Below are 281,257 nucleotides of genomic sequence, written 5' to 3' on the forward strand. Positions count from 1 at the left end.
ACGTGTTTTGTTCCCTCACAGTAAACTCTGAAAAAAGAAAAAGAAAATTCACAATGCTCAAACAAAATGTAATTCATGTTTTTGATGAAACGTGAATGAAAAACAATCACTGAAATTCTAGGTATTAAATCTATACTACAGCATCTTTTCTAAATCCATCTTCTTTACTTTACAAAACAATGAATTATATCCTTGTAATAAGCCTTAACTCATGTTACAGAAGAACTACCTTTCCTGCCACAGCAACGCTGGTCTTCCCTTTAGTTTTGGTTACACTATACTAAAAGGATAGCACATTTGTTGATTCTATCACTTCAAATATAGGCCAATGACCAAGGCAATGTCTGGGGAAAAAAACTGAAAACACTTTAATTTTTAAGACAACTGCAAGCACCTCAAACAATGGATTATTGTTACAATACTTGTTATCTTTTCACAATCTAATTATTGCAAAGGCATATGGATCAATGTTAATGGACAGTTAAGAAAAACGAGGCACCTCAATGAATGTAAAATTAAAAAACAACTGGCATTCACTCACTTCTAAAAGAGGCTAAATACACCTCTATTTATTACATTCTAAAATTGTATTGCCTACTATGGTTTGTGTCCTGGTTTCTACAATTTTAAGGAAATGCATAAACAAAATTGTGTGCAACCTGCAAGGGGAAATCATTTTCTCAACTTCAGTGCATGGAGTGACAATCAAAAAGCTAGTAAAACATTGTAGCCACACCTAAAACTGCCTCCGGAATGAACTCGATCGCTGTTACCTCTGAGACAGTAATATTCGGCCCACTGCACTGCAAACTGGATAATATTGGTTCTAGACAGACGAGCAAGATTTCCCAACATACATGTAATTTCATTTCACACACCGATCATGTTTCTCTCGTCCAGTTTAATCTTTGCCGAGTTAACTTACAGTGCTTGTACGAGGCAACACCACATGGGACTAGGCCATCGCATTTTTAAGGGGAAATTGCTGGTTTTCCTTAAAAGTACTTTTAAAATATGCAAAAACAGGAAGGGGGGTGCTAAACTATAATACGTACTTGAGAATGTGAAGTATGTCCTTTCTTTCTGTAAAGTGCCGTATAGGGAATGACATAACCAGAGCCACTCTGTTTGAAATCCAATGAAAAAGGACCGTTACGGAATGAAAAGTTTGCACAACTCCCTGGAGCAAAGTCTGCTACATGCAACTCAGGCTACAAAGCCTCCAGACTGGGTCGCTTTCCTGAAATCAGCATCTCCATCCCACATTTAATGGAAATTAACATTTACAGGGTGCATTACATACACTATAATACAGGAATGACGTCCCTTTGCCGGAAGATAAAATTGTACATTTCCTTGCTATTTCTTGGTTCCAACTTGATAATTTCTTAAGATTGCAAATTATATACTCAGCTAAAATATTTCTTCATAAATAGTTACAAAACCTGCCAAAACACAAGAGGGAAAGTATTTTTCGTTCAAAAAAATTGATATTTGAATGTCACACAAGAAACAATGCTTAGAGACGTGTTATTGTTTCCAGAAGAAAGTGGGTCAGTAAACTACTAAGCTGAAGACGAAAGACTACCCCTTCCCCAGGATCACAGTGCACAAAAGCAGAATGTCAAACAACAGTACCTCAAAGCAAAACAAAGGTCTGAGGAGGAAGCCAGCTCACTTGTAATCCTGTTAAAGAATCAGTCACCGTTTAGGTCCAATGTACTGGGAAACATTTGCTAGCTCAGAATGCTGTATTTGTAGAATCTGCTAAGAACTCAGCCAGGGATGCCGAAGGCATTCGCCAGCTGAGGCTCGTTTTTCTGGAACCATTTCTAACATCGGGATCAGGAAATCTGTAAACTGTGCAGCGTCTTCATGGGGCCACCCGTACTTTTCCACAAGGACGTCGAAGAGGCTCCAGGGCTTCAGCTTGGTGATGTGCCGCAGTTCTCCTACGGGGAGAAACACACTGTCAGGAAAACTCCCGCTGCCAGGCCGGGCGGCCTCGTGCCAGTGAGGTAGGTACCTACCTGCTCGACAGCGTGTGACAGACACAAGGCCAGCTTTTCTCCTCACACAACAGTCATCACGTGTACATGTGAGTGTGTCATGTTTCAAGCGCATGTAAACAGGCGTTCATTTATAAGGGAACAATTCATTCACATTAGTTCTAGGTTTCTTTCAATAATCAGCGCCTGCGGCGCGCGCCCCGAGGGCTCTCATCTGCAAAGACCGCTGCAGGCACCTCACTCCAACTTGGCATCTTTTCCAACTTGCATATTTGCTGAGAAAAACTTTAAGATACACACGATTTAAACTCCTTTCGCATGTTAGCATGCAAAGGAAAGGGGATTTTTTTCCTGGAGAACAATGCTAGTCCAGAGAACTTTCTGTGATTGCAGAGATGTGCTTTATCTGGACGGCCTAACACGGTAGCTACGAGCTCTGTGTAGCTTTCTGAGCACTTGAAATGTGGCTTGAGCGACCTTAGAACTGAAGTTCAATTTGTTTCAATGTAAATAGTCACAAGTAATTAGAGGCAACAATACTTGACAGCACAGCTAGCCACCAACCCGAACCAAATGCCATTCATTTGTGGTAAAGTCTGATATCAGGACATCAGTTTGTAAACCCTGAAGTTATTCTTGTCACCATGTGCCGCCTGCAGTATCAACACAAACAGCACTGACTGACACAACAGAATGACTCACAGCTAGTAAATTGCTCTGTACCTGTAATAGCCTTTTTCCTAATGGGAGAAAAAGTTATTTTTAAGCCAAACTGCCAAGAGGTCAGGATAACTTTCACTGTAAATAACTCGGTTTCTCTACCGTTAGAAGTTTTCACAAGATACCCCACTGCCAAATAGAGGCCTCCCTGGGTGCCCCACAAGTGTCTGCCCCAGCAGCTCCCACAGACAAGCTGCACACCATTCCCCACACCCTCTTGGGCCCAGAGCCGACGCATGCAAGCACCACGCGCACACCTCATGCAAGGGCCAGTTCTCCCCCCCGTTTCACCTGTTACCATCTAACCAACACGCTCAGCGTTCTCGTGATGTGCTTCGGAAGCCCTTTTCAGGGACTTGGTCTGGTTCACCCATTTAGTCAACTCAATTAGAAACACACCCCTCCTCTTTCTTTAATTCAAGAAAATAAAAGAGCATTACAGAAAATTACCAACACAAAAGAAGAAATGACCTGTAATGCATGAGGACCTTTTCTTTGGGCCTATATTCTTTCCTAGGAACTGCTGTGTCTACACAGTAACCATGATGGACACAGATTCTAAATAAGGAAGTCTTTAGAGACTGTTTCCTGTTAAAGGGGTTGGCGTGTAAATTAAGCTTCTGGCGCCCACATGAGGCTGCGAGAGGTGACCGCGGCTCCAGCGCAGGGCACAGCTGTTTTTACACAGGAAGGGGACCTGCCATCTCAGAGGAGCGAGTTCCCTCCTGTGGAAGGAAACAGGCTACATGAGAACAAGGTCCGAGCCTTCACTGAATGGCCATCCTTTCACCTGGAAATTCAGTTCTAGGAATCCTGCCTAAGGAAACAGATCCTGGCACCCACCATCCCACCCCCAATATATGCTCACTGCAAAATAATATATACTTGCAAAATTTCAAATAGCTAGTAATGGAGAATGGTGTTAAAAAACAACAACAACAACCATGGTGCATCCCTTTGATGAGTGTTATTTTTTATCACTTAAACATCGGGAAAGTGATACGGTATAGTATTTGGTAGTAAAAGAACAGAAGCCAAAACTCTGGCTACACATGATGGCGAGCATACCCTTCAAGTGCCCATGAGGACGGAGAGCAGGCACCGGCAAACACCGGCTTCGTCATGAGCTTGTTTCTCTCTCTCTGCATTTCCTGCACTGCTGCTCTGACTTTCTAGTGGCACCTGATCTCACCAGAGCTAAAGGCTAAAGCAAACTGAGGACGCTCCCGCTTAACGTGCTACAACAAATCCTCTGCGAAGGGGAGAGCTTTATTTACCTCATCTATTCTGACTGGCAATAACTACTCTGAAGATTTGGGAAAGAATGGAAATGCTCAGAACAACACAGGAATGGAGTGCCAGTTTTTACACTAACTAAAATCCATCAACAGGCATCAAATTAAGTACAATCCTCAGTGAAAAGAGAGCAACTTTACCGTACAGATGCCTTAAAATCTGTATAATTGTGATGAAAACAATACATATTAGCAGCACTATAAACTGATTTAAAAAAATTTCCCAGGCCAGCCCGGTGGCTCAGGCGGTTAGAGCTCCGTGCTCCTAACTCTGAAGGCTGCCGGTTCGATTCCCACATGGGCCAGTGGGATCTCAACCACAAGGTTGCCAGTTCAATTCCTCGAGTCCCGCAAGGGATGGTGGGCTCCACCCCCTGCAACTAAGATTGAACACGGCACCTTGAGCTCAGCTGCCCTGAGCTCCCGGATGGCTCAGTTGGTTGGAGCGCGTCCTCTCAACCACAAGGTTGCCCGCTCAATTCCTCGAGTCCCGCAAGGGAGGGTGGGCTGTGCCCCCTGCGACTAGAAAACGGCAACTAGACCTGTAGCTGAGCTGCGCCCTCCACAACTAAGACTGAAAGGACAACAACTTGACTTGGAAAAAAGGCCTGGAAGTATACACTGTTCCCCAATAAAGTCCTGTTTCCCTTCCCCAATAAAATCTTAAAAAAAAAAAAAAAAAAAAAAAATTTCCCCAAGAAGAGCCTAAAATAAAATATCTAATATACTTTTGGCCAGGTAATCACACACAAAAACCTGTATGTGCAAACATGCCGTCTATTAATAGGGTAACATGCAAAATAACCCTAAGCACCGACAGCTATTACATCCATAAATACTGCAACATAAGAGAATGCTGAATTGCCTCGAAACATATGTGGATTATGTAGCTAGGTGGGAAAACTCGATAATACCAAGAAAAAAACAGGAAATAAACTCGCCCAAGCTCTATGATTATATGTAAAACTTCTTACATTTAATTCAATGATAAGAAGAAATACCCTTTTATAGCTGATAAAGGTTACTTAAAAACAAACTCTAAGGGGCTTCCGGTCAAGACGGTGGAGTAGGGAAACACTGCTCACCTCCTCCCACGACACAAAGTTACAACTAAATTATAGAACAATCAACCTTGAGAACCATTTGAAGACTAGCTGAACAGAACTCCTATAACTAAAGATATAAAAAAGAAACCACTTCGACACTGATTTATAGCTTTCTCTTAGTCTCTCCTTTACAAATTCTAAAGTATAATCTACCAGAAAATAAAGTTCTTAAAATAATCTCCCCTCCTCCCTAAAACAAATAAACCCGAAGCTCCCAAATTTCTCTATCTACTGGAGCAGAAATGCCAAGCACAGGCTATCCTGACGAGTCTGGGCCGAGCCCATTTACCAGCCCCAGTCCTGCGTATAACACACAAGAAACAGCCCCCTCCACTACCACCACTTATAGGAAATAAAGTAAGTAGCTAGCTAACAAGTTAAAGAATTTTTGCCGTGACACAATTTTTTCTCTTAGCAAAATATACCAAGATAGGTTTCGCTGACACAAATTTTGGAAATAGCCAGACACATAATTGTGACAGTGTTTACTTTTTAAACCACTTGCAGCCTTTCTTTCTTAAAGAATACTGAACATCATTTAACTGCCTCAGCCTCACACAGGCATGCAAACAAGAGAGCAGCCAGGCTACTCACTAGGCAGGTGCCCTGCCTCTTACAGTCACGGGGGGGGGGGGGGGGGGGCGCCAGAATCACCTTCCAAGCTGGGCCCCGGACCAGGGACAGGAAACAGGTCCCAAGGAGGAGGACTCCTCCTCCAGAGAAAAGGCTTTGGGACGCGACTGTACCTGCCAGTCCCAGATTACTACATTACTCTTCAAGGAAAAAAGTTAAGTGCTTCCATTAGACTTCTCTTAAATATTCTTTTAAGTGATTTGCAAAGGGAAATACATTATTTTGTCCATGAAATTATAATATTCCACAATTAAACATATAAGCATGTGAGGGTTCACAGCACACACAGGGGACTATGGAGGCAAATCCTGGTCTGCGTATTTCAGGGAATACTGGTAACTAGAAAAAAAACTATGATATAAAATGGATGAGAATAAATTTTAACAGCATACACGTAGAAAGGAATCTATCAATAAGTAATTTACTGGTACAAAGCAAAACACAAGAAATCTGAACAAATTCCTACAAAGTACATGTTGGTAAATACTGTAATAAAAAATAATAAATCTATATAAACCTTACCTTCCACACATATAAATATTAACTCAAAATGGATCACAGATCTAAACATAAGATCTAAAACAAAATTCTTAGAACAGAATGAATCTTCATGACCTTGAACTAGGTAATGGTTCTTAGATGTGACATAAAAGCACAAGAAACCGAAGAAAAAGTAGAAAATTGGACTTCATCCAATTTTCAAAAAGAAAACTTTTGTACTTCAATTATCACACATGTGCATTTGAGAGAAATGAAAACACATATCCACATAAAAACTCAGACATTAATTTTCATAGGAACATTATTCAAATAGCCAAGAAGCAAAAACAACAATGCCTATCACTGATAGAAATACCAAATGTAGTAACTACATCTGTACCTAAAAAGACGAGCACTGATTCACGCTGCCACATGGACGAACCTTGAAAACATCACAGTAAATGAAAGGAGCCACTACAAAAGTCCACATACTGTGTGACTGCATTTATATGTAATGTCCAGAAGAGGCGAATCCAGGAAAGGATAGTAGATTAGTGGCTTCTGGGGGCTGAGGGTGGGGAGAATAGTGAGTACCAGTGGACACAGTGAATGAAAACGTTCTCAAATTAGACAGTGGTGATGGCTGCACAACTCTGTGAATATTTTAAAAACCACTGAATTGTACACTTTAAAAGGGTGAATTGCATGATAATGTAAATTATCTCTCAATAAAGCTGTTACAAAAAACCTGGTACAAAGCACAAAACAAAATAACTTCAAAATAATTCCAATGTTGTGTTAATGCATATGGTAAAAATAAAACATTTCACTAACTAGTAGATCATAATAAATGACAGGAATAAATGGGATGAACTATAATAGAATTTAGTTGAACCTGTTATAACAACTTCATATTTTTGCATCATATGTTCAAATTCAAAGTTAAATGATTGAAATAGTAGTTCAAACCTATGATCAGTTGTGGTGTGTGGTTTATTTTCCAAAATGCCTTTGCTGTGTGTTCTGCGTCACTCCAGGACACAGCAGCTTCCCTGTCCTCCACAATGCTAGCTGAGGGGCAGGGGGGCTTTTTCCTGCAGCCTCCAAACAGGGACCTAAGAAAGAGTGAGAGGGTAATTACACCCGATAGCGAGTAGATGACTAGGGCTGTCCCAGGCAAAGTGGAATATACCTTCACTCTGCTCTAGCTAACAAAGGAAAGGCATCCATCCAAAGCGAAGATGGGATACAGATTAATGTTTTTAAACTTAATAACTAAATACACCTACTCTTCACCAGGCACTCCCTAATCCAGGCTCTGGGGATCCAACAGTAACCCACACAGACCCAGCCCTGTTCTCACAGAGCTCGGCCTCCAAGATGAGAGCTTTAGACCCAATAGTATGAGGAAACTTTTCTAGTTATTGCCACAGGCCAGGTCACACCGAGGAGATTGGCCATGAGCTGACCCTTCCGAGGCCCAGCTGGGCGTCAGACACCTCACAGGACAGACGTGATTTTTAGCTTTAACACCCACTCTTGCTCCCTGTCTTCGCAGTGGGATGAAATCTGCTTCCCACCAGGAGGACAGAGAGCAGGAAAACCTGCAGTTCACTCCCTCAAGATCCCTGGCTGCTTTCCAATGTGATGTAAGCAAATTAACAGCAAATTTCCATTTTGCTTTTCTTAGTAGCAGTTCTGGCACAAAGATATTCTATTTAAAAAAAAAATTCAATGGATACATTTAAGATCCTATTTTTTTCCAAAACGTACCTGTGCACACATTACTTAGGGAGGAATGCACAAACACATCTTTTTGTGACAAATCATGCAGGTCATCCTGAGGGACATGGTGAAATCTATTTTCATGACAGGCCCCTCATTCATCATATTATTCCTGTGACTTCTGTACAAACCCTAAAACCCTTCTGATTTCCACAGTTACGATAAACAAACAATAATTAGGAAAGAACTTAAGTCCCAATTCCCAGTCATTTTAGGGGATTTCTTGCCTAGTCATAAATTCTCTCTTATATTCAAAGGAAGGAAAAGACTCTAGTTCCCACAGTAACACCAAATCAAATTGTTTTTGGTCTACTTGTATCTTGACCAAGAATGCCACATGCATTTCAACTCTGAGAGTAACCTTCAATTGCCTCAGAGAGTCGTGTACGCAGGTCCTAGCACATGTGTGATACCGTGTTTCCCTGAAAATAAGACCTAGCCGGACAATCAGCTCTAATGTGTCTTTTAGAGCAAAAATGAATATAAGACCCGCTCTTATCTGACTATTTATTTTACTATTTTATTTTACTTATTTTAATATAATACAGTATGATATAATGTAATAATACAATATACATCCTGGTCTTATATTCATTTTTGCTTCAAAAGACACATTAGAGCTGATTGGCTAGGTCTTATTTTCGGGGAAACACGGTAACAGTGTGACGATGGAACAGCAAGGTCCTCTGCAAGAACTTTCTATTCCCATCTGGCGGCAGGTGGGGACGGGCACAGACCCCACGTTGTCCCAGGAGCACAGGTACTGACAGAAAGGCCAGTGTGAAGCTGCCTCCCAGCACAAAGGGCCCGAAACAGGGAGCGCTGACGGGGCAGCGTCAGCTCACCACGCCTCCCTCATCAGCCTGTCGGGAAGGAGAGCCCCCACCCAACAGGGCACGGAGAGCAGACCCTCTGCTGCTTCTGGGTTGGCATTTGGCAGCTGCTCTCCCAGGAGGGAGGTCGCAGCTCAGGCCAGCAGCAAAGCCTAACACATGAGCCTCAGGACAGCTGCCACCCCAGCACACGTGCCCTCAGGCTGTCCTCACCATTCCAGGCTCTCCTTTTGTCCCTTTTCTTCTTCTTCCCCACTGCTCAGTCTGTGGGTGGTTCACAACCCACAGACAGAGAGCACAGAGATGAGGAGCCCTGTCTCTGTAAGCAGCTCCTTGCACGGAGGAAAGGCAAGCGGTCACACAATGGGCGGACGCTGGGGCCCTCACATGCTGTATGCCAGGTGCCGGGACCTGCTGACCCACCTATGCAGCCTCCTGACTTGGACCGAGACGGGTGCTGTGGTCGGGTGCCCTCCTGGTTCTTCTCCCTCCTCCCAGGGCACCAGCAGTGCTGTTCTCTGTTCCCTGACAGACTAGACTGGGTGCTCCCAGCCTCCCTACCTCCTGCCCCCACCTGACAAGGGTAAAGGATATGGCTGAGGGTTCCCTGCAAGTCGTCTACCAGCCAAGGCCTCCTGGGGGCCAGGCCCCCTCCCACAGGCTCTGAACACATTCTGAAATGGGGAAGAAGGGGCTGCCTCATTAAAATAAACACAATCCCCCAAGCCACACTGAATCCAGAGCTTTCCTTGCTTTAACCATTTTCAAATCTGGAAGTTTCTTAGGGAAACTTAGGCTGCTTTGTCACTGGTATTGTTGTCCAGAAGTTCATAAAGTTTATACTGTTTCCCTGTGGATAACTTTGCTTTAGCAATAATACCAGCTATTACTTGGGCCACGTGCTACCCACGCATCCTCCTGGACTTTCTTGTAACGACGACGCACCTGAAGTAACCCCCATGGACTGATTTAGAAGCAGCGGTTCAGGGCTGACATCACGACACGAGCCCGTCGTAAGCATGCTCAAACCCAGCTCTGTCACTAAACAGTTCAATGGCCAAGCCATTGCCTGCCCTTCCCGCTACTTCGGCCTGTGAGCACCTGCGTGGGGGGAAGGGAACTCTCTATCTTCATCATGTGACCCAGACTTGAAGGCCAGATCCTCAGAACCAAAATTGATACCGGTTGTATGAAGAACAGGTTTCAACCTGACAATTTTTTCCCCTGTGATAAGGTAATAAGAAAGTAACTGCATCTCGTTACATGTGTCACAGGCTGCCCGCTGGGTGGTCCCAGATAAGCTGGGAGTGCGCTCAGGGCGCTCAGATAAGTGAAGCAGGAAACCACCGTCTTCTCATGGTTAATTCTTGAGTCTCATGCATGTAACAGGGAAAAGTAATCTAAAGAATAAAGCAAGGACTGGTTAGCTGAATATCACCACAATATACAATAAAGGATTACTAGTCTGTAAGAATTCCCTACCTCATAGGAAAATAAAAAGTCTATCTGGTGTTCCAAATTTGGCTAAAGCAGGAGAGATAGAGTATCTGGGACTTACAGAAATTTCTAGAAACACCATGTCCTGCTCATACCAACTTTAAAAGTTCTTTAAGAGTGTTGCAAACCCACCTCCCCAAAAAACAAAATTTGAACTGAAAAAGCATGAATTAAAAAGACTAACTATGCTCACACAAAAGAGTGTGTCACTGGGGAGGGGTTCTTTAACTATAAATCCCCTCGGGCTTTTGGGTGCTTGTTAAAATTGACCACTAACGAGGGACTACACAGGGCAAAGAAATAGTTGTCCAGGGTCACACCACGGGAAGTTCCACAAGGGCTCAGTATTGCAGCATTCACCTATAGTACAGTGTGAGGGAGGTAACACAACGGCGGACAGAGTCCCCCAGTCAGGATGTGAGGCACACAGGATTCACAGGCCTCCCCCCACTCGGTAAACAGCTTAGACAGATCAGACAGAAGATGGCAGTTAGTGTTCGGGAAGCCCCGTGTCCAGGCCACCTCTGCTCCAATGAAGAAACACCCTAGGGCTCCATGAGCACATGGAGTACGTGAAGATAAGGTAAGCTGGTTTCTAAAAATCACTTAAACGCTTCTCATAACTCTGTGAGCACAGATTGGTGCTCAGAGTAGGAGAGGAGGTGCGGAGGAGATAAATAGCAAGGTTGTCTCTTACAAAATTCTTATTCCACAGACATCAGATGGTTCATCCAAGTTTATTTCTTGGGAGCGATCTTCAGCAGAACTCCCCAGTTGTGAAAGTCCAGCTCTTTCTCCACTGCCCAAATGCGAAAGCATAATTTCTCCTTTTGGGAGAGGATTATGCTGAAATTAGTGTTGCTTATATAAATACCGTTACCTTTTCTGGTGAAAAACTCCTTGGAATATTTCCCCAACATAGCGTATTTTCGAGGAACTTTCCCCAGCAGTTCAATGATCAATGCTATGTGATCTGCATTGGGAAACATTGCCAGCAAAACAGAAACACACGACAGTTTAATCAGTACACTGCATGCAGACACTGTCACGGCCCGCGCAGACAGAAACAGAGCGCGACCTGGAGGGCTGAGGGCCCCGGCGTGGCCCTGGGGCCAGACGGGCTGGGGCACAGGGTGACCGCAGCTCAGGCAAAATGTGGTTTTCCCTGTCAGCTTTGAAACCAGCACAGGAATTCTGCTGGTTTCTCCTAAATTCTGCTGAATTTAGGAGAAATGCCTTTGTCGCCATTCATGCTGCAAATGGCAGCTGCTATTCCGTTTCTGTCTGCATCGTGGCGCTTTTCAAAAAGAAGAGGTACTACCTCTGCGATTGAAGAATTCCCGAGAATATTTTCCAGACAGAGCAAAGTGCCTTGGGATACTGCCTAGCAGCTCTATGATGTGAGCTATGTGGTCTACGGAGGAGAGAAAAGGAGACGGGAATGGGAGGGGCCAGGGGAAGGAGGGGATAAAAAAAGAGGGGAAAATTGAAATTAGTAAAAACTCAGAAACAGACACAAATCAACAACGTTTGCAGCACACCCATGCAGAGGCTTCTGGGACCGGCAGGCCTCAGGCACCATCTGGAGCATTAACGGTGACTGATGCCAGCTTACCCCAGGCCACCCCAGCACTGCAAGCAAATAAGCATGGACATAGTCAGGTTTACTGAAGGAATTCAAGCCAGAATGCCCTGGTTTTCAAACTCAGCTCCCAACAGGACAGAAAAATGGGCAGCAGATCAGTGGACAAAGGGACCACAGAGAGGCGACGGGGTTCATACAGCCTGTCCTCTCCTGGCCACCTGGGCTTGGGGCCTGTGGGCAGCAAGCCGGAGAAGCGGGCGGGCTCAGCCCAAGGGCTCTGTGAAGTGCCACCCCTGCCAGGAGGTGCTGCCCATTCACTGCCACTGATGGGGCTTCAAGCTCAAAAGAAAAAAAAGGGGGGGGCCCAGAATTTGGTGTTTGAAAACCATAGCTCTATTTAATTACAAAAGTACAACAGTGCCCAGAATTTCAGGACCCTCAGGAGACCCAGCAGGTACTCAGCGGGCAGCAATACTCACCTTCATCTCTGGAATAGTCCTCCCCAGAATGCGGCTCAAACAAATAATCTCCGGTGGCCAGCTCAAATGCCTAGGACACAACAGACGACATGCTAAGTGCTCTCCACAGGGACTGGCCCCCGAGTCAGCAAACTTTTCTCCTTGTGCAAGAGACCCGCATCTTATGAGGATCTGAATCAAACCAAAGAGCCTCCTAAAAGGGATCAATACCAATTTTTCTCTTCCTTCCAAAGAGTTCAAAGCAGCTTTGGAAATATTCTTACGGCTCCTTTACTGCCAGGGGTAAGGGCTATGCGCGCTCCATGTTGCAAGAAGCTAAACCGAGCTGTCCGCGCATCGGCTGCCGCTGTGTGCAGCCCTGGCCCCGCGGCCTGCACTTGGCCTCTCACGGCAGGACGAGGACTCCATCCAGGTGCACATCTGACTCCAGAGCCTGCCCTCAACCTGCAGGCTAACTTGGCCCCTGGATGGCGGTGCTGCCACTCTCTTGAAACAAAGACCTTCATGTCTTAGTAACCAAGGGCTATTTTCAGAATTTCCTCATTTCATTCATTTCTGACTCAGTCAAAAGAACACTTAGAGACTAAGAAGCCCCCTTAGTTCTGTGCCCCGGGGCCAGCAAGAGCCCGATGATGGTGCAGCCCTCCTGAGATGGGGGAGTGGCTTCCTGACTGACCACTGTCTGCCTCGTCACCCCAGCCTGTGGGGGAGGCGATTTGTTTCCATTCCCACCAGATAGTCTACTTCCCTTGCTCACATATACACACAGAAAATCTCAGGACCGTGAGTTTAATTTGGTAACAATACATAAAGACATCAACTGCTTTGCTCTGCTGATCAAATGCCATGTTTTAAAAACAAAACAAAACAAAAAAGGAGAAACTAAATCCCATTTTTGGTTGTTGCATAATTTGGTTCTTGCAAGTATCAGGTCTTGCTTTTGTGAAAGACGCTCAGGAGCCCAATCCCCCTCCACTGACACCTGTGGATCAGTGACTCCAACCCCCCCCAAGGTGCTGCCCTCCCCACCCCACCCCCCACCCACCTTCTCCTGCTGACAACCAGAGTGTGGGGAAGGTACCCTTAGGAAGACTCGTCTGCCTGAGGCTGGCCCACCTCTGCCAATACTCTGCACAAACCACAGGTGGGTGCTCTGAGCCCAGCACCACTAGCTCATGACCTCAGGACGCCTGCCCTGAATCAGACCTGCGTCTGAGCAGCACCTGGACACGCCAGGTCTTGGCAGAGGGAGGTGGTCGCACAAGTGCTGCAGGGTCTGCGCAGGTCCTCACTTGGCGCCTCTTCACCCAACAAGGACAGAAACATTGGCCAATCCCAGATCAGGGCAAAAACCTTCACCTTTGGCCACAAGTCCAAGAGGAACAACTGCATCGTGCACTATATGGACAGAGAAGTCTTCCTCGCCTGGGACACAATCCATTCAATACCTTACAAGCCAAGAGGAAAAGGTGAAACGCTAATGGAGAAAGAAGACCAGGAAGCTGCAAGATGGAAGCTCTAAGGAGAGCTGCCCAGGACGCCTTCCTTGGGTTCTGGCTCACTCCAATTAATTTTCAAAAACATTTCAATCTGGTTGTATAGATTCTTACAGCCTAACAGTAAGATATGTCCGCTGAGTGTTTGAAAGATGACCGTTTTGATTAGCACCACGTATTTCCAACGAAACCCTTAAGCCAAAGCAGCCTGTCGGTGAGATGGAGAAAACAAAAGGAAGCGGCCAGAGGGAGGCGCCATCATGTTCCCTGGAGAGTGATGGGTAGGACACGCACAACAGGGCAAACGTTCCCACGGAAGCATCAGCCTCTGGACCTCACGACCCGCTTTGATGCCGGCAGCTACGAAACCATTCAAGGTTCTCCCATTGTAAGCTCGATAATTATTAGGTTGGTGCAAAAGTAACTGCAGTTTAAAAGGTTAAAAATAATTGCAAAAACCGCAATTACTTTTGCACCAACCTAATAGTATTTAGTTTTAACATTTGGAACTTTGGATTCTTCCATCTGCACTTGGCCTAACACCCTCTGAAGGCCTTCCTCTCGGTCAACCTCCGTTCTCAGGTTCTGGAGACATCTCTTTCCTGAAATGCTCCCCCATGCCAAAGGGCCCCGTTCTGAATAAGGTCACCGACTAGTTCTGTGATGTGACCAGGGCTAAAGAAGTTTGGTGAAATGCGTCAGGCTGGCTTTGTTCCCATGGCCCCGAGTCGGACTTACCACGGAGTCCACAGAAAGGGATCTCTGACCCACAGGTGCAGAGGCCAAAGCCTCCGCCCACACAACATGATTAGATCATATACACTGACATCTGGAGGGGCCCCGAAACAGAAGGGAAATGAGACTCCACGACTGTGCATCCCAGCTGCTTGGCCTCGTTTGTCCTCCTTTTCCAGCAATAGCAGCTCTGCTCCCTGACCGCGAAGCCTCTTATCAGTGCGCCCTGGTACCAGCTTCCACGCAGGGGCGCCCATCTCCACCGTAAGACAGTCACCCTGCGACGTGGTGCCATTTGTAACAGTCAGAGGACCCCAGGGCTCACCACCAAGTCAGTCTGGAGTTTATTACAGCTCGTGTTATCAAATGAATATACTGTTATATTTTTAAACTTCAACAGGGCAGGGGTGAGGAAACGCTGCCGCATCTTTACCAGGTTCTCTGTGAAGAACAGAAGCGACCTCTCAGTCATGACCTTCTGGGATAAGGGGTGGGGGTGGGGTGGGCATGGAAGGCCTGCCCCTTCCAGAAAAAAGAAAAAAAATCACCCCTAAAACCAACTGATTTTTAAAAACCCTCATGAGCAGCACTGAAGGAGCTTATGCTTAATCTCTTAGGACGGGGGTAGGGGGTGAAAGGAGACCAGTGAACGCTTCCCCTTAGGAGTTACTGATGTTTTAAGTATGCTGCTGTGCACAGCAACAGCTAATGGAAGGCAAGGCAGATCATCTGGTATGAAACTGTACTGACAGCGCCACCATTATTCTACTGCATCTGTAATCCTGTCCTATTTTTTCTGGTTATATCACCAAAATTTAACACCAAAATTAGAAGCACAGGATTTCAGAGTTGAAAGAGTTCTCAGAGTCTAATTCAGGGCAACCTTGATACAGCGCCTCTGTGTTGCTGGGGAAAACGGGGCCTGACCTCACCACATCCTGAAGCGGATCCCTTCTCCCCTGCAGCTCTACCTGTTCCAAGCTCCCTTTCTTCTGCCCTCGCCTCCCACAGCTGCCCAGCCCCACCCGGCCTGCCCCTCTGGAGTCAGAGCGAGTCTAATTCCTCTCTCCAGTGGTCTCGGAATTCAAAGGAACTAATCCTACTAATTCTTTTCCATACCCAGCAACTGCAAGGACTTCATTTTTGATACTTATTAAAAAACTTAATTTTAAAATGACCTGGTATTATCTATCAGAGCAATGTGGGACTAAAAGGGCACAGAGTTTCAGATCTATGTGGCCTAATCTGTTGCCTCAGGTCATGCAACTTGAAAGACACAAAACACCTACTTTTTGTAACATTGCTTAAGCGCTGGATGCTAAGCAATGCTTTTACTTTAGCATCAGAGGCCAAACTATCCAGCACACTCAATTGTTACACTAATCTTTGAATAACAGTGAATTTAATTATTCAGCATTGCCTTTTTTAATCAGAAGGCAAGTGTCACATTGTCCACACAAGCCCTTACATTTAAATATCAGAGAATTTGGGAAAAAAATATAAGCAAAGCATGAAACATCACCCTTATCCACACACACAACACACACAACACACACACACAGTATAGCCCACAAAGAAGATGCTGAATGGGCCAGCAAAGAGAGGGCCAAGAAAGAGAAACTGAAATAGGCTTACGGATGATGGACTATTCTCGCTCGTCAATTCACAGGCAGGGAGTAAGTGAGAAAAAGGTGCCCTGATGCGCTGGAGGAGAATTTGGATACAACTAAACTTACGATGGGCAAAACTGGCGGCAGAAATGAACAGGGCACTGGTGGAAGAGACGGCAGCCTGGGGCCCTGAGGAAAACACCCCCACGCTCTGTGGGACTCAGTCAGAGCAGCACATGCAGCAGCTGCAGCCTCACAAGTGACTGCAGAGCCCAGAGCAATAGCCAGGACAGTGTCTAGATTTCACTTTAGAGAAGAAGAGAGATGGAACACTGGAAATGGGCAATCCTTTCCTCTCCAGAAAGAGGCCACTGTGACAGACTCCAGCCTTTCAGCCGTGGACAGTCTTCCCCTAAGACACAGAATGAGTGAAGGATGAAGCTGCAAGCAACCTAACAAGCTTTCAGTAACCAAAAGGCATTAGCTGCAGTCATTTTGTCACCACAGCAGAGGGTCTGATTTTCAGGGATGAGGGATCTCTCTTGAGGAGAGACTGTCTCTCAAGGACCAGACCAGACCAAGCCCAAACCCAGGACAATTCTTTCAATTCTTAAGACTCCCAATACAGCAAAACCTTCCCCTCCCCATCCCAGGGTGGACAACCATCAGTCAGGGAAGCTTTAGGCCGCATGCACTGCTAAGACTCTCCCCATGGTGAGCATTACGGGGATGAGCCTCTACACGAAGAAAAGGGCCAAGGCCGCTCTTACCATACACGCTGTACTCCAAATGTCAGCAGGTGTACTGTAACCTGCTCCTATTAAAACCTCTATGGATCTATACTGACGCGTCTGGATGTCTTCTGTGAAGTGTTTATGCTGAAAAGGAACAGGACGCATTACCACGGAGGAACACATTAAAAAGGGGAAAACAGTGAATTTAAAACTGCATCTTCTAACACATGCTCATGACCGAAACGTTTTAGAAAGAAAACAACTTACCACCCAACAAGCATTTCCCAGGTCAGCAATTTTAACTCTAATTTTGTCGGCATTCCGGGGATCCAGCGGATTCACCAGCAAGTCAGCTGCCCGGGTTTTTGCTGCTGTGAGCAAACAGCGGGACAGTTAGTGGGGGGCAGAGGTGGGCTGCACATGTGCACGCGATGTTTGCTGGGCGCAGAGCCTCCTTTTCTAGAAGGGGATGGGATGATCGGTTAGGCCTCGAATTCTGTAAACTGAACTCAACAGACTTTAAAATTTGAGGTCTCATCTCTGGAAAATATTTCACAGAAGGGAGCAAACTGGGGGACCCACAGAGCCCATGGATTCTGCCTTGCCCTCTCCCCTTTATCTCACCTCTAGGGCAGGCAGCCCTGCTCTGCTCCACATTATGTCAGAGCCCATTCCCTAATGGACCCCACCTCACTCTTTTGTGCTTTAGCACCCGCATCACGATGGTAGAGAAAACGCTGTGCTGGGTGGCCCATCCCTCCTGAGTGACAAAGTTCACCTGGTACCCGCACCGCATACCCCTCCCTCTGCTGGGGCTGATGGCAAGGATTAGACGATGGTTAATTAACAAATGCAGATTAAACGCTAGGACTAATTAATCGTGATTTAGCTTTGCACAAGGAACACTCCAGAACAGAGGTCTCCTGAGACAGCCTGGGCCATACAGGCAAACCTCTGAGGTCCCTTATGATCTTGTCAAGTAAACGGGCCACTCTCAACCTCAGGGACCCTGAGAGAATGTCAACAGTAGTCACAGGGCCAGGCTTTCAGGCCTCCGGGAACCAGAAGAGCTTCTCAGATAAGTCTAGACCTTGCCGGTACCAAGCACAGATACGCAGGGTACAAGTGACAGAAAAAACAACTTGGGGGCCCAGACAGAAAATGCTGGAGTTGAGTCAGCATCTTCGTCAAACCTCAAACTGACCTACAAGCTCAGATTTCTGGAAAGGATGAGATATAACCATGGCTTCTATTTATTTTAAGAAGTAATTCTGAAATGGTATTTACAGACTAAACAGAAGAGCCTGCTCAATGCAGAACATTAAACATCCTTTTGTTTACTCAAAGCTGGGCTCTGCTAAAATGAAGCAAACCTCCTTTTGGGTACGCCCCTGCTCTGGAGCCACAGAGCTGGAGGGGGCCCTGATTCGTCAGCACCCCACACAAGTAGCAAGGCCAGTGGTTAGGCAAGGCACCCAGGACTTGGGGCACGCACACAGCTCTCCAGCAGCGGCCAGAGCATGCGGAGAGAACTCTGGCCGGCATTTTAACCCCGAGATACATTCCTCGGGTGTATGGGTCAGCCTGGGCCGGCCAGGCTCACACATAGGGCAGGTTCCCTTCTTGCTACCTGCCCGGTGCCCATTTCCCTCTTTATAAGAAGGCTGGTCCGCCATGGAGCCTCACCTGAGGCCAGAAATGAGCTGAAAAGAAGAAACACAGGAACTCGGAAATGATGAGACGGAAAGCGCAGCGAGCCACACGAGGAGGCAAAACGTACACACTGAACAGAGAAAAGGCTCAGAAGAGTCCCAGGAGAAACACAAAAGTGCTGACTCAATGAGTCGATGCACAGCGCAAGAAATGGCCGGATGAATCCTACATCATTTAATCAGGACAGTCAGCAGGCAAAAAAATGGAATCTGAGGTTTTGCAGAACTGGATTCAAATCTAAGTTTCATCACGTACAATTTAAACTGTTTGAGACTCAGTAAAAACGAGGAAGAGGCAGGGACCACGCCTCCCCCCACACACAAGTAAAAGACCAAAGGCAGGAGAGCTACAGCGGCTGCTGGCTGGCCAGATCCGGGGGCTCCGCTCTGCCTGCGACCAGTCCAACCACCCGTCCTCTGAGGCCAAAGCTTCTAACTGGCCAGTGAAGGGCCAGCCCTCCTCTGGTGACAGCCTGCTATCCTGATTCAGGTTTGTGGTGATCCGGCTCACAAATGCTACTATGCAATTTATCTTAAAGATTTAATTGTATAAGAACACAGAGGAGGTAAAAAAAAGAATTTGCTTGTATTTCTGACTTCCTTTCTCAGCGTGGCAGTTACCTGTGCTAGGGTACCTGATGGCAACACTCAACAAAGCCCGTTTAAACACAGGGACACTCAGGCTTGCTGCATAATCACACCAATCTTGCTTTGCCTGGGAATCGGATCACCTCCTCTGATTAAGTCATGATTGAGGTGACCTGTGACAGCTCTTCCTTGCTCTCTGCTTCTACCAAGGAGGGGAGAGAGAGGTGGGAAGATTTCACTCCAGGAAGGGCTGGAGTCCTAGTCATTTGTGATAAACCGTGTCTGGGTGACATTGTATTCATTCCATGAGAAGCTCTTCTAGAAACTAGTCAGATGGCAGCCAGTAGGACCTCCGGGTGATGACACAGCCATCATTAGGTATCTGCAAGGGACCACACCAGGCCCCCACTGACTGTTCACAGTTTGAAACAGACTTATAGGAAGGCATTAATACCCTCTGCAGGAGGCCCAGTACCAGGCCCAAGTAGCAAAACTAGGAGATTTAATGGCCAAACCTAACCCACTCGTTCGCCAAATATTTACTGAGTCCCTTGTATGTGTCAGGTGAACACATACTTGGCACCGGGAACAGTATGAACAAGACGCAGAGGGTTCCCCCCACCACACCCCAAGTTAGGAAACTCATGCACCGGCTGGGAATATGGGCAAGAAAGAAAATTTAAATGAACGATTCACACACCATGTCAGGTGGTGAAGAAACGAGATGGATAATGGTAAGGGTGTCCTGGGGAGGTCTTTCCTGAGAAGGTGACACGGGAGGAAAAGGTCTGAATCAAGACAGGCATGGATGGGGGAGGCTCTCAGAGCAAGAGCAAAACGGAGAGCCACCAGCAAGCGGGCACTTTGCGAAACTTGAGAAAGAAGCCAGTGTGCGAGGTGAAGAAGGAGCACAGGAAACAGAGAAAGGGAGTGAATGGGAGACAACATGAGAGAGGGGCCGGCAGGGAACAGACAGTACAGAGAACAGACCGTACAGAGCTCGTAAGTTAGCGAGCGATGCCTCTGGGTGTTTTTCTAAGAGGAAAGACCTGGCGAGCAGGGTGGGGCGGGGGCAGGGGGAGCTTTATAAAGCTCTCTCTGGCCCGCTCTACAGAGAATGGGCAGGGCAACAGCCGTCCAGGTGAGATGGGCTTGGAGCCAGATGCCACCAGCCACGGCTGCTGGTGGTTACGAAGTGAGAGTGAAGTGATTCCAAATACCTGCAGATAAAGCCAACAAGCCCACCCTGCTCAGGGTACTTGTCCTGCAGATAGGCTGTGGCTCTAGCAGCTGACAATCCAAGAGGAACCCTGCCTCTTCTTCTCCAGGGACAAGTCCACATTCTTTAGTCTGGCATGTAAGTTCGTCCTCAACCTTCTCATTCTGGCCCGGCCTTCTCTGCTGCTATTCCCTAATGTACATGCTCTGCTATAACGACAAGGACCTACACATTCCAAATAAAGCTTGTTTCTCTCGCCTCGGTCATGTAACAGCCTCCAGCCCATACCCCTTCCACGCAGGAACACCCCCCGTGACAGAGGTTGCCCAGGCTGGGAGGCTGCCCACCTTTCAACAACGAAGCTGAAAACCAAAACTAAGTGCCTCCAAAGATATGACTGGATAAGGACGACCTGCCCCTGCTATGTCCCTACAATTTAACAATACTGAAAAGATCTGCTTGGTAAGAGACCGAGGTCAATAAAAAAAATAGACCTATTTCTCCCTGATTAATGCAAGAGACAGGCTGCTGGGGATGGAATGTGTGTTGGACAGAGTAAAAATTTGATTGTAAATGTGAAAAGGGAAGAGTAGAAGAATATACGCAGCTATCACTGTTTTGTTTGTTCCTTATTCAATCAGTTTGTTTAGCACTGAGTTAAATGCTGAAGATACAAAGGGAAAAACACACAGCTTACATCCCAGTGACGAGAAAGAGAATGGAAACAAACAATGACCATACAGTTAAGAAAAGCATGACCAGTAGGAAAAGAGAGCAAACCTGCTGGGAAACACAACGAGGACTGGTGTTTGAGTCACTACCTGACAAAAGAATAAAAGTTTGCCCAAAAAATGGATAGATAGGAGGAAACATTCCAAACCAGAGGAAAAGCATAAGCTAAGGTACAGAAGCATGAGCGAACATGCCCTATGCACACACACACTCTTTATTACGTCCTGAAAATAAACCGGGATGAGGCTAGGCTACATGGTGACCAAAAGGCTCAGGAGGAGTGTGGCAGCACGAGAGTAAAGGAGACACACAGATGTGAGTTCTTCCTTAGATGAACCTACATCCAGGTGAAAGCATCGTGTAAGTACCTTCCAAAAGTGCTGCTCAGAAGAAAGGTACTGGAACAGAATAAGTCTACCCAAGTGAAAAATAAAACCCATCTTTAGGATGATGGGTTACAGCCAACACAGGAGGCTCGGCAGGTCTCCCACCTGCTGGAACAAAAGGAGCTGCAGAATTTCACGGGATGCTTGCAAGGCTGGCTCACGCAAGGACTCTCCATGTGTTAAACACTCTTGTCAGCAGAGGGAGCAGAGGAGGTTTCTGAGTTTTCCACTGTGGGCCAGAAGGGAAACCAATGGTGACGCTCAGTGTTTGCTTCCTGAAGTCCCTTGGCCTGACACCGGCAGAGATACGCCATGTGTCATTCTCTCTCAAAATAAGGGTTTGATATAAGTCATCACCGCATTTAAGTCCATGCCACTTCCTTTAAAATTTCAATAGCTGAATCCTCTAATCAGGAATAAGTATCAAAATAGAGTAAGACACCTTTTCTTCAATATAGATAAAGAGCAGCACATTTTTCCTTGAATAGAGATGAAACAAAACAAAACCCAAAACTAAATATTATACTATGAGACGAAAGTACAAATTACAAATTAAACTACATATTCTAGAAAGCAACAGGTATTAAGTTCTTAGACTCGGAAGGTTTTGCAAATGTATGCTGTCACTAACTAAACACAGAAAGAATGAGAAACGCTCAGAAGTGGGACCTGACGTGCGGAGGCAAGAGAAAGCCTCGTGGCACAGAATACAGTTTCCATTAACTAATTCCTCACGAGTACAAAAGCACTAAAATGAAAACAGTAATGCACACGGACACGGCTTTACCGCCTCTAGCCAGGTCCCTTCACAGCACCTGTCAAGTGTGTGACTCCCAGGCCACTGAAAGCAGATACCTGGTGAGGAGGGACACTTACTTTTTGGCAAATCCCCGGTGCTGGAGGCTGACACTGTCCTGCTTCTGTCATGCGATGGACTGCTTTCCTCAGGCTCCGTAAGCGGGGATCCCTCAGAAAGCGCAGAGCCACAAGCCACAGGTTCTAAGGGCCCAGGGAACAGTGACGTGGAAAACTCTGGAAACTGTGACTCGGGAATTTTATGTCGTCCATTTGGCAATTCACCATTGAATTGTTCATAGGAGCTGCTATATGTGTAATCGCTTTCTGCATTTGGCTCCTCGAGGTTATATTCCTCGGGGTTTGGGCAGTCTTCTTCATCGTCGTCTTCATCATCCAGCTGCCGCTCCAGCAGGAAGGGGCCATTCTCTATGTGGCCATTGGTTCTGGGCGATTCTATCCACGTAGGGTCTATGTTCGCGAGTTCTGGCTCAACGTCGTCTTCGTCTTTCTCAACGATTTCCTTCTCGGCATCTTCTTTCTCCTCCTGGTCCTCAGCTTCACCTTAAAAAGTTGATGAGTCAAGAATTAGAACTTTACTCTCCTGATCACAGTGGCACTAGCGACTTAGCTTCTCCAACGACACATTTCTGAATGTGCTTAATTTACATACTACACAGCAAACACCTACCTCTTGGCTCTCAGGATAAAACCCTCAGGTTTTTGAAAACTTATTTTTCATTTATTAAATAACTGGCCTACTCTTATGAGAAAAAGTTAGCTTTGGGAAGAAAAAGACTCTTAACAGTTGCACTTCCATTTCTACCCTCTATAATCTTCAGGTTTTTTGGGTGCATTACTATTAGGTAAAAGGTTAATTACAAAATAAAGCTATGATAGCGACATGGTGTTTCTCAGACATTTTCTGTATTTTAAACAACTTTTGAAATATTAATATTTGTGGCAAATATTTCACAAATGAACTACCAAACTGTTCCCCATACTCCCAAATATGAACTGGAGAGAATCATCCTCTCATCTGAAGAAGCAACACAAAGTCAGCCTACGTGATGACTCGGGGGCGGCGTCCCCTATTAATGACGTCCCTTGGCCCCCCTGAAGCCTCTTCTACAGATTTCACTGACCGTTGTCATGTGCAGTCTCTCCCTCGGCAGCCTCCTCTAAAACTGCTGTTTTTAGTTTCACCTCTGGGCGGTATTCATCATCTTGCTCATTGGAAGGTACAGCTGCTGTGACGTTTTCTTCTATTATTTTCCTTTCGGCTTCTCGCTCCAATTCTTCTATTTCCTGCAGGCGCTTTTCCAATAATTCAGCCTGCCTTTTCTGCTTCTTTTTCAGTTTTTTCTTTTTGTTTTTAGAAATTTTTCCTATCTACAACGTAAGAAAATAGCAGAGGTCAATTTGCTTCTTTTTAAAGCACTATGCAATAGTGTAAGGGCTGGCAGAATTACAAATACTAACAGTCTGTTTTTTCAGGTCATGTTCAATTAAAATCACATGTCTAGACATGAGACCCACCTGGTGGCTAGGGTTACAGTCAAATCAGAAAAAAGAAATCAATGCCAATATCAAATAATGGGACTGCTATGAGGTCCTGCCCTCGGAGGGGGAATAGCTTAAATCCAATAAATACTTCTTTTTCCTTTAAGCTCTAAGAACTGAATACGCTGAGATACTCTTGCCTTTAAACAAGAAGCATCTCCTGTAAGGTTTTTTGTTTTTTGTTTTTTTTTTGCTGCTTCCTATATACCAAGTAACAATGTCCCTTCTCCTTCATGTCTTACTCAACTGTCTGCCAACAAAGAAATGCCTGCCAAAACAGGTGTATTTCATTTATTGTTCGTCAACAGCACTGTTTGTGTTTGGGTCTCACACACTGAGCTGTTATCAACAGCCAAAACTGCATAAATGTAAGAAATGAGCATATGAGGTAAAGGAAAAAAAGAAAAAGGCAGTTTAATTCTGCCTCCAATCACAGCCTGTGACGGGGAAAGTACTAACAATGAGAACCTCCAGTTTTCACAGAATCAAGCAAAACAAGCCACAGGAGAACTCTGGGAAATGACTTGCTCAGCACCTCCGCAGGCGAGCTGGCGTCACTGTTACAACTCCCTCTCGGACTGGGACTTGCATCCCGAGCTGACAGCTGTGTGCAGCGCTCAGTTCTGGACATTTCCTTTCAAATGCTTTTGGTTCATAAAATTTGCAGGTGACCCACCAACTCAAGATACATACACTATCCTCTACTGGAACCAATCCAGGTTTAGGTCCTTTGAGGTAAGATTTAATTCCAGGCAACCTGCTTCATTTGACTGGACTTACGTGTTTTAACAGGCCCCCAAAATAGATAATACTCTTTCATATTTAACTACTGGCTAGGAAAAAAAAAAAGATAGAACAACGGCTTTAGGAAAACAGGTAACCTAGAAGCCAATCAGAAACAAGGTAGTTTTTTTGGAATAATCACACTTCAAACCCTCTCTCTATCATCTCACATTTCACCAGAGTCGGCCAACAGCACTCTACAAAGTACATGAGAAAAATGAAGATCAAACATGGATAAGCTCTAACTGAACAACTCTAAAAATCACTTCAACTGATCAAACCGTAAGTCTTATATGTTCAAGGATGCACAGTGTTTATGAACGTAATCTGTCTTTTATGTTAGTATACACTGAGAACATCTGTGATTGAGAAAGGAACAGAAAAAAAATGTACAACCAATTCCCCAAAACAACAAATCGTTCCAGAAACAGAAAAGAATGTTACAATTTGGAAAGTTCAATCATGAACAGTTGCTTTTGACATGAAGGTGAAGAAAAGTATATGCGTAAGTACTTACAGGTTTTTGCTGTGGAGCGGTACTCACTAAAACAAAATAAAACAAAATGACTATTCAGAGGAAAATTGATACATATATCTTTATGTAGGTAATTTAAATTGTAAAATGAAATAATTACTGCCTTTTAATGGCTACCCGATTACAGAGATCTAAAGAATGTTTATCCAACTCAAACAAATGATTGGCTCTTAAAAAGCATAGCAGTAGTTGCTATATGGAACCATCTCTCTTATTTATCTAAAATTAAATACCCATTGATTTAAAACATAGTCAGCCCCAAAGTATTGACTGATAATTTAAGAAAATGGAGAAGAGTTCATAAATGACGTCATCGAACCAAATTTGTTTTATAAACAATGCAATGAACACTTTAGAGTAGAATATGTACATCTATGTTTGAAAACTATTTAGCAAGTTTATACAACTAAAATAAATCAAATACTGCAGCAAATATTCTAGAAATCAAATGACCAGACCTTGCCAGCCTCAAAAGCTTGACAGACTATGGTTCCATGATCAAAAAACCTCCTGAAGGTAGAAAACAAGATTCAGAGGTGCTGCATCTCCCCAAAACCCCAGCCAGCCAGTCACAGGGCTGCAGACGTGTAGTCTGCACACCTGCCTGACAATACACTAAGCACAGATATCACAAAGGGAGGGTGACAGCACAGCCACCACTTCACTGACACCATTATACTCAGAAAAAAACAAAAGAAATAAAACTAACCACGCCAATACTCAAGTCACTTGGTCTTCTGTAAATGGTTCCTAATACACTGGTTCGGCTCAGATGGAAATAGCTGTGCGAACCAAAGGCTAGGAGCATTCTAAGGAACCTGAAGCTAGAAAAAAATTCCGATGACTACAGGTCAGCTACGGGAAACCTGCCACTGTACAGCCCTCGACAGAGAAATGGGCAACACACAAAAATGTTCAAATGTAGATGAAGCAGCAGGGAAGAATTTAAATGACCTTTTCAGGGAAAACAGTTAAGTAATTCAAATATTACGGTATAATTTCATTGCGGCATCTTCCGTCTCAAGAAAAAGGTCTAGTTATTTCTAGGAATCAGGCTCTTACAAAAGTTCCTAATAGTGGTAATGCACAAAGGTGCCTCCACTGCTTCACTGTGCTACCTTGCAGGCCCTCAATGTCCCCAAACTGGCTGAAACAAGCTGGCTCAGCTCCCTCACCTGCAGACCCCGAAGGAGGAGGAGCACCTGCTTTCTGCCACTCGGTGGCCTCGGCCGCCATTCTTCTCACATAAGCGTCATCCACACACATCAAGATGTTTTCCGGCTTTATGTCAGTATGAATGATCTTGCACTTACTATGTAGGTAATCTAACCCCTGTAGAACCTGTCAGAGTAAAATCAAGAGGGGAGATGAGGTATTAATACCTTTATTAGTCAACATTTACTTGTAAAATAAGTAATATTATCACAAGGCGCAAAATTCAATAGACAGAAAAGGATATTTAGTAAAACTCTCCTCCCACCTTGGCCCCCACAGGAATGTAGCTCTTTCCTACAAGCAGCCAATGTGTGTAATTCTGGAGATAACTCAGGCTCACGGAAGCAAATGCATCTCTATATATACTTTTTTAATAACAACTTTATGGAGATGTAATTTACATATTATACAATTTACCCTTTTAAGTGTATAACCCAATGGTATTTAGATGTGCAACCACCACCACTATCTAAGTTAGAATATTTTCATCACCCAAAAAAACCACCGTACTCATCATTAGCGGTCATTCTGCATCTCCGCCAAAGTCCTATGACCCCAAGCAACCAGTAATTTACTTTCTGTCTGATTCTGGATATTTTATACAAATCATACAAAGTGGTCTTTTGTAACTGGCATAATGTTTTCAAGGTCCATCCATGTGTAGCATGTATCAATACTTCATTTAATTGCCAATTAACATGCCATTGGATATACCATATTTTGTTTAGTCACTCACTTGATGGATATTTGGGTTTTTCCAAGTTGGGGCTATTATAAATAATATTGCCGTGAACATTCATGTAGAAGTTTCTGTATGGACAAAATATTTTTATTTTGGGGGGGTATATACCTAAAGGTGCAATTGTTGGGTCCTAGGGTAACTCTGTGCTTTGCCCTTTGATGCACTATGAACTGTTTTACGTAATGGCTGCACCAGCCACACAGAAGCGCTCCAATTTCTTCATCACGGCCACAACTTGCTGTTGTCTTTTTTCTTTCAGAGACTCTAGTGGGTATGAAGGGGTGTCACATTGACCTGCATTTCCATGACGGCTAATGTGCATACATGTTTTAATACTGCAGGAAAGGAGGCCAAAGTTTCTTGACTCATTTCCATTAGAGAGGAATTTTCTTTCAGTTCTTCCCATGAGTAAAAATTATATTTAAAATACAGATCATGTTTCTATACATTAGAAATCGTACATGCTTAATAAATATTAGCATTTAATAAATATCATTCAAATATTTTAAGTTATTTAGGGTCTTGTCCACAATAGACAAGAAAGTAGGAAAAAGACAAGCAGAAGATATATGTCACCCAACTCTGGAAAGCTCTTAACAAAAACCCAATGCTTCTGCCTACCTGAGTATCTGGCTAAACAACCTTAGCGATGACACTGTATTAGGAAGTGAAGGAACAGAGGTTTCAAAAAAATGAAAAGAGGAATACCTGTCATTCAAACAGGATGAAAACCTCTCGTCTAATCCTACATTCACCTAAAACAACTTTTCCTAGGAAGTATTTTTACATGACTTTATTCATGAGCATCAGTCAAGCTCCTATAAACGGGCCACACACTATTACAAGGTGTTTGATATATGGCAATAAACAAAGTTCCCTGTCTTCGTGGGCATTACACGGTCTTCGCGACCTCATAGAGCTTCCTGTTTCATGCCAAGGGGAGGGAAGAGACTGGCCAAAAAGAAACCAAGCTGAATCACGGGCACAACAAAAGCAATTTAAAAAGTGGATGAGTTCCTAGTAAGTAGTACCAGTAACTATCAGCACTTTTCCTAAAGGTCTTTTCACCACCATCTCATCCTCTAGTTGCTGTTATCTTTCCAACTTAGGTCTTCCATCGTTCACAGGTTGTTTTACGCTGTGGGAGGCTGCACAGGTCTAAGAGTTCATGTGATTCACTATCCGACTGTGACAATATGAGTTCCCAATGACAATGAGGCGCTCGAGATAAGCAGTGTTCTCAGCAAAAATTTAAGAATCCAAATTTTTAAAATACTGGCTATTGCACTCAACTGGGTTAACTTTCCTAAAGAAGCATAGTTTATAATGCCTGTCTATGAACACATGCAAAAGACTTCACCGCTGGGACAAATTAAGTAAGATAATGCAAATCATTAAAGGAAAGGAAACCATTAAAGAAACATAGCATTAAAACACAGCTTTGGGACTCACACCATTCCTACACTGCTGCTCCATCATTTATTCACTGGGCAAGGTATTTAAGCTGTTTGAGCTTCCATTTTCATATCTATGTAAGGGGGGGATATATCTATTTGAAATATGGTAAGAATTAGAAATAATCTGTGGAAAACTCAAGAACAAGGTCTACCTCACAGGAAGCCTAAAATAAGTGGCACAAGCGATACAGAAGACTTGTACTAATACTGACTAAATAGCTATAACTTTCCTCCATCACGCATTAAACTTCTCCAGTCTTATTTTTCCTGTCTCTAATATGAATACGCTCTACTTGGTAACTTTTGTGGTATACCACAGCAATAAAATCCCATAACCTGATTCCATAATTTCTTTTAATGCTAGATTTAAAAAAAAAAAATCTTTAGCTGTAAGCTCAGAATGGTTTTATTTTCAAAAATATCATTTGTGTTCCAGCTAGTGAGGTTTAAGCAATAAAGCACCCCAAAATCCAGAATCAAACAATAATGGTGGGCAATCATACAACTATTTATGTAGAATTATTATGATGATGCAAAAAAAAATCAAAATCAGAGTTTCATGCTCAAGGATAGAGCTCCCCTTGCAAATTCTTAAAAACAGTGAAAAGGAACCTTTACTAATTTCTATTCTGTTGCTTTCATTTGTCAAATCATAGTGTTTGTCTCTCTTGCTAAAAAACATACTCGGCCTCATCAGCAGGAGGCAGCAGAGACCCTTTGGCTGCCATCTCTCCAAACCTACAGCTGCCACTAACGATGAGACCCATCTAAGCACAAATGGGCCAGGGACAGGGCTGCATCCACTCAGAGAAGCCAAATCACACCGGGGCCAGTCTTCTCCATGGGAGACAGACGTGCAGGTCAGTAGCAACACAGAAGTGAAGACACAGCCCAGGGCTGGGAGCAAGAAGCCCCAGTTCTGGGTCAGGAACTAACTAGCCATGGCTCAGAGCAAGTCCCTTCACTCAAGCTCAACTGTAAAATAAGGGGCTTGGTCGGATGGCCGCTAAGGCTTTTGCCCATACCCCTATGAACCATGTCAGAGGTCATCTGTTACTGGTGTTAGCACCATGAATCTGCTCCTTTCCACCACAGCTAGAAATAGAAAGAGAAATAGGTCCTGTCATCGTGCAGATGTAAGAGGAGTAAGTTGAGAGTAATGTGGTTAACATCTCTCAAAGGTGTGTCCCGGGCCCTGCACAGTAAAGCTTCCCCACAAAAACCCTCAAGTACAAAGAAAAAGACAGCGACTTTCCAAATTATTTTCTGATTCTGGTCACACTGTGGGGACCTTCTTTCTCCCCTACCTGAGCAAGGGATACAGGTCACGAAAAGCTGGCCTGCCTCTCATTCTGTGGGTAAGGCCGAGGGAAACCCCACGGGCAGCCGGCTGAGCCAGCAGCGTGCAGCGGGCTGGCCTGAGCGAGAGCGCTGCTCTGAGACACCAGTTCCTTGCGGGTGTTGGGGAGAGACAGAAAAGCTCTTTCTTACTAGGAAAGCTAAAGCTCCCACTAGATTTTTCTTCCTCACTAAGACAGATGAGGTAAGTCCTACAAACTGCTTCTGACATGCTGACTGAATGGACAAGTGTGGGAAATAAATACCTGCTACAGAGAGAGGACGAGAACTAGATGCTCAGACAGAAGTGTCAGTGGACCTTGCCCTTCACACCTTGTCCTGACATAGCCCTCCGCTCCTCGCTCTTCCCACTGACTGGCGAGTCAGTGAGAACACCCAGCAGCTGCACTTCTGAATGGAGGGAGGACGAAAGACACACCCACGTGCCCAGCACTCAGACGGCACAGGGTAACCCCACGCCCCTGAAGGGGAGCGACTGGACCATACTTCTGAGTTGAGGACCTAACATTTTGAGGAGAATCCCAAGTCAGTACAGAATCACAGGTGCTACCACATGGAACAATTCCGAGAATATAAATACTGTTACCGATTTACAACTGCTATCCGAGACTAAAATGCAACAATACTGGCTTGATCATAATGATCACTAGTTCACGGGTAACTAGGACCAGTGAAATAATTAACATGGTAAGTAAATGCTATGTGTAGATAAAATTGTGCAGGGACAGCAGGCGAGTCAGCCTGCCACAGCTCATGGTTTCCCCACCGAGTCCACCACCGCGCAGAAGCTGGGTTTGGAAAAGCACTGCATCTTAGAAGCCCCCTTAGCATACACATACTGCAGCACATATTACAAGTTACTTGTTAAATAAAACCTAATGGCTATGCTTTTAAACAATCCAATCTATTAAGGCAAAAGGAAACCACTTACCACAACTAGAGACATGGAGGCACACTTATCACAAAGACATGCTATAATTTCAAATGCTCCCAAACCTTTCTATGCAGACATTTCACACTACCGTGCAGTTGAGAGCATGGAATCAGAAGTTACATCACCTAGATTCAAATCTTGGCTCCCCCACAGTAACTGTGTGGCCTGGGGAAGCTCTCACCCTCTGTGCAATGCCTTCTGCAGAACGGAGATAACACCACCCCTGGCCTCGTAAGGCTGTGGGGAGGACGAGATGGCATAATACAAATAAAGCTCTTACAACAGTGAGTGCCTCAAGGAACACAATAAATGTGACAATCATGATAAAAGAATAATAATTTTAAAATCCAGGGCTACGAGCTGTAACTGCTAGTTTTTCCACTTATTGTAGCAAAGTCACCAAAATCAGGGCTTTGCCCTTCCCAACTTTCATTTAATGGCAGGCAGCCACTTCTTTACAAGGTTTCTGGTAAAGGGCAATGCATTAAACCATAAAGGTTTAAAAAGTAACATGTCAGCTACCCATACATAAAAAGTCAAAGCTGTGTGTAAAGACCAGCAAAGGTGTTTAAAGAAACCATCGCCTGTAGAACATCTTAAATGCACCGCAAATAAATAGTGCCAACACAAGCTCCATTTTTCTTCTTTCAGTTTTAGAAATAAAAGCTAGACATAAAAACAGATCTCAATAAAGCTGATTTTTTTTTTTTTTTTTTTAAATGAAAGCTGTGGGGCAAACACAACCAGGAGACTTCATGCCGGGGCCAGAGAAGCAGCCTGGCAGGAGGCACGGCGACCGCTCCGCCATCACCAGAAGCAGCCAGGACAGCCCCTCTCGGACCCAGCACAACGTCGCGAGGCTAAATGAGGACAGCTGAGGACGGAGGAAAGGATTGATAGCAGTGTATAAGAAACCCTGGGAACGTGATTAATTAAATTATGCAACTACTTTTAGAAAATAAAGAAGTGGTAACATTTACCTAGAGCCGGTCAAATCACAGGTCAGCCATTCTGTAATGTCAGGTAAGAGGAACATACATTTCTTCTTTCATTGAAGAGAAGACAACTTATCAAAAACATTTCTACACAAAGGAAGCAACAAGGTGTGTGCAGCTCACAACACCTATCTTTACCTCCAAGAAGCTCCCAATGCAGCTGGGAGACGCCAGGGCCGCTTTGTTCTGGTCACTGCTGGAGGCTTTATCACTAGCCCCCCAGAAGTCATGTCCATCATAAAGCCACAATTTAGGTATTGTCATCCCGATTTCACAAATGAGGAAACAGACTCACAAAGGCTACTTAACTCGATCAGGGTCACAGAATAATAAGTGCCAAAGTTAGAATTTGAAATTAAATCTACTGCCAAGATATGTACCCACTGCATTTTCCTTTACTCCAGTGGTTATCCATAATGAGAGGGACTTTGCCTCTTTGGCGACAAAGTTCAGTCATTTTCAATTGTTACAACTGGGGGTAGTGGTGGCTGATACAGTCATCCAGTGGCAGAGGCCAGGGATGCTGCTAAACATCCTGCAATGCACAGGACAGGTCCCCACCACACAGAATCACCCAGTCCAGCGCCAGGGTGGCGAAGCGCTGGTCTGTAAGACCCTGCAATCATTAGGAAAGGATGAAGGAAATGCAGGTAGCAGGCATCTGGAGGAGGGAAGAAATACCACTCTTAACTGCGGAGTATGAGAAGCCTTCGTCACAGAAGCGGTATTTGGGCTGAGTCTTTAAAAACATAGTAGAAAAGAAAGGACGATATTGTCGGCAGCTATGGGCAAAAGAAATGATCAAAGATGTGGAGCTAAAAAATGGCAAGGTGAGTACTTTCTCTAAAATAGCTAAAAATGAAACTAACAAAAACTTATGAATAGAAAATCTGGTAAATAGGTACGTATTTATAAATGCTTGGGAATCTTTGCATATTCCTAAGAAATTAGTAACTTGGTTTACTCCAGGAGGAACACTAGGTACCTAAAAGAAATACACTGTAAAACACGTGTGTATTATCTATTTAAAAAATTAATTAAATGGAAAAAATTTACCTGCCAGGAGATAAGAGCCGAATCAGGGCTTGGAAGGGGAAACGTGGGCTGACACCAGATGACAGAGGACCTTACACAGGTTCACAGGAAGAACAGTGATTTAACTCTTAATGGATATAGACTGAGTACAATTCCAAAGAGATGATATGCTGCTTGGCAAAATGGTAAAAGCATGAGCTCCAAAGCCAGACTATCTGGGTTTGAGTTCCTGCTCTACCACTTACTATTTTCTAAGTTACTTACTAGGGGTAAGTGACTTAACCTCTCTGCACCTCAGTTCCACTTCCCTAAAATCGGGAAAATAAAAAGACCTATTTCATAGAGTTATTGTAAGGATTCGATGAATTAAAAATTACAAAGTACTTAGAACTGTGCCTGGCACGTAGTAAGCACTGAATAAATATTTGTAATTATTAATAGTAGAATCCCTTTACATCATTTAACAATAATAAGGAAAGTACCTTTATTAGTCTTTTATTTATGGTGACATTGTGGCCTAAAGAGGTTAAATAACTTGGCCAAAGTCCGTTAGCTCAAGTTGGGTGTCTGGTGCCCAAGCCGGAGCTCTCTGTCACTCCGTAGATTGCCAACAACGTTACGCTTTAGACAACGTGCGATAGAAATCCACTAAAGGGTTCTAAATGGGGAATAGCAATTATTAAGGAAAAGTTCTCCTTAGGAAAGTAACTGCCTACCGAAAGGAGAATCAACTGGATAAGGAAGCAGAAGGTGGGCTGGACTCCAGGAGAGCAGAGAAGCCTATGAACCAAGGACAGCGGTGCTGGAAACAGAAGACACATCAAGAGTAAAAGACACGGCACAGGAGGAACTCAACGGCTAGGTGACAGGAGCACGGCAAGTGACAGAGCCGCAGGGATGACTGAAACGCGGTCACCTACACCTGACTTTGCAGGCAAGGAAAGAATATTAGAGAGCTAGCCCTACTTTGTCTTTTGCTGGGAAGGGATGTAACTGTGTAAGTTTATTGATAAAGGTTCTTTCCAGTACTGCCTAGCAGTCAAAACTACTAAACCCATAGGCCAAATCAGAGGGAATAAAGGGAAATTCAGGTAAAAGGATTATTAACTGGGATATGTAACAATGTACTACACTGAAAGTTAAAAGTTTAGGGGGAAAAAATCCAGATTCCATGACAATATTTTTCTTAAATAAAATTAAAGACGGGTTCACATTAAAACAAAACTTCTATCCACAATGCCAATAAGAACTAAGTACAGACCACAAAAAACATCAAAATTTCATCGTGAAATTTTTCTGGAATAAAACATCACAAAAACTCTTAGTCTCCATCTCCAAAGCACAGTGTTACATGAATCACAGTGAGGATAACATATTCATTAAATCATTTCTGCATTCAATAAGTATGAATTAAAGTCCCATTAAACTCCAAAAATTTCATCGTTACATTTACAGACTCCTTCACTTGCTAAGAAAGGCTAGATTTTGTTTTCCCATTCTGGAATACAAAATAAATGTCAATGGTTCGTCTGCTAATTCAATTACCTTCGTACATTGCAAAGCCTGAGCTGTGGTGACATGGTCACTCACCTATGGCTACAGCAGACATCTTTGAAAATACAGGGCTCAAGGAAATAACAGAACCTGTATGAAATATATGCAAGATGGTATTTCCAAAATTATTTGCTTTTTGTTAGAATATGTAATCTTTTAATATTTTCAAAATTTATCAGAGATAATTAAGTTTTGTGTTTTTTCCAGTTTTAAGAAGATATTTTTAGAGTCTTTAGAGTTGCCACTAATACAGTTATAAATACTGAAGTGTCATTTTGGGAATCAAATAACTTCCATTACCATATTAATTTTCCCCCTCACCATGTATCTCTACCCTAAAGGCAAAATATTGTTTTTTTGCACATGAGATATTAGTCATGCTAAAATAATAAATTAAAACGCTACCATCTAATATCTAAAAGGGAACAGATATATTATTAAATAAGAGCTAGCCAGAAATCTATATTGCATACCTAACATAATCCTATGTATAAATACAGTATCTCACTGTGAGCCAATACAGAGAGAACCCTTCTCTCTCCAGCACCTCTCAAGTAACATCTATGTTAGAAGACAAGCTGCCAGTTTGCAGTACAAAAGGACAAAGATAAATGACGAGATGAACACACAGGCTGACTAAACAAAGCTACCTACACACAATTTCAAAAGCAAAATCTAGGATGCTTTTACTAAAGAAATTTTAGCTTCAAATTTTTTATAAAATGGGTTTAAAAACCTACTCATATGCATGTATGCAAATACTATGAACAATTGTTAAGAAGGTTCTTTCTTAGATCCCTGTCTCTTGAATTCACATTTCTTCAATTGTGAATCAGGATTCTTTTCCTATTTAAGGATTCTGGGCCAAGGCCTGTATTTCAGGTCTGGAAGCCTCGTGAATATCTAGCTCAAGATCTGGACCTGGGGGCTCCAAACCACTTAGTCCTCTTCTCAAGCAAACCAAGCAATCTTCCTTAATATATTGCTCACTATGAAGAATTAGCCATAGTAATTGTTGTATCAGAATAGGTAATCCAGAATAAGTCACATCTGCATCTTTGCTAATTTAGGCTGTAAGGGCAATGAGTGGAATACAGACTGATACAGGGCATGGAGAAATGAATCTGGTAAGCATTTCTAATTATAAGGAGATCTTCCACATATAAATATGTATACTTTCACTCTACAAATACTTGCTAGAGCACCATCGGCAAACTAGACCCTTTCTTTTGTCAAGGCAACTGAACAAAGACCAACTCTACCACAATAATCCCTATATGATCATTCTTTAAATTATCTTTCATTTACCCTTCATCCAAAGATGCTTAGAAACAGCAAATAAACACAATAAATTACCTATTTCTCCTTAATTATTTTCTAAGGAACTAGCTGGGACATTTTATAATAATGATATTGGATAAAATAATACTTCATCATACCATATCACTACCTTAAAAAGATCACCATTCCAAAGAAATGCCTGAAATTCACATATTGTTCTTTACAAGACAGAATGGCATACCATTAAATATAAAAATTGATGTAACTAGTTCAAAACGTTATGCACTATTATACGTATATAAGTTTTAAAAACAGGATTTATATTAAAATATATATGTACATGTTTGTGTGTGTGTGTTTGAAAAAAACAAAACACGGCTTTGTGTTGAAAGCCTGGACAGTTAGGTACTGGGGTGGGGCTGCCCAGCTGAGCCTCACCTGCCGAATGATGCTCTTCACACATCGGATGGGAAGGCCCTGGTAGTTGGACTTGATGATCCACTTGAGGAGATGGTGGCCAAGGACCTCGAAGACCATGCAGACATCTGGGCCACAGTTAAGGCTCACTGGTGGACACGTTTCCTGGAGCGATGCAATTACTAAAAGCAGCAGCGTGTGGCACTTGGCAAAACATTTATTTCTTCATAAAACGCAACATCAATTCTATCAGTAATACCAAAAGTGGTCATTTGCCATTTTTCACCTAAATGAAATGATCTAACATTTACTAAGTACTTATTATGTGCCATATATCATTTACCATGTACCTGTAACAACCCTGTAATATACTTATCACCACACAGAAAGAAACGAGGAGAGTAAACCTCAGAGTTTAAAGATCTCTCTTGAGTTACAGTCCAAAGGTGGCAGTCATGACTCAATCCCACTCGCCCTCTCACTCACTTCCGCACACTCCTCCCTGCTAATCAGCCTTAACGAAAACGAGCAACACTGGAACATATGAGCAACACACTGAGAAAGCACTGTAACTCCCCTGTCTTAAGTGTCCTGCCTGCCTGCCTAAATTTTTACTCCACAGGTCACATAAAACACTTTATAAAATAGGCATTTCCCAAACACAGAGAAGACATTTAATCTTTTCCTTCAACAGTATCTTTCACTCTGTAACTAGATCAATCTTAATACCACAGGCGTTAAGAACAACATATAATGATGAAATCTCAGGAATTATTTTTTAATAGAAATTCTAGTCAAAGACACTCCAGACTACGGCCCATCATACACATATGTTTATGTCATTCACACAGGAAGATTTAAAATGGCTCTGAAACCCCGAGAACGTTTTATTCATCTCAGCAGACCTACAAATAGGTTATTAAAGGTCAGTTGATTTAATATTTTTACAATAACTGCATCTTCCACATCATCACAATAGCTGCTTTAAATACTTTTAGAAAAATATTTCTATAATGTTGGAGAACATATAACTATAGGTTTCTGGACAGATAATCTAAAACCAGAAGTTTCTTACTATTTCCCAGTCTCATTATGAAAAATGGCAAACTAAGGACCGAAGTTACTAACAGACATAGAGTCAAAGTCCAAGGTTTGTACATTATGACCTATGTCTTCTCAAATCACTGACAAATCTAAAGTATGATGGTTTCTTAGCACTTTATTTAACAGTAACAATAGTCACTAGAATGTATACATTAAAAAAAACAACGAACTCCATTTATCTACAAATCAGCTGATTTCTCCAAAGAAACCATCTCCCTGTAGGCTGTCCCAGGAACTGCCTGCAGACCTAACGCAAGAGGGGCTGCCCTACCTGCCCATAAACACGCAGGCTCACCTAGAGAGAAGGGGCAGAAAAGGACCAGCTCTATCTTTCTACGTATCAAGAGGGAAAACATGGCCGGCCCAGTGGCTCAGGCGATTAGAGCTCCATGCTCCTAACTCCGAAGGCTGCCGGTTTGATTCCCACATGGGCCAGTGGGCTCTCAACCACAAGGTTGCCAATTCAATTCCTCAAGTCCCGCAAGGGATGGTGGGCTCTGCCCCCTGCAACTAAGATTGAACACAGCACCTTGAGCTGAGCTGCCTCCATCCGCTCAGTTGTTGGTTGGAGCGCGGGCGGGCTCTCAACCACAAGGTTGCCAGTTCAATTCCTCGACTCCTGCAAGGGATGGTGGGCAGCGCCCCCTGCAACTAAAATTGAACATGGCACCTTGAGCTGAGCTGCCGCTGAGCTTCCGGATGGCTCAGTTGGTTGGAGTATGTCCTCTCAACCACAAGGTTGCCGGTGCGACTCCCGCAAGGGATGGTGGGCTGTGCCCCCTGCAACTAGCAACGGCAACTGGACCTGGAGCTGAGCTGCGCCCTCCACAACTAGGACTGAAAGAACAACAACTTGAAGCTGAACGGAACCCTCCACAACTAAGATTGAAAGGACAGCTTGACTTGGAGAAAAGTCCTGAAAGTGCACACTGTTCCCCAATAAAGTCCTGTTCCCCTTCCCCAATAAAATCTTTAAAAAAAAAAAAAAAAAAAGAGGGAAAACGTGCACCCAGCAGTTAGCAGAAATTCTACTGAGGCAAAGGGCGAGGTGACATCACCAGACATTAGCTAGTGCCCGTCAGTCTAATCTCTAAGAGAAATACAGGCAGACCTCACATTATTGTGAAGGCAAGACTCTTCCTCCACCAACAAAAAGATTAGGAATCACTTGCTTGTGATGGCCGGGAACTGAACCCACAGTATCTCTGAAGTCTGCCTGAATAAAAACTTCAAGTATACAGGGGATGAGGGGAATGCTTCCCTAAGGGATGAAGACAGCAGATGCAGAAACAGGGTGCTACTCGGGGGGTTAAGATGGGAGGCAGCTTCGTCCTCAGGCTTCTGGAGCTTGAGCAGGTAAGATAGCAAAACGTTGGATCTGATTCAAACACGATATGCAGGAAACAGTTAAAGCTCAGAGAAGAGACCCTGGCTCTGACACACCCCTGGCACTCATCAGTCAGAGTTCTGAACAATGGTTAACTATTCCTGAACTTTGGGAAATGAAGGTACAGTAGCCCCCTTATCTGAAAGAGTATGTTCCAAGCGGATGCCTGAAACTGCAAACAGTATCAAACCTTATATATAGTTTTTCCTATACAAACATGCCTATGATGCTTACTTTACAAATTAGACAAAGGAAAAGACTAACAATAATTAATGATAAAATAGAACAATTATAACAATATACTGTAATAAACATATGAATGTGGTCTCTCTAAAATAATCTTATTGTACTGTACTCACCCTTCTTCTTGTGTAATGTGAAATAATACAATGCCTCCATGAAGAGATGAAGTGAGGTGAATGACAGTGTTAGGCTACTACGACAAGTGTTACCTGAACACAAGTATTATTTGCCCGTTAGTCACTCAGTAGCTGTCTGGTCAATGTGGTAACTGAGACAGCCACTGAGTGACTAACAGGCGTAGTACATGCAGCACGTACACTAGACAAAGGGATGATTCACATCGCGGCCGAGACAGAGCAGGAAGGTATGAGATTTCATCAGGCTACTCACAGTGGTGTGAGATTTGTAACTTATGTATTAGTTCTGGAATTCCCCATTTAATATTTTCAAACTTGGGTAACTGAAACTGTAGAAAGCAAAACCGTGGCTAAGGGGAACTGCTGTATCACCTCCGTCAGGTAGACAAAGGACTGTCTTAGAGGATCCACTATGAAAATACGGAAAGAGCACCCTGGACACCAAAGCTAATCTCTCTTCTCTGCATCTGTGCTACCAGCTCTAACCTACGGTTCTTGGATTACCTGCTGTCACTGATCTCGAAGCTGCCCTTCACCAAAGCGTTGGGCAAAGGGAAGGTGAAGATAGGACAACAGCTCCTTTCCACAACCCCAATCACCTTCACCTGAGAACCCCCCAAAACTAACCATGCAAACAACTTACCAGTAGCCCAGTCAAAACTCACAAGAGAAAGGGAAGTCATAAGATGCCTTTGCTCTACCTTCTTGCTAGACATACATCTGTTCCAATAGGACATAGAATTAGGATTAAGGCTTCCCTATTTAGAAAGCAAAAGGAATAACTAACCTTATAGCTAAGAAACCTTCATCTTTCAGGAATCATTAATTTCCATCAAGTTAATTTTCTTTTAAGAAAGCAAATACTCTGTATGTTATTGTAATGAGAAATAAAAAAAATGTATATTGAACTATTTAATCTTTAAACAAGTAAAGTAAGTTGATACGGACTTAAGAGAAAGAGAAAGTGCCCAGGAGAAAATAACATCGCTTACACGTGATTCAAACAAGTCTTTAAAAAACTCATTTTTCCATTATAAAGGAAAGTTGTATCAAGTACGATACAATACCAAGAAATTATTTTTATTTGATAAATTTTATAATTTAAGTCCTTATTTCTCAAAGATGCACACTGACACAGAGGTAAAAGAACATGATTTCTAGGATTTGTTTTGAAATAATTCAGCAAGAGATAAATGGTAAATGAAGCAACTGTGGTCAGATCTTGAAAATTACTCAATTTGGGTGATAGATTTATAGAAATTCACTGTGGTACACTCTCTAATTTTATGTACGGTGGAAACTTTATGTTTTTAAAGAAAAACAAGGGGGTCTCTTTCCATGAAGCACTGACATGTCAGGTTTACCAACCAGTACAGAAAATGTATGCCTTTACTTTTACCAGGCGTTTCCAAAGTAGACAAACTAAGAGCAAACCAAACAAAAGCACCACACTTCCATATTGGCCTGTCAGGAAAACGATCCTCTGCAGGATGGGGTGTGATTCCTCCGTGCAGACAAGAGCAGCACGCTTTCCCTTCCAGTGCCATGACCTCTCAGGAATCTGCAGCTACTGAAGGAAGCCCAGCCCGAGTGTACAGTTTGAAAGTTTAAAGCAAAAAGACATGCTGGCATACGCTTCCATCTACCACTACAAAAACAAATTTCACTAGAACTAATAAAAGATTAAGAATTACTTCTGTGCCAAAACCAAGTTAGGTGCCATAAAAATAATTTTGTAAGATGCTGCTACCCCAGAAACCCCAGAGGCCCCGGCAGAGCCCTCCAGGCATATCGGTTATTCACACTATGCTAGAGGCTTCACGTGGAGGAGGACACAGCAAACAGAAGTTTACGCGGGCTTGAAATACTTCCATTTTACAAAAGCAAAAACTACAGTATAATTCAGACATTAGGAAGCAACAGAACTGTCAGAAAGGATACGTATTCCATTCATGCCTGAAATCTTGAAGTCATCAATTAGCTGTACTACCATGTCTTTATTTGGGTCACTGGGATCACTTTCTCGAACCTATAGAAAGAAAAATGAATCAAGAACAAAAGCGTTTAAGGCTGAAAGTCATTTCCATTACACCAACCAAAACTGTTTTAATACGTGATGTTTTTAAAAATAAAAGATTCAGAATTTGAACTTATAAAAACGATAAATTCAATTTTAATTTAGTAAAACCCAGAAAAATCCCTCTGTAAAATTTTAAGTCGGTAATTTTTCTTATCTCCTTCACATTTTTGCAGTACTTACACATTTGAGCAATTTTATTTCATCCAAGGCTGTCTCTGTATAATGCTGGGCACTTTTTACAACTTTCATTGCAACAAATCTTTTCCCCCTTTAAAAAGAAATGCATATTTTTAATATTATCAGCAGAGGTGATCATTATAATGAGATATATCCAATAAATAGAAACTTTTAATAAGCTTTCCTTTAAAATAGTGCTTTTCAAATTGAGAGACAATAATTAAGCAGTGGGTTCATGGGTCACAACTATTTCTTTTTTGCTTTGTGGCTGTTTTTCTTTCCTGATGAAATAAGGTAGACTAGAAAATGTCATCACATATAGTAAGGGTAAGTATTATCTTAACACTTGTTTCAGCACACACACACACGTATATCTATACTGGGTAGCAATGGCATTTCATAACATAGGTCATGACTTTAACAAAAAAGTCAGAAACCACTGATATGAAAGGCCTATACATTATTATTTCATATTTGAATGTTTTTGTGTTATGGGTAAATTATTAGAAAAAAACATTAGCCTGATATAATGTTAATTACAATGAATAATCCTCAGATATAAAAGCAGAAGGAAGTTCAGTATTTTAAAATAACAGGCAAATGAATTTCCAGCTGAGGAGAAATGTCTGGCAAGGTGGGGCCAGCCTGTGCGTCCCTCTGCCATACCTTGTTATAAAATCAAGATGCTGAACTAGTCCAGGAATCAAATGCACAAATGACAAAGAACACTTACTGCATATCCCAGCACAGCCAAACAGTAGAGAAGTGTCCCCATCCTAGCTTCCTAATAACATGATACCGGCCATTGAAAAGGTCTCCAATTTTCACTGGATGGTAGCCACCTTTTATTAAAAAAATAACAACAATTTCAGAAAAATAATAGAACCTCATCTCTTCCTTTGTCAGTTCTTGATGCCATTAAAGAAAGCTGTAAATGAAAAAATCATATTAAAATGTTTAATAACATTTTTTCAAGAATGTGTTTTATCAAAAGAAAAATGTCCTTTGCCTTTCTGTTATTTAACTTACGGTAGAAAGGCAACAAACCACCCAGCACTCCATAACACTAATTTTAGGTTTTATACTTAAGTCTGGGTGCAAATAACATAAACGCTAGCTCTTAAAATTTCCAAACAACCCTTGTTTTTTCTTTAAAGCTGTAAGTTAAACGCAAATCTTTTTGGGCCAGTACAAAATAACTCACCAAAATAAATGATGTGTACTCTGCATAATTTTGCATACTCCAACAGTTTATGCAAAACCAACAAGGAATTATGTGACGTAGGACAATTTACCCTCCAACAGAGCTTGCTCCTCTCACTGTTCTTCCTCAAACCTCAAATTCCTGCCTGGAAATAGGCTGGAGAGGGAGAGGCGGAAGGAACCCTGTTAAGGTAGACTTGGGAGAGAGATAAGGGTGCTTCACAGACATTTAGCCTAAAAAGACCTTCCCTTTGCATTTGTAAGTAAACCAAGCAGGCTACAAAGTAGCATGTCTAATAAGATAGCATTTTTGTGAAACACACAAGAAAAAGTGTAGGAGGATAAGATTAGCAACAAATACCCTGGATATAAAATTACTTTTATTCTTTTAATCTGTATTTTATTCTTTTTATCTATCTTTTTCCATTTTTTTCTGAAACAAACAATATTTTTCTACTTTTTATTCTTTTAACATCTACTGCTTTTTATTGCAAAGATGTTATTTTTTCATTTTTTAAATATGCAAAATCCTTACAAATCACTCAAGAAAGACATTGATGGTTTGTGCCTACTTTTGAGCAGCTCAAAGCAAGTGCAGGAAGTTATCTAAACCACATCCTTCAATACATCTGTAACTCTCACGGGGCAAAGAATAATACTTCAAAAAATACAACGAATATTTATGAATACTAAACTGCGCTGACTTAGTGAAGCAGGAATTGGAGCAGACACTGCGTTTCTCAGATTCTTACTCTCACACCTCTGCCTTTGCTTTTCCTGGATTTTCATATCAAAGTCTGTAACAACATTTCAGGGTGAAAAAAAATAGAAGCTAAAAGATAGTAAATCAGGAATACGATTTGGTAAATTATTTAGTAGATGAATGGGTGTTAACTAAACTCACTGTGATAATCATATTGCAATATACACCTATGTCAAATCATTAAGCTGTACACGTAAAAATGTATACAGTGCTGTCTGTTAATTATATCTCAATAAAACTAGAAGAAAAAATGGGAAAATGGCTAATTAGTTACTTAGAAGGTCAAACTAAAATTGCAATAGGCTCTGAGTTTACAATACAGTTTTTAAACCATTAAAATTAACACTGAAAGGGAAGAAAACTATCACTTTTCAAGCACTATTTAGGGGCAGTGTGTGAGGCACTATTCTCAAAATCATGTTCCACAAAACAGAAGTCAACTACAACACATGGGGGTCTTCCCCAGGGGAGCAGGGGAGGGAGAAGGATGCAGGAGAGGTCCTGTCTGGGAAACGTAAAGTCAAATAAGCAAAGCAGATTTCCTAACTGAAGGGGTTCTCAGACCCTCGTGTGTCAAAACACAGTGGGAACACGAGGGCAGAGCAGGCTGCAAATTCCAGACATACTTGTTCACGAAACCATTTCGTCAAAGAACCAGTCCCATTTCACAGTACAAAGTATTTAGGAAACACAGCTGTCTATATCCTTTCTTACAACCACTCCAGAGTAGATGGTGTTATTTCTACACTGATGCAGTGGCCACAGTCTCAGCGACAGTGAGTAGTAGGTTCAGGGCTGGAAACTGGTCTACCTGTTCAACCCATTGCTCCCCAATAAGAAATGCACCCCGTGTAAAACAACTGGAGGACTGTCTCCCAGTCTTAGTATATGGAGGACACTTGATAGCTTAATTAAAAGCCATTTACTACTTAACTGCATATTACTGCAAACATTAAAGTCTCTAAATTTAAAAACAATTTAATCATGCATAAAGAAAAGAAACCATCACTATTGTATGTTTCGGATTTGAATTCTCAGTCAGAGTATGTACTTGTGAGCAAAAATAGAAGAGCACTATTTTCGATGTAATCACAGCACAAGTGCAGCTGTTCCGTTTCTCAATAGGACTTTGAAAGTAAACAAAAGAAATTATTAGTTTAGTTCCGTTATCTCAGGAGCTAACAGGATAGCTAAGAATATTGTGCCTAAAAATAGGGCAACTAAAAAAAAAAAAAAGACACAAAAATAATTTTTAAATACAAATATGAAAATTGAAAGGTCTAAAAACTTATCTTTTATTCTGAAAATTTGACTGACACACACAATTTCAAGTTTATATTTTATAATTCTCATATCCTAACTGCCAGATTTCTACAGAAAATGATATAGTCTCTTCTGACCCTTTTTCCAATCTCTTCTCCCAGAACAGTAATTAACATTCATACTGCCAGAAGGGTGGATGGAGCATGTCTCTCAGAGCAGATGACAACAATCTACCCAACACCCAGGGAATTACAGAAAAGAGACAGTACAATAACTACCAGAAAATTCTCCGATTCCCTGAGATTAGCAAACAATGTGCACCAATGCTATTAGCAATGGTCACCCCATGGCCCGTAATAATGTCTGGCACACAAAGAATCTAAAGAACAGTGACAGCCCGGATGAGGACCCCTCCCACTCTGGCTGCTTTACCAACGGGCCATACAAGACACAGGATAACAACAGTGGGCTCAGGCAGAGCACTAGACAGCGTCCATCACTGGAAGATGACAGCGACTTAGGGTTAATACATTTGTACTTTACTATCAGGGGTGCCAAAAAATGTATACACATGACGTGTATTCACCTTTTGTTATCGGTATATATTGAATATTACAATTTTATTTTATTCTTTTCTTTTGTTTTTTTTAAAGAGGGCGCAGCTCACAGTGGCCCATGCAGGGATCGAACCGGCAACCTTGGTGCTACCAGCACCACGCTCTAACCAACTGAGCTAACCAGCCACCGGAGTATTACAATTTTAACACAGTTTTTTCCCTTTCTTAAAATGTGTATACATTTTTTGGGCACCCTCTGTATTTCTACTACTTAATATAAAAACCATGTGTTTATCACCTAGAAGTTTTCCTTTTAGTCTTAAAAAATACAAGTCAGACTGGATTACAAACACAAAAAGAATAGATTATTAAGGAATCATTAAGTTCACTGCTGTGGTTTCTTCTCCAACTCCAGCACACCCACCCACAAAACTGTAACTAAAGCTCAACCTATACTATTCATAAGGCTCCAAAGAAGACAATTCTAAAACTATCCTTAGCTGTTTTGGGGGGACAGATGGCTGAAAATAAAGACAACTCCATTTTTCTTGCTGAGCAAAAACAGGTTCAATTTATAGGAGTGAATCAAAAGTTCAGACCTCTATCAAGGACTTTAAGCCAAGTCTCTGTTTTCTACTAAAGACAGTATAAAGTATTCATTTTTTTCACTGGCCCTAGTTTTTCAGCGAGAAATACTGTGCCTACAATAAGGCTTTCCAAGGGCTATGGAAAGATTTGAGAATCACCTCTAACACACAATATCTTTTAAAAGGAAGGAGTAACAAGAAGATATTTGTTCACAAGATGATAACAGACACATTTTGGGTCACTGAAAATTTCAATACTCTCTTCCCCCAAAATTAATAAAACGAGTAGAAAAGCAGTAAGGATATGGAAGATTTGAATACACCATCAACCAACTTGATGTAATTGACGTTTACTGGACAACTTATCCAACAGCAAATATTCTTCCCAAGCACATGGAAGATTTACCAACATAGACCATACACTGGGCCATAACACAAATCTCAATAGAAATTAAAAGACTTAAATCACATAAGGCATGTTTTCAGACAACAACAAAATTAGAAACCAATAAGAGAAAACACCCTAAAATTGGGAAACTAACACACTTCAAAATAACCCACGGGATAAAAAAGAAATCAAAAGGAAATAACAAAGTATTTTACACTAAGTGAAAACATAACATACCAGAACCTGTGAAATGCTGTTAAAGCAGATTTTAGAGGAAAATTTAGAGCACTAAATGACTATATTAGAAAAGACTATCTCAAATCAATGACCTCAGTTTCCACCTTAAGAAACTAGAAAAGTTGGGGTGGCCGGTTAGCTCAGTTAGTGGGAGCGTGGTGCTGGTAGCCAGCACCAGGGTTGCCGGTTCGATCCCCACATGGCCCACTGTGCGCTGAGCCCTCCTTTAAAAAATAAAGAAAAAAAGAAACTAGAAGAGATAATGTAACCCAAAGTTAGAAAGAGAAAGGAAATAATAAAGACATGAACTGTAATTAGTGAAATAAAAAGCATAAAAACAAGGTTTAAAAAAAAAAAAAAAAATCAGTGAAACCAGAAGATAGTTCTTTGAAAAAATGAAAATAATTAATCAATTACTGGCCAGGCTAACCAGGGAAAAAAGAGCATGAATTACCAACATGAGAAATGAATGAGGTGACATCACTACATATTTTACAATGGATGAGATAATAGGAGACTATTCCAAACAATGTTATGCCTATAAGTATGAAAACTTAGATAAATACCATGAAAGACAAAGCACCTAAGTTCCAATCAAGAAATACACACATAAATAACTATTTTTGAGAATAAATTTGAAGTTTAAAACCTTTCCATAAAAAATGAATTGGTGAATTCTCCAAAACGCTTATGGAAAAAAATATTAACAATTCTACACACTCTTCCTGAACAGTAAAAAGGAGGAAATACTCAATCTCATTCTATGAAACCATCATTACTTTGATTCCAAAGCCTGGCAAAGCCGTTTTTAAAAAGCTACAGACCAATTTTCCTCATGATATAAATACAAAACTCTAGACAGAATTTCAAGTCTAATTAAACAACACATAAAAAAGATAATACTTCATGACCAAGTGTGGTTTATTCCAGGAATTTTTGGTTTACTATTCCAAAATCAATGGGTGTGTAATTCACCATAATTAACATACTAAAGAAGAAAAACCATATGAAGAAAAAAGAAAACCATAAAGAAGAAAAGCCACACAAAAAATAATTTCACAATAGCCAACATTTACATGTCTGATCAAAATTCTCAACAAAGCAGGAATGGTCAAAGATCTATGGAAAACCTACAGATAGCATCAGAAAAGGGGAGAGATTAACTGTTTTCCTCCGTAAGATCAGGAGCAAGATAAGGATACGTAGTCAGTCAGCATGGTACTGGAAGTTCTACCAGCACAATCAGGCAACAGGAATACACAGAAAGACATCCAGACTGGAAAGGAAGAAGTATGACTACTTTTATTCACAGATAATCTGATTGTCTGTATGGAACAGCTGAAGGAATCTGCAAAAAAGCTACTAAAACTAGTAACCAAGTAAAGACAGGTAGCAGAATATTTGCTCAAGGTGTAAAAACCAGTTTATTTCTATATACCAGCAATGAACAATGAGAAATTAAAATCTTAAAATACATCATTTATAATAGCATACAAAATGTAAACTACTTAGGGATTATCACCTGACCAAAAAATGAGAAAAACCTGAACAATGAAAACTACACATTATTGAAAGAAATTTTAAAAACCTAAATAAACAGTGTTTGTGGGTTAGAAGTATCAATATTGTTAACTCTCCCCAAATAGATTTATAGATTCAGTACCATCCCAGTCAAAACCCAGCAGGCTTTGTTGTAGAAGGTGACAACTAATTTGATTTCATTCAAAGGTGCAAGGGCAATTCAGTGGAGAAAGGACACACTTCTCAACAAATGGTGCTGAAACTGGATATCCCTATGTCAAAAAAGAGAAAAAATAATCTTCTATAGCTTGCATTACATGCAACTCAAAATGGATCAAAGACTAAAATCGGAGGTTCCCTGACCCCCACCCTCCTCAGGTTTGATTAATTTGCTAGAGTGGCTCCCAAAGCTCAGAGAAACATTTTACTTACTAGTTCACCCGTTTAAAGTAAAAGAATGTAATGCCAGTTTACTGTAAAAGAAGGAACAGCCAGATAGAAGAGGTGCACAGGGCAAGGTACAGATGGGGGAAAGGCGTGAAGCTTCCAGGCCCTCTCCAGGTGTGCCACTCTACCCACACCTCCAAGTGTTCACCAACCTGGAAGCTCTCCGAACCCTCATTACAGTCATGATTGACTAAATCATCAGCCAATGGCAACTGAGTCAACCTCCAGCCCTGCTCGCCTCCCTGGAGGTCACAGATGGGCCTGCAAGTTTCAACCCTCAAATCACAAGGTTGGTTCCCCTGGGTGACCAGTTCCCATTCTTAGATGCTTTCCAAAGTCACCTCATTAACATAACTTTACTGCTCTCAATGCTTACGAAATTCCGAGGTTTTTGGGAGCTTTGAACCACGAAAGACAAAATATATGAGAATTATGTTTCAGTCATCAAATACCTTATAATCCCAGTATCACAACCACACATGTATGCAACAAAGCAAATAAGAAAAAATGTTAGCAGTTCCTCACCAATGCTAAATGTTAGCATCCTCCTCAATGGAGGAAATGCAGGAATTCCCTACACTATTCAACACTGGTGTTTGAGAATTTCCGTAACAAAAAGAATGTTACTTTCAACTAGTGTCATTTCAAAGGGATGTTGGTGAGAGGAAACCTACAGATTAAGGACAGAGTGGAAACCAATTCTAAGCACCAGGAGGCAGAGAAGAGAGACTGCAACTCCACCAGTTCATGCATGTGGGTGGGACCCCACTTTTTCTAAAATAAACTCTAAAAACCAGGTTAAGAGGGAGAAGAAAATGAAAAGCCCGCTCACCGCCCACTCTCGATTCTTGGCAGGTATGACGCCATTTGAAGCGCACAGCACTGGGAAGCTTTAACGTCCCTCCTACAGAGCGGTGCTGGGAGACAAGGCCGGGGAGGTCACGAACCCAGGAAGGAAGCCCAAGCGTCAGGATTAGAACCAAGATTCTCAAAACTGTGCCAGATTCCAAAACCTGCGCTCTTTCTATTACACCATGTTTCAGTATTAACCCATCAGCTAAAACATGTCCCCCTTTTCTTCGTGACTAGAATTCTAACATGAAGTAAGTGCATGATCAGAGAGAAACTCTCGAATAAACTAAAAACTGTCACTTTAAGTATCTGTTTTCTCAATACAAGATAGCAAAAGAAAAATTTGCCTGAATTGGAAATGGTTTGTCTGTCAATGATTCCTTAGAATCTATTGTAATTGGCCTTCATGAATGAAATTTTACAACCAGTCTTAATTTAGGTTATAAAACAAATACGAAGATAAGTTATTTATTTAAAATTTTATCAAACAAATGTCCTAAAAGTTGACAGCCACATGTCTGAGTTATGAAAAATGTTTGTAGGTGATGTCAAATAAAAATACTGAAATCTAAGAATAAAACACAATTTAAATCACATGTACTCCAATAGAAACCTTAAATACTAAATATAAAAAGGAAGCAGGAATAAGGGTATGAAAGAGCCCCAGAATCCACCCCTCAAAATTAGCAATAATAAAGCCTCTGACACAACTACTAAAATCTTGGGGGACGAAGGGAGGAGGGGAGGCATCAAAAGAAGTCAGTCAGAGGAAGTGTTGTTTAAAAACTAATGCATGTAAATTAATCTCTATTACTACATCAAATATTCTCTGTAACAATAATAAATGGAAGTCAGCTGTAGCGGGAAAATCAGAGCAAACGGAAATGCTCCAAAAGACAAAGGATTCCTATTTACAACCTGAGGAGGTAACAACAAAAATTATTTGAGTAGAAGATAAATATGATGGATGCAGAAACAATTTTTGCAGTAGAGCTTCCTTGTTTCCCTGAAAATAAGACCTACGCTGACCATCAGCTCCAATGTGTCTTTTAGAGCAAAAACTAATATAACAAAGACCCATACTTATGTTGTATTATATTATAAAAGACCCTGTCTTACATTAAATTAAGACCAGGTCTTATATTAATTTTTTCTCCAAAAGACACCTTAGAGCTGATGGTCCGGCTAGGTCTCATTTTCAGGGAAACACGGTACTGCAAAAATCTCTACTCAGAGACTTTTTTTTTTTTTTTCCAAATTGGGGAACAGTGTGTACTTCCAGGATTTTGTCCAAGTCAGTTGTCCTTTTAATCTTAGTTGTGGAGGGCGCAGCTCAGCTCCAGGTCCAGTTGCCACTGTTAGTTGCAGGGGGCGCAGCCCACCATCCCTTGCGGAAGTCAAATCGGCAGCCTTGTGGTTGAGAGCCCACTGGCCCGTGTGGGAATCGAACCAGCAACCTTCAGTGTTAGGAGCACAGAGTTCCAACCGCCTAAGCCACCGGGCCCGCCCCCTCTGCTCAGAGATTTAAGTAGAGTCTATTCACTGAGAAACCTTGCATATTTGAAATGTTAATAAAGGCCAACAAATAATTTCAAGTCCCTGCCTACTGCCAACTACTTATGCAGATTTATGCTTAATTCGGGGATGCTGATTGGAATTGCAGCATTGGCTTTACTAGCTAGCTATGTGACATTGAGCAATTACTTCTCTGGGTACTTGTCCCTACCTCACTTACTCAGAACCATACCTGGGCACATATTAAGTGTCACGTAACTGTTTATTGTTGTCGTGCCACTACCCAACCCACTGTGACTAATGACACAGCGTAATGAGTCAGCAGGCCAGGGTTAAGGGTACTGTCTATTCCTATTTAAGATGGTAAAACTGACTGACCCAAAGGTAATCTACCTCATTAGTACAGCCCAATTAGAAAGTTTTTGATACTCTAGATCTGATGATGATTTATAGGTGTCAAATGCCAAAAAACAAGTATCTTTATTAATGGTTTAGCCAAACATCAAACTATTCTGTAAGAGAATCGAGACTTTTTAACATTCAAATTTACTGTCAATTCCCCAGAGCTCTGGTTATAAAGACTGTGGCCTCTGTCTTGGGTGCCGTCTTTCTCACTCTCTCTGCCAAGCCTTTGCTGTGAGCAGTCAGTCCTGGGAAAAGGCCCATGTGGCAAAGAACTGAAGCCTCTAGTGAACAGCAGTGAGGAACTGAGAACTGCCAACCACGACCTGCATGAGCAGAGAAGCAGATGCTCCAACCTTTCGAGCCGTCAGATGAATGCAGCCCAGCTGACAGCCTGACTGTAACCAGGAGAGACCCTGATCCACAACCAGCATATTTCTGCACGTGTTTTGAGTAGACATTGAGGGACGTTGTTCCAGACTACCTTGCAAAGGTTTCTAATGTGAACAACCTTGGAAAATAGATGTACTAACTCCCTCTGGAGAAGAGGGAAGGTTGGTTTGCCATCCAGTTTAATTAATAAACATCTCCTTCAGGAACAAAGGTTGGGAGGTTTGCTTGCAGGCTTTTAGAAAAGATTGGGATTTCCTCAATTTGGAGTTCCTTAGCTGTGATTCAAACCTACAGTGTGCACATGGCCCACCCAGGCTTGCTTCCACATGGCACTTGTTGGATTTGGGGGGCAAAGGAAACCAGTATCACCATGAAGCCCATGCTATTTACAGTGCTGTAATAAGGTGCTTTGTCTCTGACCCAGGGGTCTCAAGTCTTCTGCCAGCACCCATGAAACTGGGGCTGGCAACTCGTTACTTGCAAGAAGGGTAAAATCTCAGAAAGGTCTTGGTTCGTGATAAATTTATCTTTGGCACCAGAAAAAACACTCTTGTTTAGAGTGCTTAGTTTGTTTTCATCTTATAACTGTCAGTCTTAGAAACACTGCATTTCCTTCCTTGGTTTGATAACTAAGAAACCCAGGGGAAAATCTACAACACTCTCAAACTGTACAGATCTCTATTAATATGTCTTTAGATATTAACCTTTATTTCCACTCTGTAACATCCTCATCTATTTGTCTATTGTAGTCTATGCATTTAGTTCTCAAATGTCTAAAGTATGCAAAGTGTTGGGATACAAATAACAGCTACTTATCCATCAGTATAAGCTCAAACACGGCCCCTGCTAGGAGGGGAAGCATTCCTGATTCTCCTGGCTGAGGAGGGACCCGTTCAGGGCTTCCCTTAGGCACCTCCAGAGTGCTTCACTGTAGTATGCTTCCCTTACAAACAAGGTATTGTAATTATTCCTATCTCATCTGTCTTTCCCAGGAAATTATAATAAACACTATCAGGCTAGGGACAGTACGTCTAGCACACAGCACCTGAATCGCAACAGACACTGAATACCTAAGAAAGCACGAGAACAACAAATACATGAGAGAGAAAGCACAAGAACACAACACAGGAGAGACAGAAATGAACGGAAGGGAGACTGTTCTCTGTTCCCTGGCATGATGTGAAAAGGTGGGAAAGGCTTTACCAGTATAAGATGTGGACTAAAATTAAATGCAGAGTCAATATTATATTCTAACAAAAAACAAAGGAAGGACCAGACAGAAGAAGAGACAGTATGAGGAAAACTACAACAGCAAGAAGGCATGTTTACAGTAAAATAAACAGTTCTGTTTGAGGCTAAGAAAGAAAACAAGAAGAGTAGCACTTGGCATCAAACTGTGAAAGAGGCTTGAGAGTTGTGCAAGTTTAGATTTTCATTGTTACCTATAAAAATATTTAACAATACAATGTATCCTTAGATTTCTCTTTAATTCTCTCGTGACCAGATATTTAAAAAGTGAACTAATAATCTAAATGCATCCCAAGTAATGCCACATAAAAACACTAAGAAATGAAAAATTATGTTTTTATTACACTGCAAAATGAAAATATGTAGTATTTAAGGCAAGCTGGTAAGAAGGATAATGCCAAGGGTATCAAAAACATGTATACCATGTATACAAGTGGACACTTTGGTCAACGTTGCTCAAGCAGTAGGTCGCCACAATCAGAAGTGTCTGAACGCTGATGGTAATCACTTTGAGACCACTTGTAATTGCAGAAATCAAACATGACTTGGACTCATCTTTTGTTATCGGTCTATATTGAGTATTACAATTTTAATAGGTTTTTCCTTTCTTAAAATGTGCATACATTTTTTTGGCACTCTCTGTATTTGTAAGACCCTGCACAAAGCAATCATGAGATCCATTAACATTTAGGGGGTTAAAGTACACTAATAGCGCCATACTTTTATAAAGCTGTATTCTGACTCTAGACAAAAATTAAGTAAAAACAATTTTTTTTTTTTTTACTCTACCTTTATAATCAATAATCTAGAGTTCTTGTCATTTTAATGCTATAACGGTATAGCTACAGAAAATTTTTTCTAAAAAATACTGATGGGCCGGCCCGGTGGCTCAGGCAGTTAGAGCTCCATGCTCCTAACTCCGAAGGCTGCCGGTTCGATTCCCACATGGGCCAGTGGGCTCTCAACCACAAGGTTGCTGGTTCAACTCTTCGAGCCCCGCAAGGGATGGTGGGCAGCGCCCCCTGCAACTAAGATTGAACACGGCACCGTGAGCAGAGCTGCCTCCCGGATGGCTCAGCTGGTTGGAGTGCATCCTCTCAACCACAAGGTTGCCGGTTTGACTCCCACAAGGGATGGTGGGGTGTGCCCCCCTGCAACTAGAAAACCGCAACTGGACATGGAGCTGAGCTGCACCCTCCACAACTAAGATTGAAAGGACAACAACTTGACTTGGAAAAAAAAGGCCTGGAAGTACACACTGTTCCCCAATAAAGTCCTGTTCCCCTTCCCCAATAAAATCTTTTAAAAAAAAACAAAGTGGTCAATGTTTAAAAAAAAAAAATTAAAAAAAAAAAAAAAAAAAAAAATATATATATATATATATATATATATATACTGATGTTGACATTCCCACTTTTGTAGAAGAGACCCTTGAGAATAAGAGAGCCCACAGTAGAAATGCAAGTCCCACTCTAGGGCAAGCCAGAATCTAAAAGCCTAATCTCTGCATTCTACAGTCTAGAACAACCCTTGTCAATTCTCAACCCAGTGAGAATGCGTCAGAACACAGAGTTTTAAATGGGCCTTGGGACTTGGCAGGAGTCTTTCAAATGCACAGGAGTAAACATCAGATCATAAATGGCACATGGATGTTTTTAAGAGACCAAGTCTAGAGGTGTACTTGACTCTCATGGGTCACAAGTTTTCCCACACACACACATACAACCAAGTGTGCAATTTCACTACTGTTTCTTTAGCACACAGTACCAGACAGAGCCACTTTGCTCCTTCAATATCGTTGGTCTAGACCATGGCTTCTATTAAACATGTTGTTATAAAATTTTACCTTTAAATTGAAAAATATCACCTATGGAAACTAAACACAGATTGTTTAAAGACGACCGGACGGTCTAGTGAACACGCCTACTTAATAGTATGCTGTAAGATAAGTATTCCAGAGGGTTAGTATACGTTTAATTTTGTTTTTTAATAAAATCAGTCTTTATATCTATGCTTCTGCATTGATTCTGGTTATTTGAAGTTCTTTTCTTTTTACAGGGCTCATGAGAAAAATATGCCCTCAGGACTTCAGGTACATAACAGTTTACATGGGACCTTTATAACTGAAGGTCAGTTTGAATGGATACAAAAGCTTTGGCTCACATTTTCTTTCCTTGAGTACACTGACTTCATTACTCTTTTGGTCTTTTGGCCTCAAGTGTTGATGTACAAAAAGCTTGATAACAATCTGATTTTTCCCCCTGATAATACATGTGGTCTTTTTGCCTAAAAAGACTGCATCAAGCAGGCCAAGTCTACAGTGTTTATTAGTATTTTATAGTGATTTTTATAGGTTTTATGTCTTCTTTGTTCTTAGCCTTCTCCTTACATGCTTGGTGGGCAAAGAAAGAGTAAATAGACATTATCTAAGATTCTAAATGGGGGTTCTCCCATAGACAGCACGAGCTTTTAGTACATGAACTTGGACAATGTTCATATGTACTCAAAGATTTAAGGCTCATTTCTTGATTTTTATGTTCTGGATAAGTAACAGTATAATACACTGAATTACGAACTGGGGAAACAACTCATCTTGGAATGAGAAAGCCTTAGTTGGATAAAAGTAGAATTCAGAAGACACCTGGGAAATACTGAGATCTCTTTTACACGTATAACTAAAAAAACATTCTCTTAGTAACTAAACATCTTTTAAAGAACTCTGAAACAAGTCCTCTGGCTATTTAAAACCAAGAGCCATCCGGCCCGATGGCTCAGGCGGTTAGAGTTCCATGCTCCTAACTCCGAAGGCTGCCAGTTCGATTCTCACATGGGCCAGTGGGCTCTCAACCACAAGGTTGCCAGTTCAATTCCTCGACTCCCACAAGGGATGGTGGGCTCTGCCCCCTACAACTAAGATTGAACACGGCACCTTGAGCTGAGCTGCCGCTGAGCTCCAGGATGGCTGTTGGTTGGAGCGCATCCTCTCAACCACAAGGTTGCCAGTTCGACTCCCGCAAGAGATGGTGGGCTGCGCCCCCTGCAACTAGCAATGGCAACTGGACCTGGAGCTGAGCTGCGCCCTCCACAACTAAGACTGAAAGGACAACAACTTGAAGCTAAACGGCACCCTCCACAACTAAGACTGAAAGGACAACAATTTGACTTGGAAAAAAAGTCCTGAAAGTGCACACTGTTCCCCAATAAAGTCCTGTTCCCCTTCCCCAATAAAATCTTTAAAAAAAGAAAAAAAAGAGCCATAATTATACACACTCAGACATAAAAATAAAATGGAAAGATTAAGTTATTTCAAGAAGTCAAGACCTATTGTTTGTTGTTTTAGGCGCCTACTGATCATGAGGGTGTGAGCGTGTATCACTGCAACACCTGCCTCAACAGCCACACAACCACAGGCCTGTGCCCAGGGTGTGTTACATCTCCTGTAAAAATGAAGAAGAAGAATACAGCGGGAATAATCCAAATTCGCAATTCTAAAGAAATCAAAAAATGGGAAAAAGAACACAGGCCTTAAATGACAAATGACTACAAATGCAATAAGCAAAAGGTCTTTAACATATATATAAGGAAAAGAGAACTGATTTTTGAGGCTCAGTCTAAAGCCCCACCTAGTTTTACAATCCAAGAGTAATTAATGCTTTCCAGTTTAATCATCACCAGAAAGTCTAACTCATGTTACAACTTGTGCGTAGTCCTGTTCGGCACCCAACATAACAATTTAGATACATATAGTTAGTGGACTTTGGCTTATATAATCTACGCCAGACAAAACAAATATTATTAGATGAATTTCTGTCCTAGGAAAAGTGGTTCCGTGATTACACCAAATAAACGATATGACTAAACATACTCGGGAGTCTGCGACATCCTTTTACTACTTTCTTGTGACATTCTTCTAACACATTGTTTTCTCCAAAGAAGGGTGCAACAGAATCTCGACAGATCGCTGGGCTTCTGACTGTGCTTCTAATCAACAGAATGCAATGGAGCTGACTGTGATTTCTGAGGCAACAGAGCTTCCCCTTTGTAAGTTAGACATTCCATTTTGGAACTGGGAGTCACCAGGTAAACGTCTGACCACACTGAGGCCACTGTGCTGTGAGGAAGCTGAGCCATAAGGAGGGGCTCCGAGCAGTTGGCAGCCTCAGTCTCCCGAGTCTCCCAGGGGCCAGACATGTGATGATGCTACTCCCCAGCCATCGAGTCACCTCAAGCCTTTGAGATGTCTCAGCTGAGGCCCCAGATATCACGAAGCAGAGGCAAATACCCGACTATGCCCTTCCTACAGTCCTGATCCATAAAATCATAAACGAAATTAAAAGTTGGCTTCAGCCTGCTAAATTTGGGGATAATTCATTATGCAACAATAAAAACAAGAACAGTCATTATTCCACTCACCACAATAGCTATGCAAAACCTCCTCCACCTTCTCTAAGAAAGATGTGCCCTCAATCTTTCAAGCCCACTATCTCCATTTCATTCCTTCTTTGCCGATTCTTCAACCTCTCCTCAGATTACTTCTCTCTACCTAGAAATATGCTCAGGTATCTTGTCCTAAAATCAGCTTCTCCTTGTCCCTATCTGACCCCAGTTCCCACAAGCTACAATCTTCATTTCATTGCTAAATTTCAAAGAATCTGCGATAAAGAATCGCAAGTACACCTTGACATCTGAATGACCCATCACGGGCCCCCGCTGATGAGTCACTAGGGGCCCTCCCCACGGATGGGTTCAGTGGCCCTTTCTCAGCCTTTATCCTCCTCAAACTAAATACTCCTATTAATTCCTTCCTTCTTGAAAACTCTCCTCCTTTCATGCCTCAGACCTCATAGTCTTAGCAAGAACACCACCATTTCAGTGTGTTACTAATATAAGAGAAATTACTAGTGTCCTAGGGAAGAATTTTGGTCTGGAAGTTGGATGACATATTCAGATTTAAATGTTAACAGTGAATATAACTGACACAGTCAACAGAGCTGAGCAGGCTGACAGGATCAATAAAAAGTGAAAATAGGTAAAATGATTTTAATTAGCATGTAAAAGGACAAAGGAGGGTAATGTAGAATCAAGATATAATGAAGAAAGTATAATCAAAGAACTAAAACTTCTTTTAAAAAAACAAACACGAGATCACGTGACACAAAAATAAAAGCAAGTTTTAAAAACCTAATAGTCAAAAAAAGTATGAAGGACACAATTGTTTAAATATTGAACAAATGGTCAGTCTTACTAATAATCAAATGAATAAAATAAAGACGAGATTACTGGTGGAAGCTGTGAAGACATGGTCAGTGGCTCAACATGGAGCCACAGTCGTGTTCTGCTTTAAAGTGTAAACATCAGGATAACCTTTCTATAGGGCAACCAGTGACACGTTTTAAAATTAAAGTGTGCTACGCTTCAAACTAGCTAATCACATCTACACGTATATGCTCAGGACAAACCCATAAAGTGAATATACAAGGAGATCCCAGTAACATTATTTATAATAGAGAAAACTAAGAACATACAAATGTCTAATCAATACAAAGCTAAAGTACATACATAGAATAGAATTTTATATAGAGAACAATGTTGCAGAATTATATTTAGGTTCATGGAAATATATCCATAAATGTTATTTAAAGAAAAATAGCATAATATGGAAGAGCATGCCCAGATCAATTTAATTTATGAGAGTTCTACACATATGGATATGCTTGCACACACAAACATTTCTGGGAGGGTTCCTATGAAACATGTAAACCCCTTTAATTTACCTTGGGGAAGTGGATTGTGCATTAGGGTGTCAAGTAAAAAGTGAGATGGTAATTTTTTGCTTACTCTAGTCTGAATTTTTTAACATTACATAATTTGTTCAAAAATAAGAAGTAAATATATATTCTGCAATACAAGTTTAAATAGCCATAGGAATACATACACAAAGCCAAGAGAAAAATGTGTGGGGGTGGGCGGACCACAACAGTTACAGTATTAAAAAGATTAACAACAAATTAGGACAGGGTAGAGGTACAGCTTTCCCAGGTACTGGGAGTGGAGGGAAACTCATGGACCCTTGTAAGTAGGAAGCACGTGTTGTCATGAACCACAACCTCGGCCATAAGAGCATGTGCGTTCGTGCGCCCATGCAGATGTGCCCGCTCACAAATAGCAATTCCAAAAAAGAGACAATAATGGCCAATACACACATGAAAAGATGCTCGACATCAACAGTCACCTGGAAAATGAAAATGAAAATCACAATGAGATATCACTTCAAACCGACTAGGATGGCTAAAGTAAAAGAGAGTACGTGTTGGCAAGGATGTGGAGAAATTATAACCCTCACATACGGCTGGTGGAATATACAGTGGAGATGTAGCTACTTTGGAAAAACAGTCTGGCAATGCCTCCAGAAGCTAAACATGGATTTATAATACAAGCCAACAATTCCACTCCTAGGTGGAATGGAGAAAAATTAAAACAGATGCCCACTCAGAAACTCATATACAAATGTTCGTAGCATCATATTCATAACAGAAAAAATTGGAAACAATCAAATGTATACATCAACTGATGGATAAACAAAATGTGAAAAAATATGAAAATGTGCTAGGAAGCCTACCATAAAAGGCTACATGTTATATGATTGTAATTGTATGAAAAGACCGGAATAAGCAAATCCACAAAGACAGAAAGTAGATTAGTAGCTGCCAGGGACTGGGGGAGGGGACTGACTGCTAATGAACATGTTTCTTTTGGGGGAGATAAAATGTCCTGGAATTAGATACTGGTAATAGTTACACAATTCTGTGAATATACTGAAAACGAGTGAAGTGTACGCTCTAAATGGGTGAATTTTATGTAATCACAAAAAAACTATATGGAGGGAAAAAATAGCAAGTTTTCAATCACTGCTGCCTAGTCAATATAAAGAGATCCCCCCCCCCCCCCAAAAAAAGAAAAACTCCAATAAAATCTGAAACTTCTTTATTTCATTTTACTCTTTTCAATTCCAGGTTGAAACGGGATCTACTAGGTTGGTGCAAAAGTAATTGCGGTTTTTGCAATTATTTTTAACCATTTAAACCACAATTACTTTTGCACCAACCTAATAGTACAGAGAGATAGGAAAAATCATCATGATTTTACACAATCCAGAATATCGATGCTAAGAAAGAGAGAAAGGAACTCTGGATAAGAAACTGTAATAAAACAGTCCTTTTTTATACTAGCCTCAAGTGGGAAGCCAGAGAGAAAATATAGAAAACAATTCTATATAAATTTCAAAGTTGCTAAGAGATGAAATCTTAATTATTCCCACCAAAAAAAAGAAATGGTAATTATGTGACATGATAAAGGTGTTAGGTAACACTAAGGTGGTAATCAGATTGCAACATATAAATGTATCAAATCAATACCTTCATTTATACAATGTATACCTTAAACTTACACAATGTTCTATGTCAATTATATCTCAGTAAAAATAAATTTTAAAAAGGAGAGAAAATAAATTGTCCAGCACTTGTCTCATTGCCAGGTTCTGTTAATAACTGTCTTCAGAATCCTACCTTGGATACCAAATAAGAATCAAAAACGCCAGGGTCTGCCATGAGAATTGGTGGACAGCCCCAAGGACCCAGAGTGCAAGAAATGGCCTGTTTCAGTTTGGCGCAAAAGAAGGAAAGAAGAAAGAAGGGAAGAGAAGGACGCTCCAGTGAGCCTATGAGGAGATGGGGGAGGAGAGGACAGAGACTGAGTAAAAGCGAGTCATCGCACTGCGAGTGGACTTTCGGAAACCAGAGTCCCGGAAACCGTGGTACAGGCCTGCGGAGCCGGCTGTGGGATGGCCTAAGGCAGTGCTGCAGAGAGACCTGGGGGACAAAGTGGAGGCAGAGGCGGCACTGGGGTTGGCCTCTCTCTTGGTTACACCACGCAGTCCTACCGAGGACAGCAGGGACAGTCCCGTGGCCTTGACAAGAGCCTTCCCGGGGTGGGTGTTGGCAGCACCGCGGGAGCAAGGTCACGCAGGCCTCACCGGTGATTCTGCAGAGATTCCGCAGTACTGCAGGGGACTGACAGGTGGGGACAAGAACCACGGACGTTTACAGTGACTGCAAGTAAGACCATTACACCTAAAAATGGAAAATTCAGGTTACACAGCGGAGCATGTTCAGGAATTTTTCGTCCAGAATAACAGAGCTGCCAACCTTCTTAGTTCCTCGACGTTCCATGTCAAATTGAATGTTCCATGTTCCACACATCTTGGGCTGCTCTCCTACCTCCCGACTGCTGTACCTGTTCCTTTCTACTCGTTCTTTCTGCTCTTGTATTTCCTTAAATTTCTCAAAGGCTGGTCACTGAACAGCTTCTGTGAATCTCTTTTATTCACTTAACACCCTCATATGATTTGTTTCCTACCAAGTCTATAATACTGTGCTAGGTTTTCGAAGAGTCCACAAGACCCGCAACCCTGACAGAACTGCAGAGTTAGGGGGTCCCAAAGACCTCCCTCACTGCTGGCACCAATTACAAGTTTGGAGGTTCTGAACACCACGCTCCCTTTCAGTAATTAGGAATTTGCAAGAACTCTCTGAAGGCTGTTATACTTGTGGTTCCAGTTTATTATAGCACAAGGACTACAGATTAAAGTTAGTCAGGGAAGAGATGCACAAAGCAGAATCCAGCAGGATCCAAAATGCAGAGCATCCAGCTGTCCTCTCCCAGGGAAGAGAGGGAAGGCATCGATTTCTCTAGGTAATGACATGTGGCAGTCACCCCAGCCATGGAGTGCAGAGCTTTTATTAGGGCTGCTTTATGCAAACATGGGTGACTGGCAGCAAGGCTGATCTCAGTCTCCACAGCCTCTAAAAACCCCTACCACAAATCACACTGCTAGACTATCGGGCCCAAGGTTTCCAGGTACTAAAAAAAGAGACTTAAAAGGCAGGATATGCCAAGGGCTTAGAGATCACCACCCAGGAGGTTAGTCTCTTCTAAGCCCCGGATTCGTATTTCTAGCTGCCTTTGTTGTATCTTTACCAGCTTCTTTAAACTCAAATTAATAAAGTCAAACTCATCAAAATTTCCCCAGGCCAACTGTGATTTCACTGTTCCTCTTAACAGTGCCAAATCCATTTCTCTCCAATAAGGAATTGAGGCACTTTATACAACCACAATACAAAACACAAAATTAGAAGGAAACTGGGGCAAACAAAAAGTAGCCCAGAAAAAAAAAAAAAAAAGAATAATGATGTGGTGAAGTCAGGACACAGAATGCAGGGCTATAAAAGCTTGCTCACTTGTTAGAGGAGGGCTGCACATTTGGCTCTGAGCTCTTTAATGGCCAAACAATACCCAAAACAAAAAGAAATGACAAGCAGTTTCAAAATTCACAGAGTCCATTAAAAAAAAAAATGCCCATAAGGCACTACTACTTTTCTTCCAGTCATCCCAAGGTTCAAGACTAAAGTTTTCCATCCAAGTCCTCTACATTCAATCATTTGTCAAACGATAAAGATGCTACTTCTGGGTGCTGTTTGCTTTTCTGTCCTCTTCTTTATATATATTTATCTTCTCTCCAAATCCAATCATTCACGACTCACATTAATCTTTCTTAAACACATCACTTCTCTGTTCAAAATCTACAATGGTTCCTCACTGCTGTTTTTTGTTTTTAAACATTTTTTCTATTTACAAAGAAATATACACTCAACACAGAAAACAAAGAAAAATCAAGAAAAAGAGGTTCTCTTCCTCTCTCCCCCCTATAATCTAGATATAACTAGGTAGTATAACCTTTTTTTTTTAATTGAGCTAAAATTTACATGAAAGTCAAACATTCTGTATACACAACTCCTTGATATATGACATATGTGTACGTGCTAGTCAGTACAAAGAACATTCCTCCAAAACCTCGCAAAGTTTCCTGATATTCTCTCCCAGTCATGTTCTTTGTCAGCTATATATATTGCAAGTATTTTCTCTTAGTCTGACTCTGGTCTTTTCATTTTTAAAAAATACCTTTTAATCAGCAAACATTTTTATTTTGATGAAATGCCATTTATTAGTTATTTTGTAGTTCATGCCTCTTATATACTCTAAGAAATCTTCCCCTTCTCCAAGGTTGTGACGATGTTCTTCTTTTTTCTTTTTGTAAGCTTTACACTTTTTTTTAGCTTTATATTTTAATCTGTGATCCATCATCACAGATTAAAAGATAAAAGATATCTTTTAGAAATCTACACATTTACTGTAAGATTAGAAACAAGGATGTAAGGATGTCCATTCTTACTACTTCTTTTCAACCTTGTGCACAGAGCAATGAAGCAAGAAAGAAAAATAAAATGCATAAAGAATGTTAAGGAAAAAGAAAACTTCATAGTATGTGACAAATGATTGCATGTGCAGAAAATCCAAAGAGATCTACATGCACACAAACTCCCGTTTGCCTTCACGTTTGTTGTTTTAATGTACTGGAGGCACCCAAAAAATGTATACATAACTTGTATTCATCTTTTGTTACCAGTATATGTTGAGTATTACAATTTTTATATTTTCCTTTCTTAAAATGTGTATACACTTTTTTGAGGACTCTGTATATTACTAAGTGATGTTTTAATTTACATCATGTACAAATTCCTTATCTTCATATATGTCCTCCAATTGATGTTCCCAAACTACTTTTCAACCTAATTGTCTACCACCAGCTTTCAGCTTGCCCATTTGTTAGGGAAACAAAAGCACTTAAAGCTTCTCAGAGACCCCTTTCCCCAACTTCCACAATTTAGCCAGAAAAGTACCCCACCCCCATCAGTAAAGTCCAACTATTGTTAACTGGCAAGGCCCCATGATATTTTCTAGGAAGTTCTGAAGTCTTTTCTTTTACCTCTAACCAAATACAACCTCAGTCCTTTTCATCTCTTACAAATTTTAATTTTTTCCCCCTCTTATAATTAATTAACCACACAATAAAGGTGGAAAAAGGTATTTAAGTGATTTCTTAATCTGGTCTATTCATTCATTCAACAGGCCACAGATCATTCTAGCTGCTAGTAATAGACTGGGAAAGCAAGACAGGTAGACAAAGGCTCTGCCATAAAATAGTTTATAATCGGCCAGCCCGGTGGCTCAGGTGGTTGGAGCGCCATGCTCCTAACGCCAAGATCACTGGTTTGATTCCCACATGGGCCAGTGAGCTGCGCCCTCTACAGCTAAGATTGTGAACAATGGCTCTCCCGTGAGCTGCTGTGGGCTGTCATGAGCAGCCAGCAGCAGGCGAGAGCTACCAGTGAGCTGCTGTGAGTGGCCGAATGACTACTGGCAACCGACTGCCTCACCCGGGGGGAGCGCAAGGCTCATAATACCAGCATGGGCCAGGGAGCTGTCCTACACAACTAGACTGAGAAACAACGGCTTGAACCAGAGTTGGGGGGAGAGGAAAATAGTTTATAATCTAGAGGCAAAGTCATGAAGCCATGGACTTCTAGGAAGTAAGGGCTGTTTCTCATTTACCTTTATATTTCTGAGGTAAATTCCACCACTTTACACATAGTAAAGCCTCAAGAGTTCAGCTGTCATGCTAATAGATCAATACCCTTGTCAGTAGCAGTTCCCAGCACCAACAGGTGTGAGAACCTCCTCAGTCTCCATGAAAGAAATGTAGTGAGGCCTCTTCTAATGACTTCAAGCACATCTATTACTTTATTCATACAGCTAAGTAGAGTTCCTTTTCAAGGTTTCAAGGAAAACAAATCAAGCCAATTAATTTTAAAAACATGTACAACATGTGGAATTAAGTATGTGTACAGTGCTTGTGGTTGTAAGGGGAAAATGTGAATGAATGAAGGCTATGCTTCATATCAAAAAGAAGAGACACTAAAGACTACATGTCTATAAAATGCTTGAGCTTCATGAAACCGTTTCTAAGGCAGCCTTCTATAAGGTATACTGTTTTCTTTCTTAAAGATAAAAAACGGAAGCTATAGAATACTCCTAAGTCATAGGTTCTGGAGAGAAAGCTAATGAGAACTCAGAACCACCAACATTAAATTCTGAGAGTTATTAAATTTCAACCAAAGTGAGCAAATATTTATATTGCTTATCCTGTTTTAAAGAAGACATTCCTGTTTCCAAACAAATAAACTATATGCCAACTCAGATTGTATAGCAGATAAGAACTCTGGAGCATTAGGGATGATTTTAAAGGCAGAGACAAAGGCTGTGCATTCTGATTTGTCTTTCGCGGCCTTGATTCCCCCTGCTCACTTGCCATTACTTCTCAGACACACAGGTAACAGCAGCAAAGTCTACCCTGATGGAGGGGTAGGAGATGAAGACAACTCCTTCATCCAGTGAAAGATATTTATCGCGCTATGGATAGTTCAGATGCAGTGGGGTTAACAAAACACACAGCCTTTGACCACAGGGCATCTTTCAGACTGGGGAGGTGATCACAAATGAACACAAAAATAAATGTATCATTATACACCACGAATGACTGCTGGGGGGGGGAGGTTGTGATAGATATTACTGTGAGTGGTAAAGGGAGGGGCCTAATTAAGATGTGACTAGGGATTCCAAGGCCTCCCTAAGGAAATGACATATGTTTTACTATCAAGTCAGACCACGAGTGTGCTAAAATTGATGTCTCCAAAAATAACACAATTGATGAAATTCTAAGGTGCCAACTTATCTAAGAAGGATTTGGGAGACCCACTAAGCAGGATCTCTGAGGAGTCAGTCAGTGCAGGCAGCATGATGTAACAAAGCAATGTTGCTACTGTCACCATTTACTGGTCCTTGCAGCAAATATGTGCTGAGGGTTCTGCAAAAATTTGGAACATAAGGTAAAGTTCAAAGCGGTAACTCCCCTTACACAGTGAAGCAGTCCCACAGTGAGAAGTGAAGGGAAGGGTCACTTCTCTGGAGTTTTAGAGGACGGTACAGGCCTTAGGCCAGCCAGCCTAAAGTGTCAGCGTGCAGAAACATCACGTAATGAACCTGCTGAATATTTGGAGTCCAGGTCCTATCACCAGGGACTTCCTGGTCATGGCTGTAGCGTGGTTATACAGAGGAGAATGTACTTGGTTGTAGGCAAAATATACCAAAGTACACAGGAGGGATAAAGCATCATGATGGCAACTTATTAAACCCAAGTGCTTCAAAGGGGGAAACTTACCAACTCTCCACTTCTTATACCACACGTTCCCAGTCAGCTCCATGGGCTCCTTGATGCATTTATGTCAGTTATCTTAGATTAACTGTTACGGTGTACACCACTAAATTCAGAGAAAGGTGTCTGTCACATGTCATCCTAATTAGAGGCCCAAGTTACTTACCAAAGTTAGGGGTAAGAATGAATGAGTGTGTGAGAGATGTGTGTGTAAGATGGTAACTGTACCATCTCTAACTTAGCAAAGTTAGGGATGTGTGTGTGTGTGTGTAAGAAGGTAACCTGACCATCTCTAACATGCCTTAGTGAAGCTGACTTCGGAACTCCGGAGATATTTAAGTTCAGTGAGTGTTACCTAGACTCATCCCTGACTGGAATCCTTACTCAGCCCTCTATTTCTGTCTGGAGTGTCACAGTGCTGACTCGCAGAGGTGGTTGCAGGATGAAAGTACTGGTTACGTCTCCTGACCCATCATCTTCTGCCGCATGTGAGGCAAACAGTTGTATGGTGGAGCTGACGTGCTGAAGAGAACATTTCCTACAGAATACCCTCTTGCTTTGACTAAGCAGTAACATCAAAAGACAACTGTCTACATTTCCTCTACAAAACAACTTAATTTCTAAACCACGAAATGCAGATTAAGAGGGAGGATGGAAAACATCTTCTCACCTCTCCAAACCATCGCTATCCCTTCCTCTCCATATAAGACGGCATAGACCTTTAGTCATAATCACTACTCGTATAAATCCTTTTTCTAAGAAAAACATTGATTCTATGCATAGAAACCCACCCCTATGGAACAATCAGGTTGGAATGGAAGATTAGCTCTTAAACTCCCATAGCAGAAGGATAACTTTCTCTCTCTCAACAAGTAAAAGTACAGTGTTCCTTAACCAAATGGCCTGCAATCACTACATAAATTCATACTAAGGTACGACAAAGCCAAAGATTCTTTAATGTTTTGAGGCCTGAATGCGTCATCGTCTGCCATCTATTCTGCTGTATAGAATCTGACTTACATTTTCCTTAACCTGTAGCAAATGTCTTGTCAACTGCTCAGAATTCCAGATGGTGATAATTTTCTATTAGAGAGAACTAAAGTCCAAATGAGTAAGTAAAAAAGAGGGAGCCAAAGGACACAGTGACTTCCCTCTCTCCCAGAGTCTCAGGTCCAGTCTATGCAAAGTATGGAGTCTGGAGCACATTGTTCTCAGCTTTCACCACACAATATGCTTGCCTTTTAAGAGCTTGACTATATGCTCTTGGTCTTTAAAAAGCCTCAACACAAGAGCATTCCAACTGAATATTTTCTATGTCTTCTGTGATATCATAGCTGAAAACATAATCCACTATGTCGCACATGGCAGAACCCACAGAAAGTCTTTTTCGTTGAACACGATGCCAGGAAAGAGTCTGTCTCGGTAAACAAACGGGCAGGCGTTCTTTCCACAGACAATGAACACTGTGTAATTCAATGCTACACAGAAGGAGCAGCTCCTTGTTTGTCTCAGCAGCCAGAAAACTTAGAGCCAGATGCACTGAACAACAGTGAGACTGGCTCCTTCCAAGAGCCCGGTACCTTCTACTACCAGTGCTCTTCTTGGATGGGTATGATGTTCTTACCTTTAATTGCCCTGCTTTATACTACCTTTAATTCCATCAGCAGATTTAAATCCTCATGAAAGTACCGAGTATATATGTACATATGTATATATTTTCTCTTACAAGTTTCCTTTCGATACCCCTAACATTCTATGCATCACTCTGTATTTAATGGTCTAAGAATTTAAAATGACAATGACACCAAAAAACTAATTCAATCATGACCAAGCCATCAGCAGCATTAACTCCCCACCACTCCCTCGCCTATGACACCAGTCGGGCACCTTTGCAGTAGTCGGCGGGGTCCTCCTGCTCCTCATCGTCCGAACCCAGGATCTCCTCCTCCGGCTCTGGGGGCGCAGGGTCCGGCAGGGGCGGCGGCGGCGGTGGGGGTGGCGGTGGAGGAACCAAGGGAGCTTTCTGCTGAGGCTCCGGCCTGAAACAACAGAAGGAAAATTCCTATTTACTTAGAAGAAAATCTTGCATTGTGGACACACTTGAAAGTTTGTTAATAAGGGAAAAAACAAAGCTTGTCACACACTAATAAGAAATGCTGATTAATGTCACTTCACCCATTTTATCTGAATTCAAGTAATGTTTCAACATACAGGCCAGGAGGAAAAAAAACACAACTACCCTTACTAACCAAGGAATATTTTTGGGCACATTTTCACCCAGGGCTTCAGTATTTTTTTATGTCCTGACAATACGAGTTATGAAATGTAAGTGAAATAAGAGTATCCGCTCATGATACGGGAACACATCCCACAGAGATTATAAAAAGACAGATGAAAGCAGCCCTGAACTTGTAAAGGGGCTTATTTTCCATTATTTTAAAATCAGAATTTCTTTTCCCACAGAAATAGTACCGTAGGGATGTGGTTAGGTTTCCTGGATAACTCATAAAAGCTGACCAATACAAACTGTAGCTGATACATAGTTACTTTCATTAAGGAATTCATTTATCTATCAAGCTCGTTTATCAAGAACACTGACCAAAACTGGAAATGAAACAAACAAAACACCCACTGTCAGTAAAATACAAATCTAGTCCATATATTAATACAAGGTTTGCAATGGTCATTTCTAATTGTCACAAAAAGACTAAATTATATTTAGTATATTCTTTTACAAAGAATAGAAAAACTTATAATACAAAAAAAGAAAAAAGCTTGAGGTTAGAGATATAAACCTTCTTTCAGATACCTAGAGTAACTCTAGAGTAAGATCATATTAAATACATTTGCTTCGAAGTAAAGCATTCATAATGCAATCCTATCAATCAAGCTTTCACTTACTATAAAATTTAACTGCTATTTCTAACCAGATCCCAATGGGAAAACTGGAACTAGAAGTCTCAGTTTAGATACCAGAAGTGCATGTCTCCTTAGGCGTCAAACTGCCCTAACGACAGGCCCACCACTGCTCTCCCTGGCTGGCCACGGGATCAGGCTGATGTATGTGTCCCCCAGAGGTGGTTTCCGGCATGAGCAGGGGATCTGAGCAATGGGGAGTCCTCCAAACACTCATGTAGTGGACTCACTTTGGCCTGCCCGGTATGCACGCTCCCGTTCACCTGTGAGACACTGCAACTCCCTGCACAGTGAAGGCTGGTTCCAGACGCTTGCCCCCCTCTCCTCACTATAGTACAACCTAGGCCAGAGCCAATGTCACTCTCCAGCCCTGGAACCCTGAACGTCAGCTGTCACAGGATGAAGTTCGTACACAGCTGCTAGTGAGAGGCAGGCCCAGAGGAGCTGCCTGCCCTGGCCTGTGCCCCTTTCTGAGGCGGACATCTAAAGTCTTGCCAATCGAAAAGCCCCCACACAGCCTTTACTGCATTGGCTTTAGCCTAAGTTAGCTACAGCTCCCTTATGTGGTTTGCCACCGAAAACTCAAACTGTCACAAGCATCAAAGCAAGCAGAGGTGAAAGGCAGCAGACTACGGCGGTCATGGGGAAGAGGTGGGAACATACGTACCTTCCCCAAAGGCAAACACTGGCAAGTATGACTAAAACCTACACAAAGAATATTTGTAAGTCACAGGTGACTTGTACTGATCTCTACTTGCTAGAATTTATGAAGACTCAAAGTCACAGCTCGCTGGGTAGCAGGCACTGAGAACATGGTGGTGATAACACTCTGACTTAACCATTCCCCCTGCAGGAGCATAGTGGAAGGAAACAATCACAACCAAATGCCCACATCATTACCAGAACACACCCAAAACTTCCAAACAGACCTTATGGAAGTGTGGTAACCTTCCTGGCAGCTTTGCAAATGCTCCTTCTTTTTAACAGACCGGCCCTTACTAAATGGTCCCAGGCTAAAAAAAAAAAAAAAAAAAAAAAAAAAGAGACAGGTGAAGAAGGGGAGGCAGGAGAGGAACAGCAAGAGCTGTGCCACTTGCCCAGAGGGAAGAGGACCTGGACTCTCAGTCTTCTGGGGCGTGGGCAGAACCTACCTGACAAATTTGCTCCATCAGAAATACTCTGAAAGTTGGCTATTTCTTCCTTAAAAATTTTGTATGAAAAAATGAGACTTTCTAAATTTAAAAGAAAACACATCACATTCCCTGCATAAACCGAGTAACAATTAATGTGAAGAGAAGAACGGGAGGGTCTGGTTCTACCAGTGTGTGCCCCACTGCTGACATTTGGGCCAGATAATTCATTGTCGTGGGGGCTGTACGTCGTAGGATGCTATCAGCATCCCTGGCCTGTAGCCACTGCACGTTAGTAACACCCCACACCCCCAGTTGTGACCATCAAAAATGTGTCCCAACACTGTCCAATCCCCCAGGGCAAAATCATGCCCATCTAAGAACCAGGGAACTAGTAGTGTTTTCTACACACAGCTTTACCTCAACAGAGTAGATTGTATCTGTGAGAAGCGAGAAGAGATTCCAATTTTCACAGCACATTTTCTGTTGAGAAGCTCACGTACCTTCATCATAATGTCTCTCAATTATTCTTTACCCACCTAGTGAGTTGCCCATGCCACTTAACAAAACTCTCAGACCCTCTGGTCTCAGTGAGCAGGTATTTCTCACCCCACCTGTGAGGGCTACATTGAACAGGCAGGCACAAAGCTCCCCCAAAGCCACTTCTACCAGGTTAAAGGGATGAGTTGGGGTACTGTGAAGGAGAAAGGAAGTTGAGTAACGCTGATGGAGAATTGCAGCTGACTATCATATGAAAACATCTAAAACTGTGCCGTCCAACACGGTAGCCACTGGCCGCGGGTGGGGACTGAGCACTTGAAATGTAGCTACTAGTCCAAAGTGAGATGTGCTGACATTGCAAAATGTGTACCCGATTTCCAAGATTTACTACAAGAAAATGTAGAATGGTATTAATAATTTAATATTTATTACATGTTAAAATAATGTTTTAGATGTAATGAAATATATTATTAAAATTTAATTCACGTGATTGTTTTACTTTTTTTAATGTGGCTACTGTAACACTTTAGAGGCTCAAATCACCGATACCAGAGAAGCTTGGCCTCACATCAGACATTCCTAGTCACCAGTGATTATTATTTTTTCAAAGGCTTTTCCTAGTAACTTGCTTCACTCCAGTTATTAATATTACCAACGCTCAAATCACTTACTTCATCATAGTAAGGTTCAGTACAATGTAACTGCCACTGTTACAGCCCCAATCACTGATTCTTTTTCATCCCATCCATCCTTGTTACTGCCCACCACACAGGAGAAACACAGGTAAATCTCTGACAGGGCAGATGTATGCAAGAGATACGGATGCCATACCGACTTTAAGGCTGGCTGTTTCAAAGTGGTTTCTGGTGGCTTCTATGGTACTTCAAAGCCTCGTTAAATCTCAATTGTTTAAAAGATCAAGGTGACAAATTATCTCACCAAGTATATAGTCACAAAATATATCAAGAGATTAAAAAGTATACTTTAATCAATCCTCATGAAAACCATCAAGAAGTTATCTCATGTAAGAATTACTAGAAGCACTTAAGAAGCACATATAAATATTAATTCAAAATGGGTTAAAGACCTAAATGAAGGAACAAAAACTATAAAAATTGCAGGAAAAAAATACAAGTAAATCTTCATTACCTTAGGTTAGGCAATGTTTGTTAGATGTGACATAGAAGCGTAAGCAACAAAAGAAAAAAAATAAACTGGACTTGATAAAAATTAAGAACTTCTATGTATCAAAGGGCATCATCAAAAAAGTAAAGGCAGCCCACAAAATAGAAGAAAACATCTGCAAGTCATACAATTGATAAAGGACTTATATCTAGAATATAAAAAGAACTCTTACAACTCCACAATAAAAGTACAAACCAATTTAAAAATAGGTAAAGGACTAAAACAGGTTTTACTCCAAAGATATACAAATGACCAATAAGCACATGAAAAGATGTTCAACATCATTGGTCATTTCGGAAACGGAAATCAAAATCACAATCACAATAAGATACCACTGCACACCCAACAAGATAGCTATAATAATTTTTAAAAAAATACAATAACAAGTATTGTGGAGAATGAAGAAATTGGAACCCTCATACGTCGTAGCAGGAGTGTGATATGGCACAGCTCTTTCAGAATATTTGGCAGGTCCTAAAAAATGTGAATTTAGAGTTACCATATAACCCAACAACTCTACTCCTGGTATGTATCCAAAAGAAAGAAAAGCATACGTCTCCACAAAATCTTGTGCAAAAATATTCATGGCAGCGTCATTCACAACAGACATAAAGGAGACACCACCCAAATGTGCATCACCTGATAAATGGATAAATACAATGTGATGCCCCTCACAATGCAGAACTATTTACTCCACAATGAGAAGAAATGACGTCCTAATCCCGGCTACAACATGCATCACCCTTGGAAACATTGCGCTAAGTGAAAAATGCCAGCCACAAAAGGCCACATGTTGTATGATCCCATTTTATATAAAAATGTCCAGAATAAGCACATTTATAGAAACAGAGTAAATTGGTGTCTACACTTCGGTCTGAGGGTTGGGGGAGAAAGGAGGAGAGACATGGGAATTGGCTGTTAATAGAACCAGGTTTCTTTAGAAGGGATGAAAATGTTCTAACGTGGTGATGGTTACACAACACTATGAACTTTCTAAAAAAAAAAAAAAAAAAACACTGTACACTTTAAATGTGTTTAAGTTCTAAGGTATGTTGATTTATATACCTCAAAAGGCTGTTTTTTAAAAAGCAAAAGCCTCTACAGATATATATATCTTTTAATGCCCACTTTATACCTTTCAAGTATATGCTTCCAAGAAAAAACAGAAATAGCTACATTTAGATTTTAAAAATCTGTATGCATGGTCTCTTACAACTGCCACAGCCACATTCACAGTGAAAAGTAATGTGTAGTTCTGTAAAAAGTGGACTGAGAGTCTACATAACTGTCCAAAGTTCACAGAAGGCACTAATCTGAGAACATGTTCTCATATAACAAGAAAAATACCACCTCAGTGACTGGAATAAAAAATGTAGAAAGCAAAATTCCAACTAGTCATTTATGTTTTTCACAAAGAACTTTATTTATTCTGCCCTACATAAAACACAACTAAATATTCTAACGATTACCCCAAATAAGACTATCATAAAAAATGCAGTTTAAAAAAAATCACAAAACATTTTTCTTTAAATATTACACTAGATTATTTTATCATGCTTATCTACTTCATTTTATATTTTTCATGTACATTGCTCTATCAAAAAACAGGAAAAACTGAACAACCCTAACAAAATGCACACATCATCTGCTCTAAATTGCCATGGCAACCAAAGGGGAGTTCCAATTTCTTTCTAGCTGCTATTTGTTTTCAACAGAGAAAAGGACAAGTAAACTTCACACTAAGCAGGAGGGAAAAAAGTCCTTTCCTTTGTTATCATCCTAATTGGCAACTGACACAATTTAAGGACTTCATTCATGCAATTACTCTTTAAGCAAAATATAAAGAAAAGGAGTTCCAAATGAATTGTTTCAGGTAGTATTCTTAGGGCATTCACAAATATTCAGATTTCTTTTTCTTCCTTCCATCATCTGATCTAAAACTCTCTCTCTTCTTCCCTCCTTCCTCATTCTCCCTCTGTTGGTAAAATTTGTTAGCCTGAGAAATACGCAATCTGGCATTTCTACTTAAGGATAGAACCAATCAATATATACTTTCTCTCAAAATAGCTCATCTAAAAAGGCTTGCTGTAACAATGGGTATAGCTATGCAGCTAGGGAGGAAAAGGCCATAATGATTTCATGTATTCCCTTCTAATAAAGAGAGAATTTCCAAACTCTGCGCAAATCAAACCTAAATGTGAAGTGTGTGCTGCGGTAGGCAGAATTCTAAAATGAGCCTCGATGAGCCTCCCCCTGGTATAATCCCCGGTTCCTCTGAGTGTGGGCAGACCCTGTGAATGTCATCAGATATCATTCTCACATTTATGTTACATGGCAGCTGGGCAGCTCCACGGGGAGGCCTCACCTAATCACATGAGCTCTTTCAAAATAGAGGACTTTCTCTGCTGGTCACAGAAGTCAAAGAGACGTGCTCCAGCTGGCCTCAATGACAGCAAACATTCATGCTGTGAGCTGCCCATTAGGGCCACAGAGCAAGGAACCCGGAGGGGGCTCGAGGCGGGAGAGCAGTTCCCAGGCGAGGGATAGGACAGCAAGGGCTTGAACGCGAGGAAATGAGTTCGGCCAATGACCAGGGATCTCGGAAGAGGCCTTTGAGCCCCAAATGAGAACAGCCACCTTGACCATCAGCTGGATTTCAATCCAGTGAGAACCCAGCCATGCTGTCAGCCCTAACTTCTGACCTACAGATCTGTGAGCTAATAAATGGGTGTTATTTTAAGCTGCTAAATGTCTGGTAATTTGTTGTGCAGCAACAGAAAATAAACGCAGATGCCAAGTTCTCAATAAGTAATAGAGTAGTTTGTGTTAAATTATCAGATTTTAAACTCAAGAGTGAGATGTGAGGTGTTTTGTTTTGTTTTTTTATAATTAAATTAGCCAGAGGAATTAAGAAGCTGAGTAATCAGGAATGGGAGTCATTTCTCTTTTGGGCACAGGCAGGAGGAGTGAGGAAGAGAGGGAAGGGGGAGAGGGAGAGAGAGGGAGGGAGAGAGGGAGAGAAAGAGACAGAGAAATTTATTCCCAAATTCCAACAGAACCAATAATAATTCTAAGCCAGACACTTCACAGTTTGCTATTTTCTAAAACTGCATGTTTTTAGAATATGGAACACAGCCAACTAAAAGTCAGTGAAGATGTAAGTAAACCAACTAACCTACATTTCAGACAACAAAGGCGTTGACGGCTTAATCACCTAAGAACACATATATGACAATGCTACATCTTATGCCACTGGTACTGTTAATATTTCATAAAGCATTGATGGGACCCGGCAGAAAATATTACTACTACTCAGGTGAAGAAAGACTGACAGGAAAGCTTAAAGCAAAGAGTTGGAAGGCATGTACAGTGATGCCCACTGACTGCACAGGTCCTCAGAACAGTGTCTGTCTACCACGTACCAGGAAGTGTGCCAGGGCACAGAGGAGTGCTGCACGGAGAGATGCACCGTTAGTCTAGCAAGGAGGAGAGAAGTGCGAGAAAACGCAAGGCCTAGAAGCACAACGGCTTCACACAGGAACGATCCCCAATTCCAAGGAGTTTGTGTTCTACCCTTAAGGCAAGCAGAAGCCACGGAAGTGCAATTTTAAGATTAGAGATTTGCTTCCTGCAAAGAACACATGGAATTGGTGTGCAGAGTGGGCAGAAAGGATAAAAACCAGAAGCAAGGAAACTAGTGACAAGTCCTGGGCGGAAATGATAAAAACGTGAATTTAGGACCTGGTATTTCATTTGCTGGAGGTAGGTGGCTGTCTCCTAGATTTCTCGTAGTGAGATAGTGTGATCATTATTTGGACATACCAAGGATAGAGCAGGCAGAGGAGGAAGGGTTTTCAGAGAAAACGTAATTCTGTCTTAGCTCATCTGAGTTTAAGGACTATGTGAGGGTGTCCAGCAGTGGAGAAACAGAGTGGATTGCGTGCTGTGGAATCTAGAGCTAAAAAATAAAGGTTTAGGTTGCAAATAGAAGCAGAGGTCATGAACAAGCCGCTGTTAGCTAAGGCCTTTCCAAGCATGTTTGAGTGCCAAGGACAAATGAGGAATGAAAGGGTCAAGGGCAGAGCCTCATTCAGAGCCAAAGCACAAGGTTATTCAAGCCACCAATAGAGTCTAGACTTTCTGGCTCAAGACCTACAGGCAATGACCCATATTATAAACACCAATATAAATTCATAAATTTCAAGTACAGGTTTTAGAGAACATACATGTATAAAAACCTCATGGAAGCGATCCTTTTATATTAGGATGAGATATACATATAATAGGAATTAGCAAACTAAGGACCCACTTTTAGGTGTTTCTATAATACCTAAAAGCTGTTTGCAGGCCATCGGAAGCCAGCTGGGTGCAGCATATACTGTTACAAAAAAGGAACTGTTTACTGAGACCTATATATGGTGATGCAACTTACTATAACCACTAATGATTGCCTCATGTTACTCAGGAAAAAATGCAAAATGTACCACTGTGGACACGGCTTCTGTAAGCCTCCATAAGCTTTAAATCTAAAGGCAACTATAAATATACAATACGAAAGCCACTAGTCAAATTAATTAAAACTGAGTAAAATTTAAAATGTGGTTCTTCAGTCACACTAGCCTCATTCCAAGCGCTCAGCAGCCAGCTCCGTAGGAAGGGCTGGCGGCAGCGACGGGATGGAGCCCGCAGGTGAGCAACGTTGCTATCACCACAGGAAGTTCTATCGGACGACATTGCTCAAGGCTGTATTTTAGCAGCATGAACCTCTTCTAGCATATCATTATTTTTGGTAAGTAAGTGGTGAACTAAGAAGAGTTTGGAACATTTTTCTATACAGCCCACTATTTGGAAGTTTTAAAATAAGTTGTTCAGATGATATACACATTTTAAATTTGACAGATGATTCCAACATCTGACCACCCTTTTGCTCAACACAGCACCTTACTGAAAATCGACTTACTGATATACTTACAGTGACAACATCTGCAAACAGTAATATATTGGGACCTATATGCCCATCAATAGAGGACTTGTTGATTACACTGATGAATTATAGCAGATGCATGTAACACAACTCTACTAAAAACAATAGGCAAATGAAATTAAGAAAATTCCATTCACAATAGCATAAAAATAATAAAATACTTAGAAACAAATTTAACAAAATAAGTTCAAAAGTTAGGCCATGAAAACTAAAAAACATTATTGAAAGAATTTTAAAATACCTAAATCAACAGAAAGACATTCCGTGTTCACGGATTGGAGACTTAATACTGTTAAAATAACAATATGCCCCAAACCAGCCTACAGACACAATTCAATCCCTATCAAAATCCCAGCTGGCTTCTTTGCAGAAAATGACAAGCCATTCCTAAAATTCAAATGGAAATGCAAAGGCCCCGAGTAGTCAAAACAATCTTGAAAAAGAACAAAATTGGAAGACTCACACTTCCTGACTTCATAACTTACTGCAACGGTACAGTAATCAAAACAGTGTGGTACTGACATAAGCAGCGACATACAGATCAATGGGAATTATTGATTTTTTGACAAGGGTGCCAAAACCATTCAATGCGGGGGGGTGGGGGGGAGATCTTTTCAACAAATGGTGATGGTAAAACTGAATATCCACATGCAAAAGAATAAAATTGGACTCCTAACTAATACCACATAACATAATAGTTCAAAGACATAAATGTTAAAAGCCAAAACTCTATAAAACTGGAAAAGATGTATGTATGTATGTATGTATATGTCATCACCCAACAGAGAAAAATCAAACCCACAATGAGATACCACTTCATACCTACAAGGATGGCAACAGTCAGAAAGACTGATGATAATAAATGCCTGCAGGAATGTGCAAAAATTAAAACCCTCATACACTGCATCTGAGAAAGGAAAACGGTGAGGACATTTTGAAAAACTTGAGACAGTTCAATTCTACTCCTAAGTACATACCCAAGAGAAACGAAAACATACATCAAAAACTTATACATAAATGTTCATAGCATCATTATTCATAATACCCAAAAGGACAAACAATGATGACTGGTGACTGGCTAAAGAAAAAGTGATATATCCATACAATGGAATATTACTCAATAAAAAGGAATGGCAATAAAAAGGAATAAAGTACTGCTTTGCGACAACATAGATGATCCTTTGAAACATGGTAAATCAAAGAAGCCAATCACTAAAGATCATAGTGTATGATTCCATTTACATGTAATTCCCAGAATAAACAGAAAGCAATTAGAAGCTGCTTATGGCTATGGGAGTGGGAGGAAATGGGGGTGACTACTCAAGTGCACAGAATTTCTTTCTAGGGTGATGAAAATATTCTAAAATTAGGTAGTTGGTGATGGCTGCACAACTCTATCTGAAAAACCTCTGAATTGTACACTTTAAATGGGTAAATTGTATGGTGTGTGGGTTGTTTCTCAATAAAGTTACATAAAAATAACAACGCAGATCTTTGTGTACTAATATGGAGGCGATACCACTGATGAATAATGCAAAGGAGCAGAGCATTTGTGTACGGCAGGTATCATTTGTTTTACAAACACAGAGCTGTGCCATTTGTTCATATAATGTTTCTGGATGGAGCAACAAGAACTGACTGTAAAAGGAACCCAGTGACTGTTGTCAGGGGAAGAGCTAACTTTTCAATACTTCCCTCTACTCTTATCCTTTCCAATTTAGTACCACCTGCACGACTGTTGGAATTAATTTATAAAGACAGGAAAGGAAAATAAGGAAAGAGAAAGTAGACGCTGGGAACGTGGTTGGTTTCTATGACTACCTCTCTGAGCACCCCCACACCCACCTCCCTGCCCCTGGCACCTGGCGAGAATTTAACTAAAGATCAAACGAAGTAAACGATCGAGGGCATGGGCAAGTCACACCTCACGCTGTTTTAGAGCTGAACAGTTAGGATAAAAGTCAAAGTCCAGACAACATGCAACTTTCCGGTAGAAAGGCTATGGGTTAGGTTTGAATACTAGTTCCACCACTTAAACATCCACGAACACTCAAGTCAGTGACAATTTCTCTGGGCCTCTAATGAAAGTCAGAGTGTTGTGATCATTATAAATAATGATATATAAATCCTCTGGTATGATAACTACGCACATGGTAGGCAATCAATAAGGGTTAATTCTCACCTTCTCACCCTCTGGTTTGTGGCTACAATTAATCTGTGGCCTAAGGGCTCCAGGTGTGACTAATAAGTACACCCTGACAGATCACACAAAACGCTGCTACCAGACCTCTGGCCCGCTCTGCCCCTGAGTGTCCTAATGCAAAGGTTAGCCTCAGTCCCACCACCTAACCGCCTGCTTCTAAGCCCATGTATTTTATAATCATGATTAGATAAGAGATTTCAGTGTCACAAGGATCTTTATTGTTAATTATCACGTTATTTCTCACAAGGCAATATGACAAAATGGTTTATACTGCTGTTATAATCAAGAAAAATACATGTAACGTGGATTTTAAAATTGTAACAAGTAAGCAAACGGCTTAATAAATATTGCCTAATAACACATGACTTGTTCTAACTAGGTTTTTTTTTGACAAGTATAAAGTTAAACCCAGTTTTCAAAGAACTTCTTGTAAACTAGGGCTACACACAATAAGCTAAACTGTTCCCATCTTCAAAATTGTTTCCCTTAGAGGGAAAACAAAAGTTCTAATTGCTGGCACAGAATTTTGGTCACCTAAAGATTTGTTAATCCTCTGTAACACATTCTGCCTCCCTGAAACTTTCTAATTTCATTCAGCCATATTCTTAAATTTTAGATCAACAGCTTCATTTTTGAAGATTGTTGTTTCTATTAGCACTAATGCCAGCCTTATTATAAGAATTGTGTATATAGTTCTTCAAAGACATTGAAGCACGTTAGTATTATTCTTGAGACACTGGCCATTTTCAGAGATTAGTGGCTACCTGAAGAAGCCACCAAAAATCATTTTCTCAGGAAACGAGAGAGATTCTGGAAGCAAATCCAGTCTGAATGGGAGAGGGTTCAAGAATAAGGTAGGAGTAGGTTAGGATTCGAGCTAAGTGAATTGGTATCCAAGGACAGGCTGTAAGAAGAGAGAGGACAGGATAAAAAAGACCCAGGCACGGGTCAGCCAGTGAGTCAGACTTCGAATACCATACATGTATTTCTTCAAACTAGAGACGAAGGGGAAATGTGCCCTAAGAATTTGTGAACTCAAGCTTCCCCTCGTGCAGAGTTAGCATTTGAATTTGTTATCATAAATAATAATGGAAACCTCCCAAGCCAAGAAATTAAGTGTTTCTGGGTCATTGCCACCCCATGGCTCCAGGAAGAAGTGATAACAAATACTCTTAAGAGAAACGCACTAGCAATCAGGGCTCCTTGGGAAACTAAGCAATTAAAATCGGGCAAATGTGATTTAACAAATTTTTTCGTATCACCAAATAGACAAGGAAACATCACCCTATCAGAAAGCCAAATGAAATAATAAACAGCAAAGACAAACTTCAGATGCTAGTATTATGAAATACAGAATATAAAATAAGTATGTTCATAATATTGATAAAAATGAAGGAAATTAAAGCACGAGCTTTAATTTCATGAGACTTGAAATTTGTTGAATTGATGAAACAACAAATAACAGACTGAAAGATGGATCTGAAGAAATCACCTAGGCTGTGTCACAGAAGGATGAAGAAATAGTACCTGAGAACTGTCCAGAATTAATAAAGAACATATGTTTCAGATTCAGAGAGCATGCGAGTACAGCACGCCAAATAAAGAGAAATCCTCAGTACAGTAAACCTGAAGAACTCCAAAGCAAAGAGCAAACAGTAGGGGGAAAACACAGCCAGAATTGCTATACAGTAATGATAATCCCATTGTCACTGGATCTGTCAGAAGAAAGCATGGAAGCAAGACAACAGGAGTTTAAGATCCTCAAAGTCCTGAAAGCCTGTGACTATCATTCTCAGCTGTGTATACCTGGCTAAAGAAAACACATATACATAAAGCACATACAAATATTTTTAAATCAACAAAAACTTGAGTTTGCCATTCAAAGACTTCTAAAGAAACATCTAAGTTTCTTGTAAACTTCTTTATAACTATATCAATATGTATAAATATATAAATTTCTTTATACACTTCTATACTTAAGGAAGACAGAAAATGATTAGGAAGGAAGGTATCAATTACAAGAAAAGATGATTTGGAACAAAATGGTAAACATATGAGTACAAAACAAACACTGAATGTTTATCTCCAGGATGATAATAAATACATCACTTAAAAGAACAATGTTTTCAAAAGCAAACTCTTCAATAACTACTATTTTGAGCACACTGCTCATAATGAACTCCATCCCCAACAACTCTGAGGTAAGTAGTATTATTCACCCCGTTTTCCCGGATGAGGATACCGAGGAACAGGGAGGCGAATAACGTGTTCAAAGTCACACATGGGAGAGTGGAGAGCCTGGGGGAAGCTGCCCGACTAGACAGCAGCTGGAAGCAGTGGAATACTTGAAGACCCCACTTTCCAGTGGGGCTAAGTGTCCTGCTGCCCCAGCAGACTGGTGGGGGGAAGGGTGAGTGGCTACCGGCAGGAACTGAGATGGGTCTGAACAGGAAACATTCAGGAAGCACGCCCAGCAGCATGAGGCGATTCCTCTACAGAACTGAGAGCCAGTCACACAGTGTGACTCACTACGCCTGACACAGGCCCAGGAATCTGCATGTTTGTTAATGAACCCAGGAGACTGTGATACAGGTGGTTCAAGGGCCATGTTTTGGGAAGCATTACTACTGTGTGCCCCGTTCGTGCCGTCTTATAAATAAGGGACGTGAGCATGGGCGGGGATCCCCGACCCAAGCCTGCTGGATACCGAGGGATGACTGCTCCTGCACAAGGAACCACAGCCATTACATATAAGTCCTTTAGTCTAATTTGCTACTTGATTTAATGAGCTTTTAAACAAGAAAAACCATGTTTGTGTGCAGTTTGGATATTAGGTGTCAAGTAAATCCTAATACAAATGTGCCAGTTTCAAGCTCTCCAAAAGATGATGGTGGAAAGGATAAAATGTAGCTAAACAATGGAATAACTACTCAGCAAAAACAAGACAACAAACAATAAATACAACATGAATGAACTCAAAAGCAGCGAGCTAAGGGAAAGAAGACAAACACAAATGAATACACAGTATATGAGTCCACTGTAAAAAGTGGCAGAAAGATTAATGGTTGCAGGTGCCAGGAGGGGGGAGGGAACGGACAGGAAAAGACTGTTGGTGCTGATACAACGTTACCTCATGATTGGGGTTGTGGTTACACCCTGCATGAGTGCATTAGTACAGCTCATTGAATTGTATACCTGAAATTGGCAAATTTTTATTTATGTAAATTGCAACTTAATCAACCTGACTGAAAAAAAGCCCAGCCCAGACGGCAAGTCCTCCCCTGTGAGCTGCTCTCAGCACACGCTCTCATCATGCTCCAATTGCTTAAGGTCCAATACTTTTCACTATCAAATTAAAACCCCTACAATCCCCTCCTCAGTCATTGATATTAACCCGTGGAAGACTCAGTCCTGACCTTCGCCTAGTTTTAAACTACCTTGCAAGGGCAGTATTGAACAGGTGAAAAAACAAAAGCTTTAGAATTTAATATAAGAGCCTTACCTTAGGTAGAACAGAAATTCGAAATGTAAGATGGTGCTCAGACGAGCACCCATGAAACCAAACACTACAAGTTACTCTCTTTCATTCACAGACAAACAGACAACACAGTGCCATCTCAGTGCAAGTCTATCTGCCCACGAAAAGCGTCCTGCAAAACACCAAATCCATCTCTGAGAGGGTGGAGACTAGAGAGTTCAGCCTGGGCATCCCACCAACTCCTGGGAAAGAGACTCAGAGACTGTGATATTCTCTCCTTCCTTTGTGTCATAAATGTTATGGTTCTAGCCTACAGTTCCAAATTCTGCTTGACCCAGGTACAGAGGAGATACCGCATTTATTTGTTCAAGAAATACACAGCAAACAGTATTTTATTGCTCAAGAGTAAAATACACGTCTTCATTCACGGAACCAGGAGTCTAACAGGTTTGATCAGAAAGGTACACAAATAACACTGTAAAACAAGGCAGCCAGTGGCTTGAAAACATTACTTCCTTAATTAACTCAACACATACTCAAGGTATACCATTTCTGGCACTGTTAGAAGGCCCACGGGATATAATGGCAACAACAAAATACACAGAAAGGCAGAAATGTTCTCTCTGGCTAGGAAACATTCTAGCTAGGAAAGGGCTTCTGAAACAAGAGGAACCGCGTGAATGAGTAGGGAAGGCAGCAGGAAAGGGCTTGTCCAATTTTGCTGACACCCACGGGAGAATTATTGGCAGACATGCTAGAAAGAAAAGTTGGGATGAGATTTTGACACCTTTGAGTGAAATTTTTGGAGTTTATTTCTGTTAGGATATAAAACGCCAGGCAAAATTTATTTTAGAAGCTATAACACAATAGTTCTTAAAGAGGACTATACAGCTCAATCATGTGGATGCTTTTTCAAAACAACAAAAGCCTAGAACCAGGAGATTCTGACTCAGCAGGTCTGGAATGCGGCCTGGGCACATGTCATTAGGAGACTGATACACACCCTGGTGAAAAATCAAGCCTGTAAGGAGTCGCTACCATCTAACAGATGTTTTCCAGAAATACACTCAAGTGTGCTTGTGATTCAAATACAAGAAAAGCCGATAAAAAACAGACGTAGGCAAAGAAAAGCAGATAGACACAAATAAGAATTTCTAATGCTCTGAAAGATTTCAGGATTAGGACCTCCACTTTAATAAGTATGTTTCTTTAAAAAGTTATTACAATAATCACAGTCTGTTTCAATCACCTACTTCAAGTAAAACCAACTTTTAGTTAATTCCATTAATATATAAATAATTACACCATTATGTATTTGAGTTCCTACTCAGAAAAGCATAGCTAACAGACTTCTAACTCAAGCATGACTAACACCAGACATTTTTTTCTTCTCTCCTTCTCATAGTTAAAAAACAAGAAAACCCAAAAGAACAAAGACAATAGAAAAGTTAAAATCAAGGAACAAGAAATTCCACAATTTTTCGAAAGCAAGGTGAATGGAGGTACCAACCAGGAAGCATAGACGCAGCTACAACCAAAAGTGGCTGCAGCAACAGACACCGAGAGGAAACTGGCCACCCTGAACCCCCAGAGCCTGAGGGGCCAGAAGGGGGGTGCTGCTGCCACACAGGGTTCATCTGGGTGGAGCCCTGGCTCCCTCTACACACCCCCATCCCCGGTACAGCCACACTGCAATCTTTCCTGAGGCGAAGGCTGGACATTTTGCAGACGCTAGGCACAGAGGGTACAATAAGGTATTGAGATGAAAAACAGTTTTGATGACTGGTAAGAGCTCAGACGCCTTATTCCAATCTCCTCCCAAAACATATGCCCAGCCCAGCTCTTCTCTCTCTCTCCCCTGGACGGGAGCATGGGTAATTCTTGACTGAAGAAACTGAATAGCTGAGCTGCACTCAGGCCAGGCCCGTAAGTAATTACAATAGAATTCTTTTCTTTTTTAACCCATCTCTTAAAAATGAGTGATCTGTGAAGCACACTGACATATCATACCCTGGGTTCTCCCTCAGAGTTGCTCCTATACCCAGGTTCCTTGTGGGCTTCTAGAGCTGGGTGTCCATCACTCTTCACTAGGTGTGAAGTCAGGTAGATGACGGGGGACAAGAGAGAGGCCGCAAAGCCTGTGGACATAGTACAGGGCCTTCTTACTTAGACATACAGTAAATAATACACGCTGGCAAAATCAAAAATGAAAAGGTGTATGCCTGCCACTTTCTAAATCACTAAACTTACCATCTAATACTTGGATTTCATTATCTTTCATTGATTCTGAATTTCAACAGGAGTCACAAAAATTTTCTGTATTAAGGAATATATTTCCTAGTCCTTTACCCACAAACATGCAGTAATGAGGTGCCATTTGAAAGTATAAAAAATTCTGTTGCATAGAGATACTACTTCTTTGTGTGAGAAGTTCACAAGAAAAGAATCCCGTTAATGACTCAGTCACAAACTGGTGGCAAGAAAAGGCAAAAATCCCCAGCCAGTGGATACTTGAACTACATGCCTGCCAACTAACTAAACGGTCTATTCATCCCCACTATTAGAGAGAATTTCAGGAACTTAAATAATACATGACTTAATGAAAAATAAAATAAGGTTTCATTTAAATGAGTAATTTTTTTTAAACTTTTATTTATTTGAGTGTGTTTTTCCAGGACCCATCAGCTACAAGTCAAGTAGTTGTTTCAATCTAGTTGTGGAGGGCACATGTGGGGATCGAACTAGCAACCTTGTTGTTAAGAGCACCGGGCTCTAACCAACTGATCTATCCAGCCGCCTCCCTAAACGAGTAACGTTTTTAAATGAGCAGACAAAAAAACTAAATATAGCCCTCCCCCACAAAAAAAAGGTGGAGTTTAAATGTGGCAATAAAATTAATGTTTTATATACTGAATACTTTACGTGATTTTGTTTCTCCTAATTTTTAGATCCATTTACAGTTTTGATAGTTTAACTTGTAATACCTAGTTTGTTAGTATATAAAACATACCACCAAAAAAAAAAAAAAAAAACCACCCAAACTAGAATACCATTCTAGTATAATTTTAATTCTTTGCTTCACCATAACCACTCACTTTGTTCATCAAGACACCCTGATTTTGTCATCTCAGGATGAGTCTCATTTGTTTCAAAGGGTATCTTGAATTACTTAAAATGTTTTAAAGGAACACGGAAGGAAGAGAAACAATAATGACAACATGTGCCAAACAATAATCTTTTGGAGTTAGGGTGAAATAAGGGTAGAAACTGATCAACTGAATTATAAGTCATTTTTTTTTTTTAATATTACTTATTTGGTTGTCAGAAAATGAATTTCATTTGAGTTGAATTGGTCTAAGAAAGAGGTTTACTAATCCCACTCACCATCTTTGACAAAAACCTCTAAATAGGCAATGGGAAAGTATTGCCTTTGTATTCTTGTCTTTACAAACTAATTATTTTAATCCTTTCATTAAAACTGGAAAAGTACAGAGTGGTGATTAAAAACATGATCTTGGAAATTCACAGACCTGGTTTAAATTCCAGCTCTATCAGTTGTGAGCCCTGTGGCCTTGAGCAAGTTATTTCACCTCTCTAATACACAGTCTTCCTCATCTTACTCTTTCTGCCAGCTACAACAGCCCTCACGCCCTCCTTTGGATCCAACAACAAGCATCTCCACCTGCCTGCTGAACCCATATGCAGAAACCTGCACATTTCTTCTGAGATCTCAAACCAACGTGACACCAAAGCCAAATGCTACTTTTGCCCCAACTGCACCTGTTTGCCAAGGTGCATTCTCTGACTACTCTCCTACCCATCTCTGAATCTTGCCACTGCTTCTCCTATGGTTGCCCCCCTTCTGAATCCCCCTGCCTTAAACACCATTCTTCGTCATCCATCTCTGAGGGCATGGCCTTCTCACCATTCAACCCACCTTCCTTTACCAGAACCAACTTGCCAAAACAGAGACATAACCTGTGGTTTTTCTGCTTGAAAAGTAGTATTCATTTTTCTTCAGATTACAAAAATAAAACTTGTCCATTCAAAATATGTAAATGACAGAACTATAAATTAATTGTTCATAGTCCCAGTGTCCAGAGATAAATCACAATATCTCCATGTACTCACTCCCAATTTTCAGCCAGGTATATTTTACAAAATTTGAGATCGTTCTTTTCATGAAAACTTTCTCTAAGTATCATATTAATAGACAAAGATGATTTCATCATACAGACCTCCTAAAATTACTTAACCATTTGTTGCCAGTCTTTAGAGACTGTAGATAATACTGTGAAAAAAACATCATTGGTCACACATCTTCGCCTGTATTTTTTATAAATTCTTTTCTTGGGAAAACATGCTGCCAGTTAGCGATACAAAACTCTGTACAAGTTACACACTCATCAGCAAGAGGCATCGTTACTGGTAGTTTAGCTGCTTATGATGATGGGCTTCTGCACACGCTACTGGGGACACCCCAACATCAAAAGGAAGGAGCCTTTCCTTACAATGGATCACAACTTTTCTAATCAGTAGCATTCATTGCTATAAACAAAAAGTTCACTAGAATAAGTCAAGTTTGAAACTTAAAATCTAAAGTAAGATTTGATCAAACGATAACTGAAGACAATATTTGAACAACTCAAACATTTTAAGCAGAAAATAGTTTGTTAACAGCAAAAGCATTGTAAGTTTTACAACTTCTCTTTTCTTACCTACTTCAGTACCTATTCTGGGGATTGCTACCTCTTTAAACACTGTTATCCCACACGTTCCTTACAAATTTTTCATCATTAGTTACATTTTTTTTAAGCGCATTCTGGTGTAAATACAGGAACTGAATTGACAATAACATGAATTTTAAAACATACTTCCAAAAGATTTGCGCTACGTGCAGCTAGAACCCTACTGACCATGTTTGTTCCATCATGAACAAGACTGACGTGGCCCCTAACCGCATGGAGTAGACTGTTGGAACTACACTGAAATCAGAACAGGAAAGTTCATATTTACAATTTTACTGGTGGAAAAAGCCGACTAAACTCTAGTTCCTGCTATGAGCCAGGCACTATCTAAATGCTTTCCATTTATTCAAACATATATTTTTAAAAACTAATGTTTTTAAAAAGGCACAAATGGCACAGAAGAAATTTTCACTATTGATATACAATTACTCTTTCTGCAAAATGAGTCAGGTATTGAGATGAGGGGGGTGGGTCCACCACTGATGGCACAGACACCCCAGGGGACCTGCCCAGGGCCCCCAAGTCCAGAAAAGGCATGTTGAAAACACGTGATTTCACAACCTGAACTCCACCTGTCCAGAAAAGGCTCAAAGGCAGTAATTCCAAAAAAGAGTTGTGCATCTCCTTCAGCTAAAACATAAACTACAACAACTATTCTTTGCCATTGCCTTCCAAAGCCTTCCCGGAAGCTCAGCAAACTGAGGAAACTGGGAAAGCCTCTTCTGAAGAGGTTCCTAACATGCTGACCAGTGGCGGGCTCTCTTTCCACATTTTAATAATCTAGGAAGAACAGGAAGTGAAGCCTGTTCTTTCCCAATGTGTCGCTGCCAAATGCCCCCACCTGGATTTATCTCCCAGCTCAGCTCAACCTTGTCCCTTCTGCCTCATAAAAGACATGCCTCCTTACTCTGTCTTGCCAACTTATACTTTTCCTTCAACAATCAAGTCGAGTTTAATTAACTCCCTGTGAAGTCTCTCTGTCCTCCACAAATCGAGAGTACAGCACTTCCTGCAGTCCCAGTTGCATTTTAATTAACTGCATACATATTTTCCTCTCCCAACTGCAGGTTTTACAACCCAATCCCTGGTTCGGAGCCTTTGCACACTGCAAAATTTCAAAACTCTATTCTTACTCTCTCCTATGTTTTAGACAGTTGAGATGAAGAACAAAAGAACCCTAGAAAACCGAGTTCTTGCTATATGGGTATTTAATCTGTTAGGTCAAGAAGACAACAAATGGCAGATGATATGATACTGTATGAGAATCCAAGGTTCCACCAAAAAAACAATGAGACCTGATAAATGAATTCAGTAAAGTAGCAGGATGCACAATTAATATTCAGAAATCCATTGAATTTTTATACGTCCATAATGAACTGTCAGAAAGAGAAATTAAGAAAACAATCCCATTTACAATTGCATCAAAAACAATAAAACACCTAGGAATAAATTTAACCAAGGAGGTAAAAGCCCTGAACTTAGAAGACTGTAAGACATTGAAGAAAGAAAATGAAGAAAATACAAATAAATGGAAGCATATACCATGCTCATGGACAGGAAAAATTAACACCATTAAAATGGCCACACTACCCAAAGCAATATATAGATTCATGCAATCCCTATCAAAATACCAATGACATTCTTCACAGAACTAGAACAAATAATCTTAAAATTTATATGGAAGCACAAAAGACCCTGAATAGCTACAGCATCATGAGAAAGAACAAAGTTGGAAGTATCACACTACCCAATATCAAACTATGGTACAAGACTACAGTAATCAAAACAGCATGGTACTAGCATAAAAACAGACACATAGATCAATGAAACAGAAAAGAGAGCCCAGAAATAAACCCATGCCTATATGGTCATTTAATCTATGACAAAGGAGACAAGTGCAGTAAAGAGTCTATTCAACAAATGGTGTTAGGAAAACTGCATAGATACATGCAAAAAAATGAAACTGACCCACCTCCTTACACCATTTACAAAAATAAACTCAAAATGGATTAAAGACGTAAATGTAAGACCCAAAACCGTAAAACTCCAAGAAGAAAACAAAGTCAGTATAAACTCTCTGACATTACTCTTAGTAATATTTTTACTGATATGTCTCCTCAGGCAGGGGAAACAAAAGAAAAAAGCAAAGAAATGAGACTACATCAAAATAAAAAGTTTTTTCACAGCAAAGGAAACCACCAACAAAACAGAGAGCCATTGAATGGGAGAAGATAAATTCACCAATGATACATCTGATATGGGGTTAATATCCAAAATTTATAAAGAACTCATACAACACCCAAAACAAAAAAGAACAAATTAAAAAATGGGGCAGAGGACCTGAACAAACATTTCTCCAAAGAGGACATACAAATGGCCAACAAACATATGAAAAGATGTCCAACGTCAGTAATCATCAGAGAAATGCAAATTAAAACCACAATGAGATATCACCTCACACCTGTGAAAATTGCTATCATTAATAAATCAACAAACAACAAGTGTTGGTGAGGATGTGGAGAAAATGGAACCCTGGTACACTGATGGTGGGATTGCAGATTGGTGCAGCCACTATGAAAAACTGGAGGTTCCTCAAAAAATTAAAAATAGAATTACCTTATAACTTACCAATTCTACTGGATTATTTATCTGAAGAAATCCAAAACACTAATTAGAAAAGACACACACATCCCTACGTTCACTGCAGCACTATTTACAATAACCAAGATATGAAAGTAACCTAAATGCCCATTAACAGATGCTTAGATAAAAAACATGTGGTACATATATACGCATAGAATGGAATATTACTCGGCCATAAAAAGAGAGTGAAATCTTACCATTTGTGACAACGGGGATGCACCTAGAGGGTATTATGCCAAGTGACCTAAGTCAGACTGAGAAAGACAAATACCATATGATGTCACTTATATGTGGAATCTAAAGAGCAGACTAAACAAGCAAACAAAACAGAAAGCGACTCATAGATACACAGAATAAACTGATGGTTACCAGAGGGAAGAGGGCTTTGGGAAACTGGGTGGAAAAGGTGAAGGGATTAAGAAATACAGATTGGTAGTTACAAAATCATCACGGGGATGTGAAGTGCAGCACAGAGAATAAAGTCAATAATGTTGCAACAACTGTGTATAGCGCCGGGTGGGCACTAGACTAATCCAGGGGATCACTGCATAAATTATATAAATGTCTAATCACTATGCTGTACACCTGAAACTAATATAAAATAATATTGAATGTCAACTATAATTGAAAAAAAATTTTTAAAAAGACAGCAAATGTTCAAACATTTAACTATTTTCTTTAATTTAAACATATGAAATCACTTTCTTATTTAAAAAGTATGTACTAAATTCTTTTGTACCCTTAATTTTTAAAAATTAATTCAATGTCAAACACGAGGAAATTATTCACTTTGTAATTGTGAATATATATGTGAATTTTAAAACGCAAAGAGCTTTATCTGGAAATTCCATCAGTACTTTATACAACTGCCTGAGCAGTGAAGGGTTCAACACAAAGTTCATGCCATTGTAAATTAACTTAAAGGAGCATTCGAAACCACTTAATTTAGTCCTGCTCACGGAGAACCACTGTCTGTTTTCTTACTCTAGGTAAAAATATGCTTCCAGGAGTGATGGTTTTATCTTCACAAAGTAATAACTAACCTTCAAAAGACACTAAAAACTGCAAAAGATTCAGATATTCAATATGTTGGTCACACACTTTTCATCCAACCAGTACTTGTTACAGACCAACTACACGCCATGCACTGCGCTGGGCACTGAACTGATGTACAACTGAGGGGACAGAATCTCCAATGATAAAACACAACAGCCACGCTTGTCTGCATTAATGACTACTAACATGTCATCTCTTTTAAGATTTTTTTTTAATTTTGGGGGGGAATATTGTGGAACAGTGTGTTTTTCCACGACCCATCAGCTCCAGGTCAAGTAGTTGTTTCAATCTAGTTGTGGAGGGCGCAGCTCACTGGCCCATGTGGGAATTGAACCGGCAAACTTGGTGTTATGAGCTCTGCGCTCTGATCAACTGAGCCAACTGGCCGCCCCGCTTTGAAGATTTTTTAAGCAACAGTTCCTACACATAAAGATGTAGAGAAGCAAATTAGGTTTCCATTCCACTAACAGGTGCATCTCCAGTGTGTTCTTACAGAAAAACAGTTTATATTTATGGTGCCAGCTGGAATCGTCAACTTTGGGTTTTATCACATTTCTTTCATGTGGAAAGGTATACAATAAAGTAATAAAAGAATAAACGCTAAACTAGCTTCCTGGAACCAGTTGCAACTGAAAACAGAAGTTAAAATTATAGACCTAGGAAACAGGGACACTACTTTTAAAATTCTTATAATGTTTGAGAAAGCTAACTCATGAAGAAAAGAAACACCAATACTTAATGGTACATTTAAAAGTTGTGTAAACATATACGTGTGTGTCGTAAATTATATTATGAGGCAAAATCAATTTTCTATTATCATCATTTCAAGCATCTCCATTACTATTCAAACAGGTACAGCCATCCCTCAGTGTCCACAGGAGATTGGTTCCAGGACCCTGGCAGATACCAAAATCCCCAAACACTCACATCCCCCTTGTGTAAAATGGAGTGGGATTGGCAAATAACCTAGGCACGTTCTCTCATATACTTTAAATCATCTCTAGATTAGTTACATATCTAACACAATGTAAATATGTAAATAGTTGTTATACTGTATTGTTTAGCAAATAATGACAAGAAAAATGTCTGTAAATGTTCAGTACAGACACAACCATTGTAGACCTAACTAGACAATACACGTCAGCAACAACATAACTATTTTTTCCCAAATATCGGTATTTTCGATCCGCAATTGTTTGAATCCGCGGATACAGAGGGCTGACTACTTTGTTGAACAATTTTAGCATCTTTCTTTGTTCCACCTTTAAAGAGAAAATCACCTTTTTAATCAAAACAAAATTTTTAAAAAGTTCACACTCCTCTGTGAACAAAGGAACTTAAAATTTTTTCATTTTAGTTCTTTCAAACGTCAGGCTAAAAATGACTAACATAATCATCTTGCTATAGAAAACTTTGACCTGTCATTGGGTTCTCTGTATTTACCACCTGTGACCTAATTCTGCTCTCCTGTTTCCCTTCCCAGGGAAGAGCACCACCTTTTATACACTTCAGTGGTGACCAGGGATGGCTGGGAGCCGTCCTCTGCTTCAGTCCCTGCCCCTAAATCTGATCAGCCACTAATGAACTGACCTGCCTCTTTGATCTCTACAGATCCCGCCCTTTCCACGCTCACTGCCCTGCTTTGTACAGGCCACAAGCACCCATTAACTGAATGATTACCACATTTCCCTCAGCCTCTGCTCACCCAACATGTCCCGACTGCAGTGAAAGTGATCCTTCAAATGTGAGTTTGCGCTCGCTTCAGCAGCACAGGTACTAAAACTGGAACGATACAGAGAAGATTAGCATGGCCCCTGCGCAAGGGTGGCACGCAAATTCGTGAAGCATTCCATATTTTTATGCTAAGCGAAACAAGTCAGACAGAAAAAGCAGAGAACCATATGATTTCACTGATATGTGGTATATAAACCAAAAACAACAAAAGAACAACACAAACAAATGAGAAACAAAAACTCATAGACACAGACAATAGTTTAGTGGTTACCAGAGGGTAAAGTGTTTGGGGGGTGGGAGATGAGGGTAAGGGGGATCAAATATCTGGTGATGGAAGAACTGACTCTGGGTGGTGAACACACAATGGGATTTATAGATGATGTAATACAGAATTGTACACCTGAAATCTATGTAATTTTACTAACAATCATCACCCCAATAAATTAAAATAAATAAATAAATAAATGTGATTTTACTATTCCTTTCTTAAACCCTCTGTCCTCAAGATAAAGCAAAAATATTTTTAACATGATAAACACAACTCTAACCTTATCTCAACCTCTTTGCTCTTTTTCTTCTCCATCTTGTTTATTATATCCTATCCCATTGTTTCAAAAATACAAACGGGGCGGCTAGATGGCTCAGTTAGAGTGCGAGCTCCAAGCAACTGGGTTGCCAGTTCGATTCCCACATGGGCCACTGAGCTGCACCCTCCGCAACTAGATTGAAAACAGTGACTGGACTTGGGGGTCTGGGCTGCACCCTCCACAACTAAGATTGAAGGACGACAACTTGACTTGGAGCTGATGGGTCCTGGGAAGAACACACTGTTCCCCAATAATGTCCTGTAAATACACAGTTCCCCTTCCCCCAATAAAATCTATAAAAAAAAAAAAGAAAGAAAAGGTACACCCACCTGCAATGTTAACAAATCCAATGTTAACATTTAGTCATATTAGCTTCAGATCTTTATAAATTAAGGGCTAGTTATACACAGGGTTGAAGCCCTCCCTTCTACAGGTAACAGCCATCCTGAAATTAAGATTCATCAGCCCTGTACATTTTTTAGTTTAACCCTGTAGTTTTGTACCAATAGATGTTACATTATATCATACAGTATGTGTCATTCTACAATTTTACTTTTAACTCAATTTGTCTTCTGAGATTTATCCATGTTGACAGAGCTAACTCCATATAATATTACACTGTCTGAATATTCATCAGTATATTGAGCACTGTTCTTAATAAAAGTTTGGGACTTATCACTTTACATTACAAACGTGCTAAAGTTTCCACACCCATGCCCTTGTACACATGTATACGAGTTTCTCAAAGGCAGTCTTTGTCAAGTTACACTCAGCAACTCGTGAAATCAATGTAGTAAGTCACAGACAGTACTTTACTAAAAATGGAAAAAAGCAGAAAATACCTAAGTGTGTTTCACATAGTAAGAGTATTGCTTCTCTAAACATATTTCAGGTATACACACTTGATCTGTGTATGCAGTCAGGAAAGAATAAAATATGCAACCCATTGCTCGAAGGTGTGTATCTAGAAGTAAAAACTCCAAAGAGCAGGCTAGGTATATCTTCGACTCTGATACAGTGATACTTTTAGTAATTATCCGTCGGGAATTTTTCTTTAAAGTTTGAGGTCGAGCTCTAGTATTAGTTTATTCCATATGGACACCCAACTTTCCCAGCTGTTAATTGTTTATTTTAGATTGATTATCAAGTTACACATGTACAATGAATTTACAGACTATTTCAGAAGAAATAACTTTTGTACAATATTAAATCATCCGATCATCTCTATTCATTTAATATTCAAGAGTGCTTTTATATCCTCAGTAATATTTTGTCATTTTCTCCAAAAGAAGCCATAACTAGCTTTCATTAGAGTTATTTCTAGGAATTCAGAATCTCTATCCTTTACTCAAAAAAGATTTTAACATACTCTACCCACTCAATACACCCCTCAATTATCATTTGGTTAATAATGGCTCAAGTTTCAGTTTGCCACCATCTTCCATTTGGGAACATTTAGAATTCTAAATTGAACTGCAAACTGTCAGTTAAAATACATCTTGCCACCAGCCTTATTTTATTTCATGAATTTGGTACGTTGAGCTGCTATTTAATGTGAACTATTTGTCTTCCATGACCTGAAGAAGTTTCAAGTGTTTATTTGCTATGTCAAAGTTAAACTTCGTGAGAAAAAGCCCCAATTTGAAGACACACATAAGCTTAAAAATAAAAGGGGTGTTAAATTGAATATCCAATCAGCTAATTCATTTTCCTTTCTGAAGCTTTCATAATCCTAGTAAGAAAAGTTAAATTTACCTAGAACACTGCCGCCACCCAAAAACTGTCAACAAAGTTTTGGCTTGGTTTTCTGCCTCTAAAGTCAGTGGGTGATCAATTTTATTTAAGACTAGCAACTAGCCTCTCTCCATGTTCACCGGACAATCACAGCTGCTACTGACCCCGGAGCAGGCTACAGAGAGCTGCCAACTGGCAGGACGGCCTGCCCTAGTCACTGTCTATTTAAGATGCACACTTGGAACAGCCCGCTGTTCGTCTTTGTGTCATGTTCTAGATGAAGTGTGTGTGGCAGGGCTTCCCAACCATCCACCAGCCTCTCTCTACAGAGAACGGCCACCAGACTCCCCAAAACCACTCTTAACTATTTGAGACACGCAGTCTGTATTTTCACTCAAGCATCTCAAACCTTCTAAATTTGGTGAAAATCTGCTCAGCCACATTTCACATTGTAATTACATATACAGAAGTTTAATTTTATTTATGAAGTTTAATAGGCTGTGTCTAAAAAACAAGCACTCTTAGGACTGTAGAAGAAATGGGAAATAAATTCAGTAAAAATATTTACCAAAAATATATCCTACTTATTTCTTATAAAATCTTACAACTGAACTCATACTTTTTAAAAAAGTAATGGATTAGTGAGGTTCTACACCTGTGCTATCTAGAACCTGTGTAAGGTAACCAGCCATATGTGGCGATTTACATTTAAATTTTAATTAATTAAAGATAAATTAACCTAAAAACTCAGCAGTCCACTTTACCAGCCACACTTCCTGTGCTCAGCAGCCATGTGTGGGAGTGGTTTACTGCACTAGACAGAACATTCCCATAATCACACAAAGTTCTACAAGCAATGCTGCTGTGGAATTTAAAAGTTGTAAACGGTGTTAATAAAGTATTCTTGAAAATAAAGCTTCTTACTACCAAGCACAAACTTCTGCTGAATTTCAGAATCTAAAGCCCTCCAAAATATGTTAATAACTATATCAAAATATTTCATCTATTTAACAAAATAAATATAAAATTATATATTTGCCCGTGAAGCATTTAGGAAACTATCAGTTATACACTTCCCAGTATACAAGGTAAAGAATTTTTTTGCTTGATATAAAAAAACAACATATGTATTGAAGAAATAAATAAAATTCATGCTTTAAAAACATATATCCAGTCACCAGCAGGAAATACTTCCCCCTCAAAAAGAAAGCCCCCCTCCCTTTTTCCGAGTTTAGGGTTAAATCAAAAAATATACTGATTGGAATATAAGGATAAGAGAGCAGATCGCTTCCATCTGCACTCAGGAGCAATTCATTTTTCATCTCTGGCTTCCTCTACTCTTCTGTGTTCAATTACAGGAAACACCTTGGCAGTGAGAACTGAGACGATTACCTACCTTTCCCCTAGAATCAAGGCACGTGACTCCCAAACCCAATAATGAAAGCAAGCACAGAACTCTTACAACTCAGTAATAAAAAAGATAAATGCCTCAATTTAAAATTGAGCAAAGGATCTTAACATTTCTGCAAAGACAATATACAAATGGCCAATAACCATATGATAATAAGTAATGATGCTCATCATTAGCCATCGGTGACATAAAAATGAAAACCACAATCAGATGGCTATAGTAATAGAGATAGATAATAACAAGTGTTGGTAAGGATGTGGAGAAATTGGAAATCTCTTACATGGCAGGTAGAAACGTAAACTGGCATAGCTGCTTTGGAAAACAGTCTGACGATTTCAACAAAAGGTTAAAACATAAGAGACACTATGTGGCTCAGCAATTTCACTTCTAAGTGTACACTCAACAGAAATGAAAACACACATCCATTCGAAAAATTGTACATGAATATTCATAGCAGCATTATTTTAAATCGTCCAAAAGTAGAAACAACCCAAATGTCCATCAACTGATGAATGGACAGACAAAATGTCGTATATGTATACAATGGAGTATTATTTAACAATAAAAAGGAATGCAATACTGATATATGCTACATAATATGAATGCCACCTTGGAGTCAAAGAAGCCAGTGGCCAAAGACAATACAGCGTATGGTTCCATTTACAGAAAATGTCCAAAATAGGCAAATTCACAGAGAAAAAGCAGATTAGTGATTGCCTAGGGCTGGGTGACTACTAGGAAATGGGACATTGGAAATGACTGCTAAAGAACATGGATTTGTTTTTGAAGTAATGAAAATGTTCTAAATTGACTATAGTAATGGTTACACAACTCTGTGAATATACCAAAACCAATGGCTTGTACTCTTAAAATGGATGAACTATATACATATTTATAAATTAAAATGCATATATATATATATATATATATATATATATATATATATATATATATATTAAAATGCATAGCTAATCAATTTCCTATTAGGCTTGCATTGATCCCTTTAGGCTTAATAAGGCGAGAAATGGGGCTACCTGTCAAATCGAGTCACATAATGAACCAGAAAACTATCACAAAAATCGAGAAGGATCTGAGCCCAGATCTGACTGGGCATTATCCCAAGGCTTTATCAGGGGATCAGAGGCTTCTGTCTCCCAGAATCCATGTCCAAGTTAGAAGATGATTCCCCAGTAGTTCTCCCTTCACAGCCCCCAAAGAAAAGGATTCCTATTATTTTACAGCCTCATCCAGGGAAATTTCAAGGTACAAAGACACCAAGTTTACAGAGAATAGCAATGATACATGATCAACACTTTCATTATGAGTTTGTTGAGTTTTACTGGTGCCGTGGATATTAGAGATGTACAGTGCTTTTTTCCAAGTTCATACCTTGACTTTAAAGGTAAAATCGTTTTTCAGAAACATTTGATTACGAATTTGGAAAAATTAAGACTCACCCCCAGATTAAACAACCCCAAAGATTCTATGGTCCCCTCCCAATGCTTAAAAATTTTTTCTTTCAACAACGCAACTGTTCCTATTCTTGCAACTTCAGGAAGTCAAATTAACTGTGCCTCAAAATCCAGAATTCTTTTTCACAACTCAGCACCTGTTAAACATCACAGACATTCTTTCCTTCCCATTCAGATTCCATTTACTGCACCCTCAAGTGGGTCCTCAAAAATTTTACCTATTCATCTATTACTAAATTCACACACATCTGCAAGAAAAGAAGTATGTTCACCAACTTCTCCACTTTCTATTCCAGACAGATATCAGAAAGAACATCAACTCCTGTAGCCAAACCACCAGTATAAAAAAAATAACAAAAGCTATTTTGTTACAGGATAAAAGAACAGTCTCTTCAACAAACGGGTCTTGGGAAAACTGGATATCCACTTGCAAAAGAATGAAACTGGACCTTTATATTACATCATACACAAAAATCAAATCAAAGGGGGGGTAAAGATTTAAATGTAAGGTATGAAACTATAAAACCTGGAGAAAACATATGTGAAAAGTTTCGTAACATTGGTCGTGACAATTTCATGATTTCATTAAATTTGACACCCAAAGCAGCTCAGGCAATGGAAAAAAATAGACAAGTCATATTACACGTGCACAGGAAACAATCTTTTAAATACATATATGTTAAATGTAATCATAGCAGATTAAATGAGTGCTAGGCGGTGTCCTAAACACTATATGTTAACTCATTAGATCCTCCTTACAACTCTATGATGGATATTATTATTGTCTTCCATTTTACAGAATAGAAATCTGAGGCTTATTTGATCTAAGCCTGGTAACTGGAGGAACCAGAATCATATCAAGAAAAAGAATGAAGGAAATGTCCAACAAGAGCATTTAACAAGCTTTCAATTACAACTAATTCTCCCAACCACACCCTTCTACCCACCTTCCCTTTGAATCCGTTTTTATATAGTCACCTCATTTGCTGCCAAAACAAACAAAACACCACAGCCACAGAGCACAGAAAACCCTTCTACAAGTTAAAGGAAAAATTTTATCTAGAACCTTTATTGCCATTAATTGAACCAATAACTCTAAACAGTACTTTTTAAATACAGAACTGTTAAGGAAAAACATCAAGATTTTAATGTATTTATTTTTGCACAGTTTTTCATCAATGGAGTAAAATGTATTAAAGTCACTAAAATTACAGTAATGCAATTCCCTCCTCCGTGTTGTGCATTTGTCGCAATTATCTCACTTTGGTACACTTTATTATATTCAATTATACAGAAAATGCAATGTCCTGTACTAATACAAAACAGTTCTGCGGGACAAAAGTAAAGAAATATTTTTTCTTTCACTTTTAAAAATATTACAAAGAAAAAGCACAGCAAACAACTCACTACCTACCTTGACCCTCAGAAAAATGGGGGAGGGGAGAATAACTGACGGGTAAATCTCCATAGCCACAAGCTATATTTAGCCCACTGTTTTCTAAAAAGGTTTTAATAACAAAAATATGAATGGTGGCCAAAAGCAGTATCCTTAGTTGATGTGAGAGAAGTGATACAAAGAAATAGATTAAGCTCACTATATGTGGAAAATTAACTAAAAAACTACAGTGCCTGAATTTAATTTGTTGAATAATATTCAAAAAGTTTCCATTTGAAGTTACAAAGCCTGTAACTTAATGAAAATATCTCTCCAAAAATGTTTTAGACAGAAATTTCTGACATTCCCATATCTGGATTCTAATGGGAATGTGAAAGAATAAAAGTTCTTGAGTTGTATAATAATGGGCCCAAGGTAAAGATGTAGAAATGATGCCAAAACATCTTTTTATATTTTCACTTTGGAGTCAAACTAATATGTACAGTCATATATCACTTTTCTATAGAAACACTGCAGTTTATGTAGAAACATTTTCATTTCTTCTGTATTAACTGTTACCTGCTCACAGAAACAGCAATTTGTTTGCTGCCTTTTCACTTTGGATTAATGCTGGACAGACAGTAGCCCACCAACAGTTGTTTAAAAAGCTGGTACCCGAGAAATCAAGAAAATTGCAGGAGTTCAGCTCAAAAAGAGCAAGCACACAAAAAGACCCCAAAATTTGAAGGGATATTGTTGCTTTAAAGGGCCATCCTTCCTATGCAAGAGATAGTTCCCTCCCTCCCTCTCAAACCACACTTACCCCACAGATGGAAAAGGAAAGCAGGGATGAAATTCTAGTCAGGGGCCAGCCTGGTGGCTCAGGTGGTTGGAGTACCGCGCTCCTAACGCCGAGGTGGCCAGTTCGATTCCCACATGGGCCAGTGCGATGCACGCCCTCTACAGCTAAGATTGTGAATAAAATGCCTCTCCCTGGAGGTAGGCATGAGCTGCCACGGGCTGCCGTGGGCTAACCATGGACTGCTATGAGTGGCCAGTGGCCAGTGTGAGTGGCCAGCAGCCATCGTGGGCTGCTGTGAGCGGCTGACCGATGACTTGCGAACCGATGACTGGCGACCGACAGCCTGGGGCGGGGCGGGGCGGTGGGGGCGGGGGGGAGCGCAAGGCTCATCATACCAGCATGAGCCAGGGAGCTGTGTCCTACACAACTAGACTGAGAAACAGTGGCTTGAACCAGAGGTGGGGGGGGAGGCGGAGGAAGGGGGGAAAAACCAAGGTTAAGAGCTGAGAAATGTCAAGCAACCACAGAAAGCAAAAAGTCTGCATATACTGTCAAGCAGGAGTGCTAACAGACGCACAGCAGTCACTGTCCCAGGGAGCTAAGTCCAGGAGCCAAAGAAAAAATTCCCCACAAATTTTAAAAACTAAGTGGTTCTGATGAAAATGATGAGGACTCCATGATGCATTTTTCAAGGGGACGTGGGACTGAACTGGTCTGACCAGCAGGGAGCATCCCCACGGCAGTGGGCAGGACACGCTGTGAAGGGAGACCCCTGCCCTCTTCCAGCCTTGAAACGCTAAAGCAGGAATGAACACAGTGTGTGGGCCGGACGCTGCGGTGCCCAGTCTGAGCGAGGATACCTGAGGATGAGCGTGACCCAAACTACAGAATCATTTTATGAAATAAAAAAGGCGCTCCTGGAATAGTGAGCAAGACGGCCAGGATGGGCGCTGAAGGCTGTGTGCGACTCTGGCAGAGGCAGCAGCGCTTCCGGCAGGGGAGCCTCACTGGAGCCTGGCGCTCCGCCTGGGCACACAGGGGACAGAACAACTCAGCTGCAAAGATGGCGGCAACGGACGCTGGGGACTGTCACTGCCAGGCTCTGCAATCGGCAGAAAAGCGAGTTAGCAGTCAGTGGGGAATCGGCAAATGACAGAACGATGTGTGCTTTAGAAGCATTCATCTGGCACACTCAGGTAGGATGAATGGTGGAACCAGATCCTACCTGGACGCTAAAAAGATGTACCCAGAGAACGGATTTCTTTTCCTCCAAAAGGCACATGTACCAATGAGATGCCCTTGATTTACCCTTTCACATTCGTTCCCATTTTCAAAAAACAACCACACACAGAGATAAAGGCGTACTGAAATGGGTATGTTCCAGCTGCTGATGAATGTGAACTGACAAAACAACTGGGCTGTACGCATCACAAAAGCTTCAAAATGGTCCTGTCTTGTGATCCTTAGGAATTTATCCATGGAAAATAATCCAAACATTTTTCAGTTAAAAAAGTGAACAATTGTCAAGAATTATTGTTTATAGTAACAAACATATTACAGGGCGCTATGAATCCAATGTTCTTGAATTCATTAAAAACTAAGATTTATTTCTAAAATGAAGTTTAAAAAGAGTCTGTAGTACAACATTAAAGCAAAATGGAAATATAAAAAAATAAATTTAAAAGACTGTTATTATTCAAACACTTGTAATCTGAAATCTCTGTAGTTACAAAAGAAAGTCAATAACATGTGGAGCATTCACACATAACGCAGTTCATTTATTCTAATATGTATATTTTTCATATGTATAATTGCTCATAGAAGGATGCACTTCACAATCAGTGATGTATCATAGTTTAAAAGGGGGTGAATTTTCTTTCTTAGTGGCACATAAAATAATGGTGTGTATTATAATTCACAGGGGCTGAGTCACTGAAAAACAACACTATTTCTTCTTATACAGTGGTGCAATAAGAAGGAAAGCAGGTTTTATTCCCCTTTTACAGATGAGGATTTGGGGAAAATAATAGGAGACCCATTCCAGATCACACAGCTTATAAACGACAGGTGCAAGACTAGAAAATCCAAAATATTTGACACATAAAACAAACATTTTCCCCCTAGCATGACACTGATTACAATAATGACTGTAGTTTGCTTGCCAGAGAGAGGGAAAGGAGATGACGGCAAACCAGAGCACCAAAACATATCAACAATAGGAGTCAAGAAACATTTTATGGGCCCCAGGTGTAAAATGACAAATTTAAGCAATTAAAATGAATCACCTCAAGATTTTTAAGAAACTATAAATAAATGAAAACAGCCAAATGAACCACCTCCACACATGCAGAGATAGAATCAAACAGTCGTTTGGGAACAGTTTCACAACGTGCTGCAAGATGCAGAATACGACATGTCTCTGAAGAAAGACACTGGGGTTTGGAATTCACTTTAAATTATAGAAGGTAAGGGGTGGCCAGTTAGCTCAGTTGGTTAGAGCATGGTGCTAATAATACTAAGGTTCGATCCCTGCATGGGCCACTGTGAGCGGCGCCCTCCTTAAAAATAAATAAATAAATAAATAAATAAATACTATCAGGTGACACCATGAAGTGAGGTTTGCACCCAGACTGAGTGAGGGCCACCAGAATACCACGCACCATCAGCTTTCTGAGAGACTACCAGAAACCCAAGACATTTCGGCAGCAAACTGAAACAACGCTCAAAAAAACCACAACTTTATGCTTTTGATCACATTTGTTTGAAAAGGTGTGACTTTCTAAAATACCATTCTGTAGGCTGCCAAAATGATTTTTTAATTCTAAAACTTAAAAGAATAGAAAATCTACCAAATACTATTTGTCATAACATCCTACATATTCCCACTCCCAACTACAAGTCTACTAATAAAAGATCCACTAAATTTTGCAATCTACCCAGCACATTCTGAAAAACACTTACACCTTTACCTGGATCGTTTGCATGTTTTAATTCCTAGGAGAAGGATGTGCAAATATTCTTCTTCATCAAACCAGCCTTCCTTATTAAAACAACTAAAAGAATAGAGGAGCAAACCACTTCAACCAATAATTATTCTAGGGCCCAGATAATTTTCATCTCTGAAAGGAACTCTAAATACTACTTACATTTCACATTCATTTTCTAACTAGAAAAATGTAAAACAGACTTAATGGTGGCTACAAAGCTTTACTGTAACCACCATATATGCTTAAAAACTTGAATACCATGACTCTGATAGCAAAGAGTTGTCACACACGTGCAAGCTCTGTCATGGCTGCAAGCCAAATTTCAAGAACCTAAGAAAGCACATCCGGAGTAATTAACCAGGATATTTCTATCTGCCTGCTTGGTTTTGGGTATACACCTTTAAGTCTTGGACTTATTTAGGGGGAAACTATTTAAATGTTAACGGCCAGCAACAGCAGCCAATACATTTTGATAATTAAAGCACTGAAAAAGCTACAGTGTTATTAAGTTTGACACAGCTCATGAGCAAAACAACCCACAGTTAAAGACAAGGCATGTATCTAAATCAACCCTGTCAAAATAATCCCCCAACAAGACAAATGACAAGAGGTTTTAAGTAAGGGCTGAACTGTGCTGGGGAAACAACAGCAAAGCAACATTATCTGAGACTCCAACTAGTAGCAATTAACAATCATTTTCAAGTCAAATCAGATTGCCCTTAAAAAGTACTGCTTGCCTCATTCAAACTCCTAATAGATGGATATCAAGATAACTAGACTAGTATTATTATTATTATTATTATTATTATTATTATTATTTTCTCAATCTTTAGTTGTAAGCAGATGGTGAGAAAATTTCTGACAGAGTCACCATAAGTAATAAAGCATAAAGCGAGCATCCTGAGTGGGAGAGGTGGTCTGCCCCTGGTCCCTGCAGCAAAGGCACAGGCCCACAGCACGGGCTCACTCTGAACAAGTCACTCAGGGTACCAGGCAGCAGAGGCTTAGTGGGAGGGGTCCAGCCACAGGGGTAGGGCGTGTCCAGTCGCGTGATGTCCCAAGAATGGTCCAGCTGTGCGAGGCTGGCTGGTGCCTCTCCACCTCTACCCCAGCTTTTCTGTTGTTCCATCACATACTTCAGTCATTCCAGTAAAGTTTTTTTCCAGTTAAAATAGCCAAAGTCAGTTTGTGTTGCTTGGACTACAGAAGCCTAATTGATCGTCTTCACCATTACACAGTCCATATTTTTTGTTAAGCAATTTTTGAAAACTTACTTAGTTGTTTTGTTTTGGCCTGAATAACAAAATCATTTCATTTAGTAGAAAGTTCTAAAGTAGAGGTAAGTACAATGAAGAAAATAACATCATTTATAACCCACCTAGACAGAAACAACCACAACCATTTTGGAGCACACCTTTCCAAGCCATCTGCCAAAATGGACACGTTGACCCCAGAGAAGAAAAGTGTGGGTGCACGAACCACAATGGAGATAGATCTATAAAGTCATTAAGCCAGGGTGACCACCTAACTCATCAACCAATAGAGTTGAGAGTGAAAGGGTTTCTTTCCCTCCTTCCGCTATTAATAAATAGGCCAAGAAAACACATATAATTGGGGTGAACCCAAGAATATAGGGGGCCCTATACACTGAATAAATAGTTCAGCCTGGTAGGAACCCCTACTTTACAGTAGTTCTAGTCATCAGAAGAGGCTATGAATTATACATCCTTCTTTCCTAGCAAGATTTATTTTCATCAGTTGGCAAAAGGGGGAACATGAAGGAAAACTAATCCAAATTTTTAATTGAAGATAAAAATTATAATAAGCATCAGAAAATGTAAAATATAGGTATCAGTCCTTCCTTCTTAAGGTAGAAAAAATGTTGATACAATTTGTCTTTGCACAGGAAGTCACTCAATGAAAACAACAGAACAAATGACTTTTTTCCTGAATTATCAAGGCACCTCTGAAGCAATGCATCCAGTTCTTTGCCCCCAAAATAATACCTTTTTGTTTTCCCCCCTATAAGTGTGCCAGAGCCCTTAAGAAAGCTGCAGGGGGGAAACAGCCTGAATATCAAAATAAAGCGTTTCAAATATAAAATATACTCTTAGGAGTCGAAAAGATGTGATGAGAAGAGAGCAAAAATAAAAATATAATTAACAAAATCTAGTTAGAACCAGATATAGGAATAGAACTCTACTATATAAAGCAACAACAGAAAAATCATTAAAGTATGAAAAGTCAGGGTATAGATTTAAATTCAGTGATACATGGTAATAATAATAAGAAAGCTGGAGGCCCCAGAGCTTAATCTCATCTTCCCTTTACAACTAGGATCTTGCTTCCTGCCTTGTCAGCAACTGCCCCTAACCTACACCACAGGCTATTTCCTCACATTTTCTCAGTGCTCTTTTTTAAAAATGAATCCTGCTCACATTCCCCATCTCCGCTGATCATGTTTTACCTATAGCAGAATAAACTCAATCTCTAGATCAAATACATTGGGCACAGCCTAAAAATATCAAAAGCAATTTTTATATACACTTATTTTTATCCTTTTATGGAGTGACAGTGAAATTATAACTTGATCTGGAAGCAGTAAGCAGTATGGAATGAACATGAACATATTTTAAAACAGTTAACTGAGTCCCAAGAATATAGAAAAGGTATAAAAATCATGTGAAGCACGATACATTATTCCCAGTTTATAAAGTTCTCTGTATAAATCCTTGACAGAAATTACAAGCAGGCGGGGAAGGAGGGATGGAGGGAGGGAGGGAAGGAAGGAAGAAAAAAAATTTTTTAACTTTAAAAGTCTAAACATAGATTGTAGTTTCAGAAAGTACAGGGTGAACTAACAGCTGACCTTTGAACTCCACTAGTCTCTCTAAAAATGGAAAGATTTCTGGGCAATGAGAAAGAGTACTACCTAGAAACGGCCAATTTTGAAAATGCATTTTTCCCATATATTGTTTTTTAAATATGCTCTTGATTTATTGTAGGCCTTTAATTGCCTCAAGTGAAAATATTTACCAAAATGGTTATTTATCAAGCACTTTTTACCAAATGTACTTACCAAACATTAACCTAAATGTTTCAGATGCTTAATTAAAGTAACCTTTGGCGACACTATTCCAGTTCATGCTTTATTTTTATTATCATTTTGTTTGTTTGCCTTTTAAAGAATATTCAAGAACCATTTTGCCAAATAGGGAAAAATTTAAAGGCAAAAAAAGAAAAATGCAAAAACTCTAAGTGAAAGCACAGAAATGGTATCAGAATACAAAAGAAGTTAACTTTTTAAAGTAAGGAAGGGATGTAAACTTCTTTTTGTATTTTGCTTCTAAAGAACTCTAATTCTGATACGAAAATTACATGATGACAAACTGAGGCGTATCGCCAGACTGTTGGGCTAACTGTAGACATTCCTTCTCTGCAGCATCCACAAACCCCTAGACCATTTATTAAATGATTCTCTTATCCTAAACACTGTATGTACATTATCTCAGTTAAATCTCACACTTACCCGACTTGTATGCATTATTATATTCGCTTCACACAGATACAGAAACTGGGACCCAGACAAGCTTACTTATTTACCCAAGATAAACAAAGCAATTCAGTGACAGAGCTCATTCGAAAATCTGGTCTGATTCCAAAGCATGTGACCATTTCTCTATACCAAGTTCCCTCTCATAAAACAGTACCACTCACCATCTCTTGACCATACATTTTGTATACAATGTCTCCTTAAATCCTCACAACTGCCTGTGAGGTGGGCATTATCACCTTTATTTTAACAGTTAGGAAAACTAAGACTTAAAGAAGTTAGGTAGCTTGTTAGGATTTAGCTTCTGGTCCATGGCTCCAACACCCATATACTCTTTCCAATATACCATGCTGCTTTCGGTTCTACAATTCTGCAAACCTATCGTCACAACATGGTCCCTTCCTTTACAGGAAAGGTGACTGATACTGTGTAAGATGAAGAGCAAGTTACACCCGGTCTTTGTTACAACTGCAACTCTCCTCTTTCCTCCCGTCACACAGCCAGAGGATCTCTCCCAGCAAAATGACCAGACAACTTCGCAAGGATTTACACCAGTCATTCCTTCTATCACCCCTCTCACACAGATAATTAGAAAAGCTGAAAGACAGTAGAAGGAAATCTTCCCCTAGGAAAAGGTTATCAGGGCCACTCTCAAGAGTCTGCCATATTCTGCATAACCTTACTCCAAACCCAAGGGCCAAACCAAGTTTGGTGTATTTTTAAAATAACAGTTACGCATTTCCCACTGCCATTTCCATCTTGTGTCATTATCACCTGGTTGATGAGAGACAACACTTCTTTTGAGGTCTGGTACTTCATCTATAAAGTGAACAACATGATCTGGAATGAGCCTTCCATTCCAGAGTTATAAGTGATCTGAGTACACTCCCCTCTTCTTCTGCCTGCTTGTGAGAAAGAGCCTGGGAATTTATTGGGGCGGTGGGGTGGAAAAAAGCCCACAGTATATAAAGCTAAATAACCATTATTAGGTTCTACTGTATATACAAAGGTCTACTAACAAGCTCACACACAGAGTCCGATCTGAAACAAGCAACAAAAAACAATCCAGAGCTTGTGTTTTGCCAACCCAAAATGAATCGTCTATTTTTAGCTCAAATCCACTCAAGAGAGGGCCTGGGCTGCTCTGCAGCAGCCAAATGATCAACCAAACAGCCAACTGCTCATTCATGAGATCCAAGCCTTAAGAGTAACCTTTGGCTTGACTATAGCTATAAATTGAATATAAGAACAGAAAGCTACGGAGGCTTAAAACTTGCCAAGGAAGGAGCACTTCAAATACGTAACTCTACTTCAGCATTTTACTTATTCTGACAGAAGGTGTGGCCGAGGCTGTAAAAAGCCTGGACACCTTTACATTCTAATCTTAACTCTCCAAGTCTAGATGACTCATTTTACAATTCAAGAACCTGACACAGGAGCAAAACCGGCAAAACTAAAATCCTGAAGTCACTTGCAAAACAACTGTAAATAATAAATGGTGAATTAATGGCTGTGAACAAAGTTGAGAATTTTAATACACTCTTAATTTGAGGAAAGGTACAAAACTTTCAATTTTCATTACAAAGACTACATTAGTTCTAAATTACAGCACATTAATAAGTGCCTGCAGGTCAGCAGATTACCTACATTTAAATGTGAAAACTGGCATAAACAGAATTTTCTCAATCCAATCCCAGAGCTTTGCCTAGTATTCCGGCTGCTGGCACCAGTCAGATGCCAGGGACAGAGCACTAGACGAATAGGGAACCTAAACTGAAGTCCCAACCCTGCCATGAATTCACTGTGTGCCTGTAAGGCTCCATGATTCTATGGCTCCCGGGCAACTCGCACATCGGGTAGGTATTTCCAGAAGGACACAGTCCTACCAGAAAGAAGCTGCTGGAGACCCCACTGAAAGCAATGGGGAGTCCCTTAAGGGTTTCTCAGCCCAGGCAGGCTGGGTGGAACAGCTACAGAAAGAAACATTTAGCAGAGCTTTTCAAAAGAAAGTAAAACAAGAAGATACTGCCCAGTATTTTTTAATAAAAAAAGACATAAATAATTTCTTCCTAGACAAAATTTGCATACTAATTGGGAAAGAAATAAAAAGGCTTTATTCAAATAAACATTTGCATCTACCATATGGGCCAGGAGACGTGCTGGTACCAGGGGCAGGAAGGCAGATAAAACACTTTGTCTCTCGCGGTCTAGTGAGTAACAGGCAGCTTCTCAGTACAGATGCATAAGCGGCCTACGGGAGCAAACCTGGAGAAGTGCCCTCCGCAGGGGGCTGGGAGGGGCGGCTCAAAGCTGAGATGGTGAGGTCCGGGCAGAGGGAGGAGCCCGGCACGAAGATAGAAACTTTGACAGGACCAAGGATGGCAGATCAGCAGGAGCTGCAGTTTGTGAAGGACCTTCTGAGCTACACTCGTGAGTTTCTGTTTGGAAAGTGATCCTGGAGGTGGTGCAAAGGATGAAGAGGAAGCGGGTGGCAGTCAGGAAAGACCCTGAGCAGTCTTGGAGGGAAGCCAGAGGGAGGAATGGCTGAATAGACTGCACAGGAAGGGCGCACAGGAGCAGTGCATTTGGGGAGGACTTGTGCAAAGGAATCAACAGGACCTAGTGGCCAAGTAGAGAGGAAAAATGAGATGAGGTAATGCTGAGGGCTTTGAGTGTACAAAAAGTTATAAACAGTCACTTTTTTAAATTAAAATGAGCGGAGTAGGGGCGGCTGGTTAGCTTAGTTGGTTAGAGCATGGCGCTCTTAACAATAAGGTTGGCGGTTCGATCCCCACATGGGCCACTGTGAGCTGCGCCGTCCACAACTAGATTGAAGCAACTATTTGACTTGGACCTGATGGGTCCTGAAAAAAACATGCTTAAAATTAAAAAAAAAAAAAAAATGAGGAGAGTAACAACATTTTAGAAACAGAAGGGCCATCCGAGCCTGCCAGTTAAGAAGTAACATGAGCAACACGTCTGGCACAGAGATAACAGTGGCTCCAGCAGCTGCTGCAAAGAAAAGCCTGAAGGTGACAAACACACATCAGCAAAAATCCTCACCATGTGCCGGGCTAAGATTGGGGAACTTCCTTCTATCCCTATATAGACCTCAAGGTCTCCTATTACCTTCTTTCTTTCAAAGATACTTAAGATGTTCATTTAAACTGACAGAGGCAGGCTACACAAGGGTAATGTTTGTCATTGGCCCAGAGCCCTGAAGGGTAGCCATAAACCAAATAGATTACTACCTATCCTCTCCCCCTCCACTCCAAGTCGCCCCACCACAGAAAAGTGAAGCACAGACTGGCTGTGGAACCTGTCTCTCAGCACAAACAAGAAGGATAAAATGCAATAATGAGTTTGGTTTAGGGCTGGTTAAATGTGAGGACTCAATAGACATTTAGGCAGTGATGTAAAGAAGGCAGCTGGGGAGTCTGTAGCTCAGAATAGAGAGCTGGAGACATAAATTTGGGAGTCATCAGCACACAGATGGTATTCAACACCATGGAAACGAGAAAACGTATATAAGAACAGCAGACCAAGGACAGAGACCCTGAGAAGGGGGCAGCATTTGGGTAAAGGAAAGACCAACAAAGAAACAGAGAGGGGTCACTTTTAGGTCTTCATCTTCTATCCCAACTTCTTCACTAACCAAAGATAGAAACCTTTTGTATTAGCATATCTATGTATTCCAGTACCAGATACTTTTAATACTGAAGACAATCAGCTATAAATTTTACCAATTTTGACAGGTAGCCAGTTAATGATAGTAATCTTTCATGTGCCTAGAATTGTCAGGAGAAAAGGGACTGCACATGAGTACAACCTGCTGAGGAGGGACATTTCCAGATTAAGGAAGCTTTTCCTTCTATGTGACTGTTTCACAGCTCAAATGCCTTCAAGAATTACGTAGGTGAGTGTGCAGCATTAGATACATCACAGTATGACAGTGATGGCTGACCAGGTTTCCTGACCTATACAGGTCTCTGCTATGGGGGTGATGGCCAGCCCTGGTACCTGATCTCTGAGCGACTCCCAGGGCCAAAATATGGGCTCCTTTACCACGCCACCTTCATTGGCTGAGCAGCTGCCAAGAACAAAAGCTGCACATCTCCTGATACCTAGCAAACGAACGCAGTATCGCCTCACGAATTGATTGTTTCTCTGAGGTGTCCACAAGTGTATTTGGGGAGAAGCTTCTAGAACAAGTTGAGGAGCAGCTGTCCTTTTATGAGACCGGAGAGATTCCACGCAAGAATCTGGAGGTCATGAAGGAGGCAGTGGGTCAGGCTGAGGAAGCGGCTGCTGAGATTACTAGGAAGCTGGAGAAACACTTGTAGTAGGAAAAGATGGTCGGTGGCAACTGTCCTCGCACCTTCAGAAAACAACAGCAGTACACTGGAGGTGTGTGAGTAGACAAGTGAAAGGACCAAAAAGAAGAAAAAGCAAACGCTCCAGGAGGCTCCACAGGAAAATGGAATAGAAGACCCGCCTGTCTCTTTACCCAAACCAAAGAAAAAGAAATCTTTTTCCAAGGAAGAGCTGGTTAGTAGTGACCTTAGGAAACAGGCAGCAGTGGAAGTCTTCCCAAAAGGAAGAAATCTTTCCCCAAAAAGGAACCAATTAGTGACCTTGTAGAGGCAGGAAACAGGAGCGTCCCCAAGAGGAAATTCTCTTCCAAAGAGGAGCCACTCAGTAGTGGACCTGGAGAGGCTGCTGGTAACAAGAGCAGCAGCTCCAAGAAAAAGCTCCAAAATTTATCCCAGGAAGGAAACAATGGACAGTACCCTGTCCATTAAAAAACAAATTCACAAGAATCGGGGGAAAAAAGATACGTAATAATAACTATTGGGTCCTGGTTGTCCTGGAGTGGGCCTGAGCCTCCCTCATGGGCACTGAGATCCAGAGTACGGAGAGAAAAAGCAGTCCTGGTGCTGGCAGGCCCTTGTGAACCGGGACTCCAGCAATGCTGCCAAGGGCACATCACTACAGCACGAGGCTGCACGCTACCAAAATTTCCATTTATTTTATATCACCGGTCTTTCTTCCTACCGTTAACCACTTTTCTCTACAGATGAAGCGTGAATACATTGTGTTGTAAAAGGAGGCATTTTTTAAACTGATCAGCTTTATGACCTTGGGTAAGTTGTCTCTAATCCATCTGTGAAACAGATAATACTGTTATAAGGACTAACTAAAAGAATGAAAAAGGTTCTGCAGTCAGTGAATGTTCAGCACTAATGAAAGAGGAGGAAGGAGATGGGAAGAATGAGTCGGAGTAAATGATAGCCATTCTTACGGACATCGCGGGGCATCAGAATGCCACTGATAAATGCCTACACAGCCATAAGGATCATCTAAGTGCCATACCTACAAAAAAAAAAAAAAAAAAAAAAAAAAACTAAACCTTTTGCTGGATTCTCATTTTATTGTTCAAAGTTTTTTAACTATTAACTGAACAAAATATGACAATTTTGGTGCCTAACAAAATGTATTAAACAGCAGCCGAAATGAGGAAGTTCAATTCTTGGTATCTAAATTGACTGCATTGATGATCTGTTTTTTACCATCTCCTGAAAAGGAAGCAGATTCTGTGGTCCCAGGGGGTCAGGGTCACATTTATATTTAAACAATGGTCCTCTTGACACACAGTTCTCTTCAAACGGAGATTTGGGGTTAAACTTATATCAAACCAGGACGGGCAACAAAAGGGTAGAAGATAGCAAAAATGTGAATTTTGTCCATGTGTGCTAGTTCTATTTACTCTGTTGCAAGGCCAAGATTGGCACTCCTAAATCCCTTTGCCTTCTCGGTGCTTAAACATGGAAGTTACACATGGAAAACATGAAGACACACACTCTTCTTACATGCACTTGCACATGGAAACACTCGCCATCTCTGGTGTTCAGACCCTGAGGCACAGGGGCTGCAGCTGCCAAACAGGCTCTGAGAGCACTCTGACCACTAACTGGTACATGACACTGTGAAATCATACACACACTGGTTTTCTTACTGTCAAATGGGAATAGAACCATCCACCCTATACATGTACAAGGGTTTGTATACAAAACTAAACTAATAGTGAAAAGGAGATTACGTTGTAAAATAGAAGGCATTTATTTCTTCCATGCTCTGGCTAGAGCAGAGATAAAAGTACAGTATTCGTTTAAAATAATAATTTAAAATAACCATTGTTGGTTTTGTTAAAGAAGAGAAAGAAAACCTGTCAAACCAATTCCTTTGTGCTATGTTCCGACACTCAAAATTTCTTAACTTTAAATACTGAAAGTTATTGGTTTACAAGAATCCTACTTGGAACCTTAGATGAATCACTTCACCATTTGGGGCACCAGTTTCCTCAAGTGTAAAACGAGGGTGGGGAACAAGCTGGACCTCCAAGTCCCCTTCTTGCTATGATGTTTTCATCATTCTATTCAGCTATACATGCCCAGTCAAAAGAACTAGCTAAATGCTTTTGGTTAGTTAATAAAAATGAATCATTATAACCGAGTTGCAGCATTCATAAATGCACTTTTACATTTCACCATCTCAACTATACTGAAATTAGAGGGAAAATAAGAATTTGATAATGTAATTCTTCCCGACATCCTTTCCATAAGCATGTAACTTGGAATATGAGACATGACATGTAAATCTTCTATTCCTTCACATGAGCCCTTGCTGCTTGCACACAAATGCAAACAATCCAAGAGAAGAACCCCTGGTGTGCTGGCGCATCACTGGAGGAAAATCTGGCTGTGCTGGACTTCCAGGGGAAACGATGTCAGTCGCTATACAATTTCACATTTGGAGATACCCCAGTTTTACCTATACACACGCAAGGCTTGATGCCAATGAACCCAGAACGGGAATTTTAAAGGTCAGAACTACAAAAAGTACCAAATCAAATCAGGCAACTAGACAGAGCACCAGCTTTAGAAGAACTTTAGTAGATCCACTTTTAAAACATTAAACTTTGAAGAAATTTCTTGGAAAATGCTTGATTTGCATTTATCTAAAAGTACTTCTACAAATAGATCCATCATAGTATCTAGTCTTAAGAATCAGAGGCCTTTTTCATGTTCTCCATAATATCTGTAATTTCATTAAATAATCAGGTGAGTCAACAGCAGGTAAGTTTTACTACTATGACAATTGGCTCAGTTTTCGTCACTAGCTGTTAAATATTTCCCAGCAACTCTGAGCGAAGCAGGGGATAACAACTGTATTTTTCTTCGGGAGCCCAGTGGACTGCTATGCAGAGCTAAGGTACCACTGGAAACATGGCCGACCCAAGGGCAGCAACAGCAGCAGAAGCTACTAAGGGGTACATGGCAGTGAAGGGGCTGGAAGGAAGGATGAAGCAGGCATTACACAACTAATGACATCCACACACAACCTCTTGATCTGTTTACTCTGAAATAAATATCTGCATCTACATGAAGTGGACATGTACCAAGATTATATCACCACAGCAATAAATCAATACACTCTCTTGCTCCAACTACAAAGGCCCAGAAAAAAAATGACAGTCCTAAACTGTGGAGAAAAATCATATGTAACAGACCAAGGTGGTTATTATCTCATAGGCAGTCAAGGATTCCTCTAAAGAAGTCTTTCATTTATTCAAACACAGACTATCAAATTATAACTGATAAATACCTAGTACGAATGAAGGCAGGCATTTTTTAATCTCTTAAGAAAATGGAAAAAGATTGAGCAGAACAACAAAAATTTTTCTTTCACAATTCCATGTTTAACTTCCTTTTCAATAAAATAAATATCATAACATTCAACATAACTGTAGACCTCCTTCAGCCCTGCATTAAACAGGGGCTCCTCCTGTAGGCTAAGCATTATCCCGGCCCCAAGAACAGGAGGTTCTTTTTCATTCTGGATCCAAAGAGTAGAATGATAACCATTGGAGTAAACTGTAGGGGTGGGGGAAGGCTGGTGAAGGGGACAAGAACCGATTTTCAAGTCAGCACTTTGGATTTTTTTTTTTTAAGCTCTGGCTAAAACAGAATGACAAAGTGAGAATAATCTGTGTGTACGTGCATGTACGGTACGTGTGTTGAATACCATAAATTATAATCCATCTACTTATTTTTATTTCTTTTATCAGACATAACACAGATGTAGAAATCTGTCTATATTATTTTATCTTTCCTTTTAAAACCAAAGATTTAGAAAATTGCTTTTATAATTAATAGACTATTAAGTTAGTAGAACATTAAAAAGATTTAAAATTCAGTTAAGTGGTGAGACGGCAAATAATTAAGCAATATTACTCTTTAAAAGTGGGGGAACTAATTATCTCCTAAGAAAACAACTTTATCAAAGGACAAATGACAACAGAATACAATTCCCTTTAAATTACCTATCTGAGTTAAAATAAAGGAAATAAACTGTTTTAATCATACAGTATTATATTGTCAGGATAGGAAGAGAAAAATGATGAGAAAATGGGGTAGGATGGAGCTTAGCAAAGACAAATAACAATAAAGAAAACAATACTCTTTTCTAAAAGAAAAAAGGTTAAAATAACAGTTCACTGGCATTCTGGTCTGAAAATATAGAATTCAATGGTCTTTAAATTGTTTATTAAAATTAAATTAAATTTGAAATTAGGTTCTTCAGTCATGTAGCCATATTTCAAAAGGTCAATAAGCCATGTCTGTATTATAGATCTTTCCATCACTGTACACAGTCTATTGTACAGCACTGGCCTGGAACACTTTAAACAATTTATAGAAGTGATACTTTACATATCCAACGATCAAAGAGTTCTGTCACAAATTGTTCATAGAAAATGTTAAGACAAACATTTCACAATATTAACTATAAAGCAGGAATCTTGTCATGATTAAGCATATATGCCACAGAAAAAATACTTACAGTTCAATAGGCCAACTACCTGTGTTTAAAAAGGAGCATCTCTACCCATCCAAATAAATAATGGACCACCCCCTTTATAAAGAGAGAAATATATTTCATAGTCTCTCTTGGTAGTCCACTTCAATGTTTAATACAGCATCAAGGAATAACTCATCAGCCCCGTCACTCATTTCATTCAACTGACTTCCAAAGCAAAAGAAGAACATTTTGCCACCAAGTCTACAGCTTACCGTGCAACCTTCCATTCTAGAGGGGAAGATGCATTTCTTTAGACGTTCTTAATCAACCTTATTTACGCCCATAGGAGCCTGTGCCTGTTCTAAACATGGGCGAACATCTCCCTTGCTACACCCTTTCAGTGGCTCCCGGTAAACGTCAGCATAAAGTTCAAAATCCTTACCACTGAGCACAGTCCTTGCCAGCCAGGCACAACATCTCTCTCTCAGCTATTTTCCCATCCTTTTCTCCACCTCTTTCCAGCCTTACGTGATTTCACTCTGACTTCTCACATGAAGTGTCCTCAGCCTGCAATGCTAACCTGAGGATTTGGACTTTAGATTCTAGTCCTTCTGCAGTACAAGGCACACTCCTCCCCCCACCCACTCCACACTCCACACACACACACACACACACACACACACACACACACTCAAAATCCAGTAAGAAAAACGCATTCTTCCAAAAGGAAGATCTTGACTACAACGGTGATTAGATTTTTCAATAAAGTCAGTAAATACTTACTGAAGGCGCTACTTTAAAAAGGAAGGTTGGAGAATATTAATTCTTGTACATCTTTAATAAAAAAGGAAACCAACCATCTGTGTTGAGTATTTTGTCATCTGTCTGGAGTGAGCAGTTTGGGTCACATAGTTTCTGGAAATCACTTAAAAAACTAAGATTCACTGGCATAAACACTAAGTACACTTTAGGTGATTCATAAACACTTGACTGAAAACAAGAATCTGTGTCCTGTAGCCTGTGAAAGTTGACTGTATGGACTTCATTTTCACTTATGCATGCCGGATGAAACCATGAAGGTACCACAATAACTTCTGCCTTTACTGGAGAGAAGAGCTAAGAAGCGGAAGGACTGGTTAGTCAACATCGTTGAGCATACTGTTCAATGTCATCTTTACACTACTCAAAGAGACTATTTTGACAATCGCAACTTAGGGTGTAAGCAAAAAGGTCCTTTATATACTGCCGGTGAGAGTGTAAAGCTGCACCTTTCTGGAGGTAATTTAACACTCCCTATCAAGAGCCTTACATGTTGGCTTTGCAAGTGATTCCATTTCTAAGACCAAAACTCAGTAAATGTGCCATAGTGCATCCATCCACAGCATGGACTCAGTCCTATGCAGCCTTTAAAACTGATAGCACTGGGCTGGCCCAGTGGCTCAAGTGGTTGGAGCACCATGCTCCTAATGCCAGAGCCACAGGTTCGATTCCCACATGGGCCAGTGAGCTGCGCCCTCTACGGCTAAGAGTGTGTCAATGGCTCTCCCTGCAGCACGGGCCAGGGAACTGTGTCCTTACACAACTAGACTGAGAAACAACAAAAGGGAGGGGGAAGGGGTTCAGAAGGTGGGGGGGGAAGCCAAATGATGGGGAGGGAAACTGATAGCATTTTTTTAATGATGCTACTACTATACAAGATTAATTTAATAAGAAAATCTGCATATGTTAAGTGTAAAAAGCCAATTCCAAAATTATGTCAGTATGACACTGGGTTTTCTTGTTGGTGATGGTGTTATTGTTAAGATATATCTGCTTCATTTTTATAAATCTACTTAAACTAAAACAAAAAAATTTACAAACAAACACTGACCTTTAATGATAAAAGCATGGGGCTTCTTGTGTTCTTTTGATGTGAGTTTTATAAAATGAATTAACGTATCTTCTGAGATATGTGAAAACAGTTACATTAAATAAGCATAATTAAGTTAGAAAAAAAGGTTTGGTTTTCCTCCAGAAACCTGTATATTTTCTCCTGATAGATAATAAAGAGCAATGCTGCTTTTTTTCTTTAGTCTGACTGCCAGGAAACCTAACGCCAAACTTCTCCATCACCTTTAGTAACTGCACCACATGCCTGGGTGCGAGTCTGCCTGTTGCCCGTCATAACCTGCTCTGACCTGTATTACAGATATTCTTCTAACTAGCTTCAAAAGCCTTCTTGTGGAGAGGTGTGTGGGTGAAAGGGGAAAAGAAAGATGGAAAAAGAAAGAAAGGAGAAAGGAGAAAAAGGATGAGGTGGCAATTGTACAAACAGAATACCATTCTACCTCTGTGATTTTCAGATTATTTATTAAAGTTTAAGTTCCACCATAGTGGGTACTTAGTGTACTTAATAAATATTCATGTAATAAACAAGTGAAAATAACAACTTCCCAGTTTAAGAAAGAAATGAGTGTCTTTGAGGGCCCTTCCTACTCCAAAGAGTTCATATCTTATTAAATTTTGGTATCTTAGTATGTGCTTATTAGAGCAGTCATCACCAATGTTTTTGCATATTTGAAACTTCAGAAAAACCCAGACACACTCGTTAGCATGATGACAGTTTGACTTGTATGCCTTCAAGCTATAGCTTAGTACTCAGGATTTGAAATTCCTTTACAGTAAGTCTGCACAGGTCTGTGGCTCACAAACTGTGAATCAATGTACTACAGGCACAGAAGAAAAATGTTTACCATGAGCTAAATTCGGATAGCAGATACTCTTTTATAAAGGCTGGTACGACTTTTTGTACTGGTTTAATTTGTGCCATCATTTAAAATAAGAGATACAGATCTGACATGAAAAACTTACTTTCAACTTCTAAAAATCATGCGAGCTGGCAGAACGTGGCCTGTATTTCGACGTGGCAGTATTCAGCAAAAGTGATCAGCAACCACCTCTTCAGGTGGAGTTGTGGTCTCCAGTTTGGCGGACTCCCCATGTGGCCCTCACCATTCATTTCCAACGGCCTTTGGTAGACAACTGTAACCCCTTCACCACATCGCTAGTCTTTAGGAGAGTTTCCCAAAAATGCAATTATTGGTTACGTGTAATTTTTTCAAGGAGTGCCGAGGGCCTCCCATTACAGTCTTTCTGTGACAGTGCCTCAGAGCTCCCATGCCCAAGAAACTGCCCAAGGAGTACCAGGGGGAAGCCACCCACCAAGCCTCTTTAAACATCCTGGTTTTTGTGCTGCCTTTGCTTTTCCCTGATTTCCAAATCAGTGAGTGGCTAGCGCATAACAATTGTGGATAAATGGTAGATGGATGGACAGATGATGGATGACAAATATAATCTATACTATAATTAGTCGTAACTTCTTCCAGTTACTGGCAAATAAAAAATTCTGCTCTAAAGGAAATCTGCAATGATTTTTAAAGTAGCTATTTTTTTTATTGTTGCCATTGTTATTCTTATAATAGCTGCTCACGTTTGTTCCAAACATCCCTAATCTACCATTTAGGGGAAGGGGCGGGGGGGGGGGGAGGGGGGGAGGTTCCCAAAATGAAGAGGAAGTGCCCCTACTGGTGTGTAAAATGACCTCAGGTGAAACTTGGAGCTTGGTATTGAATTACAATGAATCACATACTAAGAAAGTTACTTCTTTCCCAAGGTTCTTTCAATCTGAGCATATTAAAGAACAAGTCTTCTTTGGTGCTAAGCATTTTTAAGCCCCATTATGACACCTGCCAATTTAATTTCCCTCAAAAACAGAGGAGCTGAGGCTCAATCCTGAAGCCTTTATCAGACAACTGTATCTAGACAGGATTTAATAGTAATCGGTTTTAAAGGCAAACGATACTGGTTTTTCAGTTTGGGTGGGGATACAAAGATTCATTTTAAGAAAATTAACTTTTAAAAGGCATTATGAAAGTTTATGTGTATTTTACCACAATTAAAAATAAATAACTTAGCATAATATTAAGTAAATAACAGCAGAGGGTGGAGTGCAATCATAACAGAAAAGCACCGAAGGGATAGACAAAATACTGACATTTGGGAATTAATGTTTGTTAGGATATTACTAGTCTGCCACACAGATGGAAAGTGTTCAAATTTATTTTAATTTCAATTTTACATTAAACAAATGTAAAAATATATGTAATGATAAACTACATTTCTATGGTGACTGAAAAACTTAAGATTTGTAACCTTTACACCTTATAACAGTTAAATTAGCTTATGGCTATAATTGACTATGTATGACTTCATATATATATAATGGACTATTTATGACTCTATATGGCTATAATTAATCTATGCCAATATCATAGAAATAGATGACCCTCCACACCAAAAAAGTCTTCCCACAAAGACTTTTTGTAAGCTGCAAATGATGATATAAAATAAAATTATTTTGTGATAAAAGCACATCTATATTTAAGATCACAAGTTGGGGTTGATAGTAAGTAAACCAGTAAGTAGACGAAATGTCACTGATACTCCCCACTGTCAAATAGCAGCCGTGACAAAGGCCACAGAGGAGAGGTACATGTTTCTGTAAGGGCTCCTAACAGGTGTAATGTGACCCAGGCAGGGCTTCCTCGTGAGGAGAGGGATGGCAGCAGCAAAACGGCTTGGCAGGACCGACAGGACCCAAGTCAGAGGAGGCTGAGACTGGGCTGCAGAGCCCGGGTGCTCCCTGGCACAAACATGCAGTTTACCTTTATGCCAACAACAGTGGGAAGATGGCTGGCTGAAGGGCTTTTAAAACAGAGTGACCTGCCTCATCAGATCTGTGTTCTGAAAGGTTTGCTCTGGCTGTACTGTGACAACCCTCCAAAGAGGAATCAGGAAACAGAATCAAAGATTAAATTGGTAATAAACAAAATAATTTAGAAACTACTGCACCTAGACAAAATAATGACCAATAGGAAGGAAGTGCAGATAAATGTCCAGTTGTTGTTTTTTTAACAGAAATTAAAAGATAACACTACACTTTTATTTAGGTAAATGATATAAAAATTTTAGATACTATGAACAATATAAAATTTAACACTTGGAACATAACAAAAATGACATAATTTCTTGGTCAGACCTAAGATGGCCTACCTATCTACCTACCTACCTACCTCCAGGGTTTTCAAGTAAGAAGGACTGGAGCTCCTGGAAGGGTTCTCAGAACTGAGGCTCTGATGACTTCTCTGGCTCCCAGCCCCAGCTTTTCTTCACACGTTACACATGACAGGCTTACAATATGATTTAACTGAAGAAATACTTTTGCTATTAAAACCAAGTCAGAAAACCACTGTAAACACCAGTGGCCTCCAGGACCCAGATAAGAAATTAGAATCAGTCAGTAGAAGAGTAGCGCCTCAGATGGCTATACCCTGTGAGTCCTGTTGGGTCTAAACTTCCAGTTCTGATCTCCTTCATGAAAAGTACAGTACTCAAGAACAGTCCCGTCTGTTTCTAAGCCTCCTCAAAAATGTTCCAACTTTGGGTCACACTGTCACACCCACTAGAATGCTAAAAGAGAGAAAGAAAGAAAACAAAAAAGGAGGGAAGGGAAAAAGAACATACAGTAGCAAGTTGGCAAGGACCAGGAGCATAGCTGCAGGGAGTGCAGATTGGCACATTCACTTTGGAAAACTTGCAATATCCACTAAGGCTCAACAATTACACTCCTAGGAATATACACAACAGAGATGCATGCACAGGTCCACTCATCAAAAGATATGTTCACAAATGCTCACAGCAGCATTATTTCTAATAGCCACAAACTGTAAACATCCCACATGCTTATCAATAGCACAATGGATAAATAAAATGAGGCATATTCATATGGTGAATAATCTACAGCAATAAGACTGAATCAATTACAACTACTCACATAGGTAACCTTGGGAGAAGACAGACCAAGAGAGTATAAGGGTTTCTATTTATATATAATGTTCAAAAACATATATATATTATTTCCAACAATAATAATATATAATATTTCCACAACACAATGGCCATATGTGGAAATAATGTCCATCTTTACCTTAATACTAAAACCCCAAATGAATCAGACTTAAATATGAAGTCAAAAACTTCTATAAGTAAACGTAGCAAAAAACCTTAGTAACCTTGGGCTTAACAGAGATTTCTTAAGATAAAACACATAAAACTGCAAAAAATTTTTTTTAAAAATCAAACTGCGTTTTATAATGATCTATCTATATATATATATATATATATATATATATATATATATATATATATATATATATCTTCAATAAAAATATTACTAAAGGGGCCAGCCCGGTGGCTCAGGGGGTTGGAGCTCCATGCTCCTAACTCCGAAAGCTACCGGTTCGATTCCCACATGGGCCAGTGGGCTCTCAAACACAAGGTTGCTGGTTCAACTCCTCGAGTCCCGCAACGGATGGTGGGCTCCGCCCCCTGCAACTAAGATTGAACATGGCAACTTGAGCTGAGATGCCGCTGAGCTCCCGGATGGCTCAGTTGGTTGGAGCCTGTCCTCTCAAACACAAGGTTGCTGGTTCGACTCCCGCAAGGGATGGTGGGCTGTGCCCCCTGCAATTAGCAATGGCAACTGGACCTGGCGCTGAGCTGCGCCCTCCACAACTAAGACTGAAAGGACAACAACTTGTAGCTGAACAGAACCCTCCACAACTGAGATTGAAAGGACAACAACTTGACTTGAAAAAAAAGTCCTGGAAGTACACACTGTTCCCCAATAAAGTCCTGTTCCCCTTCCCCAATAAAAATCCTTAAAAAAAAAAAAATTACTAAAAATTAAATAAAAACAAAAAAAGCCTAAGGATTGAGTGGAGGGAAGACAACACAATCAACCACTGTCATCTCATCTCACCACTCAGGAAAAAATACATACACCTCAAATTCATCTCTCTCGCAAATAGAGAAACAGGAAAAAGTGGCAAAGTGGGGGCGGTAAAAGGGAAACACAGTTATCGGGAACTGTCCTTCCTACTCTCTGAGTTGGAATGGGGGTTTGGGGTACAATGAAGAGAGAGTCTTCTATAAATCTGGCTCTCCTCCCATGACTACTCTTAGTTCCCCACAAAGACACACAGAGGAAAGCATATCCAACATAAGAGCACATAAAAGACATGTTGGCCCCAGATCCTTTCCCACTGAATAGCCTTTACTTCCTTCTCTCTTCATCTGGTCCCATCCTTATTTTTTCATTTTCTCCCTTCATTTCTCCTTATTCTTCCAGGCTTCTTTTTCTGCTTTCCACAACCACGCATCATTATCATATGCCCTTTTTCTCTTCACTTAAAGAGGCTCCAAAATAAGAAAAGGAATTAATACACACACACACAAGAATAGCACAGGATCTTTGTGTGTTGCAAATGCCCTTATACTAGGGAAGGGACAACATTCAACCTATTACTTTGCACCGATCCTATTGACACAACATTGTCAGAATATAGGCCACAGCATAAATATTTTTGTACTTTCTCCCTCTTCCTTTCTCTCTTCTCCTGAAAAAGGTAGCTGCAATTTATCCATTCAAATATGTGCTGGCTATGTGGGATGCTAATTAACTAGCTACTACTTATTTATTCCAGTATAAGGACCCCTTTTTAACAACAAAAAATGTCAAAAACAAACACACAACAAGAAATGATCCTTTTAGCTATCTGTTCCCTGAGAAAATGCAAACCTACCGTGTTTCCCCAAAAATAAAACCTAGCCGGACCATCAGCTCTAATGCGTCCTTTAGAGCAAAAATTAATATAAGACCCGGTCTTATTTTACTACAATACAAGATTGGGTCTTATCTAACATAAGACTGGGTCTTATGTTAATTTTTGCTCCAAAGGACCCATTAGAGCTGATGGTCCGGCTAGGTCTTATTTTCGGGGAAACACGGTAGTAGGCACAGATCGTTCACTTTTGACTGTAAGCTTTATTAATTACAACACATCCGTTACATTTAACAGCAGATGTGCGCAATGCTTAGTGTGAATGCAGATTCTCAGCTTCTCAGGCTCCTCCTTCACAGCCTGCTTAGCCCCTCCCTGGAGTCAGGCTGGATGGATTGAGAATCCTGGCTCCGAGCACTCTGCGCTCAGCTCTTCTTTTGATTAAGGGTTGTCCAATTTTGTTCATGAGTTCACTAAAGAAGAAGCAATACAGTTTGTCAATAATTTTAGCGCAGCAAAATGCTTTCTGTTCACTCAGGAGCTTTCTGGGATGATTTGTCTGAGTCCTGGCAACAGCCATAGTGGGTGTGTGTGTGTGTGTGTGTGTGTGTGTGTGTGTGTGTTCTCTCTCCGCCCCCTCAATTAGAACTAATATCTAAAAATGTTTAATAAATGATTACTTCCTTTTTCCAAGCTATTAGTTATTACTACTTCTCTTACTCCTTACCTACTCTACCCCATAAATTTCTAAACCCCAAGACTGTTCTAGCTTGGAAAACGCAAGAAGCAAAAACTTGAAAACCTATTTTTTGCATCAAATAAATATACACACCTTAATTTTTTACATGTATGCTGGGTAGATGAGGTAGTAATAGTGTGTGGCTCTGTCCCTACCATATTTAAAATGACTACATTCCTTCATTCAGCAAGCACTCAATCAAAAAGAAAATACTCGTAGTAAGATGTACTCCTAAAATCTGTAACAAGTGTACTCTCTTGCAACATGTCTTTCTCTTAACTGGCACTAACATACAAATCAGGTATCTTTTTTATTATTATTATTATTTTTTTTTTTTTTTTAAGTGTGTTTTTCCCAGGACCCACCAGCTCCAAGTCAAGTAGTTGTTTCAATCCAGTTGTGGAGGGCGCAGCTCACACTGGCCAATCCGGGGATCGAATCAGCAACCCCGGTGTTATGAGCTTACGTTCTAACCAACTGAGCTAACCAGCCACCCCTCAGAATTTTTTAAATTCATTGAATAATTTTCTCTGTAGTTAATTTTTTAAACCGGTAAGTGGACATTTTGCTCTCTCTCCAAAATACATTAAAAAAAAACAAAAAAAAAAACTAATACTTTTTGGTCACTTTACTGGTTTCTGTCCTATGAGTCAGCCATTCTGAACAGAAGTACTCCATGCCTCACCTACAAAATGACATTCAATGGACCTACACTATTCTGTTAAAAGTAAAAATATAATTTTATATTTCAAGGTAGTATTGAGATCTGTTAAGATAACATTTCCTAATTCAGGCCTCCAAAAAACCTTCAAAATTCCATTATATTACTTCGAATCACATTTGTATTTTTCAATGAAAGATCCTTAAGAGTCTACAAAAATAAATGAGGTTTCTTTTTTGTTTTGCTTTTCCCATTTTACAAAATTGAGAAAAATTAATTCAACTAGTACTAGCTGTCACAAGACTAGCAATTGCCATTAGGCGGGTTAAAACTATGAGATGGAAAAATTACTAGGAACATCATATCACTGTTGGTAAAAGTGTTGTTTCTCCACTAGGTTCCCTGAAACATCGAAATACCATTCTATACTGCACACAGTGAGCAAAACCAATTGTGGCAAATGATAACCTGGTTTCTTACAAACAAGTAGCTTCTCTCCTCTTTAAAGAAAGAAGACTGGGTTCCTTCATCCTTCTGACCAATAAACACGTGAGAATACTGACCATATATAAATTCCAAATATCTTTAATATTCAGGCCATGCCTCAAACAACTAATTTTAAAAATAAAAATAGTTAAAGACTTTTAAAATTTAGGTTAACTGGTGAACAAGGAATTGAAGAATGTGATGGTAATGCTACATGATACTGTAAGCTATTAAATTCTTGGGCAGTATATGGTATTACTAGACCATAATTTTCTTTTTAACTTCAGATTCTTGTTTTCAAGTTCTTCCAAACAAATTAAAAAGATCTGACTATTCATCATTGTATGACTTTAAAAAAGAAGAGGAAAAAAAGAGTAACTTCTATTTTTAATGTATTCACATTAGTGAAACAATTTCTGTTTGCTCAGTGTTGGCTCACCCATAAACTACCTTTATCACCCACTAAGTCAGCATATCACAACTGGCAGATACATACGGAAGCACCCCCAAGAATAACTAACAAAGCAAGCAAGCTCTGGTAAAACTGTGGATAAAGTTGTCATACGCAGAGCAGCTGATTTCTAAACTTTAACATCATGGCCACATACATCCTCCCTTTCTACCCAATTTAACCACAGGAGCTTAGGCAAAAAATTAACAACAAATGTAATCAGAATATTTTAAAATCGGTACTCATGAGAATGTATTTCAACCATAAAAACCTCACTCATTCCTAATTTGTTTCTCAATAATATTCATCCATTCTGTTCAACTCTCAATTTATCAACAGAGAATTCATTTACTCAAAAAGCCAAGTAATTATGGCTGTCCTCCCATTAAGAATGCTCTTCCTAGTAACAAAACTCTAAGATTACAGTTAGCACCCAGACCATTCACTATTTACACCACCCTCTCCCCTCCCCACCACCACCATTTTACTGGCAAAACATTCACAAGGCTGAAGACTGTTTTTCATCTCAGCAAACAGAATACTTTAAAACGGATGGCTAACCACAAACCAGAAGTTAGAAGCTACATAAAAATAAATCTAAATTTTTCTGTTTCCAATCTCTAAAAAAAACAGTAACATCTTCCATATTTATAATGCCCTGAATTACAGCCAGGAGCCTTTCACCTAATTATACTAATAAATCGATTTAATGTCATCATTTTGCCATCAGATCATGTCCTCCATACACGAGTGTACTTTAATTAAATCCATTTTACCATGTTAGGTTCTTCATATATTTTCTTTCTAGTGTTTTTCCTATGTCATTCCTTACCTACCAAATTGTTTCTTCATAATATTTTCCTAAATATTAAATCTATCAACAAAAAAAGATAACCTGAAAACTAACCACGGAAAAGATAAATCAACACACCTTAAATACAAAATTATCAACATTAGGTATAAACTATTAGGTAATTAAGAGAAAGGTAATCATCAACTGTACACCCAAACGACCCCAATTTAAAACATTATGTAGTATACAGAATTTTGGTAAACAGAAGTGAACACAATATTTACATAGCAAAATAGGCAACTATACATAGCCTCATTTCTGACTTGAGGTTAAAAAAATATCTTAATTCTATTTGTTAAGTAAACCAGCCATTTTAAGGAAATATCTCCTTACAGGTATAATCATTTGATTGACAGATAAAATAATTGCTTTAAAATTACTTGAGTCATTTTGTCCTTACCTGCAGGCATGAACCATTACTGCATGCAGTGACTGTTCCATTTCCTAGCACAGACTTGAAGAAGCATCATATCTCTCTTTCAGAATGTGACTAATCTGTCGGTTTGCAATTCCTAAGCTATTTACAAATGGCACTCCCTTTCCACATAAGAAAATATTTATTACAACCAAAAGTCAAGTATTTTTAACCTAAATCTTCTAAATGATGGCGATAATTTTGTGTAGCAACGTCAAAATATAGGAGGAAAATCTAATACTAGCATTTCCTTAAAGAAAGCATTTTTGTTTTTTGGCTAAGTAAATTATTTTTTAAAGCCTTCAACAGCTGTCACACATGAACCAGCGGTCTGCTGTGTTATGGTGTGCATGCTGCAGCTGATGAGACTTCACTATTTTTGAAAAAAAATCAATTACCCTTTGTAAAAGCAGAACAGCTTGCCCAAATACACATCCTCAATACAGCACAATGAACAGCATGCAGTACAGTACATTATACAGCAAACTTGACAGGAAAAAAACATGTCCTGGTTTGTTTCTTAGCAATGCTACACCATTAATTGTTCATGCAAGAGATGTAGCTGTACCTTTCTGAAGAGGACGACTTCTCAGAGTTAACTGACATCAGCAGCTCAATCTTCTGCTTGATTTCTGGAAAAATCAGAAAATATTCACAACCAAGATTGCCTGCCCTTGCTTTCAAGCCTTATATCAAGAGATTTTTCTTCTCTGATCCCTTTTGTTCAAAATGAGGCCACAAGATTCGCAGTACTTCTGGTTAGGACCGGGATTCAATGGTGCTATAAAGGGAAAAAGCTCCAGAGGCATCAGGCCTTGCTAAACTATGCACATGACTGTTTATGAAAGCAGGAAGTACCATTTCTTTTAAGCAGAGGGGTGTTTCCTTTTTCTAAGGTAGAACTAGCCTGGCTCTACAAGAAGATTTTTAAATGCAGCAAATTAAAATACAAACAAGAAATGCTAACAACTAGATATGACATACAAGATAATTTGAGAAGCCTGGGTAATAAAGTTACAGGCTGTAATGAACAGATATGCAACCCTTGGCTACTTCTATTTCACCAGCTCTGAAAAATATGGCTCAGTGAATCATTTTTGTCACTTAAGAATGAAATATTAAACCAGAACCCCAATATATAGATTAAATTTTTTTACCCTTTGTTATAATTTATTGATTGTCTTCAGTTAAAGATATATTTAATATCTACTCCCTGGCTCCCTTAGAGAAAGACTTATTTCACACCTTAATTTCCCCTCCTCCTTCACAGCACAGCTCCAGTGAACAGCAACACCCAGTACCCAGCACATAATCTACTTCTTTTAGGAAAGGACTGACAATGCCATCTCAAACAGAAATGTAAGCGCAAATTCAATTTAATCAAAAGATAATTGTCTGATACTGATTTAGCAAAATGAGGAAGAAGAGGGAAAAATAAGAGAAGAAGTAAAAGAGAAGGAAAAAATCTAACACATTTCCTTTATAATACTAATGATTAACCTAAAGCACATAATTTTACATGAATAAAACTGACATGGTCTTATTATTATTACCCAGACTATTTCACATGTAAAGCTGTTTCCCGTCTCGTAAATGTGTTTTCCTACTCGTAATTAAAAGTTCACATACCAAAAATAAAACACAGTGCCACTAGGATTTCAAAGTAGACTTTAATAGTTTAGGGGGTTTTTTAAAGCGTAAAACAAAATTTAATTTTTACAAATCTTGACAATAGAAACCAAAGGAATATGAAAAGATATAAAGGAAAAAGGAATAAAAATTAGTTGCATAAAATACAATGTACCTACACAGGAATATCGTCTTCATGTAAAATAAGGGTTTTTCCAAATTGCTTAAGCTTGCAACTTCGTCCAACGGGCATTATAAAACTGGCATGAACATCTAATGAGAAAAGAGAATCTACCATAGGCTGTAGCCAAACTACCTAACCACTGGGGACAGCACACAGCACTGTGGTTAAATTGAGATGATGATAATGAAACTTACCTTGAGGATTCTTACATGGATTACAGACCCTGTAATCCACCTGGTGCCATAGTGAAGGCTCAGTAATGCCCCTCCTGCCCGTTTAAGAAGAGCCCAGTGTTTAAGAGCTCAGGCTCTGCCGCCAAGTAGCCTCAGATTTGAAAGCAGGCTCCTGCTTCATTTTTAATAGCCATATGACCTTGGGGAAATTACTTCAGCTCTGTAAGCCTCTACCTCCTCTCCTATAAAATGGGGATAATAATTCCTATGTGAGGGGCTGTTCTGAGGATTTAATGAAATAATCCATGAAAGTCAAGGAGTGTGGCACTTGGCACATAACCCTCTCTGGCTCACAAAGGACAGTAATCCTAAACGCATGCTGAATGAGTTAATAAAGTGCATTACATCTGGTCCAGTTTTAATCCACCTTCCCTCTCACCACTCACCTCAACCTCCACCTTCCTGTCACCACGGGTACGTGTGGGAATTTAATCTGCACCTCAGTCTCCCCATCTAGAGAATTATTCCCAGTTAATCAGCAAGCCGTTTCAGAAATGAGGCTACATGTGAATCCATTTTCATCGTGGCAATTTTTCATTCAAAAAAGACAAAAAATTCACACTTCGGTGTATCCATATAAAATCTGTTCACTTAAGCTGAGCGACCCCAAGATTAAACTGCACAGCTCTACTGAAGTTTATACCAACCTTATAAACATCAGAAAGAAAAGTTAAAGCTCTAAACCATTTTCTGGCTGGTCACTGAAGGAGCTCCAAACCAAATGGTTTCAAATAATACATGAAAGGTTTCCAACATTTTCTTCAAACCTTCAGATGCGTTTCGAGCTCCAGAAGGATTGAAAGGTTCAGGAATGTTCACAAATACTATGTTAATACTGTTTCCTTTGAGGTGCGAGTATTCATTCCATCTAGGCCACTATCTTATCAATACCTTATCAATCTCGTCACTGGGTCTGATTACTCCCCACAGTCACTTAGAACTCCAGAAGCCATGGTACTGAGTTTCACTCCCCCACGATAGCCGCCATTCCTGGGGGCGCTGGTGTTCGTGCTGACGGGACTTCGAAAACCCGAGGCCTCCTCAGTCTCCTGAACCTCCGTCACTGGAGCCATCTACTCCCATGACCACATGTAGGATGCTCTCTGACACACACTGCACATATCTCCCCAAAATTAGTTGGTTGTTTTTCTATTTTATTCACAGTATCCAGAATCCTATACTTTAATTTTCTGCAGATAAGTCCACCAATCTTTTCCTTTATGAATTATGGTCTTCCTGTTAAACTGAGACTTTCCCACACCAAAAAAATTATAAATCATCAGCCTATCTTCCTCTAATACACTTTATAACTGTATTTCGCTTGTAAAACCCTGGCCTCTTCTACACTTTATTTTGGTCTATGAATTACTTGACGAGGTCTGGTATGCTTTTATAGGTCACTTTTTTAAACCTTATACACCACCCTACCCCCACAATTCTGAATTGCTCTCTTCACCACGCTTTGGTTCCAAAGCAAAGTATTTACAACCTGTTAAATATAGACTTATTCCACCATCCACAGTTTCCATTTATGCATTCCAGACAATGAGTTTAAAAAAAACAAAAAACACTTATTTCACGAAGAAAATAAGGAAGTGGTACATTTGTAGTTAGAATAAGCATATTTAAAATTATGGTTAATTTAATTTTTTTAGTCATAAATTTGTTTAATTTCTAAATAACATTATAAAACAACATAAGTTTTGTGGGGTTTTTTTAATGTTTTTGTGTTTTTAGCATTCTCCTCCTAACTCTGGGTTCTTTGCTGGATCATCTTTTGTCACCCAGGCCTGGAAAGGTTGATGATACTTGCATGACCCTCTTTTCATTCATTGACTCTTCTATCTATACCCTTGACATTCAGAACCATAAGGGCATTAATGATGACCAAATTTGAATTTTCTAGCCCAATACTCTCCTCTGCAACCCAGAACTATATATCCTTCAACCCCTATTAGACATTTTCACCTAAATGGTCTCCATATGCCTTGAACGCAGTGTCTAAAACTAACCTCATCAACTTTTCAATCTAATGTCTCCTTTCATAGCTTTTACCTCAGTGAACAGCAGCACCATTGGGCCCCAAGGCAGACTTTTGAGGGACCCCAGACAAGTACCCTTATATCATCTGGGATATCATTACCATCATTCTCCTGTTTATTGTATTTTATGCTCTGGAAATGCTGAGCTCTACTCTGTGTTTCCCCAAACACACCATGCTTTCTCCCTTTTTTTTTTTTTAATTAAAATTTATTGGGGTAACAATGATTAGTAAAATTACATAGGCTTCAGGTGTACACTTCTGTAATACATCACCTATATATCAAATTATGTATTCACCACCCAGAGTCAGTTCTCCTTCCATCACCAAATATTTGACACCAAGTCTCTTTTCACACAGTTTGCTCTGCCTGGAATGCCACTATCCAGTTCGTTTCCCTTGCACACCCGGCTCACTTTTCTAGTCACAGCCCCATCATTACCTCCTCCCTGCCATCTTCCCAGACAAAATACAGTTCCCATCCTCTAACCCTCTATGTATCACATACACTTGCGTTACAGAATTACTAAAATATGTGTCTTGCTTGTCTGATCCCCCATTGCGGCCACAGCGTCCTTACACGTTGCGTACGGCGGGGTTTAAATCCCTCGTGAAGATTCTCGTGATCCGTACGCAACATGTTAAGGGTAGGGAACTGAACTTTCACTTCAATTCGCACTTATTTGTTGATACTTTCATGGTCATTTTACCCTATTCTAGTCTAATGTTAAAGTTACAATCCAGCTAAGTTAGTTTCCTTAAATATACATTTCCAGATACAATTAATCAGAGATTCAAACAACGGTAGAACTAGAAGGTATGCAGATATCATCACCTAGCCTAACCACATGAATTTATAAAGAAGAAATTTGAAGGGAAAAAAGGTAAACTGGTGGCAATAACATTACCTTCTCTAAAAGATTGCTGTCTCTGAGACCTATAACTAAGTTTCCAAGGACAGAGCAACCCGAGCAGAACATTTCAGCCTTCTTTGAAATCAGCTTCTTAAATGCGATTTTCTCGCACCTCCAATCCATTAGCATCATCACTGCTAGTGGCTTTCTTAAATTTAAATAATTGGTTGGTCTGTGACATCCTACTCTTCTTATTCATCACCTTACACACCAAAAAAGAAGAACCAATTCACTCGGATTTTCCCCATTCTTTTCTACCCAGCCTAAAGACCTTCATAATACCCTTTTATTCACATTATACTCACACTTTAAAAGATGCTCAAAGTCCTTGTAAAGATGAGTAATTTGACTCTTCGGGAACAGCCTACTATCTTTAATATTTCACTTCCCACTCAAGTAAGATGAGTTTGAAGATTCCTGAAACACTTAGGGCTGTAAGTCCAGAGCTGAGCCAATCCCTAAGAACCCTGACCTGACCAGGAATAGCAGTTACCAGTAACTCTACCAAAACTAAGTCCAATAAAAAAGATGCCTCAGACTCAGATATCCTAGGAGAGAAACTGGGCCGCCCTGAACCCACCTAGAACTCTAAGTGTAATCGCAGTTTAAGACTAACGCAGGGATGTCGTGGAGATGACATGCTCCAGTGTCCTTTAGATCACTAAATACCAAGCACGAACTCAGACAGATCCTTGCTTTATGACATGGAATTAGATAATAATTGCACTGATAGCTCTATTAGGTTAGTGCAAAAGTAACAGCGGTTCTTGCAATTATTTTTAACTTTTTAAACCGCACTTACTTTTGCACCAACCTAATACCTACATTCTCATACCTACATCTGTTTTCCACGGGATATTATTCCGATAGATTTACTAAACTTCCTTTCATTTGCCAAATTCATTACATGATTATCCACATATCTGATTTTTATTTGGGGTATATATAAGGAAAACATTTTTAAAATTACTGCCTCATATATGGAGGGTGCCCAAAAAATGTATATACATTTTAAGAAAGGAAAAACCTATTAAACTTGTAATACTCAATATATACTGATAACAAAAGATGAATACAAGTCACGTTGACTTCTGTAATTACAAGAGGTGCTCAAAGTGGTTACCCTCAGCATCGAGACACTTCTGATTACGGCGAATGACTGCTTAAGCAACACTGACCAAAGTATCCACTTGTATACATTTTTTGGCACCCCCGGCAAGAAACAGGTATGCGCTCAGGTTACCTCAGATGATAGGATATTCCTGCAAGAACAGGAAGATGCTTCGGCAGGCCTCAGCACCAGAATCTTGTTCTGAAGGAAGGGCAGCCCTGGAACCAAGTGCGCAGAGGCACTGCTCTCCACCTTCACACTTCACCATTCTGGCAGATCAACACCTCTCTGCCCCTAATTCCATTCTCCTCTCACCACCAATTAATTGCTGCTCTCTATTTCGTGTTTCAGGTTCTGCTGTCTCGGGATGCAAGCTTAGGGCCTTCACTCTTGTGTCTCCAATTTAAGCCCAGGAGTATCTTTAAGTGACTTCCATTGAAACGCAAACGAGAGCCTGTAGACACTGGTCTGGCTCAGGTGTCCGTCCCTGAGATTGCCACCTGGGACCAAGCATTATTGAGGCCAGGACTCAAATTCCAGAGACTGACACTTAAGAGACCCTTCATGAGGGGCAAGGTCTCTCAGACGTCTCAGAAGGTCAGTGACTAAATGACCAACACCCTGAAGATCAGTCTAGCCTAAAAAGGAGTCCTTCTTACCTCAGCATTCATTATTCAAGTTTCTCTATTATGGCAACACACAGAAAAGCAAAAATTGTGCAAACAAAAGTAATCATTAGTGAACTAACCATCCAAACAAGTGATTACCATCGGTCTCTGTCCCCACTCAAGCACCTTCTCTGTCACTCTTGCTGATGATGGTCATACAGGCCAACAACTCAAAATGCAAATCCTGAGCAAAGTGAAAACTGAAAATCTGCAACAAAAGATGCAATACTTACAAAATTGATGGAAGAGACTAACATCAGACTTCCAGGTAAACATACTGACAAATCAGGATATAGAAGGAGTTAGGAAGATTAGTAACTGATGAGAAAAATCAACAAGGACAATAATATGCTAAGTGTCTCAAGAATATTTGATTATCAAAGACTAACAGGGATAAATAAAAAAGTAGTACTCTTAAATAGTCTGCAAAAATGCATTATAATTTAAAAGCTACCCAATCATGTTATTATATAAAACTTATGCCAATATATGCCAAAAACAATCAATACTTGATACATTCCTTGTTCATTCTAAAACCCATTACATATTTTTCAATTACATCTTAACTTTTGTTAAATAACACGTAAGCTTGCTTTCAGAATCTAATTTTCTTTTTCAAGATAAAATCCCAATTTCACCACCCTTCCTTAAAAGTAGTCTTTTTCCAGTATCAAATTTCATTCTGCTGTGCAATTCCAAAACAGGATTACTTATGTCTGCCAGCCTACTACAATATGGTTATCCCAAACTATACTGTGGCAGGGGTGGGAAGGCCAGGGTTGAAGGAGCAGAAGGAAGAGATCTCGGGCTGGTTAGGTTCCTGGTCTACAACTTTCAAGGCAGCTGCTACTGCCACTTACCAGAAACTTCATTTACTAGAGGAAATGTTTTTCCTTCTGTCACCTTTTAAATTCTTATTCTGAATGCAATTTATAACCCCAAAAAAATACTAGTTTCAAAAGAATGATTTGTTATTGATTCCCAAGTTCTAGCAAGAAAAGCAGGTCAATCCCCTCAAACTGGGATCCTATCACCCAGCCCCTGGAAGCCAGGAAGCAAGAAGGCAGAGGAAAGAAGAAACCACTGCTCGGGCCCAAAAACCTAGATCACCCATCCTAATACCACACGGAGCACGTTAAAATGTTTCAGTTCATCACAATTTGTTACCATTGTTTTGTTATTTTGATATTGAAATTTTTCAGGAGCAACAAAATACAAAAATGCAATGAAGTATGAAAATATGAATGTTTAAATAAATTTCTAATTTATTAGCCTCACCCATCCATCATTCCCCTCTATTAGCAATGAGATGTAATGAAATGAATCCCTGAAAACTGTGTACAGGTTTCTCACCACAGCAGAGTGTCATTAATAGTTAATCCAGCCGCTACCAGAATAACAGCGCTCTTACCCTCATTCTGTTGGGGAGACAGAAGTAACACAAGTTCTAAGATAACTGAGCTCTTACACTCAGGGTGAGATCCAATGCTCTGTTCCTCATGAAGCCAAGTTTTAAAGCTATCTCTGTCTTACACTTACAAAATATCACTTGCATATTTTTCTGAAACAATATGTGAATTTAGAAAATACATCACATCGCTTCTCGGCCTTTTGGCTGAGATCAAGAGTAGAAAATACATCACAGAATAACTCAGAAAAAGGAAGTATTTTTATCATTCTAACTTAAGGGTAATTTTTCATACTAAATATTAATATACAACTGAAACTACTTGGTTCTCTAACATGGAGACTTATAATTTCATAAAGTAAGATATTTTAATAGTATTTATAATTTCGGCATATAAAGGAGTTCACCAAGGCGATAAATGACTGCTTTCCAACTCCTTTAGCAAGCCAAGGCTACCACTCAACCATATTAAAGAAACTTCACTATGTAAAGAGGTGACAGAATGATTGTGCAAGGCTTATTTGCATGTATGAAAAACCAATCCATATCAAAATGTGTGGTTATAAGGAGGTATCCCTGTCCCTAACTCCCAATCCATATTAACTTTCAAACTGAAGAATGAACTTGATGTGATATAGTCCAATATTCCACCTTTCTACATTCCCTCAGTACCAAAAGTTACTAAATTAGGTGAACAGGGAAGAGAATATCACAAAAATACGTACGCCACAGTCCAATACTTAACATTTAGCTTGAACCACAGGCTTATTTGGGCTCTTTAAATGAATGAATTCATTTAATCCTCACAACTGGAGAAAATAGGTACTTAATATAATGTCCCTTTACCTATGTGGAAACTGAAGCTTGGAAAATTTAAGAAGTTTGTTCAAGATTCCAGAGTTAAACGATTCCATTTACAATAGCATCAAAAAGAAAAAAACACTTAGGAATAAATGTATTGAATTAGAGTCTAGACATAAACCCTCACATGGCAGTCAACTGATTTACGGCAAGAATGCCAAAGCCATTCAGTGGGAAAGAGACAGTCACTTCAAAAGCTCATGCTAATAACTGGATATCCACATGCAAAACAATAAACCTGGACTCCTGCCCCATGCCATATACAAAACTTAACTCAAAATGGATCAAAGACCTAAATATAAAGGTTAAAACTATAAAACTAGTAAAAGGAAATATGGGTATAAATCTTCATGATTTTGGATTAGGCCAGAGTTTCTTAAATCACACCAAAAGGACGAGGAACAAAAGAATAGATAAATTGAACATCATAAAAATTAAAAAATTTGTGCATCAAAAGATTACTATCAAGAGAAATAGATAATTCGCAGAATGGGAGAAAATATTTGCAAATCAGGTATCTGATTTTAAAAACTAGCATCCAGAATACATAAAGAACTCTTACAACTCAAAAATTAAGAAACCCAACATCCCAATTAAACAACGGGCAAAGGATTTAAACAGACATCTCTCCAAAGAAGAAATACAAATGGCTGGCTGATAAACACATGAAAAGACACTCAACATTATTTGTCATTAGGGAAATACAAATCAATACAACAATGAAATACCACTTTACACCTACGCCAAGATGGCTATAACCAAAAAGATACTAACAAGTGTTGTCGAGGATATGGAGAATTTGGAACCTTCATGCATTGCTGGTGGGAATGTCAAATGGTACCACTACTTGGGAAAACTATCTGGCAGCTCTTCAAAAAGTTAAATAAAGACTTACCAGGGGCAGCCAGATGGCTCAGTTGGCTAGAGAACCAGCTCTCAACAAGGTTGCCGGTTCAATTCCCACATGGGATGGTGGGCTGCACCCCCTGCAACTAAAGATTGAAAATGGGAACTGGACTTGGAGCTGAGCTGCGCCCTCCACAACTAGACTGAAGGACAACGACTTGGAGTTTATGTACCCCAATATTCCCCAATTTAAAAAAAAAAAAAAGTTACCATATGATCCAACAATTCCACTCCTGGGTATACACCCAAGAGGATAAAAAACATGATCATATCATTCACACAAAAACTTGTACACAAATGTTTATAACAGGATTCCTCATAATAACCAAAAAGTGGAAACAACCGATACGTCCATACACTGACGAACACATAAACAAAATATGGGATATCCATCCATACACATAAAAGCAATGGAGTACTGATACATATATGCTTGCCACACAGATGAACCTTGAAAACGCTAGGGAGAGGGAAACAAGCCAGGGACAAAACATACATTGCACGATTCTATTTATATGAAAAGTCCAGGAACAAGGAAATATAGACAAAAATTAGATCTAGGGACTGAGAGGAGGGAGAACAGGAAGAGTCCACTACGACACATCGGTTTCCTTTTAGTATAATGAAAACGTTCAGGAATTAGATAATAGCAATGTTTTTACAACATTATAAACATGCTAAACGCCACCGAGTCGTAATGGTTTTTGAAAGGTGACTTATGTGAATTTTATTTCAATGATGTGATGAGCCAGGATGAGAACCCAGGTAGACTAGCTTCCAAAGCGCAGCTGCACAGCTGTGCTGTAGAGCCCGCAAGGAGGAGGTGCTCAGTCCGCCTGGGGAAACGGAATGGTCTGAGAAGGCATCTGGGCTTGGTTATGAGGGTTACCCTGACAGGTGAGGAAAAGCTCACTCCAAACAGGAAACGGCACGAGCAAAGCTACAAAGAACCCTACCACATGGACCATTCCAAGTTGTTTTGGTGACTGGCAGGAGTGTAGTAGGTACTGGCAGAAAATGGAGCAGAGATATTGGCAGGAGCTGTTCCTAGAGCATCTTATACGCCACACACACAGTCCTGCTTTTTACATAGGGTAGAAATAGAACCAACTACACAGCCAAAACTAAAGTAAGAGATTCAGCAGGTGAACGCAATTTAAAGGCAAGTTTTAAAAATCTAATGTCACACTGCGGAGAAAATATTAAACTTCATGGAGCTATTTATAAGGCTCGTCAATTTTCCACAATTCACTCTGTGTCTGTACGCCCACATAGCACCCCTCCGGAACTTTGCCAATTATCACTTCTCTCACTTGCAAACCCTAAAATTTTCACCTCAAGCCATCAGTCATCCCTTAGTTCTGTAACAAACTTTAACAGCAGCAAGCAACAGTAAAGTTTACTTCCAAGGCTTTGTTCCATTACAAAGTGTTATAAAGCTCCACAAACACTAGCAAAACAGACTGAAACTACTATATTCTTGTCTTGCTGTCTGTGAGATTTCCTACAAATTACATGAACATGAAATCTGAACTAGTTCTCCATGTTAATGTGCAAAAATCAACATACAGGGCCTTAAATGTATCAAGGACACACACAAATATACCTTAGCTTTGTTTTGTCAAAGTGACCTTGAATCAATATTCCAGAGTACACCTTCTTCATCCTTATTATTGTTAGCCATGTATTGAGTTGTTGGTTTCTGGTCACTTAGAACAACATTTTAAGCATGAAATAATGCCTGAAGATTGAGACATTAGGAATAATAATAACTATATTTGTAATAAATAGCAAGAGCAATAATAACAGCTAACATTTAATACCAATTACAATGTGTTAGGCACTCTTCTATTTGCTTTATATATAACTCTCTTAATACTCCCATGTCCCTGTAAGATAAACACTATCACTATCCCCATTTTACAGATAGGAAAACTGAGGTACAGAAAGACTAAGGAACTTGCCACGGTTCATAGAGCTAGTTAGAGCAAGGTTAGAGGGGGAATCTGAACCCATAGGGCATATGTATAGAGTCTGGGCCCTCAACCACTATACTCTATGTGTGTCTGATTTAGAATATCCACAAGTTTTTCCATAATAAAAAAGCTTAAACACTCATTTATATTAATATTTATGGAAGCAATAACACAATCCCAAAAATTCAGTCCTATTCAGACTTCATGTTTATAACCTTGCTGTCCCCTCCTCCTAAAAATAATTGCCTCTTCTCAGTCAACCTTAAAACAATCATTTATTACACCTATACACTGTGCTAAGTGGTTGGGGAGATAAAAAGTCATTAACTTACATTAAGTGTCTAGAGAAAATGAAATTACTCTGCTATATCTGACTACATTTTATGGGGTAAGTTAGTTACCGGACCAATACTGGGTAATTTGGACATTCTAAGAAAGTCTCTGGATGCACCTCTTATATTTAATTTTTGCCTTCATGTCAAAGGCCATTTGTACTGATTGGCAGACTTACTAAATCGCTCTCTCAGGGTTTTGATGCCTAAAATGTCCTAGACATAATTCTGATGTATAAGCTAGTGTTAAGAATCACTGGTTTTACACTTGGCCCCTGTACTCCCTATACAACTAAAATGACAATATTACAAATGCACAATTCATTTCCAGGGACAATTAGCCAATCATGTCAAACAATATTCTATTTATTGACTTCAATAGGGAATGTGAGATAGTCATAATCCAGCAATTCCACTTCTTCCAAACGTAGGCTATAAAAAACATTCCCATGTGTCCTGGGAGAATCACACAAAGGTGCACATCACAGCGTTGTACGCAACCAAAAATAATGGATAACAACCCGATTGTTAAATCAACTACGGTACATTCATAATACACAGCATTTGAAAAGAACGAGGTAGTTCTACATGTTCTGAACAATCTTTACAACTAAGAGAAAACTCCAGTTTGCATAATACACACAAATATACTATTTGTGTTATATATTTTTTCATAGATACATGCGTATACGTACATACATACATAAATCAAAAATAAAGCTGTAAAAGGATATATTCCAAAATGACTGGAAAACGGTCTTCTTCTGGAGATGGGATGTGGAATGAAGAATGGGGATTTTACCTTTATCTAAACTTGAATTTTTGTATAGGTATTGTGTAATTAAAAATAATTTTCTTAAAGTGTTGCCAAAGGACACTCCACTTAAAATAAATTCCTTTTTTGGTTACGTAGCTTTCAAATGGACACTCTGAGAAAAGACTGCCATCACACCATTATAAATAGCCTCCAAAATGCCAATTTTCACTTTCAAATAAAATTCACAGTTTAATCAAGGTCAAAGCAATGTTCTGTTGGAATTCTGAGAGTGTGATACTGAAGAGAAAAAAAAAAAGAACAGCTAAATTCTCCTGACGCTGTTCTATCATAAGAAAGGGAGTTTCATGGAGGTTGTACAAATGGCATTTAAAACTAAATTCCGTCTGTCCCTTCTAATTCCATCATGAGCAGGCTCTTAAAACAAAATTGCTTAAATAAATTGGTGAACTTAAAAAACAAACTATTTAAAAATATAGGTATTAATTTAGCAGCCCCATAATGATCAAGTCTTAACTAATGGATGGAGTATGCTTATGAAAGAGGCGGCTGCTGTAGAAAACACAGAATCCCATAGAGTTTAAGATGAAAACTACATTTTGTAAGTAGAGCCATATGAATATTAGGGGTCTTTTGTTGGATCATGCAGATTAGAAAGGCATGTTCTCAAGACACTTGGAGTCAAATGCCAGGGCAATTACATAGCAAGAAACATTTCCACCAACACACACACACACACACACACACACACACACACACACACAACAATAAAGAAGTAAGCAATGGCTCAAGAACTCAGAGCTTTCAGAAATTCTAATACTGCTTCAAAAAAAAAAAACTTTCATATCATTATCTATTTTAATAACAAACTGTTTCCTCAATTTATACTGAAATATACTAGCCAATATATTTTAACTCATCTGAAGTACCCAATTTCTCTTTTTCTAAATAAAGCCTGTCTGAAATTTGGAGGGAGACTACAAGAAAGTGGTGGGGTAGGGGGAGGAAAAGGGATGTTAATTTGTACTGATTATCATTCTATTTCTGGTGTTAAAGAATATGTATTCAGGTGCCCATTTTATTACTCTTTAAACTTACATTCGTTATTTCACGTATTATATGCATGAAAGATTTCATCATTTTAAGATGTTTTAAACCAAAAGAATAACTAAAAGAGATGCCACGGCAAAAGTGGAACACTATGCTAAAATGATTGCCTAGTTACCTCCCAGTTTTTCCAGCGCTCTCACAGCATACAGCATGGTCACTTTCTTATTTCCTAATCTTCTCAACTCTGAAATACAGGTAAACCTCAGCTACCAGGGTTTCAAGGAATGAGTGATTCGGGATAGCTATGTTCACAATAGTTGAGAGATTACCTATTTAACTTATTTAAGCCATTCTGAAAGAAAACAATCGTATTTGATTAAAAAGTAACCTAAGCATATAGCGTCTCGGCTGCCTCAAACAAAGCGTTTCATTACAGGCGCTACTCTGATAGTCTGAGAGCCTCTGAATGGTAGGTAGCTCAAGGTCTGTTTCTGGACTAACGCGTTGCTCCAGACTAGGAGAGTGCTTTTTGCTTGCTTTTCTGTTTTGTCCCTTAGCTAACCACGTGTACTGTATGTGTGCACTTCTAACTGGCTCGTTCTAACCTGCTGAAAAAACAAACTATAAGTAGGTAGTTTCCCACACTGCACATAAATCTTTCCTTAAACTATCTCTAACACGTGAATGTTTATGAGTCCTACATCAGGGCTCATAGAGTTCTAGCGCCTCTCTCTTTTGAGGGTCCCATTGCCACAGTACTTTCATCAGCTTCATTCTTTCCCAAGTGATGAGCTTTATAACTGCAGCTTGCTCATGGAATATAAATGGACGCCAAGCTCTTCTATATTATAGTGGCAACAATAACCCTTGCATTTGTGTTATGACGACAATGATAACTCTTGAATTTGGCAAGGGTTACATACCTTTACTTTCATAAAAACATTATGAGGTAGATACAAATATCATCTCATTTTATAAATGAGTAAAGGACGGGAAAGCCTAAAGGTTCAGGTAACATTTCTGACGTCACCCAGAAATTAAGTGGAAGACACAGAACTTGGCCCCAGATCTAAAGGCAATGCTGATATTATCGACAATGAGACAACGACCCTACTACGTAGACTAACCTACCTCTCAGCAGTTTCAGAAATCCAAATCCCTGAGGCAGGGATTGCATTGTTCCAGTTCACCTTTTCTAGCCAGGCTACCCCCTTCCCCAGAGGCTGGACCACCGGGGACTGGCACTGGGGCCAGGTGCACAGCTAACCCAACCCCTCAGGTGATGTGCCACACAACAGAGCCACATCCCAAAGGGCTGCCAGCGGGCACTTCCGGTCTACACCCCACCCCTGTGCTCCTAGTTCCTGACAGCTGGAGGAGTCAGCAGAGTGCCTGAAAGAAATCAGGCACAATCCCCAAAGTCCAAACAATGGGAACAGAAAGGAAAAATTCCAATTTGGGCAAGAGTTTTTCATCAAGCCCCATGGAACCCACTGCAAATTTCTGTTCCAGTTCTACTCATTATTCAAATTTTTCCATTCAAAATGTTAATTACCTACTATGTACCAGCACTGAATTTGGGGCAGTGTGATTCAACTGAAAAAATCCTACCAAAAGTTCCTGTAGTCTTCTCATCAGAGGTTCTGGTGAAGAGAAATTCATAGAGAAATACTTCTTCCTCTGAAGGCTCCTATCTCTTGTCAAGTTTGAAACAAGGGAAAAGCTATGTCAAGATCTTTTGTCATTTTTTAAATCCATTTTTTCCTACAGCTGGTGACTATAATCTTCTCTAATATTGTCTTTTAGCAAATACTACTTTTCTTTTAAAGAAAGTTTGTGCTGTTAATAATCTGAAATAATCCTCCCTAACTGTGGACCTGCACTGTCCAATACAGTACCACTAACCACGTTTCCGTAGCTACTGCACACAAGACATGGCTATTCCAAACTGAGATGTGGCTAGTACGAAAATACAGATTATATCTTGATACGATACTATTTTGATATATTGAGTTAAATATATTATTATATTATTACATTTATAGAATACTACTCAGGGGCGGCCGGTTGGCTCAATGGTTAGAATGTAGTGCTCATAACACCAAAGTTGCCGGTTCGATTCCCACATGGGCCAGTGAGCTGTGCCCTCTACAACTAAACTGAAAACAACGACTTGACTTGGAGCTGATGAGTCCTGGAAAAACACACTGCTCCACAATATTCCCAAAAAAAAAAAAAAAAAAAAAATTAAAAAAAAAAAAAAGAATACTATTCAGCTGATAAAAAAAAAGACATTCTGATTCATGCTGCAACATGGATGAACCTTGAAAACACAGTAAGCAAAATAAGCCAAACACAAAAGAATAAGTATTGTATAATTCTACTTACATGAAGTACCTAAAATAAGCAAGTTAATAGGAAGCAGAACAGAGGTTACTAGAGGCTGAGAAGGGAAAACGGGGAGTTAGGGTTCAGGTTCCGCAGTGAAGGAGCCTCACGCAGGTAGTAAGAGACTGCAAAACATTACCTCAAATCTCAGTATAGATAAATAAACACTACTAGCAAACCAGCTCCCGGTTTGTTTTTTTTAAGTACCTCTAATGAACAATACCCAATTTAACCCCCAAGGAGAAAAGTCAAGTAAATTGGTTTGCTACCATCAAGCTTAAAAGACGAATCTTATTTTTTCCTACTAAAGAATGACCTGAAGATGACAAGAATACTGTGAAACCTCAACAGCCATTTCCACAAACCATTCCACAGGTGCTTTTTTAACAAGCATCTTCAAAATACTGACAAACACAATCAGCTTTGTGCTGAGAGCACTTCTCTATATAACAGACACAATTTTAAAAAGACACAGAAGTAACATAGTACACAGACAGCAAACAGGTTGATGTTCTTTTGATTTACAGCATTCAGTGCTCTGAATCTGCCAAGGTTTCCAAATCTCAATTTATAACCATATTCCCTGGCTTCTAACTTGAGATACACGTTTAGTTTTGTCTCATTTCTTAAGGCAATGAAACAATTTTGCACCTCTGAACATAAAAGAGGTTATGCTGTAACAAATTATTTTCAATTAGTTTAAGAGTCTTTAGAAGAGGGATTCCAAATGTATCAAGCATATTTACTAAAAATCAAATATGCAATAAAGCATAAGAGAGGGATTACAGGGAAATGAGGGGGAAAATATGACGTAAATCCACTCACTTTACAAGAACTAAAAAAAATCTAGTCTCAGGAAGTCAAAGGACAAATAGTAGACATTCACAGACATTCTCACATTTAAATATTTCAGGAAGGCTCATCAGACTATTCCGACTCAGAATGACAACACTAGCAGCTCACACTGATGCTGAGCTCACTGTGTGCTGCCACCTGTTGTGGAGGCTTTCCATTTATGAGCTCACTGAATCTAAGACGCTCCAGGAAGTCAGTATTGTAATTATCAGCCCTTGTTTTTTGATTAGGAAACAGGCACAGAGAAGTTAAATAATTGCACCCCAGGTCACACAGCTTGGAAATGGTAAAGCTGGAGGACGAACCAGGCAACCTGGCTTCTCATAATATTTATAGTGGGTTCACAGTAACATTCAAGGTGAATGTTCAAGTGTCATAAACTAATTTTAAAACGACAGAGATGAAGGATACATGGTGAACACGCACTGTACAATACTCTGGGGAATCTTCAGTAACAATAACTCAGGGGTGTGATACAACTGTCAAAATGAAAGACACTAACTTTATTTTAGAAAAAAATAATAAACGGACTGTTAGAAATAGCAAACCAATTGCTAATCACAGATCTTTAGTTTTACGGAGTTGAATAACATACTGACATAATGAAGTTTTGTAAACCTGTGCTCCAGAAACCACAGAGTACACAACTGCTGGAAATGTTTGCCACATTTTCCTTTGTCATAAACTGTACAGAATGTCTTATTCAACTTTTACAAATTTTTCAAAACACACTGGCTTTCCCTGATGTAGGGACCATCTCATCCTACAGCCTCCAGCCAGCAGCCGTTGGCTGTGCATTTTAGAAAACACTGAGGGCATGGAGGTCCGAGCTACAATCACCTGAAAGGCCTTCAGAAGTGATCACATTCTGGCAAACTGCTTCCCCAAACCGGCAAAGTTTTAACAGTCAACAAAGCCTTCACTAAATCCATCTATATCAGTTACTTTTGTTTTGTTTTCATTTTTAATTAAAGTATAATCTACATACCGTGTTTCCCCAAAAATAAGACCTAGCCGGACAATCCGCTCTAATGTGTTTTTTGGAGCAAAAGTTAATATAAGACCCGGTCTTATTTTAATATAAGACCGGGTCTTATCTAACGTAAGACCAGGTCTTATATTAATTTTTGCTCCAAAAGACGCATTAGAGCGGATTGTCCAGCTGGGTCTTATTTTCAGGGAAACAGGATACTATAAAATTCACCCTTTAGTGTTCAGTTCTGTCAGGAGTCTGTGAGAAACAAACACCGCCAAACAAGATACAGAAGAGTTCCGAGGCCCAAAACAACCCCCCCAGGCCACTCTACAACTAGCCCTTGTCCCACCCCAGCTCCTGATGTCTTCTGTCCCTGTAACCTTACCTCTTCTTTTTCAAATGCAATTGTACAGTCTGTGTGCTTTCGAGTCTGATTTCTTTCACTTAGCATAATACGTTTTAGATTCATATCAGTTCATTTATTTCTATTGTTGAGTATGGATGCATCACAGGTTATCCATTCACCAGTTGAGAGAAATGTAAATGGTTCCCATTTTTGGCAATGGTTAAATTAAAAAGCTGCTATGAAAGTAAAGTTTTGTATGAGTGTAAGTTTTCATTTCACTTGGGTAAAGCCCAGGAGCGTGTCAGATGGTACAATGTGTGATGGGTCCAGCGGTTCCTGGTTTCTATTTATTCTAAAAAGTGTACAGAGGTACCGCATGATTTAATTTACATTTCCCTAATGAGTGATAAAATGGACCATCTTTTTTGTGCTTCTTTGTCATCTATACAACTTCTTTAGTGAAATTAGTTATTTTACCTGTTTTTAATCGATGTTTTTTCTTGTTACTGAGTTTGTAGAGTTCTTTATATATTCTGGATAAAAGTCCTTTATCAAATAACGTGATTTGCAAATGTTTACCAGTTTGTGGCTTCTCTTTTTGTTACCTTAAGAGTGTCTTTCATAGAAGACTTTGATGGAAGTTCAATTTATCTTCTTTTTAATCAATCATGCTTTTGGTATCTTATTTAAGAAATCTTTGCCTAACTCAAGTCACAGAGACTTTCTCCTACTTTTTCTTCTAGTAGTTTGTAGTTTTCCATTTAAGTCTATAATCCATTTTGAGTTAATTTTTGGAGATTGTGCAAGGTACCCTAACATTTTCCTCTATTATACCCCTAACTTTGAAGAAAACCTCACTTATCGTACCTGCCCCACACCCCAAAACACACAACCACAGTTTCTACCTTGAGGGAGTAGTCCCAGCTTGCAAGAGTTACACATTCTTAGAGCTAAAGGAGACCTCAGAAGTCATCTCATCCTATCACTTTATGTTCGCAAAGATTCATCTTTCCTTCTCTCCCACACTGGCCACAAGCCCTTGATGGCAGGTCCTCGTCTCTCCTAACAACTAAAGCACGATGCCGCTGCTACAGCAGGTGCATGATAAAAGTCGCTATAAAGATTACCAAATTAACAGGTACTTGTCAGTGCTCATTCTTCCCTACAGCATCCTACACAGTACACCCTTCTCCTCTGGCTCTTATTCCTTCCTCCAAAACCTAAATGTCAAGTATCTTCACTCAACATTATCTCCATAACGCTAAAAATTTCAAGGAAAATGCGAGATATTGCAAGACGCACTGGACTTAGAATAATTAAGACCTGGGTTCAACCCCAAACCCTTGTTAGTTTTGTAAACTTCGGGAAAGATGCTGAAACTTGATAAATCCTGTTTTCTGACCTTTAAAATCTGAGATTTGGCGTTATGGTATTCTATAATTTTTTTTCTACTTAACTAAATCTTAATGTTTCTTTCTGATATTACCCTTTATCTTCTCATTTTTTAAGGACCACCCAAAAAATCAGAACCTGAAAGAACACTGAAACTATTTCTAGTACATTTTGATTACCTTAAAGAGGAACTTTTTAAACTTTTAAAGAGGAACTTTACAAAATTATAAATATTAACCTTTTGGTATGTTATACCATGGCCAGGAGAGATATCATGGTCCCTTCATCCTACAAGAAGCATAACCTATTTTAATACAATGCCTTCCAGGAATGTGAGTCACCAAAATGGCTTAGCTTAATAGAATCATAAATTTTAGAGTATGACAGGATGGATGGACTGGATGTCCACCATGCAGTCCTTCATATAAATATTTCTTTCCACAGAGCTTTTAAGAGTTTGTGTGTGGTACAGGGATTATTGTGAGACTTGCTGATAAAAACTTGGAGCAGTTATGAAACACTTGCCTACCAACTAGCAGTGATGGACTGGACTGACCACAGGAAACTCCTGGCTTAGACCAGCCCCCTTTCCCACAAGATCTGACAATTCCTGGAGCTCCTCAGAGTACAGTTTGTTCGCTCTAGAGTTATAAAAGGGATACCTAGCCTACAACAAGGAGACATTCTGAAACTATCCACCAGTGTATCAGAAGAGTGTACTGGGAGAATCCTCTACGTTTGTGAAGAGCTGGAGGTGGTAAGATTTGAGTTGACTATCTACCGTGTTCCCCAAAAATAAGACCTAGCTGGACAATCAGCTCTAATGTATCTTTTGGAGCAAAAATTAATATAAGATCCGGTATTATATATATTATATTATATTATATTATATTATATTACATTACATTACATTACATTACATTACATTACATTACATTACACCCAGTCTTATAGTAAAATAAGACCAGGTCTTACATTAATTTTTGCTCCAAAAGATGCAATAGAGCTGACTGTCCATCTAGGTCTTATTTTCGGGGAAACATGGTATGTGGTCTGTGTGCTCATCATAGCAATAAGGAACCACAGTGCACCATCTCCTAAGCCGAGATGGTCAGGTAACAGACTTGCAATAAACACATGCTAGTTCTGCCACACAATCTCATCCAATCTTCTCACCTGTAATAAAAGCATTCTGATTATTATTTGGCGACCCACTCCTCTCTGACACTCACACTTCTGATGAAGCTGCCACCAAGGGCATCTAAGCCGGTGCCCACATCACATTCCCCAGGGAATAAATTCAGTAGCAGCTGAGCTGAGTTACTCCAATCCAAGTAAATCTTAGAACATAACACAAATATTCATATGGGTCTAAAATATTTCCAAAATAAAATTTATCACTTCTTCAAGTCATAAGCACATGATACCATCACAAACACAATACAATATTTAACAGAGAAATTCTATGCTTCAACTTAATTTAAATGTACAAATTAACTTAAAAGACAAAATAGAACACAAATTAATAGTAAACTTTTAAGTGTGACGTATAGCTACGTATCTTACATCATGAGTAGGACAGACTAACGTGTCGACACATACACAAATGTGACTATAAAATATAATTTTCGGGCCGGCCCGGTGGCTCAGGCGGTTGGAGCTCTGTGCTCCTAACTCCGAAGGCTGCTGGTTCGATTCCCACATGGGCCAGTGTGTTCTCAACCACAAGGTTGCCAGTTCAATTCCTCAAGTCCCGCAAGGGATGGTGGGCAGCGCCCCCTGCAACTAAGATTGAACACGGCACCTTGAGCTGAGCTGCCTCCCGGATGGCTCAGTTGGTTGGAGCGCGTCCTCTCAACAACAAGGTTGCAGGTTCGACTCCCATAATGGATGGTGGGCTGCGCCCCCTGCAACTAGAAATGGCAACTGGACCTAGAACTGAGCTGCGCCCTCCACAACTAAGACTGAAAGGACAACAACTTGAAGCTGAACGGCACCCTCCACAACTAAGATTGAAAGGACAACTTGACTTGGAAAAAAGTCCTGGAAGTACACACTGTTCCCCAATGAAGTCCTGTCCTGTTCCTCTTCCCCAATAAAATCTTTAAAAAAAAAAAAAAAGAAAAAATACATATTAATTTTCAAGAATGATTTATGGAAACAAAGAAACAGGCACAAGAGGAATGTGTTCTAACTTTTTCATGTAAAACATTACTATAAGAAATTTCACATTACTGTAAGAAAAGTAAAGAAATTATGGATGATTCCTTCACGACAGCATTATGTACTGAAAATATCCTCAAATTTAGAGTCAGAAAATTGGGATTTGAATTTTGATTGATCCCAAAATAAGGAATCTGATACCTCAAATTAAGTATGTCTCATTTTCCATAAGTCTGTCTCCTCATCTATAAAGTGCTGTAGAAGTAATAATTTGATTCATCCAATTTAATGATTATGCAGGAAAATCATAACAGAAGAAAAGTTGGCAGGAGTGGGAGGGGGTCAGGGGTGGCAAATAAATATATGGAAAGTTGGTCAAGATTGTTTCCAACATTTTCACTAAGTATCAAAGAGCAGATAGAACCAGCTTTCTGTTTTGGATCTTTCATGAATAGCTAAAAAAGTAACATTCTGAGAAAATTATTAGAGCTAATGATAAAAGTTTTCATTATGACCTGAGAACATGAAATGTGCGATGGAAAACTTTGCTGCATCCAAACCCAAGAAAACATGCATATCAAACTCACAAGTGAGGACAAAGTTAACTTGTTTATTTGATCTCAATGGCACTGCTCGCGCAGGAGCGTCCCACAGAGACCAAGAGTCAATTGGACCCATTGTTCAAGTTGGCTGCATGTAACAAGGAGTTAACTGTGGCTCACAAACTGGTTTCATCATCCTGAAAACGTTCTGGCTCATAGACCATGAGTCAAAAACAATAAACCAAAAGCTCTAACAACCTAGACAGCCCATCCAGGTTATTCACCAGACTTTGGCACTCGGTGACTTTTGGCCAATGCCAAAAATTGATTCTAACATCAAAGGATAAAAATTTACAAGCAGTGAATGTATTCAAACCCTAAAGGTGTTAACAAGACCTTGAGCTACAATGGCAGCATTGTTGGAGTTAAGTACACACCATTTGAAAGCCAGATTCATTTCAGCCTCAGACTGGCCGGTGTTATTTATTTATAAGGAAGTCTTACTCAGACCATAAAAACTGCGGAGAAGTGCCACCTTCAATTCTTTCGGAACAAGGCAGATATGACATGTGTGTATGCATACTAAAGTAAATAGGAATGTCTTGCCCAAAGACTTGAGACTGAGTTGTGTCTTAACCCTTCATTTCTCATTAAGTAATATCCTAATGCTTACAAGATCAATGGTAAGAAAAACTGAAAAACTAATGGTAAGACAAATCGAAAAACCAAAATATTTGGTCTATCCTTTCATTTTAGCATTGTGACTATAGGAATCCAGAGACTAATGATACATAATAATTGCTGGGACCCAGTAAGCTGAGTCCAGGGGAGTCCTGAGGTGCCCATGATATATAGAGCAATCCACCCTGGGCACCTCAGGATTCCCCTGGACTCAGCTTACTGGGTCCCAGCAATTATTAGTAATTGCTACTATATCCTGCCTACAGATCCCCAAAGACCACAGACACCTGTTTGCCGAAAGAAAAACTAAAAGCTTTCCTAGACTAGAAATAAATCGGAAAGTATATATTTTTAAAACCAAACTACTACCACATAGCTAAAGAAAATCCCTGACCTAATTAAAAAATATATAAAATATCACTCCAGTCTAGACTCTAAAAGTGTCTAGACTGTGGCAATAAATAACTGTTGCACAAAATGCTTTAGGTCAAGTGCCTAAAGCATATTCTCTGGGATTCTAAAGCCTTGGATGGGGAAAATAACAAAAATCCTGCTATCTGTTATTCTATCACAGCAGTATACAAAAGACAATAAAAAGAAATTAACATTTAGTTTATTCTGGAATAATAACTTTAAGAAACAAAAAGTTTCTTCCAGATAAATTATGCTCTCCTCATCATTCTTTTGTTATTTTAACTCTTTTGTATAATTTGGGGGAGAGTCAGTGCTGAATTACCCAAAAAGATGACACACATTGTAGATTTTAAAAAAAACCTCACCTACCCTCTTAAGTTCAGGGACTGGGACCTGCAAATCAAACTGATATACAACAGATTAACAAAAGAAAAATATTTATTTACACATACGACACTCATACACACAGGAAAATTCAGTGATGAGTAACTCAAAAGGATGGGTAGAATGTGGTGCTTATATACCATACAAAAGGTAAAGTATGGAGAAGAGGCTAAATAAACAAAGGAAAGGGGCTTGGGGCTTCTGTGGGTATGGGGTTGGGAGGATTTGTGAGGTGACTAGGATATGTATAGTAGTAAATAAGGGTTGTTTGGTAAGATATTTAATGCAGAGAAGAGTCACTCTCCTCTTCCAGGTATGGGAAAGGGAAAAACTTTTACACATGGAAATTTATGTCCTGCTTTTAGACAGAAAGTAAGAGGGCAGAGAGCAAATTACCTTCAGCTCAAAACAGTATTTTTGCCAAAGTGGCATATTTTGGGGTAGCATACTCTGCTCCCTTTCAACATGTTCATGGAGCCAACAAAACAGGGGTACCAAAAATAAGAAGAATGCTTTTTCCTTTAAGATTGACATTTTATGTATTTTTTAAATCCATGGGTAACAATAAGAATTCTTCTAGAAGTCTTTTATTTAGTTTGCATTTCAGTATTGTCATTTTTCATTTTGCAGAGCAAGAGGCTTTTAAAGAACTGAATCAGGCTGTGACAGGTCATCTATCTCTATACTCTTACTTCGTGCCTTTAAATATATTGACTAAAATACATCATAAATAATTTCAGAACATTAATAACTATGAAATTACGGCAAATGGTACATAATGTATAACCATTTCTGATATCGCTAGAACTAAACTGTTTAAGTAGAAACTTTTAAACTTAAGAGACTACACCACATCTTCTGCTCGACTCTTTTAAACGAGGCACGCAATGTTCTTTTAAAATCTCACGAAAGAAAGAGGAGAGGCGTTTTCTACCCTTAAAGTACCAGGATATTACTCTGCCTGAACAAAGAAGAAAACAGTCATATAGAAAGACATATTTGGCTAACTGCCCCTTCCCTCCAGTTGGCAAGATGCCACCTTCAGCTGGAAAACCATTTAACCAAGACACTTGATTACAAATGTCTTTATCCGCAATCCATTTTAATGTTGGATACATCCCTAACTTAAGTTGAGAATAACTTTTTTTTAAGAATAACTTTTAAGAATAAAAGGAGGAACAAATAGCATAAACCTCAGAACTAAAACACTATCACAGGAGCATTTATGTAAAAGAAAACAATACCAAGAAAGGGGAGATAGGGCTACAGTACTGAAAAAAGAAATGTTTGAACACAAACTTACAACTTGATTATGGAAATACAAACTCACATTTATGGCCAGGTGTCAAATTACCACGCACCCTAGTTCTCAAAAGGAGATACAATCTTTTTCCTCTTATTTTGCAACTCTGCTTAGTGGAGAAAGAGACTTGAGTGTCAGGCATGTGCAACTGAACGTGGCCTGCAAACACCAAGGTCTCGGCTCAAAAGGAGGTTTTAGTGGAAGGGTCAGATTTTACAACGGAAACGGGATAATAACTACCTTGGAGGAAGACTTAAATTAATTATGACTTCCCCAATAAGGGGTGTGTGTGTGTGTGTGTGTGTGTGTGTGTGTGTGTGTGTGTGTGTGTGTGTGGTGTGTGTGTGTGTGTGTGTTCAATTAAAGAAATTAATTTTAGTGCTATCTTAGTAGTCTTACTACTGAAAAATTTAGTACAAATGCCGTTCCATCTGCCGTGTTTGGATACAAAGAGGCTTTTCTTCATGTAATAAGAAAGCCTTATTGTTAAAAAAGAATTCCGTGATCCTTCAAAAAGGATCAACAAATAGTAAGCCAAAAAAGGGCACATAGAATCGAACAACTTCCAATGTATAATAATTAAGTGGTTTACTCCAGAACTCAGTCCGTTGGGTTGGTGACCAACGAGTCCCACAAACGAGGACAAGCAGGTGAGAAAAGCCTCCTGTTCCCACCCGCACCCACGCCCTGCCGTCCATTCAGCAATTGACATAAGCTTATTTACTCTCTCCTGTTGTTTCCAAATATTATTTAAATCTTACTTTTTATATTCTACTTTTATACAGGAAAAAAATACTTGAGAAAAAGTAACAGAAATATACCTCAGCAGTGCCTTGCTGAAGTCGCTAATAAATATAAACATGATGTAAATACAGAATCCAGATGAATTTATATTGAAAAGTGCTGGTATGACAAGTAAGGATGTGGGTAGGTTTTGTTCTTATTTCTACATTCTGATTTCCTACATTTGACTATAAATATACATTTTATAACCAGAATGTATACTTTATCTTTTATAATCATAAAAATGTAATAATGAAGTGAGATGTACCATGGAGAATAAGCATATGGGCTCTGGCTGACTGCCTGGACTCAAATTAAAGCTCCTAAAACGCAAATCACTTACTATCCCTAACCACCAGTTACAAAAACAGAATATAATAAGAATACCTAGCTCATAAGATTGCAGTGAGGATGACACCAGACAGGACATGCAGAAGTGCTTTGCAAAGCACCTGCCCAAGTTGCAGGCCTTGACAAATACAAGCAGCAGCTACACTACTGTAAGTGCAGGCGTATCCCCGACGTGCCAAAATACATCCCACAGTTACACGTCTGGGGTTAGAGCTTCTGTTGCTCCAACTGGAGGTCATAACAATTTATGATACTGTTTTCATAGAAAATTAATTCTGCACCACAAGGAATAAAAACATACACTAGAAACAAATCCTATTCTCCTTTTGCCAATAGCCAAATGTGACACTGACTGAGGTGGCACGTGAACATTTCCTTAGCTCTCCTGCTCTCATTTCACCTCCCAAGCGTTCATAGGACCCTGTCTTCAGAGAGTTCTAGAAAACCCAGGCTGACGGTTCCAATGTGTAAACATGCTCAGTTTATACTGAAACTACTGTATACTACAACTTCTATTTAGGGCAACCGACGGGGCAGGGGGTTACCTTAAAGAATGGTGGACATGTATTGACTTTCATTTAATTGTACTAACTTTTATCTTCATTCTGAAGACCACCTAAAAAGCTATAATGCAAAATTCTTACTGTGATTTGAAGCCAAACAGTATTCTGTTTTTGAAGCTTTCTAACTTCCAATAATTACACATAAGGTAACAGAAATTTCACTCTGAAGAATTCTTATTTGTGAATCTCTCCGTTAATAAAGAGTAATAGCAACATCAGAAGCACTGTGCACTAAGTACTAATTAATACCAGACACTGTTGTAAACATTACGTTGAAGAATTTATTTGCTGTAGGCAACAATCCTTGGAGGTAAGTACTTTTACAAATCCCAGGTACCGCTGAACAAACTAAAGCAAAGAGAGGGGAAGTGGTGAATCTCAGGACTGAAATCCAGACAGTATCTTGTGCTTTTTCACCACAAGGCTGGTCTCAGGTTGGTGGCCAACAGAAACACTTCCTACTGGCAGGATCACTTCTCCTGTAGTACCTAAGGCACCTGACGTCGATATTTTGAGCGTATCAGAGGGCAGAAAGGGGTAATCATGAGTTTCTACTTATTCAACCAGAAGATTCTATTCCCAGAGAACCATCAGCGTATCTGACCATTTCTTCAGTCTGCACAGTAGTTAAGAAGATACTGCCAGCCATAGTATTCCCAGCAGTCACTCGCTTTTACCTGAAAAGGAGTTTCATAATTAACCTAAGTATTATACTTAGATGACTTGTAACACCATCATACAAGAACAGGTAAAATGTCTCTCTCCCTAATCACTCATTCTCATTGGAGCCTCACCATTTCTGCCCCTAGTTCTCACACTTCTCTAATCCTCAGTACACACTGCTGCAGAGTCAAGTTTCAAAAACAAAAAACTGATTCCATTACCACCCTGAAGAAAGCCCTCAATGTCTACAAAGTATGTTGCATTGGGGTTTTGTGATCAGTCCCCTGTGAAAATGTAACATGAATTTATGGACCATGGCCATAAATGAGTCCACAAATTTTGCATATGGTCATACCAAGAACACAATTGATTTTACTGCCTTAAAACCCCAAACATAAGTAACAAAATTCCATTTTAATTTCATAAAGGAATTAAAGACTTCTCTAGGCAGTCCATAAAGGTTTGCTGATGGTAAGAAGTTTATCTTAACAAACCATGCGTCAATATACAGATTACATGTCAAAAACTTTAAACAGTGATTTACGAACTTCAGAATGATAAACTTTCCCATAACTAAACATTTCATTTTATTTGAGCCTATGTCATCAGGACAGTCACTCTGCTAACATATTTGGATATTCAACTTATGGGCCCTTTGTGTAGATGCCAGTTGTATATGTATGTAGGAAAGTTTAAGGCTCTGTCCTCCATCAGCCTCATAGGAAAACAGAACTGCAGAAACATGCCAGAAACCAAGCTCAGACCGCTCCTACCTTCAACCGAAAAGACAAAGTGGAGACAGACAGATCCGGTTGTAAGCATGCAGTATACCCTTCCTCTAGACGGGGAATCCAATCCCAAGTGTCTCAAGGGGATAGCAGGTAACATGAGCAAAGCAGGCCTCTGGTAAGAGGAGAAGGGTGGGACTCTGGCAAACCATCAGCCACAGCCAGGTCCAGGGAACAGCCACTGCGCAAGAATGCAGGTGCAGGGTGGCCAGCCTCACTTTTCCAGATATGGAAAGAGGGGTTCTTACAGGAAATGCCCCAAGGTGCCAAGCACCATGAGGCTCATGAGCACACGCGCAGGCGTGATCCAGCCCACATCTACCAGTGCGCACCTCATGACAGTACAAACCTTAATTATTCATTTCACAGACAGGCATTGGTGCCAGCCCTGCACACACACGCTGCTAGGCTTGGGGACAAAATGAAGAAGCCAGTGTGTCCTCATCCAGTGCAAGAGAAGAGCACACAGACAGAATGCCATGAACGCTGCAGTCAGCGCAGTGAGAGCCAGGCAGAGGCGGGAAGGATGCAGTCGGCAGAGGGAGCAGTAATTCAGGCACATCTTCCCCTGGGGCGGGCGGGGGTGGGGGCCTCTGGGATGAGTCCTAGTAGGACAGGCAGGAAAAGGCAAGAGGCCGGGCGCAGCTGAGAGAACAGTAATGCCAAGTGTGAGCACGCTGGGGTGCCGAAGCTGGAAGGTGCCCTCGGGGGACAAGAGGAGGGGGCACCACAGCAGCTGGAGCAACTGAAATTCAGGGAAGAGAAATGGACTGAAACAAATGCAGGCAGCAGATAAAACCATGAGAATGGATCATATTATCTATCAGTATGGCAAAAGCGGCACATCTGACAAATACAGTCAGAATTTTAGTAATATTGTAGTAAAATGTCTCTTTCCTAAGTAATACATGTTAAATGTAAAAAAAGTAGAAAGTCATAAAAAAGAAAATTTTATATCACCCATAATCCTACACTAACTGCTATGCACTTCCTTTCCATCCTAGAAATATCCAATGACATTCTCCTCCACAAACTTCATTCTACTTATTTTTCCCTTGATCCTAATTTTTATCCACTTAAGACTTTTCTATTTTGGCACATCTATCATAAGCCTCCTCAAACCTTAAGTGAAATGAACTGGAACGTAAAATCTAAGTTTTGTTGCAGTTTAAAAAGCCAAACCCACCTTTCTACAAACACAATATTTATGTCAACTGCTTCAGCCTTTCCACATAGCACAGGCCAGAAAGAGGTGCCCTCTATTCGTTTCCATCAGAGACCCATGCTCTAGGAAGGGCTTGGCCCTGCCCAGCGTATGACCCAACGTAACTGCTTTAGTTGACTATAAGCTGCAATAAAAGTAAACAGCTATTTTATGCATCAAAGGACATTACCAAGAAAATAAAAAGACAATCTATAGAATGGGAAAAATATTTACAAATCATATGTCTGATATAGGTCTACTATCCAGAATATATAAAGAACTCTTACAACTCAACAAAAAGACAAATAACCCAATTAAAAGATGAGCAAGGGCCTTGAAAAGACCTTTCTCCAAAGAAGATATAAAAATAGCCACCAAGAACATGAAATGATTAACATTATTAGTCATTAGGAGAATACAAATAAAAAACACAAGACACTCCTTCATACCCAGTAGGCTGGTTATCATCAAAAATATAAAAAATAAGTGTTGTAAAACGTGTGGAAAAACTAGAATGCTTGTTTCAGTGGGAATGTAAAATGGCTTAGTCACTGTGAAAAAGTCTGGCAGTCACTCAAAATGTCAAACAGAATTGCCCCATGACCCGGAAATTCCACCCCTGGGTATATAACCAAAAGAACTGAAAGCAGGTACTCAAACAAATTCTTGTACATGATTGCTCATAGCAGCACCACTTACAATAGCCAAAAAGTAGAAACAACCCAAATGACGCATCAGTGAATGTACAAACGAACTGTGGTATGTCTGTGCAATGGAACATATTCAGCCATAAAGCAATGAATTCTGACACATGCTACAGCATGGAACTTCAGGACATAGGCTAAGTGAAACAAGCCAAGCACAAAAAAACAAACACTGTAAGATTCTACCTATATCTGGTACCTGGAGTAGTCCAGCTCAGAGAGACAGGAAGTGGAATGGTGGTTGCCAGAGTCTGGGGAGAGAGGGGAATGGGGAGTTGTTTAATGGGCAGAGTTTCACATTTGCAAGATGAAGAGTTCTGGAAATCGGATGCAGAATGTGAATGTACTTAACCACATACTTAAAAACAGTTAAGATGGTTCATTCTAGGCCAGTACAGTGCATGCAATATACGGTTGCTGAATCAAAGCACAAGTGAACTTTAGGGCAAAAGAATTCTAAATTTGTAACCGTGCCTGTTCTCTTCAAAATCTGACTTATTCTCACTTTCCTTTAGAAGTACAGGTAAACGGCCATATTAAAGTCATCACTATGAAGATTATGCAGCACCACACAAAATGCTTAACATATTGTTAAGTGAAAAAAAGAAAATCCACAATTACAGGCTATGTTTACTACTTGCAAATATTATATGAGTATATGCATATGGACAAGTGGAAGGTAAAACAGAAAATGAAAACAATTTGCTCTATTGGGTGATGGACTTACTGGCTTCTGTGAATGTGTTACGTTTATACAATAACTATTGCTTTCAAATGCAAAAAAATGGTTAAGATGATAAATTTTGTTATGTGTATTTTGCCAAAAAAAGTTTTTTTTTAATTTTTAAAAGAATGAAGTACTGATACATGCTACAAAGGGGATGAACTTAAAAACATTACCCCACGTGAAAGCCAGACGCAAAACGTAAAATTTTCTACGAAATTCCCAAAATAAATAAATCCAGAAAGAGAGAAAGCAGATTGGTGGACCCCAGAAGTTGCGGGGGGAGAATGGGGAGCAACCGCTAACTATAATATATTAATATATAGGTTTCTTTAGAGGGTGATGAAAATGTTCTTGAATTAAATAACAGACATGGTGGCACATACTAAAAATCACTGAATTCTATACTTTTAAGGGGTGAGTTTTATGGTATGTAAAATACACCTTAATTTAAAAGAAAAATTTTAAGAAGCTGCTCTTTTGGAGCTACTGTGCCATATAAAAATAACACAACCAAAACTACTAGTCCAATGATATTTTCCCACTTTTGTATTTACCTGCAGATACCAGTTTTCTTGTGTACATTAATACAATTTTCTTCACTTCTCTTTCCCTTCTATAGAGGAAGCAGCACTAGGTGGTGGGTGTGTTCTGAGAAGCTCCTGGCTCTGCCTGAAACGACTAAGGACCACACCCACACTTGTCTTTGCCAGACCCTGGACCCCACCCTCACTGACCACACGGCTGCTATCTCTTGTCTCTCCTACCCCCCCAGACTCACCTCACTCATGCTCCCCATCTCCACTCTGCTCTGCTCCTCTGCTGTCACTTTTCCTTTCCTATTCAGCCGGTTACGCCGATGTCCCAGCCAGGGCCAGTGCCACCCGCTTGTGCCCTAACTGCTGGATGGCCTTGTACTCAGGAGTTGCTTTGTAACTGACAAGTTTATAAGCTCTAATGCTAGAAGAAGGGGTAAAAAAAAAGAAAAGAAATGGGAAAAAATGCTCTGAAGACAAGGAAGAGGTAGAGAAAGAAGAAACTGTTTCAAGTTACAATAAAAACAGAATCAAAAGCCCAAAAAAGATTAGGGGACACTGTTCAGTTAGCCAAACCAGACGAAAAGGACGCTAACTGACGAAGGAATATTAAAAGGCAGCTAAAGGATGTGAGAGTCACGAAGCTCAGAAAAGTAATGAGAAACAGAAAGGGGGGGGGGTGAAAAATGGCCTAGGGAGAGGCAAACCTCAAGCAAGTGGTCCTCAGGGTCAGAACAAATCCCTCCGGGCCCATACCCCTGCGTCTGGTCACAAAGACAAGGCGCAGAGGCGGAATACCACTCAAGACATGCAGGAAGCATGAAGAGAACCTCACAGTGGGTAGAGAAGCACACTCTGTATCGTAGAGGCTCTAATCCCTGACAGTGTGCCCTATTTTGCCGTGTATGATCCGCATTTTATTGCCCAAATTTGTGAGGGAAAATAAGAATTTCGCATTATATAGGGATAGTACTAATTCCGTATCTATATATTTTTAATTTTTATAATATTTATGCTTATGACTTAAAAGTGTAGCCCTAGAAATCAGTAACAATATCCATATGCAAAATACTATTCTGAAATACAATAATAGGTTTTGTTGAACTTACGACGAACTTGCAACGATGAAGAGTTCTTGGCCTTCTGTGATGCATATATATCATAAATTTGTTACCGGTATATAATATTTCTTGTACCTTGTACCCATTCTTGTGTTTTGTAATTATTTGTTACATAAAATTCCTTGTACCATGTTAAAAAATAAATGCTAAAACTCCTCTATAATACAAAATAAAAAACAAGTACCTAAATGTACACAAGCAAAAATTTGAATTAAAAAACTAAAATGAAAGATATTTTCCCTGAAAGTTTGGGCCAAAAAATGTAGGTATGCATTATATATAGGAGCACATTATACATAGCAAACTACAGTAACATTCTGACTTTCCAGGTAGGATTATTTGTGTTACCCTGGACAAGTCAAAGCTTTGTTGCACCTATTATCATTGTAATTACCAAAAGCTCCCTACATTTGGATAGCCCTTTATAGCTTGCAAAGTTCACCTAGGTTGCTCCTCACAATTATCCCAGGCAAACAGAATATCTCTCATCATCTTCAATTTACAAACGGGAGGTCTTCTGTCCTAATTTCTCCAATGTGTTGTAAACGAAGACTATTCTCTAAAAAATATGTAATACCTGCTATATGCAAAAAAATATGTACAGTACGAGGTGTGATCACAAACTATGGTGAATGCTGCTGCCAAGTGCCAATCAAAGGAAAGGCAGGATCTTCAATATAGGAAGCAGCGCATTGAACCTTAGTAACCGTGTGTGACAAGTTTCAACTTGTTCAGTGCAGTCAGTTGGGTGTGAGCTACAGTTGATAGAAGGTGTGTTTTAAAGTGTGGTGTAAATCATCCATCATGACAATGCTCCATGTCACACATTGCTTCTGGTATATGGCAATTTCTACCAAAAACAAAAAAAACAATACGGTGTGTCCTCATCCTCTTTATTCACCAGCTCTAGCACTGCAACTTCTGGCTCTTTCCCAAAGTCAAAATGATTCAGGACATCAAGGCAGCCACGACAGTGCAACTAAAGACACTCATGATAGAGGACTTCCAGAACTGCTTCAGAAAGTGGCAAGAACCATGGGATAAGTGTGTTCAAAGCAAGGGGGAGTATTTTGAGAGGGATTAAAGGCAACATGTCTTTTACTATAATAATTTTTTTTTATTTAAACATTCACCATATTTTAGGATCCCACCTCGTATATACATCCAAGTTAAATAACACAATTATAAAGCAAACAATAGTGGGCCCATCCCCCAATATAAGAACTGAAACATTATAAATCCTGTAAAAGTTATACATCCGATTATCCTTGCCAAGACAGTGAAGAGAACAAGAGTAGTAACTACAGGGTAAGGCAGGAAGGAAACAAAAATTCTTGGGTTTTGAACAGGGGAAAAGCCAGCAAAAAGGGAAAGACTAAAGCTGTGAACTTCAAGTTCACTTTGGCAGGGTTAAAGTAATTTCATCAGAACCTTTATTGAGAATGTGTCCAATCATTCAGGACAGCCCAAGGTGCTGACAATGACCTTGCTAAGTCTCCAACTTTAGAGAGTTGAAATCCTTGTTAGAAGTAACATGGACCCAGGTTTGTACCACGAATTATGGTATGGATTTTTCAGAGCTCATTGAGTGATGCCTCCACCAAATGTAAAAGAGGTATTTGGGTTTCCCAAAAAAAGGTACCACCAGCTCCTCTCTTTACCCCTAGTAAATGCTAACAGCCATCACCTCAGGGGAAAAAGCGAGAGAAGTTGATTCTTCAAAGATCAGAAACCCCCGAGATTGAAATTCTGGAGCCTTTTAACTTCACAACCAAGAGATTTCTTTCCTGCAGGTTTCACTGGAGGATAGGTTGCCGTTTTAACCATAGCATTATTTTTATCACATCTAATTAGAAGAATTAGAAGTACAGTCTCCCAAATCTTAATAAACTTAATTATATCTTAAAGCATTAGACAGACATTTCTGAGCCCCATTTTCAACTACTCTTTCAGGAAATGGTTCCTTCTCTACCCAAAAACTCACGTAACTCAGACCCACTTGATGCCTCCATGGTTGGTTTTTGGCCCATTGAAGGCAAGATTTTTATCTTACAGACTCCAGTTACACAGCATTCTGTTCACTGATGCCTAAACTAGTACATTCACTAGTACTATCATATCATCAGAGTATTTATTTTCCCCAGAGCATTAATCTACTATATCCCTAGCACACTGAAAAAATAGTTCATCATTTATTTGTTGTGCTGATCAGAAACAAATTAATTAACAACACTCCCCAGGAATCTTCAGTGAGCTCTGCATCTCTTCTAGGCACGTCCGAGTCCGCGGCTCGGCTCCAGCGTGCATGTGCGGGAGCGGAGGTCCCACAAGTGGGGCCAGCTCTGTCACTGACCATTAGCAGTGCTTCAAGAGCTACTGCTGGCATAGGCGGAACGATGTATGCACCAATAAGCACAATAATACACAAACATGCTGAAATCCCTAAGCAATGATTTAAGTCGGTATGGAAGAAGACAGTCAACTAGTTTGAATCCACTAAATAAGAGGAAAAAATCAAGCATGTATACTGACTTTCCTATACAAACTGCACCTGAACTATCCAAACAGTTGATACAGGGAAGCTTCTCTACAAAATATTCCAGGAATTAAAGAAAAAAATGATGAAATGACAACATCAACATTTTGGAACACCTAATGAATTAATGGAAGCAGGCAATTGTGGTCAGTGGCTGATAATATCACAAAAGGAGAGACAATCAGACATTATATACACTGAAAGATAAGGTTAAAACGTCTTTCTGCAAAAATTAATGATCTTTTTAAACCTGAGGAAAAAATGCCAACATATGTGACAGGGATTGTGGGTGTGGGAGGAGGTACAGAGTGGAGGGTCACATGAATGTGTGTTTCTTGAACTCTTTTGTTTCCCCCCTTGTTTCCGCCTCCCCCCACTCCGGTTCAAGCTGTTGTTTCTCAGTCTAGTTGTGTAGGACACAGCTCCCTGGCCCATGCTGGTGTTATGAGCCTTGCGCTCCCCCCGCCCCCGGCTGAGGCAGTAGGTCGCCAGTCAGCGGTCAGCCGCTCACAGCAGCTCACGGCAGCTCTCGCCGGCTGCCGACCACTCATGGCAGCACACGGTAGACTTCTTTAAAATGAGGGGAAAAACCCAAATAGAAAAACAGGCAAAGGATCTGGAAACATAAATGAAAAAATAGAAACAGCTAATAATATAAAAGAAAAGTTTGACCTCATCAATAATGAAGCAAATGTGAATTAAAATGACATCTATTTTTTTTATCTGCACTGCCCAGAACTCACAAGAGTTTAATAACATGACTTGTGAAAGTATAAACTAGCCAAACCTTCCAAAGATCAATTTGGAAATGTTTATATATATGTATATACGTATATGTATATATACACACATGTATATATGTGTATACATATAAGTACATACACATATATGTGTATACATATACATATACATATACATATACATATACATATACATATACATATACATATACATATACATGATCTGAACATTAAAATTTCTAACTAAAAGTGGGTGGTGGCCAATAAGTCACATCTTTGGCCTGTAGCTTCCCTGACAAAGGTCAATCTTTACCTTAAGTGAGCCTGTCTATTGTCTTTTTGCATCTAAGATAACATACCCTTGGAATGTCAGTCATTCCTTTTTGCAGACCCTTCAGGGCACAACGCACCGCACCAGAGCAGAAAACCACAGAACCCTTCAGTGTTGTTCTTGTCTCCTGATCACCATCTCTATATGCTATAAAATGCTAATTATTAACTATCCTGTACCCACCAATGAAAAAGAAGTATCAGTCTCTCCAACTTACTTTTTATCCAATCCCAGACATCCTCCCCTTTATTTTCTCCCACCCCCTTAATCTACCACCAATGGATTTCATGTAACCCTCCTCCTTTGATGCTAATATATAAAATAAGTTGCAAAATGCCATTTTCCAGAGCATTTTCTCAATCTGTTGAGATTTTGCTTCCCTACAGGTTTGGACATTTCTTATGTCAACAATGGGTATATAACTCTTCTAATAAAGAAACAGTTACAAAGGAAACTAGAAAGATCAATACCAAAATATTATTAATTTCTAGTTAGTGAAGTACTTTTTCCCTTTTACACTCCTTTGTAAATTCAAATTTTCTTGCAATGAACACGTATTATTTTCACATCTGGAAAAGTAACACACCACACATGCCATTAGCTAAACTGACTAATAGGATTTTAATAACGCTAACTACGAAAAACCCTGGACAAGTGATTTAAGCTCTCTGGGCCTGTTTCTTCAGAGATAAAACTCAGAAGCTGAAATAGATGAGTGGTTTTTCAAACTGAAATGATGCATTTAAAGTGCAATAATCCCTGGCCCAGAATGAACACTCAATACACATTAATGGTGTTTATTACTATTACCCACGGGCTCACAGCAGTGGAAACAGAACCTACCAGCAAACAGGAGAATCCCAGACCCACAACTATTTCAACCATTTGCCTTTTATACTTTAAACATTGGGCTCCTGGATATGATTTCAACTAAAGAAAAGGGTCTGCTGTTTCAAAGTTCTGAAACCCCTTGAGCAGAAGACCCCTTACGTCCCTTGCAGTGTTATATAATTCTAAACAGTACACATCTATATTTTCATTGCTTTCACAAGTTTAGAACTATTCTCGGAGAACACACAAATAATAAAAATCCAGGTTACCTGTACTTGGCATGATTCTAATATACTGCATAACAAATTTTTGTTAATTCTGAGATTCTATGATCATTTTCCTCCTAACCCATGTTCAAATTATAGACAGGAGTCATTAAAATTTTTCTGAAATTACTTAGTTGGTATCCTGAAACTCCTAGTCTTTTTACACAAAGCAAAATGGGGTATTAAGTGAAAAGACATGTTTTAGGTAATTTTTAAAGTATTCCTTTGAACTTGAAAGGAAAGAGTACTGTAAGCAGTGGAAACTGTCTCTCAAATTACTGTTCAGAAAGGACAGGAAAGGAGCATCAACCTCTATAAGTCTATCTACTACTCAAACAGGACACTCTCAAGGACAGGGTAAAGCACAATATTTATTCAGCGGTACTACCTACCCTCCATGGTAAGTAAGTGCTTCAACAGCCAACCAGTACAAATATCCCAAAAGCCAGAGAGCCCACCAGATAAACTATGTTCCTGACTTTTAGCTTTGGCAATATTTTATTCCTTGACCTTATTCCAACTTCACAAATGAGATCAAAGATCAAGAAAATACCAGTTGTTTCCATGAAGCATCTTTCTAGTCAATAGTCCTTTTTTTATTTTTTATTGGGGAACAGTGTGTTTTTCCAGGGCCCATCAGCTCTAAGTCAAGTCGCTGTCCTTCAATCTTAGTTTTTGCAGGGGGCACAGCCCACCATCCCATGCAGGAATTGAACCAGCAACCTTGTTGTTAAGAGCTCGCACTTTGAGCTACTGAGCCATCCGGCCGCCCCAAGATTCCTATTATTCTTAATAGCACAAGGTTAATAACGAGATAAAGAAGAAACCGATGGAAGTACACAGGCAGTACAAGGATAGAGCAATAGTCAATCTGACCTTCGATGAGACTCCTCTCATTCCAGGATCCATCTAGCAGTAATCATGGCTAAGGGAAGGAAAAGCAAATGGACTCCATCTCACCAAGTTCAGTTCCAGCCCACCAGCCACTATTTAACCTCAGGATCTTTTTACCTCGTTTGCAAATAAAGCACAGGAATTAACTAATTCACAGGGCAGTCACATGATGCTTAAATGAAAATGAGTAATAGGAAAGTCATAAACATTTCCTCCTCTTCTCCATTATATCTGAAAAGTAGACTTTGATTTGATTCTCTATCTTTTTTTCTGGGGGAAGGAAGAGTTGTCACAGCAATTCCATAATGGGAGTATCCATTCCTCCCAGCAAGTCTCCAAGTATGGTTCACAAATACCAAGAAATCCATGAGATCAAAACTATTTTCATGATACCAAGATATGATTTGTCTTTCTCACTGTGTTGACATTCGCACTAACCACATAAAAGCAACAGTGGGTAAAAGTGCTGGTGCGTTAGCAACAACCAAGGCAGTGGCCCCAATCTGCACTAGTGGTAATTATACCAACATCAGGACTTAATTTAAAGATAGTGCCAGTTTGGGGCTGGTCCGGTGGCTCAGGCGGTTGGAGCTCCATGCTCCTAAAGCCGAAGGCTACTGGTTCGATTCCCACATGGGCCAGTGGGCTCTCAACCACAGGTTGCCGGTTTGACTCCTCAACTCCCGCAAGGGATGGTGGGCTCTGCCCCCTGCAACTAAGATTGAACATGGCACCTTGAGCTGAGCTGCTGCTGAGCTCCTGGATGGCTCAGTTGGTTAGAGCGCATCCTCTAAACCAGAAAGGTTGCCAGTTCGACTCCTGCAAGGGATCGTAGGCCGTGCCCCCTGCAACTAACAACGGCAACTGGACTTGGAGCTGAACTGCGCCCTCCACAACTAAGACTGAAAGGACAAAAACTTGACTTGGAAAAAAATCCTGGAAGTACACACTCTTCCCCAATCAAGTCCTGTTCCCCTTCCCCGATTTGGGGGGGGGGGGGGGGGGGATCTTTAAAAAATAAATAAATAAAAAATAAAATAATATAGTGCCGGTTTCATTTGAATGTTCTTGACGAAGCAGTGAAACATATTAATTTTATTAAATATCAACCCTAAGTATATATCCTGCCTGATAAAATAGGAAGTACTTCTGCTGCATACAGAGTGTGTATGTGTGTGTCTGTGTGTGTGTGTGTAAAACACTTGTGCAATTAGTTGTTTTAGTTGTGAGCAGAACTAGCTCCTTTTTGCATGGAACACTTTTGTTACTTGACTGACAAGACAAGCCATGGTTATTCCAACTTGGGTACCTGGCAGACATATTCTAAAAATGAATGAAATGTGTAAAGCATAGCAAAAGGAATATAGTCAATAATATTGCAATAACTATGTATGGTGTCATATGGGTACTAGATTTGTTGGGGTCATCACTTCTTAAGTCATATAAATGTCTAATCACTATGCTGTACACCTAATATAATACTGTATGTCAACTGTAATCGAAAAATAAAAGTTATGCTGTACACCTAAAACTAATAGTATTGTATGTCAACTGTAATCGAAAAATAAAAGTTATTTTAAAAGAATGAAGCTGTTGCTTTACAGAAAACAGCTAATGCGAGGACACAGGATGGGTTTAAAGATTTTTTTCACATATTTCAGCCAAAATAACATATTGCAACAGACTGAAGGCAGAAGCATAAGAATTTACTTCTATTAAGTCAGATATTAATGAGATTTACAAAAATATAAAACAATGCCATTCTTCTAATTTTTTGTTTTGAAAAATATACCTATTTTTGCATTTAAAAATATGCTATTTATGTTAACAGGCAATGGGTCTACTGTTGTTCTATTAAATGAGTTGATTAACTTTTTCTAAGTTTCTCTATTTTACGTCTAATACAGTATCAATTGATAATATTAACCACTTTTAAAAAGCTCATTGGTCTTCGCAATAATTTTTAAGAGTCTGAAAAAGTCCTCAGGGCAAAACGTTTAAGAATCACTGTCCTATACCAAGTTCCTTAATTAAAGCTATTTAAATACTCAGAAATATCATTCAGCACTTGAGCCTTTTACATACTCCTGTCATATCCTTAATAGCAAAGAACTTTTACTAACCTTACTTTTAGTTTACCCTTCAGTTGTCAATACACTAGCTTAATTAATCTTCAACTTAATTAACCTTTTTTTAAGACATGCTCCTCCTACCTCCTTTGAAAACTTTGAGTAAAAGTTCTAACCCTCTCCAAAATAGAACTCGGGCGCTCCAGAATACATATTATTCCTGGGTGCAAGGACAATGTCCTCCAGTCTCTGCCACCAGCCCCAGAATAAAATCCTGGCACTGGAGAGCAGTGAGGTATCAGTACGTCACATGTCCAGTTTTTAACTATGCACTGTACTCCAAAAACAGTCACAAATCAAATGATTACAAGCCAATTTATAAAATATTAACTTATATACACAAGTAAAATTCATGTTTTCAAAAAAATAAACTGAGGCAATATTTTCAAATAAGCCAAGAAGTAACATCCCAAGTAAAACACAAATACGAAAGAGTGAAAATGAAATTTGTTGTATATAAAAAATTGTTTGACTTACTCAATATTTCAAAACTGACAGGCAGTCACAGTTTAAAAAAAAAAAAAACATGTTCACAATATTATCACCCTTTACATATCTCTAATTTCTGTGGAAATGTTACTATTATGTTTTAAACTTCTACACATATTAATGGAAGACTCACAATTTTTCATCACTGCAAATGTCCTTTTCAATATAGCAAAGAGGTACAATCAAGATAGAATTATCTACTATTACACATTAGTCACTCAGAATATAGGGATTTCGATACAACGGTCTCCGGGTATTCGTGGTTTTATGAACATGTCTTTAACACTTATTAGCAAGATTATTAAGCTTTTTAACATTACCTTTCCTGCCTCTCTTCTACATTTTTGAAAACGTATTTGAGAAACATTAATGATTAACAAGCTTTAGTTTTTACTTTAAACGTTCACTCTTAAGGTTACTGTTGTTCTAGTAAATGAATAGGGAAGAGGAAATAACATAAGCAGCTTTTAAATTTTTTTCCAGTTATTTTTCCAAATAATCAAGGTCTTTTTCTAGTAGTCCAGTTCATCAAATCTTAAAATATTTGCATTTTCTTTTGAGCTGCAGTGTTGTCTGTAGGTTGGTTTTGCTGTATATTTAAGACAAATTAATTTTCAAAAGAGTAAAAGCAGTATCTATGCTTTAAAACACACGCGCGCGCGCGCGCACACACACACACACACTTTTTTCTCACTCACAATAACAAACACCCACACATATACCTAAACAAGATACAAGAATAAACCTTGAAAGCTAACATTCACATTTTGCTCAGCATCTCTCACCTTAATTCCCTTAATTACTCTAACACAAAAATTTTGCCAATTTAATCACTTGGAAAAGAAAAAAAAGGAGCTACAGTGTTACATATTTAAAATGTTTATGCTAAACAAAACAAAGCAAGTTTATCAATATAATTTTTTTAATGGTTTGTTGTTGTTTTTTAATTTTATTGGGGAATATTGGGGAACACTGTGTTTCTCCAGGGCCCATCAGCTCCTTCAGTCTAGTTGTGGAGGGCGCAGCTCAGCTCCAAGTCCAGTCGCCATTTTCAATCTTTAGTTGCAGGGGGCGCAGCCCACCATCCCATATGGGAATTGAACCAGCAACCTTGCTGTTGAGAGCTCGCGCTCTAACCAACCGAGCCATCTGGCCACCCCGTTTCTCTCATTTTTAAAAAAATATTAATAATTACCTTGAGAATAAATTACAGAATACACTACAAATTTTCAGAAAAGGCAACCAGTAAACCCACTTGCACAGTACTGAACTAACAACAGGGAAACAAAACATATCTTATATAAGGCCGAAATGAAATCAGTACTAATTTAACCATTTAATTTAAAATAGTTATATTTATAAAACTAATTTTGCATTCAAATGACAAATCCCTATTTACCATCAAAGCCAGAGTCTGACCCTCAAATACCTTTTCATATACAGCTCCTCTTTCGAAGTTAATTCTAGATAACCCATGTTGATGTACACAAAAGTAGAAGTTTGCAGAACCAAGACCATTCAATAGAAAAGTAACAGTCTCCTCAATAAATGGTGCTGGGCAAGTGGGTATGCACATTCCAAAAACCTTTATACCTCACTCCATACACAAAAATTAATTCAAAATGGATCAACACCTAATAAGAGTTAAAACCATAAAACTCTAAGAATAAAACACAGGGGTAAAGATTCAGGACCTTGAATCTGGCAACAGGTCTTTAGATGACAAACAAAAGCTCGTGCAACAAAAGAAAAAACATACCAATTGACTCCACCAAAACTAAAAAACTTTCTGCACCAACAGGCATTACCAAGAAAGTGAAAGACAACCTAGAGAAGAGAAAATATTAACAAAGCATGTGTCTGTAAGGGTCCAGCATCTAGAATATATAACAAACACAACTCAACAACAAAATGACAATTTGATTAAAAACTGGGCAGCGGCCTTGAATAGGTATTTCTCCAAAGGTATACAAACGACAAGCACATGAAAAGACGCTCAGCATCACTGATCATTAAGAGAAGGCAAATAGGGCCGGCCCGGTGGCTCAGGCGGTTGGAGCTCCATGCTCCTAACTCCGAAGGCTGCCGGTTCGATTCCCACATGGGTCAGTGGGCTCTCAACCACAAGGTTGCCAGTTCAATTCCTCAAGTCCTGCAAGGGATGGTGGGCTCCGCCCCCTGCAACTAAGATTGAACACGGCACCTTGAGATGAGCTGCAGCTGAGCTCCCGGATGGCTCAGTTGGTTGGAGTGCGTCCTCTCAACCACAAGGTTGCCGGTTCGACTCCCGCAAGGGATGGTGGGCTGTGCTCCCTGCAACTAGCAACAGCAACTGGACCTGGAGCTGAGCTGAGCCCTCCACAACTAAGACAAAGAACAACAACTTGAAGCTGAACGGCACCCTCCACAACTAAGATTGAAGGACAACAACTTGACTTGGAGAAAAGTCCTGGAAGTACACACTGTTCCCCAATAAAGTCCTGTTCCCCTTCCCCAATGAAATCTAAAATCTTAAAAAAAAAAAAAAAAAAAAAGAGAAGGCAAATAAAAGCCACAATGAGGTATCACCTCACACCCACAAGGAGGGCTATAGTTAAAAAAAGAAAGAAAAGAAAAACAAAACTAACAAGTGTTGGTAAAAATGTATAGAAACCCTCATCCATTGGGTAAGGGAATATCAAATGTGGAGGGGGAGGCAGGTAGGTAGTTCCTCAAAAATTTAAACATAGCATTACAGTTCCACTCCTATGTATATCACAAAAAGTGAAAACTGGTACTCAAACAAATACATGTACATATGTTCATAGAACTATTATTCATTACAGCCAAAAGGTTGGAATCAACCCAAATATCCATCAGTGGATGAATGGATAAACAAATTGTGGTATATACATATAATGGATTATTATTCAGCCATAAAAGGAATAAAGTACTGATTCAAGCTACAACTGGATGAACCTCAAAAACATGCGAAGTGAAAAGCAACCAGACAAAAAAGGTCACATATTGTATGATCCCACTATATGAAATATCCAGAATAGGTAAATGCACAGAGACAAAATGCAGACTGGTTAGAGAAAGGGGGCAATAGGGAGTAACTGCTTCATGAATACAGTGTTTCTTTTGGGGTGATGAAACAAATGTTTTGGAAGTAGACAGACTTGGTGCCTGTACAACACTGTGAATGTACTAACTGCCACTAAACTGCTCACTTAAAAGTGATCAATTTTGTTGTCCGAATTTAATCTTTTTTTTTTAAGTTTGCACAGAGGTCTCATTTGCTCATCTACACATCTCCACTTCACCCAGAATGCGCAGTGGTCCTCCCTCAACACCTTAGGTCTCCCTGGCTCACAGCCTGGGTGCAGCTAGAGAGCAAACACTGGGTCAAAAATGACCTAAGAAAAGAAACAGTAAGAATGCACATTTACATAAAAACTGAAATTTTATGCTAGGAGGGAAAAAAGAACACCAGAGAAAAGTATACACTAACACTTCCATGACAAAATTCAGAAGGAAATGAAGGTGAAGCCTTCTGTGAACACAGACAGTGACACGTGCCGAAGTCTGCATTACCACCACCAACGTTAGAAAATCGCAGGCAGAAACGACTTCCTCCTGGAAATTTTGAACTTCAAACCACAAGACACAATGGCAGAGAAATTTCTCTGAAACACCTGCCTTATGTCATATTTGAGGCATTGCAGACAGTCTTTTGCTCTTTCAAGGGCTGGGTGTTAATGCAAATAAGATGATAACACTGGCACTGCTCAGACGTTACAAACAATGAAGTCTTTCTTCTCAGTTATGCACAATGTAACTTACTCAGCACCAAAGTGTACAAGATGCTACATACTCACACAGAACAGAGGGAAACAGTGTTTCTTGCCTTTAGAGTGATCACTTTAAGGACAGAGTGGAAATAGCACATTAATTTCCAAGAAGAAGAAATATATATTATGTGTATTAGATCTGTATCTTTAACACTACAGTAACGATTTGAGGACACATCACTCACACTTTTCCCTCAGTGGAAATCTAGCTAACGCTGAAAACTTCACCTAAGGAAGCTGTTCTCAAGATAAGAAATGCCAACTCAAGAATACACAACAGAAACAAATTTTTGGAAGGATTCAAACCGTCTTTCCTTAAAAGTACTTTGATCAAACGACTCACAACTGAAAAACAAATCAGTGTGCAGCAAGGCTGGCACACCTTTGGCCTGGGGAGGAGTGCTACTCCCGTTTTTCGGGTATACCCATCAGGCATCATGCCTAGTTTTCATACCTATACCATTTAATACCCAATAATCCTGTTATTCCTATTGGAAAGTCCACCATGAAGTAGGTACATTAGGAAGTTAACTGAAGTTATTCATCAGTAACAATGATGTGTAGTTTCATTCAAGCAAGACTTCTATAAAATCACAACTGTATCCTCCTACAAAGGGCAGCTCTCAACGTCCCTACAGATACTAATTTGATAACCAGTGATCTATGTCTTCATCCAAGTCAGTGATAAAAGCACTTAACAAAATAGGACCAAAAACAAAGTATTTCATTTCACCACTAACGAGCTCTTCGGAAGTTAGTGATTAATTCATCAATACTTTTGGAGAGTAGGTGTTAAACGTATCTAGGTTTGCAATTACATGAACATTTCTCCAGCTCTTCAACAAAGTGTCTCAAGAGACAATAACATGTCTTGTTAAAAGCAAGACTTGGTGTGGCTAAAATGCCTCTTGGCCCCACTGTGAAGATTTTATATCCCATGCTGTCCACATGACGCAATCAAGAGCCAGAAATGTCAAGACAGAAGTTCCCACGCCCTCTCAAGGGATGAGCTAGGACTAGACACCAAGTCTTTTGACAAACCCTATTTTTTTAAAAATGAATTTGTGACATCATTAATGACATCTTTTCCCAGTTCCTCAAACCTTAAAAAAACAAGAAGCTATCCTTGATTCTCATCTCACATCCCATCAGTAAATCCAGTCAGCTCCCCCTCGAAAATAAGCCCAATCTGGCCCTTCCGGCCTCCGAAGACCACCGCCCACACCATGGCCACAGCGCCCAGACTAGGCTGCTGCAGCCACCACCTCCCTGGTCTCCAGGCTTTCCCTCTCGCCAGCCAACAATCCATTCCCAAGTTCAGTAGCCAGGCTGATACTGTCCTTTTTTTTCTCAGTTTTGAAACAAAGAAATTGCAGTCCAGTACAGTACAATACAGTACAAAGAACTTTTCCTCCAAACCACCTATGAGTTAGTTGCCAATCTGTTGCAACATTATCCTCAAATGCTAAACACAAGGACGGTCCAGATAACTACAAGAAAATCATCAAGATGAGAAGATTCCGATCAATATGCTACTGTCACTAAGTCCTCACACCCCACTCCAGGCCACCCCTTCCACATGGTGGGGACGGCCTGGGCTCTGACTCCCCACATAGCCTGCTCTCCCCTCTGGACTCTGCCCTCACCTTGATGGAGCTGTCACATCCCGCACCGCGCCACCTGCTCAGAAACGTCGTGCCTTCACCGGGCCTGGGCTCTGACTCCTGGGACAGCTGCTGTGCCCTCCCGCTATGGACACTCCGTCCCAGGACACCCTTCTCCTCCTCCCTGGGCCCACACAGGCTGCTCTGGGCCGTGACAGCTCCCACACCGCCTCCTCACACTGTGAGTGTCCCACCTAATGAAAGCAGCACAGAATTGTTTAGGAAAAGGGAAAAGAGAATGATTACTTTTAAATGAACATAAATTACTTCACTCCCCTTTGTTCAAAATCCTGCAACAGCTTTTTAAATTTTCTCACAATAAAATCCAAACCCTTTTCCATAGTCCATTAGACCCTAAAAATTGGTCCCATACCTCTCTACAACATTTGATGGAATCTATGCTTGCTGGCCTTCATTCTGGTTTTCAAACATACTGAACTCTTCTTTCTCACCTCACGGTCTTTCCATTGTGTGTTCCACCTCTTTGAAAGCCCTCCCACCTCCCCAAATCCACAAGGTCTCTGTTCTAACATTATTTCCTTAAAGGCTTTCCCCAGTCCCTTCTCCACACCCCTTCCTTATCCCCTTGCCTGAATCTTCTTTACAGCACCTACGACTATCTCGTGTCATAATATGTATTTATTTATGACCCACAAGGACAGAACAATTTCTGGCCTATTGTTGTAGCCTCATACCTAAACAGTGCATAGTGCAGAACAGACACTAAATGTCTGCCTGATGGTTGAATTCTTCAAGAACCCATTTGGTGACACAAACCAAATCAATCATAATGCCATCTTGCACCAATACAATAGATGTAAAGATGCATGAAATGGCTGTGTAACTTTTTTTTTTTAATTTTATTAAATTTATTGGGGTGACAATTGTTAGTAAAATTACATAGATTTCAGGTGTACAATTCTGTATAACATCATCTATAAATCCCATTGTGTGTTCATCACCCAGAGTCAGTTCTCCTTCCATCACCATATATTCGATCCCCCTTAGGCTGCGTAACTTTAAGGTATTAATGTTCACACTTTACATGGTGCTTTAAAGTATACTATTACTTGCAGTGAGTCTGAGCAGTATCTGTTTAAGTTTTCCTTCTCTTTTTCACAGACAGACAAGGCTCAGAAACGTACAATGATGTGCCCACGTTACACGGCCCCTGATTGACGAGACCAGGACTGGAACCCTGGCCTTCTAAGTAGTATTCACGACACATGCAAGGGCCTCTGGGTGGGTACGAGTCAATCACCCTCAAAATCCCCAACATCCTTTCAACTTCCAGAATCACTGGACTGTTTCACGAGGACAACTAGACGTGCAGAAAGAAATACTGTAATTTTCAACCCTACCTACAAATCTGTCTTACTGAAAGCATAATCAAGCACTGACTACATGTCTATTACATGACAGCTCTGTTTATATAAAGAATACAAGGAAAAGACCCTTGTTAATGGGCATTTTAACAGCACATTCCAGGAGTCAGCCAGCTACAACCCCACCACCTGTTTCTGTTATAACATGGAAGCTGAAAATGTTTACATTTTTAAATGGCTGGGGGGAAAAAATCAAAATAACAATATTTTGTGATACCTGAAAATTAAAAGTATTTCCAAGTTCAGTGTCCATAAATAAAGTCTGATTGAAACACCATCACACTCATTTATTTATTGTCTATGGCTGCTTTTGTGGGACAGTGTCAGGGTTATAAAGAGTTTCACAACAGAGATCACGTGGCCTGAAAAGCCAAAAATATTTACTATCTGGTCCTTTACAGAAAGTTTGCCAACCACTTCCACAGTCTCCTGCTTACACCTCTTCCCAGCATCCTGACCTCCAAGAAACATTCCCCAACTTTCACCCTGCCCAATTCGAAGAAGGTTTTCCCATAGCACCCGAGTCTTCTCCCATCACTTTGCATCCATTTTGAGATGTATAAACGGTCTATTACACATCTGACTCCCCAGCTAGGTTATAAGATGATGGACGACAAGGCCCCAGGCTTGTTATCACATCGCCAATGCCTCCCAATGCCCATGTACACTAGGTGCCCAATACCTGCTGCAGGAATGAAAGAACAGAAGGCACGAAATCTGGATGAGCGGATCTAAACAACTCTTAAACTTAAGAGTTTCTTCTAGAAGTTATCAGAAATACAGATAATCAGACGTCCATAGGATTCATACAAATGATTGATTATCCCTTGGCTCATTCCAGTCATAAAATCACAAAAAATGGATCAAGGCAGGACGGGAGATTGGGGGGCAGAGGGCTTTAAACTAATCTGCAGCTCAGTAGTAAAAGGTATTAACAACAACAATCAAGAACTTAGGGTCCCAGGCTCAGACTGAGTCTACACAATACTGATCTACAGGATGGGCTACCCCCCAGTTTCAACCACCCCCTCCAAACAAGTTTCTTCTCATCCACTGCCTGAATCTTTACATACTTCACTATGTCACACTGCCTATTAGTCATCTAATTTATTCACTCACCTCACAAGAAATCTCTTTAAACTACAAATAGATCTGAAAAGCTACAGAAAAAAGTCTCATCTGTTAATGTGGACTAGATAATACAGTTTTGATAGTGAGACAGAGAAAAAAAGAGTAGGCGTTTTAAGATAACGCCCTCAAAGAGGAGGCAGAACTTAGATAAGGTTCTGAGAGCTGAGGGAAAACTAAACACTGGGAAGGGAGGGGGTAGGGGAAGAAAGGGGAAGAAGAATAGAGAAGATACACACACCCATCAATATATGGTACTGGAAAATTTTTACAAACAGTATTGTACTTTTGTATCATTTGTCAAACTTTCTGATGCAACACTGTATAGTTGATATAAATACCAATGGATCTAATGCATTTATAACATTACAACATATGAATATCAGCCCCGTTGGTATATACTGATTATTCCCAATTTTCTCTATCACACAGTGCTACAAAGTTTCTCGATTTTTTTTAAGTATAAGCTTATTTTTATTAAGTTAAATAATACTATGTATTAACCAAATTATACTTAAAATAAAGCAAGGCAAAAAAAATAATTCCCCAAATCTGGGGTGGACGGGTGGCTCAGTTGGTTAGAGCACGAGCTCTGGGCAACGGGTCTGCCAGTTCGATTCCCACATGGGCCAGTGAGCTGCACCATCCGCAACTAGAATGAAGTCAATGAGCTGCCGCTAAGCTCCTGGGTGGCTCAGTTAGAGTGCAGGCTCTCAACCACAAGGGTGCCGGTTGGACTCCCGCAAGGGATGGTGGGCTGCGCCCCTGCAACTAACAATGGCACCCGGACCTGGAGCTGAGCTGCGCCCTCCACAACTAAGACTGAAAGGACAACAACTTGAAGCTGAACGGCACCCTCCACAACTAAGATTGAAAGGACAACAACTTGACTTGGAAAAAGTCCCGGAACTACACACTGTTTCCCAGTAAAGTTCTGTTTCCCTTCCCCAATAAAATCTTTAAAGAAAGAAAAATAATTCCCCAAATCATGATTATTTGTATCCACCAGGTAACAAACCAAATAATGACTCAGTTTTTATCACTCAGTTTTTAAATACAACTTCAAATTAATCATCCAACTAATGAAAATCAATCACAGCTTTTAAGTGAACTATGAATATCACATAAAAATAAAATTTGTACCAATTTCTCAGGTTAAAAGCATATATTAAAGATATCAGCACAAAATGTTTACTTTTTTGGGGGAAAAAAATCGAATGTACCTTATGACTTAATACTATTTTTCCTGAAATGTTTTTAAAAATAAATTCAGATATTGATTTGTTGCCACCTACTGGTTAAATTTGTATTTGAATATTATAATTTCATATCTAATATTTACTACAGTTATTAATAATATAAAACAGTCAAAAAATATCTTAGTGATGCTCTATAAAATTTTACTAAATTACTCTGATAAATTCAGCTTTGGAGAAGTTTTTAAAACTACATCATGAGTTAATGGTATCTTGACTTTTAACAACATCCTCACATAAAATTGTCATTAGTGTTTTGAGACTGTTTTAAAACTAAGATACTATTACAATTTGTGAGAAATACGAAATCTTTACTTAATTAAAATACTTTCAGAATGTTGAAATTTTAGTTGAAATTCTTTACAACTAAAATGTTTATATGTGCCCATTTTCCAGAATATTGGGGTTTTACAACTTAGGTTATTGACATCTTTCCACAGGATCCAAAGAAAAGTCCATACGTTACATTTGTTTATTCTGTATTTTAAGTATATTTTACTCTATAGCAGTCCCTCCCCTCTCCTTCCTCCTTTTTTTTGGGGGGGGAGGGAAGGGGAACAGGACTTTATTGGGGAACAATATGTACTTCCAAGCCTTTTTTCCAAGTCAAGTTGTCCTTTCAATCTTAATTGTGGAGGGTGCCGTTCAGCATCAAGTTGTTGTCCTTTCAGTCTTAGTTGTGGAGGGCGCAGCTCAGCTCCAGGTCCAGTTGCCGTTCTTTGTTTTTGTTTTTGTTTTTTTCCTAGTTGCAGGGGGCACAGCCCACCATCCCTTGCGGGAGTTGAACTGGCAACCTTGTGGTTGAGAGGACGCATTCCAACCAACTGAGCCATCCGGGAGCTCAGCGGCAGCTCAGCTCAAGGTGCCGTGTTCAATCTTAGTTGCAGGGGGCGGAGCCCACCATCCCTTGCGGAGTTGAACCAGCAACCTTCTGGTTGAGAGCCCACTGGCCCATGTGGGAATCAAACTTACAGCCTTCGGAGTTAGGAGCATGGAGCTCTAACCGCCTGAGCCACCGGGCCGGGCTTCCTCCTTTTTTTACTCAATGCTTTGTTGAAGAGTTAGTTGTCCCACTGCACTTATTTTTAAACAACTCTTTTAGTTACCCACATAGAAAATACATAATAACTTTAACACGTGGGCTTATTTTTGGATCTAACAAATCGGTAGTAAAAAGTAATTGTAGGAATTAGATGACAACAAAGATTTTTATTTTGTTAGATATGATGCATTGTGATTATATAAGAAAATGTCCAAACCTTCTAGTGATTGCTAGGGACTGAATTGTGTTTCCCCCCAAAATCCAAGTTGAAGCTCTCAACTCCACTGTGATATTTGGGAGAGGAGGCCTTGGTAAGTAAGTAGGTTCAGAGGAGGTCATGAAGGCAGGGCCCTTATGTAAGAAGAGAGATATCAGAGAACTTAATGTCTAATTGGCAGGACTCAGCGTGAAGGACCATGCTGGCACACCGATCTTGGACTTCTTGCCTTCAGAATCATAAAATTTCTGTTGGTTAAAGCCACCCAGTCATTGGTATTTTGTTATGGCAGCCTGAGCTAAGACAGTGATGTATGTGGAAGCACAGGTAACCCCCGTATAACACGGCGCTTCTATAACACGGTTTCGCTCTACCACGGTTCGAGAATTGGGGAAACCCTTGTACCACACAGCATCCTAGAACACAGCTTCACTCTAACACGGTTTGAGAATTAGAGAAATCCCTGAACAACACAGAGCGTAATAAGAGCTTTCAAGAGCAAAAAATATCTCATTTGAAATTTTTCATTGGAGCATGGATGTCGTATCAGATTTGACTGTAGAATTTTAAAATTTATTAGAATTTTAAATCCATTTTGTTTGTGGAGTATTAAGTTCAGAGGATGCAGATACCTTGTCAAAAAGAAAATGCACTCAGTTAATGGTGCTTAGTAGTAATGATGAAGAAAACATTATTAATGTTATATTTTTGGTGAAAGTTGCTTTAATAAAGATATTTCTCTTAATTATAAAAATATAATGGCATGGTTTTTTATTTTTTGGAAGCTAACCCCCTTTTTTGTACTAGTTATTTGTTTCGTACAACATGGATTCACATAACACGGCATTTTAGGAACCTAACAGCCGTGTTATAGGGGGGTTGCCTGTATGTAGGAGTGAAATGGGCCAACATTTGAAAGACCTGCATAACTCAGTAAGCCAATATTTTCCAAATGACCAATGCATGATGTTACAAAATCACATATGGAGAAGAAAGTCATTTAAAGTATAAGAAAAATTAATATATTTTAATGTAACAGTATTAAAGTTCAGTAACATGGCCTCAGATTCCACAATACAACCTGTCTTCTAACAACCTTTCTTCTAACACTTGCCAAGTTTTAGTGTAGTAATAAAGAATAGCTATGATTATCAGAAAAGGCTATTAAAATACTCTTCTTTTCTAACTACATATCTGTCCAAGACCACATTTTCTTCATATACTTAAATTCAATACGACCATAGACTGAAGGAAGTAAATATCAGAATACAACTGTCTTCTTTTCAGTCAGACATTAAAGACTTGCAAAAATGTAAAACAATGCCACTTTCCGCAGTAGTTTGTTTTGAAAAAGTCATTTTTCATTTTTAAAAAATATTATTTTTGCAACATTTAAATAACAAACTTACTTATGAATAATTTTTAACTTCTTACGTTTAATTTCTAACACAGTAAATACTGATAGATATAACCCACATAAACAAAAGCTCTTTGGAAGGCCACCATAATTTTTAAGTGTGTAAAAACAAAAGTGTGTAAGACAAAAATATTTGAGAATTGCTGTTACACAAGTTGAAGAAATAGGAATAAGAACATTTCAAGTATCGGCTACAATATACAGAGAGCAGCTTTCTTATCTGTCACTCCAAATGGTATACGTATCCCCAGCAACCGCAGCCCCTTCTATAACATTCTACACAATCTAATACATGGCTACTAATCTACTATAAACTATAAAGAAAACAACCACAAAGGTGCTGATAAAGAACCCAGTGACTTCCCTATGATTAAAAGATATACATTTTTTATCATCAATTTTAACAGTTCAGGGATTTTCTGAGATCACCTGTTAATGATCTTTGGATTTCTAGATAGTTCTGATCAACAAATAAGCAAAACACAACCACCTCCTTTTAAAAAGGTACAACAGGTGGAATTTTCAGAAATCATGTTATATTCTCAATGCTAATTTCCCAATCATAAAACAAATCAAAGAAACAAAAATTTTTTTTGTTGTTGTCAGTGACGAATTTCTGGAATGTTATAAAATGTTAAGTAAACATTTACACTGTGAAAAGAAAAAAATGTGTAAAGACAATTATATTTAAAAGAACAAAGTGAAAAGTGTAGTATATAATCTTAATAGACTAAATACTGTTTCCTTGAAAATAAGACCTAACCGGAAAATAAGCCCTAGCATGATTTTTCAGGATGACATCCCTGAACATAAGCCCTAATGTGTCTTTTGGAGCAAAAATTAATATAAGACCCAGTCTTATTTTCAGGGAAACACGGTACTAACACTTTAAGTATCAGTTTCCTAACAATAACAATGATGGAGCGTCTTCCTAAAAAGGAAGCTTTAAGTCTAGCTTTTTCAATATGATCCTTTAAACACAGTAATTTGCTTCTAATTTAAATAAAGTAGTAAATGAAGCCTGACAAATGGCTTCTGCTTTAATTTCCTAAGAAATGTTGAAGTGACCCTGAAACATCTTTATACATTTTACCTAAGCTATTTGGGAGAAAGACTAAACATCTTCATACAGGAAAAAAAAAAGAGGATGAAAGTTATAAAGTTACAGGAGAGCTCAGAGTCAAAGGGAAGGCTAAAAACCCAGGGACAAAACGGTTAGGATGGAAGCAGCCCCAGATAACCTCAACTGCTCACTTGGGCCTGCTCCTGGAGGGCAGTTCTCCAGTCACTGGGCACAGGGTTCAAATTCTAGGAAAGAACCTCCAGATTTAGACTGTCAAGGGCCTTGGCTAAAGGAACACAAAGGGTACCCTCCATCCTCCTACCAGTACTTCCACTAGCATTCCCAAACAATACTGCATGATTCAGAAAAATGAAATTAGCTGTTCAAAAGATGATGAAATGAATGAACAGCCAAGAAACAACACATGCCCACCAGGCAAGGTGAAGTGACTGTGTTTTTGAAACACACTTGACTTTTGTAACTGATATTCTGGAAATCCACAACCTTTGATATAAAATACCAAAGCCATACCAGGAAGATGTTACACGAGAAAGTAGACAGCAGTCCAATTTCTTAAGAATCCTCCATTTCCTCCTTTCTTTCTGATTGCCATGCAGTGATGTAATCAGGTATACCTTCCCAAACCAGTAAAAAGCACCCACACTGTATTATTTATCACACTCTCCCTGGACTTTAACATATAATTAAATTATCTCTTTCCAAAGGCTATCCTTTCTGAGCTTACGCTTATTTAGAGTAAACAAAGTAATTTATTTTGCCAAAACAACATGAAGAATGCATGCTACAGTATCTCTCAATTATTGCCTGCCATGGACAACTACTCTAAGCTTTTTCCATACATATCAAATGAATCCTCACAGCAATCTCATAAAGTATGAACAACAATGGTTCTCAATCAGGGGTGATTTTTATATCCCCTCCCCACACCCAATGCCCAGGGACATCAGACAATGTCTGGAGACATTTTCGGTGTCAGGCTGAGCAGCTGAGACTGGCACCTATAGTGCCAAGGTCAAGAAACACTCGTTTTACTGATGAAAACAAGTTCTAAGACTGAGTGATTTTTGACCAACCTATGTCACACAAGAAGCGACAAATCTACAATTTAAACCCAGGTCTAATTCCAGAACCCACAATCAAAACCATGATTTACGTAAGCTGTACTTATAATAAAGTAAAATTGGAAATAAAAAATATATACCACTAATAAAAGTACCAAAAATACTAAATACTTAGGGAGAGATCTGACAAAAGATGTGCAAGACCTGTACATTGAAAACTACGAATTGCTGCTTAAAAAATTTAAAGACAACCTAAATGAATGTAGAGCTGTACCATGCTCATGGACCAAATATTCAATATTGTGTCAATTCTCCCCAAATTTATCTATAGACTCAATGATATCCCAATAAAAATAAGTACTCTTTGGTAGAAACTGACAAGCTGATCCTGAAATTCATAGAGAAATACAAAGGACCTAAATAACCAAAAGTCTTCGAAAAATGACAAATTTGGAGGACTTTTACTACCTAACTTCAAGAGTTATTATTAAAGCTACAGTAATCAAGATAGTGTGGCATCAAGATAAAAAGATCAATAGAGTCTAGTCCATAAATAGAACATATATGGTCAATTAATTTTTGACAAAGGTGCAAAACCAATTCAACAGAGAAAGGATAGTATTTTCTACAAAAAATGCTGGAAAAACCGGATACCCATTATGTTAAAAAAAAAAAAAAAAAGGGGGAACTCTGATCCACAAAGTTAATTTATGTGCACAAAACATTAGCTCAAAATGAAAAAAGTAAAAACTAAAACTATAAAACATCTAGAAGAAAACATAAGATTATCTTTATGAGACTCGGTTGGGCAAAGCTACCTTAGAATCAATACCAAAAGCATGTGCATAAAATTTGGTAAACTGAACTTTACCAAAATTAAGAACTTCTGTTCTTTAAAAGATTGTCAAGAAAATGAAAAGACAGGGCATAGATCCCAGAGCTCGCCCCACCCCCACCTGCCCGGTGCTAGAAGCGAAACAGTAGCAGTGTCAGATCAAAACAACAGAAAATTTGCTGTTTTGAGAACTGTGGGCCGCAAACACAAATACACAGCCCAACTAGTTCCAGCAAAGGGGAGAGCTGTGGAAGCAGGACCGGCTGTGGTGGTGGTCGCCGCCATTGCTCTGGGCCACCTCTCACAACTCACCCCGCCCCTGACCCCACCTATCTGGGCGGATCCCTGCAGGAGTAAACAGAACTGCTGAAATATACGGGCTCTGAATCGGGAGCTGGAAGAGCTTTGGAACATCAAAAGCTCTCCGCATACCCACCGGGACACTGCGCCCTGTGACCTAGACGAACTATTAACAGAGGAGAAGCCCGTCTCCCAGGGAATCCCCCCATTGTGTGAGAAGTTGGAATAGTGCAGAGAAAACATAGCACTACCGTGTGGGAGAAGAAAAATAAGTTGCAGTTGGAGAAATAATAAAACATTCTACCAACAAGTACTGGCAAACAAAAGACAGACCGCTTTCTATCAACCTGTTGCAGAAGTCACTCCTGTAGATGTCTAGGAAGAGAAATAGTAAACCAGTAATCGCCATGAATAACCAAGGCAACAAGATAGCTCAGAAAGAAAGTGAAAAATCTCCAGAGAAGGCACTTAAAGATACAGAAATATGTGACTTAAATGACAGAGAATTCAAGATTGCAGTTCTGAAAAAACTCAACGAGATACAAGAAAACACAGATAGGCAGTTAAAGGAACTCAGAAACTCAATCAAAGAACAGCATGAGCATTTTACGAAAGAGATTGAAATCTTAAAAAAGAACCAAATAGAATTTCTGGAGATTAAGAACTCAATAGAAGAAATTAAGAATGAAATAACCAGCTTAGGTAGTAGAGTTGACCAGATGGAGCAAAGAATCAGTGACATCGAAGATAGAAACCTGGAAATGACACAAATAGAAGAAGAAAGAGACTTGAGACTTAAAAGAAATGAAAGAACTCTACAAGAACTTTCTGACTCCATCAGAAAGAGCAATATAAGAATAATGGGCATACCAGGAGAAGAAAGAGAGAAGGGAACAGAGAATATATTCAAACAAATTGTCGATGAGAACTTCCCAAATTTGTGGACAGAACTGGACCCTCGAATCCAAGAAGCAAATAGAACACCTAGTTACCTCAATCCCAATAGACCTTCTCCAAGGCACATTGTATTGAAGCTGTCTAAAATCAACGACAAAGAAAGAATCCTCAAGGCAGCCAGGGAAAAGAAGACGGTAACTTACAAAGGAAAGCCCATTAGATTATCATCAGATTTTTCAGCAGAAACTCTACAAGCCAGGAGGGAGTGGAACCAAATATTCAAACTATTGAAAGAGAGAAACCATGAGCCAAGAATAATATATCCAGCAAAGATATCCTTTAGATATGAAGGAGGAATAAGGACCTTTCCAGACATACAGAAGCTGAGGGAATTTTCTAATACACGACCTGCACTACAAGAAATACTAAAGGAGGCTATTCGACCACCATCAACAGGGACAATTTGTGGCAACCACAACTCAAAAAGGGGGAGAGTAAAGGCCTGAACCGGAATATGGCAATGGAGAAAGTAAGCGTGCTGAAGAAAATGGAATACTCTAAATATCAAACTTTCTTTTACATAAACTTAAGGGTAACCACTCAAAATAAATCCAGAATTGAAATATATACTGAAATAAAAGAAGAAACAGAGGGAAACATCATAGAATACCACCACTCAGAAATAATAGACAACAACAAAAAGGCAAAGAAACAATGGAGACACAGCCTTACCAGAAAACTAAAGATAGAATGACAGGAAATCCTCACATATCAATAATCACCCTAAATGTCAATGGACTGAACTCACCAATAAAAAGGCACAGAGTAGCAGATTGGATCAAAAAACTAAACCCAACCATATGCTGTCTCCAGGAGACACATCTCAGCTACAAGGACAAGCATAGACTCAAAGTGAAAGGGTGGAAATTGACACTCCAAGCAAATGGTACCCAGAGAAAATCAGGTGTAGCCATAATGATATCAGATGAAACAGACTTCAAGGTGAAAAAGATAACAAGAGACAAAGATGGACATTTCATAATGGTGAAGGGGACTGTACAACAACAAGACATAACAGTCATCAATATTTATGCCCCCAATCAGGGAGCACCGAAATACACCAAGCAACTACTAACAGAACTAAAGGGAGAAATTGACCAAAATACAATTATACTAGGGGACTTAAATACATCATTGACAGCTATGGATAGATCATCCAAACAGAAAATAAATAACGAAATAGCAGCCCTAAATGACACATTAGATGAAATGGACATAATTGACATTTATAGAGCACTTCATCCTAAAACATCAGACTATACATTCTTTTCTAGTGTACATGGAACATTCTCAAGGATAGACCATATATTGGGACATAAAATCAGTCTCAACAAATTTAAGAAGATTGAAATCATACCATGCATATTCTCTGATCACAAGGCTTTGAAATTGGATAATAACTGTAAAAAGAAAGCGGGGAAAAACACAAATACATGGAGATTAAACAACATACTTTTAAAGAAGGACTGGGTCAAAGAAGAAATTAGAGGAGAGATCAAAAGATACATAGAAACAAATGACAATGAAAATACATCCTACCAAAATTTTGGGGATGCAGCGAAAGCAGTTTTAAGAGGGAAATTTATCTCATTACAGGCCTATCTCAAGAAACAAGAAAACTCCCAAATAAATAACCTCATGTTACACCTTAAAGAACTAGAAAAAGAAGAACAAGTAAAACCCAAGGTCAGCAGAAGAAAGGAAATAACAAAAATTAGAGCAGAACTAAATGAAATAGAGAACAAAAAGACAATAGAAAAAATTAATATGACAAAGAGCTGGTTCTTTGAAAAGATTAACAAAATTGACAAACCCTTGGCTAGACTTACTAAGATAAAAAGAGAGAAGACACTGATTAACAAAATCAGAAACGTAAAAGGGGAAGTTATCACGGACACCACAGAAATACAAAAGATCATCCAAGAATACTATGAAGGACTATATGCCACCAAATTCAACAACCTAGAAGAAATGGACAAGTTCTTAGAAACATATAGCCTTCCAAGGCTGAACCATGAAGAACTGGAAAATCTAAACAGACCGATCACCAGTAACGAAATTGAATCAGTCATCCAAAACCTTCCCAAAAGCAAAAGTCCAGGACCAGATGGCTTCACTAGTGAATTCTACCAAACCTTCAAAGAGGATCTAATACCAATCCTGCACAAACTCTTCCAAAAAATTGAAGAAGAGACAGTACTCCCTAACTCATTTTATGAGGCCAACATTACCCTGATACCAAAACCTGGTAAGGACAGCACAAAAAAAGAAAACTACAGACCAATATCTCTGATGAATACCGATGCAAAAATCCTAAATAAAATTCTAGCAAATCGAATACATCAATGCATTAAAAAGATTATTCATCACGACCAAGTGGGGTTCATCCCCGGGGCACAAGGATGGTTCAACATACGCAAATCCATCAATGTGATACATCACATAAACAAAATAATGGACAAACATCATATCATTATATCAATTGATGCAGAAAAAGCATTTGACAAGATACAACATCCATTTATGATTAAAACACTTAATAAAATGGGTATAGAAGGAAAATACCTTAACATAATAAAGGCCATATATAACAAGCCCTCTGCTAATCTCATAATTAATGGAGAAAAACTGAAGCCCTTTGCTCTACGTTCAGGAACACGACAGGGATGTCCCCTATCACCTTTGCTTTTCAACATAGTGTTGGAAGTCCTTGCCAGAGCAATCAGGCAAGAGAAAGAAATAAAAGGCATCCAAATTGGGAATGAAGAAGTTAAATTATCACTCTTTGCAGATGACATGATGCTATATATAGAAAACCCTAAAGACTCCACCAAAAAGCTATTAGAAACAATCAACGAATACAGTAAAGTTGCCGGCTACAAAATCAACGCACAAAAGTCCATTGCCTTCCTATACACTAACAATGAAATCTCAGAAAAAGAAATACAAAAAACAATTCCTTTTGCAATTGCAGCAAAAAGAATAAAATACCTAGGAATAAACTTAACCAAGGATGTGAAAGACCTATATGCTGAAAACTATAAGACATTTTTGAAAGAAACTGAAGAAGACACAAAGAAATGGAAAGACATTCCGTGCTCATGGATTGGAAGAATCAACGTAGTTAAAATGGCCATATTACCCAAAGCAATATACAGATTCAATGCAATCCCCATCAAAATCCCAAGGGCATATTTTAAAGAAATAGAACAAAAAATCATCAGATTTGTTTGGAACCACAAAAGACCCCGAATAGCCAAAGCAATCTTAAGGAAAAAGAACAATAATGGAGGTATCACACTTCCTGACTTTGGCTTGTACTACAGGGTTACAATAATCAAAACAGCATGGTATTGGCAGAAAAACAGACACATAGACCAATGGAATAGAATTGAGAACCCAGAAATAAAACCACATAAATATGGACAGATAATTTTTGACAAAGAAGCTAAAAACATACAATGGAGCAAAGACAGCCTCTTCAATAAATGGTGCTGGGAGAATTGGATAGCCACGTGCAAAAGAATGAAACTGGACTGCTATTTGTCACCATGTACCAAAGTTAATTCAAAATGGATCAAAGACTTAAGCATAAGACCTGACACAATAAACTGCATAGAAGAAAACATAGGTACTAAACTTATGGACCTTGGGTTCAAAGAGCATTTTATGAACTTGACTCCAAAGGTAATGGAAGTAAAAGCTAAAATAAACGAATGGGACTATATGAAACTTAAAAGCTTCTGCACAGCAAAAGAAACCATTGACAAAATAAAGAGGCCACCAACTGAATGGGAGAAGATTTTTGCAAACAGTGCCTCCGATAAGGGGCTAGTATCCAGAATATACAAGGAACTTATGCAACTCAACAACAAAAAAACAAACAACCCAATTGAAAAATGGGCAGGGGACTTGAAGAGACATTTCTCCAAAGAGGACATACAAATGGCAAATAGACATATGAAAAAATGCTCAACATCACTAATCATCAGAGAAATGCAAATCAAAACCACAATGAGATATCACCTCACCCCAGTCAGAATGGCTATCATCAACAAGACAAATAATAACAAATGTCGGAGAGGCTGTGGAGAAAAAGGAACCCTCATACACTGTTGGTGGGAATGCAGACTGGTGCAGCCGTTATGGAAGGCAGTGTGGAGGTTCCTCAAAGAATTACGAATAGAATTGCCATATGACCCAGCAATCCCTCTCCTGGGTATCTACCCAAAAAATCTGAAAACATTTAGAGATAAAGACACGTGTGCTCCAATGTTCATTGCAGCTTTGTTTACGGTGGCCAAGACATGGAAACAACCAAAATGTCCTTCGATAGATGAATGGATAAAGAAGTTGTGGTATATATACACAATGGAATACTATTCGGCAGTAAGAAAAGATGATATAGGAACATTTGTGACAACATAGATGGATCTTGAGAGAGTACTGCTGAGCGAAACAAGTCAGACAGAAAAAGCGGAGAACCATGTGATTTCACTGATATGTGGTATATAAACCAAAAACAACAAAAGAACAAGACAAATGAGAAACAGAAACTCATAGACACAGACAATAGTTTAGTGGTTGCCAGAGGGTAAGGGGGGCGGGGGGTGGGGGGTGGGAGATGAGGGTAAGGGGGATCGAATATATGGTGATGGAAGGAGAACTGACTCTGGGTGATGAACACACAATGGGATTTATAGATGATGTAATACAGAATTGTACACCTGAAATCTATGTAATTTTACTAACAATTGTCACCCCAATAAATTTAATAAAATAAAAATTAAAAAAAAAAAAAAAAAGAAAGGGCATAGAATGGGAAAAATACCTGTAAATCACATAACTGATAAAGGACTGAATATGTAAAAGAACTCTCAAAGCTCAATAATAAGCAAACCACACAATATTGTTTTAATTGCTAAAAAATTTAAATAGACACTTCACCAAACAAAATCTAAGCATGGGTACATAAGCCCATGAAACAATGCTCAGCATCAATTTTCAATAAAATAAAAATTAAACCAGGAGCTATGACTACACACCTATTAGAATGACAAAATATAAAAGCATATATCTATATACTGGCCATGCCAAGTGTTGGCAGGTATATGGAGGAACTGGCACTCTTAAACATAGCTGTTGGGAGCAAAAAACGACAGAGGGACTCTGAGAAACATTTGCCACTTTCTTAAAAAGTTAAAGATATACCTATTATATGACTCAGTCATCCCACTCAATTTATCCAAAAGAAGTAACAGCACACAACCATATAAAAACCTATACACAAATGTTAACCACAGCTTCTTTATAAAGCCAAACACTGGAAATAAAGGTCCATCAACAAATAACAAATACAAACAAATGGTGGTATATCCATACAATGTGAATGTGACCCTATTCAGTAATAAAAATGATTAAAAGACAGACCTACGATACACGGGGCCAACCCAGTGGCTCAGGTGGTTGGAGCGCCATGCTCCTAACGCCGAGGCCACCAGTTCGATTCCCACGTGGGCCAGTGATCTGCGCCCTCTACAGCAAAGATTGTGAACAATGGCTCTCCCTGGAGCTGGGCTGCCGTGGGCTGCTGTGTGCCACCATGAGGAGCCAGTGGCCAGTGTGAGTGGCCGGCAGCCGGCAAGAGCTGCCGTGAGCTGCTGTGAGCAGCCGACCAATGACTGGTGACCGATGGCCTCAGCCGGGGGGAGTGCAAGGCTCATAATACCAGCATGGGCCAGGGAGCTGTGTCCTACACAACTAGACTGAGAAACTACGGCTTGAACTGGTGGCTGGGGGGGCGGAGGCAGAAGAAAGGGGGTAAAAAAGACCGACACACAATGGATAAACCTCAGAATAATTATGCTGAGTGAAAGCAATACACAACGGGATACATGCTGTATGGCTCTGCTATATAAATTTTAGAAAATGCAAACTAAGCTACATGATAGAAAATGGGTGGTTGTGTAATAAACTGGGGTATGGGAAACAGGGAGGGGCAAGAGGGAAGGATTACAAAGTGGCAGGAAAAAACCTTTGGGGGTAATGGAAATGTTTACAAGCAAGATTGCAGGGATGGTTTCACAGGTGTACTCATACATCAAAAACCAAACAAATGTGTGCAGTTTATTCTATGTTAATTATACCTCAATAAAGTTGGTAAAAATCCCAAACATATGCATGCAAATGGTCTAGAAGAAAACATACATAAAAATGAAAATAGCATTAAGAAGTTGGGCTCATTTTCAACATCATCATTTTTTAAATATACCAACCAAAGAAAATGTAATTTATTTCATATCTCATGTAATTCCAAAAGGGTTTGCAGTAGTAATAATAAAAGTAGAATAATAAAGCCATTAACAAAACAGTGAAACCATAACCAATTAGAATTTGACAAAATTTCAAGAGATAATTGCAAACCGAAAAAGAAAATTGTACGTAAAATTTTCTGCCTTCCTCAAGTAAAGCTAATTTTAATGTTGTTCGTCAAAAACATAATACCACTTTGCATTTTCTAAAATTTAACACAACTTATTGCATATTCCCTTGTTTTTCATCCTGTTTATCCCATGTGTCAGTAATTTTGTTTCCATTTTCAAATTTACTTTCAAAATTCTTTCTTTTCCTACTGCTATTGCCCTAAGTCTGAAGTCTCACCAATTCAAACCATTTTTGGGATGAGGCTGAATGCACATTAACTGCTATGCCAACCTCCTAGCTTACCTCACTGCCTCAGACTTCTCTTCATTCCAATGCATGCTGAACAATTCTTTTGGAAGTGGCTTTCCCAGGGTCACTTTCCTGATGAAGAATCCTAAAACAGCTATCTTTAACAAAAGCTGAAGCTCAAACAAGACCCCAAGACCTTCTGTAACCTGCCTCCATCCCAGCCACACCTGTAAACCCACTATCATCGCCCACCCCTGATTCTGTGCAATTTGGACTCAGAACCTCTGGGGATGGGGCCAAAAAAGTTTTAGCCCGGATGAATCTTACACACAGTAAGATTTTAAAATCTTATAAGAAAGGATCTTTCCATAATACAAAATTTGCCTATTCCCTGGTCTCATATCCCAACACTTTCCTACAAAGACATTAAATTCTACACATACCAAATTATTTGCGGAATCCATCTTGTTCTTTCTTGACTGCAAGACTCTTTACACGGCTGCTCTTTTCACTGGAACGCCAGACACGCTCCCTAATCCTGTCATTCTCCTCCCCCACAGCCCATGTACCCCCACTATGGATTTGACCTGTGGATATGGTAAAGCACATAAGCTTCAAATAAACAAGGAAGGAAGGAGGGATAACGAAATGGAACATATGAAAGTGAAAATGGGAAGAGTAGACAGTACCAAAAGGAGGCTAGAGAATAAACTGCTGGGATGGGGCCATACAAATGACATTTTTTTAAAAAGGTGTAACCATTCAGCCTTTGCTAAGGCGCCTTGAAAAACAATTTCTCCAAGCCCAAACCTGTTCCCAAGCGGCCTTGGGAGTAGGATGTGTTCACAAGTTAATAAACCGGACTGTAGGAAGGCAGTGAGAGAGACAATAAAGCTGTGAGGCGGCCTTGGACACCACGTGTCTCAAAGAAGCTACTGCAAAATGACAAATGTGTGTAAAACTCATGACAATTAGGATGATCACAGTATTTTAGCAGTACCTGAATCTTAAAAATTGGAAAAGGTAAAGACTATAAAACACCTGAAACGGGGTGGCTGGTTAGCTCAGTTGGTTAGAGCGTGGTGCTAATAACACCAAGGTTGCCAGTTCGATCCCCACATGGGCCACTGTGAGCTGCGCCCTCCTTAAAAAAAAAAAAAAAAATCAAAACACCTGTAAAAATTTGTGTGTTCAGTTGTCAAACTCTCTACCAGAACTTGGGCTCTACAGGGAAAGAACTCTTATTCATGTTTCATTTTATGCATACATTTGTTGACTCACTTTAATAAGTGCATTTCCATTTTAGCACTTTGTGTACCAATACCTCATTTAATTAGATTATCAAGCATTGGTTAAGTACTCCCAGTTTTCAAAGACCTATATTTCTTAGTTTACAATGTCATATCCTTCCATTCTTCAGTAACATTCTCACCAGAGGCTGGCAAACTTTTTACTCAAGAGCCAGACTGTAAATATTTTAGGCTTTATAAGTAATGTGGTGGTCTCTGTTGTAGACAAAAGCACCTAGACTACATGTGAACAAATGTGACTGTTTCAGTAAAACTTTATGGACACCGAAAATAAATTTCACAAAATTTTCAGATGTCACAAAATATTCTTCTTTGAATTTTGAATTTTCTCATTTATTTAAAAATGTAAAAGCCATCTTACAAGCCATATAAAAACAGGTATTGGTTTGCTGTGCTTGACCGACTAGCCAGTTACGGAGTCTTGCTCTACACCTTAACTCAAAGGTTCAAGTGCACAACCTTTCTGATTATTCCGTATTGCCACAGTACTATAATTAACTTGATTTGCAAGTCTTTCTGGTAAGCCCCAATTGTGTGGTGGTCTGTGTGTCATGAACAATTAAGCATTCTTTTGACTTAAACCCATTCAGTTTCATCCATATTCACACTTTAAAAAAAAAACTTGCTTATCTAGTTTCTGATTTAAAAATACTGAAGGAAGGAAAGGTGGGATTTTAAGTAATTGTGTAAATGGAACAAAGAACAATGACAACTCTTATATTGATGTCAAGTGTTAAAAGAGTCCATTATGATGAATCTCAGATCTAATTTCTCTCCCACAGGTTCAAACACAAAAAACTAAACAGTACCTTTTGAGTTTGCTAACTCATTCTAACATTTTAAAGAAATGCACGACATCAAATTAGAGAAAGGAATAATACAACCAAGTACACTGCAAAAGATGAGAAAACACTGTATTATAAGAAAAACACATTATATTATGTAACAGAGGTTATGATATGGAATAAGGTAAAAGAAGCTGAAACATCATAGCTTTTGAAGAACAAAAACTTTTCTCAAATTCATTTATTCATTCATAAACATTTATGCATGAAGAACTCAATGTGTCTGGAATACAAAGTTGGGCGAGAAACAAGTGTCTGAATGGAACACACTCTGTGACCACATGAACCTACGTTCTGCATCCACTCCGTGCAGTATCAGCCACCAGCAGCACGTGAAAATTTAAATTTAAATGAACTGATATTAAATAAAATGAAAACTGCAGTTTCTCAGTCACACTGGTCACACCTGAAATGCTCAGAGCCAGCTTGTGGGTACCATATTGGACAGCAAAGACAGAACACTTCCATCATCCATCACACAAAGTTCTGCTGCACAGGACTGGTTTAAAAGTTATCCACTTCCCTGTCTCCACTGACTAAACATAAAAATGAAACTTAATGTCTTCCTTTCTTCAAAAGGAGTGTTAAATGTTTACCACCTGCCTCCTGAAAAATACCGTTAACAGTCTTTCTGTAAGAAAGTATTTACTGTTATTGAAAACTGAAAATCACTTACTAGGTTGACTCACACAACCAAAAAATCATCTTAAATGCTGTTACCAAGGTTTTAAAATGTTTACAACATTCAGGAAATGAGTATTTCATCATCAATAACTATTTCAACCACCTTATTAGCTTTAAACCACTCTCAACTGCACCTTGAATATTCTCAACTACAATATTTCATTGCCTTAGAAAGTGAAGAATTCTGAACTTCACTCTGATTATCACACAATTCTTTCAACTGGAAAACATTTTGTTTCCTCTTTGTCACCTCTGCCAATGCCTGGCATATAGAAAGCACTCAAATAATTGTTGCACAAAAGGTCAATGAACTCTGTAAGTCTCTCTAGTACTGCCAAACCAACAACACAAGAGCCGGATTCCACCTCACGATTATACAAAGCATGATCAAACAATATGGTAAATGTTTAAATTTTAAAAGGTTTGTTACAGTAAAAGACACATGGCCATTAATCACCCTCAAAATACTCTCCCTCACTTCGAACATGCTCATCCCCATCGTTCTTGCCACTTTCTGAAGCAGCTCTGGAAGTCCTCTTTCGTGAGTGTCTTTTGTTGTGCTGTTGTGGCTGCCTCGATGTCCTGACTTATTTCTACTTTAGGGAAGAGCCAGAAGTCACACGGTGCCAGATCCAGTGAATAAGGTGGATTAGGACACACCATAATGTGTGTGTGTGTGTGTATATATATATATATATATATATATATATATATATATATATATATATATATATAAACTTGTAGTTGGCATTCATTATTGTTCAGCTTCAGCTTCAGGTGTACAGTGCAGTGATCAGGCATATGGCACACTTTACAACACACCTTCTCTCAATCGTAGCTCACACCCAACTGACTGCACTGAACAAGCTGAAACTTGTCACACACTATAACTAAGGTTCGATGCGCTGCTTCCCATATTGAAGATCCCTGTATTTCCATTGGATGGCGCTGGGCAGCAGCATTCACCGTATTTTTTTTATCACAATGGAAAGGCTCCGTGTCACACATCACTTCTGGTACGGCAATTTCTGTGAAAAACGTTACAGTGTGTCCTCATCCACCTTATTCACCAGATCTGGCACCGTGCAACTTCTGGCTCTTCCCTAAAGTCAAAATGACCATGAAAGGTAAACATTTAGAATTGATTCAGGACATCGTGGCAGCAACGACAGCGCAACTAACACAGAAGAGGATTTCCAAAACTGCTTCAGAAAGTGGCAGGAATGATGGGATAAATGTGTTCGAAGCAAGGGAGAGTATTTTGAGGGGGATTAATGGCAATGTGTCTTTTACTGTAATAATTTTTTTTTTCTTTAAACATTCACCATGTATTATGATCACACTTCACAGGTATTAATTAATTGAGCTTTGAGTCTCTGCTGCTCCTTATTTTTTATGGAACTTTGTAGACTGTATGATTTAAACAGCACCACACATTTGTGGGTACAAGCTTTCTTGTTCTCTAAAAACCAAAGACTTCTGAAAAGTGAAACATCTACAAGGGAAAGAAAAGTATTACACACTGCCCCAGAACTGTATAATTTCCTATTACTTAGCTGTGAAACAGGCTGGCTTTTAAATGAATATGTATAAATATAATGGAATATTATTTAGACTTAAAAAAGGTAATCCTGTCCCACGCTACAAAATGGATGAACCTTGAGGACACTATAATAAGTGAAATAAGTCAGTCACCAAAGCACAAATGCTGTGCACTTAAAATGGTTAAGATGGCAAATTTTAGGTTGTGTTTATTTTCCACAATAAAATTAGTATGTTTAAATTATTTCTCACAGATGACAGAAAACTGGCTCTAAAGCAAATCTGTATGTCTTTCTAAAGAGAACGTTATTAAACTCTTACATATAAATTATTTACAATGATCTCCAAAGAGGTAGCCATAATATTGTGTTGCTATTGAAACTTTCTTTTAAATATTATACAAAAGAAGATATCTGGGAACCTTCACAAAGATATGTACTACAAATACATTTTAACAATACCCCATGTAGGTAGTATCAATTTGTATTTTTCTCTATAGCAAACAGTGGTTCAATAAATCTTGTCTCCTGAAAATTAAAAATCAAATGGTTTTCATATTAGTACCTAGTGAAAAACTGTTTAATAAAACTCTGGTGTCCAGTGGGTACCAAGTTTCACTTTGGGATGCTGAAAAGTTCTGGAGATGGATGGTGGGGATGAATGCAAAACAATGTGAATGTACTAATGCTTCTGAACTGTACGTACACTTTAAAATGGTAAAAACAATAAATTTTGTTATGTATATTTTACCATAATAAAAACAAACTCTGACTTCAATAGGAATTAAGAGGTTTTATGTATGTCATTCGCATCAGTTTATGAACCATTATTAAGAAAACTCACGTGGTAATTTGCAATTAATTCTAAACTACCAGTAACAAAGATATCTCAAAGGTCTCAATTATTCATAAAGATACAATTACATCACAATTGGAAATTTTCCTTGAAAACAGAAATTTAATGTTTTCAAATTGTTCCATACAAATGACATATAACATATTAACATTAATGAGACTCTAATGGCTTGGCAAACTTAAGTCACTATTTGGCTCAGAAAAGTTTGACATATTTTCTAACCAAACTAGTCCTGTACAATCAGGTGATATGTTTTTAAAAATAAAAAATGTTATTTAAAGAAACATATATGAGCTTGCCAAGAACATATGAAGTAATGGGGATGAGGATAAAGGCAGCATTAAACTATGACGATACCTTACTACCCTACGGAATCAGGGATCTTTCATAAATATCCAGGTATAAGTGTAGGGTCAAGTACTGACCTAAGATGAAAAAATGACAGAATGGAAACAACCAGAAAGAAGTCTTAAGGTTACTATTCATTAAGTAATGCTGGCCTAAGATGTGCAGGCCTTATGCTAAATATATCACATGGATTCTCACAAACCTCACAGAACCCCATGAGATACTTTAATCTCGTATTACAAATGGGGAAACTGAGACACAGATAGGTTAAACAACATGTTCAAGATTACACAGCTATTAAACCACAGGACAGGGATAAGAGCCAAGTTTGTCACCAAAGCTCGTGCCCCTTTAGAGAGCCCATCACATGTGTTACATTTTGCTATCACCTATGTAACCCTGAAGTAAATTGCGGTTGTATGACCCCTATTTTCCTAGAGGAAACATACATAGGTTCTGGAGGATAAACCTCGTCCTCAAAGTCTCTTATGGACCAACAACAGAGCTGGGTCTGGAACCCAAGTCTTCTGACTCCTCACTTGGTGCCTTTCCTCCTCAATGTACCTGACCTGTGTGGTAGTTTTAAAACTATGTTCACAAATTATTTACTATGCTTCTCTTCAAAGGGTAAAACCCAAACTCTCCCCTCACTAACTCACTAACAAACAAAATGTAGCAGAAGTGACAGGTGTGAAACTTCCACAGGCAGGTGTGAGATTTCACAAGCAGGTGTGACTTCCAAGGGCAGGTGGGAGACTTTCAAGGGCAGGTGGGAGACTTCCAAGGGCAGGTGGGAGACTTCCAAGGGCAGGTGGGAGACGTCCAAGGGCAGGTGGAAGACTTCCACAGGCAGGTGAGAGACTTCCAAGGGCAGGTGAGAGACTTCCAAGGGCAGGTGGGAGACTTCCAAGGGCAGGTGGGTGACTTCCAAGGGCAGGTGGGAGACTTCCAAGGGCAGGTGGGAGACTTCCGTGGGCAGGTGGGAGACTTCCGTGGGCAGGTGGGAGACTTCCGTGGGCAGGTGGCAGACTTCCAAGGGCAGGTGGGAGACTTCCGTGGGCAGGTGGGGGACTTCCGTGGGCAGGTGGCGGACCTCCGTGGGCAGATGGGAGACTTCCAAGGGCAGGTGGGAGACTTCCAATGGCAGGTGGGACACTTCCAAGGGCAGGTGAGAGACTTCCAAGGGCAGGTGGGAGACTTCCAAGGGCAGGTGGGAGACTTCCAAGGGCAGGTGGGTGACTTCCAAGGGCAGGTGGGAGACTTCCAAGGGCAGGTGGGAGACTTCCCAGAACAAGTCATAAGAAGCACTGCAGCTTCTGCCTTATTCTCTGGGACCATCGCTCTGGATGAAGCCAGCTGCGTGCTGAGGACACTCAAGGCCAGGTGCACATGGCGAGGAAGTAGGGCCTCCTGCCAACAGCCATGTAAGCAAGCCAGCTTAGAAGCAACTCCACCAACCCAGCCAAATCTTCAAATGGCTGAACCCTGCGCCAGAGCCACCCAGTTACGCTGCCTCTCAATTCCTAACCCGCAGAAACCAGGCGACATAAATGTTTGTTGTATTAGGCCACTGTTAGAGGGGTTTCAGCTTTATGAGGAATATCTGACAAATAAAACTAAGATATTTAAAGTATACGTCCTAGGGATTAAGCCACTGTGTTTTAAGGTAATTTGTTACACAGTGACAAATAACTAATTCAACTAGGAAGGAAACTCACACACACATCACATGTGACCAACACTTTGCCATTGAAATTACCAGGGAAGAGTCACCTCTTAAAAGAAGCTGTGTGACGACCTAACTACGTGGTGATTTCTCAGATTCAGTTCATGTCTGTAATATGACAGACAATAACTTCATTTTAAATACCCTCCCCATTTTACAATAATCTTTCCACTTACCTGACCTCTTAGAGTCACTCTGAGGGTTAAATGGAAGAATGTGTACAGAACTTGGCACGATGTGAAACAGGCAGCGAAGGTTCCATGAATGGTCACTGTTACTAACCTCATTTCTTTACCCTGACCTTCAGGTAGCAGCCTCCCCCAGATTTACAAGCATGCTTGAACAATCCCCAGTTCTCAACAGGGAGCATACTCCATTACCCACCTAAGTTGACCAACAGCCTTTTCACAGGTCTTCGTGTACTTCATTTACTCTTCTGTAAAATACAACACTCATCTAAAACTGCCCCACCATTTGCTTCCAGAGAATGAACAAGTAACATGGTTCTCTTCCAGTCTCTGCTCCTGCTGCTATTCCTTCTCCCCCTGCCCCTTCAACATGTAGGCTATCCTCAAAGAGCTCTCCTTGGTCCTCATCTCTTAATTTTCACAGCTTCAGTAATGACCTTTTTGCAGATGTCTGACTTCTACGTGTATCGCAGACTCTACCTCTCATCTGAGTCCAGACCCCAATTTCCCCAGCTCAACAGCCCCACATGAATGTCTCACAAGTGTCTCAAACTCAACAAAATCTGAATTTTGTTTGCCTCTCCCCTTTACTCCTTACCTTTTTCCCCTTCTTTACACACCCAACCCTGCTTCTCCTCCCGTGGTCATTAACAGACCAAAACCTCAAAAGTCAGAGAATGAGAAGTCCAAACTCATATTAAAATCCTCCCCTTCTGCTGTCAACAAATATATTAGGCACTGTGCTGGGAGCCAGGGACACATGGCAAGCAGGACACAAGTGCCCTCAGGAGCTCACAGTCTAGCACGCGTCTACTCACCTGCCAAGACCTAATGCAGCTGTGCGGACTCACACATCCCCATCCCCTCCTTCCCATTCCTAAGCACCAATCAGCCCGCCTCTTACACCCAGGCCACTGTGCTAAGGCGCTAAAACTTGGCTCCGAATCTTCAGTCGCTACCCTACCCACCCTTCTCACAGCTGCCCAAGCAGGTGATCATGCTGCTCAGCTCCTCAGAAACGTGCGATGGTCCCCAGCAGCTCACAGAGAAAGTCAGAGTTCTCTAACGTTATCTCGATGGTGTATCATGCCTTTCTTTTCCCCGCAAATCACCTCTGCATCCTGCTGTACACGCCATATCTCACTCTCTCCCCGATGCTCCTGTTTACCAGCTATTCCCTCAGACGTCACACCTCTTCGCAAATCCCCTGGGTGATCATCAGAAATAAGTGATCCTTCCCTTATTTTACCCAGTACCATGCTTATACTTCTAATTGCTATCAATCCCTTCCACGTCCTACCACTGTGAGTTGTTTACTTGCCTGTCTCGCTGAGGAGGTCATAAACCCCTGGTTGTCACTCATTAGCTTGGCAATCTTGAGTAAGTTATTCCATTATCTGAGGTTCAATTTTCTCTCATCACTAAAATGAAGCGGTGAGATTAAGCAATTGCTAAGGAAGTCCCGACTCCAAAGTTCCACAAGGATGAGTCTTATTCATCTTTGAACAAGGTAGTAAGCACCGCTGTACGTGTGCACCTGGGGGTCACAGCTAGAGCCGCCCCCCCCCCCCACTGATAGTCAGACAGCTGGTTCTGATCCCAGCTCTGCGGCCTTTACCAGCTCTCAACACTGGGCTGAGGCTTCACATCACTTTGCCTCAGGTCCTCATCTGTAAAACGAGCATAATAACACTGCTGTTAGAACGCTCAGTTTTTTTAAATAACAGCTTTTGTCAGATATAATTCACAAATGATACAATTCACCCACTTAAAGTCTGCGACTCAATGACTTTTACTATATTCACAGTTGTATAACCATCAACACAATCAATTTTACAATATCTTCATCACCCCAAAAAGAAACTCATATCCATCAACAATCACTCCCCATTTCCCTCCTCTGCCCCCACCCCAGCCCTAGGCAAACTACTCTACTTACCATCCCTATGGATTTGCCTATTCTAAACGCTTCATATCAATGGAATAATGTAAATAATATAAAATGTGGTCATTTATGAGTGGTTTCTTTCATTTAGCATCATGCTTTCAAGGTGCATGTATGTCGTAGTCTGTGACAGGACTTCATTCTTTTTATTGCCGAATAATATTTCATCGTGTGGATATACACAGTTTATCCATTCATCAGTTAATGGACATTTGGGTTGTTCCCACCTGGCCATTATGAATAATGCTGCTCTTTCAGTTACAAGTAATAGAAAATCCAATTTGACCTGGCTTCAATAACTGCAAGTCCAGCTTCAGACACTCAGGGTTTTGGCATCAACATAGGGTTTTCTCTCCACCTCGTAACTAGGCTCTGTCCTCTGTTCATTCTCAGGATCTCCCTGCCGGTAACTCCCTTTCACATCCTCTCAGTCAAGCCAATAGGAGAAAGTAAAAATTTCCTGCAGGTCCTCAAGCAAAAGCCCCAGGACTAGTTCTGGAGGGGCTCTAGCTGTGACCTGCAAGCAGAAAGCAATAACTAGAACAGGCCAGGCTCTCCCCCTGGGGCGTGAGGGGAAACAGAGAAGGGACCCAAGCAGGGTGAACCAACTATAGATAAGAGATAATCTCCAAAAACTTGAGGCCTCTTCCCATTAGGATAAATGGATTCTGGACAGCTGAAAATTTCAAAAGCCCAATTCAAGGTTGCTGTGAGAATTAAAGATGATAAACGCATCTGAGCATTTAGTAGAATGCCCAATACACAGTAGGTGCTTAATAAATGTTAGCTGCTATATTAGCTATTATTTGTATTAGATGAACCACAGGAAACTTGACAGAATTTGACTTTTAAGGGGAAAAAAGCTAATTTCATATAGCTCAATGTCATACATACGGAGCTTAAAATTAAGGCATGTTCAACCCGTATTTGCTTTTTCATCGTGAATTGTAAGACTGCATTTATATCAAAAAGAAGGAATGAGGCTTATTTTCAAAATGTTTAAAACTTTAGGTTATAGAAAATCAAGGATCTCTACCTTAGGAGGGATTTCTCTGGTTTTGTGGAAAACATGAGAGGCAAAGTATGGATGAGAGATCTCTGAGACCTGTGGTGTGCAAAGCACTTCCTATCCTATCAACAACACATGGTTCAAGCCTGATGTCCACCTTAGTTATTCATTAGCTAAAATTCTCAACTCAAACTATTAAAAAAATATTTTCATGGGAAAACATGTCTTTGATTTCTTAATATAAGCTAACAGTAAACTAGAATTACCTTTAGAAAAAGTGCTATTTCAATCTTGCCCAAAATATACTTATTTCATCAAGCCAGGGATATCAAATGTTTATTTCCCTCTTGATCTCTGCCTAAACATGATTTAAAAATTAAAAATAAATTTAAAAACCTACTACTGGGATCATCCATTCCTTTTATCACATCTTAGTGTCCTCCCTATTCTCTCATTCTAGTTTCAAATTATAGATCTAGGTAGAGCTCACCTGCTATCATGAATTTCTACACTTGATGGTAATTTCACTGCTTTAATTCATTCTGAGGACCCATGCTTAGACAACATATCTACTATAAATAACTTGTAAGAGTTATTATTGAGGAAAATAAAAAGATTTAAGCTAGCCAAAATGAATAACGGCATGTGCATGTTTGGATGCTTAAGAAATTTTTGTAATTCCATAGTTTTCCTTTCTTCATATTGCAAAAATTCCTAAAATACAATGAAACAACACAAAATAACTAACAGCTGCCACTCACTGAGCGTTTGTTCCATGCCACACAGAGGATAAGTACCATCTCATTTAATCCTCACGTTTACTCTGAGAGGTATGCACTATTAGCTCTATTGTAAGACGAAGGAATTGAGCCTGAGAAAAATTAAGTAACTTACCTAACACTACTGAGACAGTGATCCTTTAGAACCTGAACCCGGTCAGCTGCCTCTGACAACAATATCGGCCTCAGGAAAGAATATTCAAAGATAAACCAGACTTTGGGAAGATGGGAAACTGTCACATCTTCCCTGGTAAGTTTGGCAAGTGAAATAGCCTTTGAATAACTTTGCCTATACAAAGTAAGGAGACTCAAACTTTAAGAGAGTAAAGTTACAAAGCCTGGGACCCTCTAAAAGGTAAACTTATCCTCAAGTGTCCCTTAACTTGATGGCAAAGACACTGCAGGGAGTAGGTATCAGAGCAGCTCCGGGAAAGAGGAGAACAGTTGCATTCCTCTTACACCTACGGGGTGCTGGGTACTGTCTAAAGGATCCGGAAACCCTTAGCCTGCAACTAAACACCAAAACAAAAAACAAGTGTTTAAAGCTAAGACAGAAAACAGAGTTGCAGCACCTTTTTATAAACTGTCTTACTGTATACCAAAATCTCTACATAAAGCAACTTCTACCCCAGTCCTGTCATGTGTGCACATGAGAAAATAGTCCAGGCCCATGTGACATGTGAAGAGGAGCCACCGTTAAGAGAAAGAGAATATATTTTCACTTTTTTTCTTTTGACAAAGGAAGAATTGAAACATAAGGTTCTTGCAATAATCTTTCTTTGGGGGCAAGGAACTCTCTTCTCCATGTCCCCAGAATGGCTTGTCTTTCTGCAGACTAAATGGCAGTTTCAACGACCACTGAATCAGAACCCAGGACTCTAAGCCAGCACTCTAAACTGTCTCAGGCACTAAACAGACAAGTGACCTTAATCAAGTAACTTCACTTTTTCAGGACTTCATTTATCCTTCACTGAAATTTCTCCACTGAAAGAGAAATGAAGAAACGAAGGCTTGAAAATTTTAAGCTGTGCCCCAAGAAGATGCCATGGGGGCACTAAGTGGGTGAGGGGAAAGCCAAGCCCTCACCTGCCAATTCGCCCAGAATGAAGCCACTTTTCCACTTTACATATAATAGAGTTCTATGTAAAACTTTAACAACCTTTCTGCTACTACAAAGTAAGTGAAAAACACCTGTCCAGTTACTCGCCAAAACCCCAGCCACTCCACTGCATTTTCAGATCCACAGCCTTACATAGTATATTTCAGCTGTGAAAGATGCAGTCAATTTTACATTAATGCTACAATTAACATTTAGTTGCACCCTATTTTAGAATAAAACACATCATGCCCTGCCCCAAAAAAAGCTTTCAATGGGATATTCTAAAAATAAAAATAATCAATAGCATAAGATTTCTAGATAAGTGGCTGCAATAGATAACTGGCAGCCGAAACAGTAGCTGCAACCTCGTTCCCTAGATGCCAAAAGCAGTGACAGTACCTGGTAACCAAAGGAAGTACCCAGGCACAGGATTCCCAAGAGCCAGAGTATCTCCTAAGTGGATTGCCCGTCTTATCTCCTCTACATCTCAATTAAACTTCGGTTTCCTGGGGTTGTAACAGTACCCCTGGTTGAATGAAGTCTTTCTCTACTCCTTCTCCTACTTCCCCTACCTAGTAAACCTGCACAGTTCACACACTCTGTCCAGGGGCACATCTACTAAATTACAGTCGTATAGGGGATATGGACACCCAAACGCTATGTTCAACTAAGGTGCACAACGATCTTGTGTGTTAACAACATATCCAAGTTTAAAGCATTCTACAGCCTCATTCAGATGTTCCCTCTTGCCCCTATTATTTTAGGCCCCGCATTCAGAGCCCTGACTTGAGAATTTACATTAATAATTTGTCCAAAAGACAGCTGATATAGGACCAGTCCAGTGGCTAAGGTGGTTGGAGCACCGTGCTCCTAACGCCAAGGTCATCGGTTTGATTCCCACATGGGCCAGTGAGCTGTGCCCTCTATAGCTAAGACTGTGAACAGCTCTCCCTGGAATTGGGTGGCCCTGAGCAGTAGGAGGTCAGCGTGTGCTGCTGTGGGCTGTCGTTTGCTACCAGGAGCAGCAGGTGGCCAGCGTGAGTGGCTGGCAACCAGCGTGAGAGGCCGTGGGCTACCGTTTGCTGCCACGAGTTACTGTGAGAGGCCCATCGACAACTGGCGACCGACTGCCTCAGCCAGGGGGAGCGCAAGGCTCATAATACCAGCATGGGCCGGGGAGCTGTGTCCTACACAACTAGACAGAGAAACAACAGCTTGAACCAGAGTTGGGGGGGGAGGCAGAAGAAGGGGGGGAAAAGAAAAGACAGCTGAAATAAATGCACGATGAAATTTTGATAAACCAATTATTAATTTTAAACTTATTAGCAAAGCAATTTAAAAATATTCAAAATAGAACTGAATTCAAATACTGGGGGCAAAACATTACATATACATGTTGTAGGATTTATCTAGTAAGACTAAGAACTCGATATAAAATATCATATATGCCCAAATACTGTGTTTCCCCAAAAATAAGACCTAGCCGGACAATCAGCTCTAATGCGTCTTTTGGAGCAAAAATTAATATAAGACCTGGTCTTATTTTACTATAACGTAAGACCAGGTATAATATAATTAATATAATAGTGGGTCTTACATTAATTTTTGCTCCAAAAGACACAGTAGAGCTGACTGTCCAGCTAGGTCTCATTTTCAGGGAAACAGGGTATAAGCCATGTTCTTTCCCCAAAAATTACCCCTCAAAAAAGAGGTGGTTTCTTTACATTCTAGTCCTTACAAAACCTTTATTATGAAGAACTGCTCTCTCAATTATCTTATTTTTAACATAAGGCAAAAAAGTCTCTTTAAGACAAGAGGAAATGATCCCTCAAGATCACAGTAATGCTAGGCTTGATGGCAAAAGGTAGGAAACCGTGACCTGTGTGAGAGAAGGAACCTTCCGAGATGAGCAGGGCCGGAGGAGTCCTGGACAGACTGAGGAAAGAGAGGGATGAAATGTTCTTCAGTGACAGGGCTGATTGAGCTAACTGCCTGAAGTCACTTTAATCAACACTAATTTGGGAGCCTTATAGATTTCAACACAATAAAATCAAATTGAAAGGAGGCAAATAAATTCAACACATTTTTGGAATTATTCCTCAGGGTATGACCTCATTCCTGTACACAGCCTTTTTTTTAAATTGCTTTAAAAAGCATTTAATTGTGATAATAAATGTAATTCTATAGAACAAATGGGGGGGGGAATTCACTGTTTTGCAAAGTTATAAGTTGGATAAAATATGGATTCAAGAATGATGTATCTCAGTTAGACTAAAATAAATGCCATGTGCTCTTTATTTTTCTTTTCTTTTTTTAAAGATTTTATTGGAGAAGGGCAACAGGTCTTTATTGGGGAACAGTGTGTACTTCCAGGACTTTTTTCCAAGTCAAGTTGTTGTCCTTTCAATCTTAGTTGTGGAGGCCACAGCTCAGGTCCAGGTCCAGTCGCCGTTGCTAGTTGCAGGAGGTACAGCCCATCATCCCTTGCAGGAGTCCAACCGGCAACCTTATGGTTGAGAGACACACTCCAACCGAGCCATCCGGGAGGCAGCTCAGCTCAAGGTGCCGTGTTCAATCTTAGTTGCAGGGGACGCTGCCCACCATCCCTTGTGGGACTTGAGGAATTGAACTGGCAACCTTATGGTTGAGAGTCCCCTGGCCCATGTGGGAATAGAACCGGCAGCCTTCGGAGTTAGGAGCATGGAGCTCTAACCGCCTGAGCCAACGGGCCGGCCGCCATGTGCTCTCTCATCACAGCTTTTCCATAAATTTAATATAGTTCTAAAAATTAAGGTTTTTAAAGAGATCAGATTTGTTGTTACTAGAGGTGGGAGAGGGGTGATTGGAGGAAGGAGTCAAAAGGTACACACTTCCACTTACAAGTAATAAAGATGCAACATACAACATGATGACAGTTAACACTGCTGCATGACACACAGGAAAGTGGTTAAGACAGTAGATCCTAAGAGCTCTCATCACAAGGAGAAAATTTTTTTTGTTTTCTTTTTATGACAGATGTTAACTAAAACGTATTTGGTAATCATTTCACAGAATAAGTAAATCAAACCATCATGCTGTACACCTTAAACTTATACCGTGAGTTCAATTTTTTTCTCAATAAAAATGCAGAAAAAGTTAATTTTTAAAAATATGTATCATGTGCTCCGGAAAACTATTAACTGATTCAAAAAGCATTTTTAACGTTTAAAAACATTTTCATTTTTATAAACAGACAAAATAGAGAAGATAGTAGTGAATCCCCATAATCAATTACTCAGACACTGCAATTTCAAGATTTTTATAACTTTTTGTTCAGCTTTATTGGAGTATAGCTGACAAATAATTAGCACAAAATCAGGTGGTTTTTTTTTTGGTTTTTTTTAAAGATTTTATTGGGGAAGGAGAACAGGACTTTATTGGGGGATTTTCCAAGTCAAGTTGTTGTCCTTTCAATCGTACTTGTGGAGGGCGCAGCTCAGCTCCAGGTCCAGATGCCGTTGCTAGTTGCAGGGGGCGCAGCCCACCATCTCTTGCGGGAGTCGAAACCGGCAACCTAGTGGTTGAGAGGACGCGCTCCAACCAACTGAGCCATCCGGGAGGCAGCTCAGCTCAAGGTGTTCAACCTTAGTTGCGGGGGGGCGGAGCCCATCATCCCTTGTGAGACTCAAGGAGTTGAACAGGCAACCTTGTGGTTGAGAGCCTGTGCTCCAACCAACTGAGCCACTAGTCCACCTCAAAACCAGGTTAATTTAACCATCACCTCACATAGTTACTGTTTTTGTGTGTGAGTCAAAAAGTATTTTTAATGATGTCATTGATGTTGCAAATGTGAAATGTCTGAATAAAACTGTTTCATGAAATCATGAGTGGAAAAGAGGTATTTCTAAATTAATGTACAAATTAATTTGTGAATTTGAATGTACATGTAATTAACAAGAAATTAAATATTATAAGTAGATATTAAACTATTTCATCTTTCTCCAAAATTTAATATATTCAGGTTATATGTTAAGCTTCTCACTGGGTAATTACAGGACTTACAAATCAAGGTATATAAGGTATCTTACAATACAAACTCAATCTGTAATGTTCCCTTGGAGACATACACAACAAATTAAAGCACCCTTGCCAAAACAAAGCAAAGAAAGAAAAAATTATTTGGTTAATAACCGTCCACACAAATTACCTAAGGTCACCAGGAGTTCAGATTGGAGTGCACTACCTGTACCCTTAGCTGGTAACACTCCAGGAATCAGGCCAGGCTACAAGCTTAAAAACCTGGCACCTGCAGGTATAGCATCTTTTCTTTTCTTTCTTTTTTATGTGTGTGTGTGTGTGTGTGTGTGTGTGAGAGAGAGAGAGAGAGAGAGAGAGAGAGAGAGAGAGAGAGACCAGAACACAAGATTTGGTGTCAAAAACCTGGGGTCCTTGGGCCGGCCCGGTGCAGGCAGTTAGAGCTCCATGCTCCTAACTCCGAAGGCTGCCAGGTCAATTCCCACATGGGCCAGTGGGCTCTCAACCACAAGGTTGCTGGTTCAACTCAAGTCCTGCAAGGGATGGTGGGCTCTGCCCCCTGCAACTAAGATTGAACACGGCACCTTGAGCTGAGCTGCCTCCCGGATGGCTCAGTTGGTTGGAGCATGGGCTCTCAACCACAAGGTTGCCAGTTCGATTCCTCGAGTCCCCCAAGGGATGGTGGGCAGCGCCCCCTGCAACTAAGATTGAACACAGTACCTTGAGCTGAGCTGCCACTGAGCTCCCAGATGGCTCAGTTGGTTGGAGCACGTCCTCTCAACCACAAGGCTGCCGGTTCGACTCCCGCAGGGATGGTGGGCAGCGCCCCCTGCAACTAGCAACGGCAACTGGACCTGGAGCTGAGCTGCGCCCTCCACAACTAAGACTGAAAGGACAACAACTTGAAGCTGAACGGCACCCTCCACAACTAAGATGGAAAGGACAACAACTTGACTTGGAAAAAAAGTCCTGGAAGTACACACTGTTCCCCAATAAAGTCCTGTTCCCCTTCCCCAATAAAAAAAATTTAAAAAAATAAAAAAACCTGGGGTCCTACTATATTTCCAGCACAAAAACAAAATAAATCTCTTTAATCCTTAGTCACCAACACAAGTAATACTACCTGCCTATACTAGATGAGACAATGATAGGTGAATTCTTCATAAATTGTCAAGATTTGAAAAAAAAGAAAAAGAAAAATACCCCTGAAATACGAAGGGCATCAATGATTAACTAAACTAACAAATCTAATGAACTTTTCTCAAATCTCATTCTCCTTGGAATTATCTTTTACTTATCCTCTTAGAACTGATCTTTAGCTTCCTTTTATTATGCTCCAATAGGCATTTTCCAAGTTACAGGCCCCAGCCCTCTTCTCTCCATACTCTCTCTTGCCCTCAGTAGGCTGATCTTGCTTCCTAATTGTCCTCAAATGTGTACTCTAAATCCAAGCCTCCCACCTGCACACCAACTTCCTATAATGTATCTCCTTTTGAATACCTGTCATTTCAAACTGTATACCTAAAATAAAATCTCTTTCCCATCTCCAAACAAATTCTCCCAACTTTCTTATTCTTCATTAAGTGTAACATTTTCAGTCAAACTTTAATTCTGCTATTTTTTAATGCCTTTTCCTGTCCCTCTTCATATCCCATAATTAGCTAGTTCTAATCCTGTTACTCTTCTTTAAGAGAGCTTTCCAAAATTTGGGAGCCTTACCAGGGTCAGTCTGGGGCGGCTGGTTGGCCAGTTGGTTAGAGCATAACATATAACAACAAGCCAGTTCGATTCCCACCTGGGCCAGTGAGCTGTGCCTTCTACAACGAGATTAAAGACAATGACTTGACTTGGAGCTGAGCTGCGCCTTCCACAACTAGATTGAAAACGATGCCTTGACTTGGAGCTGATGGGTCCTGGAAAAACACAGTTCCCCAATATTCCCCAATGAAAATTTTTAAAAAAAAGGCGTTCAGTCTTTTACTCAATATTTCCATTTCTAGGACTCCATATAGTCTAAGAAAATCTGAAATGCAGACAAAGATATTCACTGAAGTATTACAATGCCAGCAAACTGGAAACATTTGTTTAGCAATAGACAAATGTTTAAGCAAATTAAAGTTAAGTAAATTAGACTGTTACAGTCACTAATAATTGGTTCTGAAATTTTTTCTAAGGACATTAAAAATGTTTATGACTAAATGTTAAACGAGAAAAGCAGAATACGAAATTATGTATGAGATAATTAAGTAAATAACAAACAACAGGGATAAAAAAGGACTAGAAGGAAATATACCAAAACATTAACAATATCCTCTCTGTATATCTTGCTGGATGATAAGAATGAGTCATTTTTGCTTTCTTTATATATTTCTGTAATTCCCAGAACATGGTACTTTTTTTTTTTTTTTAAAGATTTTATTGGTTGGGAACGTACAGAGGGATAGTGGATGGGGGGAGGGGGGTTCACACAGTGTGAGGGATATAAATGATAAACGTCTAAGTTTTGCTTTGTCTTGTGCACCTGAAACTAATTAAAAAAATAAAATGATAAAAAAAAATAAAAAAAAATAAAATACTCAAAAAAAAAAAAAAAAAAAAAAAGATTTTATTGGGGAAGGGGAATAGGGCTTTATTGGGGAACAGTGTGTACTTCCAGGACTTTTTCCAAGTCAAGCTGTTCGCTCTTTCAATCTTAGTTGTGGAGGGCGCAGCTCAGCTCCAGGTCCAGTTGCCACTGTTAGTTGCAGGGGGCGGAGCCCACCATCCCTTGAGGGAGTCGAGGAATCGAACTGGCAACCTTCTGGTTCAGAGCCCATTGACCCTTGTGGGAATCAAACCAGCAGCCTTCAGCATTAGGAGCACGGAGCTCCAACCACCTGAGCCATTGGGCCGTCCAGGTACATATTTTTTAAATCAGAAAAAAAGTAATTTTTTTTAAATGTGTTTCCAATTCAAGACTTGTCAGATCTCCCTAAATTAATCTACAAATTCAATATCATCTCAAAACAAATGGCAAAAGAAACTGAGGGAGGAACTTGGAAATAGTATCCTAATAAATATGCAAAAATAGCCCAAAACAATCTGAAAACAAGAGAAATAAAGTGTGTATGGGGAGCATGGGAGAGTCCTTGCCCTAAAATTAAAATCTATTCAAAATTACAGCAATTTAAAAAAAAAAACTACAGCAATTCACACAACATGGAACCAGAGCAGGTACACAGACGTTCACATACTCACTACTCAAGAATACTCGTACAGTATGTGTAAACTGAGTTGGAACAACTGGATAAAATCATTTAGAAAAAAAACAAGACAGCAACAAAAGCTTAATTAATAACCACAGCCAATCTTTGCTGCATACTTACCACAAATCCACAACACTTGGGGACAGATGTTTGCAGATTCGCATTTTATTAGATATCCCAAAGATAATATGGAGCCTACGTCATGTATTCTTTAATTCTTCAGCAAAATCTGGGAGCATGTTTTTAAAAACACGCAACCGAAGTCACCTTCCTGCTGCCCAAAGCAAACCTGTGCCCTGATCCCATCCCTTCCTGTCATTTCCAGCTTTTCTTCCAAGTATCCCTTGCCAGTATTTCAACATCTCCTCTTTCTGCTCGCTACTTGTCATCTGCTTACATTTTCTGAAAAACAAAAAAAATTTTTTTCAAGAACAAACCACTCCCTCTCTACCTTGTCTCCTTTACACATACAAAGCTTATTCAACAAGTTTCTTTTAAAAAGAAAAAAACATATTTCGCTAACTCAGAAACCTGGGATCCATCCTGGACCCTTCTCACTCTCTTCCCACATTAAATTGGGAACTATAATAAATCCAGTGAGTTCAGCTCCCTCAATACCTATCAGTCTCTTGAAGGCTCCTGCAATCGCCTCCTAACGGTCCCCTGGGCTTCTAAGCTCTCCTCACAGCAGCGAGAGTCATCTTTCCTAAAAATGTCCGTCTGTGCCTCCTAACAGCTCCCCAGGCCCTTTTAGACTTCCTCAGGGCCTCACTCACTGCTCACCACACCCTGCACCCCACACTTACCTACCTGCTTGACATTCCAGGAATACAAACATGCCATTTTACACCTCCGCATGTTTATACCAACTACAGTGCTGCTTCTGCCTGCAAGGCCTTCAACTTGCCCCTTCTTATTTACTTGGGAAAGTATTATTGGCCTACAAGATCTAATTTAACAGAACTCTGTGAATCCACTAAAAACTATTGAATTGTACATGTTAAACAGATGAATTGGATGGTATGTAAATTATATTTCAATAAAACTGTCATAACTATAAGAAAAAAAGACTTTACACCCAACATATACATATATTTTCTAATGGGCAAAAGACAAAACAGGCACTTTAACAAAGTAGGAAATGCAGATGACCAATAAGCATATGAAAACACGTTTAACACCACCACTCAGGAAAATGCAAATTAAATCCACAATGAGGTATCCATATATACTCAGAAGAGCTAAAATTAAAAAGAAATACACCATCAAGTGTGGAAAGATGTGGAGCAACGGAAACTATCATACACTGTTGGTAGGGGTGAAAAGCAGTTCGATCAAAACTATTTGATTATCCAGCTGGGGAAAACACACCTTTGCAATGACCACTGACACTATGTATCCCCTGTGCTGTAACCTAGCAACTCCACTGCTCCAGCACATCTCCAGCAGAAAGGAGTGCAAATGTCCACAAAGGGACATGTACAAGAATGTTGACAGCTGTTTTATTCCTAATGACTAAAAACTGAAGCAAAAGAATACTCAACAGAAGAACAGATAAAAGTAAGTTGTGGTAGGGCCAGCCCAGTGGCTCAGGCAGTTAGAGCTCCATGCTCCTAACTCCGAAGGCTACCGGTTCAATTCCCACATGGGCCAGTGGGCTCTCAACTACAAGGTTGCAGGTTCAAGTCCTCGAGTCCCGCAAGGGATGGTGGGCTGTGCCCCCTGCAACTAGAAAAAATGGCAACTGGACCTGGAGCTGAGCTGCGCCCTCCACAACTAAGACTGAAAGGACAACAACTTGACTTGGAAAAAAGGCCTGGAAGTACACACTGTTCCCCCAATAAAGTCCTATTCCCCTTCCCCAATAAAATCTTTGAGAAAAAAAAAAGTAAATTGTGGTATATTCATTCTATGAAATACTACAAAGCAGTAACAATGGTGCCTGCAACAATGTGGGCAAATCTCACAGATATTATATTGAGTGAAAGAAGTCAGACACAAGAGTATATATAATCTATGATTTCAGTAAGTTCAAGCATAGGCAAATTTTATCAATAATGATAGGTATCAGCAAAGTTGTTACCTCTGGGAGACCGGGTACCGTCTGGGGAGAGGCTTAAGGAAACTTATAGGGTATTGGAAGGATCTGTATCTTGATCTGAGTGGTTATAATGGTATAAATACATGTAAAAATCAAGTTGTGCACTTAAGATTAGTCACTGCACTTTCCTAATTTACTATATGCACACGCATGTACATATGCTATAACTAAAATTTTTTAAAACTAAGGAAAATATACAAATGTAGACTATAATTAACAGTACTGTATTATACACTTGGAAGTTAACAGAGTAGAGCTTACATGTCATCACTATAAAAAAAGACAATTATGTGAGAGGAAGGAGGTGGTAACTAACCTTATTGTGGTAATTATTTCACAATATATGCATGTACCAAATCATTACGTTGTACACCTTAAACTTACATTTCATATGGCAATAATATCTCAATAAAGCTGAGAAAAATATGCGCAGATAAAAGGATAATATACCAAGTATATACGTGTATATATATACATACATACATATATAGTATACATACAGTATATACCATAATAATTCAGTGTTTTAAAAAAAACATGCGCAAGTAAAAGGCAAATACACCAAAATAACTGGTAGAGCTACCATTGATGTTTATTTCTTTAAATTGTTCTGTCATCTGAATTTTCTACCATGCCCATATTACTTACATCATTTAAAAAAAAAAGCTATGTCTTTAAAATAACAATAATGCTAAAATCAAACAAGGTCTCTTCCTAAAGCATTCCCTTCCCAACCAAAGCACCAATGTACCAAACCTTACTGTGCTCATCAATCACACTGTCCTGCAGGCATCTGCTGACCAGTCCCTCCTACTTTCCAGTTAGTACTGGGCTTGCTTTATCTTAGTCTTCCTAACATCCAACACACTGCCTAGCACCACCATGTTTCCCCGAACATAAGACCTAGCCGGACAATCAGCTCTAATGTATCTTTTGGAGCAAAAATTACTATAAGACCCGGTCTTATAGTAACTTTATTGGAGCAAAAATTATAGTAAAATAAGACCGGGTCTTACAGTAATTTTTGCTCCAAAAGATGCATTAGAGCTGATTGTCCGGCTAGGTCTTATGTTTGAGGAAACACAGCAGCTATCTACTTCATGTGTGTTTGTTGCACTGAACTGTATTAATGGTAAGCACAAATGTTTGTTGACTAAACAAATGTGTAACAAAACAAGAAGTCAAAAATAAGTGATTATCTTCCATGGGAGGTATTCCAAAGTCATGGCTTGTGAGCTTGAGTTTATACTACAGGAAAGGAATGAGGCTTACCTACGATATAAACTTGTACCACAGCATTCCTAAATTGTCTCACCTGTGATTTACTGACCCAGTGCCACCAATCATATCCCCATCATTTTCTGCAGCAGTCAGAACCCATGAAACAAAAAACAGGTAAGTACAATAATAATCTACAGGATTGACCTACCAATAAGAGAACAAAGGATACAGTGCAGAATCCCATCATCAACAGCTCACACACAGATCACAAATATCGTGCAGAGAAAAAAAAAGAGACAGATAGGTACAGAGACACCAAGAGACCAAGTTGCAAACTTGCTAAAAAGTCAAACTACAAACCTAAGTCCTCCAGCAATCATACTCTTGGGTATTTATCCTACAAAAACAGAAATATGTTCACATAAAAGCCTGTACAAGAATGTCCAGCTGTTTTATTTGTCAGAATCAAAAACAAGAAACTTTCCAACTGTCCTCCAACAAGTGAATGAAGAAACAGTGGTACAGGTAACCCCATGTATAACACAGTTTCGCTCTAACACAGTTTGAGAATTCGAGAAATCCCCAAACAACATGGAGCATAAGAGCTTTTAACAGCAAAAAATACCTCATTCGAAATTAGGGAAATCCCTGAACAACACGGAACGTAATAAAGGCTTTTAAGAACAAAAGATATCTCATTTGAAATTTTTCATTCGAGCATGGATGTCGTATCAGATTTGACTGCAGAATTTTAAAATTTATTAGAATTTTAAATCCATTTCATTCGTGGAGTATTAAGTTTAGAGAATGAAGCCATCTTGTCTAAAAGAAAATGCTCTCGGTTAATCGTGCTTAGTGATGATGAAGAAAACATATTAGTATGTTATACTTTTGGTGAAAATCGCTTTAATAAAGATATTCCTCTTAATTATAAAAATATAGTAGTATGTTTTTTTAATTTTTGGAATCTAACCCCCTTTTTTGTACTAGTTCTTTGTTTTGTATAACACGGATTAACATAACACGGCTTTTTTCTTCTTTAGGAACCTAACAACTGTGTTATACGGAGGTTGCCTGTACATTCACACCATGAAATTCTATTCAGCAACAAGGAATGAGCTACTGGTACACCCAACAATACCGAGTTCATTAAGCTGAATGAAAAGTGAATCTCAAAAAGTTGCATACTGTATAATTCCATTTTATATAACATTCTCAAAGGAGCAAAATTTTGGTGGTGGAGAACAGATCAGTGCCTGCCAGAGGTCAGGAAGGTTTGATCATTAAAGGGTATCAAGACAGTTTGTGGTGATGAAACAGTTCTGCACCCTGATCATGGTAATCAGTACACTCATCTACACAAGTGGTAACATCTGACAGTGCATGTATGTGCGCGCGCGCACACACACACACACACACACACACACACAGTGTATGTAAAAACTGGTGAAATCTTGAGTTAACAGTGTTGTGCCAATGTCAATTTCCTAGTTTTGACAATGTTCTATGGTTATGCAAGACATCACCACTGGGAGAAGCAGGATGAAGGGTACAAAGGGAACTCTACTCGCAACTTCTGATGAGTCACATTACTTGAAAATTTTAAAATTTTTTGTTAAAAAATAAATACATGGGTGGCCGTTGGCTCAGTGGTTGGGGCGCGGTGCTCATAACAAAAAGGTTGCCAGTTCAATTCCCGCTATGGGATGGTGGGCTTTACCCCCCTGCAACTAAAGACTGAAAACGGTGACTGGACTTGGAACTGAGCTGCGCCCTCCACAACTACCTATACTGAAGGACAACAACTTGACTTGGAGTTGATGGGCCCTGGAGAAACACACTGTCCCCCAATAATCCCCAATAAAAAATTTATTAAGGGTCCGCCCCGGTGGCTCAGGCGGTTAGAGCTCCATGCTCCTAACTCCGAAGGCTGCTGGTTCGATTCCCACATGGGCCAGTGGGCTCTCCACCACAAGGTTGCCAGTTCGATTCCTCGAGTCCGATTCTTTGAGTCCCGCAAGGGATGGTGGACAGTGCCCCCTGCAACTAAAATTGAACACGGCACCTTGAGCTGAGCTGCCGCTGAGCTCCCAGATGGCTCAGTTGGTTGGAGCGCGTCCTCTCAACCACTAGGTTGCCGGTTTCGACTCCCGCAAGGGATGGTGGTGGGCTGTGCCCCCTGCAACTAGCAACGGCAACTGGACCTGGAGCTGAGGTGTGCCCTCCACAACTAAAACTGAAAGGACAACAACTTGAAGCTGAATGGCACCCTCCACAACTAAGATTGAAAGAACAACAACCTGACTTGGAAAAAAGTCCTGTTCCCCTTCCCCAATAAAAAAAAATTTTTTTTTTTAAAAAGTAGCCTATCCAAACCGCCTCAATCCACAAAAGCTCACAGAATTGAACTGAACTAAAATGAATGAAGAGCCAGCTTGCACATACAAGTAGATAATGACAAAAGTAGATCATATCACATCAAGCCAGGTCCATGTAGTCACAAAGTAATTCAAGTTTGCCAATCATTATACTAATACAGTTTAAAATTTGACCTATTATACTTTTTCCTCCTCTAGAGAGAGAATCAAAAAGCAAAACACTGGGCATCAGGAGACCTGAACTCTGTTCTAAACTAAACTAATGTGTGACCTTAACCTGTCAGAGCTGCCTGTAAAATGAGTACCTCCGAGACTCCCAGTCTCCCCAAGTCCCTCTTCCACCACCTCTTCTCTCCAGCGTGCCACTCTTTGCACCCTAAACCAAGTCACCATGGTTTCCCAAGCACTATAATTGGCCAGCTCCCATTATGTACCTCTCCCATCCTCCACAATCCATTCACAATCCATCTTCTTTGGAATTGTCCCCAAACCCCCATAGAATGTAAGCTTCAGGAGTAGCTTTGTTCAGCTTGTTCAAAGCTCTATCCTAGGAAAGGCATGCAAATACTCGTTGAATACATGAATAAATAAATCATATCAAGCATTCCTTTAAAATAATACCTTGATTCAAAGGATTAAGTTAAAAATGACATTGTCTTAATCAAACACTTATGTAATTGGACCGATCTGCTCTTGCTAATTAATTACCTTGCAGACTAACCAGTTAATTTAGTCACTGGCTGGGGGGAGGGGAGATTTCCCTCAAAGCTTATCAAATACATACAACAGACAATAGAAGAAACTGACAGATTAATCTGAGTAAAAGTTGAATACTTGGATACACACTAATTCTTTATAAATATACCACATAAATCCAAACTGCAGCACACCAAAAAAAGGCTCTTAGCCATTAGGAAAGTCAAACCCTGAAATATGAAAATATGCAATACACATTAACTAAAACTGTTTTTCTGTATGTATGCATATATTTAACACACACATATGTATATATACATACACATATGTATACATGTATACACACACAGTCATTCCCCAAAACTGGGGGCAGGGTTTTTTCAATTCTTTTTTACGTTTCTGAACATAATGAGCAATGCGGAAATAAATGCTTTGAATTGAAAGTTGTGACTAAAACTCAAGATCCTAAACATTAGTTCGCCTTACCTATTGGCTAAACTTTCATCGTTCACCAAAGGAAATCCCATATTGAAGACTGATTTACTTGAAAGCTAGCATTAGTTTTAAAGCATCTAAAACTACCAAATATCCATTCAGTTTTAACCTCTTAAGAATCCAATATCGAATTTTTACCCATCAGTTCCTCAAGTTCTTAATTTAAGTATTTTTCCCACACTCTTAAGTTTTTTAAGGCATTAGGTGGATATCCACATTTTGTGAAATCCTGAACAAACTTTCAAATTATATTCCATTTAGAAGGAACAAAACTCCTGTCATAATAATGTCATGATATACATTAGCAATAACTTAGGCAGTTTGCATAGATACCAACAGGTATGAAATTCGCTAAGCGGAGACCAAGGCGACCAGGAAGGAAGAAAGTCTAGGAATGCTGAAGGGCAGCCCCCCCAAAGGAAACAAAAAGGAAATACTTGGTGATTTTATTAAAAGATCATGGACTGTCTGTCATCCTCATAGTACCAAAAATACCTTCCTTGCTCAAAAAGAAGAGCAAAGCCACAAATCTAGAAAGAGTAAAGATGTTGAACGCTGGCAGATGTTTTGTTTTGTTTTTAATTAAGAGAAAAAGGAAAAAGAGGTGGCGGCGCTCTGCAGTCTCGAAGCAGCTCTCCAGGAAAGGCTTCTCGGGAGCCGGCCGCTCCCACTACGGTCCGCAGCCAGGCTGGAGGTGGCCGGCGACTGGCACGTTTTAAATATCACCACCCTATTCATCAACTCGCGGCACAATGAGAGGCCGGGAAGCCGCGCCGGGGACCGCCCGCGCACACGCCCACCGGTCCAGCGCAGCAGTCACGTTCGGCCCAAGCACAAAGTTTCGAATACAAACCCAAGCGCCGAAATGCACAGGTCTCAGCGTTGAACTCGCGCCAGGAACACTCCCGGGGCGAACCTCTTGACAACTGGCTCGGGTTTTCAGCCGAGAGGCAAGGGCCGGGGAGGACGAGGATGCGACACACACTTTCACACACGCACTCTCTCGTACACTCGGCTCCTCCTCCTCTCGGGCCCCGGTGCCCAGGTGGGAGCAGGTAGGCAGCCTCAAGCCGCAGCCGGCGCCAGCGCCCCTCCGGGGAAGGGCCTGCGACCTCCGGGGACAGCTCGGCGCGCAGGGGACCGGGCGCACGCCCGGCACCTCCTCATCCGCCCGCCCCGACGGCCGCGGCGACTGGGGTCCCGGGGACTCGGGGATGGCCCGGGGATGCTCAACCCACCGGCCACGGGCTCGCGCGCGCCCCTCCCCCGCCCTCCGCCCCTCCCCCCGGGCCGCCCGCGGGGCGCGCAGAAGGCAAGCGCCCGCGTCCCTGGGAATCAGCCTGCCCGCTGGCCCTGGGGATCCGGGCAACTTCCCGGGCACAGTCGCGGGCTGCCCCCGACCGGCCGGGGGCGGGGATCCGGGTGCTAGCGCCGCGTGGACTCACTTTTTCGGATGTTTCTCTCTTTTCGGCCTCCGCTTTCGGGCCTGAATGGCCAGCACTGGGTGAAGAAGAGACATACATTAACGGTCGGGCAGGCCGGCCTGCGGGGCCGCGTGGCAGGAAAGAGGGGACGCCGTGGGCCACTCACCTTTCCGGGAGCTCATCCCGACGCGGCGGAAGGAGGGCGGGGGGGCTTTGCGACAGCGGCGGCGGCGGCGGCAGCGACGCGGGAGCGGAGCCGGGCTGCAGCCTCCACTCGCTCCGCCAGCCGGGAGGAGGCGGGAACCGCGCCTGCGCCGCCGCTGCTGCTGCCGCCGCCGCTCCCGCGGGGGACTCAGCAAGACCCGCCCCCGGCCAGACCCGCCCCGCCCCCCCACCCGGTGGGGTCCTGACCCCCGCGCCCGGTTCCTTCCGCGCGCCCCGCACCCACACGCCCGCCCCGCCGGTGCGGAAACGACCCCCCACGACCTCCGCCGCTCCCGCTCTCGGCCTCCCCGCCCCCTCCCGCGTCCGGGGCCTCCGCCTCTCGCGCCCCCGCGGCTGGCTCAGGCCTCCCGCCTCTCACCCGCACCCGGCCGCGCGACCCTCGTTATCCAGCCACAGCCTCAGTCTTACGCACCCCGCCCAGTGGCGCGGCCCGCCTGTCCATGTGCCCTTCCTTGGCCCGCGCCTCCGCGGGTCTCACACCACCGCTCTTCGCGCGGCCTCTTCTCTCCTTTGGCTCCTCTACATCCTTGCATCCCCATGAGCGCCGCTTCCTCCTCTCAGGCGAGTGTGGAAAGGTCACAGGACCAAGAGCTGGGCAACCTGGGTCCTTCGCTAGCTGTGTGACCTTGGAGAAGTCATCTTATCTCTCGCCTTTACCTACCCCCCAGGATTGCTTGACTTTAGTGAAGGAAAAGTTGCAAATCGCATGGAAAGTAGGATGGCGCTTTTTACACATTGATTCAAGCCCCGCTCAAAAAATACCATGTGTACGACTGTGTAACACAACAACCCTACCAAGCAGTTATTTTTTCCTTTTTACAGTGAGGAAACTGAGTCCTAAAGAGGTCAAACAGTTTACTTAGCAATGATTCAAATTTAGGCCTGGCTGATCCAAACTTTCTGCATATCATGCATGCTTCCTAATAAAGATGTGAATTAAGTTGATGGTGGGACAAAATAACTGCAATGTTTTCTTGTTTATTTAAATAATTATAATACTTTGAAAGATAACCCTGATCATTTACTCTCTCTTTGGTTACACAACGGTTCTTAACTGACCAAAGTAGCTAGCCTTTATTCTAAAGACGCTAAATCCAAGGAACAACAAGCGCTGCTTGGACTTCAAGAGCTCTTTACTTTCTCAACTTTTTCCCAAAAATATCAAACCTACAGAAAAGTTACGAGTAAAGTATAATGAGCACCCATATTAACCCTTATTCACCAATTTTTAACGTTTCACCACATTTACTTTACCTGTGTATATGTGTGTGGTGTGTATAGGGCTTTTATTTGGTTATTTTGTTTTTACTGAATCATTTGAGTTTTTTACAGACATCGTTATCCTTTACCCCTAAATATTTCAATAAATATCTACTAAGAATAAAGATATTCTCCTACATAATCAGAATTCCATTATCATTCCAAGAAAATTTAATATTAATACTATTATCTGTAATATATTGAAGCCATATTCAAATTCTCAAAATGTCCATTATAGCTCACTTTCCTCCCCACCCCCCCATCCAGGATACAATCAAGGATCAAGCATTGCGCTTAGTTGTCATGTATTTGTAAACTCCTTTAGTCTAGAGTAATCCCTGGTTTTTTGTTTTTTTCTGTTATAACATTGACTCTTTTGAAGAATCCAATTCCACTGTTTTGCAGAATGCTCCTCAGTTTGTTCTCTATTAGAGTCAAGTTAAATAATTGTATCAGGCACTCTATCTAGATGATATTGTATCCTTCTTAGCACGTTGCCACTACAGGAAGGATATCACATCAGTTTGTTCCATTATTGATGATGTTACATTTAATCATCTCTCTATGGTGAAGGTACTTTTTTTCTTTTGTATTTGAAAAGTAGTCTGTGTGAAAAATGGGCAAAAGATTCAAGAAACAGACATTTCTCCAAAGAAAATACACCAGTGGATAAAAACGTGCTCAACATCATTAGAGAAATGAAAAAGCAAAACCACATGAAATACCACTTCATACCTAATAGGATGACTATAATTTTTTTAATGGGAAATAAGTATTGGCAAGGATGTAGAGACATTGGAATCCTCATACATTACTGGTGAGAATGTAAAACAGTGCAATCACTGTGGGAAACAGTGCTACAGTTCTTCAAGAAGCTAACCAACGAATTCTATGGTTCTAGGTACTCAAACAAATCCTTGTACAAAATGGTCAGAGCAGCATGAATCACAGTAGCCAAAAGGTTAGAAACAACCCAAAAATATCCACCCATGTATGAATGGATAAGCAAATTGTGGTAAAGACATACAATGAAATATTTTTCAGCCATAAAAAGGAATGCAGTGCTGATACAACGTGCTACAATATGGATGAACCTCCAAACCATGCCAAGTGAAAGAAGCCAGGCACAAAAAGTCACACATTATGAGTCTATATGAAACGTCCAGAATAAGCAAATCCACAGAAAGCAGTTTGGTGGTGGCCAATGGCTAGGGGGAGGGAAATGAGGAGCAACTGCTTAATGGGTACAGGGTTTTGTTTTGTAGTGAGGAAAATGTTTTGGAGCTAGATAGAGGTGGTGATGGCCACCTCTACCTGTAAATGTACTAAATGCTGCTGAATTGTTCACTCTAAAATGGTCAGTTTCATGTTATGTGAATTTCACCTCAGTTGTTTTTTTGTTTGTTTGTTTGTTTTGTTTTTAAGTAATCCGTGGGATAATACTTTGAGACTGTGTGAGCCTTTCCCCTAGAATCTTTCACTCTTTGGGTTAGCATCCATTCATGACGCTTGCCTGAATCAATTATTACTATAGTGGTTGTAGAATGATATTATACTCCTATCATTTCATCTGTTCCGTCTATGCTAATTAGGTGATATTTTTATGTGAGAAAAGCTTTCATTTCATTCCCACCACGCCTTTGTTTTCTTTTTGTTTTGGGCTTCTTTTTTGTTTTTGTTTTTAGTATCAATATTGACAGTAATTACTATCACCTTAATTTTTGATTCTTGAATTATCCTATATTTGACCAGGGAAGACACTTTCCACTTGCAATCCTTTGCACATGTCCCAATTTTTGAGCACCTGTTTCCTTTCTAGCACATGATATTCCAGTAAACCTGTGCTTTCCCCAACCAGGAACCAGAACCAGCCATTTCTCCAGTTTTGGCTCCTTACAGAAGGTGCTTAGAAGCTTTAAACCAAAGAAATCTGAGTTTGAAACCAGTTTTTTATTTTTAACAGCTTTATTGAGACATAATTCATATACCACACAATTCACCCATTTAAAGTTCAAACTTCAGTGGTTCTCAGTATATTCACACGGTGTGCAACCACCACCACACTCTAATTTTAAAACATTCTGTCATTCCTAAGAGATACTCCATACGTATTAGCCTACTTCCCCCAACCTCCCCTTGCCCAAGCCCTAGGCAACCACTTACTCCTTTCTGTCTCTATAGACTTGCCTATTCTGCACAAATCATATGAACACAATCATACAATATGTGGCATTTTGTGACTGTCTTCTTTCACTTAATGCTGAAACCAATTTCTGCTACTTAATTTCTGCATAACATTGGGCAAGTTACTTAATTACTGGAAAACAGTAATAACATTAATACCGACCATCCTAGATCAATATGATAATCAAAGAAGATAAGAAAATATTCAATAGATAGGAATTATCATTAACAATGGTTGAGAAACACTATCCAATCTGTTTGCTGGATTTCATGTATTCATTTATTCAACAAACACATACCAAACACCTATTATATAGCAGACATTATTCTAGATATTGAGTCTTCAGCACTGAACAAAGCACACAAACATCTCCCTGCCCTCATGGAGCTTACATTCTACTGCCAGAAGACAGAAAATAAACTAAGTACGTAAAACAGATATAAACTATGCTTACTATAGTAGATGGCAGTAACATCTATGAAAAGGACAAAAAAAAAAAAACGTAAAAAAACAGCAACCTGTTGGGAAAGTGTTTAGGAAAGTCCTCCCTGAGAAGGTAACAATGAAAGACCTTAACGTCTTTAAGGTCTAGTCTTTTTTACTTCTGTAAATTAGGAGAGAGCTCTATTTGCCACTGAGAATATTTGTGAATTGCTTTGAATGTGTTAAATTAAAATAGACCAACCTAATTGTCAATAAGCGCCTTAACATGTACTATATTAGATACTTAAAGAAAGAATAACAAATTAAAGACCTAGTCTCTGCCAATGTATAAATTAAAATTTTCTTTAAGATGCATCATAATTTAGAATGACATTTTAAAGGAAATACCAAAAAAAGAAAGGAAAAGAGCAATAGAGTATGGGTTTAATTTTTTTATTCTACCATCATTTATTGCTACATAAATAATTAATTATGTGAATATTATAAGTAAGAAGGGGAAGTATTAGATCTCTATAACAGTCGAAAAAAGAAGTGAAAAGGACTTTTGGCGGCCATGAAGCTTGAGAGATCCGGGCCGACCGAAGATTTAGGATCTCATCGTCTTCCCAGCCCTTCGACCCTCCCCCGAAGGTTCTCAATAAAATGGTTTGATACCCCCCCCTCCAAAAAAAAGAACTGAAAAGGGCAGTACATGTGCATTTTCCCCCCAACCTAGCACAACAGAATTCAAGACAAAAGTGTCATATTAATTTTTACCAAATATAAGAGAAAATTACAGAATGCTGTAAATCCAACCACTCTCTGATATTTCCAAGTAGAGCTACTAAATCGTGTGTGTGTGTGTGTGTGTGTGTGTGTGTGTGTGTGTGTGTGTGTGTATGAATCTTAGGAGATATATTCAATATGTCATAGAATTGGAAACAGGTTTGAGAGGTCGCATGAATCCATCTTGGGGCCTTTAGTGGGTGAGAACCTGGCCTCCTTCTAAAGGCTCACCAACACTTTTAAATTTTTAGGAAAATTACTTTATATCTGATCTATACTTTCTATTATGAAGCTTAAGCCTGTCTCTTGTTATTTCATTACTGTGTATTTCTCAGGGGTATCAGCACCCTTGTAACAGCAGTGTAACACAGAAATTAGCATACAGAAGGGGGCAGACGAGTGGCTCAGTTGGTTAGAGTGCGAGCTCTGGGCAACCGGGCTGTCGGTTCGATTCCCACATGGGCCAGCGAACTGCGCTCTCAGCAACTAGAATGAAGTCAATGAGCTGCCCCTGAGCTCCCCCAGTGCCCAGATGGCTCAGTTGGTTGGAGCGCGTCCTCTCAACCACAAGGTTGCCGGTTCAACTTCCCCAAGGGATGGTTGGCTGCGCACCCTGCAACTAACAACGGCAACTGGAACTGGAGCTGAGCTGCACTCTCCACAACTAAGATTGAAAGGACAACAACTTGACTTGGAAAAGTCCCAGAAGTACACACTGTTCCCCCAATAAAGTCCTGTTCCCTTTCCCCAATAAAATGAAAAAAGAAAAGAAATTAGCGTACAGAGTAGTGGAGCCAGACTCCCAGAGTTCAAATCCTAGTTCTGCCATTAACTAGCTGGTTAACCTTGGGCAAGTTACTCAGTTTCTCTGTGCCTCAGTTTCCTGATCTGCAAAATGTACACAGTAATATTACCTACCTTATACATTTGTACCTTATACATTTGTTGTGAGGATTGAATGAGTTATTTCACATCAAATGCTTAGAGAAGGATCTAAGTGTTCAATAAGTATTAGCTATTATACATATGCGTATTAACACATGTATTATCTATTGCTGTATAACAAATTTCTCCTAAATTTAGCAACTGAAAACAATAAGCATTTGTTATCTCACAGTTTCTGTGGTCCAGGAGTTTGGGAGCAGTTTAGCTGGAGAGGCAAGGTGTCACCTGGGTCTGTAGTCATCTGCAGGCTTGAGTAGGTTCAACGATCTGTTCTGAAGACGGCTCACTCACATGGCTGTTAGCAGGAGGCTCAGACCTTGCTGCCTGTTTCAGAGGCCTCACTTCCTCCACCTGGATCTTTCCATAGGCCTACTTGAGTGTCTGGCTTCCCTGAGAGTGAATGGTCCAAGAGAGAGCAAGGAAGAACCTGCAATGCCTTTTATGACCTACCCTCAGAAGTCACAATCCATCATTTCTGCCACATTCTGTTCTTTAGGGACAAGGGTAGCACGTGCTCAAAGGAGGGGAATGAAACCACTTAGGAAGGGAGGATTCTCAGAGAATATGTGGAAATGCTTTTAAACCACCACAAGGGGACATTCCTTCTTTCCTTTAGTGCCTTGGATTTGCCTTTGAGAATCCTTAGCTCTACTTCAGCTAATGTCTAAGCAGTAGAAACAAACGGGAATTTTCAACTCAACATTCTGACTAAAGAAAAGGGAATGTAGACTAGACAGATTATCTAGAGAAAATTATCAATAGTTAATAAGTTTGTTATAAATAAAATGCCTACTGTACACAACATCTTAGCTTACATAAGCCAGCTAAAAAAATGATTCCTGAAGACTTGCCCAGGCTGTATTAGGGTGGATTTAGAATATTGACTAATATGCCAGCACATAATCTAAATGGATTAAATGGTCTAGCCATAATAAATAATGCTGAGTTTTCCCACTCTGGTCTACCTTTCTTGCAAGTATTTAGACATGGATGTAATCATGATAGAAAGCTCATTTCTCAAATACTTCAACTCTCTGAGTATAAGAGTTTAGCTTTGCATTTTATTGTAACTGATTTTAAAATCAAATATAAAATCTAATATAAAAAGAAACTGAATATGCGGGGAGGTTGGTTAGCTCAGTTGGTTAGAGTATGGTGCTAGTTATACCAGGGTTGACGGTTCAATCCCCGCATAGGACACTGTGAGCTGCACCCTCCTTAAAAAAATAATTAATAAATAAATAAATTGAATATGTGCTCACAGTTAAACATGTATTCTGTTCTGGCATAATTCATAATCAGTTCTTCAAAAATGTATATTTGTAACTTTCAGGTAGGTATAGGTATTTTATATGGAGATAAAATATACTTTACCATTTAAAGCAGCTTTATAGTCATTATCATCATGTTTAATTGTATTTATTTTTTTTAACTTTTTATTTTTCCATAACGTACCTATAGAAACACATATAAATCACAAGGGTACAGCAAAGGGGAGATACCTGTGTTTAAAAATAGTGAACATTGCCAGTACTTCAAAAGCCCCCCTCATCCCTCCTGAGTCACTACTCCCACCAAGTAACCTCTATCCTGACTTCTAACAGCTTATTAGTGCTTCCTGGCTTTTTGTTTAATGGAAATGGAATCATATACTGAGTACTCTTTGGCATCTGGCTTCTTTTGCTCAACATTAGTGAGACTGAGCCAGCTGCTGCGTGTAGTAATATTTTCGGTTGTTGTGTAGTATTCCATTGTATGAATATACCTCTTATATTTTAATCCACTGGTGCCACTTATTAAACTATTGTCTCCTAACCCCAAATTCACTCTTCTATTCTCAGCTTTGTAATGAGGGAGCTGTGAATCCCATAATATTTCTTCTTTGCCAAAGGGCTCCAATTAGTTGTACCAGCTGGGGGCATTACAGGAGACTGAAGGCTGTAGAAGTGAGAAGTAACTTGTCCCTTCCTGCTGGCGAAAACGTCATTTCAACACAGACCTTTTAGAACAGCAGTTTGTTCCAGTCTCAGGTTTTATAATGCTCCTCAAACCAGCTTCATGTGTCCACTTAGAAGGACAATCAATACCATACGGTACGCCCTGCTCAGACAGCTGGGTCCCAGCTCCCTCCTCTAAGCTTCTGAGCGTTCATAAACCCACCTCCCCAGCGCTAGAGATGGACGCTGATTCCTGCATTATTACAGTTATCTCAGTGTCTCCTTTACCCTTTTTCAGTTTTCCAACACTTGTTCAACCAAACCAAATAATCATATATATATATATATATATATATAGAGAGAGAGAGAGAGAGAGAGAGAGAGAGAGAGAGAGAGAGAGCAAAAAAAAAAAATGCCTACACATTTTAAGAAAGATAAACTGTATTAAAATTGTAATACTCGGACCGGCCAGGTGGCTCAGGTGGTTGGAGAGCCGTGCTTCTAATGCGGTGGTCTCCCACACGATTCCTACATGGGCCAGTGAGCTGTGCCCGCTACAGCTAAGATTGTGAACAACAGCTCCCCCTGGAGCTGGGCTGCTGTGAGAAGCCGGAGGTTGGCATGAGCTGCTGTGTGCTGCCGCAGGCTTCTGAGTACTGCCGCAGGCTACCATGTGCTGCCATGAGCAGCCAGTGGCCAGCATGAGTGGCCAGCAGCCTGCGAGAGCTGCCGTGAGCTTCTGTGAGCGACCAACCGACAACAGGCGACTGACTGCCTCAGCCGGGGGGAGCGCAAGGCTCATAATATCAGCATGGGTCACAGCGCTGTGTCCTACACAACTAGACTGACAAACAACGGCTTGAACTGGAGTGGGCGGGGAAGGCAGAAGAAGGGGGAAAAATAATTGTAATACTCAATAAATATACCAGTAACAGAAAATGAATACAAGTCACATGTGACTTCTGCAATTACAAGTGGTGCTCAAAGTGGTTACCATCGACGTCCAGACACTTCTGATTATGGCAAACTACTGCTTGAGCAACGCTGACCAAAGTGTCCCCTTGTACCACTTGTATACATTATTTTGGCACCCCTGGTGTGTGTGTATGTTGTTGTTAAAGTAACTGGTCTAGCAGCACTAAAAAAAGTAAAAATTTCTGTTCTTTATGTTCTAATGAATACATGCTTATACAGTATTGTAAAGATTGAGAGTATTATATAATACTTTACATTTATAATGTACGTACCTAGAAATGGATTGCTAAGTCATAGAGTATGTGTGTGTTCACTTTTAGCAGATATTGCCAAAAAGTTTCCCAGAGCAGTTGTACCAATAATTGCACTGATTTTAGGGCATTCCCAGGATCTCACACCTGATTCTCAGAACTTTTAAAATTTAGGATAAAAGGAAATAAACTCCACATCATTGTAATCTAATCTCTACTTCAGAATTTCTATGTTGCAAGGCTAAAGACAACTAGACTCTATTGTTGGAGGACAGAATTTGCATCCTAATTCCTCTATCAGTGCCTGGCATATCATAGGTGATGTTGAATAAATATTAAGAATAAAAGGGGGGGGGTGGCTGGTTAGCTCAGTTGGTTAGAGCGTGGTGCTGATAGCACCAAGGTTGCCGGTTCGATCCCCACATGGGCCACCGTGAGCTGTGCTCCCCACTCCCCAAAAAAGAATAAAAGGCAATTTAAACCTGTCCTTTTTTACTTTTGACCTAATGTGAAATAGTGCTGTAAACTGAGATCAGTTGTATCTAGAAGATTCTCATTAACCCCAGCATGCATTCCACTGGGCAGCTGTGGATGGACAGATCATAGTTTGCAGAGGTTGCTTCTATTGCCCTGTAAGACGGATTTCTCTCCTCATAGTCCACTTAAATGAACTGATGTAGGAGCAGACCCAACACAACAGTGGCAGGGGGTCTGCTTATGAACTGGGGCAGCTGTGTCTTGCACATCAACCTCACCGTTCAAACCTGCTCTCAAGATCCTTTAATGGAGATCCCAAACTGAATTGAATCCCCTCGAGATTTATGCTTAGAGTAACTCAGACTTCAGAGTGCTCCCCTCAAACCTCTGTGATGTCTTAAGAATCACCTATACAAGCCCCAGGGCAAACAATTCACATCTGCAGACCCCACCTGAAACCTTCACAGGCCGAACGCTCAAGAACCAATGGGTTTTTAGCACCTGCTGGGGACTCAGGAAAAAAGTAGCAGCTCACTAGAAAATGTTAATATAGGAGGCTGACCACCATCTAGTACTCTTAAAATCACTCAACAAAACTTAGGACGGGGGAAGGAGGAGGAGAGTGAAGGCAACACATACACTTATTTATCAAATAATCTTTATGCTTTCTAGAACAACACAGTTTCCAATTGCATGAACCTATTTTTATTTTTATTTTATTTTTTTCAACAAACCTATTTTTATATAATACAGGATTGTTAGGGTGGTGTTCTGATTCTACAAGCAATATAACCTTACTGAGATTCCATTAACAGAGTACTCAAAACAATTCATAAAGTGCGAACTTTTTCATTGCCATAATGGCGAGGAAGCAGACATACCTAACTGTGAATTACAGACAATTACATCTTTGAATCTCTAGGTATGTAAGGCATATTTTTGTGATTCATCGCAGGCAGTGACTTATAGCAAATGGATGTCTCCTTTCTGACTCCTCAAACATTTCTTCAGTTCTCATTCTTTCCCTCTCCTTTCCCCATGCTGTCTAATGCCAGATTCAGTCACCTGACACCTAAAGATCTGCCCTCCACAAGATGGATATTGCCTCAATTGTCTATTGCTGCATAACAAAGCAACCCAAAATTAGTAACTTAAAACAATAATGATTTATTATTTCTCACAATTCTGTGGGTTCACTCGGCAGTTCTGGTCTCATTTGGGCTCACTCATGCTGCTGCATCCATCTAGTGGGTCAGCTGGAGGTGGAGGGCCTAAAATGACCCCCTCCATACATCCGGGGCCTTGAAGGGACTGGAAGGGTGGGACCTCTCTCTCTCCATGTGGTGTCTCATCATTATTTAATCTGTCTGAGCTTCTTTACATGGCAATTCCCAACAGAGTGCAGGCCCAAGCTGTGTTGGCTCTAGGACTCACACAATGTCATTTCCACACTATTCTATTGGTTTAAGCAAACCCTAAGGTCAGATTCATTGTAAGAGGCAACCATACAAGGGTGCGAATTCAGGGAGGTATGATTATCTGGGTCATTGTATAACAATCTGTCATTGGTGTGTGTGTGTGTGTGTGTGTGTGTGTGTGCCTGTGTGTGTGTGTGTGTGTGTGTAGTCTTGTAGGACTTCATTTGAGGCATGCTTGCCAATGCACCTCACACTGCCAATTTCTGGCTAAAATAATAATTTCAAATCCATCACAAAGTTTTTTTTCAAAACCACCCTGTGAAATCAGTAAGGGTGTATGCCCCTGTGGTATAATAGTAAATATATTTGGTCTTTGATCCCAGTTCTTGGCACAGAACTTCTAAAAACTTTGGCGTTACCTGAGTAATAGGAGTGTCTTTTGTTATTCATAATAACCCGCTTAGATCACACTTGGCCGGTTTAGGGTGGGACACCTGGGTAGCCTCAAGATGAGGCTGGTCACCAGAAAGATTGAGTGATGAGAAAATTGGAACTTTCAGCCCTAGCCCTGACCTCCTGGGAGGAGAGAATTGCTAGAGATTGAGCTCCATAAAAACACTTGAACGTGATTCAAACTTCCAGGCTGAAGCATCAAGTTTCTGGGAGGGTGATGGACCTGGAGAGGCCAGGGAAGCTCTGTACATCTCATCACCCAACACCTTGCCCTACGCATCGCTTCTATTTGGCTGTTCCTGAGTTGTATCCTTTATGCTAAACCAGTAAAATACCTTCCTGAGTTCTGTGAGCTATTCTAGCAAATTTCGAAACCTGAGGAGGGAGTTGTGGGAATCCCTGATTTCCAGCCAGTCAGTCAGAAGCCTGGGTGGTGTCTCCAGGACTTGCACCTGGTGTCTGAAGCTAGGAGTGGGGAAGCACGCTCTTGTGGGACCTCGCCCTTATGCTATGGGGTCTGTGCTAACTCTGGGTGGTCTCAGAATTGAACTGAATTGTTGAACACTCAGTTGGCATCCTGAGAATCAGAGAATTAGTTGTTGGTGTGGAAATCACCCCCAGAGTCCCCATTTTGCAGTAGGGAGGAAAGCTAGGATACACTCAATCCTTTAACTCACATACATTTCTTTTTCCATATTATTTCCTCCTCTTTAAAAAACAAAACATTATTTTATGAATCGTAAGACATTGCCCATGCCGCCCTTATAGGTGTAAAAGAACTAGAGACCATTAAACCTAAAACCAATAGGGAAAAAATGAAGAGTAAGAGTTCTTGGGAGAGCCACATCAGTAGTCAGACTCTCCAGCTGCAGCAAAACTTCCTGGAGGGAATCAAAGCTCTTAAAAACCAGTCCAAACTTCCAAGAAAAAATTGAGTTGACAGTCACACATTTATACATATGCATATATATTACCACCAGAAGTGAGGTATCTAAGCTGTCTGAAAACAAACTGAATATCATGAGAGCAAACTTACTTGCTAGTAGTTCCTGGCAAGCAATAAAATCAATTTTAATCAATTTTAACAGAGATAGTGATGCTGGAAGTGTCCAGAAAATTAGTTATGCTTAGATATATAAAGGGAAAAAATCAAATATATGATGACGGAAGGAGAACTGACTCTGGGTAATGAAAACACAATGTGATTTTATAGATGATGTAATACAGAATTGTATACCTGAAATCTATGTAACTTTACTAACAGTTTTCACCCCAATAAACCTAAATTAAAAAAAAAAAAGAAAAGAAAGAAAGAAAAAGCTTGCAATGAATATTTTTAGTGGGATAAGTTCTGAAAAATAGACCAATGTCTTCTAAAAGTAGTTCTATAACGGTACTACAAGGTAGTTCTATAATGACAAGCTACACTTACCGAGTATCATCACTTCTAATGCAGTTGGGAGCCCCTCTCACTTGTAGCACCTCGGACAGAAGTTCACATGGTTTTTGTTGTTCTTCTTTCTTCATTAGCCTCAGCAGCTTTCAGGGCTCTTGTTTAGGATTCCACCTTAGACCCTCCGTGGTCTATGAACACACATCTCCACTTCTTCATCTTAAATCTTAAAGCAAAACTGTCTTCCAAGTAGTTTTCCCCCTAGATACTTTTGTTTGACTACATAAGCTCGTGGTTTTTAAAAATGTAAATGTAGGGCCGACCCGGTGGCTCAGGCCGTTGGAGCACGATGCTCCTAACTCCGAAGGCTGCTGGTTCGATTCCCACATGGGCCAGTGGGCTCTCAACCACAAGGTTGCCAGTTCGATTCCTCGAGTCCTGCAAGGGATGGTGGGCTGTGCCTCCTGCAACTAGTAACGGCAACTGAACCTGGAGCTGAGCTGCACCCTCCACAACTAAGATTCAAAGGACAACTTGACCTGGATGGAGCTGAGTAGTCCTGGGAAAAACACACCACTCTTCCCCAATAAAAAAAAGAAGTCTTGGAAATACAAACTGTTCCCCAATAAAGTCCTGTTCCCCTTCCCCAATAAAATCTTTAAAAAAAGAAAAAATATAAATGTATAATCCTGGGAAAACAGGTAAAAATACTTTCACACTTAGGATACGAGATTATTGTCTTTCCCTGGTTACTTAGTCTCCTAACCCAGGCTCTCTCACTACAATTATCCTGCGCTACTAACGGTATATCAGATGTCCCTCATCCCCTGCTTTAGACTTCTGACTGCTAGTCACAGCAGTGGATGCTTACTTCCCATAGCCCTAATGGGAGAAAAAGCTCACTTGTTCTTAATGCCCTTGAGCCACCCTTACCATCTCTCTACTCTTTGGTCATGTACCAGAACTGCTACTGTACTTCCAGTAGCAGACATCAGTGAACACCTACCATTTTCCTTTTCCTCCACCCTGACAGAGCTCTATTATTTTTATTTTTCTGTGCCCATCATCCATGATTTGAGTACATTTTTTTTTTAAAGATTTTATTGGGGAAGGGGGACAGTGTGTACTTCTAGGATTTTTATCCAAGTCAAGTTGTTGTCCTTTTCAGTCTTAGTTGTGGAGGGTGCAACGCAGCTCCAGGTCCAGTTGCCATTGCTAGTTGTAGGGGGCGCAGCCCACCATCCCCTCGAGGAGTTGAACTGGCAACCTTGTGGTTGAGAGCCCACTGGCCCATGTGGGAATCGAACTGGCAGCCTTCGGAGTTAGAAGCACGGAGCTCCAACCACCTGAGCCACCAGACCGACCATGAGTACATTTTGATTGATGGAAGCCAGTGGTTCTCAAACTTTTTGGGCTCAGGATCTCTTGACACTCTTAAAAATGGTTGAGAACTTGAAAGAACTGTTGTGTTATATATTGCTACTCCTATTAGAAATTAAAAGCAGAAAATATCTATTTGTTAATTTATTTTAATATAACAATAATATATCCAGTGTAGGTTAACTTAAATAACATTTTCATGAAATAAATAACTGTATTTTCAAAAATAAAACATTTAGTTAGAAGAGTGGCATGGTTTTACATTTTTGCAAATGTCTCTGATGTTTGATTTAATAGAAGACAGAATCTCATATCCACATCTGCATTCAATCCATTCCATCCCATGTCATATAGGCTCTGGAAGACTGCACTGTCCACTCCTGAGAGAATGAGAATGAAAAGGAAAATATGAAAAATGAAAATAGACTAGACTATCTAAAAGGATCTCCAGGGCTTCTCAGACCACATGTTAGGAGCCAATCACGATGGTCCTTTAGAGGCAAGTGTGTGACCCAGTTCTCAATGAGACACAAAGGGACCTTTTCTAGAGGGCTTTTGGAAAAGGTATCTTTGCTCTTGAAAAAAAAAATTGTTTGTCAGCCAGTGATTTGTTTAAGAATAGAAACCACTCTAAATATAGCAAACAAAAAGGTATCTAAGGCACCGGCCCGGTGCCTCAGGCGGTTGGAGCTCCGTGCTCCTAACTCCGAAGGCTACCGGTTCAATTCCCACATGGGCCAGTGTGCTCTCAACCACAAGGTTGCTGGTTCGACTCCTCGAGTCCCACAAGGGATCCCCCTGCAACTAAGATTGAACACGGCACCTTGAGCTGAGCTGCCGCTGAGCTCCCGGATGGCTCAGTTGGTTGGAGCGCATCCTCTCAACCACAAGGTTGCCCGTTAGACTCCCACAAGGGATGGTGGGCTGTGCCCCCTGCAACTAGTAATGGCAACTGGACCTGGAGCTGAGCTGCACCCTCTACAACTAAGACTGAAAGGACAAAAACTTGACTTGGAAAAAAGTCCTGGAAGTACACACTGTTCCCCAGTAAAGTCCTGTTCCCCTTCCCCAATAAAAATCTTTAAAAAAAAAAAAAGGTATCTAAGACAGAAAATAATGGACTTATAAGGTCATCGAAAGGGCTGGAAGAGTGTCGGAGCCTGCCAATGAGACGAACGGTTCCTGAAGTGGGGAGTGAGGATTGAGAAAAAACAGACAAGAGACAAAGATGGGATCGGGAGGGCGAGCAGTTCTAATTAGACTGCTGCGCCTACTTTATTTTTTAGCTTTCTTTTATACACACAGAAACAAGAAGGTTACATAAAGCGGCTGAGGCAGCAAGTACAGATTAGTTATGTTTTCTCAAAGTTTGGCCCTGACTGTCTTTAGACCTTTTGATATTTTCCCATTCCCAGGGCAGCAGGTGTCTGTTTGTTCTTTATGCTTATCAGAGTTCCCCTTAGCGATCCTCCCAAATTCTGCTTGAAGTTACATTTTCTTAACCCTTAATGCTCCGGCTCCCTACAGAAGAGCACATGCCAGAGGCTACCATTGGACTTTGGTACGACATCACATCACTGCAGCTGCAAGTCAAAGCTTATGAAGCTACCACAACTGCTTCACACTCACAAATCTGGTGGTTAGACCTGAGATTCCATTGTAAACACTCACCACCTCTGTCATCACAGTGACAAGAAAGCAGTTTCCATCTCACTTTCACCTTTGTCTCTCTCTACTACATGTAGTTGGCAGCACCTGATTCATAGCTTCTGGCTTCCAAGGAATCTGGAAAATATGATTTTTAGCTTTTTAGACCCTCTAAATAAAAGATAAGTAGAATAAATGTTGAGAGAATCAATCCAAGGATCCACCACAAAAGGCAAAAAAAGACATGATTTTCTTCCTACAGGATGCCATGGTACCTGGCAACCACGAGGGGAGCTCAGCGGAAGTTGGTGAAAACAACACGCTGAGATGGCAGAAGAAATGGAGAAAGACACTGGGTCTTTGACAACATAGCTGAGCTACTCAGTTACCAGACTCTGAAACTGCTGACCTCTAGTTTTGTTGTTCTGTAAAATAAGAAATCTCTTTATTTGAACCGTTTTAAGTTGGGTTTTCATCCAAACTCTCCTTTCTTCCCCTGCAGGTTTCTCCTGCCTTCAAGCCTTTGCCTTTAGGCTTTCATCTGTACGAAATAAACAATGTCTTCTCTCCTTTCATTCTCAGCTACAATCTTCTTACTATGCTTCCTCTGAAGAACGCAAGTTACTATAATATCATGTCTCTAGAGAGCGGAGGCACTCACATAAATGGTAAGATTTTACAGGTCCATTAAGGCTCCTAAGTTCAAATATCTTCCCCTCCATCATATACAGAGACTTCACCATTAGAAAGTCATTTCTTTGAGGGGAGACATTTTTATCTCCAGAAGTCATTTTTAATTTATAGATGAAATTATATAATGTCTTGGATTTGCTTAGAAATGATCCAGGGGTGGGGATAAGGTATGGGTAGGAATATAGATGAAACAAAATTGGCCATGAGTGGGTAAGAATGTTGAAGCTAGGTAATGGTACATAGGAGTAGAAAAAAAATTATTTTGCATATGTTTGAAATTTCTCATATTAGACCATTAAAAGAAATTATCTTGAAAATTACAAACACTTCACCTGAGGGTTATACAATAAGAGATTATCAGACATTAAAACTTAAAAGGTGGGCCAGCCTGGTGGCTCAGGCTTTTGGAGCTCCGCGCTCCTAACGCGGAGGGCTGCCAGTTCAATTCCCACATGGGCCAGTGAGTTCTCAACCACAAGGTTGCCAGTTCGACTCCTCGACTCCCACAAGGGATGGTGGGCTTCACCCCCTGCAACTAAGATTGAACACGGCACCTTGAGCTGAGCTGCCACTGAGCTCCCGGATGGCTCAGTTGGTTGGAGCATGGGCTCTCAACCACAAGGTTGCCGGTTCGACTCCTGCAAGGGATGGTGGGCTGTGCCCCCTGCAACTAACGATGGCAACTGGACCTGAAGCTGAGCTGCGCCCTCCACAACTAAGACCGAAAGGTCAACAACTTGAAGCTGAACAGAACCCTCCACAACTAAGATTGAAAGGACAACAACTTGACTTGGAAAAAGACCTGGAAGTACACACTGTTCCCCAATAAAGTCCTGTTCCCCTTCCCCAATAAAATCTTTAAAAAACAAACAAACAAACAAAAAACTTAAAGGGCATTCTATGTTCAAATTACATTCCGTTGCAAGAATTAGACTCGAAGACATGTGAGCTTCACTGGAAGGAGAAAAGGATGAGGCAGAGGTTGCTGCACATGGTGGTCTGACAACCATATGCTACAGTCATGTTGACATGTTTTGTTGGCCCACGCAGTTCGTAGTGAAGCATGGTTAAAGTTATTTTGCTACCTATATTCAAATATTAAAAGGTTTTATGTAAATGAATTCAGATTTTCATCTTATGCTAAAAGCGTAAGGTCTGTCCACACTGGAACCTCATTCCCAGAAGCAGCATACATTCTCTTGTTTGCCAGAAACCTCACCAAGCTAGCTTGACACAGAGATATTCAGTGCAGATAGTAGGGCCAGGTTGCTCTGGGCTTGCATCTTGGCTCCACTACTTTGTGCTCTTAGACAAGTAATTTATTCTCACAATTTCCTCATGTGTAAAATGGGGATTATAATAGTGACTATGTCAATGGCTCATGAGGAGATTAAATGAGTCCACTATGTCAAGTGCTTAGAAGAGTGCTGAGCACATGGCAAGGGCAATGTATTTGTATATATTCTTAATCAGAATTATCATCATCAGTATCAATTGTTAGCTTTTGAGTTTACCATCCCTGGCTCAGACTCTCAAACTTTAATGTCTATTAGAAACATAGTGTTCACCTTCAAACACAAATTATCAGGTCCCAACCGAACCTTGTTCAGTAGGTTCAATTTGGGGACCATGGGATGTGAATTTTAACAAGGAGTCTGATATTCAAACATCTTTTGATATTGCACCCCAACAGTAAACAACATTTGAGCAAATCATGCTGAATATGACATTTACTTATTTCTTATACAGTTATTACATAAATTATGGGACAAATATATTATTGGGAAGAAGACCCTCTGACAATGAAGGCAGAGACTGAAGTGCATAACAAACCAAGAAATGCCAGGAATCATGGGCGGCCGCCAGAAGCTAGAAAGAGACAGGAGGGCTTCTTCCCCAGCACCTTCACAGGGAGCATGGGCCTGGTGACACCTTGATTTCAGACTTTGAGCTTTCAAACCAGTGAGAGAATGCATTTCTTTGTTTTAAGCCACCCCGTTTGTTACAGCAGCCCTAGGAAACTAATAAAAGATCCCATGGTTGGAGAGGTCTTTTGGGTCTTTGAGAAAAAGATATGAGAACAGGGAGGAAAAAGACAAATTTCAGGCACTGTTCTTCAGTTTTTTCTTTCAACAATCTACTAGCACAACTCTTAGTTCTATGTCACATTCCAAGCAATTATTATTAATAATCTATTTTTCTATTTCCTTTATCCTGTTAACCTAAAAATGAAAGGCCTTTCAATGTGAGAGACAACAAGGATTTACTTGAGATTTAAAAGAAAAGAGAAAGAATAGCTATTTGGGAAGCACTGATTCAGGCAGAAGCCCAAATCGTGTTCTGATTAAGAGATAAAGGCAATGGGTATTTATGAGAAGGGGAAGGGAACAATTACATCAATAAAGGAAAGCATTTTTACTGGTACAGATAACACAACATAGTAATGTTTATTCTGAAGAATGGCCTTATTTTTAATTTTCAGCCTGGTAGTCATATCTGCTTTCTTGTTATCTTTGCAAACAGTTCTTTGGGATACAATGTTGTTTTATACCCTGTCCAAAGGTTATTTTGCCCAATTTTAACATTCCAAAGGTTTGAGAAATAACGCTTTCCAGGCAGTTCCTCTGGGATGGCAAGTCCAACTCCCTTTTAAAGTGGTGTTATTTTTTTACATTGATTATTTATTTGCTAATTATTTATTTACTTTATCCTACTTCTATTTATCAGCCCTTTGACAATCGTGGCAAAAATCTATTTTTTATTGTGTATTTCAGATATGCTGGTGTGACTGCAACTGTGGGACCTCAGTAAATATTTGTTTACTAACTAACCTAAGACATAAGAAAGATCTCCTAAAAGATACATATCACAGAGATGCTTACATTTCTACAGCTTAGAGAGAGTCCACTTAGTTCTCTTTTATGCTGAATGTGTGGTGCCTAACGTAACATTTCTTACCAATAAAATTGAATAGAAACATTTTTTTCCACATAAAAGTTCTCATTTATTAGTCTTCTCATGAAAATCTGCTCATTCACCACAGACAGAATCACGGACAAATCGTTACTCCTTTTTGCCAGCACCAACATAGGACTTTGCAGCCCCTAACTTTGTTCATTCTGTTCTTGTGTGCCTTTTGCTGAGGTCTTTTTCTTCTCATACAGGACGTGTCTTACAAGTCTATGTTTGAGTTCATTTTCCTTTGCATAATCCAAGGAATCATAACTCATGCCAAAGCCAGTTGTCCTGCCACAACCGAAATGGGCTCTGAATCCAAATATAAAGATGATACCTGGTGTGGTTGATGGGAAACTGACCTTAAAATGGTTCCCTGCCACGTGGAACGGAGCTAAAATGGTGGCCCCAGTGGAGAGAAAAGTCCCCAGCCTAAGCCCCAGCCCACTTCCGCATAACCCCCTCCAAGCCACACCTTGAGCCAATCACCAGATGACACCTACCCCTTCCCCAACTCAAGGAAGGCCCCATCCCATAAAAACCTGCTCAAAACCTTGCTAGGGGCTCAGTCTTTTGGGAAGGATCCCGCTGAGCCCGCTGGTGTAATAAAGCTGTGTTCTCCCTGATCTCTGCATGCAGCTTGAGTTTCTTGGTCATTGCCATTTTTCTGCAACATTTGGTTCCCTGACTGGGAAACCCAACCGCGCTGGCCCCTTCCACCACCCGTGTGGGGCGAGAGGCGGGCCACGGAGTGACAGGGAACCTGAGAAGGGTATAGGTGCTGTGGGGACAGAGCCCCAGAGAGTACTTTACAGGCTCTCGGCCTCACGTGAAGGGGTACTGGCTCGGGTGGTGAATGGCCGTCGGCTGTGGCTGATTGGCCGTCAGCTGTGGCCGGTTAGCCGATTGGCCGCTGGTATAACTGCTGCGGCTATGAAGGATTGTGGAGGATTGCCGAAGATTGCCGAGCAGAGCCGAGGAGAGCGGAAGAGGAGAGCCGAGAGAGAGGAACAGAGGAGAGAGTGGAGGAGAGTCGTCGGTCGGTCGGTTGGCGGAAAAGCGGACGGCAGGTCAGCGTCCGGTGGGCCCAGCCTCCAGTGAGACCATAGTGGTATGGCTCCCCTACCTATGGCTCCGTGGGTGTTCCTTTTCGGCCTCACCATATCCTGCGTTCTTGTGTGGGGAGCGGGAGCAGAGACCCCGCAGGCCGCCCCGCCTGAAAGATGGCGCGGCGAGAAGGCCTCCGTGCATGACAAATGGCGCAGCGAGCAGGGTATGGCGCCGGCCAAAACTCTCCGAAGGCTGGTGGAACAGTTTGTGTGTGTGAAAATGCAGTCTCAGGAGGCCCATGAGGAGCGACACCAGGAACGGGAGGCGCAGTCTGCCTGGGAGACTCGAGCCTCCAGGTGGCACACCACCTTCTTGGCCATAGAAGGCGTTGTCCTCCTTTTGTTGATCTGCTGTGGCCTTAAGCTCCGAGGGTGGTGGACATCTTACAAGGAGGCCTCCACCCACTCAGACACCTGGCACGGTGAGCAAGATTCCGACCAGGTAGGAATGGCGTCTGACTCTGGGCAGGAGGACGTGTGGCCCCCACACAGTATATGGTGTTCGGTGGCCACTGTTCTCAGGAGTTGGACCCCCAAGGAAGGGTGGGAGGACATGGACGGCTCTCTGGCCAGTGTGGAGAGGGCCCTGCAGGCTCTGGCTGAGCGGTTGCCGGAGGAGGAGAAGGCTACAGCCGGCCGCGTGGGCTGGATGTTCCTCAAGGCCTTGAGTCTCAACACGGAAAATGGGCTTAATGAAATGGCCCAGGTGCCGAACCAGGTGTCTCGGTTGGAAGTGCTGGAAGCCCGGGTCTGCCTGTTAGAACAGGGGCCCCAAGGTGGAGACTCTGAGGCAGAGGCGGAAGAAGCAAGTGGAGACAATATAGCTCCCAACCCCCAAGCCCGGCCAATCTTTAAGCAAAGGGTAAAACGTGAGCAACCTTTGGGCCCTGGGGGCATTGCTGCTGGCAACCCAGATGTGACTGAGTTCACAACCTACACCCCATACACTCCCACTGAGTTGCAGGAGCTGGGGAGGCGGTACAGACAGCTTGGCTATTATGTTTATGGGATGAGGGAGCAGACAGCATTCTCTGCTCCCCAGGCGAGATGGAAAAGCTAGCCTTCGTGACAGTGCATCCGTCCCTGTGACAAAGGTTACAAAACTGCCATAGGTTGGCCAACAACCAGGGCAACCATTCTCTAATGGCGCAGCGAGCAGGGTCTCCCGCATGACAGGTGCACACCGCCAATTTCGGTAGACCCCGAACCGGACCTTCCCCGGGTGACCACAGCCCGCACCTCCCCAGCTGGACCCGCTGGGGGACCAGGGACAACCAGCAAGATCCTCCCGTCGGACCAGGTAAGCCCTGGGGCCACTGTCCAAGTCAGTCCTGTCCCAGGTGACAGAAGGGGTGCCTGATCACCTCCCGGTAGGTTCTTATAACCTACCTAGACAGGGAGGCTCTTGGGAGGGTGTCTACCTGCTGTGACTGTGTGAGTGCCTGATTGCTCGATTCCACCACCTTGGTTAGGGAATCCGAGTGGGCTCCACCCTGATTCTCCCGAAGCGTCATACGGCATAACGGTCATCCACTCCACGGAGTGTCCTGGTCCGGGGCTTATACAGATAGACCTTAGCCAAGACGCTCCTAAGCTGCCGCGAGGGATGTGAGCAGAGCAGCACCTGAGTGAACTCCCCCCCCCCCCCCCGCGACATCGTACACTGTGGAAGGAAACAGAGTAAGCCCACAGTCTTAGACTGGATGTTAAAGAATTTTTAAAAGGGTTTTGGTGGAGACTATGGAGTTCGCATGACCCCAGGAAAATTAAGAACCTCTGTGAAGTAGAATGGCCCATTTTTCACATCGATTGGCCGTCATAAGGAGCCCTAGACCTGGCCGGTAGTCTGACATTTCTACATCGTGGTGACCGGCAATCCTGGTCACGCGGATCAATTTCCATACATCGACTCCTGGTTGGAAATTGCCAGGACCTTTCCACCTTGGGTACGGTTCTGCTCTAGTAAAAAGGGACAGTGTAGGATTCTCGTGGCCCAGGCCCCAAAAGGAACGCCCAACGCCCCTCCGACAAAGACCATTCACCAAGGGGACCCTGAGGAGGAGCTGCCAATCCCGCCGCCACCATACATCCCACCAGGCCTGCCAACCACTCCAGATGCAATCCCGGACACCCCGCCACCCTCCGTTTTGCCGCTAGCCGCTCAACCCAAGGATCGACCCGCAGAGCCCACACCCCAAGATCCCATCCGCCGACTTCGGCCCCGAAACATCCCAGCCCTCCAGATGCCTCTCCGCGAGACCCGAGGTCCTAATCTCATGGGCCCGGACAGCGCCCTTCAGCCGGGTTGGCCTACGATCTACTATCAGCCTTTCACAACCACTGATTTCCTAAATTGGAGACACCACACTCCAGCGTATTCAGAAAAACCTCAGGCCATGATCGACCTCATGCAGTCCATCGTCCAAACGTATCGGCCTACCTGGGAAGACAGCCAACAGCTGCTTCGTACCATCTTCAACACTGAGGAGAGGCGGAGAATTCTACAAGAAGCCCGAAAATGGCTCGAGGAGATGGCTCCTGCAGGCGTCATGGACGTCGGGAGATGGACGAGGCTGCCCCTGAGAATCGACCCTACTGGGACTTCAACACGGAAGAAGGTAGGGGCGCTATCAGAAGGTATCAAGAGGCCATTCTGAGGGGTCTCTGACAGGGAGAGAAGAAACCAACAAATATGTCAAAAACGGCTGATGTAACTCAAGACGGGGAAGAAACGCCCGGGGACTTCTATGAGGAACTATGTGAAGCTTTCCGCATATACACTCCGTTTGACCCAGAGGCGCCAGAAAATCAGCGAATGGTAAATGCGGCCTTTGTTGCACAGTCGGCCCACGACATCTGCCGAAAACTCCCAAAGCTTGAAGGTTTTGCTATGATGAACATCACTCAACTGTTAGAAGTAGCTAACAAGGTGTTCTGCAACCGTGACAACACAACCAAATGAGAAGCCGATAAGAGGATGAGACAGAAGGTAACTCTACTGGCGGCGGCACTCCAACAAAACACCAACTCAAGGAGAACTACAGGACAAACAAGAAATCCGGCACAGCCTCGGAGGAGGCTCAAGAAAGATCAATGTGCCTACTGCAAGGAGATGGGACACTGGAAAAATGCATGTCCCTATCGGCAGCGGCCTAAACCCAGAAGCCATCCGTGGCCTGCCCCTCCTGCTGAAAAGGAACCTGAGTTCATCGGCCTGGCCGGCATAGACTCTGATTGACAGGGACGGGCTCTCTACTGCTAGGCCCCCGAGAGCCCACGGTTGATTTAGACATAGGGTTGATTTATCCAAAAGATAACCTTTATGGTAGACACAGGAGCAGAACACTCAGTGGTTACTACCCCGGTGGCTCCCCTTACTAATCGGACTGTAACCATCATGGGGGCCACCGGAGATCAGGCAATAAGTAAGCCATTTTGCCGGTCCCGAACCTGCAAGGTGGGGAGCCACGTAGTATTCCATGAGTTCTTATATATACCAGAGTGCCCTATCCTGCTGCTGGGGAGAGACCTACTCACCAAGTTAGGGGCACAAATTTCCTTCAAGCCGTCCGGCCAAACAACCATGAACTTGAGCCCTGCCGAGCCACAGCTCATCCTGTCCCTCAACATGCCAGGGGACGAAGAATGGAGACTATTTGAATCAGAGGCCACCGAGACAAACCCTGAATTCTACCTAACTGAGGTACCAGGGGTGTGGGCGGAGGACAATCCTCCCAGACTTGCCAGCCAACGGGCCCCGGTCATAATTGAACTAAAGGCCGGGGCCCAGCAGCAACGGATTCGACAGTACTTGATCTCCAGGGAAGCCCAGATAGGCATCCAGATACATCTTTAACGGCTGAAAGATGCGGGCATCCTCGTTGAGTGTCAGTCCCCCTGGAACACACCGCTGCTCCCCGTCAAAAAACCAAATGGCAAATATCGCCCAGTTGAGGACCTCTGCACGGTGAATCAAGTAACTCAGTCTCTACATCCAGTAGTTCCCAATCCCTACACCCTTCTCAGCCAGGTCCCAGCGGAGGCCACCTGGTTCACATGCCTGGACCTCAAGGATGCCTTCTTCTGTATCCAACTGGTCCCGATAAGCCAACCCATCTTTACCTTCGAGTGGACTGACCCTAACTCAGGGTGTCTAATGCAGCTCACCTGGACGAGGCTTCCACAAGGGTTTAAGAACTCCCCCACACTATTCAGTGAGGCCCTGGCTTCTGACCTCATGAGTTTCCCACAAGAACAAACCAACTGCACCCTGTTACAATATGTAGATGATCTCCTCGTCGCCTGCCCAACCAGAGAGGCCTGCCACCAGGCCACAATTGCCCTCTTACAACATCTGGCCACCAAAGGGTACTGAGTGTCCTGGGAAAAAGCTCAACTCTGCAGACAGGAAGTCAAATACTTGGGCTTCATAATCACCCAAGGAAAACGGGCCTTCAGCGCAGAGCGAAAAGCAGTTATTACCAACCTTCCGTGGCCCACCACTAAGTGGGCCCTACGTGAATTTTTGGGGACAGCTGGATTCTGTCGGATCTGGATCCCCAGGTTCTTGGCCATAGCCCGACCACTTTATGAGTCACTCACTGGACAGGGCAAACAACCCCTAGAATGCAGAGAGGCACAGGAAAAGGCCTTCACGGAACTCAGAGACTTGCTTGGGAGAGCCCCGGCTTTAGGTCTACCTGATACAGAAAAACCTTTCTGCCTATTTGTCCATGAAAAGGACAAAACGGCATTGGGGCTCCTAAACCAAACAGTTGGACCCTGGATGAGGCCTATCACTTACCTGTCCAAAAGACTGGACCCGGTTGCTTCCGGGTGGCCCCCATGCCTGCTGGCCTTAGCCCCTACAGTGCTCCTCATCTGGGAAGCTGACAAGCTCACCCTCGGACATCCACTCACAGTCAAGTTTCCCCATTTTGTAATTACGCTCATGAACTGTCAGGGTCCACGATGGCTCTCCAACACCAGGCTCACCCAATACCAAGGGCTCCTTCTGGAAAATCCTCGCATAAGCCTTCAGACTGTTCAAGCCCTGAACCCAGCAACCTTCCTCCCCATGGCCGAAGGCGAGCCAGAACACAACTGTCTAGAAGTCATCACTGAGGTTCATGCCACACGGCCTGACCTACAGGACTCCCCTATGCAGGACGCAGAGGTTACACTCTATACTGATGGCTGCAGTCTTCTACAGGATGGGCTGCGTAGAGCTGGCTACGCTGTAACTACAGCCTCAGAGGTTCTAGAGGCAAAGACACTCCCTGCCATGTGGTCAGCACAACGAGCTGAACTCTAGGCTCTCATATGGGCACTACAGCTTTCGAGAGACAAAAAGGTCAATATTTACAGACTCCAGGTACACTTTTGCCACCATGCACATACATAGGGCCATCTACAAAGAATGTGGCCTCCTCACGTCTGATGGGAAGACCACCAAAAACAAAGTCGAAATCCTACAGCTGTTGGAAGCTGTTTGGGCACCCCAGCGCCTAGCTATCATCCACTGCCGAGGACACCAGAAAGAGAACAAAGAGCTGGCTGCTGGCAATCGCCTCGCCGATGAAGCTGCGAGGACAGCCGCCCAGGACACAAACACAGCCATCATTGCTTCCACCACCCCAGACATGCCAATCCCTACCTACACTGCAGCAGAAGACAGCTGGGCACAGAATGAGGGCGCCACCCGGCATCCTCAGTGTTGGTGGATACTACGTGATGGCTGCTTGTTTACCTCGGCCGCCCTCGCGCCCCCCCCCCATCATTTCAGAACATCACCCTACTTCCCACCAAGGGAAGACTGGACTTCAAAAGCTGCTGGCCAAAAACTTCTATTTAGCCAGGCTCATAGCCTTGTGCCGCTCTAGCACGGAGCACTGTGCCACCTGTGCCAGACACAATCCCAAGACCGGACCGACCCCACCACCTGGAGTCCAACGAATGGGATCTGCCCCTTTTGAGGATCTCGAGGTAGACTTCACAGAAATGACCCCTCACCGAGGGACAAAATACCTCCTTGTCCTAGTCTGTACCTTCTCGGGCTGGGTGGAAGCCTTCCCCACCCGAACTGAGAGAGTCAAAGAAGTCACCAAGGTTCTCCTCCGTGAAATCATCCCACGGTACGGGCTTCCCCTCACCATTCACAGCGACAACGGACCAGCCTTTGTCTCAGATGTTCTACAGACTCTGGCCTCGGCCCTCAATGTTTCCTGGAAGCTTCACACGGCCTATCGAACCCAGAGTTCAGGGACAGTGGAGCGCATGAACCGTACCCTCAAAAAAACATTGTTTAAGCTCTGCCAAGAAACCTCTCTGGGGTGGACGGACCTACTTCCCTTGGCCATCCTCTGCTCCTGGTGTATTCCTCGGAAGGATGGCTTCTCCCCGTTTGAGATTCTTTATGGCCGGCCTCCCCCATTGCTATCATCCATCCCAGGCAACCTCAGAGTAGTAGGTGACTCCCACCTCCAAGGTCAGCTTATTGCCCTAGGAAAGATCCTTACGGGCCTACACTCACATCTGCTAGAAAGAACTCCTGTCTCATTAGGGACCCCCGTCCATCCCCATCTTCCAGGTGACAGGGTCTGGCTCAGAGATTGGAAGCGTGAGCCCCTCCGCCCAACATGGACGGGCCCACACACAGTAGTCCTTGTCACCCCCACTGCCCTAAAGGTCTCTGATATCACACTGTGGATCCACCATTCCCGTGTCAAGCGAGCGGAACCGGATCAGCCTGCCTGGACCCCATACCCAGTACCTGATGAACCATTGAAGATTACACTTAAGACATCCTGAATGACAGTTCTCATTTCTGCCCCCCTTCCATCATCACCCTCTGCCTGCTGACGCTTCTGGCCTCTCTTCTGCTCATCTCTGCGACCCCGCCTGATTGGACCCCCAACCAGAGGGGTCTCCTCCTGTTTGGATTTCTACTATGGGTTTCTCCTCTGCTCATGCTCACCTGCCTGCAGCCCTCTGGCTCTTGAGTCTCCTTAGCCTTTCCCCCTTAAGTCTCTCCTCTAAATGTCCCTGCACCCGGGGTTCCGGGACAAGAGCCTACTTCCAATTCTGTACCCTCATGTCCCAAGAATGCTACCGGGGAACCACGCCGACCACCCGCACAGAATCCGGCTGCACCTATTGGACCGCCGCTCTGACTCAGACCTTCCGGTCCCCCTGCAATTCCTTCCTCCGAGGGTCTGTCTGCCAGTCCTACCTGGCCCAGGCCGGGTCCTCCGATGGCGGAGGTGTCCAGGACCCTGCCCTCCACAACACTGCGACAACCCGGATTGCTGCGGGCTCGGGCTACTCTGCCCCAGCCCCGCTACCGTGGCCTCAACCTAACTTCCCTCCGCGGCTCACTCCACTCCCAGATACCCAGGGCCTTACCCGGCAGCTCCTCAACACATCCTACCAACTATGGCTTAATTCTACTTCCCCCTCTGCCAATTCCACCTGTTGCATTTGTTTACCCCTTGCCTGTTCGGTTTTCTCCGGTATCCCGGTTCCCCCCGACTGGTTGCTGCCAACACCACTAACACCTCCATCATCTCCGGCCCAGTCGGCAGCCCCGTCCCCCTGGCTCCTGCCCCGAGCTTAACCTGTTATCTGCCCCCAGGCGCGCACAGGCCCCTGACCCCCGCTGCGTTACCTTCACTAAGCCACTACCCTACTGTGCCCTCCGGGCCTTTTCCTCTCCTGCGAGGGTGGCTTACTTTTCAGATGCCGAGGCACCAATGACACTGACACTGGCTGCATCCTCACTTTTTTATCCCCCTCCGCCTCCCCGTACACTGACTGCAGTTCCAGTCTCGGATTCCCCTTCTCATCGTGCCCGTCGGGCGGCTGTCATCCCTTCCTCATAGGCGCTGGCATCTTTACTGGGGTCGCCACTGGTGCCTCCACCCTTGGGACCTCCATCAACTTTTACTACGAGCTTTCTCAGGAACTCAATGATGACATGGAGAGGGTCGCGGACTCACTCACGTCACTCCAGACTCAACTCTCCACCTGCCGGCAGTCGCCCTCCAGGACCGGTGGGCCCTTGACCTGCTCACGGCTGAAAAGGGTGGGACCTGTCTCTTCCTCCAAGAAGACTATTGCTACTCCGTAAACCAGTCTGGGATCGTTGCCACCAAGGTCCGTGAGCTCCGAGACCACATTCAGCGTCCACGTGAAGAGCTCGCCTCCTGGGGGTTTGGCTCAGGCCTAGACTCCCTGGCTCCTCCCTTTGGCGAGCCCCTTCCTCTCCATTCTCCTCCTCGCTACCATTGGCCCCTGCATCCTCAATGCCCTTGTCCGTTTCATTGAAAATACGGTCTCCCGTCAGACCACCACCGGCATCCTTGCCCTACGGGGTTATCGGCCTCTCGGTTTAAATGATGATCTCTAGGGTTCCCCTTCTGATCATCAACAAGGGGGACATGATGGGGAAACTGACCTTAAAATGGTTCCCTGCCACGTGAACGGAGCTGAGCCCGCCGGCGTAATAAAGCTGTGTTCTCCCTGATCTCTGCGTGCTGCTTGAGTTTCTCGATCCTTGACGTTTTTCTGCAACATGGTCTTGTACATTTTGGCTAGTTTTCCCCGAAATTTCTGTCTTAGGTACTGTTACCTTCCCAGGATGAAGGACGCCAATGACTATTTGTTTCCCTTGAAGCAGTCTATTGGTCATGAACTTCCTGGTCTGTATAGTTACTGTGTCATCATGATGGCGGCCAACCCTTAAGCAACCAGGGAGGCAGCCAGGGAGAAAAAGAGTGAAACATTTTCAACTGATAAGAATTTTTACCTATTACTTTTCTTTTGCTTAGGGTATTTTAATGGCTTAAATGGTTTAGACGACTTCATTATTTAGAGTATGTCATATCTGTCATTTCTTGAATGAAATAAAACATTTAAATAAATTTTATTAATATTAGAGTCAAAAATACAAACTAGTTCTTTCCCCCCTAATGTTATATGTGAGATCTTGATATAGAAGAGGTTTTGCATCTGTATGGGACCCATTCCTGGCTCCAACTTAAATCTACATAATGTATTCAACAAGGGGGAAATGACTGGCCAAGCAAGTAGCCTGCCCCTCTCCCCCCACTAAAAAACTTTATTTTCTTTCCTACAGAGATTTTAAGTCACCTTTTTCTTAAGTTTCTTATCTCCTACCCCTGCTTTAAATAATTACCCTAAAACTTGTGATTTATACTTGTTGATTATAATCATTGAAGCCTAATGTTCTTTCCAACCTGCTCTGGGCCCAGCTCCTGGACAACTGAGCCACCTGAGTGACAAGTTGAATGGCCACAGGCTTCATAAGAGCTCACGAATTTTCCATCACATAGCCACCCCGCATCAATAACTTTGAGCTATGCTCTTTAAGAAATTTAATTAAAATCTATTTTTCCTCATTCAGGCGCCTTGGGGATACAGATGATACCCCAGAGAGATTGCCAGTTGTAACCAAAGAAGTCAACACGGTCTTCCATGTGGATCTTGAGACCCCTTCCTCTCATCTAAGATCAGATAGGGCGAGAGTTCTGTGAAGAACTCTCACAATAGGTAGGCACAGCTCTATGCCCCTGCTCAGCAGGAAGCAGATACAGAAGAAAAGACCTCCTGTCCCTCAACTTCCCATAGAGATTTTATGGGGATCACGTCTCTCAAGGGGAAAACACGGTAGGCAGCTAGAGACAGACACATTGGGTTTCTACATTCCTACACATCCAACACAGCCCACAGGATGTGACCGCCCAGAAGACCTTCCCTCTCTGTCGGAAACTTCCCCTTTTCATTGTAATTATCTACCTCTATCGGAGATAGGAAAAAAAAAAAAAAGACAGGCAATCAGGGATGTGGCCATGATGGAGGAGGTTAAGGCAGAGACCACAACAAGACCAGAAACTTTAACAGCTCACAGAGCCATTCAAGCTGCACAGCCCGCCAAAACTATCAGCTCAGGTGTAAGGGGGAAGGGCCAATCAGCTTGTAGTTAACAATTTCAAACTGCAGAGAACATGCGCGGTCTGAAGAGATGAGGTAATAGCCCCTTGTCAATCACAGGTGTCAATAAAGTGTTGCCACACCTGGAGAGCAACAGCCCATTCCAGATCAAACCCTCAGGCTCCAGCGAGCCATGCCTTTTTGAGCTTTGCTTTTGCTTGGGGCCCACTCCAAACCTTTTGGAGTGTACTTTTTCTTCTAATAAACTGTTTTTTTCACTACTTTACCTTGGTATCTCATTCAATTCTTTGCTCAAGATGCCAAGAACCTGGACACCACGCCAAGGAGGGCCCCTCCTCCTGCAGCCGGAGCAGCTGAGATTCCCAGTTCTGTTCTAATGCCCGGGTTTGACCCCTGGTCTGGGAATCTAGCCGGGACTCCACTGTGTTTGACTCCCAGTGTGAGAGCCAAGCCTGGACATGGCTCCAATCCGAGGCTGGCCAACTCTCTAGTAACATTCGGAAGACATTAAATTATTTGCTCAAAGGATGTTTTTAAGAAAAAAGTGCCAAATCACTGATAAACTTTTGTGTACAGTTAAGCTGAAACTTTTTGTCAAAAAGGGTCAACAATTTCAGACGAGTTCCAGTAAATAGTTGTGGCTCTGTTTTCTACTGTGTTAACTATTCCTTTATAAGTTCGTAGCATATATTTATAGTAAAATGATAGTGGAAATTGAAATTAGGAGGAAAGTGCCATTTAAACAATCATATTGAATTCAACAGTGTCAGAAGCCTGATCTGTGTAAAAGGCCCACTGACTTCCCATCCCAGCTCTGCCTCCCCCGAACAGTGACTGGACAAGTAAATTAATCTTTCTAGGTTTGTCTCCTCTGTAACATGACTCTGATGATACTTGCCTCATAGGGTTTTTGTGGTTTTGTAGAGAATAAAGATAATATGTGACAAGCACCTGCAATAGTGGTTAACACATAGTAAGTGTTAATGATAGGAAGTTATTAATAGCAGTATTAATTCAACCAGAAGTAAAGTTTAAAGACAAGATGTGAAATTCTTAAAGTGCTAAGCAAGTTAAGTACAATGACTCATTTGGCTAGCTAGCATATTGATCCTAAAAGTGACGGGAAGGACTATATATAAAATACTTGCCGTGGCTTTACCTCAAAAGATTAGCTACAGATTTTAAGTTTGGGGTCCCTTGTTAGTTAATTTCCCTCAGTTCTTCATACCTACATGGAATTTTGATCATTACACTATCCCTAATAATAATATGTTCCACAAATGCACCTGCTTTGGAAATTAACACTTCTGTTTTTTTTATCCCTAAATGAACCCTCTTAAGTTATACAATTTTTCACATTCTAATATTGTCATTAAATAATTATGAAATGATGTACTTAAGTGTAGGAGCCTGACTCAGAGAAACTATGCTATCCGGCAGCACATGACCTAATTCCTGGAACAGTCAGTTTGCCCTTAAAAGGTCACGTCTCTGATAAGTAAAGCCCCTTCCTCATTCCGCTCTCTCCTTCCTCATTCACTCCCCGTCCAGTTTACCCTAACCCATATAATCTTGTAGCTGCAATAAAAAATTTGAGGCTTGATCAGAACTTTGTCTTGCCTCCATTTCTTCGCGCCTCCTATTTTCTCTTTTCAGGGTGTCTCCCTTCGGTCCCGGTTGAATGCCCCGCTGGTCGGGGCATTTCTGGCACCCAACGTGGGGCCCGAGGATCCCAGACCCCTTGAAAAACTGTCTGCCTTAAGTCCGGCCGGACGCGTTGCTGAGTCTCCGTGCGATTTTACCGCGCGAGCCTGACTCGTTTCCTGATCTCCGCGGATACAAGCCGATCCGTGAGCCTGATCTGATAGAGGTAAGCAGACATACGAAAATAGATGTTTTGGGATGAATTTAGATGTAATATTACCCCTCGGTCAAATGAATGTGTGAATGAGTGATAGTTCCACGACTTCTTGTCACGGAGCTTGCTTGGGCCCTAATCTGTGGTTCCGGTTCTGTCATACGGCATAACGGCGACTGGACTCCGGTCCACCAGTTCGGGGGTTTATACCGAAGCGCCTTAGCTAAGACAGATTTAGTCCCGCGAGGGTCACGGCCAGATGGGCATCTGATTGTTTCGCTTGTTGATTGAAGGGCCGAGAAGGGGACCATGGGTCAGACATTAAGTTCTCATGAACTGTTCATTTCTGGGTTAAAGAGTTCCCTCAAGGTGCGTGGAATTAAGGCTAGAAAAAAGGATCTCCGTGAATTTTTCGAGTTTCTGACAGATATTTGTCCCTGGTTCCCCCAAGAAGGAACGATTGATATTAGGATTTGGAAGCGCGTTGGCGATGCGTTCCAAGATTTTTATAAAGCCTTTGGGCCTGAAAAGGTCCCCGTTTCTACTTTTACTTACTGGAATCTTATAAATGACGTCCTCAGGGTTCACTCTCGTGACCCGGACGTTAGAGAGGTTATAAAAAAGGGGGAGAGCCTCTTAAAGGAATCGTCCCGTCCCCCGTCAGAAAATGACTCCGTGTCTATAGATATCCCTATTACTGACCCTAAGCCCAAACCCTGTCTCGAGGAAGGCCCTACCTAAAATTCGGCTGAACCCCCTAGTCATCCCTCATTAAGACTTTATCCCTGCCTTAAAAACCTTCCCCAAGATTCGGACACAACCCTCCCTCCCGAGGACCAGGCTACCCTTAAGGATGCGGCCGCTCATTACCATCAGGAGGACCCCTCTGTATCGTCTCCTCCACCCTTCCGGCCACCTCCTTATATCATCCCTCAACACCCTCCATTCCTCGCTCCCATCGTCCATGGTCCCCCTTCTACTATTCCTCACTCCAATCCCCCTACTCAAACAGCCGCTTCCCTAACACAACAGATTGCCTTTCTTCGAGAGGCCCTCCAGGAAAAACGCCAACACATTAGTCTTCTCAAAGAACTCTGTGCCCTCGAGGCTGAACTCGCTGCACTCTCTGGGCTGCCCTTTTCCCCCCGTCTATCCCTAAAATGAGCTCCTAAACAAAAACCTGTCCTCGCCTTTCCGGTCACTCGCAGACAGGCTGCAGAAGTAGGTCCCGATACTCAGACCCCTGAGGACCCCCAAGAGGAGGATACCGCGGAGGAGTCCGATAATGAGGCTGAGGAACAAGATAACCCCCCCTCAGAGGAAGAAACGGAACCCCCAAGAGACAGACAGCGCTACCGCCCTTTAAACATTAAATATTTAAAAGACTTAAAGGCTGCGGTCCACGCTTATGGCCCTGTGGCTCCCTTCACGGTAGCCTTGCTGGAAAGCCTCACCGACCGTTGGCTAACGCCAAATGATTGGTTCACTTTAGCTCATGCTGCCCTGTCTGGCGGTGATTTTGTTTTATGGCGCACAGAGTATGCAGAAAACGCACGAAAAATGGCTGAACGAAATACTCAGAGCCAGTCCTCCCACTCCTGGACTAGAGATCGCCTTCTCGGCCGACCGCCCTATAACACCAATGAGACTCAGGCCGCCTTCCCCCCAGGCTTATTAGCTCAGGTCCAAAATGCCGGCCTCAAGGCCTGGCGTAAACTCCCACCCAAAGGGCCCGCCAGCACCTCCTTGGCCAAAATCCATCAAGGGCCTGACGAATCCTATTGCGATTTCATCAGCCGCCTAACTGAGGCTGCCGAGCGTTTAATTGGAAAAGAAGAGTCAGATAGCGCCTTTATTAAACATCTTGCATTTGAAAATGCCAATGCCACATGCCAAAACGCCATCCGCCCCCATCGCAATGGCTCCCTCTCAGACTATATTAAACTTTGTTCTGGTGTCGGGGCGTCTCACGCCATCGGTCTAGCCATTGGAGCCGCACTAAAAAGCTTCACACAGGACAATCAAAAATCCTGTTACAATTGTAAACAGCCTGGTCATTTTGTCCGGGAATGCCCTTGATGTAGGCTTCTTCCCCTTAAACTGCACCGCTATTGTTAATTCCACTGCTCCTGCCTGCCCCGCTCCTAATCATGTTTTCATCTGCGGCAACGGCCTGGCCTTCACGGCCCTCCCCACCAATTGGACTGGCCTCTGTGCGCTGGCTTTTCTCTTACCAGATATAGATATTCTACCCGGAGATCAGTCACTTCCTATACCAGCCCTTGATCTTTTCCCTGGACGACAGAAACGGGCCCTCGCATTTATTCCCCTTATGGCAGGACTAGGTATAACCGCCGCTATGGCCACAGGTGCTGCCGGGGTACGAGTGTCCGTAGACACTTATCAACGGCTCTCTCTCCAACTTATTGATGATGTTACCACACTATCAGATACTATTAATGACCTTCAAGACCAGGTCGATTCCCTAGCAGAAGTAGTACTCCAAAACAGACGAGGGCTTGATCTTCTAACAGCGGAACAAGGGGGGATCTGTTTAGCTTTACAGGAACGATGCTGCTTCTATGCCAACAAATCCGGCATAGTGCGAGACAAGGTCAAGAGACTCCAAGATCTTCTTCAACGCAAAAAACAACTTCTTGACAACCCCTTTCTAACCAGTTTTCATGGTCTCTTGCCTGTCCTCCTCCCCATCCTTGGCCCCAGTCTAGGATTACTCCTACTTGTCTCCCTCGGACCTTGGGCATTTAATAAACTGACAGGATTCATCAAACAACAAATAGATAACATTCTGGCCAAACCTATCCATATTCATTATCAACGCCTGGCCACGATGGACCATCTGGAAGGTAATTACAACCAGTTACAAACAGGCTCCAGCTATATAAACATATAGCAGACACGGTGGCTGAAAACGTGTCGGCCCGATCTAAAGGGCTTGAGCACCAGACGGCTGCAGCGACTGGGTACTGCAAGGGAGGGTCCCGATTGACCCAATTTCAGCTCTCCCTGAACTCATGTCCAGACTACATAGGGGTTGGTGCCTAAGTCAAAACAATTGCCTCACCCCTGGTCCAAAAAAGACACCAGAGGCTACGCCTTGCGCGTTATTCGGGCCGTCTGAGACCCCTGAGTTCCCGTCTTGGTTAAGGCTCACTCTCTTAAAAAGATAAAGAGAGAGGAGATGTAGGAGCCTGACTCAGAGAAACTATGCTATCCGGCAGCACATGACCTAATTCCTGGAACAGTCAGTTTGCCCTTAAAAGGTCACGTCTCTGATAAGTAAAGCCCCTTCCTCATTCCGCTCTCTCCTTCCTCATTCACTCCCCGCCCAGTTTACCCTAACCCATATAATCTTGTAGCTGCAATAAAAAATTTGAGGCTTGATCAGAACTTTGTCTTGCCTCCATTTCTTCGCGCCTCCTATTTTCTCTTTTCAGGGTGTCTCCCTTCGGTCCCTGTTGAATGCCCCGCTGGTCGGGGCACTTAAGCGAAAAGAAAGCACAAAGGGAGAAATAATACATTAATAAAATATGGACTGTCTTCTATTAAAATAATTATATATAAGAAAATCAAAATGATCTCTTGAGTTTTTGATATACTAAATAGTGGTCTTTGGTTTGAAATAGAAGTTTTTATAATTTTTAGGGGCATAAACATTTTATAATATATAACACATATATATGTGCATGCATACATAAATAATAAATAATGCATATATACATATATAATTCTTGGAAGCATAAAACATTTTACCTAGGGATGAAGTAGTAGTCTTACGTTCCTTATTTACTCATGAAGAAAACCTATAAATTGAGACTATTTGAATGAATGGTGTTAAAAGATAAACTGAGGTACATTAAGATTTTGAAGAGCTTATTTGTACAAACCAATTGGGCAATACCAAACCAAAAATGGCGAAGAGAGCTCCAGTAACAGGAGCTAGGGGAAAGGCTTTCATGGAGCAGGCAGAAGCAAAACAAGGAAATTATTTGATTGGCTATAGCCTAAGGTTTCCTTATTTGGGAAAGCCTAGTTAGCTTTGTCATTGATTACTATTAGGTTTCAATTTCTTAACCTTGAGGCAGTTACAGGAACTGACTCTGGCCTACATAAACTACCAAGGCCTTCAAGCCACCTCAGTCCAATGCCTCCTTGTTTCATTACTTTAACAATGTTAGTAATACATAAAATATCTAAAAATCATCTTCTCTTCTTTAATCAAAGAAACATTTAGCAGTGTGGATGAAAAAGGGGTTCTATAATAAAACTGACAAATCCAGTGATGGAAAGTCACCTCACAGGAATCTGATCATAAATTCCTAACTTAGCAGGTGATGAGGTGGATAGTCACATCCCAGGCATATAACTTTTGTAGTAAAAGACATATCTTTGACTTATGTGAGCCTTGTCTATTGTCCTTGTGCATCCAGGTTAACATACCTTTGAAACGTCAGAAGTAATTCTCTTTTCCAGACCCTTCAAGGGAGCACACAATCTTGTTAACTATCTTATACTTCGCTTTCTCCCACCTTCATGTAATTTTCCTTATATATTAAAAGAAACTGCAAAACTGTCATTCTCTGGAGCATTTTAGACCTTGCTTCATGGCAATGTCAGTTTGGCTAAAAAAATTCTTATACAAATTCCATCCAAGTTTGGATATTCTTATGTCAATAGCTGGTAGTTTGGGATAAAGGTTGTGAACATTTAAAAATTATAATGATGGGGGTGGCCAGTTAGTTCAGTTGGTTAGAGTGTGGTGCTAGTAACACCAAGGTTCGTGGTTCAATCCCTGCATGGGCCACTGTGACCTGTGCCCTCCTTTAAAAAAAAAAAAAATTATAATGACTATAACAAGGCCAGTTTCCTCCAACACCAACAAACAATTCTCAGAACACCAGTAGGGTGATGTCGACGAAAAACATCCAGCCGAAGAGAAAGCTTATAAGAGTTTATTTGAGCCAAACTGGTGACAATTGTTGGGAAGCAAAATCTCAACAGATTGAGAAAATGCTCCGCGACCTGGTGGTTTGCAGCTTATTTTATACATAAAATCAAAGGAGGAAGGTTACGAGAAATCCACTGGTGATAGATTAGGGGGTGGGAGACAGCAAGCGGGGGCATCTCTGGGATTGGATGAAAGTAAATTGGAGAGACAAGTACTTCTTCTACATAGGTAGGTGCAGGATACTTAACAGTTTGCTTTTTACAGCACATAGAGATGGTAATCAGGAGACAAGCATAATAATGAGGCAATTTGCATTTTCCAGCTGGTGGGGGTGGGGGGAAGGATTACTGGCATTCCAAAGATGTTATCTTAAGTGTAAAAAGACAACAGACAGGCCTACTTAAAGACACAGATTAACTTTATGAAGGAAGCTAAAGATGTGATTTCCCACCATGGCCCACTTACTTATGAAATTTTTATGCTCACACCATCTTATGTGGTTATTTTTAGTCTCGTGAGCTTGTCAGGTTTAATATGTGGACACTTTTCCATCCATAGTGTCCAAGAATTCAACTCAATTCTGACACTATCAGGAGACAGAATCGGATTCCACATGTTAAGGATTCAGTCCGACATCGTTGCTCCTCCCCAAACACACAAGCACTGCAGACGTCAGCTGCAAACCCAGGCTCCCTGTGCTTGACCCTCGGGCTACTGAATGGAAGTTCCAACAACCCCACCCAGGTTGTCACCGGTACTTCTGACCGACTGGCTGTGAATCAGAGGTTCCCACAACCCCCTCCTTGGCTTGATTAATTTGCTAGAATGCATCAAAGAACTCAGAGAAACACGTTACTTACTAAACCACTAGTTTATTATAATAGTACATAGTGCAGGAACAGACAGATGGAAGAGATGCACAAAGCAGGGTATGGGGAACGGGTGGGGAGCTTCCATGCCCTCCCCTGGCGTACGACTTTCTCAGCGCCTCCATGTATTCACCAAACCAGAAACTCTCCGAACCACAAACCCCATCCTCTTGGAATTTTATGGAGGCCTCATTACATAGTCATGATAGATTAAATTACTGACCATTGATGTAATGGTGACTGACTCAACGTCCAGCCTCTGTCCCCTTCCTGAAGGACTAAAAGTTCCAACCCTCTAATCACAAGGTTGATTCTCCTGGCAACCAGCCCCCATCCTTAGGTGTTTCCAAATCACTTCATTCACATAACAAAAGACACCTTTATCACTCTCAAAGATGTAAATGATGTAGGATCTGCCGGCAGTTTCTGGGTGTGGGCTGGGAGCGTGTCTCAAAAGACCGAAGAATGGAAACGTGGACCAAAGAAAGGCAAAGAGTTTTAAAAAGAGGATAGTTTATTGAAAGCAAAGGGTCACAGCTCCCGAGCAGGAGGGGATCCCGAATGGGGCTGCCCAGTAACTGAGGCAAAAGTTCTTACTTTTATACCTTCCCTTGCCTGCTTGGGAAGAGGGCTGGAGCCTTCTAATGGAATTCATCTATCAGGTTTGTCCTGTTTGCCCATCCTGAAGGGATTAATGAAATAACCCATTCCTGTCTATCAGGTCTGCTCCTTTGTCAGGCCAAAAGGGATTTGAGATAGTTTATTAACCTCAAGGAGCATTCTTATATCTTTGTCCTGGAGTGAAGGAGACATTCCAGAACCTGGAGTTTCAGGATATGACTGCTTTTTGTTTATTCCACCAGGGACCCCCATCTACCGAGCAACATACTAACTAACCTGTCTCCTAACACTTAGGAAATTCCAAGGATTTGGGGAGCCTTGAGTCAGGAACTGTGGAGGAGGACCCAATATACTATATACTATATGAGAAATATATTTTTGTCACCTGAATGATGTTAAAAAAACAAAACTAAGTAAATTTTAAGATCTAACTGTCTTTCTTATGCAATTCATGATTTGGGGAAAATACCATCTAGCAACTAGAGGGGATCTCTGAGAGGTTGTGCAAAATGCAAGGTTTTTATAGGAATAAGGGTGGGGCAAGGGCGCTATTAACAAAAGAAAAGAAAGGATTATTATTGGGGCATCTTTGAGCAAAAGAAGGGAAGGGTTTTTATCGTACAGATTGCCTCTTTTCTACGGGATGTGTCTGGAGAGGGCCTGTGTAACAGATTACCTTACTGGTGCTTAAACACAAAATTCCATACTGGTTGATAAAGATTGTGTTTCTAGGAGAGGCTGAAATTGCAATTAGATCAGGTAATACATCTAGGTTTGATATCATGGACTTTTAGCACCAGTGACGCCATTTTGGGTCTGTGGTTTTTCTTTAACAATGACCAAATATATATTTGTTATAAATCACGTTATCACAGGGAGGGAGGAATATACATTGGTTTATTATATTTTTACTTCTATTGTTTAAAAATATTGTGCAAAACACAGAAGTAAGTCAATGAGACGACAGCATGTCTATTCAATGTCACATTGAAGAATTGTTTAACAGATCCCCCAAAAAGTATTGTTTAATCATCTAGGATCCCGCGGGTCAACATATCTTTTCTGTAAAGAACCAGATAGTAAATACTCAGAGTTTTGTTTTTTACAATCCCTTAAAAATGTAAAAGCCATTTTTAACTCATAGGCTACACTGCAACTGAAGGAGGGCCCGGTTGGCACCCCCATAGTAGAGGCTGCTCCAGGTCCCTGGCCTCACCTTTCCTTGACCCACCTATAGAGGAACAATAGAACATCCCCTGTGGCTTAAGCTCCAACCGTGCCCTGTCACACCCAGTTCCCTGTTTTAGAAAATTACCCTGAAATTTATAATTAATACCTTTAGGCTTATTGATCACAATCTCTGTGGTCTAGTATTCTTTCCAGGCTAATCCCACCTTTGTTCTTGGGTTGCTGACTCCACTATAGAAACCTCTGGAGGAATGCCCAGATTTTCCTTTAAAAACCCCAAACCAGTCTGAGAATGTTAAGGCAGTTTTTGGAGGCGTTAACCTGCTGCCTTCTCAGACCACAGGTGCTCTGATAATAAACACTTATTCTACGACCCAACTCCTTTGTCGGTCTTTTGGCTGAGAGGCCCAGGCAGCACGAACCCCGGACTCCTCTGGCCTCCGGTTTCATAACCACCAGTGGCTAAATTTTACCTGCTGACCGCAATTTGTGGATCCCATTCTAGAGGATCTCTGTTTGTCTCACTGTTCATTATTGATTAAAGGCCTAGATTTTATAAATTCACGTTAACCTGTAGGTTTTCTCCAGTAAAGATAAACATAATTTGTCTGATACAAATATAACACAAAAGTTACAGCTTTCTTGTCATATGCTATTAACCAGTTTTGTATCTTACAGAAGAATCTTTCAAATTAAATATTTAATTTTGAGATTGTCAACATAAGAAATGTCCAAACCTGTAAAGAAGTTTAATGAGTTTATCTGAGCCAAACTCATCGTAATTGCCAGGAAGCAAAATCTCAATGGATTAAGAAAATGCTCCAGGGAATGGCAGTTTCTTATTTTATACATTAGACTCAAAGGAGGAGACATAAGAAAGGTTACATGAATATCTATTGGTGGTAGATTAAGGGGGTGGGAGAAAGCAAAGCAGGGAAATCTCTGGGATTGGATAAAAAGTAAAACGGAGAGACACATACTTCTTTTATATTGGTGGGTACAGGATAGTTCACAATTAACCTTCACAGCACATAGAGATAGTATTTGGGGGAACAAGATAACAATGAGGGGTTCTGTAGTCTGGAGCTCTGGTGCAGTCGCTTGTGCCCTGAGGGGTCTAGAAAAAGGGCTGACTCTGACATTCCAAGGGTGTTGTTATCTTAGATGCAAAAAGACAACAGACAGGCTCACTGCAGGTAAAGATTGACCTTTGTCAAGGAAGCTATAGGCCAAGGATGTGACTGACTGCTAACCACGACCCACTTTTAGTTAGAAATGTTTCTGTTCAGATCATCCTATGTGGTTACTTTCGGTCTCTGAGTTTGCAAGGGCCTGCCATGCAGCCTCCCCTGAGCTTGTCAGGTTTAGCCTGTAGCCCCCTTTTCATCCACAAGATGATTGTAGACTTACATTCACTTATAAGAAATAAACCAGGAGCTGCATGTACCCTTTCCCCAGCCTCCCCAGTGGTGACATCTCGCAGGACTATGGTTCAGTATCACAGCCATAAGACTGCAGGAGTCAACATGCAGAGCGTTGCTTTCCGTCACCACAAGGATTACTTGTGTAGCCGTTTTATATCCACACCCACTTGTCTCAAGGTCCCACCTCCTTCTTCATCCCTGGCAGCCATTAATTTTTTTCTCCATTTCGGTAAATTTGTCATTTCAAGAATATTGTGTAAAAGAATCGTATAGTATGTAACCTTTTGGGGTTGGCTTTTTTCACACAGCATAATTTTCTGGATTCATCCCGGTGAAAGGTGAACTCTTACTTAAAATTTCCTTTTTGAAAGGGCTATTAATACCCAGTTCCTCTGTGAACCAGCCTTACTGTTGTTTGTTCCCTCACTGATGAGTTAAAAAATCTTTACAGTGTGTTTCTATTTGTATGAGTCATATATTTTACTTTTTGGAAATAATCCTTTGACATAATTACTTATCCTGTGCTTGCCCCCTACAGATAGTTCCCAGTTGGCTCAGTTTTTTTCTTTAGAAAACTTATACCTAGTCAGAAAAGATAAGATCACCTTTTTTATCCTCCAGGCAGAATAAAAACATGATTTGCTTTGTTTGACTTTCAAAGTAATGATAAGAAACATGTTCTCTCTCCAGTGATAGGTTATTTCTGTGAGATTCTGGGGTGAGTTAAAAAGAAAGACATTTTAAAATAGCGCTTTTATCCTATGACACTGGTTCCTTTTTTTTTTTTTTTTTTTTTTAACTTTTTAAGCAAAGCTTCCAACAGTATGTCAGCATAGAAATACATGAGTAATTGGTCAAAAAACCCCATGTGTCCTTCCGATTTTGATTTTTGCTGCTAGTGAGAAGCAGGTAGTTTATGATAGAGATCACCACTTAATAGAAAAGGTATGTTTTCTCAAGCGTGAAGATTAGAAGCTGTTTAGTCCATTCTACTGTTTTTTAGAGCTTTTACTAACATTCACCTTCGTTTAAAGAACCAAACAATAAAAATTTACTATGGAAAAATCTCAATTATATATATAAGTAGAAAGAATAGTATAACAACCCCTCATGTAATCATTATTTAAATTCAATACTAGTAGTATTTAGCCAATCTTGTTTCATACATACACATCATTACCCCAATTCAGCAAATCCCAGACATCATATAATTTTATTCATAAATACTTCAGCATGTATTTGTAAGAGATAATTCACTTTTCAACATAGCAATCAATATCACATCAAAAAAATGGTAATAATTCCTTAACATAATCTAATAGCCAGTCTACATTCAAATGTTCCCCACTGTCTTAAGCTTCTTTTTACAAATGATTGGAAACAAGATCTGTGTGTATATTTGGTTGATTTTTTTATTTTGTTTTAAACTTTATTTATTTATTTATTTATTTATTTATTTACTTTGTAACAGCTTTATGAAGGTAAAATTGACATGAAATAAACTGTACATGTGAAAGTGTACAATTTGATAACTTTTGACATTATCTCCACAACCAAGATAATGAACATATCCATTACCCCAAAAGTTTCCTTTTGCTCCTTGGTAATCCCTCCTTCCCAGTCTCTCCATACTCCCATCCCTGAGCAACCACTGATCTATTTTCTATAGATTAGTTTGCATTTTCTAAAATTACTTTAAGGGGCAGCTGGATGGCTCAGTTGGTTAGAGCTGCACCCAACCTAACTAGATTGAAGGACAACGACTTGGAGCTGATGGGCCCTGGAGAAACAGAATGTTTCCCGATATTCCCCAATAAAATTTAAAAATAAAATAACTTTAAAATGGAATCACATAGTATGTATTCTTTTTTGGTGCTGCTTCTTTCCCTCAGCATAATTATTTTGAGATTCATAATGTCGCTGCATATATCAATAGTTCATTCCTTTCCATTGCAGTGTAGAATTCCACTGTATGGATGTATCTCAATTTGTATATCAAGTCACTTGTAGATGATTATTTGGGTTGTTGGCTATTACAAATAAAGCTACTATGTACATTCATGTAAAACATTTTGTTGTACATGTGCTTCCATTACTCGATAGTAGCAGGATCGCTGGGTCATATGTTAAGTATATGTTTAATGTTTAAAAAACTACCAAATATGTTTTCCACAGAGGTTATGTCAATTTACAGTCTCCCCAGTAAGAGTATGAGAATTATGAAGCTCTGCATTCATACCAATATTTGGTATGGTCAGTCTCAAATTTTTAATCAAATTTCACTTATATGTGAAATCTAAAAAAAAAAACACAAGACAAACAAATTAACAAAACAAAATAGAAACAATACAGAGAACAAGCTGGTAGCTGCCAAAGGGGAGGAGGATGAAGGGATGGGGAAAAGAAGATCGTGAACCAGAGGAAATGCCAAAAGACAAAAAACAAAAGAGTAAGTTTTAGGACTGAGGTCATAGAAAGATTTTTAGTTGGTGTGAGTGCATGAGCAACCTTGACTCTTAAATAAATGCGTACAGATAAAAACAATACTTTTAAAATGCCAGTAATGCCACCCAATCATTGTGACAATTAACAACATCCTTACACATTTTCAAAATGCTAAGAGGGCAGCGCTGCCCCCTTGGGAACCTGACTATAGAGGAAAGAGCACTGAACTAAGAGAGGGACATGAAAGGGGTGCTCACTCTAGCTCAAGTCAACTAGCTGCTTTGGGTTTCATTTTCCTAATCTGAAAAATGGTCTGTATGATCTCAAAAATCTGTTCAATGATTCCTTGTAGGCTGATATCATCTTTCTTATCGCTCGTTGAAAAAGTATACCTGCTAAAAGCTACAGCCATGTCTCCCTCTGCTGGCTGATTAACATGTCATAAATGTCAACAAAAGGTTTTGATCTTTTCAATGTCGAAGTTGTCAGCTTTTAGAATTTATAAACCACCCACAAAATGTTGACCAATTAAAAAAAGTAGCCTATATTTCAAATGTTTGTTATTATCTTCATTTTACCAGGTCCTCTCTCTCTATATATATAATCTCACAACAAAATCTCCATCTTTGGGGTGGCTGATTAGCTCAGTTGGTTAGAGCGTGGTGCTAATAACACCAAGGTTGCTGGTTTGATCCCTGCATGGGCCACTGTGAGCTGTGCCCTTCTAAAAAAACAAAAACCAAAGTCTCCATCTTCTCATCATCTAAATTAAGTTTAGAAAAGCCGGTCAGATTTCAAATAAAACTGATGTATTGTGTTGGTCAAGGACTTCCGGTTGGAATTATTTGGTTCATTCCCTCAGATGGCTCCAGTGGATTGTTATCTCCAAACAGGGAATTGTCTGTTGGAGTTAACAGAATTTCAAGAAATATTCAGCAGAGCATTAATCTTTTAATGACTAAGCCATTGAAAAATCTGTCACATAGATCTTTAATAGTTTTTATTTTATTTTTTAAAAGTTTTATAAGCGTTTATTTGAGTCAAAATTTTGAGTAAGCAAGATCCCAATGGATTGAGAAAATGCTCCAGAGAACGACAGTTCTGCAGTTCATTTTATACATTTAGAATCAAAGGAGAAAATGTAAGGAAGTTAACATGAAATCCATTGGTGGTAGATTAAGGAGATGAGAGAAAGTAAAGGGGGAAATCTCAGACTGGATAAAAAGCAAAATGGAGAAACATACACTTCTTTCACATTGGTGGGTACCGAGTGGTTAACCTTTACAGCACATAGAGATGGTATGCTGGCAATAAGATAACAATGTGGGGTTCTGTGGTCTCATGCTCTGATGCTGGTGGTCATACCTCCCAGGGGTCCTGGGCTCCGGTGAAGGGACAGTGACTAGGGAGGCAGCAGAGACATCCAGGGAGCAACTGAGTTGTGTGGCCTCAGGCTGAGGACGGGAGGGACAGTCGCCATTTTCCCTGTGCAGAACCCTCCTCCCTGTATTTTTAATAGTTTTTTTTTTTTTTTTTTTTTTTTTTTTAAGATTTTATTGGGGAAGGGGAACAGGACTTTATTGGGGAACAGTGTGTACTTCCAGGACTTTTTTCCAAGTCAAGCTGTTGTCCTTTCAATCTTAGTTGTGGAGGGTTCAGCTTCAAGTTGTTCTTTCAGTCTTAGTTGTGGAGGGCGCAGCTCAGCTCCAGGTCCAGTTGCCATTGCTAGTTGCAGGGGGTGCAGCCCACCATCCCTTGTGGGAGTTGAACTGGCAAACTTGTGGTTGAGAGGACACATTCCAACCAACTGAGCCATCCTGGAGCTCAGCGGCAGCTCAGCTGAAGGTGCCGTGTTCAATCTTAGTTGCAGGGGGCAGAGCCCACCATCCCTTGCGGGACTCGAGAAGTTGAACCAGCAACCTTGTGTTTGAGAGCCCACTGGCCCATGTGGGAATTGAACCGGCAGCCTTCGGAGTCAGGAGCATGGAGCTCTAACCACCTGAGCCACTGGGCCGGCCCTATTTTTAATAGTTTTTAAATACTAATGTTGCCTTAGCTTCAAACTTCATATGATTAATCTCCCTCCTTCCTGAATACATTTAATTATTACTATTATTGTTTGTAACTTCTGTAAGTAACTTTAAATGTTTTTTGGAACAAAACAGGTTCTATATTATTTTAAAACTATTTTTAAATTATAGTTATTCATGCAAGGTAAAGAGAAAGAAATGGCAGAAAGAACTGAAGTAGTACTGGAGAGCAGAAAGTAAAACATGAAAGTCCTCCTTCACTCCCATGTCCACATACAGAGACAGCCACTGTTCACAGTTTTTGGTTCTAATACTTCAGTTCATTATCAGCATATCATGAAATAAAATCCTTTGTATCCTGACTTATCAACTTGAGAATATATTTTTTGGGTGGCCAGTTCGCTCAGTGGTTTGAGTGCAGGGCTCATAACACCAAGGTTCCTGGTTCCCACATGGGCCAGTGAGCTGCGCCCTCCACAACTAGATTGAACACGACTTGATTTGGAGCTGAGCTGCCTCTCCCACAGCTAGACTGAAAACAATGACTTGACATGGAGCTGATGGGTCCTGGAAAAATACACTGTTCCCTAATATTCCCCAATAAAAACTAAAAAAAAAAGGAATATGATTTTTTACTTCCTGTTACATAAGTGATTTATTACAATTATAATACATCCCACTGCCTCTTCCCATTACCTCCTAGTGGTTTCAGTTGGCTTTTATTTTTACTTCTCCTAGTGACTACCTTTTTGTCTTTAAATGTTATATGAAGTCATCTGTATCTTAAATTATCAGTGTCAGGTTGTATCTATTGATTTTCCTCTATGAAAATCAGTAAATTAATGTATTTGTTCTTTTTATCTCCTCCCCACTTTTACTAGTTACAGTATCATTTTACCTTGTCAAGACATAATAGTTATACACTGTTTTTCTACTTAAATCTGAAGTTAAATTTTCCCTTTGCTAGGGTAAGCCATGTATGTTTTTGCCTCAGGGATTTTGCATTTACTCTTTCTGGTTCACTCCCTCACTGATTCAGATCTCAGCTCAGGTGTCACCTCTTCAGAGAGGCCTTCCCTGACCAACTTATCTACAAGAGAAACCCTTCCTCTCCACACCATTCACTCTCTATTTTCTTACTCTAGTTAATTTCCTTCATAGCATTTATCATGCTTTAACATTCTATATTGAAGTGTTTACTTGGTGTCTCCCCACTAGGAAGTAAGTCCATGTGGAGAGTTTTGCTGTGTTCACTGAATATTCCCAGTGCTGAGAACAGTTTCTGGGCAATAGGTAGGTGCTTAATAAACATTTGTAGAATGAATAAATTCTAAAAGAGGAAAACCACAGAAGTAATGTCATAAAAGCTCTCAATATGCAAATATTATTATTATAGACCAAATGGTATACTGGAACCTATAAAAAAGGAAACTATAACCCCATACCATTAACATTTTGGCAAAGGAAAATCTTCCAAACATCAATTTCTAATATATCATCTTTTTATTTCCAATATTATTAACTGTATCGTATCGTTCTTTCATTTCCAACTACTATTCCTGTGCCATCTTCCTTTCTTGGATTTATTTTGATTTTGCTGGGGAATCTCTTCAAAACATTTCTCATGTAGGGAGATAGACTTTTTGAATATCCCTTTGTCTGAAGATATCTTTATTTTGCCTTCATATTTTATTGATATCTTAGTAAGTATAGAATTGTAGGTTCTAACACTTTTCTCCTCTTTGAATACATTGCTCAAATGTTTTCCAGCATTTGGTGATGAGAAATCTGAAATCAGTTTCATTTGGATACTTGGCAAGTGCCGTCGCTTTTCACCTCCCTCTTTGGAAGATTTGTGGATTTCTAAAATTCCATCAGAATGTATTGACCTTTCTAATTAGCCCTGCTTGATACTTAGTGAGTTGCATTTTTCTTATTAGAGGAAGTTTTCTATTATTTACTTCCCCTCGCTCTTGTCTTTGTTCTCTCCTTCTTTACATTGATATATCCTCCATCTTCTGTCTTTTTGATTTCTGTTCTGAGAAGGTTCCTCTGCTTTGCCCTCCCAGTTACTCAGCCTTCAGCTACCCCATTTTATCATTTTCTACTCCATTACGTTATTTTGGCAATCAGTCTTTCAGTTGTCCATTTAATCTCTCTCTTCTTTCACTCACAGACTTTTTGTTTGATAGATGCATTTTTCTCTGAGTATAGTAGTTCCCCTTATCCATGGGAATATGTCCCAAGCCCCCCAGTGGATGTCTGAAACCACAGATAGTACCAAACTTATATCTACTATGCTTTTTCCTATATATACATTATTTTTTTTGGTAATATATACATTCTTGTAATAAAGTTTAATTTATACATTAGGCACAGTAAGAGGTTAACAACAATATCTAAGAATAGAGCAATTCTAATAACATACTGTAATAAAAGTTATGTGAATGTGGTCTCTTTCTCAGAATATCTTATTGTACTGTACTCTCCCTTCTTCTTGTGATGTGAGATGGTAAAATGCTTTCGTGATATGAAGTGAGGTGAACGACGTGTGCATTGTGATGTAACGTTAGGCCACAATGGACCTTCTGACTATACATCAGAAGGGTTATCTGCTTTGGGGGATCCCGGATCACTGAGTCACAACGATCGACCACGGTGAACAGAAACTGAGGAAAGCGAAACTGCAGACAAGGGCACTGACTACTGTAGACTCATTAGGACCATTTGGAATTTTCTTGTTTCTAGAATTACCTGTGTCTCCTATGGGGTCCGTAATTCATTTTGCTAATCTTTGTCCTTCTCGCCATGCTGCTGCTGCCTTTCCTCCCACCTGGTGGGCCCTGCCATGCACTTAGATGTAGGAGCAAAGTCTCTGTTGGTTAGGCTAAGCTGCAGTGGGTGTGGATTTTTTAAGGAGTGACATTCTCAGTCCTCCAGCCTGCATGCCAGCATGCCTCATTAAAATATGTGGGTGAGAAGCCGACAGGCAGGCCGGGGAAACCCATAATCACCAAATTAAAAAGGGCTGTACTTTGGATGGAACAGGTTTAGTGTGTTTCTCTCCCAAGAAGAGCTCGTCTTCCTCCTCCCCACCCACATCTGCTGTGCGGTTCTGAAGTCAGCTCAGGCTCCGCTCTCCTGCACCCAAGCATGCAGCCCTTCACAGGCCGCCCTCCTTAGGCCACCTACCCACATTTTTCAGAGAATTGTTCACCAGCTTTAACCCAAGGGAAAAAGCACTTGGAACAAGGCCTAATGCTTTACAATGTGTTTAACAAATATTTGTTGAACAAATACCATGTTTTCCCGAAAATAAGACCTAGCCGGACCATCAGCTCTAATGCATCTTTTGGAGCAAAAATTAATATAAGACCTGGTATTATATTTTATTAGACCCAGTCTTACATTATATTAAAATAAGACCGGGTCTTATATTAATTTTTGCTCCAAAAGATGCATTTTAGAGCTGATGGTCCAGCTAGGTCTCCTTTTCAGGAAAACAACGGTAAATCATGGAAGACGAGGAGAGAGGGGTTGAATGCCCCTGCAATTCCAAGCCTGCTTCTTTAATGAATTACCCTGAAGATGGCTTCCAGGCCAGCCCTGCTCTCTGTTAACTTCAAGGTTGGCAATTGCCAGGATTTCCTTCATTACATATGGTGTATCAGGCTAAGTGCAATACCCTCTTCTTTTTGTCTATCAATGGGATCCCGCATGCTCACTCTCTCCTATAGTTCCATATTTCAATGAGACCTTAGGAGAGAAAGAAGATACGTGCATGTGCTCAGTCTACCATATTAAACCAGAAATATATCAGAAATTACAGCTGCTGAAAGTTGTATTCTAAAACATTTGTTGAGCCTTCACAAGATGGAAAGTAGAAATAATTAGCACAGATTTTTCTATGTATTATATATTGGTATTTTATTTGGAAATTAGGAAAATGATATGTTAGTTGAATACTTGTTGAAAAATTAGTGGGAGATGAATGAGTTAGAGATTTTTTTTTGCCTATGATTTTAATATAGTACCCACCTAATAAATTTTTATTGACGAAAATGAGTGGTCATAAATAGAAGATAAAATTTCAGGACTCCTGAGGACTTAATACAATGGTGATTGAGAAGCACTAGCATCGTGAAATTTATTCCAAGAGGGACTAATTATATATGTTTAGTTTGGAAAAAAAATACATACTAGGGGACTTCTAGTTTCACTTCTGATATGTAAAGAGTTTGGAAGTTGTCACTCATGTCTTTACAAGAAAAAAGCTGAACTGAAAATCAGTAACTTTTCTTGGAGCTTTCAGAGAATTCAGGTTGCAGGAAAAGCTGTCACCTCAGAATCTGGAGACAGAACACAGAAAATCATAGAGGAGATCAGCTTACCGGTAACAGAAGCTGCTGGAGACATAAACTAGTAGAACTAAAATGGTCACTTTGATGAATTGCTAGAAACTGGGTGTGGACTAGCATCAGAGTGAGAACTCCTAGAAGTTAACTTCCAGGGACCCCACTAGGTTCTCTTTATGAAGAGCCAAGAAAAAACACGTTTCTGGCAGGAGAAGGGTAAAAGTAACTTCTGAAATACACCTCGAGTATTCTCCATAACAAAGGCCTATTCAGCAAGAGAAAAATACTTTATCAGAGCCTTATCTCACTTGGGGAAAGGGAAATGGCTCAATACAGCCCCCTCTAGCTTTCCTTGCTCACCAAAGAGGGAAAAAAGGTGCTGAGCAACACAGGTGGAAGTCACAGCCCAGGGACACAGGCCCACTAAAAGACTGAGACTTAATCATAGGATTATGAACATTTCCCAATCCCTCACCACACTAGGACTACAGTAGAATAACAGTGAATTACAGCTGAAAAAGCTGCAAGATGCAGTCTATTTAAGCAGTTTTCAGGGAATCACAGGGGAGACTAAACCAAGGACCCTAGAGGGAATGAAAGCCTGACACCCACGGCTGCAGCAAATATGAATCACAGTCCAACTCCTAGCCAGATTAACATAAGACTTCCGTTGAACATCTACTTATTTCAGTTTCTAGTTGCAGGGGGCACAGCCCACCATCCCTTGCGGGACTCGAACCAGCAACCTTGTGGTTGAGAGGACACGCTCCAACCAACTGAGCCATCCGGGAGCTCAGCGGCAGCTCAGCTCAAGATGCCGTGTTCAATCTTAGTTGCAGGGGGCGGAGCCCACCATCCCTTGTGGGACTCGAGGAGTTGAATCGGCAACCTTGTGGTTGAGAGCCCACTGGCCCATGTGGGAATCGAACCGGCAGCCTTCGGAGTTAGGAGCATGGAGCTCTAATGGCCTGAGCCACCGGGCTGGCCCCCGGCAGTTAAGTTTTAAGGTAAGAAAAAACACAGTTTGAAGAGGCAAAGCAAGCATCAGAACCAAATTCAGATATAGTACAGATTTTGGAATTTAAAATAACTATGATTACTGTTAAAGCTTCTAATGGAAAAAGGAGATAACATGCAAGAACAGACAGGCAATGTAAGCAGAGAGATGAAAACTAAGAATAAAAAAAGAAATTCTAGAAATAGTAAAAAAAAAAATGATGTGGGGATATTTTCCTGTGACTCCCCAAATGATGTAGGTGATGTTGGATCTGCCGGCAATTTCTGAGTGTGGGCCGGGATTGTGTCTCGTGAAGCTGAAGAATGGAAACACGGACCAGGGAGAGGCAAAAAGTTTTAAAAAGATGATAATTAGAGGCAGGAGAAGAGGTTGCAGCTCCCAAGCAGGAGGGGGTCCCGAATGGGGGTGGCCCCATGACTGAGGTAAAAGCTCTTACTTTATACCTTCCCTTGCCTGCTTAGGGAAGGGGAGCTGTTTGGAGAAGGGAACTTGTTTGAAGAAGGGAATTGGCGCCTTCTAATGAAATTCATCTACCAGGTTTGTTCTGCTTGCCCATCCTAAAAGAAGTAGCAAAGTAACCCACTCTTATCTAGCAGATCTGCTCCATTTGTCAGGCCAAAATGAATTTTATGATTAACCTCAAGGTCTTGTTACATTTTCCTGGAGCAAAGGAGTGATTTCAAAACCTGGAGTTTTACGATATGGCTGCCTTTGGTTATTCCACCAGGGACCTCCCTGTCTACCTAGGGACATGCTAGCTCTCCTGTATCAATAATAACCACTGTAACAGAAACGAAGAACACCTTTGATGGGCATATCAATAGACTGGAAACAATCAAGGAAAAAATCAGTGAGCTTGGAGCTATGTTAATAGAAACTTCCCAAACTGAAGTGCAGAGAGAAAAAATAATACAAAAAAACAAAAAACAATAAGAGAATAGAATGAAAGTGAAAATGTAGCACAATTTCAAAAGATGTAACATACATGTAATCAGAATACCAGAAGAAGAAAGACAGAACAGAGCAGAAGAAACATTTGTAGAAATAATAGCCAAGAATATTCCAAAATTAATGACAGGCACCAAACCACAGACCCAGGAAATACAGAGAATACCAAGCAGGATAAATACTATAAAAACTACACCTAAGAATTCATATTCAAACTGCAGAAAAACCAAAAACAAAGAGAAAATCATGAAAGGAGCCACAGGGGAAAAACACCTTACCTGTGGAAGAATTACACTGGCCTTCTCATCAGAATTCATGAAAGCAAGAAGAGAGTGAAGTGAAATATTTAACATGTTGAAAGAATGAAACCCAGCAACTTAGAACTCTATATGCAATGAAGTCATCCTGCAAAAGTGAAGGAGAAATAAAGACTTTCTCGGGCAAACAAAACCAAAAAATTCATCATCAACAGACTTGTCTTACAAGAAATGTTAAAAGAAGTTATTCAGAAAGAAGAAAAAATATACAAGTCAGAAATGCAGATATACATAAATAAAGACCACTGGAGAAGGAATAAATTAATGTGAAATATAACCTTTTACATTTCTTATTCTTAATTAAGCTAATAAATAACTGTTCAAAGTAATAATAGTAACTAATGTGGGTGATTATAGTACATGAAAGCAAAGTTATAAAGGATAGTATCAAAGTTTATAAGGGACAGTACAAAAGTATTGGGAATACACTATTATACACACCTGTACCATCCACGAAGTACCTGCACTACCCATGAAACAGTGTAGTGTTATTTGAAAGTGGACTTACTTATACATGTATTTGTAAATTTTAGGATAATCACTAATTTGTCTTAAAAAGTAGAAAATTGATATGCTAAGAGAGGAAAGACTCATACACAATGCTCAACTGAAACCACAGAAGGTGGAAAAAGGCAAGAAAAACAGAATGAAGAACAAGTGCAACAAATGGAAAACAAATTGATATTAATCCCACCACAACAGGGCCCGCTTGGCGCCCCCATAGAAAAGGCCTCTCCAAGTGCTTGGCCTCCTCTTTCCTTGACCTATAGTTTAACAATAGATCAACCCCCCTGTGGCTTGAGTTCAGAATGTCCACTGTCCCACCCAGTTCCCTGTTTTAGAAAATTACCCTGAAATTTATGATTAATACCCTTAGGCTTATTGATCACAATCTCAGTGGTCTAGTATTCTTTCCAGGCTAATCCCATCATTGTTCCTGTGTTGCTGACTCCACCATAGAATCACATCGCCAGAGGGAAGGCCCCATGCAGACCCCTGAAACTATCACATAGCCTCTGGAGGAACGCCCAGATTTTCCTTTAAATACCCACAGCTGGACTGAGAATGTTAAGGCAGTTTTTAGAGGTGTTAACTCGCTGCCTTCTCAGACCACCAGTGCTCTGATAATAAATGCTTGTAATATGACCCAACTCCTGTGTTGGTCTATTGCCTGAGCAGCGCAGGCAGCATGAGCCCCAGACTCGTTTGGCCTCCATTTTCACTACTATTTCAATAATCAATTTAAATGTGAATGATCTAAATATACCAATTAAAAAACATATATTATCAGAGTGGATCTAAGAAATAAGACCCAATTATATGTTGTGTAAAAGAAACCCACTTTAAATTTAAAGAATAGGTTAAAAGTAAATTGATGGAAAAAGATATACTGTGCTAACATTAATGAAAAGAAACCTGGAGTGGTTATATTAATTTCAGACAAAGAGGACTTCAGAAGAAGTGTTATGGGAGTCTCGGTTCTTCTTGCTGACACAGTGAAGGATCAAAGGTCAGCAAGCTGATTAGTATGTAAGCAGGGTTTATTAGTTGTAAGTTCTCAGGGAAGAGAATGGGCCTAGCCCAGGTGGGAGTGGGAGGGAGGGCAGGAGGGAGAGGGAGAAAGAAGGAGAGGGAGAGGGAAAGAGGGGGGGGGAGAGAGAGAGAGAGAGAGAGAGAGAGAGAGAGAGAGAGAGAGAGAGAGAAACTCAAGAGGGTGAGAGCCCTTGTTTCCAGCACTTATAGTTTGCTGGGTGGGGTGAGGGAGTTACATATTGATTTGGCAGAAAAATGTGATTCGTGCTCTTCCATGGGAAGGCATGACCTCCTAAGATGGGTGGAGGTCTGTTGACTCAGATCCTTATCTTGCTCCAGACCACCTCTTGTCATCTGTTGTAAAAACAGATAAATAGCTGGAGGCAGTTAATCAAAGCTATAAGCTTTTTCTGTAGGAAATATAGGCCCCCCTCCCACCCCTCCTCCTTCTACATTTTCTAACTTCTACCTAACAGAAGGAAAATGCTTAGAGATAAAGAGGGACATTATGTAATGATAGAGGAGTCCATTATTCAAGAAGACATAATGGTCTTAAACATCTATGCACCTAACAATAGTGCATCAAACTATGTGAGATAAAACTGAAAGAAATGCAAGGAGAAATAGACAAATCCACCATTATTGTTGGAGACTTAAACACTCCTCCTTCAGTAATGAATAGATCTAGAAGGCAGAAAATTGGTAAGGACATAATTGACCTAAATAGCACCATTAATCAACTTGGTCTGACTTTCATAGAATATTACACCAAACAACAGCAGAACACACATTCTTCTCAAGTATACATGGAACATTCACCAAGATAAACCATATTTTGGGCCACAAAACACACTTGAAGGAGTTAAAAAAGAAGAAATCATGCAAAGTATGTTCTCAGATCACAATTAAATCAATAGAAATCAGCAACAGAAAGAAAGCTGGAAACCCCCTGAATATTTGAAGACTAAACAAGATTCTCAAAATAACATATTGGCTAAAGAAGTCACAAGAAAAATGTAAAAATATTTTGAACTAAACAAAAGCAAAAATACAACTTATCAAAATTTGTGGGCTGCAGCAGAATCAGTGCTTAGCAGAAAATTTATAACAGTAAATACATATTTTAGAAAAGAAAGATCTAAAATCAATAGTCTAAGCTTCCATCTTAGGAAACTAGAGAGAGAAGAGCAATTTATGCCTAAAGGAAGCAAAGAAAACACATAATAAAAAAATTAGAGCAGAAATCAGTAAAATTGAAAATAGAAAACAATCTAGAAAAGCAATGAAACTTGAAAGCTGGTTCTTTGGAAAAAATACATTGTGAACACTTAAACATTAGTTTTGGTGATTTTTACTAGAAAAACAGTAAGAAAATCCTTTAGAAAGTAATATAAGCTGTAAGACAAAATTATTATTTTTAAAATTATTTATTGGGGAAGGCGAACAAGACTTTATTGGGGAAGTGTGTACTTCCAGGACTTTTTCTAAGTTAAGTTGTTGTCCTTTCAGTCTTAGTTGTGGAGGGTGCAGCTCAGCTCCAGGTCCAGTTGCCATTGTTAGTTGCAGGAGGCGCAGCCCACTGTCCCTTGTGGGAGTCAAGGAGTAAAACCATCAACCTTGTGGTTGAGAGCCCAGGCTCCAACCAACTAAGCCATCTGGCCAACCGGGAGCTGAGCGGCAGCTCATTGACTTCATCTAGTTGTGGAGAGCTCAGCTCGCTGGCCCATGTGGGAATCAAACCGGCAGCCCTATTGCCCAGAGTTCGCGCTCTAACCAACTGAGCCACCTGTCCACCCCTTTTTTTGCTTTAACATTTAATTTTGCCATTAATATTTTATTAGACAATAAATAGGTATTTTCTTGTTTTATAGGCATAGTTGGTCAGTGTGATTATATCTTTATAATTATCTGTCTTTGTTGAGCCTAAAATTAGGAAATTGTACATCCAAGGAGAAACATCTTTTTAAGTCTTAAGAGTTATAAACGTTTCCAAGTTTTGTGAAAAACAACTATTTCTACTATTGACTATCCACTTTATGAATTTTCCATTTTCTGATTTAATTTCCAGAGTTTGATTATGCTGCCAGGCTTCTCTTTCCTAGAATGTTTTTGGACTGTTTCTCTCCAGCCATCAGTTGGTATATTAACAGGAAGGAAGTACTGGACAAACTCATTTCAGGAGCTCCTTGAGGGCAAGGTCTATTTCAAGATAGCAACACAGTGCTTTCCACATACTAGGAATGCAACATTTGTGGAATGAATGATGCATGCTTTTTCCACAAAAAAGCTAATTAGAGATATCAATTATTTGTGCTGTAAAGTGTATCTAATTTTGGATTTACACTTTTTGGAGTTATCCACATCATAATTAATGCACAGGGCCTTGGTCCTAAGAAACCAGGAAAGAAACAGGTAGACTTTAGCTTCACTTTATTAGACAGATATTATTAGGATCAACTAAGAATTAAAAAGATCAACTAAGACACTACTATCTTCCCAAAGGGTTAAGTTAATGGAAGGTGGCTTCCTCGTCAAATGAAGAAACTCTGTGTCTTCTAGAGCAAGGTTCTTGGTATGAAACGTTTTTGCCGTGGTCAAACCAGTTGATAAGATCTTATGTTGAAAATTACTTTTGTAAACAGCAAAAGAAATGTAGAAACAGGATCAATGTGGCCAGTAAAGAGCTGCCATGGGTGGGGTGGGGTATAAGGAGAGCAACAGGGTGTGTGCTGCTGGCTGCTTGTGTGAACAGTTCTCAGAGGCTGCAGGTGGAGTTGATAGGAGCCGCAACAAAAGTGCTACCAAGTGCCTTTTATCCTGAAAAGTTAAGGTTGAGGAATACTTGCACTTAACCTTGAACCCTCCCAGTCATGAAAATCCATTTGGAGGTTATTGTGGATACATAGTTTACAAACAAAACCTCAATAAAGAATATCTCTTGCAGCCTTTAAAACTCAGTCCTCCATTTCAGGAGCTGCAGAACGAAGTGTGTTTTGTTAAATTCCTTGTTCCATTCTGATCAACTAAATGAGATAAAATTAAGACGTCCACCCCTCACAAACAGTGACCTCCAGGTCAGAGGGCAGGGAGAGTGCCATCCTGACCGCTGTTTTGTTGCCATGGAGCCGCTGACAGCCACAGGCCTGAGACTTGGACGCTGTGCCGAGGCCTGGCTGTGTAGCCTACCCGCCTGCCACAGAAGGACACAGAGCCAGGACTCTCCGGTTGTATTTTTAATGGAGTCAAATGCATGTGGCTTGTGTATTTCTTCCTTTAATATTGAGCATTTTGTTTCTCTTTCTGAGAATGCAATTTGAAACACTATAGAGCCAGTAATCATATAAAAAGTGTACCCATAAAAGCTGTACAGTTTTTTGTTTTTTTTTAAGATTTTATTGGGGGAGGGGAACAGGACTTTATTGGGGAACAGTGTGTACTTCCAAGACTTTTTTCCAAGTCAAGTTGTTATCCTTTCAATCTTAGTTGTGGAGGGTGCCATTCAGCTTCAAGTTGTTGTCCTTTCAGTCTTAGTTGTGGAGGGCACAGCTCAGCTCCAGGTCCAGTTGCCGTTTTTTAGTTGCAGGGGGCGCAGCCCACCATCCCCTGCGGGAGTCGAACCAGCAACCCTGTGGTTGAGAGGACACACTCCAACAAACTGAGCCATCTGGGAGCTCAGCAGCAGCTCAGTTCAAGGTGCTATGTACAATTTTAGTTGAAGGGGGCGCTGCCCACCATCCCTTGCGGGAGTCGAGGAATCGAACTGGCAACCTTGTGGTTGAGAGCCCACTGGCCCACGTGGGAATTGAACCGGCAGCCTTCGGAGTTAGAAGCATGGATCTCTAACCGCCTGAGCCACCGGGCCGGCCAAAGCTGCAGTTTTATACACATTCACAATGTACTTTTGCTGCCTTCTAACGTGTTTCCCCGAAAATAAGACCTAGCTGGACAATGAGCTCTAATGCATCTTTTGGAGCAAAAATTAATATAAGATCCGGTATTATATTATATAAGACCTGACCTTATATTGTAGTAAAATAAGACTGGGTCTTATATTAATTTTTGCTCCAAATGACGCATTAGAGCTGATCGTCCGGCTAGGTCTTATTTTCGGGGAAACACGGTATGTAATTTATTTTGCAACATGTTACTCCACAGTTGTAGATACTTATGTACTGTAACATCACTTCAGTTATGTGTAAATAAATAAGTTAAAAAAAACACCTTAGCCCTCAATAAAGTAAAAAGACAATCCACAGAACGGGAGAAAAATATTTGCTAGTTATATATCTGATAATTTATCTAGAAAATATAAGGAACTCTTACTACTCAACAATAAAAAGACAAATAACCCAATTTAGACATGGATCTGAACAGATATTTCTCCAAAAAAACAGAAAAATTACCAATAAACACACAGAAAGATGTTCAATATAGTCATTAGAGAAATGCAAATCACAAGCACAATGAGTAAGCCAAGTATAATTAAAAATAAAATTTAAAAGTTTAAAAAAACAAACCCCAAGATACAACTTACCTACTGCTAGGATGACTATCACCAGAGAGAACAAGTGTTGGTGACAATGTGGAGAATTGGCATCCTCACACACTCCTGGTGGGAATGGAAAATGGTAGAGCTGCTTTGGAAAACAGACTGTGGGTCTTCAAAGGATTCAACATAGAGTTACCATAGGACCCAGCAATTCCACTCCTAGGTATATACCCAAGAGAAATGAAAACATACATCCACACAAAGTAGTGAACAAAAATGTTTTTACAGCATTCTTTTTTTTTTTCTTCCACCCTTCTTCCTCCTCCCCCCACCTCTGGTTCAAGCCGTTGCTTCTCAATCTAGTTGTGTAGGACACAGCTCCCTGGCCCATGCTGGTATTATGAGCCTTGCGCTCCCCCCCCCCCCCCCCCCCCCCGCTGAGGCAGTCGGTCGACAGTCGTTGGTCGGCCACTCACTGCAGCTCACGGCAGCTCTCACCGGCTGCCAGCCGCTCACGATGGCTGCCAGCCACTCACACTGATGGTAGCCATGGCAGCTTATGCCAACCTCTGGCTGCTCATAGCAGCCCAGCTCCACGGAGACCTGTTGTTCATGCTCATAGCTGTAGAGGGCGCAGCTCACTGGCCCATGTGGGAATCGAACCAGCGACCTTGGCATTAGGAGCATGGCGCTCCAACCACCTGAGCCACTGGGCCGGCCCAGCAGCATTATTTTTGATAGCCAAAAGGGAGAAACAACCTAAACGTCCATCAGCTGATGCATGAATAAACAAGATACGGTATGTTCACATGGAACATTAAGTGGTAATAAAAAGGTATGAAGTACTGACACCTGCTACAACATGGATCAAACTTGAAAACGTTATGCTAAGTGAAAGAAGTCAGTCACAAAAGACCACATACATAATTCCATTTATCCGAATGACGAGAAGAGACAACTCTATATATACTTTCTTGAGAGGGAAGTAGTGGTTGCCAGGGGCTGGGCTGGGCTACGGATGGGAGGTGACTGCTGATAGGTATGGGGTTTAGTTTTTGCGGTGATAAAGATGTAAAACTAATTGTGGTGATGGTTACTGTCATGCAGGGTCTCTGGTCCTGCTCCCCGCATAAGACACAGGATATGGTGAGTCCAAAATGGAACAACAACGGAGCCACGGATAAGGGGTTTATACCACTATATTCTCGCTGGCGGCTGGGTTGGAGACACAGGAAGCAGGAGCCACATGATCCGCAACCTGCTGTCAGCTTCTCTGCCAACCAACCAACGCCCCAGTGTAGCCTCGGCAGTTACACCGTTTCCCCGAAAATAAGACCTAGCCGGACAATCAACTCTAATGCGTCTTCTGGAGCAAAAATTATAATAAAATAAGTAAAATTTTTATAGTAAAATAAGACCGGGTCTTATATAACGTAAGACTGGGTCTCATATTAATTTTTGCTCCAGAAGACGCATTAGAGCTGATTGTCCAGCTAGGTCTTATTTTTGGGGAAACACGATATTAGTGGCTAACGGCTAACCAGTAACAACTGATGGCCACCCAGCCACAGCGGATGGCCATCTGATCACAGATGATGGCCATCTAATAACCGAGCCAGCACCTTTCCATGTGTGGCCGAGAGCCTGGAAACTGCCTCTGGGACTCTGTCCCCACAGTTACACAACTCTGAATATATTAAAAACCTTTCAATTGTACACTTTAAAATAGTGAATTGTATGGTATGTGAATTACATCTGAACAAAGCTGTTAACAACAACACAAATAAGACAAAACCTCAGCACTGTTTCAATCGTCTTACCACCCACCACAAGCTGGGTTTTCAGCTTTATGTGCTAACCAGTCACACAATTCTCATTATCCCGGAAACCTCACTTTATGTTCCATGAATTTAGAATTTAAAAATCTAAATAGAGGCTGCACTATGGATTAGTTCTGCTTCATTTAGAGAAAAAAGAAATTGCAGGGTGTTGTCGGAACTGCTTAAGGAAAATTTCAATCATCTTGAAATATTTCGTAATCTATTAATAATCAGGTTTGTTACATGCTCCCACAGCAAAAATGCTTACTTTCAATTACCATAGAACTTCATAATCTATTATTTCAAAATCACATTTAACCAGCCTTATATACAACCTACATACTCCCAACTTTATACATTAAACCTTAATAGTCAAGACAAATTTACCACTATACCAGTGACATGCAATAAAGAAGTGATCTTTCTAGAACGTCACTGTCCAACTCAATAGCCATTGACCTCATGTGGGTATTAAGGACTAGATATGTGGCTAATCCAAACTGAGATATACTAGAAGTGTAAAATGCACACTAGATTTTCAAGGCTTAGAACAAAAAGAATGTGAAATATTTAGCCATTTTATGTTAATTACATGTTGAAATATTTTGGATATATTGGTTTAAATAAAATACAATTAAAATTAATCTCACGTCTTTTTACTACTAGAAAATTTTAAATCACATATGTGGCCTTCATTATATTTCTGTTGGACTAGAGAAACACTAAGAGCTTTTGAGGGGCAGTAAATATGCATGAGAAAACAAGAGCTTTGAAGAACTTCTCCTATTATAGTTGTCTACTGCCATCTCTTTTACATACTGTTCACTTGCCAGGAGTCTTGAGCGCAGGTACAAAAGCTGTAACACAAAGTCATCATTGTACTCCTCTGAGAAAACGGATTCATATGGTCTTACTAACCATTTTTGCTTCTTGCAGCTGCTGCTTTCATAAGCTCCAGTGCATGCCAGCCAAGAAGGAAAGTTTTTAATTACAGCAGTTAAGACTTTTTTTTTTTGGATAATTTTCCCATATGGAGCAACAAGGTCACAGAGCCTTAAAGACTGGTTTGACTAAACCTTTGGACAAGGTATTCAGATGAAAGCAAGGGCAGGAAAGAAAGAAAAAAGGATCCTGGTGATGCTGGAGGCAGCTGGAAAACGAGAAGCATGAAAGGGAGTTTAAGGAAGAATCTGAGAGTGATCTACTTCGAGTGGGCACTCCTTAAACCGTCAGTTTGAGCCCTGGATCCAGCAGCAGCATAACCCCTGCCCGTGTTGAACATGCATCACTGAGCATTGGCCTTTAATTGTTAGCACTGCGGGTGTCCCACCTCACCAGCATGGATGCCTGTGCATCTCGGTGACTGATTTGTTACCTGGGATGGTGCTGTCCAGTACAGCAGCCGTTGGCCACACACATGGCTCTGAAGCAGCTAAGCCATGGCTGTTGCGATTGAGAAGCTTAATTTTACATTTCAGTTAGCTTGAATTTAAATCAACCACATGTGGCTGGTGGTGGCTGTACTGGCCAGCGCGGGCCTGGCGCTGGCTTCCCAGCGTGGTGTGCGCCAGCAGCACAGGCAGCCTCGGGGAGTTTGTGAGCCACGCAGTGTTTCTGACTCCGCCGGGACTCCTGAAATATGCCCCACAGTATCACAGGACTGCTGGGTAAGTCCCACGCACATTAGAGTTTGGAAAGCACTTACCCACAGCAGGGGGTTCTATTTGAATACCCTGAAACCATAAAATTGTATAAAAAGTTAGCATACACACATACGCATACACATACACACATACACACACACGCACTTATTTTTTAGTGCAAAATTGGCCACAAAATGCATTCCAGTGCAAATACCAGTTTGTGCAAATTTATACTGCCTGTAACAACTGGTGAACTTTTAAGTACTAATGTGCTATTGCAGCTGTTATCATTTTTTTTGATTCAGGAATCCACTAAAAAAAAAGGTTTATTATTAGTATAATGGCTGTCTAGTTATTATCTACAACATGCAATCACGAGTAAAAAGTTGATAGCATGAGCTTACTTTTTCATTAGTATAATAAATAGTGCTGGTTTTACATTATAATAAAAAATAACAATCCTTTGTTATTTCTTTTAGCAAAAATTTAAGAAATGATGACACGTTCATGCAGAGGATGAGGTGGCTGCTTTCATGCTTTGTCAACTGGCCTTAGAAGAACTTCCCCATTTGTTAAAGTCCCTAGAGTTAGATGGCACGTCCCCAAGTCTCAAAATGGTTCTAAGAATCTGCCTTGTATCATGATTTTCCCACTGGTATTTAAGGAGAGACGTGCACAAACTGGAGCTGGCTAATCCAGCCAGGAAAAGGA

The 281,257-nt window shown here is 40.6% G+C and overlaps 1 protein-coding gene, 1 long non-coding RNA gene, 3 other non-coding genes and 1 pseudogene across 18 annotated transcripts; 4 read left to right on the top strand and 2 right to left on the bottom strand.

Moving 5' to 3' along the window:
* Positions 1 to 345: 345 nt before the first annotated feature.
* SRPK2 (SRSF protein kinase 2) lies at positions 346 to 219,325 on the bottom strand. Of its 13 annotated transcripts, none has more exons than XM_088797805.1 (17): positions 219,173 to 219,324; positions 218,557 to 218,611; positions 67,859 to 68,010; positions 42,161 to 42,269; positions 41,431 to 41,518; positions 41,112 to 41,199; positions 36,321 to 36,427; positions 26,486 to 26,651; positions 25,293 to 25,318; positions 23,575 to 23,821; positions 22,511 to 22,993; positions 17,265 to 17,368; positions 17,034 to 17,141; positions 12,423 to 12,492; positions 11,680 to 11,772; positions 11,239 to 11,331; positions 346 to 1,952 (listed from the first exon to the last, which is right to left on the bottom strand). In XM_088797805.1, the coding sequence occupies exons 1-17, from the start codon at positions 219,297 to 219,299 to the stop codon at positions 1,768 to 1,770; spliced, it is 2,301 nt and encodes a 766-aa protein (XP_088653931.1). In that variant the 5' UTR covers positions 219,300 to 219,324; the 3' UTR covers positions 346 to 1,767. The 13 variants fall into 13 exon arrangements, with proteins under 13 accessions (XP_088653931.1, XP_074196709.1, XP_074196708.1 ...); XM_074340608.2 differs by lacking the exon at positions 11,239 to 11,331 and adding an exon at positions 127,164 to 127,227 and having other exon boundaries at positions 17,265 to 17,365; positions 219,173 to 219,319; XM_074340607.2 differs by lacking the exon at positions 11,239 to 11,331 and adding an exon at positions 127,164 to 127,227 and having other exon boundaries at positions 219,173 to 219,318.
* Positions 45,326 to 45,399, bottom strand: TRNAT-GGU (transfer RNA threonine (anticodon GGU)). Its single transcript has one exon. It is a non-coding gene; the product is annotated as a tRNA-Thr (tRNA).
* On the top strand, positions 92,568 to 92,674 carry LOC141567045 (U6 spliceosomal RNA). The gene has a single exon (XR_012489442.1). It is a non-coding gene; the product is annotated as a U6 spliceosomal RNA (small nuclear RNA).
* LOC141573186 (uncharacterized) lies at positions 108,636 to 112,979 on the top strand. 2 transcript variants are annotated; one of them, XR_012498856.2, is made up of 2 exons: positions 108,636 to 108,900; positions 110,263 to 112,979. It is a non-coding gene; the product is annotated as an uncharacterized LOC141573186 (long non-coding RNA). The 2 variants fall into 2 exon arrangements; XR_012498857.2 differs by having other exon boundaries at positions 110,456 to 112,979.
* Positions 110,421 to 110,500, top strand: LOC141567024 (small nucleolar RNA SNORD86). Its single transcript, XR_012489424.1, has one exon. It is a non-coding gene; the product is annotated as a small nucleolar RNA SNORD86 (small nucleolar RNA).
* Positions 219,326 to 246,085: 26,760 nt separating the features above from the next.
* On the top strand, positions 246,086 to 247,175 carry LOC148758370 (syncytin-1-like; annotated as a pseudogene).
* Positions 247,176 to 281,257: the final 34,082 nt, after the last annotated feature.

The sequence above is a fragment of the Rhinolophus sinicus genome, chromosome 4, assembly GCF_057876585.1.
Source record: "Rhinolophus sinicus isolate RSI-liver-muscle chromosome 4, RSI-T2T, whole genome shotgun sequence".
Taxonomy (NCBI): domain Eukaryota; kingdom Metazoa; phylum Chordata; class Mammalia; order Chiroptera; family Rhinolophidae; genus Rhinolophus; species Rhinolophus sinicus.

Bases quoted from the DNA above. Each gene is read 5' to 3' on its own strand.
- SRPK2 (XM_088797805.1), bottom strand. From the start codon at position 219,299: ATGGGGATGCAAGGATGTAGAGGAGCCAAAGGAGAGAAGAGGCCGCGC. The intron at 42,270-67,858 runs GTGCCCGACTGG...TTTTAATAAAAG, and splicing joins CCCCGCCGACTACTGCAAAG to GTGGCTACCATCCAGTGAAA. The intron at 41,200-41,430 runs GTAAGTACTGCA...TTCTTTCTATAG, and splicing joins AAATAAAATTGCTCAAATGT to GTTCGAGAAAGTGATCCCAG.